This window comes from Metopolophium dirhodum, chromosome 2, assembly GCF_019925205.1.
Source record: "Metopolophium dirhodum isolate CAU chromosome 2, ASM1992520v1, whole genome shotgun sequence".
NCBI lineage: Eukaryota > Metazoa > Arthropoda > Insecta > Hemiptera > Aphididae > Metopolophium > Metopolophium dirhodum.
The window spans coordinates 36853143-37085942 of NC_083561.1; the positions used below are offsets into that span (position 1 = coordinate 36853143).

General features: G+C 29.3%; 8 protein-coding genes and 1 pseudogene across 27 annotated transcripts; 6 read left to right on the top strand and 3 right to left on the bottom strand.

The window, feature by feature from the left end:
* The first annotated feature begins 46585 nt into the window (after window positions 1-46585).
* On the top strand, window positions 46586-80865 carry LOC132938378 (uncharacterized). 2 transcript variants are annotated; one of them, XM_061005173.1, is made up of 5 exons: window positions 46586-46709; window positions 63129-63264; window positions 65030-65163; window positions 65572-78964; window positions 79085-80865. In XM_061005173.1, the coding sequence occupies exons 2-5, from the start codon at window positions 63153-63155 to the stop codon at window positions 80422-80424; spliced, it is 14979 nt and encodes a 4992-aa protein (XP_060861156.1). In that variant the 5' UTR covers window positions 46586-46709; window positions 63129-63152; the 3' UTR covers window positions 80425-80865. The 2 variants fall into 2 exon arrangements, with proteins under 2 accessions (XP_060861156.1, XP_060861155.1); XM_061005172.1 differs by having other exon boundaries at window positions 65572-80865.
* Window positions 80866-90878: 10013 nt separating this feature from the next.
* LOC132938076 (uncharacterized) lies at window positions 90879-99350 on the bottom strand (annotated as a pseudogene).
* A 2582-nt stretch (window positions 99351-101932) lies between these two features.
* LOC132938705 (tuberin) lies at window positions 101933-115949 on the bottom strand. Of its 2 annotated transcripts, none has more exons than XM_061005696.1 (29): window positions 115527-115949; window positions 115329-115465; window positions 114022-114212; window positions 113431-113631; window positions 113159-113333; window positions 112898-113095; window positions 112698-112839; window positions 112446-112594; window positions 112207-112382; window positions 110558-110723; window positions 109523-109747; window positions 109171-109405; window positions 108785-108909; window positions 108546-108708; window positions 108065-108226; window positions 107796-107992; window positions 107599-107709; window positions 107353-107522; window positions 106796-107259; window positions 106573-106733; window positions 106339-106516; window positions 105365-105596; window positions 104903-105293; window positions 104615-104781; window positions 104406-104550; window positions 104132-104347; window positions 103829-103969; window positions 103585-103755; window positions 101933-102783 (listed from the first exon to the last, which is right to left on the bottom strand). In XM_061005696.1, exons 1-29 carry the CDS (start codon window positions 115603-115605, stop codon window positions 102532-102534), a joined length of 5520 nt encoding a protein of 1839 aa, XP_060861679.1. In that variant the 5' UTR covers window positions 115606-115949; the 3' UTR covers window positions 101933-102531. The 2 variants fall into 2 exon arrangements, with proteins under 2 accessions (XP_060861679.1, XP_060861678.1); XM_061005695.1 differs by having other exon boundaries at window positions 113995-114212.
* A 5751-nt stretch (window positions 115950-121700) lies between these two features.
* LOC132938373 (RNA-binding protein 45) lies at window positions 121701-154518 on the top strand. Of its 2 annotated transcripts, none has more exons than XM_061005166.1 (11): window positions 121701-122011; window positions 122264-122378; window positions 122579-122764; window positions 122845-122972; window positions 123763-123926; window positions 124504-124637; window positions 124709-124824; window positions 124891-124984; window positions 125122-125278; window positions 125352-125468; window positions 154383-154518. In XM_061005166.1, exons 1-10 carry the CDS (start codon window positions 121843-121845, stop codon window positions 125448-125450), a joined length of 1362 nt encoding a protein of 453 aa, XP_060861149.1. In that variant the 5' UTR covers window positions 121701-121842; the 3' UTR covers window positions 125451-125468; window positions 154383-154518. The 2 variants fall into 2 exon arrangements, with proteins under 2 accessions (XP_060861149.1, XP_060861148.1); XM_061005165.1 differs by lacking the exon at window positions 154383-154518 and adding an exon at window positions 126906-129234 and having other exon boundaries at window positions 121702-122011.
* Window positions 154239-170821, top strand: LOC132938374 (transcription factor HES-1-A-like). Its single transcript, XM_061005167.1, has 6 exons — window positions 154239-154594; window positions 167115-167210; window positions 167278-167409; window positions 167517-167696; window positions 169226-169426; window positions 169503-170821. Exons 1-6 carry the CDS (start codon window positions 154373-154375, stop codon window positions 169668-169670), a joined length of 999 nt encoding a protein of 332 aa, XP_060861150.1. The 5' UTR covers window positions 154239-154372; the 3' UTR covers window positions 169671-170821.
* Window positions 170822-173664: 2843 nt separating this feature from the next.
* On the bottom strand, window positions 173665-208763 carry LOC132938657 (uncharacterized). Of its 8 annotated transcripts, none has more exons than XM_061005619.1 (10): window positions 208747-208763; window positions 182066-182189; window positions 176558-176790; window positions 176371-176485; window positions 175428-175554; window positions 174885-175071; window positions 174654-174798; window positions 174448-174561; window positions 174245-174340; window positions 173666-174156 (listed from the first exon to the last, which is right to left on the bottom strand). In XM_061005619.1, exons 2-10 carry the CDS (start codon window positions 182099-182101, stop codon window positions 174022-174024), a joined length of 1188 nt encoding a protein of 395 aa, XP_060861602.1. In that variant the 5' UTR covers window positions 182102-182189; window positions 208747-208763; the 3' UTR covers window positions 173666-174021. The 8 variants fall into 8 exon arrangements, with proteins under 8 accessions (XP_060861603.1, XP_060861604.1, XP_060861602.1 ...); XM_061005617.1 differs by lacking the exon at window positions 208747-208763 and adding an exon at window positions 184793-184879; XM_061005618.1 differs by lacking the exon at window positions 208747-208763 and adding an exon at window positions 183188-183258.
* Window positions 178221-184866, top strand: LOC132938658 (uncharacterized). 4 transcript variants are annotated; one of them, XM_061005624.1, is made up of 4 exons: window positions 178221-178383; window positions 183998-184155; window positions 184304-184485; window positions 184658-184866. In XM_061005624.1, the coding sequence occupies exons 2-4, from the start codon at window positions 184074-184076 to the stop codon at window positions 184832-184834; spliced, it is 441 nt and encodes a 146-aa protein (XP_060861607.1). In that variant the 5' UTR covers window positions 178221-178383; window positions 183998-184073; the 3' UTR covers window positions 184835-184866. The 4 variants fall into 4 exon arrangements, with proteins under 4 accessions (XP_060861607.1, XP_060861609.1, XP_060861606.1 ...); XM_061005623.1 differs by lacking the exon at window positions 178221-178383 and adding an exon at window positions 178444-178707; XM_061005625.1 differs by lacking the exon at window positions 178221-178383 and adding an exon at window positions 179867-179933 and having other exon boundaries at window positions 184034-184155.
* On the top strand, window positions 189214-197832 carry LOC132938711 (GTPase-activating protein skywalker-like). 6 transcript variants are annotated; one of them, XM_061005710.1, is made up of 9 exons: window positions 189214-189591; window positions 192275-192406; window positions 192507-192629; window positions 192866-193008; window positions 193084-193253; window positions 193326-193502; window positions 193561-193601; window positions 193692-193808; window positions 196785-197831. In XM_061005710.1, the coding sequence occupies exons 1-9, from the start codon at window positions 189519-189521 to the stop codon at window positions 197186-197188; spliced, it is 1380 nt and encodes a 459-aa protein (XP_060861693.1). In that variant the 5' UTR covers window positions 189214-189518; the 3' UTR covers window positions 197189-197831. The 6 variants fall into 6 exon arrangements, 5 of the variants coding, with proteins under 5 accessions (XP_060861693.1, XP_060861692.1, XP_060861694.1 ...); XM_061005711.1 differs by lacking the exon at window positions 189214-189591 and adding an exon at window positions 192056-192196 and having other exon boundaries at window positions 196785-197830; XM_061005712.1 differs by lacking the exon at window positions 189214-189591 and adding an exon at window positions 192199-192218 and having other exon boundaries at window positions 196785-197832.
* A 4479-nt stretch (window positions 208764-213242) lies between the features above and the next one.
* On the top strand, window positions 213243-225891 carry LOC132938309 (glutamine synthetase-like). Of its 2 annotated transcripts, XM_061005077.1 has the most exons (8): window positions 213243-213391; window positions 220659-220852; window positions 221875-222036; window positions 222536-222681; window positions 222805-222933; window positions 223959-224158; window positions 224236-224375; window positions 225346-225891. In XM_061005077.1, exons 2-8 carry the CDS (start codon window positions 220666-220668, stop codon window positions 225492-225494), a joined length of 1113 nt encoding a protein of 370 aa, XP_060861060.1. In that variant the 5' UTR covers window positions 213243-213391; window positions 220659-220665; the 3' UTR covers window positions 225495-225891. The 2 variants fall into 2 exon arrangements, with proteins under 2 accessions (XP_060861060.1, XP_060861059.1); XM_061005076.1 differs by lacking the exon at window positions 213243-213391 and having other exon boundaries at window positions 220627-220852.
* The last annotated feature ends 6909 nt before the right edge of the window (window positions 225892-232800 follow it).

Below are 232800 nucleotides of genomic sequence, written 5' to 3' on the forward strand. Positions count from 1 at the left end.
GTACTTTTATGTTTTTTGTACCTACATAATTTATGATTTAATTAAATTATTATAGAAAGCCTCAAGTGTGTATTGGACGTATTATATCAACTAAACGCGTTAAGTAGTAATTTACCATAGTAATTTAATATAATAATTAAGATGATTTTTCTTCGTTTTCAGAAATTAGCCAAATTATATTTGGAAAATAAATTGTGCTAAAGACTAACATAGCTAATAATTGTCAGGGGGCATTCATGAGTAATGTGGAGCAAAATATATGATTTAATTGATTGATGTTTGATTTTGTAATACCTCCGTTATCGGGACTCTATTAGCCCCATTGATTGCGATTAATCCCCATAAACATGGTATGTATTAATTACTTGTAGCCTAAATTGCACTCACCTTGGTATTCTCATCGAACTACGCTGAATGCAATTCCGAGATTTTTGAAAGGATACGAAATTCGAAACGCATTAACGTCTTTAAAAAGCTTATAACAAAATATTCTCACCATTTGTAAGACTAGGTACTAATACTCTCTTATACGATTCGGAACTTGAGACGGCAATACAGAAATAATGTTGAAGTATGGCATCTACTTAAACCCTATGTCGGGTATGTCGAGTGCAACTTACGGTGTAACTTAAATCAAAAACAACAGATCAAAAATAATATTCATAAATATTTATATTACAATACGATATTATGAATTCCTGTGAATAACTCATATATATATATATATATAATGAATACTTTTGTTTTTTTTGTAATAAAAGAATATTCATGAATTGTTCGTGTCAGTTACATAATTGGAATACAACAAATTACCTTGTAGGTATACAATATTTTAATTCTAAAATATTATACAATTTAAATTAATTAAACTTTGTTTTCATTTAATAAGTACCTATATTAAGCAGTGTTGGGAGCAGATAACTAAATTTTAGAGATCAAGACAAACTATAAATATTTTATTTCTAGATAGAGAAAAAGATGATTAAATTATATTATTGCCTATATTTTTGCATTTATTCTAGTATATTACTAAACAGTGTCACGGTAGATACAATAATTGCAAGCAATCAATCGATAATATTTTAGATTATCGGTGGCATAAAATTTATAATATATTAATTTTTTTATTCAGTGTCTCTTGATATTTAGATGTGACAATTTATTAATTTAAGACCCTTTGGCTGTCTATATCTTGGTTGGACATTTAGTTGATCAGGTCCGAAGGACTCTCGCCAGCCGTCCAAACTCCGCCACACACCAATAATTATTACTATACAGTAAAAATAAAATACACAATAATATTATGTTAATATGTAGTAGTATAAAAATTCGATATATTATATTATACAGTATACACATATTACGCCCCCCATGTGTGGCAATTCGATATTGCTTACAAGTCACAACCATGGTTATGGTAGCATAACAGTATATTGCATCATAAAGATTACCACCGCCATTGGACTGCATTAGCCAGGTATTTTCCGGCCTACAGTGCGTATAGATAATGTTATTATAACATCCGACGAACGAAATAGTTTCGGTTTGAATGTTAAAAATGTTCAGTTGCGTATATATTACGTATATTATAATATACTTGATAGAAATTCAAAAAGTTTTCATGACGCAATCCATTCCCGAGAGAGGGTTGTTCGTTTCGTTTTTTTTTTTTATTTATTTATTTTTTATTTTTAATTCGATCTAATGCGTTCCGAGAACAAAACACTAACATTTGTTTTTAATTTTCTTATTAATTAAAATTCCGCAGTCGCAATATAAAACGTGTACGTTTAGTACACTATGTATAATATATTCATATTAATAAACTTTCCCTTGCAACACTATTACCACGCCCATATTATACAATACGTATAATTAATTAAATTTATGACTTATAAAATATACCTAAACTTGGTGGTATACCGCCAACTTTTATACACTGAGTAATATTATTTTACATCAATTAAACGTAGGTATGGTATTTAGTATAAGTGCTATTAAAAAAAAATTGAAACGAAAAAATCATAATATTATGGACTATGCATCCTGTACAGGGTCTTGGAATTATTTGGATTATTTATTGTATGTGATAGTAGATTTGAGGTTATAACATTATAATCTAGATGAATTTAATATTTAATTGTATTTAATAAGTAAAACACTGATTATACTCAAAATAATAATATACTAATATATAAAATAATTATACACGCAAAATGTATTATAACAATACAAAATAGGAAAAAATATAATTTATTTTTTAAACATTTTGTTTCGCAATAAATTAAAATGAAACAAAACGTATTTTTAAAAACGTTTATACTTTTTAGGAAACGATTGCTTGCCTTTAAAATAATCGAATTGTATTGAGGTGTATGTGTTTGCCTGAACCTCCACCGGAGAACATCGTCAACATTCATGGGATAAAACGGTTCATACTATAAAATATAATACCTACATAATTTTATCAACTATTCATTTGTAAACTTTTTACTCATTATTCCAGACTAATGTGTTTTTGTATAATTACATTATTGAAATAATTTTTAAATCATACGTGGTCAATAATCGTTATTATATAAATAATAATATGATCTCTTGTAGACAACCGTGGCCATTCACCAAGACGCAGATTGTGTAAGTCGATAACGTCGTCAGTACTTACTAGTTAGTATGATATTTAATTTTAAAAATCATAAAACCATTTTAAATTCTGAGTGGAGCGAGGAAATTAGTGGTTTTACAATTGTATTTATTTTTTATTTACTTATTTTTTTTTTAATCCTTTTACAAAATTTTTACCAGAAGGAGTGCTTTGATTTCAACATATTATAGTATCTTATCTTTTGGAAAATTGGATCAAGATAGTACTTTAAAGAGGCCATTTTTCGATTTTCTCTATAGTCATTTAACGCCACGGAAAAAACCACCAACAAATTACGAAAAACCTCTAAAAGCCGGATTTTAATTTCTAACGCTTTGTTTATCACCATAGAAACGATTTTAGTTATTTTGTAGTAATTTATTTATAATATTAATTCAACTTACAGGCTATAATAAAATATAATAACAATATAAAATATCTAGATTGACAAACCGTGTCCGCTCAGAATCGTTTTTCGTATACAATGATATGATATCATTGAATTCAAATTTAATAATATCCATTATACAGTGACCCACTAGTAACCTACTGTACAGCAGAACGACATCCATTTACCAGATTTTTTATAAATATGAAATCGCGTATTCGCGTCGCAGTCATTCCGAAAACATAATATTATTAGCAAGGCTGGGCATTAACGAGTTAAAAAGTTAATTTTATTTAATTTTTTAACTTAACTAATTACTTTTGGCTTTTCATTAACTTAACTGTTAACTTACTAAATTTCTTTCTTAATTAACGTGAAATTAACGAGTTAATTTTTCATTTTAAGAAGTAAGTTAAGTTAATTTATTTTGTTTTTAATTTTATAATATTTCACTATTTCAGTCTATTTCGTTTTCATGTCATATGGAAATACTGTATGAAGTATTAACACTATATCCTAAAATTTAGTTTTGGGTTGGAAAAAAATTAAGTACGCTAGCGTTGTGTAAACAAATTAACTTTTTTTTTTAACTTAATAAAAAGTTAACAAAAAGTGTGGATTAACTTAACTTAACTGAGTTAAAAAGAATCATTAACTTGCCCAGCCTTGATTATTAGATTGGGCAGCGACGAGCGCGTCGGAGTGGGGAAATCATATTCGCTTTCGCAACGGCCGTAGGTCGCAGCGCATTACAGCCAACAATATTTAATATAATTTAAATGTTTACATAAAAACTGTTTCGCATGGAAAATAACTGAGAAGGCTACAGTTATAACTGAGAAACCAATTTTTACCATCAATGGAGGAGAGTTTTAACTGGGTCGTAGAGTTTTTATTTTTTCGATAAGTCCAGTCTATTAAAAGTCAATTAATTTGTAAAACGTAAAAATACCTGTTTTTTAAACTATTATAACGTTTTTCCTATTAATTATATATAACAAATAAAAACGCCACGCTAAGACACAGAAAATATTATCTTTTATATTGTATTCAAATTTGGTGTATTTACTAGGATTACAGACTGAGTGGTTCTTACCCGCGCCAAACGGTTTTTAATATCGAATGTACGGACGTGTGGCGTCCTCTTAAGATGATGCTACTTTAGAGGACCCACACATGTCTTACGAACGTGCAATACAGCAAATTTACGTTCAGCAGAACATATTTTGTGTTGTTTGCATTAATATTAGAGTGAATTGACATATTATAATTAAACTCAAAGGTAGGAACATTGTCCATTGTCTCATTGTTTTCATGACATTCTAACTTACGTGTATTTTATTATTTTATATACATAACTTATATGATAACTCGCTTAAAAATTTAAATATCGTTAAAAACCCGACGGGTGATAACAGATAATGTTCTTACCTTCAAATTTGATTACAGATCAATTCACTCGAATATAATATTAATGCAAATAACACAAAATTAGTTCTATTAAACGCATGTTTGGTATGCTATAATATATATTATGTTTGGAAGACGCAAACAGCACTCGTGGATATTATATCCTCTTAAAAATATAATGATATTATTTACTCTCTAGTCGAAAACGGATTTATCGGATTACGTTCAAAACAAAACACTATACGATTCGCTCTTACCCGGGTGTAGTAGGTACTCGTCCGTATTAATATATTTTATGTTATCTCACGACGGTCAGGACAAGCACGAGTACTGTAGCTGCGAGAAGTGACCACAAGAACGTGTAAGTGCCAGCTTTTAGGATAGATGGACTACATACCGTTGAAGTTCGAGGCACTGTCTGTTTTCTGATGTAGTAATGTCTGTAACGGCGAGATAGATTACCTACAAACGTGGACGAGTCAATAATAAACGAAATTACGAAGATGTCGGGATATGAGTTCCTATTAACTAAGTAGATGCATATAATATGCATATCAGTGCTAACTGTCAGGATAATTGAGTTCTCAACACGTCCTGTATCCCGGTAATGTATAATCCAACGTGAAGACGGCATATTGTACAGGCAATATAGGTACATCACTGGGTCGAATAATAGGTATGTAATTTTAAAATAAATATATTGTTTAACCTTGATTGCTGGTCCGATTTGTAGGTAAATACGGTAAATAGCATCTATGCAACGACATCGTTTATAAGTCGTTACTACCAATGAACTATTCTAATTGACTTGATGTCAATGGTCACGGAAAAATTGACTCACATTAATATGCTATTTAAATGGCTATTACGACGCGATACTATAGTAATGATGTAATTTTACAAAACAATTTGTAAAAATTCCAATATACCTAACATCGGTAATTATTCGTTTATAATCAATTAAACAAATATGTATTTACGTTTTTTCACACATTCTTTTGTACATTTTAAACATCTATGTCCATTTACATACACATGTACAATTTAGAAAATGTGTCATGTAACTAGACTTTTTTTTTAATTTTTGCTTTTTATTGCTTTTCGTTTATAATGACTACCTAGCAGCTATAATGACTCACTTTATACTTGTCTCTTGGTGGTCGTTATATTATGTAGATAGTATCTACTGTACAAACATAAGTATAAGTCCATTAACTATATGATCATAGTAATTATTTAAAATTGTATATATTTTTAATTATCATGTTGAAAATAAAACAATTTAGAAAATTATACTGTTATATCGATCAAAATTGAATTCGACGTCTTAACTAAAATGTTCCTTTTTAATAAAATGTTCTCCCTTGAGTGACGTGACATTTCAGAGCAAATGTTTGATATTAGTTATTATTTGCAACCACAAGTAGATATACGTAGCGCGCTCTTATTTAAAAAAAATACCTCACTCCCGTAAATAGGGTTATTCACCAAACATGTACGCCCTATGTTTATGCGCTGTGACATTCAAAAACACTGCTTAAAAGACACTCATATCTTTTAAAATATGTATATCCGGTATTAGTGCATACGTCTTATTAGTGTATACTTCAAAATCTTAATACTTAGAATTTGAATAAATGCATAATTACATGTGGGCTGAGCACGACTGATGAATCACCTGTACATTATATATCTAATAACAATAATAATAATAATGTATGAACTACCAAAGGGATGTTGAAAATATTTTATACCTTTATTCATATTCGGGATGTACATTACCAATAATGTTACGAGGTCGTTTGATCTCCACAAACCACCGGACGTGGACGGAAATGGAGGAGTAGTACAACACGATCGACCGACGTGGTATATTGGATTATTCTGACTACAAAACGCCTCTGAGGACTTATTATTTGCGTGGGCGTGCTTATCAAACACGGTGCATCAATATTGGTAATCTTGAATACGTATTTGACATGTAATAATCTAAATGGAAGCCTGTGCGGACAAATAGCAAAAATAATTTTGTCGTTGCTTGGAAGATTTACACCGACGACGGCAAACCTCTCCGTCTTGAGTCTTGAACCTATCAATACGGTTCGGTTGATAATCGAATGAAACGTTCGATTATAGGAACGAATTACTTCTCCCCCCCCCCCCCACATTCACCACGGTCACCGGCAGATGAAATTATGACCTTTAGCGAATCACGCGACGAAATCGAGTTTCGCCGGAAAAATGCCTACCCGTAGTAATATAACTTTATAATATATTATTATCCTGGTAGACGTGTTCCTTGCCGACAAAACGGCTCACAACGGTCTCTGGTAGAATCAATAACAATAACTGTGGAATACCACTGTTTATACGATGTACATCTTGACGATTTTAATGAACCTATTCCAACGATGTATGAGTCGTCGGCCAACCCTGTTCGGCAATTGAGCCAAATGTCTTATACTATATTATAATGTCTATTACCTTCCTGTATTACAGTTGTTCATGAGAATATTTGGTACCAGTGATCTTATGAAAAATTTTGAAGGTAATACATCAGTTAGATATGCGATATAAAAAAAATATAATATACTTAATATAAAGAATAAATGTAATCGTTTGTCAAATGTACATTTTATATATTATGTGTCAAACTTGATGACGTATTCGTAAGACGAGAAAATAAAATAAGCTAGGTAGGTGTTTTTTCAATTACATTGGGTTAGGTTAGACTTGGCTAGCACTACACGAATCCGAATTCTCCCCTTCTGATTATTATTCTTACAGTCGACCACACTCCTCAATGATGCATACCGCTGTTCGTCAAACCGGTGTACCTACGTGTAAGTATACGTGTGACCCAGTTGACCGAGAAACTATTTTTTTTCCTCCTTCCAAAATCCAAAAAAAAACTTCTAGCTCACAACAAATAAGTGGAACGTCCTATAAAAATCTATTTTTTGTATTGTATCGTGTGCAAGCATTATTATTATCTATGTATACTATGAAAAATATTCTTTTATTATATTCAATCGATCACAGTTTAATATTTATTTAATTTTATACAATCAATAATCCAATTAATATTACTTGATTGTATTGATTTGTTATTATTATATTTTATAATGTTAAGCTTGTATTCATCCAATCATAATTCTATGTTGTAATCATGTTATTATTTATATCATATATAAACTAGAATATTTTAAATTGTGTTTGTGTAGTTGAATTTCTACTTTTCGTTTTAAACTTAAATTTGGCCTACGTTTATACAAAATAGTATGTTATTAAATGTTAAATTTCCAAAGAAAAGTAACTGAGAATTAATGTATACCATTACAAAATTGAACGTTTGTCTTTTGTATCATCTTCTTTTTTTTGTTTTGATCAATATTTTCTTAAAATACCGCACATTAATACACCTCAATTACAATTTCAGGTAATAAAGGCCAACCATAATTTATTTATACTACAGCATAAACGATTTTTAAATTATTTTGTTTCAGACAAAAAACCAAAATAACTACGAATCTAAATAATAATACAATTTATTAAATTGTTGCAAATAACAGCACAGTTCTTATTTTTTTAATGTGTTTACCAATATATTGTAACTTTTTTAAACTTAAGTTTAAAAAATTTTAATATTCTAAAGTATTTTTTAAACAGTATTTTAAGACCACTACTAGATCTTGGGCCAGAAAATCAGATATGTTCAGAAACGACATTTACATTTTGCATGTGCTGCATTTAATTAGTGAAAGTAGTGTTTAAAGTGTATTAAAAAATAAAAACTGTTTAAACAGCACACTTAAAACTAAAAACGTACAGTCAGAAGTATAGTTTTAATTTTCAACTGTAAGAAACATATTTTACGGATGTAATTATAAATCATTTTTAGTACAACAATAATTAAATTAATTTTAAAACAATGTTTAACAGTATACTAGGTATATTTGTGTTTATCGGTAAAAAAAATAGGTATCCAGTTGATGTCGAAATGTGTTTTTTGACATTGATCCTTTATGTAAAATATTAATTTTACATATTGTAAAGTATTTACATTTGTTAGGAGCATTTTAGATTCTGAGCAGACCAATGAATGTATTGATTTTACAATGATGTATGTAGTTTTTTTTTGTATCTGTGTAGTCAAAATAATACATCGAATTGTCATCGATATTCAACTTTAGTATCTTGTTCGATGGAAAAGTGAATCTAGTTGGTGCATTCAAGAGGTCAAAATTTAAAATGTCCAGTAGTTCACATGCAAACACATTTAGATAAAGTGTTTTTAATGGGTGAACACATGCAAAGACATTAAGACAAATAGTTTCTAATAGGAGCAATTCCATAACTACCGCCTATATTCCAAGACTTCTGTCTAAATTACAGTAATACAGTTGGTTACAAGTGGGTCACTGTAATGGATGGTGTTATATTTTACATCAATGATACAAAACAATTATATACAAAAAACGATTCCAAGAGAAAACCTGTCTGTCAGCCAATGATATTGCTAAGTAGGTATATTCGATGATATAATTGTGATTAATTTATTTAATTCCAAGATTTCCATCTTAAGTCCAAGACCTCCGTTAAAGCCTTCTTATTAACTTGCAGTTGTATAATTTGTTTCAAGTTGTTCACTGTAATGGATGGTGTTAAATTTGAAATCAACGATACAAAATCATTGTATACCTAAAACGATTCTGATCTAAGACGGTCTGTCAATCAAAGATATTTCTAAGTAGGTATATTCGATGATATAATTGAAATTAATTCCATGACTTCCGTCTAACATCCAAGACATCCATCAAAATTCCAAGACTTCAACTTGATTTCTTAGACTTCCGCTTAACTTCCAAGACTTCTGTCTAAATTCTAAGACTTCCGTCTACATTACAAGATTTCCTTCTAACTTTCAAGAATTCCATCCTAATCAAAAGACTTCCTTCCAACTTACAGTAATACAGTTGTTTTCAAGGGAGTCACTGTTATGGATGGTGTTATATTTTAAATCAATCATAAAATCATTGTATACGAAAAACAATTCCAAGGGAAGACGGTCTTTCAGCCAATGATCTTACTCAGTAGGTATATTCGATGATGTAATTATGATTAATTCCATAGCCTCAACTTGACTTCCATGACTTCCTTCTAAATTCTAAGACTTCCGTCTAAAATCCAAGTATTCCGACTAACTTACAGTACCACAGTATAAAATTATTGTGTGCGTAAAATGATTCTGAGGGAATAAGGTCGTTTAGAATATTATAAAGTAGTTATATTTGATGATATTATCGTAATTGATTCCGAGAATTCCGTATAATTTCAAAGATTTCCAAAAAACTTTCAAGACTCCCATCTAAATTCAAGACTCCTCCCTAGGTCTAGATTCCAAGACCTCCGTCTAACTTTCAAGACTTACGTCTAAATAACAAGACTTCGCATAAAATCCCAAGATTTCTGTCTAAGTTCAAAGACTTACGACAAACTTCCAACACTTATGTATAAATTCCAAGACTTTCAAAGACTTCTGTCTAACTTACAGTACTACAGTAGGTCACAAATAAATGACTTTAATTGATGGTGTTAAATTTGAAATCAATGATATAAAATGATTGTATATGAAAAATGATTCTGAGCAAAGGTGGGTCTGTCAGAATATGATATAATTAAGTAGGTTTATTTGATGATACTATTGTGATGATTACAACACTTCCAAAGCATCGGCCATCGGGATAAGACATTGGTATTTTTCTCGATAGGCACATCGACATAAAACAATCGACGATAAAAAATCGATATATTTTGCCCACCTCTACCAACGACCGCAGCATCCCGAAATGTCGACCAGTGGCGTTGAAAGGAGAAACAGCTCTTATCAGAGCCACCAAAAATGTAACACACCCAGTGGCCTGTGTAGGTGTTCGCTTCCCTCGTATTCTATCAACGAAACTTTCTTGAGCGAGCCCAAAGAATAGTATGGCCCCGTCCCAACATTGTTAATCAAGACCAATTCTACATTCCCGACATTGTAACAGTTGGTTAGGCTCTCGAGTACGCTCACCACGTTAATCACCTGTGTAGGTTGCGTTTACATGTGAGTCCCCGCTGTCCATGTACATGTACATGTATACATATAATAATAATTTAAGACAAAATACAATAAAGAGAACGTGATACTAAAAAATTGCGTTATCAGTACGCGTTAACACAACTACTGTGTGACATTTTCATATTATGTTATATTAAAATCATATACATCATAATAATTTAATTATTATTTATACCTCTGTAGAAGGAAAATAATGGCTACCGACAGTAAGCATAATAATTATGTATGATAGTTATGAACAAAGAAAAATATCAAACTAAAAAGTTTTCATTCCTACGACGCACAATACTTTGTAAAATTATGAGATGTAATAATATGACCCACGGGCACGACTGCGCGAGTTTAATGGCTCGACGGTGTACCTACCAACTATGGCGTAGTTCGTTTCCATTAGATTGCCAATTAACAGTCCATTTATTTTTAACTGCCCATTAAACAGCGTAAATGATTGTCTGTTTTTTTTTATGTATAAACAAATGATCTACCGGTATAAGTTGATGAATTTCGAGGGGAAAAATTGTACTTTTTATATTGTTACACTAAATAGTATATATATATATATGTATATTACTTTCTGTATAAAAGTTGTTTTGTATTTGTTTAATACCCAACAAAAAAATCAACATTTTACCTTTTCACTGAAAATAATATTTATTACAGTTATGATATAATACAAACGATATTATCTGTTTCTTTTTATTTTAGGAAAACAACCTATAAATAATATATTTTGTCCTTAATAAGCATTTTATAATAGCTATACAAAAATATTTGATTTTGATGAATTTCAAAACACTATCATTGTGTCAAATCTTATCGTGACTATAAAATATAAAAATAATTTATAATATTAGAGGTTTATACTTTTAGGTATAAATGCTTTGGCAAGAAGTGAACATAAAAATAAATAAATAAGTAATAAATTATACCTAATATTAAAAGCAATAATTTTTTTGGACATCCTGATTTATATGAATCCTGAAAAACTTAACCTTGTGTTTCAGAAATCGTTAACTTTTCCATCGCCCAACAAACAAATACAAAAGCAAATTTTAGATTTTGAGTAGAGCGAGGAAACTAGTAGTTTTACAATAATGTTTATTTTTTATTTTATTTTTTATTATCCTGTATACAAAATTTCTACCAAAAAGTTTCAACATATATTATCTTATCTTTGAGCAAATTGGATCAAGACAACTTTAAAGAGGTCATTTTTAGGATTCCGTACGGTAAAACGGGACCCTATTACTAAGGATCCGCTGTCCGTCCGTCCGCTCGTCTGTCACCAGACTGTATCGCATGAACCATGAAATTTAGAAAGTTGAAATTTTCACAGATTATGTATTTCTGTTGCCACTATAACAACAAATACTAAAAATCCTAGAATATATAATATAAGCAGTGCTGCCAACATGTATATACTATATATATATATATATGATGTTACGGAACCCTTCGTGCGCGAGTCCGACTCGCACTTGGCTAATTTTTCGATTTTCTCTATAGTTATTTAATGCCACGGAAAATACCCCTGCAAATTACGAAAAACCTCTTAAAAAGGATTTCTAACGCTTTGTTTATCACCATAGAAACGAAAAAAAACTAATAATATTAATTATTCAAATTACAGGCTATAATAAACAATAACAATACAAAATATCCAGACTGAAAAACCGTCTCAGAATTGTTTTTCTTATATAATGATATTATTTTATCATTAAATTCAAATTTAATACAAACCAATAATTATACATTGACCCACTTGTAACCTACTATACGGCAAAGCGACATCCACTTACCCGTTTTTTTTTAATTTTATTTTCCAGCAGTTTTTAACATAACCCATTAAAACTAACTAAATATGTCCGATGGATGTTTCAAGAATTTTAAAAATTAACTTAAATCTCATGTCTGAGTCACAATAATGTTATATTTTAATACTAAATAGTGTGTGTGACGTGTGTGTATATGCAGGGTGCAAATAACGTATTTATATAATAAAATGTACCAAACGCCCTACGGGAAACGGAGCAAAATAAGCTTTTTAAGCCTGCACTCCTATAGGGTTACGTTGTATATATATACAACAGTGACCACTGACCAGAAAGGGTCGCTTACTTGGACCGTCAAGATTGAAAATATCTGTCGACTAGTTATGGGAAAAACTCACCACGAATAATCGCGTTACATGTGAACAGGATATAGGTACTATAGATTTTTAATTTGGGAGAATTTTTCGCAACTTGCACCTGTGAACCAGAGCCACACAGTAATGCTTTTTAGTTTCTTAACTGTCAAAAATGATGCGGTCGCTTGTTTTTTTTTTCAAAAATCCAAAGATTATTCGAGATTCTTATATTTCAAACAATATTTGCTTAGTTTTTCACTAATTTCGTGCGACGATAATATGACCTCTTACAGGACGGTTAAAATTGTCTTTATATACATAATATTAAAAATATATAGAATTACGGTTGACGTAAATTGCATACGATTTTGCAACTTAAGTCACCACCGAATAAATTATTACTAAATACAGAGCGATTTATTAATAAGTAATTTATTAATTTTATCAGGGACGCTAACCGAAAACAAATTTATGGTTTTGTTTTTGGTTTATAAAACCGGTTATGCGATACAGAGGTTATGGTTAACCGCCAAAAATATACAGAATATTTTTGTTACAATACCATGTTATTAGGATTCATACTCAACTATACATAGGTATAACTTTTTCCTGCATACAAAGAACTTCAAATATCAGGGATTATCGAGGACTTTTTGTATAAATCTCTCGAGGCTCGATGCATGCGTTCCAGTGAGAAAATTAGATCAGCCTTCTACCAAATACCTTAGCAAATTTAAAAAAAAAAAAACTTTCAACTGCTGTTTGATTACCCATTATAATGTTTACAAATTTACTAAGTTTAAACAAAATATACAAGTTTTCCGAATAACACTTTAAAAATTATATTAAACGGGAAAGGCCGAAAAGACACTGACGCTAAGTGCTAACGCAGTTCAAATTTATTCAAATCACAGAACCACAATGCCAAATATTATCAAGCGTGAAATTTTTATCAACTGTAAGCAATACACCAATGGTGATAATATCAACGTTTAACTTATAAAATTTAAAATAATAATAACTTTCACTATCAAATTTAATTATTTTTATGTATTCTTTTTCCCAATAAACTATTACAAGTTACGACGATCTACCTACACTAAAAATAATAAGTATTGTTATTATAAATGTCAATAATATTGCAGCAGACGGTGTTTGCAAGCCAAAGAAAGATATGTATAATATTGTATATATTACATTTTATGCTTCAAATTACCTGTAAGCCAATAAAACTAACCTTTAGTAAAATTCTGCTTTCGAATATAATATTAAAAATCGGCGAAGTGCATCGTGGTGGAGTATTTCAGAGGTGGTGGAAGTGTGTCCATCGTCCCTTCGGTTCCCGGACAGGATAGTGTATTATTACAGTATTCGATTTGAATACAATAATAAATTGCATTCGATATAAAAATGATTCTGAGTGGACGAAAGAAAATGTATGAATCATAAATAATATTATGTATTAATAAGTATTAAGTATCTATTAATTGTATATGATAAACCTAGTGGGAATCAGGTAATTTTTAAATTTTATTCGTTTCTATGGTGATAAACAAAGCATTAGAAAAATAGGTTAGAAAATTAAATTTCGGTGATTTTTCCCATGGCGTTAAAAGATTATTGGGAAAATTGAAAAATTATCTCTCTATAAAGTACCATCTTGCTCTAAATTTGGTAAACGATTAGATACTATATATGTTAAAATTAAAGCACTCCTTCTGGTGGAAATTTTGTAAACAGGATAAAAATAATAAACATCACTGTAAAACCACTAGCTTCCTAACTCCGCTCAAACCCCTAAAATGTAAGTGTCATTTAATCGTTTAAAATATTTAAAATCAAAAATGATGACAATAACAATTATTATAATATGTATATAATTTCTTTTTCAAAAATAGCGAGTTGTAATATTATGACGTCATATCGTGTATAAAAAAAAATAAGAAATATACATTATTATATTCATACGGATAATAATATATGACTGCGTCTACTGATAAATTAATAATCACCTTGTAGAACATGATATATATTAATGTACATGATATATTCTATGCTTGCATAATATACGACCGTCCCGTGATAATATCACGAAGAAGCTCCGGGTATAATTATTGTCGTAAACGTTATTTATTTTTTACCCCCAAAACGCAATCGCCCGGGGTGGTAGGGGCGTGTCTCTGTGCCTTTTTTGCACACCCGCGAGCCCGCCACTGCAGTTCACCCTCCCGACAGTGGCGGCATAATATTAAACGGGCCAAATCTGCGAGGGAAATGCCGCGTCCCTCTCCCGGACTTGCAAATTATGCCGCCGGCCAAGAGTCTGCAGGCTAACATACACGGCGGCCCGCCGTTAAAACCTGAGAGCGCATTACAATACTATATAATGTATAATTCACCGTATTATATACATGGTACGTAGACGTATATTTGCGCACGCGTATAATATGTATATTATATATTATGGTCCGTTAATGGAATTATGTACCGAACGGGACGCTATACCATTATACCGCGACCGTGTACAGCAGTGGCGCAGTTCTAATTATTATTTAGTTTCATCTGCCCGCGGCGGTTGTTGAGCTAAATATATATATATATATATATATATATATATTATACGTCATTATATACATACTGCTCACTTTGGCCACCGACATCGCTTCCCTCTCAGACCACGACCAATCCCTAGCTATCCGTAGGTATATCTACTCACGTGCACGTATACATATATCTGAAGGTAGACGGGGCACTCGGTGTAAAATGCTTAATATTAAGTCCGGTAAACTTAAAAAGGTTTTTTGTAAAATATATGTTAAGCCAGTATTTCTGAAAATTACAATATAATAATATCAACATGTTAAGGAATATTATACATCATAAGTCCATACCACATTTCGTTTTTCTTTTTTTAAATCAACTCACAACCATATTATTATATAGTTTTGCAGCTCAAAATAGAATGTCAATCCTCTAAGACGTATAATTTTTAAGGATTAAAAAAGCGTAGTGTATAATATGAAATTCGTAACGTAAGGATGAACCGTAGAAAGAATACATTTGCTTTAGAACCTAAACATCGATTTTGGATTAAGAAAAAAAATAGTTCACATCTGTCTAAGTATTTTTAAGTTTTTTGGTTCATCTAAACTTCTCGATAGTTGGAGATGAACTTGTAATAGTTTAACAGAAACTGTCAACCAAAATTCAATCTGCCAAATATTTTTCTCCAAGCCATTCCATGTGTCTGCCTTTTAAAAATATATGATTTTGAGTAATAGATAAATCGGTAACTTACGACACATCAAAGCTAATCTACTAATTACTATTGCGTGTTCCTAAAGTAAGCATTCCACTTCCTCGTACGATTCGAATTAAGAATAAGATCAATGACCCACATCTAAAATGTTTTCTCTCTTTTGCGGTTTTATTTCACAGTATAGGATAAAACCAAAACTGCCGGCGTGAAATGGAATAATTAATCAGACTCTGGGTTTGGTTTCCAACCGAGATTATACATAACCCTATCCAAAGTGGGCCAGACCGAGATTTAAAATCTGGACCTTCGGGAAAACACACTGAGGAATAATTCACGAATGACTAAACGCTAAATCAATATTAATTAATCTGCCGATACCATTGTGTAGTCGAATTGCAACGACTAAAAAGACGTAGGTATGATGTTATAGTAATATTTTTTTTTTTTTTACTTATTCATTTAAGTAATTTACAATCTATACAACATTATGTACAATGAACAAATAGGATATTTAATATAGTATAAGTAGCAGAATTTAACATGTTTGGGCAGGCACTCAGCAGCACCACCCGAATAGTAATATTTAGGTAGGTATGCAATTTTCCGTTTTGGGTGTGATGTATTTTACGTATACGGACGAAAGCTTGTCGATGATGGCATACGTCGATTGTACCTGACTAAATATTTTGTTGTGATTATTGCCGAGCATGAACACAAATAAATTTATATTTACATTTTTTACGAAGTGGTTTTATTTTGACGTAACCGCAATGCAACATCCTTCGATAATTTTGTGAATTTGAAGAAAAAAATTGTTTAATATTTACGGTTTATATTTTTGTCTTTTATACTTTGCAATTCATACTATAAAATGGTAGAACATTTTTATTGAAAATGTCAACGAACATATTTTCTACATATCGACTGCAAAGTATTCTGTTTAATGCTAACCTACACCGTTTAAAAACCCGAGAGTCAATGGGATAATGTATTAAAACTTAAAAGAATCGCCCTGTGTGTGACGTAAATATCGAACGCTATACGACCCCACGCCGTGATTTTACAACGTGGTAATATTATTTTCGAATTATTATAGTGTTTCACGGGGACACTCTCAAACACTCGTATTCCATTTTTATTATATTTGCTCGGAATACAGTGGGTTAGTACGCACACTTCTCGAACGCATATTATTATTGCTTTCGTCTGCATAACGACAATAACTATGAAAAATAGCGATTTTATCCAACGTTTTCGAACAATTATTATTTCATATTTATCGGTCGATTCGATGGAGGGTGCTACATAACGCACCGTACTCAAGCACATCGGATCACAATAGTGGTTAGGTATGTTCAAGATTTCGGACGTAATATATTATGTATATGCGTGATGGTTTTCACTGAATGAGTGTTATGCACATCAGTCATCTGAAATGTTCAAAATAATAAATAATACATAGGTAGTAGGTACGTATAAATTGTATTATTACTATTATTATTATTATTATTATTATTATTATTATTGCTATTATTATTATGACTCGAGTCTTATAATATATTATCTAGGTTTACATTATTTGATTTCACGTAGAAAGCAAAAGAAAAACATAAAATTTAAAATAAATATATCTAATTAGGGTAAAATTACGTATACAAATTGATTTATTATTTTTCATAGGTAGTAAAATAATGATTATAAGTTTACTCATATTCTATCATATATAATATAAATATCGCACATTAAGAAAAAAATAATAGCCAATAATAAGCATTATTATAATAATATTTGTTCAGTATCCGTGGTATTATTTCATTTCCAATGAAAAATAATCTGAATATTAGCTACATAACCTATACTATTATAGGCCGTAATGATTACTCAGCCTTGAAGTTTATTTCCTCTCATAGTCTTATGAGATTTTCCGTTAGAAAGATTTTCTATTTCCAAAACTAGTTTATATCGCAAATTATATTTCTAATATATTTAATTAGCTTATTCGGACATTGTTCTTTCTGAGGAAAGATCGTTAGATTTAATGGATATAAAACACGATTTATATTTCTACAGCAGTTGTCGAACAAAATATCTTATGTTATCTTACACAAAAGTGAGATAAATACAATTAAATAAATGTTGTCGGGTTATGTGACTACTAGGTACCTACGCTGTAAATTATATGATTAAATATAAAACATGACATTCTAAATAATATATTACGTATTTTAGGATTTACGTTATAAATTAAATTTATCTGTTAAGTATTATATTATGATCTAATATCTAACAGAAATTCTTCGCATTCATTTTCGAAAAATACGGAATTTAAAAGAACAGCTCTTTTGTAAGGCCTTAGTTCTGATCGACGTTAGATGACTGAACGCTTTTGACCATCATCAGATCAAACATAAATATAAACATAGTAAAATGAGAAAAACTATTCATTGAAAATAACTCATAGAATAACTTAAGAAAACGTTGGCTTTTTGAATAGTTTCTTTTGATTTTAGTATCAATACAGCAGCACAGCAAGATTTTATTTTGCTATTGAACAAATATTGATCGAAAATTAATTTAAAATTAATTATTGTTTGTATAGATACGTAAGTTATATGATGTACTATTTGGTACTAAACCGTGTGTTTGAAAATGTCTCAACTTTTAACTTAGAAAATTTATATTTCTGAAAATTTGAATGTATATATTATACCAATTAAAAATTAAAATAAATAGGAATATCAGATGCAAGGTATTCTGTATTATTTACTTTCGTTCTTAGAATTTGAATGGTTGATTTTAAATAGTATAAAAAAAGTTAAATAACTTTTGCACATATTTTTGGTAACAGATAACTGAAATGGGTGATTGAAAATCTAATATGTACTGCGGTCGTATGACAAAAGTGTGATTATTTTTGAAAAATCTTCATCACGTCCTGATATTAATAAGAAGACATTTTATCACACTAAAACACAATGAGAACACGAATGAACACGTGGGATAATTTAGTGTGCACCACCCTACAGTCTTTTTCCGTTCTCGTGATTGATCCTCAACAGTTATACGCTGCAATAGACTTTCCGAGCTCAACGCGCGTAAACGTCGAATCCCTTAAATAATTATTTATACAGAGCGCGTATGATGTCAATACGTTTCAGAACAATATAATATCATGATATTATGTAGGTATAGGTACCACCCCGTCCACGAATGGTAAAAATGTAACAAAGACGTCCATGGTGTAGATACATAATATCTCATCAGTCGTAAAAACAGAGCAATTTATCTAGACCACGATGACTATACGCTGCACGCATCTACAGCTATATCTAGACTTTAAGCACTTAATATATTATTATAAATGTTTTACAACATAGTGTTTCGTGTGAAGTTTATTAACTGTTTGATCAATATTTAATCGCAGTGTATCAATATCCCAAACAAGATCTCAAACGATCTCGTTGTCAGCAACACTACTTCGAAATAATGAAACATAGATAGGTATATAGGTTACAAGGAATGCGGTGTTTAAACATTTAAGATTTAATCACGTAATATATTTAATGAAAACAGACAAGTAGATAAACGGTCAAATGGGATACGGACCATCACGCTTTTGTATACCTAATCGTTTTTCGTTTGTTTTTATCCGGTACAATGATAAATAATCGGATATAAAATCTTCCGGAATTCGAAGTTCGTAGGGTTTTTATACTATTACGTACCTAGTTACATTTCAATTATTTCAGTAATATACTATCAATACAATATTATACGGTTGCAGATGATATTATTTAAATATAGCATTTGAGAAAATGTACATTGTATCAAAATATCAAGTACCTACCTAGGTACTTGAGTACAACTGGATGTACTTAAAGGAGATGCAAGTATAATCCTAATCAGAAATATTATTACAATGATAATTATCATGCCGAGGATTGTATTTAAGAACTTAAAAACATACAAATTTACACAATAGAACAACAATTATTATACTATAACGTAAATCGTCAAAAATAAAAACCCATATTTAATTTATAGTTTTAATCAATCGACGCTCAACAATATCAAATTAACCAATAATTATATACATTTAAAAAAATATGAAAGCTATTTTTTTATTAGAGTCTCTTTCTTACCATCATACTTCTGCCAAGTGTAACCGTCTGATTATATGTATGTAAATTAGTATTAATTAAATTAGTGTGATTATTAGACTCCTTACTTCCGTCCCGCACCACAATAAAACATTATGACAAGGAATAGTTATCAAATTATACTATACATAAAAGGTTCATTACTAAAATTAAGTACCTACCTATTATACAATTGTATTAAAATTAATTTTTCAAAATGCATAGAGTATCGTTATTTTTTGTTAAAAAAATAAGGTTTGCGAAATAATAAGTTAAAAAGAATTTTGAATAAAAGCATAAAATGCCATACCACCATTTAAATTTCCCAACAAAGTACCAACTCAATGTAATTATTTTATCCGGAAGAACTAGATCTGCTGTATTGTAGATTGTTAGAGTTCTTTGTCATTGACTAGATCAATGTAATGGGTGTGTTAAATTGTATTCAATGGTAATCATTGTATATGAAAAACTATACCGACCGTGAGGAGACGGATAGATAAGATGAGCGTTTATTCCTAAAGATAGTTTCTATTATATTTTATAACTAATACATAATAATTATCATTATTTTCTTAGTCTAGTTAGTTGAACTTGAACTTATATAATTATGTTTACCAAAAAACATTACATATAGTTTAAAAGAACCTCTATATACAGTATGATTGCTATTGTGATATACCAAGCATACTCACACCCAACGTTTTAATATTAATATAGTTTATTAAAAATTCTGAATGTTGGGACTTTTAATTATACTTAACAAGAGTTCCGTGACGATGCAAAATTATTTTTTTTAATGATAATCACACGTTTTCAAAAAAAAAAAAATGGTTTGTCAAATAACTTTTTTGAAAATGTCGATGATCTAAATTGAAATTTGAATTAGTAGTTTTTGAGTTATTTAACCTTTTGTACTCAGATCCAAGATAATAGGTTGGGAAGACATAGATGCTACGATGATTCGAAAACTTTGGTAATTACTAATTACCTACTAATTAATAATAATTAATAATCAATCAAAATTCTATAGTTTGTAATAACTGTTAGAATTGTAATAAATCTACATAGGTACTAGAAACAATATTACATCTGATTTATATTTTTGTAAAACCTTTTTTAAGGACTTACCAAATACATTTTGATAACTCAGAAACTATTCGATCATATTTTAATTCAGATGCATTAACATTACAAAAGAAACTATCGGCTTAATAATTTACAGTAAAACAGGTTGAATCGCTTTTGAAAATAATAAATTTGTATCGCCACAGGACGATGCTTATATGGAATATGAAATCTAAATAATTATTTAAAATATGGTATTTAAGTATAATTAAAACAATTTAAAATATAAGAATTTTTATTTATTTATTTAAAAAAAATAGGTGTTAGATTTGCGAATAGTCCTATACATAGTTATTATTAACAAGTCAATAGCAACGATCATTAAATAGTCCGTGTTATAATATATAGCTTCAAATGCGTCCAAATATTTTGAAAATATATTTGTAATCTATTAAAAAACTGTATTACCTTTATGTAATATCGAAAAGTTGCAAGTCCCAACGATTAATATTTTTAAATTACAACAAAACAACTAAAATCGTTTGATGAAGAAACTTTTCTTTCTTTTTTTGTTTAAATGTGTAATTGCAAATATTTCAAATACTTGAAAAAATGCGAGCAATTCTATATTAAATGATTGAGTTTTTTGACGAGGTAACAATATAATATTATGTCTAGAAAATGGTAATATAAATATTTAGTGGAAAAAACAAGTCTTTCTGATTAAAATACAAATTTGATTTCGATCAGCTGGTGTTGTGTATTTGCGTAAATATCCCCATCGAAAAATAGAAAAAAAATAATTTTGTATTATGTATCATTAGATCCATCCAACAGATATTATTTTTCGTTCAAATGTTTAATAATTCATTGACGTCGAAAACAGGTGATACTATGTGATTGATCATTTTACATCTATTTTTAAATTACATAATAACTTTGCTGGAATAACTATTAAACAAGATATTTATTACAATATTATTTATTTGTTATTAATAAAAAGTTTAAGCCCACATTATAAAATATTATAATTTAATATGTATTTACTTGCTGAAATACCTCACCGAATATTGCAAACATTTATTTAATATGACGAACATTACAAAATGTACAATAAATATAAATTACAGAATACAGGAAGTATACAATGTAAAAGTATTTACTTAAAATATATAGAATAACTAATATTAACTGACTAGTTATTCTGAATTTAATCAAGTTTTAATGTCTCGACAATATATTAAATGCACAGTACAAAAATAAATCTTAATTGTAGTTAAATAAATTGCCAACGGACATTAAAGAATGTTTGAAGGTGATAAAAGAGAATAATTAGTTTTTGTATTTTTGATGAAAAATAATTCTCCAATCTCGTGTCTTTAAAATACATTTAAAAATGTAATTGTCTCTATAATGACCGAGAGTTGACTAATTCATTATTTATTTATTTAAAAAGAAATGTCGCAAGCTAAAATGTTTGATCTTATTTTTTTGAGCATAAATATTTTAAAGGGAATCTAATATGGGGTTATCCGAAAATTAATATTGGATTCATTCGAACTACCTACCTACAAATAATACGGTTACCAATCATGAAAATATAGTTGTGGGAGGAATTTTTGAGCTGGAATGAACAATAGACAATTTGTACACATTATCATTAAATATATATTATTTTTTGAATCTTGGACTGGTATCATGACTACACAATATCGGTTAATGCGTAAAAATATTCGACGGGTGAGATTAAAAATTATGCCAAGTGATTATGTTGCATACGAAAATAGGTATACCATATATTATTATATTGTACAACACCTAGATCATCGTGTCAGTTTTAATTTTTTTTAAAACTAACAAAAACGTAAAATTGAAAAAAAAAATGGTCGTAGTAGCAAATGCAGTCCGGCGGTGTGAGAAGCATATTGTATAGGAGACTGAGAGAGTGGCCTGTGCGAGTACGAATGACACAATATTATAGTTTTGACTGTATACGTAGTAGGTACACGTAGTAAAAAAACACGTAGAACTTTTTTATTTTCTCCGAGTACTGTGTGATGAAAACTTTATAGTATATAATACGCCCCACGTCCGTCGTAAGTATTTCGGAATAATCGAATTTTTGTAGCCGTTTAGCCAATGGCACGTACTATAAGAATAATAATTATTACATATCCCCTACCTCCAGCAAGGCTCACACAACTCGCGAGTCAGTCCAAAACACGTGCCGATAGCTCCTTGTAAATTATAAAAGTTCCTGCAGCTGCGGCGACCGTGACGTCCAAGTCCAACATGAACCGTAACGATTTTTCAAAAAAGATGTGAAAATCCGACCACCGAAAGTAATAATCCGGAATGGTCGAATTCTCGTTACCGTTTACAAAATGGTACGTTTTATAAGAAACATTATATAATTACATATCACCTACTTCCAGCTCGGCTCACACAACACGCGAGTCTTTGCCAAACGTGCCGATAGCTTATTGTAAATTATAAAAGTTTCTGTAGCTGCGGCGATCTTGACGTCCAGTCCAGCATAAACCTTAAGAATTTTTCAAAAAATACGTGTGAATTTTTAATTTTATTACATTGTTGCGTACATTGGACAGCTTACGAGACAGAAGACGCGGGCATAGAGTGATATTTTTAATTTTTAAATTACTATATTTCAGTAGTGATTATAATATTTATAATAGTATATATATATTATAATAAACTAACCATAGTATGAAATCCTTTACCGACCGTCAAACAATATTATCGTTCAGCGAAAAATACAGATGGTGTTCATCCGTCAGTTTCCCTAATGGAATTTTAAAGCCTAGCAGCGATTAAAAATTGGATTATTTAAAAAGCGTGAAAAAGTCAGTAAATATCATTACGCTTATTAAAAATGGTAATCGGTTTTGATGATTTTGCAAACAGATTTGATCCAAACTGTATTTTACACTTATTATATTGAGATTGGACAAATAATATTGAAAATGTAGAGCACGTCGTCAATATAATAGTATTTAATTATTCCGTATGTTTTAATTTGCAATATGTTGTAGTAGTTATATGAAAATCTCAGCCGGTTTATTGACCACAAATTAAAACAATATAATTTTCAAAACACAAAACAAGTAGAATTAATACGTATTAATTGCATTTGAGATGGGCAACATACAACGACCGCACGGAATATTAAATGGCGAGTATCTATTAAACTACTGCAGCTATAATATAACAAAGATAAATAAATACAATTTACGAAATATTACAAAGGTCTTTATATGAAATTGTTTTACTTTGAAGATGAAATTCTTATTATATTAATATGTTGCCAAGAAACAAGTCCGGGTCAGCCAAAGGGACAAGTGTATATGTATATATATATTATATATACGTACAATTCACTCGTAAATGAGATATTGTGTTAATGGTTCACCGAAAATACTTTTGGCAACAACATCCTTTGTGACCACACTCTCAGTAAATCAAAAACAAAACTCAAACGTTTTTCTCGTTTTGATTCGTCTTTTATTTTATTCGTTATTACGTATTTGCATCGTAGGAATATAATATCATACCGTACATAAATGTTTTGTTCGCTATTCAAAAATATATAACATAATATATTTAAAAGGTCATTTCCGTTCATAATAACGAGGCCGGCGTAATAAAATGTATCGTTTTATTCATGACATAGTGCGCCTAAAGGTAGTGAGCCTAATATTATGCACTAATGATTTCAAATGTACAGGAATACCAGTGTTACACTATTATATTATAGTATTGCTTAACACGAACACATTACAATAATATTTTAACGTGTCGAGCAGTTTGCTTATTGTATTAAAATGATGAAAAATGAGTTTAGAAGTTCAAAAATTGTAAACAGCGCCGATATTAATGTGATTACTCTGTGCCATTAGTGCACTTTAATTTACAATATTATATTTTGTCACATTTCTGTTTATTTGTTTTTTTGCCATAAAAATGAACATCAAAGCAATTAAAACAAATAAAATGTATTCCGTCCATGACATTAAATTAAAATAATTTTTTATAGTGTATCTGCCTACTTTTTAATTCAATAGTTGTACAAAATATTAAAATGAAGTAAACCGTATCGACTATCAGAATTATAATAGTCAAATTCAATACGAAAAAAATTAGGTAACCTTTCTGCTGTAATCTAGTGTACATCGTCACTGAGTGAGTGTAAAAATCACTGTAAATGTGTAGGCGTTAAGATTGAATTCGATTGCATATAAAAAACGATTCTAAACGAAAACGGTCTATCAACCTAAATTAATAATAATATTGTCGGTGGAAAGGCCAACTGATGTAACCCTCATTTTTTTTAAAAGTGTGGTTATTATTGAATATTATTCTTGACACATTAATACACATTCTTGCCAAATATTGTAACCCACAAATGAGTATTTCTGGTATAAAATTGTATTTGTCTTCAACTCAAATGACGCAACCCCCATGAACAAAATAATATTAATAATGCCAATTAACGTAATTCACAATTTATTCCAGTCAAGTAATGTAAGCATCAATGTAAGCCTCGGTATTTAAGCCAAATATCACATTTTTACCAGCCAAATAACGCAACCCAACAAAATATGAAATGTGATAACGTGTTTGTCGTTGTAATCATGGTTGAAATATACAACCATGGTTGTAGTGAAATTAATATAATTGATTATAGCATTATTATTGTTATTAACGTTACCACACTAACTTATCACACATTGTGTGGAAGTGGACCATAGATAATAAAGATATGAATAGGCCACGGCTATGTTAAATATATTTGAGGCCGCGTTCCCGGAGGGGAAGGCAATTGAGGCTCCTTTATCCATAGCCGTGATTGATAGTCGATACTCGATATAGGTACACTTTATTTTGCCTCAACTGTTCCCCTCGAAGACCGCTGATAAGACCATTATGTCCTATCCATATTTTTATTATCTATGGGGTGCACACAATTTTACCGCCACCAGGGCGGCACCGCCAAGACAAAAGTATTTTACCACCACCACTGTAGTGTGTGGTGAACTTTATCATTTTGATAATCACAAATCACAATATCACTGTTAATAATAATACTGTTAATTGTCATTATAATAAATTGTCAAAAAAATGCAATATTTTTGTTATTTAAATGAATTTAGTATTTACGTAATTGATGGTTACGTTATTTGGATACTATTTATTTTTTGGCAAAGTAATGTAACCCACAGGCCACAGATATCCCATGATATCACATGATGTAACCGACAATGTTAGCCGGCCACTTAAATATAACTCACAAATACCTCTACTTTGGGAATTGATTAAATTATGAATAAAATATGCATTCTTTTAATTCGATTCACACATAGAATTACAAGATATAGAGTCTTACAATAAGAAAAATTAACACAAAAAGATTAATTTGGAACAAAGTTATTATTATTTTAGTGTGCCGTGTAAAATTTGGTTTTTGAGGGTTACCTCAGGGATACCTACTAGGAATCTACTCTTTCGAATGTCGCTTTAAGTACCTACATCGAGCCTGCATCAAAATGCTCAAAATAATTATCTGATAAACAAATCACAGCAAAAGGGTGGGTGGTCACATTTGAAAAACAGAAGTGTGTTTCGCCACAGGATACCCCTTAAATATTACACAAAATGTCAAGTATTCGAAAATAATAAATTGTCTTGGAGTTTATAATATACAATTTCCAAAAATCAGATTTTAAATAACTCGCCATGATTTAAAAAAAAGTGGGTGGACGTTCTTGGTGAATCACCTGTACCTATATATAATTGAGTAGGTATATTTTGCATCTGGAATTTTTCTCATAGGTTATATAACCTATTATAGATAGGCACAATATTTTTTATTAACATGTATTGACAGACGGTACTGCCATTATATATTTATAGCAGTAATCATGAACTTACATACTGCAAACTCTTTTGTAATTTATTTGTATATCTATTATTATTGGTTGATTTGATCGCAAAACAATTAAAAACTGTTTGTAACCAAAGGAGCTTGTCCTGCGTGGACGTCGTTGGTGCATGAAGGATGAACGATGGTGCCATCTGTGGCTGCGGCCGATAAGGACGAAGAACCACGGACCGGAAGTGCTAGATCGAAGGAACGAGGTAGTACGCATCGACATTCCAGTCGATCCTCATCCTGTGGGAATGGCGACCGCGACGAGTGATAGGAATTCTTGCTATGTTTCTCTATATTGCCGTGTGAACTGCAGAATAGTAATGTAAAATGTTCATAGGCGGCTGCAGTGTAGTTATAAATTATAATAATAGGTATGGACGAATAGTTGTAATGGAACACGGTACAGTGTGTAAAACACTAAAATGTTATAATAAATAAAACAGTTTTGTAAAAAAAAACGCATACGGTTATTTGTATTTCGATAGTTTCAGCGTTGTAATAACTCTAGAAAAGTATAAAAACTAAAAATTAACGAGTTCATTACATTGTTATATGAAATCATATAAGAACTTTACCAGCTGACACGCCTGAAAAACAATCATTTCGAATCTGTTACCATACTGTTTGGCAGGAGGTGAATACAGAATAAGCACTTATGTTCGGCTTTATCCTGCTTCAATATGCCACTAGTGAGTAATAGCATGTATTATCAAATCCAAATAATGAGCTATCTATAATACATCATTGCATTGGAGTGGTCTATACACACCGTTGTTTAATCTGTGATATTATATAATATTATTATTGTTATTAACTGTTGAGTGCATTGAATACCGACTTACCGTAGAATGGTATGAATAGTAACACTCGTAACAGGCAACAGCATACAATTAATCTAAATATTTTGAAAATGTCCTCGTGTATAGTATAAAATGCAACAGTATAATATAGGTGTATAAATAAAATTAAAAATTTTAATGTCTATAGGTATATAAAAAAAAATTTGTTTAAATATTTTTATTTCAGTACGATCACGGCACATGTGGAACCTTATGTTAAATATTTAAATATACAAATTGAACATTTTATGAATATTGAACGACGTAATGCATTAAAGATATAACTTCAAACATTGTAAATTATTATTGTGGATTTAAGCTCAATTGGTTTTTTAATTCCATAAATAAAAACTAATGAGGAACCTTATAATATTATATACCTTGTATATATATGTTAATATTATTAACATTTTCAAGTTTTTTGACTAAGGAACAATTTTTTTATTAAAATTTATAGAAAAAAATCAGAGAAGTCAAATTTCTATAAATGGCTCAAAAAGGTCAAAATATTCTGAAAATGTTTTCTATATTTATAAAATGCTAATATAAACATTTGTTGAATTTCAAGTTTCTACGGTTTTTGTTTTTCGAATTCTAATTTATAACCAAAGAAGAAAATCAAGTTTGTTGAAAATTGGTTTTGCATTAAAATTTCCGTTTTCCAGTAATAAATAATATATTTTTTTGTAAAAATCTAGATTCACTAGGAAAATTTTGAAGTTTAAAATTGAATCATTTTTGCAAAAGATGATAACAGACACACAATAAAAATAAAATAAAATACTAAAAGCAATTAATTTATCGTTTCTCTCAGAATCTAATTATCACTGACCTATTATGTTATTACTTATTGCTACAAATATTTATACGTAATATTTATGAAAATGTAATAATTCCTTTTAATTGAAAAATAATATATTTTTTAAATCTTCTAAAACTAATTCTAAAACAAAACGAGACTCTTAGCTCCGCTGGGAATCTATAGAGAAAATAATGCTCTCCAGAAAGCATGTGTCCAAAACACGTTCTACAGCAAACTAACTAGATCAGATCTTTGATACGACACGGTGTATTCTTGTAGAGAATTTATTGATTAATAAAAAAAAATATAGAAATAAAAAACGTTTCAATTTTTATGGCACTCTGCAAAAAGTGTTTTTTTTTCTTCTTTCAAACCAAAACATATCGCTCAAGATTCAAAATTAAACAAAAAACATATTTTGTCGTTGTCTCCAGTTATGTAACACTGTTTATTATTTCAATAAAAATTCATGATATAATAATATTACGTACTATAGTCGACCAAATTTATATAAAAGTGAGAAAATTTGTCCCATTTGTGTGCAGTGAATAATAATATATTATAAATATTCACCCATAACATGTGAGTGATTTAGAATTGTTAAGCTAGTGCATGTAAATGATTAATGCAAAACGAATCGGATTTGTCAGAAAATGAGTTGATTTCAACCAGTGACGTATTTAAGGGGTTAATGGGTGGATCAAGTCATGTGTACCCATTTAGTTATCCGGCGTAGGTAATACATTTGTTAAATTAGCATTAAATATAATGTATTTTTTTAATTCGTGACAAATCTGTAGTAATATATAAGTATATAATATTTTATATATGTACAGTGTACTATTCATACATAGCTTAATAGATGATCATGCACTTACAGTATCAATATCGATGCTAACAATAGTGCACTTTACGTTAATTTGAATATTTGCTTGTGCCAGAATATTTGTCATTAATACGACGACTTTAATATCAACATTTTTTTTACTCGTTCATCATTATTAAGGGTGAAAAAAAATTAGCAATTTAAAAGTCATTCGTTACATCACCTTAATATGAAAGATATAGGTTTTTCTTTTTCATTTAGGATTTAGGAGTAGCTATACGGCCGTCTAAACTCTAGACCGATAAATGAAGTACTGCAACAATTAAAATATAAGTACCTATACTTATAGGTGGTAGCCAAATTTTAATTTTTTAGGATGTATAAGAATCGCATTTATTATATTTATATTTATTAAAATTATTTTGATTATTTTGAGTGACTTTTTTGTGATCATCTACAGTAAGTACACTAAGATATTAAAAAAAAAAAAAACATATACGAATATGTAGTATTTAAATCACACGTAAATATACGCCTAAATTGAGCATTAGAGCTATAGATACAGGAATTCATACAAACCTCTTACCATATTTAAACGACTAATTACTGGTCACTAATTCAATAATATCAGTCTCGGAAAATGTTTTTAAATATTAATTATTTATTTTATTTGAACAATAAAATGTTCAACTGCAGTTTGATGCCAGCAAACATGGTAAGATAATAATATAATAATTTAATATATAATAATTGACCGTAATGTAAGATCTGAAATTTTAAAAGTACTAAATTGATATATTATTATGTTAATATGAATATCGATAAAATAAATTACAATAGAAAGTATACAGTAATATTAGTATAATAATTAATCAAAATATACAAATATAACTAGATCACGGGCGTCACTGAGAGGTATAGATCAGTAATTTTTCAGTTTTACTATCCCGGTAATGTAGGAATTTGCTGATGCAAGACTATCGAGTTTCTACTTCAAAAAACAATAAAAAAATAAATAAATAAAAAAGATTTTTAAAAGACGCACAGAACAAGAGTTTTACACAAGGTCGATGTTTTATTCCATGGTAAACAAAACCGTATACCATGTAAATTATTACCACTAATTAAGACAGTATGAATACCCAACAGCCAACGAGCTATGATTAATTTGTAATTTTTGTGACCACTGTCTTCACTCTCAGAAACAGCTGACAATATTATAATATTATGTAAAAATTAGAAGTACGCGACTATCACTCCGGGCGATGATTTACTTGGAAATCTTAATTTACCTAGCTTTTTATCATAATCAGCATTGCATTATAATAAATAAATTGCATGACACTATTAAGATATTAATCTACTAGAAGCGAAAGTAAAAGTTTTGCCGGAGCATTATGATAAGAGTAATGGCGATAAGAGCTAAGACAGTTTAGCGGTTAATTTTTTATAACTCGTTAAGCATCCATACTATCTTAATTCGTAATTATTGGTAACCAGGTACCATTTCTTCGCAAACAAAAAATTGAACTAAATCCATTATCGATTCTATCTGTGATTTGGTTATAACTTTCAGACTTTTAATTTAAAAAAAAAATCAATTTGTTGAACATTTAATAATATCAATTTGAACATTTTTCTGATAGCTGTATTAGGTTTATCTTTAGAAAAACAAAAAAATATCTAGTTATTTAGAAGTGAAATATTAGGTATAAACGACATTTATCTTAAGCTTTTGTTTTAGAAAATGTTGTTACTACAAAATAGTCACTCTAGGAGGTACAATATTGTATCAAATGTGATAATAATAATTTTTTATGATATTTTTATCAACATAATAAGATTAAGTATTAATATTATTGTTATACCTTGATCAACCCAACACTGATCTTAATTAATAATTGTTATTTGTATTATTACGTATGTATGGTGGGGACTGTCCACCATACCGATAAAGTACGACGCACGCGCTAGACACGACAGTCACAATTATTGTACTCTGTTCTAAATGTTCTAATAAACTCATGTTGAAACTTGAAAGTATACACATTAAAAGTCGCTCTCCGGTTTTGGAGATCCATCTCACTAAATGAAAATGAAAATTTTTTGTGGGGCTGTTCACACCGACATTTTTCTGGATTCAAATTGTTCTACCGCTTGGGTGTGATCATCGGTTAATAAATTTCTAAAAATTAAAAATCAAGAAAGTTTACATGCCGATCGCTGACTTGGCAAACGTTTTTCATTTGTTTTTACCGGCGCTTTTGAAAACTATAGGGTGTTTTAAATTTCGACCTCCTCAACGCACCAACTAGATTCAATTCCCCGTCAAACAAGACACTAATGTTTAAAATCGAAGCATTATTTCGACTACTTCTCATGTACACAGACACAAAAAAAAAACTACACACATCATAATAATATCAATACATTCATCGCATCGCATCGCTCAGAATCTAAAATGTAAATAAACGGTACGTGTTGGACAATATAATTATTTGAATACGCGACTATGACTGCGTCTAACAAAATATGGATTTTTCGTAACGATTTTGTGTACCTACGCACTCGTTTTGTATTTTTGGGAAATCTGATTTAATGACCTGGAATTTATTTTACATCGCCACGTGAAATAATATTTCGATAAATTCCAGGAATTTTTTAAATAATAATGATAAAAAAAATAAATGTTAAATATAAAATATTGCACGTTGTTTCAGATTTTAATGGCATTTTTTCACCGAACAATATTTACCAGTCGTTTAAATAATACCGTAAATAGACGTTTTTTTATGTACATAATATTTCGAATGTAAATACATACAAATAAATTTGAATAATTTTCAAAAAAAAATCCACATACAGGTGTGTCATCGCCGTCGTCTACCCCTACCTCCACCGCAACCCCCGGAGAGTGGCATAAAATTACGTGAATACAAAATTATTATTGTGTATTATAATATGCTAACTATATGTACATTGTAAACCTACGTACCACTCGCAGTCTTAATTTAATATGCAAACCGGCTAATATACGACTATACTCGTATATGGTCGGAAATTGGGAGAGGGGCTCACCGGAGATTAACCTGCTCAAATAATTCGTATAAGCCCTCCAAAAAAAAAATTCATACGTTCGACGATCATTATTAATACATAGTTCGTATAATATGGGACCGATTAGTAGTTATTAATTTTAAATTATTTATAAATTGCATTCTATTTTTTAAATTAACATGAATCGTATAATTCTTGGCCCGATTCATCTCGCACGTCTGCAAACATTTTGTTTTGTTAAAGATATTCTGCAATGAAAAGTACCTACACTTGATTTTTTCTATTCTATAAATATTAAGTTTGATTAAAAGGTATCAATAGATTTTATATAAGCTTTCCGAAAAAATTCCACTTTTAACAACCATTAATAATAATTTATACTTAGTTCGTAATATGAAGACGATTATTAGTTATTAGTTTAAAACTATTTATAAATTGCGTCCTATTTTTGGAATTTATGCACAGAATATCTTCGATCCGATTTATCTAGCACGACTTCGAAAGTACAATTTTGTTTTATTAAAGGTATTCAATGAAAAGAAGGTACCTATAGGTACATGTCTTGATTTTTCAGTTCTAGAAATATATTGTTATACTACTGACATTTAAAACACTGATAAAGGGGAAGGGTGGTTATGCGAATTTGGAAGTATATTTAAAAATAAAATGTAAGCTTTTGTTTTTAAAACAAGGCCTCTCCACTTTCTTAAAATTTTACTGACTCTCCACTATAATATTATACTCGCATAAGACCCCACGGCCCGCTTAACTATTGTCATCGTTTTTTATTATTATTAACAATACTTGTCTGTCCTTGTAACGAGTTACCCATGTACGGTTACGCGGACAACGTATGAGTGACTATTGGCCAAACCATCCTCTCCCCGCTCGCAGTCAGTTCTACCGACGACTGCAGACAATTTGTCGTTTATGGTTTTATATTTTACGATAATTTACCGTCGTACTGTATAATATATGACGTCACTGATTTCGTTTATATTTCAGAAAAAAAATGTTCGTCGTCGAGAGGTTTTACACAAGAATGTATGTTTGCAAGTCACAGGAGTGTTGATTTTGAACAACGAGTTTGGAAATATGTGAACGCACTGATGTGTAAAAAACAAAGTTGCGAATCGGGAACTTTAAGGCTTCAAAAGAAACGTAATACGTGCACTGTCAACAATGATTGGTAATATAATAATAACGATATTATAATCACCAGGGCTCGTGAGTCGTGACTTGTGGCATTTGCATAAAATATTATGCAGTGTCCTAGATACACCCAAGTCAGTTATAAATATGTTTCAGATGACGATGGAGTAAAATACTAGTTTTACATAATTTTAAGAAACATTTTTTTTTTATTATTTTCCTAAATTTTGTGTTTTTAGTGCTATTTTTAAACTTATTTTGTCGTTACAAAGAATTAAATGCCTAAAACATCTAGAAAACCATTATTAATTTCATTATATACTTATAATATAATATAAACGGAGTACAAAATATCTGTATAATATTATAAATACATTTTTGTATTCATAGTTTTAGCATTAATTTGTCGTTTCATATTTCTGTAATATTTTTTTCCGTGAAATACAATTTAATCACCAATCGCATAACTTAAAACCTATACTCAGTTAATAATGAATCTAATGATGTTTTTTAATATGTTGATTTGTTTCACACTTTTAATAACTTTTTTTAGGGATATTTCAAAGTTGTGATGCCTTTTATAAAGTGATTTTTTGAATTTAAGAGTTTATCATTGCGATTATATATTATATATACATATTTTAGAGTTACAATAGAGTAGGTATATTAAAATATTTCAAAACTTTATACAGCATAAGTAAGTTGATCCCATTAAAAACGTTCAAAATGTGGAGAAAATTACACAGCCGGATCCATAATATAGTAAATATTATACAACCACAACATAAATGGATTATTATTAGTTTACACTCATATACACATAGATACGTCATTTAATGTCGATTAAACGACGTTCTCATCATGATAATAATATAGTGTCTATAATAATATTATGCACCCCCCCCCCCCTAGAGGATCTAAATAGATTATATAATAATATAATATATTAAATCGCGTTATAGATTTAGCGCCCTTTCACCATCATATGAATACCAATAGCGGTTTCGGAGAATGCGATTTTCCGCCACAAAAGCTACGCAGCTACCAATTATTGTAAAATAATATGAAATAACGAAATAATTATAATTATATTATCACGTTGCATTATACCTACGGTATTTACGCGAAACCGTGAAAAACTGCATCAGCACACGCGTGTCATTGGTTGAATTTTTTTTTGTCTGGTCGCGTGTCGCCGGAACGCTTAAAAGTGCACATGCACAGTGTATTAGTACATCGTTATTATATTAATATAATTACTGTTGTACACAATACACATAATACGCAACAGTAATATTAAACCATTGTAATATATATTTGCACCTACTGACCGTCATTCGGCCAAGCTAAATGTATGGGACGACCTCGTGTGTAATATGCAACTCTGCAGCGCTGCAAATTGGATAAGACCGGAAGCCATTGTTCGGGATTATTTCGGCCGCGGCGTCGTTTTCCGTGTACGATGGTATTCAATAATATTATTATGTTATTGTAATCCCGTACGCGCACCTATATATACTATAGATACCATAATATTATGTGCATGTATAATTATAATAAGATATAATGTGAATGGATTTTCGCAGTAAAAAATTTTCGGATCCAAGTCTTTGTTGTTTATTATTCATCCATACATTTCATCAGATTTTTTTTTTTAATGTACTATATCGCTTGTTTGACTACGGTCTACCTACTATGGTAAGGACTGTAAATGTACAAGAATTAAATAATAGATAGGTACCTAGATGAAATATTACCTACTAAATGTAAAATGTATAGGTACACCGCAATTGACAGATAATATTTGTATTTAAAGTACCATACTTAAGTATTTATTAGCATGTATGTCAGTGGCGGCTCGCCAGGGGAGGCAAGTGAGGCTGAGCCTCACCTAACCATTGTACAAAAAAGGAGGTTTATATATTATAGTTATAGTTATTTCCATTCGATTTTAAAAATATTATTTTCAATAATATAATGTACATTTTAAAATACAAAAGTTTTTTGTTATTATGTATTATTTTAATGACAAAAATACAAAATAAATTTATTTTGTCTTAAATAATATGAATTATCATAGTACACATGATTACAAACTACATACGTCTTCGTCAGTACGAATGTTATCAAAAATCACGACGAAGACGTTCGTTGAGCGATATAACGATCTCGACGAAAGCCGAAGAGTGCCGAGAGGCTAGTAATATTTAGCCGCAGACGAGATGGATGGCCGTACAATAAAAAAAAAATAATGGTAGAGGGGGAAGTCGGAATTTTATTATGAAATGAGGCTGAACGATTCGGGCCTCAGAGTTTATCAACATTGTCCACATTTAGTCATTTGTCGAAGCGACGTAACTTCTACTAATTGAAACTGGGAGGTTGTACACAGTACTTTTATCACAAATTAAAGATATTGGTTCATATCAAAATATATCAATCAAATAACAATTAACATTATTATTATTCTATTTGCAATTTTATACTGCCTTACTCCCTTGTAGAAAGATTATCTTCCTTACCTACAATCTATATTGAGAAGGAGTTAATAAACAATTTATCAAAAAATTATGAAAAATTCTATGAAAAAATAATTGACAAATTTGCATTACTCAAAGACAGAATAATAGATTTAATTTACAAAACATAATATAAAAAAAGATTTATTTTTGTTTTTGTTTTAGTAAATAAGATTTATGTGATAAGTATTTTTTTTTATGTATATGACATTTGAAATAAATATTATATGGTTTATTATTTATATGTTTTTAAAGGTTATAGAATTGAATATTAATTGAGTTATATTAAAAGTTAACTAGAAAATCATTGTTATATTTTAACAGCATTTTTTCTCCAATACATTTTGAAAATATCTGCCTCACCCCTCATACGGTTCACGAGCCGCCACTGATGTATGTAGCATATTATGATATTCTACATAATATGCGTGTGGGAGAATGACATATTATACATTATATTATTCGTAAGAAAAATAAAATAAAAAATGTTTTTTTTTATTCATTTTCCTGAATTATAAAACATGACGTAATGATTCTCCTTTTAAACTATGAAAATATAATGATTAAAACTACGACTTGTGGTATTATTCTATGATTGGAGATAATTTAAAAAAACCGTTAATGTTTAAAATCCAAGTAGGTAGCTCCATTGGGAGCCCTCCTACATCGTGCCATTTTTCATGTTATGTAACCCTCTTCATCATTATTACTTGTTGTGCTTAATTGTATAGTTGTATATTTTCTTATTAAATAAAAAAAAAAAAATGTTTAAAATTAATATTTTGCATTTACTGCAGTGTACATTACAGCGAGCTGTAACTAGCTTACATTGTATTTACCTATACAAATAATAACATAATGCGTGTGTATTCATATATTATTTATATAGTCACAGCTCGCTACAACATAATATTATGTATGTAAAAGCTTTATAATTTGGAAAGTGTCGTCCTTTGGGTTAATGCTATTCCAAATTGGCCAATTACATGTGTGTATTATATTCATCAGATAAACGTCTTTCAGAGATTTCAATGAGTAGCTTTTAATTATTTCATCAATTTCTACGTAGATACCTACTAATTATTATACATATTCTGTACAGTAGGTACAATCACAATGCCGTAAGAGAACTGTGAAAGCATACCAATTTTCTTGAGCATATCAAAATATACCCCTAGAATTATAATAATTGTCAAAATAAGCAGTGAACACTTCATTTTGTATAAGTCTGCAATGACTAACTGTATACAACGTAAAAGGTCGCATATGAATGATAAATAATTTCACTTGAATGGCGATAACAATGTAAATGATAGGTACCTAAACCGAACTTGGATCCGAATTATTTTTCATGCAAAGATCCATTCGTTTGTATATAATATCTATATTATGGTGTACCGTATAATAAATATCGTATGGTTACAGGTGTAACCTAAACCAACCTAATAATATCATATTGCGATATAAGTACACGTGTTAAATGGTATTATACTGCAAGAGCGTATACCATCATAGGCGCAATTAGCCCAATACTTTTGGGCAGATGAAAGCTTCCTCTCCTATAATATTTTCTAAAAATGATAAATGCTCAGTACTAAGTACTGACTTTTGAATTGGGAGGACTTCGCATACATTTTGGGGAACTAAGTCCCCCCAAACCACACCCCCCCCCATATTTGCGCCAATGTGTACCGTGGAAAGTTGAACATGGTAGACGGATGGTTTATAGGGTGTTAACTGCGTGGCACGTGTTTACGTCAAAACTCTGGTATCACCGAGGAATCCATCTATCACGCGTATTAAGCTGAGCTTATGCGTATTTGTGTACATTTTTACATCTCAATGAAACAATTCGTTACAAATTGCATATTCAATACCTACCTATTTCTATTCGTGTAGTCGTCCCAAATATACACATGCAGTTACTATACATTATTTCAACATATGACCATAACAACTGTAGTATTATAATAATTATACTCTATTCAGGATATGAATGCCCAAATTCGTAGATGAATATACTGATAACTGAGCCGCCAGAAGTTATCTTAAGAAAGGATAGCAAACACAATATAATATTGTATACTAGTATTTGCTCATACTAGTCCATACCATTACCATAGATTATAGAATAAAGATAATTTCCGGCGGCTCAGTAATCAGTATTCATGCACGACTATGGGCGTTCTTATCCTGAATAGAGTATATCATTGGTATATTATTTATTATTACGATGGTTAAGAAGCAATTTTTCTCAAAATCGTTTTATAAGTACATTGGGATAATTTGGGTCGTCTTTTCATTCGGCAAAACCTTATAAGTTATAACTTATAAGTCAATATCATAATTTAAACATAATATTGTTTTTTTGGTACATTCATTTTTGTTTTTTTTTTAAACTTTTTAGTACAAGATAGGTTTTTTTAGTGCACATTTATCACAAGTTCTACATTTATGAAACATTCAATAAATATTTAATCTTAATTTAAATATTAAGTGGATAAATATAACAAGTCCGGACTAGTTACTTTTCTTTGAAACAAATCAGTCAATCAATTTTACTAAACTAACAATTTTCATAATTTCTGTACAAACCTTTTAAGTCCACGGTAAAACTATATTATAATAAACTGCCATTCATAACAATTCCCATTTCAATTTAAAAGATACATTGTAATTACATTAAAAAAATGTTTGGACCTAAAAGTAGTCATTTATGTAATTTACAGAATATTTTACAAATACATCTGTTGTAACTCAGAAAAACAAAAAACTACCTAAAACACAAATTATTTGGTTAAAAGTAATTTAAAATCTTAAGATTACTCCCTCGTAAAATGTAGTGTTTGTAATGTATGCATTTTAGCATCTTAGCCATCGTAATAATGGTGTACAATGGGTAACATATTATTGTTTACGCCCATCGGTACACACTAGTACTATCGATCAGTGGAACTTAACTTTATAATATTATAGTAATATTTCATTGCTAGCAATCGTATACATACGAGTAGAGAACCTAGTGTTTTTTTAGAAGATATTCGCACAGTTCTAAACCGACTGCTATACCCCCATGTGTTAGACTGAACGCTTGTTGTAGATTTTGTCACAGCCGAATCGCCGTGAGCCATTAGGCATATTCCAACTGTAATAAGTAAATCGAACAACTCAATTAAAATTTTTATTTCCGTACTAATTCAAGAATCTACCCCGAACAACCCAATAGTTTTAAGTGGACAGTGGCAATAAGTGGACGACGAGCGTATTGGATTTGCCTGTGTTTTAAATATTAACAACGAAGCCGCGTTCTTTTTCGTGTAATATAGATTTTTTTATTTATGAGCGAGGATAACACGACGTGGAATATTGGCCTTGGTATGCTGTCAACATTTAGCAGAAACACGTGGACGCCACCACGTTGGCCTGATCGCGTAATCAAAATAATATGTCCTGCGAAAACGAGAGTGAATTTTTTTCCCCTAACGCCACACATATTATATATCTAGGGGCGCAAAAAGGTCAGGCGATTTGCCGCGGCACGTGCTCCGTCGCATAATCGTTTCCATACATATATTGAATGGTGCACTGTCACCTGGGGCGATGAATTCGTGGGGTGTATGGGGGCGTGTGGGTGTGTGGGTGTGTGGGTGTGTGTGTGTACCTGTAGCAGTTATACGTACACGACCGTATACGTTCATATCTACGTGGGGACGTTGTCAAATTATTTCCACCCGCCATCCGGTTGTTGACAAATTGACTTTGTAACGCGCGACCGGGGCGGATCAATTTATACCGAACGTGGCGCGATATAATAATATATATATATATAATATGAAGTCGTACAATATGATCGGAGCGAGTTACAAAACTCGTTTTTTTTCTTTTTTTTTAATTCTACGCACGTACGTGACAGAAATAAATGTGTATAGCCGCCAACACGAGATAATTCCGCCAAAATTTGTCGTGCAAAGAAGGCAATATTTTTACGGATTTTTGAGAAAAAATAAAAATAAGTTAGCATATTATAATATATTATACTAACAGGTGGGCTGACGTTGGTCAACAGTTGAGAAATTAATAGAGAAATTAGAAAAATCCCAATTGCACCCAATAGCACCTTCGTTACCCGCCCTCCATCCCAAGCCATGTTACCTGTTTCCCAAGCCCCACCAGGGGAAATCTTGACTATCCTGGAAAATGGATAGAGCAAGAGTTATAAAAATCCGATCAAGTATTCGTAGGAATTTAACACCACTAAATATTGGTGCAAACAAAATTCCAAGATTCAGATGAGGGCGGGGTTAACGTATATCTTTTTAACCTCTTGTCTGCGTGTCTACTGTCTATTGATCCTTCTCGCCACAGCTTGTGTGGCATCAGTATAGGTACACTGGTGAAAGTTAAGTTGTTATTCATTTATACATTGGTAAATTCCGATGATGTTAATATTGTGTATATCTACTATAAACAGTTTATAAAGATGATGCTCTTTATTTTTAACATTCAATATTTTCAAATATACCCTATACATTTGAGCTGCCTAAAATTACTTTATATTTTTGTTAAGATTTCTGTAAATAAATCGAAAATGTCTAATTATGTGTGCACTTTGCAGTTTATTACAATGCAATGTGCATATATGGTTTTATATCCACACCATTAATCGTCATTAATTGTCATCTTAACACTTTTCTGTATTTTATAATTCGATACTCACGGGTGTATTTTATTTTTTGATGTAAGTACTACCTACCTTTCTAAGTTTATCCAACAAATCCATTTCAATACTATTTTTTTTTTGTTTTGATTAGGATTTCAGTAAAATCCTGCAATGGCAGGGCTGCGTACGAGTTGATTCCTACTTGTTTACCTGCACTGATACCGTTGAGTTGATTCCCGGCTCATTAAGAGGTATATACGAGTTGATTCCCTGTTCATTATATATTATTTTCAATATTTAGTCAAATATTCAGCCTATTCGCCTAATTCAAGAAACACCACGAGGAGGTTGGCTGACAAGTTTCACAAAAATTTTGTTCTTTTTAGATTTTTCATATTTTAAAAATCATTCAATTTTTTGTTAAAAAAATTTAGTAATTTGGTAAAAATGTATAACACATAGTTTTTAAAAATTGGTATCTCGTAATGAGATTACCGTGACTTATAATGACCCGGGAATCAACTAATACATAAAGTAGGTCTCGGGAATCAACTCACCTACTGCGCTCGTGGATGTTGGTATTTTCGTAATCTCGTGAATCAAATAATTAACCTAATGCTTTATAATGACTTCGAATTTATCCGTTGGTCACCTTATTACCGAGAACCACTCTCATGATATTATCTTATACATAATTAAGTTTATAAATCTGTTTATATTGTAATATGGACTTAGAAGCAATAACAATCAACTTGCTCAAGTTAACAATTTTTTTTTAACTCGTTAAGTTAAGATAAATAGACAGAAAAGTGGACAAGTGGGTACCGCTCTGCTGTACGGTAGTTGTCGAGCATGTTATTATAGTTGATATATTGTATTTGAATTCAATGGTAAATCATAACATAAAAAAAGGATTCTTCTGAGCGGAGACGTTGTGGCATTCTAGCATACTAAATTTAAAAAAAATTAATAAAAATATCTCATTATTAATACGTAGTGTAACTTTCCGGTGAACCTTTTTTTTCAAAAAATGTAGAAAAACTTATAAATATTCTATTACAATGACTAATTTTAGGTATGAAAAGAAAAACTTTTATGAAAAATAATTTTAAAAAAGGTGGGTAAGTGGATGTCGCTCTGCTGTACAGTAGATTACAAGTGGGTCACTGTAATGAATAGTGTTAAATTTGAATTCAATGATATAATATCATTGTATAAGAAAAACGATTCTGAGCGAAAACAGTTTTATACATTTTTAACTACAAAATAATTATTAAATTTTGTCAAAATTTAAACTTTAAATGCTTATAAGAAAAAAATGTGCCTATATTATATATTTGTAATATTTTTCAACTGCTATTGTAACAATATATCAGGAGCCTTGCATTCAATTTTCATGCTTTTTACCCAACAAATAAAGTATTATTGATATTTATAGAAAAAAAAACCAAAAAAATTGAAAACTGACAATGTCCGTAAACAGCTCAAAAAGGGTCAAATTATTTTCAAAATGTTATCGTGTATAGAACATGCTAATATAAAAATTCAGTGAAATTTACAAGTATCTAAAGTCATACGTTTTTTAATTACAACAAAATAAGAAAATCGTTACATGAGAAATCGAGTGAATATCAAATGTTTTAAAAATATGAATTTCAAACGCTCATAAAAATTTAATTTGACTTTCTTGTAAACATTTTTTTTTGATAAAGGTAGACAAACTTATGGACAATCTTGTATTACATTTTCAAATCTAATAACCTAAAGGGTGATGACAAACAAAAAAAAAATAAAAAAAACACATATCATTGTAAAATCAATACATTCATCGAAGTACTGATAACCAATAAATGTCATCTACGATGGCATCAGAAATGGTTATCCTTCTCCACCAAGCTAAACCAAATAAAACACAACACAGACAACTGGAAATTTCCCTTCGAAACACCAAGAAAATTTGAAGTCATCATAACAAGACTAAGAATTGGCCACTCGCAAATCTCTCATAGTTTTTTAATGGCCAAGGAAGAACCTCCAATATGCACAACACGTGGCGTCCAAATCACCATAAAACACATACTCACCGAATGCCGTACATACCACACCCTCCGATCAACCCTCAACCTGCCCGAATCACTCGCCGAAATACTCGACAATCAACCCAAAGCCATAGCCGACATCATCCAATTCATCACAGCAGCAAACCTTCAACCAAAAATTTAAAATTAAGTCCTCAATAGTTTATTCATATTTAACATTAAACATGTAATTTAATCTTATGTACCTAAACCCAATGGCCTATGTTGCCGAGGGCTCTTTTCCTCTAAATAAAAAAAAAAAAAAATACATTCATCGCTTTGCTCAGAATCTAAAATTAAAAAATGTCTTATGGTTATAATAATAACACAAAAAAAATCAAAATATTTTGAAAATCTTACAATGTATGGAAAATGCTACTATAAATAATTTGTTAACATTTCAAGTCTGAATTTTTAAGTAAGGTACACCAAAAAAAAAAAAAATATAAAAATCACACATTATATTGTAAATACAATTAATATACAATACATTCATTACAATACGCTCAAGTCTAAAAAAGTAATTTAACTTAGTCGATAACACTTTTTGTTTTAACTGAATATTCATAATCCATGTCAAAACAAAACAAAGAAATTTAATAAATGTACATTTTCACACAACAAACAAAAATGTATAGTTTATATAAGGTATATACACTTATAAATTATTATTTATGAGTATTCAATAATAAAACAATACTAAAAACGGACATTGCAAGTTATTTTAGTCCTTTGGGTTAATTTTTTAAGAGATCTCGTACTGGGTTATTTGGTTGACTGTTATATTATTGAAAGATTTGATATTGTCACAGTCTATATGAAAACATAATATATAAATGTGTATTTATGTTCGATAGGGATCAACCCTATTTGTCCTTTTGAAATTCATAAATAGTACATTCAGCAAACATTTAGGGTCAATTTAGTATTTACAATACATTTAACGTTATAAATGGTATTTCCTATTTTTATTTTTAACAATAGTTTGTACATATGAATATATAATTTAAATCTACGAGATTTTTATTAGAAAAAACATGAAACAAGCGTGATTATTAAATTAACTGACTTAAATTAACTAATTGCACAGAATATCACGGAAAGAAATGAAAGTTGGTCAGTTAGAAGTTGTTTCAAACAAAAAATTAACTCGTTTAGTACTTAGTTAAACACATAACTTGTCTTTAAGTTTTGAACTTGACGATACAGCCTAGCTTTAATAACAATTGACACGCTTTAACCTGCACATAAATACACTATATTTTCATTGTTGAAACGTGAAACGATTCATCTATTTATTTTACATTATTGTTATTTTTTATGCTTCAATGATTACAGATTTTATACGGTATCGGTCAGTTAAACAGTTTAACACTATGATTCATTGGCATATATTTTTCAGCATACATTTTTTTAATCCAGAAAATATAATAAATTTCATATACCCTCGTGCAACATCGGCGTCGTACTACTACTACCTAATGCTTCTACAACTGCAATAATTCTGGCGCCACCAGTGTTTCCGCTGTGATTTTATTCGACCGACCATTTTTAGAGACGTGCCATAATAATCGTAGGTATCCGACGACCATTTATTACACCGCAACATGATAAAATGGATGATTTAACTTTTGAATTCACAAAAACATCGCCGTTGTTCGACAATAAATATCATTGTTCGTGGACGTAAGATAATTTAAAATTATGCAATTTGAGTAATAAAACGTGAGTAGTATAATAGAGATAGGTACTAAAGAGTTCCAAAAATGTTGATTATCCATATAACACGGTATACGCCGTTAAAGTTCTGTGCGTATTGATTTTATTCTCCAAACGTACACAGCTCTTTCTTCTTTTAAACCAACACTAATAAATTCAGAAATTTCAAATACACACTATATTTTATAATATAATATATATTTTTTTTTATCAATTTTGGCATCCAATAAACAAATAAATACAAAATGTCAAATGTGCAAAGCCGAATATATATTTTAGTATATTTCCTATTATTCTTATGTGTTATCCCGTTTACACCGAACTGACGGAGACTAATGCAGTTACAAAAAAAAAAAATGATTTTGAAAAAGAGGAATGTATAGTTAGGAGTAAGACTATACGATGGGGGGAGGTATATAGAGAGATAGATTGAAAGAAAGAGAGAGAGAAAGAGGGAGAGGAATACCGTAGAAAGTACCAGATTTTAAAACAGTTGAAAATAACAAGGGACTCATGCTTCCTTTACGCATTCTATAATATAATAGTCTTAGTAGGTTATAAATTTATAGGGTATCAAAATGTCAGAAAACTTCCCCAATGCAAAAAATAAAAAAAACCGTTTCTGTTAAGGCCGCTATGGGTAATATTATTTGTGAGAAAAGAATCAAGATATGAAAATGATAATAATAATATTATAATGTTACAATGCATAAAATAAAAAAGCGTTTTTAAATATTCTCAAAAACGTATTTCTTGAATCACTTCAGATATGAGTTTTATAACTTATATTATATTAGATTAGCCATTTAGAATTATTTTGATATAATGACACCATCAGTTAATTTGCTTGATTTCTAATTTTTTTTTTTATATACGATTTGAACTTTGTAATATTAATGTAAGACGTAAGTATGTTATTGTGCTCATATTAGAATTTTTTTAATAAAAATGAATAATATAATTCCTTAATACTTTATTTTTGTAGTGTGTTTTTTACCTTTTTTAAATGCTCACACCATTATTTCCATATTTAAGATATTCTATTATAGAGAATACTGATTGTTAGGTTATGGTATACCAACTAGTAACTTCTTAATATAAGTTGTAAAAGGCAGAAACATTAGAGAATTATTAAGATGGGTGGAATAAGACAATTATTGTGACGATGCTCTACTTCTTATTCCATTTGTTCCACTGCCATAAATAATAAATAGCATAGGTCATAGATAGAAAAATAATTAGGTTAATGATATTCTGATGCATAAGACAAAATTAAATATCATATAATACATAATATTAAACGTACATCGTAAACAATATAATAAAATGTATGTTGGTTGCAACATATTTTTAAAAAAATGGGATGATCAATTAAATTGATTTTCAAAATATTAATTAAAAAAAAGCGTGTTATGTCAGTGTTAATTAACATCATCGTGCAAGCTCATTATTTTAGAAGTACTTATCTAATCAATAGCATAATACTTTAAGTTTATCGGTACCTATGCCTAACAATTAGACGGCTGATTAACACACGTTTGTGAAAAGCGTCTTATAATAGGGTTTGCCGACGATACCCAACACGTTTGGCAGTAGCTTCGTCCTTGGGCAGCGTTAACCGAACACCTGGGGGGGGGAGAGTCGGTGGTCACGAGCGGAGGTGACATGGGGGATGGTCGGTTGAGAGGGTGAACCTCGGTGGGGGCGCAAATGGCGTTCAGGCGGGGTTTCTTTTCTGGCCGAGCGGCGTTAATATAATAATAAATTAACAATAATATCGCGTCGTTGGCCCGATGCGACTGGACGGCGCGATTTAGTCGGTCGGTCGGCGATACAGTCGAAGACACATGACGTATAAATAATAATATAATATCATTAAATTGTATCGTCGTAGTACAATTATACGCCTATACGCCGCCTTTGCCGCCACTACCGACGTCGTTACTTCCGGTAAGTCTTAACTTGCTTCGTGTTCGATACGATATTATAATATTTTACGCGTATAATGTATATTTACCTACGTATCATACTATCATAATAATATTATGATAAGTATATCACCAAACGTATTCTTCACATTGTATCATTTAATCGTGCATGTATACTAGTTCTGATTTATCGAATTTTTAAATTTGGATTATAATAAATTTTAAACAGTTACGGCACCAAGTTGCATAAAAAAGTTATTTATTTAACGGTTCAATAAAATTGAATGGACCAATCATGATTAATGGACAACTAAAACATGTTTGAAGGACTATTATAGCTCACTATTAACTAATTTATTTTTAGTGATTGCATTAAATTGTTTTTATGCCATTTTAGGGGTGTCTTACTTTTTTTTTTTTAATTAGAGCCATCTTCTATACTTTGAATTATTCATCACCTGATTATTTTTTAAATGTTGATATATCTAAATAGAAATTCGTAAGAGCAGTTTCTATGTTATCAGTATCGTAATTATGAGAGAGGGATATAGGGATACAGGGACTTAAACGCAGAAAAAATTAAAACTATTAATATTGTTAATAATTATTATTTTTGTAAATTACGTCATAATAAGTCCTTGGATTTCAGGGTCTAAAAATAGTGCATTATGCACTAAAAGTTCTGAATAATGCACGAAAAATTGCCCTACATTTTGTTTTTTTTTTTTTTACTAATTTTGTATACTTAATTTATAATATACATTCTAAAGAATTGTAAAAGAGTTTTACAGAAAAACTGAAAGTTTTGAACTTCTTTAATTTGGTAAAACAATTATATCTATACGTTATTAGTATTATTTTTTTAAATAGGTCTAAATTATATATTTATTTACCTACACATAGTTATATTGTTACATTTATATAAACAACTTAAATTAAAATTTCAAATTGAAATTTTGGATTCAATAGTTTAAAAATCTTTAATTGCTCTAAAAAATTATCTTAATATTTAAAGTTGTCAAAAAATTCAAATTAAAAACTTCTGAATATTCCGATTAAAAAATGTATGAAACGTGTACGTTATAAAACAAGCATCACGTTGATAGATTAGGAAAACAATTCAATGTACATTGAAATCCCGGCTAAATTATTATTAATAATTATGAATTTTCACTAACATAATAGGAACAATTGAATGGACTAACAATGTTGTCAGTGAATCAGGGCATATAATTGAATCCTGAAGAAATATTATAAACATTTTAGCAAAAAAAAAAAAAACAAAATTAAGATGGACTTTATATTATTCATAATACATTTTATTTAATTTAATTGTTTACTATATTGTCTTTGAAAACCATTATTAATCAATTTAATTTATAATCTACTGAATTTAACGAACAAAGGGTAATTTGGGGACAGGGGGCATAGCCTCCAGCTATAATCATTATAAAAACTTTAATTACGTCACTGTATGTTATTAAACTTCATACTCATCAGGGAGCGTAGGTTAAAAAGATATGAGGGCTATAATATTATTATGATAATATAAAGTTATGGTTTTTTATAATTAAGAATATATTTTCCGAGTATAATAAGTACTAAACTAAAATAAAATACTTCTATTTAAATTTTATGTACAACCATAGCCCATATCTTCCAAACCTAATGGGCTATTCTTAGTTCATAATTTTATTCATAAGGTTAAATCAATCAAAAACTCTTCCTTTGTTATTCTAGTTATAAATAACGGTGATTTAGATATACCAAAATAATGTTGAAGTAAATGATATCTTTAACAATTTACAGTAACTTCGATTCTCATTTGAAATCCTTATTGGTATGGTATAAAACGTGTAATTATTTAAAAAATATTGTCTTTAGGTGTATTTGAAAAATCTAAAAATTTTAATAATTATAAGTCTAAAGAATAAAATGGAAATGATCATGGTGGTGAATCACTTTGTATGTGCATAGGTTTCGAGGATTAAATGAAAAAATATGTGCAAAAAAACTCGAAATAAAAAAAAAAATTATTTGTTTGATTAGGTATTTTTTCTGTTTTATTTTTGTTTATGCCTGCGTAGGTGTGTGTCCATAATCATTTCAATATTTTTATTATTACAATTATGTGTATAACTATTATTATTTATCCATATGATTGAATTTGTGTCTGCTCCGGACATATTATATTTGTTTTCTATTATAATAATGTGTTTTTATTGTCTTATGTAGTGTGTACAAAAGGCTTGTCCCGTAAATGTATAATAAACAAATAAATAAAAAACATAAGTTTTTAATTCTTATATATTAATTCAAACCTCACATCAGTATAATCGCGTTGCTAAAAACCCACCTTCAGTAGTTTGGTTGTTAGTAAATAGATATTTTCTTGTGCAGGAGCTTAATATTCAATATTTGAATACGAAAAACAAAGATTCATTCATAGAGTATTTTCTTAGTCTTAATACCATTAATAAGTACCTATTTTAAAAGTAAACATTTAACAATAGTCAGTAATACATTTTGGTGTGGATTATATTATACACAATGATTTAAACGAAATAAGTACCTATTTATTATGGTTGTATTATAGCCAATGTAGCATTGCAAGCAATTTATGGGTTTATTTAAGTAAAATGTATTTTAGTATTTGTAACCCAAATCGTAAGCATATTACCCATATAATATTATTTGGTTGGTATAACGACCAATTCATAAGTCATCAAATCGCTAATAAGTATTATAAAACCTTTGGGTTTTAATAAAAGGCTGTAATATTATAATATTATATACTATAATATTATAACGGCACACTTCACTTTCGTGTTCTTTTGCAGCCACATTGCAGCAGAACAAAATTATTCATAGTATAGATAATAATATAAAAATAATTAAATGTACTGATAAACTATAAACAGTATATATTATATAAAAACAATTAATTACGTAGGTATATTGTTTGCCTACAACAATTTTACAATCTAATATTTCCATTTTGGTGTATTATTTCAATATGTTATTAATTTATAAGTTACTTAAAAATTAAATCTAACTGTAACTCTTAAATGATTTAAACAAGTTTATATTTCTTTTTCCATTGATATAATAGCTGAGTATGAAATCAGAGAGACTGTATACCTAATGTAATAACAATGTTCCAACATTTTCATTAAAATAATAATAATTGTAAATATAAACGCCTAACCATATAGGATTTGACTACCTATCTGTTAGATCTATGGAATGCAAATTACTTTTTAGTATTTTTGTATTTCTAAAGTCAAAGAAATTGATAAATTGTATTCGCAAATAATAATTAAGTTTTAGATACACTAGTCACGAATGTAAATAAAAAAATGTCAAAAGAAAACATTATTACCTATAATAACTAATAATTATTTTTTGCTGAAAAATTATTATTAAAAATAATATACTTCAAGGGCTATCGTACATTGTTTTTGCAAGTCCGGGGTTAATTGTATGATAAATAAATAATTTATATAAATAAAATTTAAGCTATCATTTTGAAGTCATAATATATGAAAAAAAATAATATCGAGTTATTTTAGCTATTTTTGGTTTAATTAAATGTTGTAACGCTCCTACATTTTAATAATACCTTTCGAAAATTGCCGTAAGGAAAATGAGTATATAATTTATATGTTATGTGAAATGAGATTTATGTTTGATTCCCGTAACCTCACCGCCATACCCGGTACAAACGTGAGATACAAAAGTTCACTACATGTGACTTGCATACCAAAATTCGTCTGAGCCAATATAGAACTGTACCCACATAACGCTCACATCATTATCATTACTTTTTTTTCTTCTTCGAAAAAGGACCCTCGGGATTTCGCGATATCCTATATACCTGTATTATATTTAAGATAAACTACCCGCCATTTGATCAGCCAAAGAAATAATAACAATAACACGCGTGTGCGTATATTATATGTGCCTACATTGTAATATATTATATTATCCAACCAAGTATGCAAAATCGGGAATGTGTAGATGTGTATGGTTACTAACGGCGTTGTATCCCGTCTGACTGTATAGGTACGCACCGCCAGCAATGTCAAATAACCTAATAATATATAATATGAGCTGAGATGAGGTCCCCCGAGGTGGGTGATTTTACAGGACTCGTAAAACTTCTCGTGACGTATAATGAAACTGAAACTTACCGCGTTCAATGAAAACGTTTATTACAATGATACATTTGGCGCAAAGGATTTCGCAAAGCGAATACATAAGTAAGCGACTTGAATATTTCATTAAAAGCTCAAGTCAACTTTCCCAGACCTCTGTGACTCCCACGTACAGGTTTGTCACCGTACCGGAATATATGTATATATTAATGATTCTTACACCTTCGTTTGGGTAGTTTAAACGAATCGTTCGGGTGTTGAGCTCGCTATCTCCTCGGTCAAATTGTTTTTTTTCTTAGTCCTACGACGGACGAAAGTTCACGATGATAATTTTATATAATATTATAATCTGATAACAGAATATGAAACGAAATGGGTTTCGAGAAAAAATCAATTTAATAATTATAATGTGCTGTTACTTTTATATCTGTGCCGTAATAACTAAAATATGTTTTGCATCATTTTAGGAAAAAAACCTAAAACTGTTCAATAAATGTTCACTAGGGATGACTACAAAATGTATTTAATTGTGACGAAAGTATAATAACAAGTATAAAAACCCCTGTTTAACCCGAAATATATTATTATACGTTTAATTTATTTCAAAAAAATTTTGAAACATAAGAGCTTTCTGACAATCCGTACAAAATGTTCAATATTAATGTATTTGTAAGAGAGTATAAATTACTTTAAATGTGTACTCAGTTAAGTTCACATGACTATACACCAAATAGATATTTATATATTGTTGTCTAATATTAGTTCTTTTCTAGGCTAATATTTACCAATGTCGGTTGGGGTAATTTTATGATTGCTGAAAGTCAATTTCAAAGTATAATATATTAATATATTATTATATTTTGTATACTATTGCTTTTAGAAAACTATTATCGATATGGCTTGTAATAAGTGGTACCTATACCGCGGGTACATATACTGTAGGTACCCAACGGTCAATATTATTATGTTTAAATTTAAGTTTTTTTTTTACAGAATTCTTACAGAATATTTTTCAACTCTTGAGGACATTAAACATAAAACATCTTAAATACGGTATATCAAAAAATATATATTTTCTTTTATGTCATAACATTATCAGATTGTTTAGGATTTTAATGTTCCATAATTTCAACCACTAATAATTACTATAACAAGGTAATTTATTTTGATTTAACTATCAATTCAATATTTTTTCCATAACATGGTATGGTTAAAATATACACAATGTTATTGTGTTTTAGAATATATTAAATTGTTCATAAACAATTATTTATACTTAAGACTCATGTGAGTACGCTCCTTAACTTGCCTGTTGTGTATTCATTCACGAATAAGTAATAACTGAACGTTTTTCACCTGCACCTACAGTCGTGTTTAATAATGCAGACAAAGGTGTATATTTAAACACATTTCTGTCCATATTTCTAGTTTCTTGAAAAAAAAAAAAAAAAACATTTACATTTTTCTTTAAGACTATAAAAATATTTCATTGTTCAACGTTTTAATTTATATATATTATAAGTGTTTCCGAAATATATTCGCCGTTTAAGCAACGACATTCAAGTTTCGTATATCAAAAGACGATTTCAAAATCGTATACAAGAACGCGAGTAATAGGTACTTACACGATTTTTTCGAAGACATCTCAAATAATTTATATAGTCCTATCAAGTTTCATGCGATCGACCATTATATTAAACTAAACAACGGTTTACGATAACTTTAAGTTAGCTTTTCAACCGTTTAGAGTCGCGTTACAGATCGTTCTATTGTGCGCCCGCGGCTTTCGGTATTTAATCGTTTTGTAAGCGGGAAAAAAAACCAAGGACAAAGCATTTTGCGAGTATATACACATATACGTATGTATACACACAATACAGAACTTAAGTTCAAGGGGAACTACTACAAAGCTTACTGTAACTTTTGAAATTTTAACACAACGTCTACAGCGTGTACGACAATGCGTTTAGTGTTCGGACTTTAAGTGCGAATTTCCAGACATAAAAAATTAGTAAGTAGGTATATATGGCATATAGGTAGGTACTTCCGGTATTTTAGCACGCGATACACGATTTTACTGTAGATAATGACTTTATGATCGAAACGGTACGTTTGTAATGCGCAATAGTTCTCTCCTTCTTTTATTATTATATTATATATAGACGTTTTCTTTTTCGATTTGTAACGAAGACGTTGTATGGGGGGGGGGGGGATCGTTTTCTAGTGGGCAAATGATGACGATGATGATAATATCCTCGTAAGTCAAAAGCGCTCTTCTCACGTCATCCACCTATTGGAGCTTTACAAAGGAACGGTTTTTCTTGTCTTTTCTTTTCTATGTATTTTTTTTTCCACCACCGCCGACAGACACAAACACAAATAATTTCCATCTCCTGCGTGCCACGCTCTACGCCTCTCGTCCGAGCGGGTCAATCAACGCGAGTTAACATTCACAGAGTGGTTCATTCAGCGGCGGCTGCAGACAGCTGGAAAGAAAAATTGAAATGCAAAATGGCGTTGTTTTTTCCTTTTTATTTCGTACTCTACACAGGAAACTCGTACGCCGCAACACCCGCCACCGTCGAGCACACGTTAATTGGAACAAACACTCTGTTCGCAGATCACGTATACCGTAGTAGTGGTAGTGATAGTAGCGGCAGCGGCAGACGAGCGGAGTTGATTTCGCCCCCCCCCCCCCATGCTCAGTATATAGTATTTGATCTTCTTTTCACCATTATCACCCGGGTCAGTGAACAATTATCCGGAGGCTACATATATAGGACCGTTGCAGCTCATTGGAATGAAAAACGGAATCGGGCAATAACAGCATAGAACGGCAAGAACATTATTATACTGTACCTATCTATAATATAAGTCTGTGAAAGAAAAAATCCAAACGATAGTAGGTTGTTACACCCCAAAAATAGTATAGGTACCCGGGAAAATGACTATATAATAATAATTTATTGACATACCGTCGTTCATACGAAAAAACCTCCCAAGAGCTAAATCCCCATTTTTCAAGACACACAAAAATGTTTCAAAAAAGTTGTCAATGATCTGCAGTAATAGATTTTAAAATTTTAAAGCTATATCACATCATATGTTGAAAACAATCGGAATCAAAATTCAGTATTTGTGGAAATGTTGTATAATTATTTGATTTTTAATTTTTTGTCACATTCGAGGTTGTTGGTGGTTTCTCGAATTATAGTTGGTGTCATAATAAACAATTGTAATCACATTTAGAACGTATTTCATTGACAATTTATAATACACAAATGAGGTTTTTTCATTAACTTAGATTTAGGCGATATGACATAGAAGATATTATTATCATATCAGAGCTTATTTTTTCTAAATCCGGGGACACTTTAGAACCTCAAAATCGTAAATATTGCTTATAGAAAACTTTTCGTGTGAATGACAATATATTGCAGTAGTGATAAATGTACACAAACAAAATATATACAGTCTCCGAATGACTACGTGATTTATAGATCATCGATGTATCATAGTATTAATTGTACGATAAACGCCGCTCGAAAATTATGGTCATAAAATGTTATATAACAATAACATATAGACACATTGTCGTCGTTTGTGAAAATGTAAAAATATGACTGCGTATTACAGAATTTCCGTAACGCTGTAGCTATTTGTGTGTGTGTGTGTGTGTGGTCCAATTAATTAAGTATTATACAATTATTATTAAAATTATTATAGGACGTTCGCCGACCCATTAACATAAGCACTGCACGACCGATTTGGGAGGAAGATAAATCTAAGCATTAATATTAATGTGCATAAACGGTGGTGCTTTGCGGAAGGATTTGTTAGGGCTATCGAACATGATATATGGTATGAGTCATGCTGCCCTGTATGGAAAACTATCCTCGAATATCGTATCATAAACTTTAAATTAACTATTACTCTTATACGAACGGATTACTCAACTATTGCCACAAACGTATATAGGTATATATTATAATGACACACGGCAAGGGTAGTTTGATGTACTTAAACATTTTTAATGGAACAGAGTACTAACGTCGTCGCGGGTCACGTACGGGAAATGTATTGAGTACGTTCGGCGGTAATAATATGCATGTATATACCGGGTATAATAATCTGAAGATACATGGTATAATAATGGTATAAACATGCCTTTAGTCTGAAATTCTCTTGTATGCGGTATATGGTTTACTATAAGCCCCGGTGTCGATGAAAATATGAAACGGTAACTTTACATTGTTGTACAAACAATACGGCTTTAGTTGCATTACAATTTAAAATAATAAGTTCTTATAATTATTTGAGTGGCAGATGATGCCTGAATTATTGTTTTCTCGGTTCGTAAAGATTGCCACGTCGCACTCAACGAGCCTATGTAATAATTAGTGTCTTATTGTGTTATCTTGCTGATTAAAACGGTACGAAAACACAAATCTACAAAACAATTACATAATTATTTAAGGCTATACGTACAGAGTTTAAAATATTATTATTATAAAATGTAAAGATTAAAACTAAAAACGTTGTATAATACAAAGAAGGTTATTGATTTAAACTGAAGTTTCGTATTAAGACATTGAAGCATCAAGTATTATATATTATTAGGTATACACCACACATATCATAATATAATCCAGTCACGAGTCACTTGCGCATTTGTGGTACGTCCCACAGTTAGTAGTATTACCTTCTATTATTTATTACGATTTTCGATAAACAAAAAAAAAACAAATGTTTAAAAAAGTATATTTTGTTTTTGGTACCTAACAAATAGGTATATTGTGTTTATGTCAAAGTTGGCAAAAACCCGGGCTTTATAGAAAAAACCCAACCCGATTGCATTTTTTCGGGTTTTCTCAAATAAAACCCCAAAAAACCCGGTGGGTTTTATTCTAAATGTAATAATGGGTTGTTTTATTAAAAATTGTTTTCTATATATATTAGATGCATGGTTTTTTGATTTTTGCCTTATCTCTTACCAGCCTCGCCAAAGACCACCAAAATAATATATTATAGATATTGACATTCCGATTTCCGACCTTTTCCCAATTGTTATTGACATTATAATGGCATTATTAAGTTTTTTTGTTTTGTTGTTAGTTGTTAAACTTTATTTGGATTGTTCATTAAGTATTTACAGAGAAGTTACCTAATAATTGAGTGCCTGATAATAATCAATAATCAATAATCTCTATCAAGGCACTCCGCCTAATAGGTACCGTTGATTAAATATATATTTAATCAATGCTAATATCTTATATTAAGGTTTTATTGACCTATTGAATTTTTTTCTTTCATTTTATACTTTCACTTGTATCTACCTAAATAAAAAAATAATAATGACATTTTTTTCTAATCAAAGTTTAATTGGAAAAATAAATAATATTATCTGTTAGGTAAATTTTTCTGAAAAAAAAGTTTAAAAAAAAAATTTGAGTGCATTTTTATTTCGTTCAGGGTTTTGCCTGGGTTTTTTCAAAATAATGAGTAAGTTTAAGTCGTTTAACCCAGAAAATCAGTCCGGGTTTCTACTGGGTTTTTCAAAATATAAAGTGGGTTCAACCCAGAAAAACAGCCCGGGTTTTTTTTTGGGGTTGGCCTTTTTCTTGTCAACCCTGGTTTATCGTTTATGTAGCTGATTCAAATATTATTTATTAATTAATATTATTTATTACACATATTTTAAATATTTCAAAGTTGGATCTTCTAACACTTCTAAAAAATATAGCACCACTATATTTTTGGTATAATTAAAATAGTGTAAGAAAAACTTTTGAGAAACCTAATATTATATTTTCAAGATTTTTGACCTACAAACAAACATTTTATATTATGTTTCGACATAATTGAAAAAAATAAAAACGTGAACAAGTTCAAATGTGTATAAATAGCACGGCTAAGAGCCAATATATTATAAAAATGTTTTCATATCAACGATACCTACGCCAATATAAATATTTGGTGATCAATTCATATCTCAACGGTTATTCCTTATAAATGACATAACAAAAAAAATAGATTTTATCAAAAACTGTTGATACACAAAAATTTCGTTTTAATTTTATTTTGTTTTATCTTTCTTAATTAACTTTGGCGACAATGGCCATTATTAGTTACAATTTTTTGTTGTTGTTAAATTAGTTTACCTATTCAGTTTGGTTTTGATTAAGAACTTTAAAATATTTGTGCTGGTGTCCGCGTCAGTCCAAGTGCTGCATCCAGGGTATTTGGTATGTTTAGGCTGCTGAGTTCGGTTCCACAAGTACTTCACCTTGGTTTTTCTTCCTTTATCGTGAGGTATTCGAGTGTAAGGCTCATGTTGTGATGATAATTACATTTTCTCTTCTGTTCAGAGGGCGGTTAGGCCAGATCAAGATGGTGATGCATAAATATTTCTGTTTTGCCGATATTTTTTGTTAGTTTTACCCAACTGTTATTATAGAAAATTGAAGCAAATGTTCTGATCTAAAACGTGATTGATATAAAGTGACGATAAAAAAAAATAATAAAACCAGTACACTATTTATCTTAGAAAATAAAATAGAATATACATTACCGATAAAAAAAAATCATGCCTTATACTTCTGTATATTTCTATAACGTTTATTCCGAGTCATGAAGATTAGGTACGGTTTAACAGCTGCAAACGATCTAACACTTAAATTGACACTAAACTGGTGTTTGGAGATTTTAATATTAACACGTAACTTACCTCAGTCATAGATGTCATTAGCCGCTGCTGAAGTGCAAAATAAAAACTCACTATCGCGAATTCTGGTTCCAGTCCACGTCCTCGCAATCATACAATATTATGTATTAACATTAATATGATTAAATCAGGTCCAATAATCGAGTAAAACGATACCGACCTATATACAATAATGTATACAGTGTATAATGCGATATTTGCCTACCTACCTACCTACCTACCTACATAGGTATTTTCAAGCAAATGCAATCGATAAATTTACCAAACATATAAATTCACGCGCGCACACGCACATACGCACACACACATACACCTGCACCCACACATATACATATTATATTATATGGTTTTAGTGTGTGTGTGGGTGTGTGTGTGTGTTTGTGTGTGTGTGCGTGTGTGTGTTGTGAGTTAGTACTTCGTTTTCAACGTTGATACGCTTGTAAAATATTTGCTCGTATAGGTACCTATACAAACAACACCGCGATAGTTCCGAACAATGTGTATGCGCGTATAAAACTATAAATTATACGAAGAAAACAATAATATACGTACAACTGCAGTGACCGCGGTGCGCGGGGTCGTACATAAATGTAATAACTGTTAACCGCGTGTGCCGTGCCGTAAATTTCACATTTAATATAACAATATAATAAACTTTAAGGAGCAAAAGAAAAATACCGATTCTTTTGTGCGGACGTCTATGTTTTCGCGTCGTAACTTGTAATCGTAAAATACATTCAATACATGCTGTACTGTAAGACGTGCTTGACCGGAAACTTCGGACCCGCCGAATATTATGTAATAGGATTACCGCGATGACATTGAATAATAATTATTAATATTTACTATTTAGTGTTATATTGATACCTGTGTGTGTTTGGGTCACGGGGAATAATTTAAATGTTAGACTAATCTTATCATGACGTTTTTATACACATACCACACTACCACAGTATATACAAATAATACTTAGAATAATAAAATATGTACGTCGCTAAAGTTTAAGCAATAAGTTCTAATTCTAAACACAAAGCTTTTTGAACCAGTATTAAACCGCATAATATAAACAGTTTAGTTTTATAGTAATATTGTTTGTTAAAATTATTTTTTTTAAATAAAACGTGTTGGGCAATCGTCATATTTTGTATCTATTTGCTTTAGATTCTGAACGGGGTGACGAAGGTATTGATTTTACAATAATGTGTGTGTGTGTGTGTCTGTGTGTCTTATTTTTTTTTTCATCTTAAGAAACTTTTTCTTGTAGAAAAAATGCTTGGATTTGAGCGTAGTTTCTAGCACCAATTGGATCTAGTTGGTACTTTGGGTTATTTGGGGTTCTTTGGTACTAACTGGATACCAGTTTTTGTCAAAATCGATTTTGGTTTTTTATGTAACTCTAAAAGCCATAAAAAAAACTAATATATAATATAACCTTACCTGTAAACATAGGTAACCTTAATAATCATTATTATTATTATTTGTGTTGTATCATAATTATAAGAAACAAAATTATTGTGAGCCAATGTTCAAATTTCCGAGGCTTATTTTTAGTAATAAAAAATAACTACTTATTCATTTAAAAATGCCTATGTTTTTATATTCAGTAAGATTAGTAATAATAATAATATAACCATTTCCATTGAAATTCGTGCACTTTTACACTTGCATTTTCCGTGTTCCCATATACTTTTGTTGCCGAATATCTGTTGTTTACAAAATATATTTAGCGATTATATTATTGTGTCGAAAATTGACATGTTTTTATTAAATTTTAGACTTTAATGAAATATAGTATAAATATTTTATTTTTAGTAGTGTCATAGGTACCTATCAGAGTATTATAGAGGAAACGACGAGACCGAAATAACCAACTCGTGTTTATATAGTGGTATATAGGACGTCTTCCACAAAGACTTTTCGTTATGATTAAAGCTTTTTTTTTTTAAATCTTTTTACCTTTATTATTTTGATCGTGCAATGTTTTATATTAGTAAAATTAATTTTTGTATTCCACAGTGAACCTTATTTTTGAGAAAAAAGTTCAAAATGGATCTTATAGCTCTCCTATTGATTTTAAATAATAGTAGTTTGTACCTACTTTAAATACGTAGATGTTTTTATTTTCTGAGCATACCTTCCTGTAAGGAAAAACTGCCGGTAACCGTGAAATATTAAAGAAATAGTATTAACTTTTTAAAACTATTGATACTATATTAGTGTGTACAATAGTTAATAATATTCAAATATAAAATGCATATTGTCCATAATTTTAATTTATTCTCTCTTTACCTTATCAAGTTCTGTATCTTGAAGTTATTATTAATAATGTGGAACTGCTTTATATGGGCGATAACATAAATATTGCTTTTATTGAAAGTGATTTGTGTGTATGTGCGTTAGTAAGTTGCTGCTTCATTAATCGTTCACGTCATCAATTGTTCATTGACAATCGAGGAAAGTCGCTCGTTCTAGTTCGATCGTATTGTAAACGGTCGTTTTACGAGAAGAAAATAAAAACAAGATTTTTCCCGACGGAGGTTGGTATATAAGCATGGGCGACCAAATAAGCTTTATACTAAACATACAGAAAACACATTAACGTTGTGACGTTTTTCCAAATGGTGCCATAAAATTCCCATTATTATCCCATTTCCAAATCTCATCCCCGGTGTTACGGAATCGCCTTGATTTACGTTTTATTTGTAGATTCCGCACTATGAAAACAAAGCTCATTTTGATTAACCCCCTTGATGAATTTCTCAAATGTTTCCTGTTTATTTGGTGACCGATTCAAAACCTTCCCTCAGCTGTGTATCTACACGCTTTCTAGTATGTTGAATACATCTGAAAATAAATACCGATAACTTTACCATTTAAGTTTCCCCCTTTTTTTGAAACAGTGAAGTCTGATTATTAATTATGTAATTATATACTTTATAAAAATAGGTAATCAAGACTACAGCTAAATGTATGATACACAACTGCTATAGATTGATTGTTTCTGAAATAAAAAATAATCTACAGTTTAATAAACTGAAAATAGAATTACCAAACAATGAGTCCAAGTCAAACAATTTTCAATGGATTTTTTTTTTATTAAAATTAAAAAGATAATAAATTATTGGTTAACGTAATGAATTAATAAATTTAATAAGGTTTATCATTAATTATTATTATCCATAAAAAGTATTCCTACTATTTGGTGAAAGAAAAATTTAGGCATAGTGAGAATTGATTAAAATAAGATAAGTAAAAGCATAAACATGGATTAATTATTATTAAAATTGTTAAATAGTTGTTTTGTTTGTAGTAACTACAATTTCAGTTTGTTATTTTAAAGATGATACCGTGTTCGTCGTTAGTTTTTTTTTTATATAAACAGTCCGAAGGCTTTTTTATTATAACGATCAATGATCTTTAGCAATACATTTCAAAGGTGTACATACATATTAAATATTAATGAATAAATATTTTGGTACCTAGGTAAGTATATACAAAATCATGTTTGGATTATCACTCCTAGTGGAGAGGCCCCCGGTCTTAGTCTAATATTTTATACTAAGTGATAATATGGTCTTCGGCGTTTGAGACGCCTTATGTCTTGAGAGTTATCAAGTATTTGATGCTGGATTGGAGTGTTGATCTAGCCTTATCTCGGGTTTTTGAGCAGACTTAGTAATTTCGTCCTAGACGGAGGTCATCATCAAATTTGAGTTGATAATGTCGTTTCTGTCGTACCGGTATGCTGCGACAATAGTACGGAGAGTAATGTTTTGGCAGCGTTGAATAATATTCTCAATATTGGAATTACTAGCACAACCCCACAGTTGTATGCCATATAAGTCCAAATCGGTTTAATACATATATGAGCCGTTTGTTTACCAGGTCTAGTGTGGAATGTCTTCCAACTAGCCAGTACAGCTTGTGCATATTTTCTTTTATTTAATCGAACTTTAAAGAAGAAAAAAGAAAAAAGAAATAAAAAATGTAAACTGTCTATAAATAGGTAAAAATCGTCAAACATTTTTGAAAATTGTATTATATACACAAAATTCTAATACGAACATAGAAATTTAAATTATCAATGGTTATACGTTTTTGAATTACACCAAGACTGTGGTAAAAGCGTAAAAATTCACTTAACTTTTATTGTTTTTTCTAAATATTAAGAAAATTACTAGGAAGTGGGAATATTCATTTTTACCCCTTAAATAAATACAATATAGCTGAAGCTATTCGTATGAAATTTTGTCAGTAGTTTCGTTTTATGGCCAAAAATGATGGATATAAATTTAAAAAGCCAAGAAAATACCGCAGAGTGCGATAATCCTGTTGTTGTAGTGGCACTTCTATATATTTTAGTACATAATGTCTCAAGTTAGAATTATTGTTTAGGAGGCCAAATTTTTTTACGTAAGTTCAAGATTTAAATTTAAAATTTACATTTACAAATATCTTTCATCTAAAATTCCGGGATGATCAACTATGACTTCAATACCATTTTAGGTACACCGTATACCGTATAAACATTTTGTTCAACTACAAAGCTGTACTAATAAAGGTTATATTTTATCACCCACCTCGCTGGGTCCACAATCTACCGCAAGTAGATTGCCTAACTGATAATATACTGTTCGCAAGTGATTCTCACTGGCAACGCTACGCGGGATGGCTAATAATTAAAATATCATATGGTTTTGCTTCCACGGCGAATTACAACCAAAAGGAGTTAATTAATTAAATTTTTTCCCCGGGCAACGCCGTATATTGAGTTAGTTGTTTGTATATAGTAAAAGTGCCGTAGTTAAAACAAAATGTAATCCTATATTTATTTGATGTTTATTTATCTTCATGGTTGTTAATTGTAATTTTTAAAAATAGCTAACAAGATTTATTCATTTATGTAAATTATGGGACAATCCCAAAAACAATGAAGTAATAGAATATTATAACAAGTTGGTTTTTTACAAGATTACACAGAATAATAGATTACTACAACAGTTCTAGTGAAAAAATGAGGTCTTAAGTCGGATAATAAGGGAATAGTTCAAATAGTTTGCAGAAAAAATAGGGATATGCAACGAGATACTGAAACATTGGTCAGGAAATCATACTATGAAGAATAAAGAATATACTGTCCTAGACGCGATCTCAAGTAGAAAGCATCTTTGGACGTTCAAGCCATAGCACAGGCCACATGTGAGCCTTGTCACATGGTGGACAACCTGTGAGGAACAAAGTATATGAAGCACAATAGTTTGAGTTTTCACTTTTCAACAAGATTGTTTCTACTATTTTCCTATACTCTATTCAAAATAAGAGCGGTACCAGGCGGCAACCGGTTTTCGTTCGGCGGTGGTCAGATACTTCTCCCGCCAAGTGAACCACCAGGTCCGGCATTCGAAACGAAGCCACGTCCATGCGTACAAGTCAGCCACCCTGTACCGCTCTTATTCTGAATAATAGAGTATAGTGTCATTAGTATAGGGTACATTTAATAGAAAAATAATATTGGTATGTGTTAAATTTGTGTTTTTAATTGATTATACATTTTTTCCAGGCTCTAGCTGACATGTAATAGATTATGATAGAACAAACAACATTACACAACATCTTAACATGGGTAATTGCAGTGGTTTTATTTATATTCCAATCACTCAACTATTTTATTGCATGGATAAAAAAATACGTGAAACGTGAGTGATTTTTTTTTTTGAATAATTAATTTTAATTTATCAGCGATCTATAAGTGCATTCAGAATATGCTGTAGAGTGTAAACTATGCAGAGAATATTTTGATGGTACCTATATAATATGGGGAAAGGTTTTTAGGAGTTAGGTACGATTATACGTATCGAATACAGTAGCGTATTTACAGGGGGGGGAAGGTCAAGGGGAACTAGGCTGTATATAATATGCAAAAGTTTTCGGAGTCCTAACTAAAAGCCTCTAATGTTAAAGGCAGGGCTACTAGACGAAATCATATCCCCCCCCCCAAGACAAAAACCTATAAATACGCCACTGACCGAACATATTAAGTATTAAATACCTATGTTATAAACACTAAATTTATCATTAATGTTTGATTTTGATAAATGCCAAGAATTTGAATAGTGACAAGTAGTTACTACCTAGTAATATCGTAATATTTATATTAATTTTAAATCGTTAAATATTAAATTATTTTTTTAATGGATAAAATATTGCAGTAACTATAATGTGTATTTATATTATGTGGTAAATATGTGCGTTTGATGACATAAGTAGTTACAAAAATTTCACTCTCTCGGTCTCTCCAAAATAGTTTAGAGAACAAATTTTTAAATTCCAACTAGTATAATTAATAATACTTATATTATCCATAACTGCCCTGCCAATAATGTCCAAGTATGTTTTTGGAAATCACCGAAAAATAATAGGTTTTTATAATTCATTCATTGATAATATCAACTACCTATATTATAATATTTGAGTAGGTACTTTCCGTATATTATAAAATATTTTTTTTCTTTTTTAAATAAAAATATATTTACAATCTATACTACAGGAATAATGAGTAAGTGTGGTGACCTAATATAACATTTGACATAAGTAACATTAATTGTAAGTAGGAAGGCTCCCAGCAGTAATATATTATAAAATATATAAAATTTTAAACTGTCATCCCTAATACTCATTTCATCCATATTGCTGATTATAAGTTATAACTTCTAATAATAATAATAAAAAATTATTATGTGGAATAAGTTTTAAATTATAAATAATATTTATTCATTTTTTTCAGCTAAATCAATTAAAATTAAATAATTACAATAAATTACATTGATAATAGCTGATACGAATACCAACTAAGCTATAATATCGTATCTGCAGGTATAAGGAGTTCAATAGTTCATGGATATTATAATTCACTTTTTTAGTTAAACACTTATATAATTAAAAATGCGACTTATTTTATTAAATATAATAGAATAGAAAGATATTTTAGAAACAAAATTAACAACACGTTGAATATGAATAAGATAGAAATATATAGATTGATATTGAAATATTTTTTGATGTAATTTTATCAAACCGTTTTATTATAGCCCCCATAATATTACATCATTATTTTATATACCTAATATGAGTATTATTTTAAGTAACTTTATTTACATGTTGTACCCATTACCTATATTCTATTAAATCACTTATTCCCATATTTTGAAAAAACATTTAAAGCATACGAAGATAAACACAAACCTGTTATTATAACAAATAATCAAATAAAATGGTAGATCGTTGATGTGAGACTAAATTTTATTGTTGTATGTCCATTTTTAAAAAAATATATACTCAAACCAATAAAAGAGGAATTTGGTTATTGGAAAATGTTTAAAACTTACAAGATTCTGTTGTATAGGTAGTATTTAGATACACAATAAGCAAACATTTTTTAGTTATTTTTTTATTTTTATATAGATGGACAGAAAACTACTACTGTTGTGACAGCAGATACGACAATATCATCTGAATCAGTTCTGAATAACAAGAATGTGCCAGAAAATGTTATTACTGTGCAAGGATTGATACAAAAACACTTTGACATTCCTCTGGTAAGCCTAAAAAATTAGGTGATAAAAAAATTATACTCACATTCAGTTTTGTATTTTAATATCCACTCAAAGCTGATTATTTCATCTTATTGTTTTAATTATTCATATACCTATACAAATTTAACACACAAATACGTTTGTGAATACTGTTATATAAGTAAACTGCACTTGTTTAATTATATCTATATTGAAATAGAATTGAATACTTTATTTACATAATTATTAGGTATCTGTATGGATGTATGTAAATAATAAATATGTAATAAGTAAATAATGTTTAGATGCCTATCTAAATATCTTTCATATAAATAATAATATAATACATTTAATATATATTTAATAAAATGAATTATGTAATAGAATATAATTATATTATATTATATTAACTTATACAACAATTTTTTTTAGATAATTGCAGAGGATGAACCAAAAGTGTATAATTTCATTAAAAGTGCTCAATTATTGACTTCTAATGAAATTTGCAAAGAAAAAATGAAAATCGATCAATTTATGGAGAACTTGGTCGATGACTCTTATGTTGCACGTGGCCTAGGTTTGATAACTGCAACTGTTGGACGTCAATCAGAATTTTACTTGTACTCAAAATATGATAATAATTTTGAAAACGTCGTAATTAGGCTCAATGGACGGAACGGTGAAATTGGTCAAATCACAATATTAAGCAAAAACCTTGCCAATATTGTTGAACCAAAATCAATTCCCATGGATTATATTTATGATAAAGATCGAATCAAAGTTACTTACACACCATTCGCAGAAGGAGTGTATACATTAACTCTAGTAAGAAACAGTTTATCCATTTGCCGCTCTCCATACTACATATCGGTAGAAAAAAGCCCGACAAATTCTAGATCTCAAATTCGGTTAGGCACAAAGAAATATAAACCAGTAACTAAATTTACTAAATCTAAACATTCTCTTGAAACATGTGACAATAGTATACCTGTCATTGAACCCAGCAAACCATCTATTTGTAAAAATATTCTTCCAGAATCTGAAAAAAACTCTATGCGAACAGACGTTATGTCTATAGTAACAAAATTTGAATCAAATAGTATAAATGTTCAAAAAAGGGTTCATAAAAGTACATCGGGCATATCCGAAAAAGGTTCGGAAATTGATATGATCAATGAAATTACGAAGTATTCAAATATTCCACCAAAAACTAAAACCGACAACGTCCATGATACTTATGTCAGTGATTTAAATTCACCTAGCATTCATTCAAAAACAAAATCCACTGACAAAAATTTTTGGAATGACGTAGATATTACCTATAAAAATAGTAAAGCAAGTGATATAAATACTATAGATTTTGAAAGTGAGCGAATAATGAAGCCCATGATAGAGCTCAATGAACATGTTGGAATTACAAAAGATATACCTGAGGTAAAAAATGTATCATCAACTCGCTTACAACCTACAAACAGTGTACTGGTGGAAAGTTTAAAAATTGAGAATTTACATGACGTAGAAAAACACAATCAAACGTTTAAAACAACTGAGCTCATGGACGAAAACAAACTGATTGAAAAACGTTTAGACCCTACCACTAGAATATATGAATCCGAAATCAAATGCATAGACGACGAATCATGTATAACAAATGAAGTATCGTGTTTTGATGATGAAGACAGAAAAACTGTAGTTGTAATGGATAGTAACGAGATAGAATCAAATCCAAATGATACTGTGATTCAACAAATTACAGATTCCGCCCAATACAATATTAACACTCCTTTTGCAAGTGTTATTACAAAAATAACTAATAGTATTTGTGAAAAATGTTCTATACAAGTGTTAAAAATAATTTCTGAGTTTCCTAGGGATATAAACATAACACATAAAAACAATTCAAATGAAATGCGTCCAAGCTTTGAAACTCTTCTTGCACAGCCAATTAGCATTAATATTAATATAGATAATATGTTTGAACAGCCCATTAGTGCCACAAATGAACACGATAGTGAACATTTACTGACTATTAATCCAACAAAAATAAAACACATTGGTGCAATCAATAAAGACATACAATGTAATTATCTAAAGGAAATTGAACCAATAGATAATAATTCTGATGAACTATGTGGTAATATCAATAACATGTCTAAAGAATTAATGATAAAACAAAATAAACACAATAGTAAAATAGATGAAACGGTTAAAGATGAAATATTCGATCATTGTATCGTACCATTCACCAAACGTACTATAGATAAACATAACACAAAAAACGACGAATTGTCTACAAATGAAATAATGAAAATAAAATATTCAACAACTAATGAAGATAACGTATTACACTCCAATCAATTTAATAATAACACCATTCATAAATCGGATAATAAAATGGAAATACAAAGACAACATTTACAAAAATCTTCAGAACATAGTATAGGCTTAATTCAAACAAACCAGTTTCATGAAAATATCAACAAAGAATTGAATCATATAAGTAAAGAAAGTGATAAACCTTTAGGCACAAGTGATTTAGTAACAATTAATAATGATAAAAACACAAATTGTGAACTAGTAACAGACGAATTAAAAATCAATAACGTTATCATCCCGGATGAAAATACAAATATTCAAAGTTCTGTAATAAATAACATAGTATTAGCATCAAAGGAAGTTACATTAGTGACTACAGAATATAAATCAGAAGATAATGAAGATAATGAAGAACAGACAAATAATATATCCTATAAAAATGTTACATTAACTTCAATCCAAAATGAAAACCAAAAATTAATGATTGAAAAGTCAATTGAACCTGTTTTAACCAGTTTCAAAAATAAAATGGTTGAAAAAATTACACAATTATATTTAAATAGAGATTCATCAAATACAGATAATACTTCAACTTTTGAAACCCATGATAAGCATTTTATAAATAATTTACATGAAATTCAAATTAATAACAACGCTAATAGTACAGAAATAAATACTAAATGTATTGAAACACTCACGTCACAGTTAAAAAATCATATTGACAAAAATAAAATATCAGAAATAATATTAGACCAACAAAAAACAGATCGTAACCATCTACTTAAATATGTTGAAAATATAATAAAAACAAAAATAAATCCAAGTGGTTTGTATGCACATACATTAGGTGAAATAAAACTTCAAACACTTATAAATACAGCCATGAATCACCCAAATAACCAACAAATAAACAATGAGTTTAAAAATATGACAATAGACAACGATACCCAAGATGACAAGCTAAGGAAAATTAATAATGATGAAATAGTACAAGATATAGAAGGTATGTTGGTTGAAACACCAAGTATTACAATAATTAAAAATACAGATGAACTAATATTACCTAAGAACCAAGTAACAATTACAACTGAATGTGAAATTCCATTAATAAATGACTTTGATACCATACAGATAGAAAATACAAACACAGATAGCAAACAAGAAATGCAAACAATCAATGTAAATGAAAATGATACAATTGTAGAAACTAACGCCATGGAAATAAAAGCGTTGCAAAACTTTCAAAAATCACACGACACAAAAATTTTAACTCCTATCATAGAACTTCGACCAACATTAGAAACACGAATAATGAATACTTCAGAGCTTGTAACAGTAGAAAAAAATAGTTCAAAAGAAATTCAAACTACAATAGAGATCATTGACTTAATTAATATACCTGAAGAAACTGATGCAGTAGAAAATATAGACGATAAGAATGAATACGAATCAGTAAAATTACAGTTTAAGGAAAATGTAATAAAAATACCACATTTGGTCGAAAAAGAAACTTTAAATGAAGTTGTAGAAAATACAAGTACGAATACATCTACAAAATCAAATTCAACAGAAAGAGTATCAATGCAAGGTGAAATCGAATCGCCGGGGTTAACAAAAGTATGTAGTGCTAATGATTTAACTATAGAAAGAGATATTATATATAAATTACAACCACCGGCTGAGAATATTGATAAACCAAATTCACAAAGCATACCAACACTTGATGCACAAGTTTCAATAAATGCGGCAAAAGTAACAATAGGAATAAATACATCAGACCCACAGTTCTCAAATACAGCTATAACAGTATTAATCCCATCAAAAATACCATTAATTGAAGATAACTCATTTCTTCCAAAACTAAGGATAGTAAGTACCTTAAATATGTTAGATGCAATAAAAATATCAACGATACCTAAATATTCAGCAACATGTGATACAAAAATAACAAAAATGGAATTACAAAATACATCAGAACCAACCTTATCTCCAAACAAGTTATTTATGAAAAATAGAAAATTAGAGAAAATAGAAAATATAGATGAAACTCGTATACCAACTGATACTGAAATTGAAACATTAGAATATCTAAATAAATCTGGAAAAATAAAATCAATTCCACCAATTTCTAATGATACATTAACAGAAACTACAGTGGAATCGAAAACAGAAAAAAATACCTTACATAAAACATTAAATCCAAAATATAAGGTGACAACTCTAGAACCAACAGTAAATGACATAAATTGTAATAATAACAAAAATGAGACAACAATACCAATTAGTTCTTCGACTGGAGAAATAGTGGAAAAACCTATAAAAAAACATACAGCAATTGAATTTACACTACCAATTTATCCTCAGAGTGAACCTAATAAAAAGGTTTATGAGATGCAAATTTGTACTGAAGTAGAGACTCCTACCGTTATTGACAACTCTACGGCATCTTTAGTCCGCAAAATTGTGATAGAATTTGTAACCAATAAGAATAAAACACCTATTGAAGCAATAGAAATTATCGTACATGAACCAATAGAAGAAGACATTGAATTTGTAAGAGAAACCACCCCAACAATGAATTCTTTGGTAGCAGTTATGGACGAACAAGTAAATATAAAAAAAGACGGATCAGATACATACTACGTTAAGTCAGATGATAATGTAACAAATAAAGGAACAAAAACTCGAAAATCAATTGGTCAAAATAATGCAGAAAAAATTATTGAAAAAGAATCTCCGGTACCAATTAATACTTTAACGGGAGTAGTCATGGAAAACCCTAAAATAAACATTATAACTGTAACTGCAATAACATCATGTACTGATTCTTCCACTGAAACCATAGACGTTAAAACAGATGTGGAAAAAGTTATTGAAGAAGAATCTCCGTCACCAATGAATTTTTCAAGTGAACTAGTGCAGGAAAATATGAATATGAACATTAATACAGAAAACGAAACTTTATTACCTACCGAATCAACCATGGAATCTACAGTGGAACCAAAAATTGAAGAGCTAACTGAACCTGAAATCACATCATGTACTGAATCTGGAACTGTAATTACTGACATTCAATTTCATGCAGAAAAAATTATCGACGAAGTACTGATTGATTCTTTAGGTGAAGTAATGGGGGAAAATACGAATATGAACATTGTCTCAGAAAGCGAAAAACTCTTACCAATTGTATCAACCGAGGAATCAATATCGGAACCAACAGTAGAAGAAGATATATCTGTAACCGTAATAACATCATGTACTGATTCTTCCACTGAAACCATAGACGTTAAAACAGATGTGGAAAAAGTTATTGAAGAAGAATCTCCGTCACCAATGAATTCTTCAAGTGAACTAGTGCAGGAAAATATAAATATGAACATTAATACAGAAAACGAAACTTTATTACCTATCGAATCAACCATGGAATCTATAGTGGAACCAAAAATTGAAGAGCTAACTGAACCTGAAATCACATTATGTACTGATTCTTCCACTGAAACTATAGACGTTAAAACAGATGTAGAAAAAGTTATTGAAGAAGAACCTCCGTCACCAATGAATTCTTCAAGTGAACTAGTGCAGGAAAATATGAATATGAACATTAATACAGAAAACGAAACTTTATTACCTATCGAATCAACCATGGAATCTACAGTGGAACCAAAAATTGAAGAGCTAACTGAACCCGAAATTACATCATGTACTGAATCTGCAACTGATATTACTGTCATTCAATTTCATCCAGACAAAATTTTCGACGAAGTACTAATTGATTCTTTGGGTGAAGTAATGGGGGAAAATAAGAAAATGAATATTGTCTCAGAAAGCGAAAAACTCTTACCAATTGTATCAACCGAGGAATCAATATCGGAACCAACAGTAGAAGAAGATATATCTGTAACCGTAATAAAATCATGTACTGATTCTTCCACTGAAACTATAGACGTTAAAACAGATGTGGAAAAAGTTAATGAAGAAGAATCTCCGTCACCAATGAATTCTTCAAGTGAACTAGTGCAGGAAAATATGAATATGAACATTAATACAGAAAACGAAACTTTATTACCTATCGAATCAACCATGGAATCTACAGTGGAACCAAAAATTGAAGAGATAATTAAACCTGAAATCACATCATGTACTGAATCTGGAACTGTAATTACTGACATTCAATTTCATGCAGACAAAATTTTCGACGAAGTACTAATTGATTCTTTAGGTGAAGTAATGGGGGAAAATACGAATATGAACATTGTCTCAGAAAGCGAAAAACTCTTACCAATTGTATCAACCGAGGAATCAATATCGGAACCAACAGTAGAAGAAGATATATCTGTAACCGTAATAACATCATGTACTGATTCTTCCACTGAAACCATAGACGTTAAAACAGATGTGGAAAAAGTTATTGAAGAAGAATCTCCGTCACCAATGAATTCTTCAAGTGAACTAGTGCAGGAAAATATAAATATGAACATTAATACAGAAAACGAAACTTTATTACCTATCGAATCAACCATGGAATCTATAGTGGAACCAAAAATTGAAGAGCTAACTGAACCTGAAATCACATCATGTACTGATTCTTCCACTGAAACCATAGACGTTAAAACAGATGTAGAAAAAGTTATTGAAGAAGAATCTCCGGTACCAATGAATTTTTCAAGTGAACTAGTGCAGGAAAATATGAATATGAACATTAATACAGAAAACGAAACTTTATTACCTACCGAATCAACCATGGAATCTACAGTGGAACCAAAAATTGAAGAGCTAACTGAACCTGAAATCACATCATGTACTGAATCTGGAACTGTAATTACTGACATTCAATTTCATGCAGAAAAAATTATCGACGAAGTACTGATTGATTCTTTAGGTGAAGTAATGGGGGAAAATACGAATATGAACATTGTCTCAGAAAGCGAAAAACTCTTACCAATTGTATCAACCGAGGAATCAATATCGGAACCAACAGTAGAAGAAGATATATCTGTAACCGTAATAACATCATGTACTGATTCTTCCACTGAAACCATAGACGTTAAAACAGATGTAGAAAAAGTTATTGAAGAAGAATCTCCGTCACCAATGAATTCTTCAAGTGAACTAGTGCAGGAAAATATGAATATGAACATTAATACAGAAAACGAAACTTTATTACCTATCGAATCAACCATGGAATCTATAGTGGAACCAAAAATTAAAGAGCTAACTGAACCTGAAATCACATCATGTACTGATTCTTCCACTGAAACTATAGACGTTAAAACAGATGTAGAAAAAGTTATTGAAGAAGAATCTCCGTCACCAATGAATTCTTCAAGTGAACTAGTGCAGGAAAATATGAATATGAACATTAATACAGAAAACGAAACTTTATTACCTATCGAATCAACCATGGAATCTACAGTGGAACCAAAAATTGAAGAGATAACTAAACCTGAGATCACATCATGTACTGAATCTGGAACTGTAATTACTGACATTCAATTTCATGCAGACAAAATTTTCGACGAAGTACTAATTGATTCTTTGGGTGAAGTAATGGGGGAAAATACGAATATGAATATTGTCTCAGAAAGCGAAAAACTCTTACCAATTGTATCAACCGAGGAATCAATATCGGAACCAACAGTAGAAGAAGATATATCTGTAACCGTAATAACATCATGTACTGATTCTTCCACTGAAACTATAGACGTTAAAACAGATGTAGAAAAAGTTATTGAAGAAGAATCTCCGTCACCAATGAATTCTTCAAGTGAACTAGTGCAGGAAAATATGAATATGAACATTAATACAGAAAACGAAACTTTATTACCTATCGAATCAACCATGGAATCTACAGTGGAACCAAAAATTGAAGAGATAACTAAACCTGAAATCACATCATGTACTGAATCTGGAACTGTAATTACTGACATTCAATTTCATGCAGACAAAATTTTCGACGAAGTACTAATTGATTCTTTAGGTGAAGTAATGGGGGAAAATACGAATATGAACATTGTCTCAGAAAGCGAAAAACTCTTACCAATTGTATCAACCGAGGAATCAATATCGGAACCAACAGTAGAAGAAGATATATCTGTAACCGTAATAACATCATGTACTGATTCTTCCACTGAAACCATAGACGTTAAAACAGATGTGGAAAAAGTTATTGAAGAAGAATCTCCGTCACCAATGAATTCTTCAAGTGAACTAGTGCAGGAAAATATAAATATGAACATTAATACAGAAAACGAAACTTTATTACCTATCGAATCAACCATGGAATCTATAGTGGAACCAAAAATTGAAGAGCTAACTGAACCTGAAATCACATCATGTACTGATTCTTCCACTGAAACTATAGACGTTAAAACAGATGTAGAAAAAGTTATTGAAGAAGAATCTCCGTCACCAATGAATTCTTCAAGCGAACTAGTGCAGGAAAATATGAATATGAACATTAATACAGAAAACGAAACATTATTACCTATTGTATCAACCATGGAATCTACAGTGGAACCAAAAATTGAAGAGCTAACTGAACCTGAAATCACATCATGTACTGAATCTTCAATAAAAATAATACAATATCAAGATCATGCAGAAAAAATGTTCGACCAAGAAGCACCTCCGGATGGAAAATCAAAAGTGATCGTTGATACAGAAACTGAAACACATTTGTCAATTGTATTAATAGAATCAATAGAGAAACCAAATTTTGTTGAACCTATAATAGCAACTAAAATACCATATTGTACTGAATCATCAACTGAAATTACTGACACACATATGGATCAAGATAATGTTATTGTAGAACCACTTCCAACACCAATTAATTTTTTAAGTGAAATTGAAGGGGTAAAAACTAAAGTTCACATTAATACAGAAAGCGAAGCATTATTACCGATGACTAATTATGTGGAAGAAAAAGAAGTAATAGAAGAAACTTCTGAAATTGTCTTACCAATTGAATTAGCAATGGAATTTATACAAGAACCAAAATTAAAAAAAGATATAAAAATCAGATCATGTACTGATTATTCCACTGTTACCATTCAAAAGGATAAAAAAAACGTTATTTTTGAAGAATCTTCGACGCCGATCAATTCGTTAGGTGAAGTAGTGGAGAAAAATATGAATGATAAAGTTGATAAAGAAAACGAAATTGTATTACCAATTGATTCAATAACTGGGTCTATGGAAGAAAAGAAAGAAAAAGATGGACATATAGACCCTTTATTAACTATGAAATCAACTGTGGAATCTATAAAGGAACCAAAAGAAGTTGAAGACATAACTGCAAAAGAAATAACATCATGTACTAATTCTTCATCTGTAATTTTAGAAATTCAAATGGATGAAGAAAAAGTGATCGAAGCACCTCCCGTACTAATTAATTCTTCAAGTAAAATAATTGGAGAAACAACGAAAGTGAATATGGATACAGAATATGAAACTATTTTACTAATTGAATCAACAATTGAATCTATAGCAGAGCCAGAAATAAATGAACAAATAACTCAAACAAAAATATTATCATGTACTCCTCCTTCCAATGCAACTGTAAACGTTCAAACCGATGTAGATAAATTATTTATTGAAGAAGTATCTATGGCACCACTTAATTGCTCAGATGAGGAAGTTGGTAAAAAATCGAATGTAAATAATCATACAGAAAATGAAACTCTTTTACCTATTGAATTCACCATGGAAACTATTGCAATACCAAAAACAGTAGAGGATATAAAAGAAACCGAAATTTCCTCATGTACTGATTCCTGCATTTTAACTGTAGACGCTCAAACAGATAAAGAAAAAGGGCTTGATGAAGTTACCCCGGAACCAATAAATTCTTCAGGAGAGGTAGTGGCGGAAAAAACTAGTATTGATATTGACACCAGAAAAGAAACAATATTACCAATTAACACATCTACTTCTTCAGTTGAAGATAGGAATGCAATAGAAGGAACTACTGAAATTATATTACTGATTAAATCAACTATAGAATTTGAAGAGGAATCAATAGTAGTAGAAGATATAAATGTAACCGAAATAACAGATTTAGAAAAAGTGATCGAAGAAGTGCCCACAGTCCTAATGAATTCTTCATGTAAGATAATTGGAGAAAAAACGAAAGTTAATATAGATACAGAATATGAAACCATTTTACCAATAGGGACATCCATAGAATCTGTAGAGGAACCTAATGCAGTTAAAGATATAACTGAAACTGAAATCACATCATGCACAGAATCTTCAACTGAAAATATGATGGATTTTCAATCAAATAAAGAAAAATATATTGCAGAAAAATCTCCAGTACCAATTAATTCTTCAGGCAAGGTAGTGGTGGGGAAAACTAATATGAATATTGATAACGGAAATGAAACAATATTACCAATTAAAACATATACTTCTTCAGTGGAAGATAGGAAAGCAATAGAAGGAACTACTGGAATTGTATTACCAATTGAATTTACTATGGAATTCAAAAAGGAACCAAAAGTAGTAGAAGATATACCTGTTACCGAAAAAACACCATGTACTGATTCCTACATTTTAACTGTAGACGCTCAAACAGATGTAGAGAAAGAGTTTGATGAAGTAACTCCAGTATTATTTAATTCTTCAGCTAAGATAATTGGAGAAAAAACGAAAGTGACTATAGATACAGAATATGAAACTATTTTACCAGTTAAAGCATCCTATGAGTCTATAGAGGAACCTAAATTCAAGGAACCTGAAATCAAATCACGTACTGTACCTTCAACTGAAAATATGATGGATGTTCAAACAAATAACGAAAAGTATTTGGCAGAAAAATGTCCAGAACCAATTTATTCTTCAGTTGAAGAAGTGGGTGGAAAATCAAAAGCAAATATTGATACGGAAGATGAAACACTTTTACCAGTTGTATCAACAAAAGAATCTATAGAGAAAACAAAAATTGAACCAACTGCAGTTACTGAAACTGAAATCCTATCATGTACGGAATCTTCAACCATAATAATTAACTATCAAAATCATACAGAAAAAATTGTTGACGTCGTACCAATAAATTATTTAAGTGAAGTTATGGGAGAAAATATAAATGTGAACGTTATAACTGAAAATGAAACACACTTACCAATTGGATCAACGATGGAAGCTGTAGAGGTACCTAATGTAGTTGAAGATATAACTGAAATTGAAAAAAGATCATCTACTGAATCATCATCTATAATATTAGACACTAAAATATATGTAGAAAAAGTGATTGAAGAAATTCCCTCAGTACTAATTGATCCTTCAGATAAGGTAGTTGGAGAAAACCCAAAAGTGAATATGGATACAGAATATGAAACCATTTTACCAATTGAATTAACCATTGAATTTATACCAGAATCAGAAATATATGAAGATATAACTGAAACAGAAATATTAACGTGTACTGATACCTCTACTGGCAATGTAGTTGCTCAAACAGATGTAGAAAAAGTTATTGGAGAAGTATCTCTTACACTTATTAATTCCTCGGATAAATTAATAGGGAGAAACATAAATGTAAACATTGATAATGAAGGTGAAACATTACGACCAATTGATACATCTACTGGATATGTAAAAGATAAGAAAGACATATATAAACTTATCGAAACTTTATTACCTATCGAATCAACCGTAGAACCTATAGATAAACCAAAAGTTGAAGACATAACTGAACCTGAAATAAAATCATGTACTGAATCTTCAACTGAAATTTTTGATAATCAAAACCATGCAGATAAAATTGTTGACCAAAAACATCCGGTATTCGTTAATTCTTCAGATAAAGTAGTGGGTGAAAATACAAATGTAAACATTGATATGGAAACAGAAACACTTTTACCAATTGGATCTACTTTGAAATCTATAGAGGTATCAAAAGAAGTAGAAGATATAAAAGAAACAGAAACAATACTATCTACTAATTCTTTCATTGTAACCGTAGACATTCATACAGATGTAGAAAAAAATATTGACAAAGAATCTCCGTCACTAATTAATTCTTTTGGGGAACTAGTGCAGGAAAATATGAATATGAACATTAATACAGAAAATGAAACCCTTTTACCAATTGAATTGACCATTGAACCTATAGAAGAATCAAATGTAGTAGACGATAGAACTGAAATTGAAATCACATCATATACTGAACCATTAACCAAATTAATTAACCCTCAATTCCATGCAGAAAAAATTGTTGCCAAAGTAAAAAATAATTCTTTAGTGCAGGGAAATACAAATGTGAGCATTAATACAAAAAATGTAACACTTTTACAAATTGATACAACCACTAGTTCTGGGGAAGAAATGAAAGAAATCGATGAACTTATCGAAACTTTAATACCGATTAAATCAAATATGGAATCTATAAAGGTAGCAAAGAAAGTAGAAGATATAAACGAAAGAGAAAAAATATCATTCACTGATTCTTCCATTTTAACCAAAGATATTCAAACAGATATAGATATAGTAATTGAAAAAAAATCTCCGACACAGATTAATTTTCTAGTTAATAAACTGGGGGAAAATACAAAAGTGAATAATGATACAGAAAATAAAACAATTTTACCAAATGAATCAACTAAGGAATTAACGGTGGAACCAAAAGTAGAAATAGATATAACTGAAACCGTAATAACATCATGTACTGATTCTTCCACTGTAACACTAGACGTTCAAACAAATGTAGAAAAAGTTATTGAAGAACATCCGGCACCAATTCATTCTTCGGGTGAAGTAGTGGGGGAATCTACAAAGTTGTATATTGATACAGTAAATGAAACACTTTTACAAATTGATACATCTATAACTGCTGTAAAAGCAGTTTTAGAAAAAAAAATTATAGAAAACGAATATTCAACACCAACTTTTTCTCCATTTTTAGATGTGGAAAAACAAATTAATGTAATTATTGATTCCAAAACAGAAACTATATTCCCAATTGGAACCAACACAACATTTGTAGACGAACCAAATGTGGTAAGGCATGTATCTGAAAATGAACATGCAGCACTTATAGATTCTTCAATTACAATCATAAAACAGCAAATAAAAGTTGATACTGAAACAGAAATTGAAACATTATTACTAATTGACAATTTAACTGAATCTATTAAGGAACAAATAGTTGAAAAAATTACTGAAAATAAAACCCCAACACTAATTGATTCATTAGCAGAAATGGTAGGGGAAGGAAGCAAAGCGAACATTGATACAGATAATCAAACACTATTAACAATAAATACATCTTCTACAAATGTAGATGATCAGATAGTAAATAATGGTATTAAAAATGAAACTCAAATTTATTGTGTAGTGAATGTTGCAGAAGAACAAATGAAAGTGAACACCGAAACAAATAATAAAACTATTACACCAATTGATATTTTTACCACATCTATAGAAGAACAGTTAAATGTGGAATATTTATGTGAAAATGAAAACACAATACATATCGATTCTGTACCTACATTGATTAAGAATCAAGGTAAAGTAGATATTAAAACAAAAAATGAAACTTTATTATCAATTGAAAATACTTCTTTCGAGGAAAAGATGGATAATGTAGATAAAATAATACAAAATAATTTGTTGGTTGATTTTTCAGTTGCAACTGAATTAAAGGGATATGAAATATTAACTGATACAGAAACTTTAACATCAATTGACGCTTTAAATACAACAGTGGACAGACAAACAGTGAAAGAAAATTTTAAAGAAATCGAAAGTAGAATACCAATTGCTACATCAACAGCATTCGAAGAAGAACAAAAATCAGTAGAACATATAACTGTAAAGGAAAATGTACTTTCAATTGGCACATCCACTGCGTCTGTAGAGGAAGAGATACAAGTAGAAGAAGTTATTGAAAATGAATCTGCTTCATTAATTAGTCATTCAACTATACACGATGTAGCATCTTTAGGAGAACCAAAAGTAATCAAAAATGATACTACAGCAATGAGGTCTTCTGTTACAGTCGTGGAAGAACAAACGGAAGTAGCAGCAGCTGAGGTAGTAATTGACACTTGCAAAGAATCATTAGACAAAACCATGATCGACAAAGATACACGTCATAATGAAACTCCGACACCCATTGATATTTTAGTTACAGCCACTGAAAAACAAACAGACCTAGAAAAATTGGTGGAAAACAAAATTCCAATACTAGTAAATACTTCTACTAAATCTGTAGAAAAACAGATTAAAACAGAAAAAGGCACTGAAAACGAAACAATCACACTAATTGCTTGTGAAGCTCTGCCTAAAATAGAACCGAATGAGTTTGAAACAAAAAATGAAAATGAAGCTTCATCAGTTAATAATTCAGCCTCGATCAGAATAAAACAAACTGAGGCAGAAAATGTAACTGAAACAACATTACGAAATGATGACATTATTTATAGAAATACTAAAACAAATTTGATTAGTACAGAAAATAAAACAGAAAATTCAGATAATCCTAATAATTGTTATTTAAAATTTGGAGAATCGTCTAAAATGCATCGTTTGGAGAATGAAGATAATTTACAGAGAAAATCGTACGGCATTCAAAAGTTGGAAATGTCCGTTAAACGTATGAAAACTTCTGATGAGGATTATTATGAAAAAACTTTTGTACAGTTGGAACAAACTGAAAAAATTTCTAAAGTGGATAAAGTTAATGTTGATGATGAAAATAAAACTATTATTGACGACAAATTATATACAGTCAACGAATCTGACTTAAACGCAATATTGTGTGCATCTTCTCTTGAAGAAGCACTTACTTTGTTGGACTCAAAGATAAAGTTCAAATTTAAACATAAGAAGTCATCTAGTAAAATTAACTCTGTGGAATATATTCCGAAAATTCAAACATCTGATAGTAATAGTAGTGGTGTAAACACAAACTTTACAGACGCACGAAAATTCTTTAAGGAAATTGAAAAGAAATCTAAAAAATAAAAACATACTGAAGTAAAAGTTATATTTTATTATTTTATACTAATTCAATAATCAGTAAAATTATTATTTTATGATCTGGACTAAGAAGAAATTGCCAAAAATATCTAAAATTATAGTGATTTTATTTTTTTTAAAAACTACTCACTATTTTTTGGTTTTAATATTAAACACACTTATGGTGGATGAGAAATGTTTTAGTTCTATCAAAATTTTATTCAAACTTATGGTATTTGCCGTTAATATAACATTCTTCAATAATGGCCAACAAATTAAAGGCATCAACAAGAATTGTGAGCTATCAAATTGTTCAACAAATATGTAGTATTTAGACTTACAAATGGAATATGATGTACATGATATACAATCTCGGAACAATTTTGGTTTGTAATTAACACAATAAAATTGATTTTTAATAAGAAAGAAAAATGTATAAATAAATATTTTTTTACCTTTTGCATCATCATTTTTGTCGTTTACCATTCCTCTCTTTCCTGATAAGCTTCTGTTTGATTGCCACCATTTGTACAATCAGCATGGATTATAAAGCACAAAATTCATAGTGCAGATTGAGTTTAAAATCCAATCATACATTTTTACCATATACAATTAATATTATATGACTAGGGCCTGGATTTCAATACAATGTGCATTTTTTGGTGAGGAGGATTTTCCAGACTGTCATTTGTAGAAATCAGAGATCCCCAATAAAACCTTTTTCACTGACAAAAAGATACAAACTGTGTATAATATACGACCTCGAATTAAAAAATCAGCAAGTACTTTCCACAGTAGAGCGTAGGACGTGCAGCTTTCTTATATGCCGCCAGAGTAAAGGAATGGTCGAAAAAAGGTCTTTATCGCCGAAGAGATATCTAGTTTCGGGATGCACAAAAGTTGGTAAAACTGTCTGCCTCTCTCTGGTCAGCACATCAGTGTCGTCCTTTAAACCAGTGCATGAGAACCACCCATCTCAGTAACAACCTTTCAATATCGAATCCTACGAGCGACAACTGGGCTCCTTATGACGAGCAATAATCAGCGTGTGTTCATTATTTCGGTTTGTGTATTTTGAAGTATTAGGTACTTTGTGTCACCTAAAAGGCTAAAACTGCTACTGCATAAAACAGAGACAGCTGCAAGCCAAGCACTTAATATAATATAATTTTATATTGTTTGTGGATATCACATGATATAAGCTTTTTGTATAAAATTATATTGTACGGTGTATTTGATCAAACTCTCGAATACACGACCTCGAAAGACCTCCGAGCACTTGGAGGAAGATAATAGCGTGACTTTAATATATGCATCTGGTATTATTCTCCAGGACTTATAAATGTAGATAATCATACAGGTTCTTAACTTTAACATCCAATTTTCATATAACTATCGACAGGAGTCGTTTTTATAATTATCCTATTTTTACGCTATTACAGTATATTATGTATAAATGTTTACGTCCTTGCTTACTATTTGACGATAGTTGAAACTTTATAAATATTTTTTTTTTATATAATAATAATATTGGTAATAATGGGGTCTTCGGCCTGTTAGCCCCCACCCCATGTGTACATCACGGCAGCAACGTCCCCAGTTTTTAAGTATTATTATCCTTAATAGAACATTTTAATAACTAAAAACTGAAAAACTACTCTTTTGATTTTTAAATTAGATACATCAAATTTTTCAAAAAAATTATTGGCTTAATAATTGACAATAAAAAAGGGAGTATTTCATATGAAAAATTTAAGTTTTTACTACTGCATGATACTACTTTACTAGTAAAACAATCTAAAGAATTTTAAAATATCATCTTTAGGTATATTTCAAAATTCAAAAATCCAAAAATCAAGATGCAAATAAAAACGGAAGTGAGTATGGATTGAGCTTGATGGATCACCCTGTAAATAATTTATAATATATTATTATGTCTATATGACTTTCTATCTTTTAAACATTTAATGCCGTGTGACGATACAAATATACACACAGATATATTATATTAGGACTCCCGACAAAAGACCCACATATGGGTTCGGGGATGGACGAATCCCAGACAATTTGGAATCTCTATATTATATTAATATGACAATATGTACATTATGTGCTTTCAAAAAAGACCACTATCGACATTGTTTTGAGCTTCGAAAAATGTTTAAACGATCACCGCAAATTTTAAATCGTTTTTTTATTATTAAACAATCGTTCTATCATTTAAAATTCATTATTTACATTTGTAATATGCATCATAAATTATGGTATTATGATTATTGATTATCAACTAAAGAGGATAAAAATTATATGAACATTTTATTATTATTAATTTATAATAAATTATAGATACTGGTCTATGATTTCATATTTAGCAAAATACGGTTCTTTACAATTTAGTAAATATTTAAGTACTCTTACTCTCAACAATGGCTCTCTCTAGAAAACGACCAAAAGACTAATCAATCATCGTGATAATTCATCTTTGAAAAATTAGATATTGAAAGCGATATTTATTTAAGGCTGGCTAACAGCTGATATTAAGATAATTATCAGATCCGACAATTCTTTTACAATCTAAAATATTAAAATAATTTTAAAAAAATTATTTTTTTAAAAAGGATTAGATCCCATCTGTATTTTTTAACAATAAATGGTTTTGAAAACTGTAAAAAGGGTGGTATCTAGGTGAAAATGAGTTTCGTGCCTACACAATAAAAGTGAAAATCAGAGAGAATCGATATAATTTATTAAACTTCAGAAAATGCTCGTCTAGTTATACCTAGGTATCGTTAATTATAGTGAACGTATCGTTGAACGAACAATAAGAAGCCCGTGCAGTATATTCAAGGCGCAATAATAAGCTCCATTCGTTATTTAGTAGTGGCCAATAAGCTATTCGAGCAGGCGATAAATGGGAAACAGGAAACTTGATTTATTTGTTACAAGAGCATTCACTCGAACGCGCGTACTGCTTGGATGGGCGGAAATAAGTATACTAGGTATAACGACCGACTTAAGAAAATTGTGTACTAGCTTTATACTGGTGTCATCCATAATATTCTGCAGGTCGTCGTCACTAAAGTCGTACTAATTGTATTCAATCACCTGTTCACTAGCCTGAGTAGTAACGGCCGATTCAGCAGTTGTATGCTGATTCGTCCGATATAATATGCTTGTCTAATCGAATTCAAAATATCGAGAAAAAAAACATTTATTATAAAACAGTATAAAATGCGTACAGCTACCTATACATATATTATATAAAAATATATATATATTTAGTATGGCGTTTGAGCAGTACCAATAATTTTCCTAATTACAGTTATTTACATTTATAATTAATTTACAATAAAAGATGAAATGTGTGATAAAACTTAAAATAAATAACAACATACGATAATATAGACATAAATAAGAACGATAGTTCTTTAGTAATTCAATAATATTTTCGGGTATGTATTCGTATTTGCTGTCATTTTACAGTACCAAATCCTGCAGGTTCCTCATCCATACTAGAGCCTCTTCTTTTACTAGGTTGATATCTTCCACAGTACCTTTAAATGCACGAATCGGACATTCAGTAGTGATGTTTTTATTTGTCTGGGATTCATGGCCACAGTCGTATGTTTCAGATTCATATGATCTCCATTTGAACATCAAGTTAAAGATAAAGTACTCTTGATAAAGAAAATTTACGTAAAAAAAATATCGGTAAATTTACCAATAAAGTGGTAAAAATGGTAAAATAGAATCTAATGATGAGAGGAGTGAGGTCGATACCACAAATAGTATCTAAAAAGACACTATTCTAAAAAAAAAAAAAACGATTTTAAATCGACTAATTATTTATATCGGACTTATGGCGTTTGGTGACATAACTACATAGTCAAACACCAAATGTTATGTATATAATCAATGCAGCTTGATTTTTAATATCTTTGCAGCTTGGGCTTACACAGTTTATAGTATTGTGCATATTTTAAATATATACACACGTATTGCTATTAATAAAATATAAAAACAATAATACCCACCTGTGAACAATAAAATTGTTATTTAATCACCATCGCTGACCAGGTCGATGACGGTGCCAAATGTCAATACAGTTTTCTATTGAACTACTGTCCGTGAGTGAATTTTCCTCATCAACCAGTAAAATGCATCGGGTATCGTTGAAGCGAAATTCCATGCAATCACGTAGAACATAATATAATAACCGGCATACTATACAGGCAGTCAGCTGCAAATAGTACGGCACATAATATTTATAATCTTACATCTTACATTTTAAATAGAGTTAAAGAAAAACCAATAGTTTGAAAACCATTTTATTATTTTAGGTGTGATGAATGTATTGATTTCACAATTATGTGTGTTTTTTTATAATATTATTGAAGTGAAAAAAATAATTTAAAAATGTGAGAAAGTCGTTTTTAAGTAAATTTCGTGACGAATAAAAAAATATTTTCAGAAACGTTATCTAATATTTAATAAATTGGTTGGGCTTAGTTATTACGATGATTAAAAAATCAATACATTTGACTAAAAAAACAGAATTTTAAATTATTAATTCGATTTTGATATGTGTGTACACGTGCGAGAGCGCTCTGCTCCGATATTTTCATTTCCACACGCAGTCGCACACAATAATGATCACTTTCTATGCACACATTTACATTACCCAAATGCACACATAAAAAATTGTCTTTATTAAACTCTTTATAAACGGTTTGTATCGAATCATAAATTATCTATTTTTTTTATTCATTTTTTTTCATTATTTTGGACTTTTAACATTTTTTTACGTACTTGGGTTATTTTCTCAAATAATAACAATTTAGCTGCATATTTTGGTAATTTTAATTTCATATTTTAATAATTTTTAGATTCGTTTTTTTTATACAGTTTGTTCGTAAATGGTTGCTATTGGTTTTAATAATAATTATTATTATCAAAGCGATATGCCTGTTGACGCAGTGGCACTTCTATGTATTTTAGAACAGAATCTGTGCCGCTTACATTTAACAAAGTTTAAGAAGAGGTAAATCCATGGATATTTAATTTGTCAAGGGCAACGACGCACAGGATCAGTCAGTTATTTTATAAAATAAGTTTATAATATGTTTATAAAATATGGTTACCATTTCAGGTTGCAGATTATAATAGTAATACCTAATACCTAGTAGAAATTAGTATTTTTTGTTTTTATATATTATTCGCCATTGGTGTTGGAGTACATTATTGTAATGTGGGCTGCTAGGAATATTATCTAATAAAATGTTCAAAATACGCTACGATAATTTCTAGTTAAATTCGATATAATTGTTGATATTGTTCAAAATGATTTGAAAAATACCGGTGCATACTACTTGCGTCCAAAGTTATTATCAATAATGAGTTGCACCCCTCAAAAAAAGATTCAAAAAGATTCTTGCCTGTTTGCGTCCCGGTACACCTTTTTTTTATAACCTATTGCGTCTCAAAAATATCGATATAATCAATATCAAAACGTTAATAAAAAATACAATATGGTTTATTTTTAATTTAAATTTTTAATATAAAAGGTACCCTGTGACCAACTTGAGGTGGTGTTGCATAGCGGGACGCATGTTACCAATTAAATTTACTACATGAAAAATACACCTTTTTTTGGGACGCAAGTAATATGCAGCCAAAAATACAGCATGCACATCTAGGTTAAATTTCCAATTAGAGGATTGTATTTTCAAACTTCATTATTTAACTACAAATTTGCTATGCTTTCTCAAGAAATTTTTTCGTGAATCGTGTTGCTTCCTGCAATTATGTCCAGCAGTTTTTGTGCGTTGCATTTGTGTGTGCATTTTAAGGCGCTCTTATCTTTTTATACTTAGCGAGACTCTACCGGGTCATTGGATATTAAATTAATATCATGCCAAAGTGTCTAATATATTATAGGTAGGACAGGTAGGTACTTACTTAGTTACTTTGTCTACCACGTGTGTTAAGTCGTCAAGCGAGAGTGAAGGAAACTCTTGTTACTTCTTAACTCATAATAATTATGAGTTAAATTATTTGTCTAATGACATAATACGTATGTAGTGTATAAATCATAAATTAAAAATAAAATAGAAGTTTTATATGTAGGTACCACCTACCTATCCATATTAAGAAGAAAAACTACGCTGCAAATACAAGATGCTTTTACAGACACCGGTTTTAAAAACTGGAAAAGGGTACCTTTAAAAAGGTTTCTCGTACCTAAAAGAGAAAAGGGAAAATCATAGATCACTAATATAGTTTATTTAAGTTCAGAAAAATACTTGTCCCGTTATACCCATTATAGTGAACAGTCATTCAATGAACAAGAATAAGCTCCGTTAGTTATTATTAGAGCAGGCAATAAATGAGGAACCGGAATCTTGATTAATTTGCTAAAACATCGTTCACTTGAACGTGTATGGATTGCTTTAAGGAGAATTGATGCAAATAAGTATAATAAACGACTTAAGAAAATTAGCTTCTTTGAAGTTTGAACTAGTAGGTACCATTTTTATACTGGAGATCGTCAATAAATTATTTATAAATTATAATATTTTCAACAAATTTAAAAACTATTTTAAAATATTAAAATCTATTTAACTTAATAAACATAAATTTATTGATTTTATATTGGACGAATTAATGTTTTCCAATGACGCTAAATCCGGCACTGAAAATGAGTGTGCATTTAATTTTTTATTTTCTTAAAATACTGTTGACAACTATAATCAATACGAAATCATTTACAATTTCAGGGGGAGGGCTAACTTTTTTAACGTCGATGTGAGGGGGTACTCAATCCCACACAACTAAAAAGCTGTCTTTTTGGTGGGGGGATAAGCCCTCTAAGACCCTCTCCCCGATTTTCACTTATGATCGACAACCGAATCAAGTCGGAAGCAATATATTTAATCAATAAAATGTAGCAATGTACTAAAATTTACCCACTTGTATAGGTACCTTAAGAGTTAAGCCTTATATTGTATACAATTCGTCTACAATTATAAATAATATAGTTTGTATATGCGGGCGTTCGTCTAAAATTGTTTAAGAGCATTTTTCGTTAAATATGTGAATTAATATCATCGGTATTTATGAAAATTTTTAATCATAAAACCATTATATTTTATTATTGGATGTTTCTATTTTAATCATATATATATAATATATACTAGCTGACCCCGTGCACTTCGTTTCCATTAAAAAATTACAACCCTTTAAAAAATTGTGATTGTTCAAATCCTTTTAGATGTAACTCGCGGCAGTAAGTGCAATTCAGCCACCCTGGTAGGCAATCCGACTACGTCAGATCGCGGACAATGTGCGACACCATATCAAGTAAATATTATCTATACCTATCTAATTTATATAAAAATATCGTGTCACAGTGTTTGTTATTGAACTTCTCCAAAACGGCTTGACTGAAACTAAATAATGTTCCAATTATTATCTATTTTTATTATAAATTACAATAACATCTTATATATAAAAATCCCGTGTCACGTCTTGGTCCCGAATAAACTCCGAAACTACTGGAGCGATCTTGATGAAATTTTTACGATGTGTGTAATTTTGCCGAACTTAATAGATATGCTAATTTTAAAAGGGAGAGGATAAGCTCCGGGAGGTGCTAAAACGGGAATTTTGAGATTTCAGATGGAAATTTTTGTTTATAAATGGTTGCCATGAGTGACGTCGTATAAAAATTTTATAATAAAATGATTCATTCAAGAAATTTCAATACAGAATTATAGTGAATCGTTTTAATTCGTTGTCACGAGAACAAACAAACCAATATATTGATAAATATATACCTCTATACCAGAGTTTAGTCTGTATAGTTACCTATAGTCTGTGTATTTATATATTTATATATACATATAAAAATTAATGTTTGTGTGTAGATTAAACCTCTGGGAAGAAGATATGTTAATTTACAAAGGGTTAAATTTGTTTTTTTTATTCATCGGATTTTAGTACGGTTAGGTTAGGATAGGATTTTGTATAAATTGATTATATTAATCTACTGTAGGTAGAATTAAGTAAAAACGACAAACTTGGTGTAACTTTGATACTTAAATCATACACTTACGTACAAACAGCACGGGGTCCGGATATTTTATACTGTTATTATTTATTATATCACGTAAGTTGAATAAATCTATATATATAAAAATAAGTGTACATTTTGAATAAATTTTATAACTCAAGATCCACCAAACCGATTTCGATAAAAAAAAAATGTCAGGGCATATTAAGATTGATATGTAGATGGTTTCTGTGAAGTTTGTACACTGCGCGATAAATGGTTCCGGAGTTATGGCTTCTTAAGTGCACACCTGGCGACATGGCCAAAAACAACAACAACGTCTATACAATTATTTTTATCTATATACATAACCCATAGCAACCAATAAAAACAAAAATTCTATCGTAAATCTCAAAATTCCTGTTTGAGCACCTACCGGGGGTGATCAATTCCCATTTTAAATTAGCCTATGACACTCGCAAATAATGTGGCTTTCTATTGGTGAAAGAATTTTCAAAATCGGTTCAGTAGTTTCGGAGTTTATCCCGAACATACAAACAAACGCTATCATTTTATATATTAGTATAGATAAAAATGAATGTTTGTGTGTAGATTAGACCTCTAGGAAGAAGATAGGCTAGTTTAAAAAGTGTTAAATTTGTTTTTTTTTATTCATCGGATTTTAGTACGGTTGCGTTAGGCTTTTGTATTAATTGATTATATTAATCCTCCGTAGGTGGAATTAAGTAAAAATGACAAACTTGGTACAATTTTGATTCTTTAGAGTTAAATCATACACTTACGTACAAACAGCACGGGGTCCGCGATCTACCACAGGTAGATTGCCTACCTGCTAATATACTGCTGCGAATCAGAACTTTTACTCCGGGCAGCAGAAAAGTTAAGATAAATTTTGAACACCATACATCATACACCGAATATTAAATAACGAATTTAAGAAAGTTTGAGTCATATAGAATTGGTACATTTAACGGGCAACTAAGTGCCAGCGGGATCAGCTATATTATAATATTATTATTTTATATTCGTTTCTATGGTGATAAACAAGGCGTTAGAAATTAAAATCCCATTTTTAGAGGTTTTTCGTAATTTTTCGGTGGTTTTTTCCCGTGGCATTAAATAAACATTGATAAAATCGAAAAATGGCATCTTTAAAGTACCATCTTGATACAATTTTCCAAAAGATAAGATACTATATGTTGAAATCAAAGCACTCCTTCTGGTAAAAATTTTGTAAAAGGATTAAAATAAACACCATTGTAAACCCACTAATTTCCTCGCTCCACTCAGAATCTAAAATTGTTTTATGATTTTTAAAATCAAAAAATGACCTCTTTAAAGTACCATCTTGATCCATATTGCTAAAAGATAAGGTACTATATGTTGAAATCAAAGCACTCCCTCTGGTGGAAATTTTGTATACAGGATATAAAAAAAAAATAAAAATAAACACCATTGTAAAACCACTAGCTTCCTCGCTCCACTCAGAATTATATATGGGTTGCTATAATATAATAATATGGCTGAAGATTTGAGAATAATATTTATTTATTATTATTTTTATTTTTATTTGAATATTTTCTTTTTGTGTGTGTCCATAGCAACCTAACCATCATTAATAAACACAAATTTCTATTGTAAATCTAAAAACTCCTGTTTGAGCACCTCCCGGGGATGATCAATTCCCTTTTTAAATTAGCCTAAAACGTATTCTCAGACCTACCAAACATGCACAGAAAATTTGATCAAAATCGATCGAGCTGTTTCGGAGGAGTTCAATCACTAACACTGTGACACGAGAATTTTATATATTAGAAGATTCATGACAAATTGACAAATTTTGAGGATATGATTTCTTAAAACTCATAAGTAATTTATGAAAATATAAGCACACAATGTGATAATAAATAAATGTAGCAAAAAAATATACTGTTCACACATATTATATTACATTATATTATACAGAAAAATTATGATTTGTTACAAATTTAAAAATATATAATTATAAGAATATTTATTTATGGGTTTAGTATTAGGTACACTAGTTGAGTAATAGTCAATAGCTAATGAGAATATAATGTGGAAAAACGTATGTAATTTAAATGGATTTATATTATATTATTAATAAGCTTTTATAGGTATAACTTAATATATATAAAAATAAAAATAATTTAAGTTACAGCTTTCAAACACTTCTTAATGCATCAATTTAAATATATACTTTTGGAATATTCAAATTTGATGGATTTTTTCAAAATCAAGGAGGTATTTTTGTTTATCGGGACTGATTTGACTAGCCGAAAGACGAAAGTTACATTATTATAGTCTAAGAAATTGCCAAAAATGTCTATAATTAAAATGACTTTATTTTTTTTTTTAAAACTATTCACTATCGTTTGATTTTAATATTAAACACACTTAAAGTAGATGACAAATTTTTTAACTCTACCAAATTTTTCTTCAAACTAATGTTATTTGCCGTTAATATAACATTCTTCAATGATGGCCAACAAACTAACGGAAGCACCGAAGAATTGTGAGCTATCAAATTGTTCGACAAATTTATTGTGCTTAGACTGACAAATGGAATATGACGTACCTGATAAATGATCTCTGAAAAATTTTAATTCGTAATTAGCACAATTATAAAATACAATTTATAAAAAATGAAATTGAAGAAAGAAAAAATGTATAAATAAATATTTTTTACTTTTTGCTACATAAATTTTGTTATTTTCTATGTCCTCTTCGTCCTGATAATCTTCTGTTTTATTGTCACCATTTGAATTATCAGTTTCCTTTAAAAACGCAAAACACATACCTAATAGTTTAGTTTCAAATCCAATCCCAAATATTTCCCAAATAACATTTATATTATATTATGACTAGTTATGCGAGGGCGGGGGGGGGGGGCGGGGGTCTTGAACAATGTATTCCAAAAGTACATAGTTTAATTCATGTAACAGATACTTTTAAATATCATACTTATATTTTGCGTGCCTTAGCTTTTCTAGGTTATTTTCCTAACATATTTATACATTTTTCTAGTGCTGAGTTTAAATTTGGGTAATTCAAAATATGATATCTCGAAAAATGTTGTTGGGTTCAACGTGATAGCTATGTACTCATAGTTTAACGTGTATATTATAGTTTAACGTAGAATTTAACATAATTTAACGCAATTTTAGTTATGTATTTTTGTATGTTTTGCATGGTTAATACTGCCGACTGCCCCACATTTATGTTGTTGACCGATGAAAACTATAAATAGTAATAAAATGAAAATTATTTAAATATGCCTTTTGATTTTGATCATAAGAATTCCGATATTATTTTCTTGATTTTTAATCAAGTAAGTATGGTAATTGAAATGAAAAAAGTCTGAATTTTGAAAACTTCAAGAATTTGTGTTAAATAGGAAAATAATAAAAATGTAACTCAGTAATTATGAGTAGGTAGGTAATTTAGCTAGTTTTAATATAAAATATTAATGAGAGAGATTTGATATCACACCCAAGTGGTATAACCACTTGAATCCATAAAAACGTCGGCGTGAACAGTCCCAAAATTTCTATTTTTTAACTTTTTTCCTAAACTATAATAGCTAGAAAGTTGGTTTATAACTCATTAAAAATGGATTATTAAGTAAATACAATGTGGAATTAAATTTTTTTTAAAAAGATTATTAAATTTATCACAGATAAAAAAAGACTTATTTTTTAATAGATTTTCATTTAGCGAGGTAGATTTCCTAAACTGGAGACGGATTTTATTGTTTGGGGTCTTGTTAAATTTACATTGGCTAGGAGAAGTGCAGTGAAGATTTTTAGAACCTTATCTCCAATCGTTAATTCACTAAAGTTGTAAAGCTGAAAAACATCCAAAAATGCCCAATAAAATTTGTTTTAATTTTTTTTAATGTTCTTTAATGAATTAACTATTAAAGATAAAGTTCTGAAAACCTTTACTGCACTTTTCCTAACCAATGTGACTCCAACAAGACCCCAAACAACGAAATCTGCTCTCCGGTTTCGGAGATCTATCTCACAAAATGAAAATTATTTTTTTGTGGGGCTGTTCACACCGACATTTTTCTGGATTCAAATTGTTATACCACTTGGGTGTGATATCAGTTAATAAATTTCTAAAATATAAAAATCTAGAAAGTGTACATGCCAATTCTTGACTTGGGAAGCGTTTTTTATGGTAAACGTAATAATCTAAAATGCTTAATCATGACTTATAATTAAGTAACTTTTTATAATAATACCAGTATAATATTCATAGTAATAAATAATGATATAGATATTAATATGTAAATATCGCACCTGTTTCGCTATCAAATAGGGTATATACGATATTCGATTATTGCTCATGATCAATTCTTGCAAATTGTGCAGAGTCGACAACATATAGAACGTCCTGGGACATGACAGGTAATTGTCGCTCAAGTCTAGAAGTTTAAGTGACAAGAAGCAATGACAATTTGTAATGCTCTCGGGGATAACCGTCAGATTATTGGCCAACATATAAAGTTCTTCTAGTTTTGACATGGACAAGCGGTACATGTCGTCTGGATTTAGTTGGTTTTCTGAAACGTCTAGACGGATTAATGTTTCTGCCAAATCACCGTCAATACTGAAGAAAATTTATATTTTAGTAGGATGTAAAGAGTTATTTAAATATATCCGATTATAAAACGGTTGAATAAATTCAGGCGTTAGTCGACACAAAATGGCTCAATTAGATGCTATTCGTTCAAAGAAAATATACATTATAATAGCAATACCATTAATTATTCGTTATTAAGATTATAAATATTAGAATGCTACAATTTTAAACATCGATCTAAAAAATTATAATACGGCGATCAAATAAATTTTCCGTTACTATTACGTCGCTATTTTGAATATATTTTAACAGACATTTTTAACTAACTTTTAAATATATTGTTTATACGAATAATTTGCTCTACATACATAAAACGGTTGTTGTAGGTTTTCGAGAGTGAAATGCACTACCAATGGTATCATAATCGTAATACGAAAATCAAAAGGAATAACCATAATATTATTACGTACGGTCTGACGGATTTCAAACGGTTTGCGACGCAGGCTCAGTCGCCGGACGGACTTGAACGTGTGAAACGACTCCAGGCGCAGAAGATTGTCGTCCGCAATCACGGTGCTCACCCGGTCCAACGGTCCGCCGCCGTCGAAACGTTCGCCTTCCGCGTGCAAGTATCCACCGGCCGAAATGTCCAGAAATCCTTCCGCCGAGCCCGGTCTGACCGTCACGTTTCCGACCGTGAATCTCGTGCTGATGCTACTGTCGTCACTGCATCTGCGATCCTGGACCGATGGAAAGACACCGGTTTATGAACGCAATTTCGGTCCACAAGACAATATATTTCCCCCTCGAAATCCCGCGCAGACGCACACATCGCGCCGCACGTCCTTATAATAGCAGTGTCGAGCAAAAATAATTCTACGATTAATTAACCGATGGTTACAATTTATACGGATTTTACCTATACGACTAAATATTCATGAATTCCATTAAATATATACACTCGTTGGATTTGCTAATAGGGATTAAGACGATGTATGTATCTACTTTTAATTATGTTAAGAATAATTAAATTTTACTATGAAAAATTTTTTGTGATTACTAATGTAATCATTATCCACGATTGAGATAATTTGTTCATATTGAAATTTTATTATTATTTACATCAACAGTACATATCATCTCAATCCTTAAGTATATAGGCGAATTCGACAAGTGTATATTTAATGAAATGCATATGAATATTTTAAGTTATTTAGTTAAAGATAAAATCCATATAAACTGTAATCATTGGATAATCGTACAGTTTATTTGCCCAACACTGCTTCATAGATCGTCCAATATAGAAATTATAATAATATATCTTTCATCCTTGCTATTCGAGAGTACGCGACAAGAGGATTTATAAAAGTTATACGCGTCCTGTAACTGCTGCAGGTCCGAGTATAATGTTTGAAGTTGCCATCACTCTGCATTAGTAAATCCTCGTGGGACACCCTAGTTCCGTGGTTCCGTCTATTATAACACTATAATATTATGTTAATTATCTACAGAGTACCGTCGTAATTGAGACTGAAAAGTTATAGCTAACCGAAATAAAAACTAGTCTGATATTTACTTCATTGTTTTATAAAACCAGTTTTTTTAGAAATTAAAAACTAAAATTGTATTTTTAATTAGTTAGGTACTTTACTCGTGGGCTTTCTCACGGGGAGTAGATCCCCCATAGCTCCATTTTTTTAGTTCCAAACCCCTCCCCCGCGGCCAACTCTTAATTAATTTGTATATCCTACCCCATGAAGAATCCTGAGAACGCCACTGACTTTACTGCACACCACTATCGCATATGCACCAATACTAGTACGCAAAAACGATTTGATTGAGAATCGAACGGTACAACGACATCGTGCCAAATCTTATTACTTCCAGTCTGAAATTCATCACTATTCAGTATAGGTTCCAAAGGATTACGAGGTCGGCTCGCCAAGGTAAGACGCTTATATATATACTAATAGCTAAATATCTCGGCTTCGTCCGTGTGTAGTTTTTTTTTTTGTGACAAACCCTATACTATATAGTATATACGCTACATAGGTGTATCTCAGTTTTAGTGTACCTCAGTTCACGGACAAATCGGCGTCAGTGTACCTACTACCTAACTTTGTGAAATAATTTGCAACTCATGGATTGAATTTAACACTTGGTATATTTTTTAACGTGGTTTAAAATACTTACTTTCATACCTTTTATATAAAAAACAATCTCTGACATTTTCTTCAAATTCAATTGAGTAGTTTTTGGGTTTATAAGATCACACATACATTTGATTTTAAGATATTGTTTCTTTATTCGAGGCAATAAGCACGATAATTTAATACATGATTGTACCTGTTCTGCCCGAGTAACCAATGACCATTTATATACAAAAACAAAGGTTCAATCTAAAAAACTGTAAAAACTTAATTTAATTTATACTTAAACCCATTTGTTAAAGATATTATATAGGTAATGGTTAGATAATGGAATATGAATTCCAATAGAATATGAGTTATAAAAACTTTAATAATACATTACGATATGATAATATTAAATCTCGTAGGTACTTATATCAACATTTTATGTGCTTTCCAGGATTTTATATTTTAAACCCGTAGAGATAAAAGCAACGGACGGAACACGCCTTTTTATAAGTCCTCGACGGGGTTGCGGTCTTTTTTGGTAGATAAGAAAAACGGTACGGCCGCATAACCGCATGGTAAATATATGGACAGACAGCACGGCGCTGCAGTTTTTACAGCGTATAATTATATAAATGATATAACAATGGACACAATGAAATTTGTACCCGCAAAGTAATCGCAATTAATCCCCGCGTGATAGATAAGATCGGATGACCTATCCATTACTTTATTATCTGTGTCCAAGTCGAGGACATTATCGTGTAGCAAATGAGAAATGTAGGTAGGTACTGCACCGAAATTTTGTTTTGTGTAGTAAACGCTAGTCAGTCGCTAAATTATAAAAACGAGGTTCATACAAGGCATTTTTATTATACAGAGTAATTCAAAAGGCATGCACACTCTTATTTTCTCCTCTAGTAATAAATTTATTCAAACTTTGACTTTTGACATTTTTAAAATATATACATTAAAGTTTAATACCATATTTTCAAATTCTTGGGATATTTTTGTGCCACCTACTTAAGGAGTATCCATGTTTACTGTTCATGAATAATTTTTCTGAAAACGTTGACATATTAAAATCAAAATTTCCAACGAGAAGTTTTTGAGTTATTTAACTTTGTGTAGGTAGCTTCTAAGAATAATAGGTCCACCATAATGATGGGTTTGTAGATATGGGGGCAACGGTAATTAAAAAAATGTTAGTAATAAATTTTATATTAATCCATCAATATTTATTATTTATAAAAATGTTCCAAATATATAATAAATAATAGACCCAATATTACTACATATTAGGCACATCTATTTTATACATTTGTAAAACCATTTTTAAGGAACATTATCCTAAATAATAAGTATAAAAATTTTAATACAAATATGACAACCTTCATAAGAAAAAAGGTGAGTAAGTGGATGTAGCTCGGATGGTATTACATATTCAATAATTGAATTCAATGATTGTATACGAAAAACGATTCTGAGCGGTGACCAGTGCCATATTTATGCAAGGACAAATAGGACATAAAAGAGAGGCCCATCCATCGACTTCAGGCATACAAAATTAATTATATACCTTTTAATCATACTTTTGGGAAACAAAATAGATATGGATTTTAGTTGGATATTTTGGTGGGTTATAAAGTATGAGTTTTCCCTGAAAACGACGACCTTAATCAACTTTGCAATTACAAAATCTAATTGCCGTTTTTATCGTAGTAATATTACTATTATATTGACGTTATTGTCTTGCGTAGTAACGTGATACACGTCAGTCGTATTTATTGTATATCTATTAATTTATTGTCATTTGTTTATTATTCTTAATAATTTAAAATGTCAAAAAAATAATCAAGTGGTTCAATGAAGAAAAAATTAAAGAATAAACGTCATGAAGAACCAAAAAAAACTACACGGTAGTTTAGATAAATTTAGGTTTAGAACTAGTTTATCTACTAGCGCACAATCGAAATGTTTGTGAAAGCTGATTAGCAAAAATCAAATTTGACTTAAAAACACTTTGTTTGATATATTATAAGTGTAATAATCAAAAATTGCTTTTTAATTTGTATACCTACCTATTTACTGGAATAAATATTAAACATTAATAAGACGCATTGAAAGTGTAGTGTTCTCGTATATTATAAATAATCAATATTATTCTATTGAGTATTGATCCAACTAAGTACTCATATACAAGCAACTAATTACATACAACATTAATTTAAAAATACATTATGCATACATTTTATTTTAGCATTGAGAAAATAGAAAAGGACAATTTGGGGCCCAAAATTGTAAATTGTACTGGGGCCATAAATTGGTAAATCAGGCCGGTGACGGTTTGTCAGTGTGGATATTTTATATTATATTTATATTTTATATTGTTATTACTTATTATTAATTCGGTAGCTGGCCAATTGAATTAACATTATAAAATTACAACAAAATAACTAAAATCGTTATACCTGGTTATTTAATATGCATTTCTTCCAAATTTTAACATAAAATAACTATAAAATAAAACTGTGTTTTTATATTTTTGAGATTTTTCGGTTACAGAATAGCCTACTTACGTGGAACCCTTTTGTAAGTTTTCAATCCTTAGCTATAAAAGTTGAAAATTTTATAAATTTTTAACTACAAAACCATTTTTAAATTTTAAATTTGATAAATATTGTTCAAAATTGAACTTTAAATGCTTATAAAAAAAAATTGAAAATTTTATAAATTTTTAACTACAAAACCATTTTTAAATTTTAAATTTGATAAATATTGTTCAAAATTGAACTTTAAATGCTTATAAAAAAAAATTGTGCCTATGTATTTTTAATATGTTTCAACTGCTATTTAAGCAATATATCAGGAGCTTTGTATTAAATTTTCAAGCTTTTTGGCTCAACAAATAACATTTTATTGATATTTATAGAAAAAAAAATGTTTTAATTTGAAATTGTCCTTAAACAGCTCAAAACGAATTGATAAGATAAACAACCAGTGAACATTTCAAGTATCTACGGTCATTTGTTTTAGAGTTACACCAAAAACCAAAATCGATTTTGTCAATAACCTATATAGCTTAAAAATTCCAGGTTTTCATTAATTTTTTTTTTTGTTTTTCTCGGCACTTTTGAACACTAATGGGAATATGGGATTTCCCTCCCCAAGGCACCACCTAGATTCACTTTTCCATCGAACAAGATACTGAAGTTGAAAATTGAAGCATTATTTCAACTACTTATAGTGTACCTATACACTACACACACGCAAAAAAAAACACATCATTGTAAAATCAATACACTTATCGCTTCGCTCAGAATCTAAAACTACTTAGGTACTCGATATTTTTCCTCTACAAAGAAAATCTATGAATCATAAATATGTTTTTTGTTAATAATATTAACCATAACAACGAAAATCTTACGAAAAATCGTGCAGAAATAAAAACGTGTATCCAATCCAAAAACATATTTATGTTAGAACTGACGTCTGAATTATACAATAAAATTTTGCAAGCGTAGCTGTACAATAATATTAATGACTTCTCTACCTATCTGTTTACTATATTATATATTTAATTAACTTTACTATTACGGTTTTATAACTTAATTTAGGTATTATGTTCTTAGCCAACTTTTAAAAAACCCATATCATACGTTTTTTTCTCTTAAAACTTATTTTAATTCAATCTAACTAATGGAAATATAATATATAACACAAATTGAGTCATTGCAAATACGCACAGGCACAAATAGGATGGCTTGGGGTTCTTAGCCCCCCAAAAACTAATGATTTCACTACTATAATTTAAAAGCATCATAAGAGGATCAAGTATAGACCTGATCTACAACCCCCCCCCCCCAATTTCAAACACTATTTAGGTACGCCTATGCGAATACGAACCTGTTTCGAATACTTATCATTTTCTTTTTGTAAATCTTCGAACGATTCTGTAACCAATACCCAGTGTCCAACTAATGATTTGCGTTTATACTCTTCTAATTGGGAACCTAATAATATAACAACCATATAAGTTAAACAAACCTCGAAAAAAATGCCATAAACTAATTTTACTTACGTTTAAGTTCAACACGTTTAATCTTCGACCACATTATTTACATTGAGCATAGATTTTGATTGGAATAATAATGATTTTTTTTCGAATGTTACGTTGACCGTATAAAAAATTGATCAATGTTTACAATGCAAACATAAAAATCCTTAGTAACAAAACGTCGCCAGCTTCGTGTAAAACTATGATAATATTATCTTTATACGATTAATGTCACATTCCCAGCCATGGGTTTCTTATATTGTAATCTACACTACATCAGCAGTATTTTAAGGGAAGGTAGGGGCCCACATCGAAGTGGTTAAAGTAATTTTCCCTGGAAGCTATTTATCTCATGTCTACGTATTTATGTATACAAGGTATAGCTGGTAGATATAGTCCCCGTATAGGAGGTAGGAGGTAACCATAATAATAATAATAATAATATTACATATAATATGAGACCTTCTGGGTGAACATTAAATATACATTAAATATTCTACCCACGGTCACAGGTATCGCGATAAAAATAAGGTCTCGTTCGACGTTTCTATATTATGCAAACGAGTTTGCATTTACATTATTTTCGTCAAAACATTTATAATGGTTTATGAATTTATGATGCAAGAGCACAATTATATTAGGTATAGACTATATAGTATAATAATATTATCAAGAATTAGGTAGGTACCTACTTACTTCTAAGGTACTATTTTTATTATGATAGGTACCCATCTACAAATTACAAAATTATACCTATTATAGGCAGATACCATCATTTAATTAATTTCATATATTATTGTGTCAAAGCTCCCAACAACCTATTTTAATTTACCTATAGCAAACTGCAAAACAAAAAATAAAGGAATAAAGGAAACTACAGGTTGTATTTTCCTAGACTTGAAATCGAAATTACATTTTTCGATTTAAATTAAAATTTTACCTTATCAATATTGGTTTTTTCTAAGTTCAATTTTAAATTATAAAATTTTATCATTTTATGATTTATAATTCAATATTAGACTTTATTTTTCTTATTTATTCGATATTTAAATTTTTATTCGAGTTTTGAGCATTTTCACAATATATTGTAGGCTATCTACAATTTTTCCCAATGATTGTACAAAAAGAATAGAATTTATAATTTAAAAGTCAACAATTTATATACCTACGTCTTAACTCCTAGTAACACAAATTATATTTTTACAAACAGCAAAAAGCGTACCCATTACCTGGTTTACAAAAAGTTGAAATGATGCCCCGGGATATTCGTGAATAATACATTATATTCTATTAAATCAGTTTATTTCGGGGCCACTTGTAGACAAGTTGTAACGAATCCCCATTCCCAAAATTCAGCTTTAGTATATAGAGTAGGTATCTACCTACTTTTAACGATGAATTACGCGTGTATTCCGTTGTAGATATTTTTAATTCGTATTGCCTACATTATAGACGATAAAAAGGGTGATTTTTAAAAATTCACTATTTAATCTTTAAAAATATAATTTATAATTTATATTAGATAGGTCATAGGTCTATAATATTTTATAATATTGAAAAAAAGGTCATGGGTGACTATCCCCTTATCAACTGTTTGATCACCACTGATGGTACCTATCTCGTGTCTGGTCACTGTCTGCTGTGATTTAAAATAAGAATATAATACCTTTTATAGCTACCTACTTAATATATTATTATCAAAATATTACTACTTTCTATAAATTCAAAACTGACAAGTAATAGTGTAATTGTAATACCATCGGCTTCAATTGCCATATTATGGGTTTATGGTGACATTATGAATAGGACATTAAATTAGTTGTTTACCACGCGGTTTTCATAAAATGCATAGAAAAATTATTCAACATAAGACATAGTAAGCATGAATCTAGGTAGATTGCCGCCCATTGTTTTTTAGGGATAACAATAATCGACAACTACCACCTGTTCCCTGTACCTATGCAGACAATTTCCACCCATTATTTATTACGATGAGCCTATTATAGTGGCATTACGTCAAGCTTATTATTTAACTACAGTTAGACCAACTCATGAGGAATTTTGAATTCTATTTTTAATTCTTAGGTACCTATTAAAATTTAAAACTAAAAATGTATTGGATTTTAATATTGAAAACAAATTTTAACTATTGAACATCTTCGTAATAGTAGTTTTTAGGTAGGTACTTTAGATCCTATGAAAATCTTTCTAATTATTCATCTGAAATAAGATAATTAGTATTATTGAATATTATAAAAAAAGTTTATAACATTTTAACATTTTAAAAGACAAATTTTGATAAGTGAATGTCCAAATTTGCTTAAAAATTATTAGTAGGTAGGATTGAAAAAGACAAGACAATAGTCAATAAGAAATCCAACCTTGTTTTCAAAATCCATATTCCGTACCAATTTGATCAATTACTAAAATTCAGTACCAACATGGAATGAAAGTAAGGTCGTTTTTAAAAATAACAGTCTGTTTGGAATAGCTTTAAGTGTTATTTAAAATGTCCTTCCACAGAACCGTCAGGTGCTAAATGTCGTATTCTTCGAGTGCAAACACAGTTGCAGACCAAACACCAATAAACATATTTCAACTTCATATTAGTTCATTAGTAATGTAATGAATCATTACAGTACAATATTATTTTATTATTAATTTGAAAAAAAACATCATTGCAAAACCCATACATTTATCACTCAGAATCTAAAATATTATCAATACAATTTTCATTTATAAAAATTAGAATTGCGTATTTATAAGCATATATTTTATTGAATTAGTTATATAATTCGTAAAAATTTGTAGTACCTAATAATTATATTATAATTATAAATAAAACAAATTTTGAGTGGAGCTTGAAAATTTTTTGTAATTTAGGTTAGGGTTAATAAGTCTAAAAACTCACGTTTATATTTGTCCAATGAAACTGCATGGTATAGGGAAATATAAATTTTTATAGAAAAACTTTACAATAATCTTGTGTATTAACATTAAAAAAAAAGCAAAAAAAATTCACAATGAATTCACATTTAGGTATTACATAATAGTATTTTTTTTTTTTTTGTAACATGTTATAATTATATTGTGAGCACAATAATAAACGTGTTTTACAAAATTTTTTTTTCCAATGCGCAACCCAAAATGAGATCACTAATGTGTGTTTGTATATGTAGCCCTTAGAGATGCTGAAAATATAATTTGTCTGCAGTTGTAATTGCATGATCTACTTGTGTTTACGTGTATTCCGTAAAATCGCACATTTGCATCTTTAAACGGCCACTGCTTGCCATCGCGGCCCCTTGGCCCGCCTGTATCCCTTGTCCACGTACCACTGATGTTGGTTCGGCACTAATTGGCTGACCATTGCTGTCCACTTTCATCACCTTGTTCTGAATTCGTTTGATCGTTCTGAGCCGCTCCAGCCAATTACTGGCATACGGCCCACTGTTTTCCTTGCTGAGACTGCTCAATATTTGTGACGCCAACTAGATAAACACAACAACAAAAAAACCATCACAATTCAGTTATAAATTTATAGTCACTAGTTGACAGCGATGGATAGCCAATCGGTAAAATTAGAAGATTCCCAAGAGTATTTTCACTTTTTATTTTATGGAATTTTTTTTTTTTTATCACATTTTTCAACACAACTACTACAATAATATTATGTATAGTATGAATAATATGTACCTTAATTTCAAATCTATCAAATTAACCAAAGATAAAACAATCATTGATATATAAAAAAATGTACTGTAACAATATATAATACCTACTGTGTCATGGATTAATTTGTTGAAAGTTTATATAAAATAATAAAAATATATTTAGATTTAAAGAATGTATCATTGCTAATTTTGATAATTTTAAAAATGGATTTTGAAAATTCTTTATGCGCATTAGCTTAAAACTTAAAAAAAATAACAAAAATAATACTATGGATAGTTTACAATCAAGATTATGAGGCAGAAACATGATTTTCCAACATTTCAACCATCTTTAAAAATTGAACTTTTGGTGTTTGCATGACAAAAAAAGTGTTTGTGGATTGCTTAGATTTATATTACCAAGGTCAAAAATATCACCAATCTGCCAGGCTAATTAGTACTGTAGTTTTGACAGGTTAGAAGATTCATAAAAATAAAAATAATATAAACCAAGTATTACCTTTACAACACTTGAAATTTAAAACTTAGTATTGGCAATAATACAATTTTATTATTGAACATTTTAAGGGTTTTCTAATATTAACGATAAAAATATATTATTATAAAAATAAGACATACATCTGTGTGAATAGCCAACTGTCTAGCCAACATTGCAGCATTTTGATCGGAGACAATTTTCGGTTCTTGATGACCAACATGCTCGCGCAACTCATTCCTCACTTTCACAGTGATCTGATTTACACCATGCTCTAAAGGTTTTACTATCACACAACCATAATTAAACTGACCCTATAATCAACAAATATGTAATAGTATTATATTAAACATGAGTAAAATTCGATAAAACAAAATTTGTAATTACTTTTACAGTTTGAATATCGTACTCTTGACCACTTTCATTGTAAACAATTGTAACAAAATCATTTCCAATATTTTTCTTTTTATTATTACATTTAAGATCGGATTCAGTAGTTGGCATTAAAGTAGCCACGTGAAATATAACCTATACAAAAAAAAATTATAAAATTAAAGAGAAAAAACAAATTTAATTCAGTAAAAAATAAAAATATTTAGAATATAGATAGCTGGAAATAATGGAAAAGGTATGTAAAATCTATCAAATGAGCAATTAAATATTAACAAACAAATTGTGTGTTTTACTAACTTGCATAATGTCGTCTTGCCATATATAAGTAAATTTTCCATCATTACCATCTGTTTCTAATCCACCTAGAAATACGCTGTGTGAATCTGTATCGGATAGTTTAATAAGGGAACCCAAACATTTCAGAAATTCTGTGTACCTCAAAGACCCATGCCGGTTTCGCAGTATATCTACTTCAGAGTTTGCTTGTCCTAACCCAACGTAAATAACTCCAATCTAAACACCAGACAGAGTTAACTAGTATAATATTATGGTTAAAATATTTAATGCAAACCTTATGCACTTCATATGGAGGTATACGATCCAAATTTTTTACAGCCTTTTCAATCATGGTCTGAGACAACGGTAATAATATTGGTTTTGCATCATTATCAACAAAAGTAAAATGAGAAGAATGATACAGCTGAAGAAAAACAAAGCTAAAAGGAAAAATGCAATCAAAAATATTTATAATTAGCCTAGATAGTTCCAAAAAATAATTACCTCGGATTAATTCCTGAACGCACAGGTTCTTTTGATTGATTCGTCCTACTGTTCATATAAAGTGAATTGGGATTTGAAGACATGACTGATGGTTTCTTAATAGCATTCATTACAGCTAATGTGTGTACACGATTTCGGAACACGAGAGGTGGATCTGTATCGGTTTCCTAAACAGTTGAAATATAATTATTTCATTATAATACCGAATCATGAATGTAGTTAAAGGTATAAAACATATAATTACAAGTACATAAATTCACTAATATAATAAGAACTGGCGAGTCTTACATTTTTTTCCAATGTCTGAGATCCGTAATTAATTGGTGGTGATAGGGGTGGTTTTTTAGTAAGATAAGATGGTGTTGACGCTAAAGATCTACTTTTTTCCTCATGGTAATGACTAACTAATGGAAATTCTGTATTTTGTTTGATATCAACACTTTCAGCAGATGATTTTGCAGAAGAGTCACTGTCATTAAATGAACTTAATTTTGAAGTTTTTAATTGCAATTTCGGTCTTTCTTTTTCATCATTTTTTTTAACATGAGTTAAAAAGTCAGTCTTTTTTTCTGCTGAATCTGTGATCAAATTTAGTGTTAAATTTTTTAACTGACAAGTATTTGATGGTGGTGTGGAACCAGTACCACAAATTTCTTCAGGAATTGCTTCACAATTTGCTCTAAGATAAATAATTTTGAAATAAAATTACTATTAATAATACAAGAAATAATTTTTGAGAATAATACTTACTTAGAACTATAGCGTAAGTCCTTGGTGTAATTCTGTTTTATCTTTTTCGATTCAATTGAAACATTAAATAATTCTAAGTGTTTACTAATATCTTCATTATCCATACCATCATCTCCAAAGTCATGAATTTCTTTCATAAAAGGATTTTTCCATCCAGAACTCATTTCAGGACTGGAATTTGATCTACGAACTGGATTCCTTAAGCGATTTTCTCCATTTTCAGAGTCTTCAACTAATTATGAAATTAAAACCAACAGTTTAAGGATATAAACACGGATTATTTTAGGTGTTTATTAATTATTTAACTTAGTCTGTAAAACAAGATCCTATTTTAGCATATCCTTCTACTTTTTAAAAAATGTATTGTGTTTGCATTATTTAAAGGAGATGATCAATCTGGGGAGGTACTTTTAATAATCATTTCTCTAGTCTTATTACTACTATAAACTGCATTATTAAATATTTATTATTTCTATTTTCTACCAATATGAACTAGTACTATTTTAATTTATAAATAATTGAAGGTTAAGAACTTTAAATTGAATTACAATTAATCTGTTTTGATTTAATTGTATAACATAAACATATAATTTCAATAATAAAACACGAGCATAACACGAGATACAAGAAAAATATTAATATAAATTTACCACGTTATAAAATTATTTGGTAAAAATAGAGTTTTATACACAGGATTAAGCTTGTGCATTCATTAAATATTAACATTGATCACTTCAAAAGTTTTAAGTTCTTTAAATTGTATGAGTAACACCTAGATCTATCTGATATTTACATTTTAGTTAATTTGTAAACAAATTTTGACTATTGTAAATTATAGTTGGATTTTTCTCTCAACGCTGTTGAAAGGTTAGGTTAAATATGCTTATATATAATTGTCTTTTTTTGTATAATTCTTATTTCTTAATATATATTTATGTATTAATTAATAGACAATAATTATTATTATTTATTACCATCATAATATTCATCTTCAATTTCACAGCTCTCCTGAGAATTCTGTCGTGAAGGAGTAAGTTTAAGAGGGGAACCAGGGATGCAGACTGGTTCAGATGGTACTCTATTCTGTAATCTTTCATTTGCTTCCATCTTGATTATATCATCATTAACTATATATTGATCCAAAACACGTTTCTAAAAAATATTTTTAATTATACAAATCATTTAGACAATGATATTAAAAGATTTACTTCTCCATCTAAGTATTGACGTATTTTGTCTATTTCTCCGTTAGATACTTTTAAACCAAGACTAGGATGAAATAATGTCGAGACATCAAACATGGATGAATCAGAATTCATGTCCTGAAAATTTCTATCATTTTGCACTCTAATCATCCAAGACATTACTCCTGAAATAAATAAAGTTAGGGCCAACAAATACATAAGAAGGATCATAATCTATGATATTTACCTGTTGGACATCGTACTCGTATTTCAGCCCATGATTGACACCAACAAGAACAACTTTGTTTTTTATCAAGTTGGTCTGAACTAGAGAAACTATTTTTTCTGGACATGTCAAATGGTTCACTTGGCTCAATATGAGGAAATTTTTTTGTTTCTTCTCCAGGAGAGTTAGTAGCTGTAGATAAACATGATGGTGATGAAACTCCTTTAATAGATGTGTTAACATCAAGTTGATCACTAGTTTCACTACTTTGACTACGAGATACAGAAAGTTTTGACTTCTCATCTGGTTTAGGAGACATTTTAGCCTGATCACTGTTTAAGCGACAAGATTGATAACATTTACTACATAATCCATTTTTATCTGGTTTTTGAGTGCATCCACTTGTTGTGATAGTTACAAGTTTTATTCCTATCAACCAAGTAGCTGTCTGACCTCCATCCAATATAAAATCTGCTGTGGGATGTCTAAAAATGAAATAATATACATGTACCTATATATATTATAATTAACTTAAGGCCTATTTCAATGAAAATATTATAATTTTTTACGACATTTACCTTTTAGGTATGGCAGAACAAGTAGCAAAAGCATATCTAGCTAACAAATCCATACAAGTTTCAGTTAACTCTTTATGAAATGTTAAAAGCATATTATCTATTGGTGGTTTCAAATCGTTCATAGGACTTCGACTCATGCCCATTGTTGTTCGATCATGTCTTCGACTTCCCTAAACATGATAAATATTAGTTGTATTACAGTACTACACTAATATCGATAATATTAACACATTAATAATATATTACTTGGTCTGTTAAACTAGAACTTCGTTTTCTACTAGATGAATCTTCATTATCGATATTGTTCCTAGGAATAGTACGACCTTCGAATGGCACCAATACATTTTGTTTTAAGCCCTAAAATACATACAGAATATGAATAATAATAATCCTTATTAATAAAAATGTATTTTATTATAAGCCAAGTTAGTTGTTTGTAATACTTTATGGATGAATTCTACAAAATTCCTTCGAAATGATGTTCGGCATTTCAGAAACCAAATAGCAATCACTCGATGTGCCAATGAAACAGTGTAATGATTGTATTTAAATGGATTGGTATAAGGCAAAGTAATTGCAAATACAGCCATATATTGATCTGCTACAAAATTGGAGAACACTTTCGGAAGACGGCTTAACACTGGAGAAGTACAAAAAAGACATGATGTCATGCAAAATAAATGGCTTACATGTCAATTAATATTGTACTTACTAGATAGAAATTCTAAAATTGGCACTGCAATTTGTGTGGTTGCTGAAAGTTTTGACATATTCAACAAAACTTCAGGTAATAATTTTACCATTACATCTCTCATTTCTAGTATACAAGTAGTTAACGCCATTACTACAGGAGATATGCATCGATTAACTAATCCTAAATAATAAAAAAAAAATGTTTCTTGAAGTAAACTATAATTGTATTATAATTATTAATTAATCAATTATACATCACATTCTTTTTCATATTAAAATTAGTAAAATTATATTAGTTAGAATTATATAATTTAATATTTAATAATATTATAATCAGTTTTATGATTAGTTAAAAAAAAGCAACAGCTAGTTATACATTTATAATATGTGTTCCAAAAAAGAAAAAAAAATGTATATGATTATTCTCATGATTTATCATGGATGTAGATGTATAATTATTATATAATAATTTATGTTTATTTCTAAGTAATCAAACATACCTGATTGTAAGCATTTCACAAGTTTTTGTTGAAGAGGTGGCTCCAAACTGTTATGATATGAAACAAAAGCAGCTAATGCTGGATAAACAGCAATTTGAAAGTCAGTTTTTAACCATTTAGGAGGCGTATTCTTTAAAGTGCTGGCAACGGTTTTATCGTTCACCTGTTATTCAAACATCATATTATAATGTATGTTGGAATAGATTTCATTAAACTTAACAAAATTAAATAAAACGCACCAATTGACATAAGGTAGAAGCCAATTCATATGCTGGATCAAATTCCCAATTTCCAGATAATACCAAGGCTTTGTTCTTAAGAATCTGAGGAACATCTTTTAGTATCTTGTTCAATATTCGCCAATCTAAATGTAATCAATCATATTATAATATGTCTTTAGACAAATATTCAATAGGAGTTATAGTTTATTTCTTGAACTTCACACACAAACACAATGTTTTATAGTCCACACCGTACATTTTGTCAGTCAACACATACCCGCATACTCACAGACACATACTCACATCCTGAAAATACATGATGCAAATTATCTACAGTTAAATTGCTTTACACCAAACGCCATTAGATTCCTAAACTCCATTTCCAAATTGTTTTCATGTTTTACCGAGCTCTTCTTTCAACGCCGTAATCACTGCTTTGCATGCAGCAGCAAGACACATGTAGTTAAACTGCACCAAAATGTTATCCTTTGATTTTGTGTCTTCTGTTGAAGAATTAGGACTGGGCGGTACTCCAAGACCCCTGTGATCTACATACATATACGGAGAATATTCATTGACCCCTTGCATTCCCAACTTATACCTAGAATCTGCCCGGAGTTTGACTAGTAAATCAAAAATCTGTAAATATAAATAGTAAATAATCAGCTGAATATTATACTTTAAATTTTTTATTTAATAATACATAAAACCTACTTCATATAGATGCAGCAATTATTATTATTCTGTAAATCTTACCACTAGTCGTATTGAACATAAATGTTCCAATATCATTGGCCGTTCATAATGATGTCTCAAGTGAGTAATAAGCAAAGTGAGAATAGTGTCAGCAGAAGTTGTTGGATATTTGTACAAAAACTTTGAAAACAATTTTGAAAGACCCTCAACAGTTGTTTGTATATCAGCCACATCATTTTCATGTAAAACAACTCCAGTATTCAATTTATTAATTCTGAATAACACCTAAAAACGTGTATTAAAAACTAATATATATTTTTTTACCACCAAATACAATACATTTTAGATAGCTGTAAAAAGTTGAACAAGTTTGATGCAACATAAATTTTTTTAATAAGATTAGTTTTTGAGAGAATTCTGAGAGAGGTTGTGATTTGTAATTATTGGAACGTGCATTTGCATATTTGTTCTGGTTGATATGCTAAGCATTTTTTGTTTCATAACATAACAATTTAAAAAATAAAACATTTTTATTGCATATTTTTGCATATATCGATATTAACCCATTTTCTATTTTAAGGGCTATTTTACAATTTTAATTGAATATTTTATTTATTAGTGCATATTTCGATGTTTTTTTGCTTTTTTAGAAATTTTTTTAATATATACTATTGTAATATAAGAAAAAAATATTATATTTTTATTGTTTTGACTAAAATCAATATAAATTAATAGGTATACTTGTAGGTATAAACGGATTTCCTAAATATGACCTTCAAAAATGAAGAAAAGTATTTAAATTTAAATATATTGTTTTAATTAAAGGTTCAACAAATGCATTTTTTTTTTGCTAATATTTGTACGCATATTTTTATTTTTCATGCATACTTAAACATTTTAGTATGTATATTTATGCATATTTAAGATTTTTTAGCGCATATTTGGTTGGTTTTTAATGCATATAAATCTGCACTCTAGTAATTATATTACATATTGATATGTAGGTAACTATTATCCTTGTATACGCTATGAGTTATGACTCAACTAAAAATAAATTATTTAAATATATAGAAATAATTAATTTAAAATACATACTGTTCCTAGTATTTGTAATAGATCAGTGTGATAATCACTTTCACAGTCGCTACAAATACCAATTATGAATTGACACACTACATTTCGAACACATGAATCATTATCTTCAGCAATTCCACCAAAAACGTCGAGGATAACTTGCATTAGTTCGCCGTCATACAATGCACTATACAATTGTTAGTAAAAAAATAAGTGATAAATAATACTAATATAAATTGTAAATTCTATCACTAAAAAATATTATTTTACTCTAGGTATAAGATTGCATGTCTCTAGAATTAATCACATGTATCTGGAAGAATACTATTTTAAGTTTATAAAAATTATTTATAGTTAGTGATGGGTCGAAATGATTGAAACTCTTGATGTTCAGTTTGATTTAAAATACAAACTCGGTATGAAAATAATTTGAACCAAACTAACAAGCATCTTTAACTGTTCAAAAATCAAAAATATTTGTCGAACAAGACTTTAGGCCACGATAATTCAAAGACCAAATATTTGTACAATTCTTCAAGTTATTTTTAAAAATACATAATGACTATTTACTATTTAGAAATAATTAGACTATCAGAGGCTGCATTGATATTGCTATTTTTGTACAATTCTGGTTTGAAAAAATTATTTTAAAGTTTGGTTCGATTTCCAAAATCAGGGTTTGGCCCATCACTATTTAAAACATTTATGTCCGTATGCATAGTCAATTTATGTGACACACACATTGACTTTTCATACAAGCATTAATGTTTATATTTAATTAAAGTGAACGCTACACAGGCGAACAAAACCATGTAATGGTCAATAGAATGTGCTGCTCTAAATGTGGCAAATAAACATTTGTGCCAATCAAAACCAAAGTGCCTCGAAATCAGAGCCGGCGCGAGCATGAAATGCAGCCGCACAGGACTTTGCACTTGGTGTGATGACAAAAGGCAACAGTGCCAGAACTTGATCTCTGGAAGCCCTACCGCCAATTTAAAATGTTGGGAGCTTCTATGAAAAAATTGCAGCATAGTACTTATGCCAATTTATTATTTATATTTTATTTAACATAATAATTCATAAGCCATTTGGTTATTCTATTTTATGAAATTTTTTTCTCGCTTTTCCATTGAGAAAACTGTCAATTATCTTCTGTGTTAAGAGTTTTGGTTTGTTTCTATATTTAAAATTGTGATACTAGATTAACGTTCTTGTCCACAACAGTTTCTTAGGTAATTATTTATTAGTTTTAGTTTAAAAATATAGTTGTTCTGCTTCAGCAGCCCAGTCACAGTAATTTCAAGAATTGTAATAAAAATAACCCTAGTACTTAAAACGTCTGGAAAACTACTTAAAAAGTTGTTATTTGTCATTATAACTACCCTAAAAATGTTTTATCAGATATTTGAAATTTTATATATTTTATAACGGTTTTTATAGATGCCATTTGTTGTAGGAAGTTAAAATTTATATTTTATATCATCTTTATAAGTTGAACAAATAATGATTTAAAAAAGTGGAAATTAAGAAAAAGCTGTATAGTAGGTGTCAACTGTCAAGTGTAATATTAACGTCCTATTCAAATCTTAAAGTTGATCTCAATCTATTGAACAGTGAATAGACAAACATTTATTAAGTTAAATGACAATAAAAACAATCATACTAACCTATTTTGTTGATAAACTTCTTTCATTGTCCGATTCACAGCTTGGATCCTGATAAGAGTTCTGTTTTCTTTGGTATAGAAGTGATTTAAAAACATTTTTAAATTATCAATCCATTGGTATTCCGTTGGAACAAGGAATTCCTTTCTATAGGCCATTAAATTATTAACTGACGATTCCTGAATAAAAATATTGATTAATATTGTATAATATTTTGAAAGAATATCTTTAAAGCATCTTACAGGTCTATAAATTGAAAATGTCTCAATGACATCATAAATGTCATCTAGACTACCACTATACAGATCACTGTCTATAAGTGACTCAACTTTTGATAATGTTTCATTAAGATGGTCTGCAATCATTAGCACAGAATTGGCACCATTTCTGTCTAGTAAAATAATTATTTTATAACTCAAACAATTCAATTTTTAATAAAACAATAATGTAATGTATTTTATACATGTGAATCATTTTTATTTTTAATTACTTACTGACATACTCCGCTATTCTTTTTAAAATTTTTAAAACTTTTTCCCAAATTGTACTTTGTATAGTAGATCCATATTTCGTTATCAATGATTCCATTCCCAATACAACTTCTAGCACAACTGTTGGATGGTCACATGATAATGCCTACAAAAATGATTTATGTGTAATAAACTAGTTTATAAATAATAAGTAGTTCTCGTACATTATAGATTGAAGGCAAAACTGAAAGAAGAGAAATTTTAAATGTGACTTGGTTGTTGCTCCATAATGCCATGTTAATATAGAACAATCCGCCTCGTACAAGTCCAGCATTGTGTTCAGACACTTCTTGATGAAGCATTTGACAAATTAAAATGATTGCAGAATATCCCATGTGTGTTCCTAAAAGCTTCCGCATAGTCTAGAAATAAAATATATATTTATAAACACACACATCTACACCCATCAAGATATTTTTATTTACTTTCCAGCATTGTGAACAGTATGTTTTTGAATTTGCAGTATGACATAATGTGGCAATAAATATAGGTAGAGATTGAGGAGGTAAATGATTATAACATATAATAGTATCCAAAAGTCGTAAGCTTTCTAAAACAACTTTTTCATCTTTACTATAACAGCATACATAAAATGAACTCCTATTTGAGGATAAAATATACATATACATATAAGTTTATAATAATAAAAATAAAATGCTACTACAATAAATTATAAGTAATTATTTGATATACATACTGAACTACAGTATTGATGACCTCATCGTCTAAATAGGTGGCATTAAATTTTATGACATTAATAGATATTTCAAGCCATTGTAGTGTAAAACCAGCGGGAGCTAATTCAGATGCTCCCCAATTCGTTAACCAAGGGCAAATTTCTTCTTCTAGATAGACAATATCACGGCCGTGATCAGTAAGACATTCTAATAACTCTAACCTATAATCAAATTCAAAGTAAAATTATTTATAATGAATTATAATTAGAAGTCGGATTTCAATTTTTTGTAAATTAAAACGTACATGTGCTGTAAAAAAAACAAAAACATATTTATTTTAGAATGTTTAAACAATTTGTTATTTTAGTTCAATAAAATCTTTTATGGGTTGGTTATTTTCTAATAAACTCTTCAAACTAGTACTTATATACATTATACATTTTTAGTAAGTAAATTATGCATACCACTATTTATTTATCATAATATGCCACTTTTATTTTACTGCAAATAACATTATTAGCTAGAAATCCAACTTCTAATTATAATAAAAAAATTATTAAAAATTGTGTAATATGAATTCTTACATACAAATTAGTACAACTATATTTAACCTGTATGATATATCTTCAGCAATAGTATGGCTTTTAATAAAATTAAAAAAATGTTTTCGTAACATTCCAAGATTTCCAAATTGGCCAAGAATAATGGATCTAATAAGTGTAAACACCAAATGGCGATCTTCTTTAGGAACATGGTGACTAAATAAATCATGTACTCGGAGCCATAAACTTGCAACAGCATTCTGTAAAACAATACAATTTTGTAACCAGAAGATAAAACCAATAATAATACATTTCATTGTTGCTAAAATAAAATTTCAATATAAATATAAACCGCAACATAAATTATACCCTATCATAGGTTAGTGGTATTTCCTAGAAATAGCAATTAAGAGGATGTCACATGTGTGGTCTTCGTCTTACACCTGTACGACATAGACAAACTGTGCTTACGCAGTCTGAGTAGAACTCGCTCAACTTTGGTTCCAGAGTAAAAATACCTAATATAAAATTGAATTGTGACAATATTTCTGAGGGCAGGTCGTTGCATTTTTTTTAAAAGAGGTTGAAATTTTTTCTATTTCTAAACGATATAATGTACGTTATATTGGATATAATGAAAAAAACGAAATGACTTGCACTCAAAAATATTCTCACAATTCAATACTATAACAGGTATTTTTACTCTAAAACCAAAATTGAGTGAGTTCTACTCAGACTGCGTAAACGTGTATTGTATATGTCGTACAAAAGTATAAGACGAAGACAACACATGCGAGTGTGACATCCTCTTAAGAGATAAACCTGGCCACATTCTACATAGTGTACATAGATAATAAATATTAAAATAAAAATAAAGATATAGATTCAATATAATAGTATGATCTAGTAAAAAATGTTATTTTTGTTATTTATCTGCAAGCTTAAATTATAATATGCTTAACCTAAATGTATTACTATAATAACATCATTATGGAATCTAAGGTAGACATGAGTAATTCGAAACATTTATTATTATCATTTAATTTGAAATAGTATTTAAGTTCATAGTTAAATAAATTAATGAATAACTCATTCTCATCTAAAAGATCACGGACATACATTACGTATGCCAAAATAGAACAAACATAAATTTTAAGTTTTTTGGGTGGTACGATATTTGTTTCTTACATAAATACCTATCAGAACAAATAATATAGTTCAATGCAAAATGAACAAGTAGGTGCTATGGAAGCCCTTGGACTCTTAGTAAATTAAGTTAATAATCAATGCTGATATGGTCAGTTTTATCATAAGTAATTTGAATCAGTCAACCTTTAAAAGCAATCCAATGATATAAGAATATGTAAAAGCATTACCTCTTCAAGACGATGAGATTTAGCTACCTCAGCTAGTTCTTTGATAGCTTTGATCCTGGTGTGAATCGACGACTCTGAAGAAATCCTTTGACCCTGATCCTCGGTCAATGTGTAGTCGTCCTTTACTCGCAGAGCTCCTGGAAAGTTCAAACGCATTAATACAAAAGTTGTCGACACACACATTAAGGGAAAATTCACCTAAGTTTGGACCTCCTCGATTAATGCGAAAAAACTGTTTCAGCTTCTCGAACGTCTTGTTGTCTTTGTTGCTACTCATCTTAACTGTGTGAATATGTTGATTGGTAAGTCGAACTAATATTTTTAGCTAACCGGACGCATTTCGGTAGTATTATACGTACTAATATGTTACGATTATAATAAAGCAGTGCGCGGACGGGCACAAAACAGTGGCGGAGCAAGTCGGCACGGCCAGATGGGCATAATTAATACATAATAATATTTAATTGTAAGAGATAGGTTGATAGATACCAACAACCAACAACTTATTGAACAACAGCAACAACAATAAATAATAATAGCAGGCAGCAGCAGGCTACCTACGGGGTATAAAATAATATTATTTTGTTTTATCAAAATAGGTATGTGGTACGGTTTTTTTATAATAGATTTTTTTCGCGACCATTACGCACTATCATTCGAACATCATAGAATGTGATACCGCAGAATAGATAAAATCTGGTGATAGTGTGATGATACCGGAATCGGAATGATAAGGAAGAAAAATTTACGAGAGAAATAGGAGTCCAATTTGTCACAGTCGATAAAATGTATGACTTATGTCGCATTAGTCGTGTAATTTCAAGAATCGGGTTCCCAGGTGGGTCGAAACATTAAACAGTAATACCGACTGGGTACTGGGTATAACAGATTAGTATCGAAACCGCGTTTAGTAGCGCTGAGTAATAGAGGCTGGTCTATACCAGATCGCCACAGATTCCCAGCAATTAATCAATTTGATTGTACAGAGGAACTACAGAAACAGAGTTCACCTAGTAATATAGTTATGAATATTTAAAATCAATTAGAGAAAAAGGAGCGTTAAATAATAAATTCACCCATAAGTCCAAACACTGAATTAATAACCAAAATAACAGGACTTAGGACCGATAAAGAAGTTGAACACACTACACACAGAGTTGACTATATTTCGAACTAGTCACTAGACGAAAGAGTAAAGTTGATTCCAAAATTAATTTGGGGAAAAAAAGAGCTTCCACTAAAATTTAACTTTTTTAAATAAATTTTATTAAATAATACAGAGCAATCAATTAATGAGTCGACAATCACTACAAGTTCTAATTATTAAACGATACCACTAGGTACTAGCTTTAAAAATGAAAACGTGACGATAGAACCAACTACGACAAAATTATAACTACAATGACATATCTATCCGATAAAGACATAATTAATAGAATTAACTCAAAAAATTAACTTAATAAGACACAGGAATTGACAGGGCTTGATAGTACAACATTATAAATTAGTAATTACTGATTTGGATTTGGGAATAACTGAAAGACAAAACAACCTAGACCAAATTAAGGAAATAATCAAACCACATAGGAAACATGAAAAAATCACTGAAACAATGAACAACCCAGAACACATAACAAATGATATTAGACCGGCACATGATAGTATGTTCGACGAAACAAATGCAAAAACTAAAGAAATAATCATGAAGACATCATTAGAGCAGTGGCGTATTTACGATAGATTCCCCTTGACCTTTTTTTTGTAAAGTTAAATTTTCTCATTTTCTGTATTACTCAATATGATATCACTTTTAAGTATGTCTGTTTTCTAAATGTTCTAGCCGTGGTAATTTTTCCGCTCTGATATACTATACGCCACTATAGTCGTTCGCGCCATATAATATGTGGGCTGTGGCATATCGCATGTATATATCGGACAACAAAAACATATAATATATACCTCTGTGGTAGTATGGTCAGTGGTTAAAGTGGGGGGATGGAGTCCCCCTTCTTATTTATGGTAAGATTATGCGTCCCCTTTAATTTAAGTCTCCTAAGTCCGGGGGGACGCTACTAAATTTTAGTAATTTATTGATAAAGGTAAAAGGTTACCTATACCTATGTGATATAATATTTATTATAATAAATTTAAATACATTATTAAACTGAAAGAATATAAATAGTTATATTTACTATAAATTATTTTTTATTTGTTTTTTTAAATGAAATGTTTAAAATTAAAATGTAAACACATATTATTTTTTTACACATTTAGGCAATGAATTGCAATTTATTTTTTACTTATCAGGCATTATATGTTTTTAATCATTTTCCTTAGGAGAAAATTTGATTTTACATACTATTAACATAAACTTTTTATGAACAAATTACAAAGGTGTGTGAAAGAAACAAATTATACCTAGTTGGTATTGGGTTTCTTTAAAAAGTTTGGTTAGATATGTAGACTTTGAAAGAACTCGGGAACGCTCCTCAATTTTTAGTAGGTTAGTCCCCCTTAAAATGTTTCCCACTTTAACCACTAGGTATGGTGTACTGTATTTTTTACTTTTCTGCGAATTATTTTTCATGCATGAGTGTTTATAATAAACCCGATAAACAGTCAGTAAATAAAACAAAATTACCATTATGAAGACCGTAGATTTACCATAGGGCGTGGGTTTATACTTTATTTTTAATGACTGTCGACTGAAGTGAAGTGAGGGACTGGAAAAAGTGTATTCAACTCTGGGTTACACGCTTTATATATTTGTGATAAAGAGCTTTATCCAAATATTCATGGACTCTTGAAAATATTTTGTACTTTGCCTGTATTAACTGCTATACCTGAACGATGTTTTTCAAGTTTTTATTAATCATTAAGTTTTACCTAACCTAACAGAATATGACAGTAGTAAATATTTTATCAATTTTCCTATCTAATATTGAATAATAACTATAAATTAAGTAGTAATTATTATATACTTTGTTTAAGGCCTGTTTTACAATCATAGTTTAATGAAGTTATCGATGAACTGATTATCCGAAAAATTAGAAAACTGGATTTTTTATTATAACAATTTTTTTTGTTTATCGTATTAAACACGGCATTGGCGCTAGTATGAATTTATAATAAATGCTATTAAGTATTAGGTACTATACAGTTTGTGTTAATTCTTATTTCGCCTTGATCCACACTTACTTCAATTGGTAACAAGTTAGGGATTTCAAAAATGTATATTATGTACGTATTTATATATATTTCATCCCCCCCTATCAAAATTCCTAAATACGCCACTGCATTAGGGGGGAAAAATTAAATCGGGATATAAATACGTAATATACATAATTTTAGGATCGTTATTAATCACTATAATGATGATAATAGTAAGCGTAATTTACAAACATATAAGTTCGTTGACAGAGATAGATATAGGCAATGCATAGTAGATAATATGATAGCAGCATCTCAGGGAGCAAGGGAAACGGAGTGCTGTCAGCTGATGTCATCAGTATAAAAAAAAATAATAATATATAATATATTGTGTCTAAATATAATTTACAAAATAATATATACACGTAAACAAATATTAGATATAGGTATATAATTAGTTAGATATAAACGTTAAGCAAGAAGTTAAAATTTTTTTTTAGAATATTTAAGTGATTAAATATAAAAAGGAAAAGGGAAAAAAACAATTTAGAATAGTAGTTACTAAAACGAATGTCGAGTATAGGTATAAATAGCTCCTATTACTGTATTGATAGAACGCATAACATGCATTAAAATTAAATTAAAAGATATTAAGGTAATTAGGATAGACGATAGTAACCGAGCTAAGCATAACTAAGGATTGCATGAAGCATGATAATAAGGAGAATAGAATAAGAACATTAAAATAATAATATACCTAATAGAAAGGCGTTGGAAAATATTTCCATGGCAGGGTGCCAACAGAATACAGGAAATTATGACGACGACTCGGAGCAAGAAAAAATATATATAATATAATAATACATAAAGAAATAAAATATTAAATTAAATTAAATCCGAATAAATTAACAAACAGATGTAACCAAATATAAAAACAAGGTAAATAATATTAATGACGACATTTCATTTAGTCGACGGGTGTTGCGACCTTTTGTTGAGTAACCACCGACACATAACATGCAGCATTGTAATAAACACAAACCTAAAGAAGAATTCAAAACTTTTACAGATGGTGATAAGGATGTCGGAGTCTTACGATTATATTATGATACAAGTTTCTAAATTCACGAGTTATTATATTATGTAGGTTAGGTACTGGTTATTAACCAGTGGGTAATGATAAAGAAGGATAATTGTACTTAAGCGTAGATATTAGATAAGGATCAATACATTCTACAGAAGTCAGGTCTCAGCCCTCAGGATAATATACTTTCTATATATTGTTTACTTGTTCAAATTTGGACAAGCTGTAATTCAAAAATATTTTTCATGGGGATTTGAAACTTTTACGTATATAATTTATTATAATTTATATTTTCAATGACATTTTCAAAATATTTAGATAAATGTTATGCTATTGCTCATGTAGTGGCATGTACCTCCAGTTTATACCGTAATACTATAAATATGAATAGTAAAATGACTTAAGAAGATGTCAGCGCAATATTTGTAATTTATTGTTTTCTCTCAGCCCCACGCACAACATAGATAAAACATTTAAACCTAAAATCGTTTTTTATGAATTTTTAGTTATTTTAGAGTAAAATCACCTACTATAAAAATTATAGAGGATAACGTTTTTGAGGGTATGATATATCGGTTTATAATGTTTATATTTTATTAATATTTGACTTAGTATTACTTTCAAAATAAAAAAAATTGTAAATTGTTTCAATTATTTTCAGACATTATTTAGACAAATCGATGTCATAAACTCATAACTAGGGCCCGTATTTAAATGCACATAAAAACATACAAATATGATGTAAAAATAGCCAAAAATTCCATATATTTTTTTATACAAATTATAATTTATAAATGAGATGTAATTATTATTTATTAATTTATTATTTTATTAAAAAAAAACTGAACATTTGAAATATTGACAGCTATGATGCAGCATCATAGCTGTCAATATTTCAAGCAGCAGCTGCTATGATGTAACACGAACTGACCGATTATTTGTTATTTGACCGAATACGGGTGACGCTCCACAGTAATCATAATATTATAAATTAAGATAAGATAAAAACTGAATTGAAAATAATAATTGACAATGTGTATGGGAAAACCCGATAAACCTTCTTAAATATCAAGAAAATAATTTATCTTTAGATAATATTTTTAATAGGCTAGATTTCATATCTATATTGAACAAATATGCATTAAAAACCAACAAAATGACCCAATAATGCTTAAAATGCAAAATAAAATGTGTAGCATTCAAACCCTCGTTACATGAAAGGAATTATGTACTTAGAAAGCATTGTGTATGATCAACAAAAAAATATGCACTTTGCATTGAAATCCGGGCCTTAATCATAAGTCATAACCATAAAAATGTTATTCTCTACCGTTTTAATAATGGGTGATCTCACAATTTCACTTTGAGATTAGGTACTCTAAAGCATAAAAAAAACGATTCTGCGTAAATGCGTTTTGTCTATGTTGCGTGTGGGCCAGATAGGGAAAATAAACAGTGAGCTGACATCATCAGCAGATCAGCTTAAGAGGATGCCACACGGGCATTTGTTGTCTCCGTTTTACAAACGTACAACATGGAAAATTGTACGTTCACAATAACACATTTTATTCCGTAATTTATAAAATAAAAATGAATTTACCTTATAAAATTTAAAGGTAAGATTATTATCTAGGGTATCGCGGAGAATTGTATTGATACTTTTATTAAGAAGCAAGTTATGCCCATTTTTAAGCTTTACATTGTGCATTTTAAAATGATCATAACTTACTTTAAAATAATATCAATAAAATCCTCTGAAATGCCCTAGATAATATTCTTACCTACCTTTTCATTTTATAGGAGGTAAATTCACTCTAATTTTATAAATTACAGAATAAAATTGTTATTGTAAACTTACAATTTGCCGTGTTGTACGTTTGTAAGACGGAGACAACAATTAAATATTAATGCCCGCGTGGCGTCCTCAACAGTGGAATCCTCTTGTACTTACGACAAAATAGATGGGACATGGGAATACTGGAAACTGGAATAGTGGATTGTTTCTCTAACAATTTATTAACGTTTCACTCAATAAAAATATCAAATTATCAATATATTTTCACCATGTTTTTTCTTTATTTTATTTGGTCATACTGATTAACCTGATTAAATTGATTACTGATAAAAGACGCCACATAAAATGTTTAGCTTTTGTAGTTATTATTATTACTTATTACTCTTACTTTGAACTTTTATCTAATATTTTTATTTTTGATCTCAAATCTTTGAACATTAGTTGTATTTATAAATTACATATTTTGTTCTACGTCATTTTTCAAAATGAAAGATGAACAGAATGATAATAACGACCCAGAAAACTCTCGAATATTCGTATTATATGACAAAAATCACCCAATATCTGAAAATGAGTTTAAAGATATGTTTGGAAATTTTGGTGATGTAAAAAATATTTATATTGTAAAAGACCGCAACAGCGACAGTGTGAAAGGTAATATTTAATCTTACTTAGATATTATAAATAGCTATTGTTTGATACGTAGATTGCTTTAAAAACTGGTAAAAACTATTTTTATAACAATACAATTTATTATGTTATTAAAATACAACAGATATGTTAGTTTAGTTTTTACTGGCCTTATTAACATTTATTTAATAAAATTATAAAATTGTTGTTAAATTGGATAGACCTATCATCCATTAATAATTATCCATTTAGTTAAAACAATGATTCATTTTTCAGGGGTTGCATACATAAAATATTCAAAAGCATCAGAAGCTTTTAAAGCTATCGAAGCAATGAATGGACATAGAATAGAGTCATCAAATCGCCGTATGAAAGTCTTAATGGCCACAAGGTACTTTATACTTACATAATATTCTTATATTAATACAATATTCAGGTTGTTATATAAAAGTTAAGATGATATTTAACTAGAATATCTATTATAAATTATGTTTATTTGTATTTTTGTATTAGTACCTACCTAATAGATTTAGATAATATTAATATTAAATTTGATTAAATTTTTAAATTGTACATGTTATTAATCAATAGTCCTGGTCATATAAGAAGCAATTCAGAAATGGAATATAATAGACTATTTGTATTTGTACCAAAAACTGATAAGGAATCAGATTTAGAAAATATTTTTAGTCAATATGGAGAAATCTCTAAAGTTCATATTGTTACAAATAAAGATACCGGAGAATCAAAAGGAATAGCTTTTATAACTTATTCAAAGTAGGAATCATTATTAACTAAAATAAAATATTTTCTATTAAAATTAAGAAAGTAGTATGTAATCAGTTTGATTTTTCTAGGGCTTCATCTGCTGCTTTAGCTATTGAAGAATGTGGACCAAATTACAAAGCTGTTTTTGCTAAACCCAAACATGATGATGGACCATCTGTATACCCTCCTTCTTATCCTAGACATGTTGATTCTAAAAGTAACTCAATATAAATGTCTAATTTATTAATTATTCTAATATTTAATAGGCTTCTTCAAAGATATACTTTTTAATATTGATATAATTTTGTTTTGTGTGATATTGAAATAAAAATGCAGCTATCAAAATATCAATATCTTTATGGCTAGTAAACAAATTGTTTTTAAAATACATTACACAAAATATCTGGCATTCAAATCAGTTTATTCGGTAACCCGAATACCCGAAAACCGGGGGTCATTAATTATAAATTAAAAACTAATTTTGATTATTGATATCTAAATTTCCGAAAAAAAGTTTGAGATTCAATATCGTTGAAGAAGTCTAGTATTAAAAGAATATAACTAAAATTGTGATCAGCTTAATTAATATTTATATTGAACACAATAGGGTCATTTCTATTATATTTTTGAGTCCATTAACTTCAAATAAGTACTTAGTGTTAGGTAAAAAAACTGGTCCACTGATAATTAAAGTTTATAAAGATAATATTTGTAAGTTCAAATTGATAAATTGTAATTTTATTGATTAACATGAAATAAATACAATTTGTGAGCTATAACATTTGTAAGTGGCCTCATAATGTTTTATATTATTGTAATAAATGTTAAATAAATAATTGTTTGAACTGTTGAAAACCATTAAGACATACATAATTTTATATTTCTTGAAATACTTGTAAGATAATTTGACAATCTGTTCTATTTATTTTAGTAAAAATTTAAAAAACAATGAAAATTATTTCATAATTAAACAACAAATAACTGAACAATTTTACTTTTTATTATAGATCCAACTAGTAGTTATTCACTACTTGCACCTCCATCACATCAACACCGAGATGAACCTAGTGTATTAACTGCTTATGCTTCATCAATTGTTTCATATAATGAAATTTTTAAAATTATGAATATTGCTCCTGAATTGGAATTAGTTAAGGAAATACCAAGACAGGTAATATTTGAACATACAGTCACATATACATAAATATAAAATATGTATGTAAGGAAATTTGTTTAGTATGCTACTTACAAATATATAATGATGACATTTTAATACAGATCTTACATGATTGTTAATTAAATTAGCACCATATCATCAAATGATTTGTCTCAATTACCAAAAACTAATGCTGTAATTATTTTATTTACAATTTTTATTATAACTGTAAACCTTTTATATTTGAATTTTATAATATAATAGACTTGATAACACAATTTTTTTTGTTCTTGAACTTGTGCTTGATTAAAAATAAACCTTCTAATATATCATCTATTGGCATTACATGCCAATAACTGAAGTCTTTGGAAGTTAGGGCAGTATAATATTATGGAAAAACTTTGTTAGTGAATTATTATTGTAATAATGTTATCATTTATTAATATTCGTCATTTACTTCATTAATCCTGATCATCATTAAACAAGTTCAACTTATAGTTATTAAAAATAATGTAGGTAGCGTATTTAACAAGTGCTATTATATTACATTATTTGTATACTACATTTTATTTTTTATATATATTTAAAATAGCAAATGTACGATAAGAAGGTATATCAAGTTATTTATAATAGTATTGCAGCAGCTGAACATGCTGTAAGTCGAATTAATGGATTTGAATACCCACCGGGTCATCCAATATTACTGGAATTCAGTAGTTCTTCTATGTAAGACTATATTTTTATAATTCATTATAGTATAATAATGTAATATTAACCAATTAATAATATAATTATAGATCTATCTCATCAGCGGTAGATCCCATAGCTAATAAAATTTCAAAAGATATAGAAGTGCTTTCTAGTACTGTCACCAAAGCATTAGCTGTCATTAAGAATGCTAGTATAACAACTGGTAAAAAAAATAGAAATAGTTTATTTATTAATATTAATATTTAATAATTTTTAACATTTTATTTAGCTTCTCTATGTTTGGCGGATGATTATAGTTCACCATTAGCATCAAAAAGAGGAAATGAAAAAGTTCTTTTGCCATCATCAGATAATTCATTCAGGTATCAAATTATTTTTTATCTAATTTATTTTTATTAATATTATACAATAATAAGTCTATATTTTAAAACTATATTCAATCAATGTAAATATACCAATTTTTGTTATTCCATCTGTATTTGTGTATGTTATGTTATAGATTATTTTTTGTATGCAAACCAATTATTCCTCCGATGCGCTTATTAGAAGATACTTTTAAAATGTTTAAAGGCTTAAGAAATATTAATGTCATTGATGGCAAGAATTATGGTTATGTGACTTATGATAATTTGGAAAGTGCAACACGAGCTATTAATGTAATGTTGCTAAGACATATTAGCATTGATGTTTTAACATTTTTATTTTCATATTGTAATTTAATATTTTCAGTGTTTAAATGATCACAAAGTATACAACAGTCGTCTAAAAGTAATGGAAGCTGAACCCAGAGAACCAAATCGTAAACGTATGAAACCTGATACAATGTGAATACCAGAAGTAAAATAAGTAAGTACATGCAATAAAGTTGATTAATTTAACAAATGTGGAATCTATCTTTGCATTCATAACTAAAAATGATGGGCATATATATATTATTAAACGTAATTTACTATATTATACATACAAGTAAGTTGTAAGTACACTAGAATAACAGATATAATGTTTAAGAATATCCCCTTACACTACTTACAATCAAAACATTATTGTATTAAATATACTGATTTTGAATATTTAATCAGTGCTTGAGTGATACTCATAAGGGGGAGGTTGAAACGCGCGTTTTTATGTGGGATTAGGATTCGTCCCCAAGAACCTGGGTGATAAACTATCAGGGAGCCAGACGATCCTTATTCACCAAGCCCCTATTTCGAGATTTATTAAAAGATAACCTACATTAAAGAAACTAATTTAGTATATTATTATTTGGTTAAAAAATATTATTTTATATTTATATAAATTTATTGTATGTATAATAAATATTAATATTTAAGAAACATGGCAGTCCTATCACATTTGACGTACAAAATCGTCCAGTAACTTAGGATTTACATTTTTGTAAACATGAGCATCGATCATGTCCCTGACCAGTAAACACCCAATTGTTGATAATTTTCTCGCTGCTTTCCTCAATGTAATATTTAACTATGGCATGTCTTCAACTTTAATGAGGGACTCCTTACATAATGTAGTACCCTGATTAGGTTGCATATTGGATATTTTAGTAAACACAAAATATTATATCATATTCTAATAATATAATACATGAATATTTTTTTTTTAAGTTCACATTTCTCGTGATAAATTGCTCATTATATACAATCCCCAAACAATCTATAAAATGTCCACAATTCTCTATATTTTTCGTAACATATTGTATAATAATCAAAATTATATTAGTACTAAAAAAATATATATTTCATATATATCTTATATTTATTTAAAATTATCTGTATAAGATTGTCTAAATCTATTTTTTTTAAACATTTTAAATACATATACTTATTCGTAATATATGTCATAGGCATGTATAATATAATATACTCTATTAATATGTTAAGAATAAAGTATAAACCATATAAATTATGTAACAGATGGGTCCAGGTGATTTTAGTTAGATTACATACAAATTTACACTTATAGCATATATTTATTACTTAGTTGGTTATTTTTAAAACGTATAAAAAAATATCTTTAGTCTTAAGTCTGATCTGCTGAATTTTCTTAGCATCTGTCTTAATTTGTATAGTATAATATAAGCCTATTTAAGTATAATTTAAATTTTTTAATTTAATTCAATTACTGTTGGAGTTATAAAAGTGTTAACTAACTGTGTACTAATAATATACTTAACTGATAATGATATACATCACTGCTGTAACCGTATAACTATATTTTCAAAACCCTTTTTAGTCGGATTACAATTTGTTTCATTTATGATTTCAGGACAGTAAATACCACAACAAAAACAAACGATTTATTAAACCCACTAAAACGACAACAGAAACTTGAGTTTGTCTATAATTACGAGACAAATATCACAAAATCAACCGATTTCATGAAACTCTACAAGATATTCAACGACTGTAACATATTGTCAACACAAAAGACACTTTTTAAACTAACTAACATATTAACGGTGTTATTTGTTCAAAAAGTTTTTAAAGCTGAGAACATATATTTACATAGTTATAAGCTTTTTTATGTTTTTTTCATGGACAAACTACTTTATAGCATAATTAAATATGCCATTCAAATTGCTGGGTATATTTTAAGAAATTAAATATAATGGAAAAGAATTAAAATTTCTAAGATATATCTGGGTAAAGTCAGAATATAATTAATTCATATGTATGATGGTATATTTAATAGATTATTATTTATTATTTTTAATAATTAACATAAACTATTTTGTACTATAACATAAATATCTAGTACAAACAACAAGACTAACATCTTTAAAACATTGACATTTACCAGTTATATATGGTTTTTTTTTATAAACATTGAGTTATATATATTTAATTAGCTCTTTCATTACATTTTTTTAGTACAAACCAAAAAAGTATTTAAATTTTTTCCAGATGTATAATTTATTTTAAATTTAACTAAAAATAAAGTAAAATAATTAACAAATTTGTATCAATTAAATACTTAAATTTTTAATATTTTTTTAAGTTATTAGTCTTTTTTTTATGTATTTAGATTGAGACATTTTTTACTTGCATTCCATTAATGAATATGTACTGTTAAATATATAATAATACTTAAAAATATTATGGAATAGGATTAATACATTTTTTTAAAAATATTGTGATATTGGCTATATTATTTAAATAATTTTTTTATTTTTTAATTCTAATATTGGTAAAGATTAGAATTATTTAAAGCATTTGAGTAGGATACACTACATTTTATTAGAGGATTTAGTGGTATAAATTATTTATTTCATTACATTTTTCTATTTTAATTGTAAACTTTGTAGTTTATAGTTTATACATTATGTACAAAATATATAGGTACAATGTTTTATTTGAAATTAGTAAATATTAATTTTTATTTTTATGTTATTTATGCATCATTTTAGTTAGTATCTAAGCAAAATTTCATGTGAAAAGTTGAATTTGATTTAATTATGATGTGCCCCACACATTATAATATTTATAAATTCTTTTATTTAAAACTAACAATTTTCTATTTGGTATGTTTTTAAACAACTTTTGTATCGTGTTTTACTTATATAATATTATTATGCTTTAATATTATCACGTTATCTTCATTCATCGTATTACACGTAGAATATATATTTTTTAAACTGATGAAAGTATTGTTGGTATTTGTATCCAGATTTATTATTCTAACTTATATATATAATAACTGAGCAAGCTTTAATCTTTGTGTTTATTTATGGAGTCTGGTCAAAAACTATTTAACTGCTCAATATTACCTGCAGGGCATTGCATTTCATAGGTGTAACTAGAGATTTATTTTGTGAGTAGGTACTGTAGTTCATTGGATTTTGTGTGTCCTACCAAACTTCACTTTATTACACCACCTTCCTCCTCTAACCACTAACATGAATAGGTAATAAAAACTAAATATGTAGGAACTAAAAATTATAATTAATTAAACAAACAATTTATATAATGCATCATACATTTTTTTTTGGAAAATTATTTAAAATATTAGATTTTTTCATTTTAAAAAAATCAATTACGTATTTCCGTTGGTATTTCTATAACTAAATCTTATTTAAATTTTGAACTTGGCTTAAAAAAACGCATCTGTTTTGACTAAAATTTCAGACTCCAAAGTCACAAATTAATAATATGTACTGAAATATTATACTTTAATATTAATAATTTAAACCGTAATAACTAGAGCTTGGAACCTAAAGACCAATGATTCATGTCTGCATTTAAATTTGACAAAATTATAGCAATGCATGGTATTTTGTTTAATATCTTCATGGTTGCTTTCTAAGTATAAATAAAATTAAATCATGTATAAAAATATATATGATAATACAGTTAATATTATCATCCCATTTATTCAAACAAAACTAAGTACAAAACATTTTTTATTAATTTTCATCAATTTATTTACAAATATGCCATTGAAACCAAAAATAATCAATATATTTTGTAAATATAGTATACAAATTAAATTACGGTGTCCGGAGAGAGGTGCCGCCATCCCTCCACCCCGGCAGATACCTACGTGTTTACACAAAAACGTGCCTCAGAAGTTAAAGCCTTACCCCCCCCCCCCCCCCCCCCCCCCCCAAAAAAAAAAAAATTAAGTTAGTAGATTTAAAAGCTTGATCTTATGAATCAAATTGGTGACTTGTGTCATACCTACTTCGAAATCATTATGACTTGTCAATTCATAAATAATAGGTAAGTACCTTCATAAATATGGAAGCATACATTTTTAAATCATTAAATATAAATTATGATTATAAAAAATAACTTTGGGTAATTTCTTAATCGAATCTTATAGGTATACTATTGAATCATAAGTTCTTTTAAATGCTTGAATGCTTAAATAAATTATGCCTATTAGGTCTCGAGATATTTTTTAAAACGTGAATATTCCACATTGATGTAACACTGACGACTGATGTAATTTCCAATTGGTGCATAGGTATTTGAAGTGCGTGACATCCGATGCCGATAATTGTACATTTTTAGATAGATGCTATCCTATCCTATCATAATTTTATTGTTTGTATGAAACCTAATAGAACAAGAATTTTTTTCCTGTAACAGTGAATTTTCTCTTTTACAATATTGTTTACCTACGCCCATTTACGAGTTTTAATTCTTCTATTGCATGTTTAATAATGATCATATAGGTACCAGCTACCAATTATTATAAACATATTTTCATTTTTTAAAGTTGTAATTGTATGACGTGCTATTTTTAAAATGTATTGAAATTAAAATGAAATACTTAATTTCGCATAATATTTTGAGCTTTGCCAACACAGACGTTTTTTGATCTAATTTCGAAATAATTTATTGTAGGTATTTTTTAATGGTGCTCACAAATCATGATATTACAATACCTAACAGCTAACATACCATGTAGTTAGGTACAAACAATGAAACACCTAAATATGCTTTAATTAAATATTTACAAATTTGTTAAAAATTTAGGTAGGTACCTATACAAATATGTAAAATAATAAATTGGGGTCATTTTAATAAGAATGGTTTAAATCGAGAACATTTCTTATCATACCTAGCTCCGCGGTATTTTAAATATCTTATATTCAATATAATACAAATATGCAATATAACCGTTCGCCAAACACATAAACACACCCTGGCTGTAGTGATAGCCGATAGGTAACTGACAATGACTGCAAAGCTGAACAAAAACAAGTTCAGATATTTTAATCATATAAAACCATGATAATGATTGATGCCTGATGGATAGCTCACGGTTAATACTTAGGTATCGTCTATTACCACCAATTACCTGTACATATAGTAGGTATACATAATGTATGCGCTTTAGCTCTTATAAATAATAATCTCGACAGAGGCGTCATTGGTGGTGTGTGCGTGTGTGTAGGGGAGTGGCAGAGTGAGCTTGGGCACCATTTTTTTCTGTGCCATATTCGCCCGCCTTTGCGGTTTACTATATACTGCGCTGATATGACAGATGTAGGTTATACGGAGCCGAGCCTTACAAAATATTATACTCCCTTTGACGCGGCAAAAACTCAAATCCGACGATCATTAAATTGTCATCAGTTATATAATATAACTTATATTATAGCACGTATTTATTCGTCATCAGACCTAAACACTGAGTTATGCCGTACCGCGTTTGAGTGCCCGAGTTGTTAAATCATATAATAATTATTATTATTATAGTGAGCACGTGTGATTTTCTGTTGTTTAGGTGTAACCAAAAGTAACGATGTGGCGTAGCCAGGGTGGAGTTTTTTTTGGATGTTGTTAGTACCTACGACCTACCTATTAGGTACCTAACATCCCCGCCGTCCCATGTCAGCCGTTTTTATGCAAAAAATATGTTTAGTATAATCAATTATAGGCTTCAGATATTGAGATATCTAAAAAGTATGTTGTCATAATATCATAATATGATTCTATTTTATAGATAAAAACTGATTTAAAAATTAAATTAAAACATCACCAAAAAAAATTCCTGGCTATACGCGTCTGCATAAAACGGCGGTTGCGGTGTAAAGTTTTGAAAGACAGGACTCTGGGAGTATATTACCGAACACTCGAATATTTGTATACAAAATGTATTATCTATTGCAGTTATATTGTCGACACGCGTGAGCGTAGGTATATTAGTATTTATTTAGTATTAATACGCCGTGTTGTCAAATATTAAATAGATAGTCAAGTTGATATAAATTAGTTGAATTTATGTATGAAAACCAGGCACGTACACTAAAAAATTCGGGTGGGTACATAAAGTATTTTTTTTTGCGGGGGGGGGGGGGGGTTATAGTCTATATAGTCTATCCTAAACACAAGTTAACGAACGTTAATAAACTACGAATTTGAAACACTAGGTACGTAAAAATGGTGGATAACATACACTTAGGCTAGTTTTCCTATTACGAGACTATAGGTACCTACTAGGTAGTGATCGAGTATAGACCACCTAAAGCGAGAGTATTATACTACTGGACAGTGTACACTCTACTATTATATAAAAAAAATATTCACGTATACAAATATAAATACAAAAAAAACTTATTCAGAATACGTATTTGAATTTTGAATATTTTTTCCCCTAATCATCTAAAATAGTATTTAAATTTAAAATCATAAAAAAGTATTAAATATTATATATGGTTACTTAAGAAGACTGCAAGTAAATAAATAAAGAAAAAAGTGGCCTGGTATAAATGGAGGGAAAAATAATTAAGACGCCTGTCTACATTTTGGTACCACTATGGAACTATTTAAATAGTTACTCAAATGTCACCATTAAATTCTGAGGCCGTCTTTTTTATGCCCTTTTAATGACCATGGTTGTCGATGTAATATTGATAATTATCATGAAGGTAGTTATACTCATAGATCACTGATTAAGATTATGTTTATAACCACTCATAAAACAAAAGTCTAAACAATCAAAAAAAAAACAACACATTTGAATTAGGTTATAAATATATTTGTTTCTATATTATTGTTTCCATATTATGCATTTTTCAACAATTTTAATAAACATTTTTGTGAATAGAAAATAGAATAAAATTTAAAGGGAACAATTTTCTCCTATTTGTAGAAAAAAAAACTGCAGTATTGTAATGGAGGACCGTAAGGTTAAGAGATAAGTGAGTAGGTAAATGACATATTATTATATATTGTCAATTCCTAATTTTAATTAAGGTAAATATTAAATAACACAATATTATTATTTTTATTATTAGTTTAAAAGGATAACATTTAGGTACTTGTTCGTGAATACAACGTATTAATTTCAAGTATCTAAAGTAACTAATTATTTTTATAAAGGTCAGAAATCTAGTCTAGGTGGTACTTTGAAGAAGTTAATTTTTTTTCTTTGCAGTCTTAGCATATTATATTCTAATATATAAGAAATAAAAACTCTAACAGCCGTTGAAAAACTTTGAATAGTTATATTATTTCTGAATTTTGCATAATATGTGACTTCTAAAATTTTTCAATTTTCATTTGATTTGCCTGATCTTATGTGGTTAAATATTAATTATAGGCAGGTAGGTAGGCATAATATACCGTTTACATTCGATTTCTGACTTTGGCATTCGTGTAGCACATGATCAGATGATCTACCTTGTAATTTTATATTGTTGTTGATGATCTATCAAATTTTATAAATATTTCATAACGGTACCAACCTGAAGAAATGTGTATTTCTTTTGCATTGTAGAAATAGAGTCAATATAATGTGTAATTTTATTCTTATATTATATATGAGCTACCAATTGCGCTTATCTTATAGTTATGACATATTAATATAGTGGCTATACGGAATTTACGTCGAATACCGAAATACTATAATTGATTATGATAGTGTAGGCCACTGGTCACCAAATGGCGGATCGCGGGCTGGATACGGTCTTCGAACAAATTTTATCTGGCCGCAGACAATGAAAAAAAGTAAAACCGATAATAATGTACTTACATAGGTATACCTATAGGCTCAGGGACCTTGCCAGTTTGTTCGATTTGACACCAGACAGTAGCTGATTTTAAAGTTTTCAATATTGAACGTCATTAGGTATGAGACTTAAATAATTTGCCAAAAAATATCCAGTAAGTAGGTAGTGAGCTTCATAAATCAAAAATTAAGAACCTGCATATAAAATATCAACTGCACGAATATAACGTGCATGAATCATAACACAAAATTCCATGCAGTTAGTTGAGAGCAAGACTTGCCATTTTTCCCAATAAATTTAACCCAATTTTCTATTTCTATTAACCCAATTTTCTATTTCTATTATAACTATTTTAAACTTGTATTTTATTTTTATTTATTTTATTGCCGCTAGGCCACTATATTACTTTTGAATTATAATATAATATGTTAAAAATATTTGCTTTGAATTTTGATGGTCGCGAAAATTTTTAAAATTCTCAATGTGGCCCTCTGAAAATATTAATTGGCGACCTGGTGTAGACAGTGTCGCAATTGCAATGAAATCTGTAGGGGAACAGTGTGCTGAACAGTGGCGTATTTAGGAATTTTTTTATGGAGGGGGTCCAGCTAATTATCCGAACACATTTAAGTGAGGGGGGCCCTGCTCACCGCAGCCTCCAACCTTAAACTGTTATAAAAACTCCATTTATTACAATGAATTAATATATTAATAAATGATTTATTATTATAATTTAATATTACAATTAATAATTATTGAATATTATTTATTTTTTTATCAACATTTATAACACAAAATCAAATTTCCTAGGGCTTAATGCCAATTCATTTATTATTTCATCGACATCGTCATTGTATAATCTTTTTACATTCTCACTCTCAACAGTTTCACATAGTTTCATAGTATATCTGCAGGCGTACACGTAAGTAACGGTAGACGTCATCTTCGTGAAAAAAATTGTTATTTTAGGCGTTTTAGAATTTATTTTACAACAATTCAAACAAGTTCACAATGTACGTACCAAACGTAGACGATAGCAGAGAGCGTAGGTCTGTACAAAACTAATAACAAAAGTAACTACGATATTTTAAATATAAATAGGTACTATCTGGTACTGATAAACTGATAAACAAAAATTATTAAATTTTATATTTTATAACCATGTTATGTTATGTAATATGTTTATATGTCTATGTTTATAACGGACATCGGGCAGGTTGTTCTATAGAAACAGAATAAGTACAACTTTAACTATTCTGTAGTTGTTCCCCCAAGTAAACAGCCCAAGATAATAAACTCAAAATACTACTGAAGCCCCTTATTATTATTTGTTCAGTTGTTCCATAAATGGCATCTATTATTAGGGAGCTAATCACTATCTAGCCGCACTGGTCAATGACGTGAAACAGTGTATTATTTTGATGAATCTTTAATTGATGATTTGATTTATATGTATAAATGTATATAGGTAATTATAATAATTTTTTTAATTTTTGAATCGTGGTCAAATAATAATAGGTGCATGAATAACATTAAGTCCGCATGCAATACAGATTGTATTTATTTTTTTTTTTTCAAAAGAAAGTTTATTTACAATCTGTTTTTTACGTAATAAACATGTAATGTTATTCTATTATCATATGAAAAAAAAATTGGAAATTATTTCCGTAATAAAGAAAATATATTATTATTATTATTATTATTATTAATACAATAAGCAAATTAGATAAAATAAATACAAGAATAAGTAGAAGAACAGGAGAGGGAAAGACGCCAATTGGCATCACCCAGGAAGATTTTCTTATATTGATTTTTATTAAATTTCTAATAAATTCTATGTTTGCCACAATTTAACTTATAAACATTAAAAAAATCTAAAATAATGCTAAATAAAGTGAATAATATTAAGTAAAAATGTCTAAGCTAATTGTCTAAGATTATGCAGAGGAGTGATGAATGTATACGTTTTACTATGATGTGTGTGTGTGTGTCCAAAAATCCTAACTAATTATTGGTACTTTTTTTTATTATTGAAGGTGGTTTCTGGTAAAAAATTTGATCTAGTTAGTATTTCAGCTTTTATAGGAAAGGGTAGGGTGGCAAAAGTAAAAAATAATTTTCTTATAATAAGAAAAAACTAACAAAAAACTAGTTTTTTTAAAAATAAATTTTTGAAGCATAAATTAAAAATAAATAGAGAAATAGTCGAAATCACAAAAATGTGCAAATAATTTTGTAGTATATAAAAATCATTAAATTTTAAATTTTAATTAAGGCTTGGCAAGTTTCCTCAAAAGTTTTTCTTATTTATTAATTAAAATATACCGAAAATGCAATCACAATTTTAGTTTATGACAATGATTACTCCACTATTACTTATATTTTTTTCCTTTTTTTTTGTTTCTTATTGACAATTTTTTTTCTTATTCAAATAGCTTAAAATCTTAAAAATCTTAAAACATTGTATAGGAATTTTAAAATACCATATTAAATACAGAGCCATATTTTTTTTATAAGAGTTTAAGTTCAAATTTGGATTACTGATGTAATTGGATATTTAAACGAAAATAATAATATATTATGATGTAGTATTGTAATAATTAATAATACAATATACGCAATGTTTTTGGCAATAATTAATTTAACTTGCCGTATTACTCGTAGAAAATTTAATTTTTAAAAGGTAATATACGTGTATAAATATATTATAAAATATTCTTAGAAATAGAGGCTGACCACGACGTCTCCCCTTAGAATCGTCCAACCTAAATATGCGAGATGAACTGTATAAATAAATAAATCTTATATAAATATTATAAATTAATTTATATATAATACATAATACTTAACAATAAGGCTGACTACTCAATGACAAGGTACACTCGATATCTATATATTATACATCCAGAGCGAGTTCTCCGGTTTTTTTAATCATGGGTATTCCTACTTATTACAAAATAGGTAATCATCAATATCGATTTTGTTAAAACCTCCAAGTATTTACGCCATGTATAAATTTCACAATTTCTTGGTAGTGTAGGTACCCTTGCGCGAAGGAAAACTATATTACTAAGAAAAAATGATCTAAGTGAACTAATAGAATGGCTAGATCAGTTACAAATTTAATTTACACCTATACAATAGTACAAAATTTTATTTGATATATTTTTGTATATTTTGATGTTTTAGATTCTGAGTGGAGCGATGAATGTGTTTTTTATTTATAAGCATATTTATTAAATTTTTCGTTGTTTACTGCATATTATAATATTTATATATGATGACTGATGAGATTGTTAAAATAAATCACTATTCAAAGGCATTTATATGACAAAAATATAAAATTTAAAATATATTTATTATTAGAAAATAATCAAGTAAAATTGTATAAAGGTATTATGTGTTGTAGCGGCCTAAACAGACATTATATTATTGATTTTTAATAGATTTTAAATACTCACCAATTTTATTAGTTGACGTGGGTAGAGCTTTTTGGTGTACAAAATCATGTTGGGCGATAACCGTTGCATCGTTTAAATTTGAACATTTATCAAAATCAAAGGATTCTTACTTAAGTACATAGATATTAGATATGTATAAAAAAAATGTAAGGTCATATTTTAGTGCATATTTCAGTGTTTTTTAAATGTATAAATACATTCACATTTGGGTAATTTTCAGTACATATATTTCCGGGCTCTACGAGTGGTACCAATTATTATAATTTACCATATAATAGGTATATTGAAATTTCCATATAACGCGAACTTCCATTTAACGGCATTTTCTGTTTAATGAAATATTTTTTAGAACCAATTCTTGCAGCATTCTAAAATATCCATAATACATGCAGGCAAATTTTTATATTATAGACGTTTACAACTCTAATTTTGACAAAATTGTTTGCATAAATAAAAATAAACCATTTTTGTTATTTAGTTTTAGTTCAAAATATATTAATGATTGGAACTTCAAACTTTTCACCATTATTTTATATAATAAACCTATTCATAATGTAATTTTTTAAATATTTATACTAATGTTAAACTATTAATACCGTTCGACTATACCGTATTCGTATCGGTATTACGACTTATAAGCTGTATTAACAATAATATCTGATATAATATTATAAAATATTTGTGATCTTTTTGACAAAAATTAGATCAACCTTCCGCAAGTAATGCGCTGTGATATATAGTAGTATAAATAAACTCTAAAATATCCTTAGAAATATACTTTTTAAATATTTATCAAGTTTCAACTGTCATCAACTATAAACATGAAGTAAATTCATATACGTCTTACCAGAATGAATTCATATTTGCATACCTACCAATTTTCCTAAAATAATCCGTCATTTTTTGGTAAAACTTTTATGTATGGTAAAAATTTTATGAACTACTTGTATGAAAGACTTTGTATTAAATTTCCAAGCCTTAGCTATACAATTAATTAGATATTTTATACACTTTGAACTATAAATTAATTGTAGTTTTGTCAAAATTTGAACTTTAAATAATTATAAAAAATTATCTTGCAGCCTATATGTACCGTTAATATTTTTAAAAAGCTATAATAAAAATTTATCATGAACCTTATATTACATTTTTAAGCTTTTTAACCAAACAAATAATTATTTATTGACATTTTTAGAAAAAAATTAAAATTAATCAAATGCAATCCAAATGAAGTCGGTTTAGTCAGGGTTACCAAACAATTTAAACAAATTTTCATTCATTTTTATTTTTCCTGATTATTTTAAAAATTACTGAGAATTTTCAATTTTGACCTCTCGAAAATACGAACTAGATCCAATTTGCTTCCAATAACCTCCATTGAATTTTATGATCAGAGCATATTTTTTTCGACTAGAAAAGTTGAGAAGTTGAAGTTGTACCTACAAACATTTTCAAATACTTCACCTAAACGTCTGCTATTATTAAACTGGACAAAATAAAAATGTAATTTTAATTCATTTTCAAGTTTTCCTTCATTGAAAAATCCTGCGTACACCACTGGAAATAGATACATAGAGCCTAACACATGGTCTTCGCTCAGAATCTTTATTCGTGTGATTGATCATTTAATTCAAATTTAACGCATCCTTTACAGTGACCTATACGGCGTATTACAGTTATACTCAATGACGATAGGACAGGTCACTCGATCTCCACAACCGTACAACAGACCTACTTCCCCTGTTTTTATAAACGTTCTCACACGACTATGCAGTAATTTCGGAGCAGGGAAGGCTGCAGCACCATCAGCCACCCTCCACCAAAAAAATACGTTCCCAATATATTGTACGTACCTATATTATAATATGCAACTGTGAATAATTCCATAATAGGTATAATACCTATACTACTCAACTCTACGATTTTATTTCGAATTCGTCACATGAAGGCTCCGGGTCAGTGGCGTACGCAGGGGTAGGGTTCTAGGGTTCTGACCCTCCCACCAAAAATTTATTTTTTTTTCAAAAAATCTTATTTACCACTATTTTAGTACACACAGATCAATTGTTGGTAATTTTTAATAGATATAAAATAAATTGTTGAATATGACAACGACGTCGATAATCATAGTTTCGGGTTTTTTTTTTTGGCTGATTTAGAACATTGCTAAACGTCTGCCACAATCGTTGGTGTATCATCGTTCATCGATTATTATACTTCACGTTTATTACGGCCCGAAGAGGCGCTATAGTTGATCAGGTTAAATACTGTAAATGTAGACTAATTATGAGACTAACTATAATTTGTTATATAAAAACTGTTTAGAAAAAAATAATGTAAATTATTTACTCAGGTAAAACCCTAACCGAACTAAAATCCTGCGTACGCTACTGCTCCGGGTCACTACCTATAATATATTATAAGTACATATTGTATAATTGTTGCATAGGTATATACTGTATAGGTATATAAAACTCGTGGCGATTACCTATTCGTAGTAATTTACAACCACCTCCTCCCACGACCCACGGCGTGTCATTCCAATATATTGTATACAATTTGTATTATCATTATAATATAATATTGTATTATACCTAATATTTATGATACGCTAAACACGAGAGACGGCGTATAATATATTATATTTATATATATTTACATTATATATTTCGGAGTCTCGCCCCCTAAAAATTTCTTACATATTTTGTTGTTATATTGTTGTTATTATTATTTTATTTTTTTTCGAAAGTTTGACTTTTAATAACGACGCGGGGACACAGAAGTGTGCAGCGTGTACGGCGGCCGTTGAATAATACTCGTGGGAGAGCAATAAACATTGTGCCCCGAGGTCGGTTATGCGTGCGTATTTCTGCGTTGGTTGCAACGTAAAGGAGTGCTGGCGTGGAGGTGGTGTCGGCTGCGCGGTGGTGGAGGCGGCGGCGTCGGCGGGGGTGGTGGTGTCGACGGATGTGGATGTGGAGGTGACGGTTCCGTCGGTTGGTGGGTGGAGGGGTGGTGGTGGTGTCGACGGAGACGACGGTAGTGGTGGTGACTGTGCGGTCTAGCGCGGTGGCGGCGTTTGATAATTACACGGCACGACGACCAGCAGACGGGCCGAAAGCACGCTACCGTCGATGGCGCCCCGATCGATCGGACCACACACCGCACACACTTATATATATATATATATATAATATGTATATATATATATATACATATATATACATATATGTACACGAGAAATAAGGTTTTTATAATATATATATATAATATAATATGTATAATGTATATATTATTATATGTGTATATGTTTTTTTTCCTCGTCGTTTTGCCGTATATTATTGGTACCTAAAGCCAAAATATTACGGGGGGGAAAATATAATAATAATAAAAACGTCGCGCACGAAATATAATACACGTACCTACACATAATATCATTATATTATTATTATTTTGTCTGGAAATATTTTCCGCTCACGCACGCAAATATAATAATATTATATTATTATAATAGGTATACTTCCGACTGTATAATATAATAATACGGGGCCCATATACTATTGACGTACAACATTATAGGCATTAGGGCTGGGAATTTAATGCCCCAAAAAAACCCAAAAATTCCCTAAAAATAATGCTTCTGTACTGAAAATTCAAAACAATGCACCTATAAAATGCTTTTTTTTTTATTAAACAAGTTTTGAACTCAAATATTTTTGTAGAAATTTCGAGTCTTCTACGTCGACTTAATAACTGAAAAAAAAGAATGATTCTTATTTAATTTGCCGTCGTCACTTGTGATCTCGATTTTTACGTCGTAAAATCCATTTGAAAAATTACGATTAATAAATAATAATATTCGATTATGTGAAAACTTTGTTAGCACGTTACAAAGTTAATTTTTAAGTTAAAATCTTAGAATACAATTATAAAAATAAAAGAGGATTTTAGCTTGTTGCCTATGCCCTAAATGCTCTAAAAAAAAATGAAAAAAAAAATGAAAACTGTCAAAAAGTAAAAACTTCTTATTCTGATTAAAACACAATAATGAAACACGTATACGTTATACAACGAGCATCGCGTAGCACACCCCAATAATCATAATAATAATAATAATAACACATGGCGTATCGTAATAATATAATATTACGACGTCATATATTATTATTATTATGACGCGCGGACGACGGCGATGCGTATAATATCATATCGAAATGTATATGTGCGCGGGGCGCGAGTGGGTGTCCGTCGCGCGTCGTCGTCCCGTCGGCGACCGATTAGGCGAGAGGCGGCTAATAGCGTCCCGCGAGTTTGGTGTTGCGCGCCGTGCTATATGTGCCGCCGCCACCGACGTCGCGCGCGCGGTATAAATGGTATATAGTGCGGTGGCGGTGACGACGTCGGCCGCGGCAGTGGCGGTGGTGCCGGCGGCGGTGTGTATACTGTATATATAGTGCATGCCGTGACGGGTCGCGTGCGGGGGTCTGCGGCGGCGAAAAGGAGAGGGTCTGTGTATAAGCGCGCGCTTGTGTGTGGTGTCGGCGACTGTGGTGTGGCGGTGGGTAGTTGGCGGGCGGTAGGGTGGCGGACACAAATGCGCCGCCCGGAGCTGTCTGCTCTCCCCATACATTCCGCTTCGCTTATACCCTCGTCGGCCTGCCCATACCGTATACATATATATATATATATATATATAATATTTTATGTATATATATATATATAGGTATATATACACATTATACGCATATATACGCCTAGCCGCCGCCGTCGCCGCCTCCGCGCGCGCCGCACGATCGCCCGACCCAAGAAACGCTGTGGTGTCAGTTGGCGGCCACCGGCGTGTGAGCGCCGTGCCGACAATACGTAGGCCCGGAGCCGTTACTGCGAACCTTACATCGCGTCCGAGGACGGTCATCTGCTGATGGTGGATATTATTGTTGTACGCATATTACAAGATTTTATCATTATATGATATTATATACCTCATACATATAATAATATATTAAAAATTATATACCCCTTACACGTCATTATATTATAATATTATATATTTAACAATGTTGTCATACGACGAAGTGTGTGAAAAATTGTCTCAATATTCCCCATCATCATTTGGCGCAGCATTTTAAGTCAGTTCTATAGTGTTGTCTATAGTTTTCTAGTTGTACAATATGTGCAGGGTTAATTTTCGGATGATATATAGTTAAATTTAAAAAAAAAATGAAGGTATGAGTAGTTTCTAAGTTATTTAACTTAAATAAGTATAATAGCTATAGTGATCATATATGTTATATTATTCTATGATAATAAATAACTAATAGTAATAATATAATTATAATATTATAAACTCATTTATACTAATTATTAGGTATATTCATTTATTACAATTGTAATATTTGTAATAAATAATAATTATCCAAGTATACTAGACTAAATGTTACAAAATATCTATTTTATATTCGTCGTAAAATCATTATTATGGATTATTGTTCTTTGTATACATTAAGTTAAAGAAATCAGAAACTAATCTTTCGAATTTTGATTTAGATTGTAATACCGAGAAAAAAATATCGAATTAACAATTTACAATTAAAAGTGGTGATTCTCATAAAAAAAACAAATTTGTATCCTCTTGTTATATTCTTTAAATGGTATGAAAAAATCTAAGTTATTGAACATAATAAGACTAAAAAATACTTAAAATTTCCAAAAATTTCCGAAGATCATAATTTGAATAAATGTATTAGGCATTAAGAAAAATAATAAGGTAGAACATGCTTAGTGCCTTGGTGAAATACTGTATACTTTGTGTAAGGGATAACATTAAAATTATTATTCTATATAATATTATATTTAAGTATATTGTATACTAATTATCAATTTTTATTTTTATTTAAATAGGTAATCTATAATGTACCTAAATATAATATCTGTGAATAAATATAATGTTCCATACATCCAAGACAGGCCCTAGTAATATATAAATGGTACTAGATCTCTTGTTGAGATTTTTGGTATTCCCTTCTCCGCCGGTAATTCCAAGTTCCAATGCATGATGTACCTTAATTATATTTTTAAAGGCTAAAACTATACTAACTATCCTATTTGACAAAAACTCAATCCTTGCTTACCTACCGTAACAACACCTTACCGTACCAACCTTACCAACCATATTCATAATCCCCTAAAACAGCTAATGCCCTTAGTCGCCGGGCTTAAGTTCAATAAAAAAAAAAACTCATTCCGCTATATTGTATATTTTTTGTTAGCTTCGACTGTTCAGCGGTAGTGTAAAATAAATTTTTTTATATAAACCTTATAGAATATAGATCATAGGTGTTAAGTTATAGGGAGTGCTAAAGAAATTGTATCATTGTTCCGATCTTAGCTCCCCACACCCACCTACTACATAGAAATTTATTTCAAAAATACAATTTATTGAGTGAATAAAACAGATAAATATAGTTATGTTATAAGACAAATTAAAATATTAACTTTATTTTAATACATATAAAAAGATTGTACAACGCAAAATTGTTCTACAAGTATTTATATTTTTAAACATAAATATAAGAATACATTTTTATATAAAAATTCAAAATCCAAAACAAGAGCTTTTGTTTGAAACCTGGAGATACTACGAGCCTATCACAAGCATTCTACCATATATGAGCTCCTATGCTATCGATTTAAATGTTTGACAACGACATTTTTGGCAACCATCGATATTATAGAATGGATATGCCATTTGTGATTATCATACAGGAACGAACATGAAAATATAAAGGTCTCATCACAAATATATTGATGTATAATTATATATATATATTATGATAAGACATTAAGACCTCTGCAAGAATGAGAGGCAATGATAAAAATAGTCTTTCTCTCTTCCCCATTCCGGCACACTTCCCTTTATATTGTTAAATGTTAATATAGCCATTGCCTATCCATTCTTTAATATCTATGTTGACAACGCATTACTGCATAAGTACTTGATCTTATAATTCTGCTTGCAATATATCACATATAGAACTTTTTTAAACACGAACTATAAAACTTTACGTCATTACCTATATACGGATATACCTGTATATACTTTTATAACATCATTATAGGGTTGATATTTTCGGTGTATTGTATTGTTTTTATAATTGTAAATACATCTCTTGGAATTAAAAAAAACACCTAATATGTTTCATCTGTTTAATCACCAAATTTCCAAATGTACGCATTCATTATTAAACTAACAAAAGTATAGAGAATGTCACTAATATTTTACTTTGGTACCAACACTTATTGGTATAAATGTTTGTAGTTGCCAGTTGGTACATAATATATAGATATGAATGAAACAAATAACAAAGATAATACTATAATTATGAATATATTAATATTTAATAGGTACTCATAAATGTATCCATAACACTATCAGAATCATCATAATATAGACATTTTAACGACTAATTACCCTGGATAATTAATAATTATTTCTAAAAAAAAGTATAAATGCTCAGGAAAAAATGTCATTATGTAATATGTACCAAGCGGTAACAGTAAAATAGTAAAACCTTCCTAAATGGCGAAATATATTATCATATATACCAGTATACCACATTACCACACACAATACTACACGGTCCACACCCAACTTTACCGTGTTTATCAACTATCCATAATAATCATAAATTATAAGTCATATACAGTCATATTATATACCCTAAAATCTCATACTATAGAAGAGCATTAAATAAATAAGAAGACATTTAATCTGCATGTGTTGTCGTAAATAAACAATATTTGCGTTCATCAGAACCAATCTTGGGTTGTCGGCTTCAATGTTAGAGTATAGGTACTACAAAAGTATTAACCAGCTTTTATTTATTTTTTATTCATTAAACTCAACAATTATAAGTTTAGAACCTTTAAAAGTCTGTGTTTAGAATCTTTATATACTTAGGGTTTTTTGATATTTTATTTTTTAAGCAATTTATGAGCATTATTAATTTGCGGTATCTTACATACCATAGTTCAAAATTGAAATTTCGTAAAAACCCAAAATGCTAACACTTATTACCTATGTTCTTATCATAAAATATAATAATCCGTGTAATAAATAATATAGGCCAACCTATTGCCTCGCTCAATATTAATGCTAATAACTCAACATTATTTCTTCTTATTGGTGCTTAACTTATATAAGTCAATACTGCAGATGTATCGTGCAACGATGTGAATAGGTTCGTAATGTAAATGAATCTAAATATTTTAAAATTTAACAGTTTAGGTACAAAATATTCTACGTAGTAGCGAAAAAAATTCAAGTCGCTATACAATACATTTTTTTTGAATAACAACAAAATAACTAAAATTTTAATAGTTTGTAAGTTAACCGTAAATCCGCAATCATTTTTTATGGGGTCTAAAATTAGAATTTAGAATTTCGTAAAAATCTTGTAAATTTACAAATTATTTTGAATTAGGAATTCATAAAACTTTTCTAATTTTCAATTTTTTTTAGTTTTTTTTCTATAAATGTCAATAAAATTTTTTATTTGTTGGATCAAAATGCGTGAAAATTTAATACAAGGTTCCTGATATATTATTAGAATAGCAGTTGAAAAATATTAAAAATACATAGTCACATAATTTTTTTATAAACAAGTAAAGTTCGAATTTTGACAAAATTTATCAAATTTAAAATTTAAAAATGATTTTGAAGTTAAAAATGTATAAAATCTTCAACTTTTATAGCTAAGGATTGAAAAAAGATTCCTCGTTAATAGGTAAATAAAGTAGATATAGTAAATAAATTACTTTACTCACAATAATATCATCAAATATATTTAATAATATATCATAGGCTGACTGACCGTCTTCGCCGTCTTCTTCATATACATGCAATGATATTATTATATCATTGAGTTCAAATTTAACACCATCTATTTGAGTGACCCTGCACTTGCAGCCTAGTACAGCAGAGTGACAAACACTTTTTTTTTTGTTATCCATGTAGATTATTTTGAAATGAATTGGGAAATAATTTTAACTTTTAGAGTTACACTAATGTACTAAGTATGTTAACTTTTCTACCTGTCGAAACTACCCTCAGAGGTTGAACATTGATGCATTTTAACTTCTGCTAAGGACGACGTCAGACGCACAAAAAAAACTATATAAAACCAATACATTTATCTCTCCGCTCATTAACTAAAATGTATAATTTGTGTAACATTATTGGTAAAATATCGTAAACACTTAACAGTCAAATTATTTTTTATAAATATATATTTTTCATTATTTTAAGTGGGACCATTTATTTATCTGTTTATTTAAATACAATAAATAATTTATAATTACAATTAAATATTCATAAATAATATTATTTTTTATTATTTTTAAAAAAAGGAACTTTTAATTATAGGTATCTAAATAAAAACTCGTAAATTATCTAACTTATTTGAAATTTCAAGATTCTACTAATATAATATGCACTTTCATACATTTGACAAAATAATAATAATTTGTGTAAATTACCTACATTAAAAAAGTAGAAATATAATTCATAATGCTCCATTTCAATATTTACAAAAATTGAGGTTAACATTCACACGAATTCTTATAAAAATCGATTTTTATTTTCTAAATATTTTTATACTTACGGCAAAACAAGTTTTAAATTTCTACCATTTGTATATAGGTATGTAATACTGTTACATAGGTACTAAATAATTAAATAAATTTTAAAAAAATTGAGCTATACGAGTAGGATATGTTAAGTATATAGTCTCATAACATCATTTAATATACGAGTATATTACGATATATTCATTGATTTTTTAAAAATAATATTGACAATTTACATTATAATATTATATGCTTCAAGGCATAATAATCACATATGATGCCTAATTATATATACGCATACAAAAAATAAGAACAATGATATCATATGCAAAGGGCGACCAATATATGGCCCGATGGCCGCATCCAGTGTTATTTAACTCGACGAGTATAATTGTCCACCATAAAATAGTTATTTATAAGTAGGTTATCAAAGTAGGTACATCTATTTTATATAAAAAATTTGATATTCGTAGTAATTTTTATTATAATATTTTCAAATTGTTTAACTTGTATTTTTGTACACTAATTATATATCTACATATACCTACTTTATATTATTCAATCAACATTGTAGGTAAATATTTCTTTAAAGTCTAATATTACAGTGAAAACTCTAATTACATTTTACTGCAACCACATTCTCGATAGTGAACACTTCTAAATTCCCCGTCTAGTATTTAGTAAGTATTTATGGGAATCCATTTAGATATTTTTTCTACCAACAAATTAAAATTGATATGGAACACAAAGTTCACTTTATTAAGAGGACGCTACACGGGCATTTATATTGTATCTGTCTTCCAAACTTACAACATGGAAAATTGTACGTTCACAATAACACATTATACTCTATAATTTCTAAAATTATAATGCGTTTACCTCTTATAAAATTTAAAGGTAAGAATATTATCTATAAGGCATATTGGAGGATTTTATAGATATTATTATTTTTAAGTAAGTTATTATCATTTTATAATGTACGCTGCACAGACAATGTACATTTTAAAAATGGTCATGACTTACTTAAAAATACAAAAATCAACAACAGCCTCCGAGATGCCCTAAATAATACTTTTAAATTGTATAAGAGGTAAATTCACTCTAATTTTAGAAATTACAAAGCAAAATATGTTATTTAAACGTAAAATTTGCCATGTTGTACATTTGTAAGATGGAAACAACAAATTCCCGCGTGGCGTTCTCGCATAAAATTAGATTAAAATTTTTATTCAAAATTCTATTACACCTGTATTATACTGGTTTACTTACCTAATAAATATGATACAATCACAAATCATACATTATCAGATTTTAGGGGTTTCGACATCAGTATAGGTTACATAAATACCTACATTGTGCGCATATATTATTAATCAACAAAATATTCTGGAAAATTCCAAAGAACGTTAATTCTGGACTTAGCTAGCTAATTCGATTGATAGTATAATTTTTTTTTATAAATTAGTAAAAAAAAGGTTGAACCATGCTGCAGGCCAATGGCTTATTCGTAATTTAAGCAATGTTTATACATTATAGTGCGCAATTGGAGGTATAGGTATGTGTAAATTAAATCAAGATAGCCGATAGGAATGTGATGTTTTAAAAACATAAAAAAATATAGAAAAAAGTGATTGAGTGGATGAGAAAAATTTAATTTGATTTGCTTGTAAACTTTTTTTTTGATAAAGGTAGATAACTTTATAACTTTATAAGGAATCTTGTATAACATTTTAAAATCTTAAATTTAAAAAGAAACATTTTTAGGAATTTCAAACTCAAAGTAATTTGCACAATTTCGTGATTTCTACACTTTTTGTCAAACTTTGAACTTTAAATGCTTATAAAAAGTCATTGTAACAATATATTAAGAGCCTTGTATTAAATTTTCAAGCTTTTTTACCCAACAAATAAAATTTTATTGACATTCATAGAACAAAAACTAAAAAAATTGAGAACTGAAAATGTCTGTAAATAGTTCAAAACAAATTAATATTTTTAGAAAATTTTATCGTGTATAGAAAATGCTAATATAAACAACCAGTGAACATTTCATCTATCTACGGTAATTTGTTTTAGAGTTATACCAAAAACCAAAATCGATTTTGTCAAAAACCAATTTTGCGTAGAAATTTCCGTTTTTCCTTAATTTTTCTTTGCATTTTACCTGCGCTTTCGAAAACTATAAGAATTTTTTACTTTTGACCCACCCCCCCCCCTCCCTTAGTACCAACTAGTTTCACTTTCCTATCAGAAAAGATACTTTTGAAGGAAATCTTGGCCATTTTTACTGTTCTTAAAGATGATGACAGACACAAACAAAAAATTTAAAACTTAAAAAAAAACACACACATCATTAAAATCAATACATTTATCACTCCGCTCAGAATCTAAAATCATATTAAAACATTATGTTCAAATGATTATTCAAATGATCAAATAACATATTAATAAAGTTATTTTTACTTTTTGTAATGTACTCTCGGTGAAAAGGAGAACGAATATTCCAATTTTAAAAATGCAATACATGAAATTTATACCTCATTTTAACCTCGTTCGGTAGCTGCAGTGTAACAAATAATAATAATAATACCATACGCCTAACGCATATTATATTCGAACGGCATGTGCGGGCGTGTAATGTATGTGTTAACTCTACCCGGTAGCAGTTGCCGTAGATGATTGCTGGCGGGAGGTTTATGGCACGCGACTACCGCTGCGGTTCGATACCCCGCACCGGCCCCCGCCTCATCGCCACGTCGGACTCTACACGCTATCGCCGTCACTGCCGCGTTCGCTTCGAACCGAGGTGCCTCTTCAACCATTTATTAAACCCGTCACGCCCGTTCCGGATAAGCCCTAGAGACCCGTAACCCTCTCTCCACTCTGCACCCGCATCTCCAGTCACCGGAAGTTGGACCGCAGTAGGCTTAATGCCCGTAGGATCAAAAAAAAAAAAAGTATAAAAATAAAGAGAGAGAGAAAAAGAAAAGTGTGCGCCCGTATATATATATATATTATACACGATATTTTATACGTGTGAGAAAAAGAGAATAATAAAAATATAAAAAAAAACATAAAAATGACTAGATAGATATAATAAAGCTTCTCTGTTCACGTAGATAATTTTTTTCTTCTATTTTTAGGGGATTATTGTCTATATCATATAATATACCAGAATTTATAAAATATTTGCAACCAAAAAAAAAAAGTCTTCACCTCACAATACTATATTACCGTATTGTCGTATATTATTATCACACTGATAAGAAAAATGAATGGAATTCGATTTTATCTCTGCATAACATTGTAATATTATAATAATACATTTATAATATTATATTATAAAACTTAAATTTAAATATTATTAAACGACGATACACATATATAGGAGGTAGTTGTGACACTGTGACAGTAGCGTAAGATGGAAATCGCACATGTGACCCCCATAAATGTAGTTTTGCAACTCAAAAACTATCTATACATTGTCGCAGAATCATTTTTGAATTTTGATAAATATTCTGTTTTACATTGAAATTCATAAAAGAGAAAAACAAAATATTCAGGTTATAAAATAGGTATAGTACCTACGTTATATTTTTATTTATTTTAAAAATAATAACTACCCATACTTGTGTGAAAAAATAATAATGTACCTATTTATATTTTATAAAATACATTTATTGGTATTCATGTATAATTAATATCCACCTTAATGTATTGTCAAACAAAATGCACATGTTATCGAAGGGGGCAAAGTCCCGTTCGGCCCAAGGATGTCACCACACTGAGTAATTTCTGAAATTTAACTTTTGCAAAATCAGTGGGCGCCAATACTTTTTTTTGGGTGTGGTTTCAACATGGCCACTTTTAAATTTCACCGGGTCATACAAAAATAGATATACCTATAGCTATATTATGTACACTATCCTGCTTTTAATTTTTCCTACAAATCATAGACCGAGCATAAATATAGTAAAAAGTAATTAAAAACAAAAATATAATAAATAATTTATTACTTATTGTTACTGTGAAACCCAATAAGTAATGCACTGAAAGCTAGAAGAAGACTAATGCAAAAAAAAGCACATAATACAGAATTTACTTTTATTAATTGCCATGTGTAGATATTTTATATTTATAATTTTTCTACAAGCAGAATGCTCTAAGAAAAAATAATAATTACATTTTTAAAAACAAAAACGGATACCGTCGATTTTTAGTTTGGGCCGTCCCAACTGATATAACACCGCGGGAGGTTAACCTGTACATAATATAATAAATATTATAATTATTATTATTATTATTATTATTACTATTATCTAGTGCGTGGTATCCATTACGTTTGGGTTTTTTTTTTACACCGACATAGCAACGATACCTACAGAATATAATATATGTCATTATCGTTTACGACCGGTTATGGGATCCGTTACGCGTTGTGCCCGATGGGTGCGTGTCGGGCTGGTTGCAGTGCTGTGACCGGAGGAGGAGGAGGAGGGGTGAGAAGGAGATATTATTATGGTACGCCATGGTAGGAAGAGTTGTACAGAGGAATAGGAAGATAAAGAAGAAGAAGTAGTAGAACCAGAAGAAGAAGAAGTTATAGTCGTTGTCCGACACCTGTGACCGGCCTCTGCCGCCATCGGTTCTATATACCCATAGTGTAATTACAGTGCACGCCATAAAATCCCCGGAACGCGCCGCACAGCGCTTTGCGGTGTGGTGTGGTGATGGCAGTGGCGGCCGACCGGCATCGGCATCGGCATCGGCGGCGGCGGCGGCGGTGGTCGTTCGTAAGCTTTGTGCCGAGGCGCGTGTACTCATTACACACGCCGCCGGGGCCCCCGCGCATCCGCTGTCGGTGGAAAACGCTGACACGGTCTGTCGCGCACAGCGTATCTGATTTATAACGAAACGTAGTTCTATATAATACAAATATATATATTATGTATAATGTATAATGTATATATTATATATATATATAGGTATATGAGTATGTATGTTTAAGGTTTTAATTGTTTTCTGTTATTTTTGGAGGAAAAAAACAAATCTTTGTGTACATAATAATATAATAGTATATAGGTAGGGGTACGCACTACCTCTAATTCAGCCGTCAAAATAATATCAGCAATCCGTGCATTTACCAAATAATTACTCTGTACGCTAGCGACAGAGGTAAGTGGGTACCACGATTTCGTTTCGATAGGCATGCCTACAAAAATCTTCTGATATGGAGAGTGATATAATGATATAATATTTTTTTATTTATTTTTATTAGCTTTTAGTCGGCGACTATGACAGATCAACAATATTATGTTAACTAATACAAACGTATGACAAAACAAAAGCAAAAACAACTCTTAAGTAATATATAATTGCAATGATAAAAAGTAGAAAAAATTATATTATATTATAACTTATAAGAGAAATAATTCAAAATTTGATGACATAATATGTCTACCTAACTGTATATTATATGTAAATAGACATGTGCGTCTATAGAAACAGCTAGTATTCAAATTACCTATATAATATATATATTTTGCTTATCTGACCTAACTAATTCTTAAAGATTAGTCTAAAAGACTAGTGCTTCATAAATACTACGGTTATAGGTAGGTAGTAGGTACTGAACACAGAATATTATGATTAGTTTAACAGTAAAGTTGTAACTATTAAAATATATTTAATACGACGTAAGAATTTGAGCTCGATATTTCAAAGAAAGAAACTGATGGTAACAATTTTCTAATTAATAATTACTAATTAGCAGACAGCAGTACCCTACTTTCTTGAAGGTTTTTTGTATAGACATTAAATGCATTTATTTGATAATATCTCAACGAATTTAGCATTTAAGTTTTAAAATGTTTTTTTAATTTCAGATTTTAGGTAGGTTCCAAACTTAAAGTATTCTAAACATATTCGTAATCAACTGTAGAGTTTGATTCATTTGATTTGATACACAATTTTTTGATAGTCATAAGTGTATAAAACTAAATTGTATATAATTCATCGCCTATTATTAATTATTCTGTCCTATATATGATAAAACTTCACCCTTTTTAAAAAGCTTAAAATATACTCCATTATAATATTATGTACATGTTCATTTTTCTACAATCATAGGTAGGTAACAACTAACAATAGTGTATAATACATTAAATTTGGGCTTACCCGTCTCTCACAGTTACACGCATAACATTCATGTTCACTCGTATATAATATATATATATCAATAAAAAAAATATCAATAACATTATTTAAGCATTTTTAAGATTTTAAAAGTCTTGAAAATGAATCAATTATATAAATTATAACATAGCAAGCTATAATATATAGTAACTTATTTGTTGGAAGCTAATAAAAACAATTATAGTTATAAGTATAACTTTAGTTGATCTTCCGAATTTTTTACAAAACGTTTAAATATTTGTAAATTTATATAGGTATACCTAACTCAGAAATAATATTGTTATGAACTATATATTTCTATATTATATAAAAATCGGAAAGAGACATTTTAAATATGTATTTGTATAATAGAATATTTTTATCAACTCTAATTTTAATAATTTATTGAAAAGTATTAACATTTTGGAATTAGTTTCTTACATTGCAATTCACACCAATAATTAATTTTTTTTTTCGAATAAGACTCACACATTTTTGATTTCATACTTCTAAGTAGAAGATTTTTCTGAGAATATCGTTGTTTAAAAATAGGATTTTGTATGTAAAGAAGTATTTTACAATTTAAATTTTAAAGTTCAGATGAACGAAGTTAACTGGCTGCACAGAACTGATATGGCGGTTACCCGCAAAATGTTAGCCCACTTTAATAATATTATAGGTATTATAGGTATACCATATTATGGGTACTCCGCTCATCAAACTTTAATACTTATAAGTAATAATCAATATCTCATTAACCAGTAAATACTAGATAAAAATTTGATTTATATATAAATTCATATTGAAATTCTGTGTTCATTAGAAGACAGGGCTTTGCAAGTTATTAAAATAATTTTGCCGGGAGCATTGCGTGTAACACACGATTTATTTCCGATTTTTTGTAGTATGCAGCTTTGCAGCTATATATCCAAAATCATTTTAGATAGTACCTACTACCTACTATATATGTATATACGATATACCTATATGGCTATATACACCGTATATATAGGTACACTGTTATTTTTAGAATATATACTAAATTTAAACAATTAAAAATTTTTTTGTTCTTTTCTGAATTATTATTCTCAAACTTTGAACTAAAATATTATAATGTTTATCGCTTTCTTGCGTTAATGAGGATATTGCTCGTCTTCAACACAAACTACTGAAGATATTTTGTTTCTACTATATTATATTTAGTTATTACGTGTGTATATATGCGAGGTACGTATACGGTATTAGACCTACGAAAAACTTGGAAATTTTAAATTTTTAGTAGAATATTTATCTCATTAACTATAATAAAATATATTGACGTATATAGTATTGTATTACTGTTTGTTATATAATATTATAGTCGACTTGCATTCGGATAATATGTGATTTTATATAATAATATACGTATCATTTTCAAAAATCTTAGTTCCCAGTTTCACAATAGTGTATAACGTATATATATATATATTATATAATATAAATCCCTCCGAGATATATATATGTGTACATTTTTTTTTTGTCATATTTCGCGCAGGCATATCGTATCGAATGGTTAGGGGGTGTAGTGTTAGGGGGTAGGCAGAACGAGGGGATTTCTCGTATAATTTAATATCACCGCGAGGGTGGTGGGCGTGCCGTTGGCGCCCAAAGCGCGCGCGGGGTCGTCGGTGGCGTCACGGCTATTACACCGTTCACGCGGCGGAAGAGTAGTTCGGCGGGGGTGGGTGCGTGCTGTGGTGGGACAGTCGTCGGTCGCGGTGGCGGGGTGAATCGTGCGCGGACGGATGGGACGGTGGCGTGGGGGTTGAACCACGACCGGGGGGAGAGAGGTGTCGACACTGCGGTCGGGTCACCCGTGCCGCCGCCGGCGGCGTCGAGTTCTCGCTTCTCTCATTACCGTCGGGAACCGCCGCGGCACCGCCAGGCCACAGCAGTAGTCACACGTCAGATGCGCTTGCGACATCATGTGACGTCGTCCCACTTCGTTATTATAAATCGCGCGCGTGTTTATGATGACAGGAAAATGTGAACCGGACTCTTTGCCCGTCGTCATACCAGTCGCGTCCGAGACGTCTTCCACAGGAATCCACGACAACAACAATAACGCGTCTTCTGCGGCCACGCCGTCGCCCGTCACGGCCACTGTGCATCCCTTTAGCAAGAGGGAACCCATCGTCACCAGCTCATCGTTGATATTCTCACAGTCGTCTAATCAAAAGGATGGTAAAAGGGTAATACATCATTTTTTTTATCATTATAATTTACAGTCTATAATACCATTCATTTAAATCGTTTGATCGACGTTTATTATTTACGTAGTTTTAAGACTATATTAGTATAAGCAGGTACAGTTTATATGGAGAACGTTTTGAAGTAATCCAATAATATCCACTTCGTATACTCTTAGATACCTTAATTCATAATAATATACCAGGTATTATCTAAATAATGTAACAAAAAAAAAACGATCCAACATTACAGTATATATATATATATATAATATATAGGCTATAAGTATATCATACATGGAAATGAAAATTATTCATTTCCGTTTATGCAGAGAAAATATATCTTTTAATAAGATGTTCAATTGATAAAAGGTATCTTTCTTATTATTAAACTTGTGTTTTGGTTGAGAAAAATACGTAATATAGGGACTAATAATTATATAGTAAATTCCTATATACCTATACAAGCTCTAGTTATTATTTATAATTATTACCAATTATTTTGGTAATATGCATTGATAGGTTTACATTGATTATAATATACAAACATAATAATATAAGAAACTTGTTACTTAGCTTTATGGATAGCTGCTTTATCTGCATTGAAAAATAATACAATACGATTTGCCTTAATATTTATCGAGTTAAATATTAGTTTTGGAAAATAAAACTAATTTTTAACTATCTGAGGTATACATATCATTTAGATGTCGTTATACAATTTATATGCATACGATACACTGCAGATACACGCATTACACGTGCAAGACTTATAGGTACTATATAACTACACTATTTTATATTGTTGTTCATATCGAAAACCTGTACTTGGGGTTTTCGGTATACGTTATTAAAGTTGTATAAAACGAAATTTGAACGAGTATAGTGTTTTAGTTATTATAAACTGTTTGAATAATCAGGGTAATCGTTTTAAAATTTTAAATGATATAGGAACTAAACTGATGGTTTAAAAATTAAGTAATTAGTAATTACTAATTATTAATATTATTAAAATGGTTATAATTTATAAAATAAGTTTGAGTATATGATAAGTACAGTAGTTCTAAACAAAATATTACATATTTTTTACTTCATATAATACCACATTATAATATTATATTGACATAAAGTAAATAATACATCCTTAATACATAAAGTTAAGTTTCTCAAAAATTACTGGTTCGAATTTTAACGGGTCGGACAAAACTATATTGATTAAAAAATATAACCATTTAAGTAGAAACAACTCAAAAAATAATAACAAATTATATCCTTATACTACTATATAGGCATTAGGCACCAATACAAAATGTAAACTGTCTAGTTAATTATGACATTTTTTTGGAGGAGGGGCGAATTATTTGATAGGACTTAGCCCCCGTTAACCCACATCAACACATATGATTAACGTTAGGTGCATATTATAATGACATTATTAAATATTAATATACATCTTACTACCTAAGTCCTAAGTGGATGATCTTTTAAAAAATGGAATTATCGTCTATCAATAAGTGACAACATTTAATCTTAATACAAAGTTTTATACCAATATATAATAATCAACTTGGAATGTAAATTTTAATTGAATACAATTTTATCTAAATTAATATTTAAAAAATGTAAAAATAAAACTATAATTCTGAAAAATATTCTTTGTACATAAAACTTAAAAAACTTTAAAAATGAAAACACTATAGGTACTTAAAAGCCAGGGATGGCCAACCCGCGGCCCATCTTAGAAATTTTTGCGGCCTGCGAGATTTATCATACATTTGCAAAAAAAAATTTATTTTTTCTATTTGAAAACAGATTGAAATATTATAAAATGTTATAATACTGAAAGTAATCTGAATGCATATTGCATAGGTGAATAAAATATAATTATGTTTTTATTATAGCCTGGTATCTTCTGGTATTCTTCCGTTCAGGACTAAGAAAAAAGTTTAAAAAAAATATAACACTTTTAAAATATAATTTTAGTTAATAATACTGAACAAATATCATATTCAAATAATTTAATTTAAATACAAGTTGTGATAATATACTATTTTGAATCTACGCGCAAATCAACGTTTGGATGTGTTGCCAAAAGGTAACTTCTTCAAGCATGATATTAATTTTTAATTTCAATATTATATTGTTATTCATGTTATATTATAATCATTGTTCCCTACAAAAATTTATTAAAAATTGACTATAGAATATATCAAATCATTTGGAACTTTGTAAACTAAATTATACTAAATTACTATAATAATTACAGGTTTGGTAACATTATAAACTGATTGAAAAAACAAATTATGTACTTATTAAAGTTTAAAGTTTTTGTGGATTTGATATAATCTATAGTTTTTTCTTAGTTTAACATAAAAAATAATAATTGTATTTCATGCATGTTAGTCGTGTAAGTTAGGTTAATAACGTTTGATCATTGTTCTAAAAGTTTGCAATAGAAAGCTTTAACATATACGTAAACTTATATAGTTATATTATGTATTGTTTGACCAGTGGGCGAACTATGTCTTATTAGTTATTTCTTTCTAGCGTAGTTTAATAGTTGAGATTGAAAATCGGGTAAAAACAGTGGCCCACTCTGAACAGCGAATATAATATTACATAAGCACTATTATTTTGAAAAAAAAGGTATCGTTTTTAATACGTTATAGGTATATATTGAACATATTATATCGAAGCAGAACCAATATTGATTTTATCTACCAAATTTTGAAGTCGTAACTATTATGGTATACAAAATTGACAAGTCAAAAGACTTTAATCGAAAAAAAATGTTTGTCTGTAACGGCAAACTCAATCTCCCCCCAAACAACAGCGAACTTTACTAGTCGAAAAAAAATACGTTTCCTCGACAATTAGCAGTTACGGAAATAAAAACCGATTATTAAAAATGTCCACGGTCATCTTACTTACGGGGTACCTACTAGTTTAAGAAGTAAGAAGATAGGAGTAAGAATGAGTCGACTTTAGTGCGTGATCGGGCCCGACGCAAAACCGGGCAGACGAGTCTGTGCAACCCCTCCCGCCGACACCATTGGTGGTCCGGGTGTCGTCGTCGTCGGCGGCGGCGGCGGCGAGAAGAACACACTCGGACTGCGTTCCGAGCGGACGGGGCGGGTGGCCCGGCGCGGTGGCCGTTATAATAATAAAACCGATCCCGGCGGCTAGCCGGTCGAGTTAACGTGCGCGCGCGCGCCATCGCCGCCTTTTATGTGTGCCTACGCGTGTGAACATTTTCGTTCTCCTCCCCGTCCCGTCCGCCCATCCGTCGGCGCGCGCTCGCTCGCGCCGCCGCCGGGCGCGTGTGTATGTGATATCTGGTCGTCCGTGCTGCCGGTAATAATAATTGCAGCGGCGATATCGGTAGGCGAAGGGTTTATATAACGAACGTGCGTGTGCGCGCGCCCGTGTGTGTGCGTGTAAACGAGCCGGTAGGACGTGGACGCGGCGGACGCGACAGCCGCCGCCACCGCGGCGGCGGGAAGCGTTGGCGGGCGTGAGCGCGCGCGTGTGTGTGTGTGTGTGCGCGCGTGTACGCCGATCGGTGGCGGCGTTGTTTGTTGTTGTCTGCGTGTCTACCGGACCTTCTATACTAAATCGGGACTCGGAGCGCGCGGGCCGGCGGCGCGGCGCGACGCGGGTCGGCGGGCACTACTACAACACACAGCACTCGTCCGCCCGTCCATCCGCGCGCCGCCAGCCAGTGTCGGGTGCCGCTACCGCCGCCGCCGCCGCCGCCGCCGTGCCGTCCTCTCCGCCCGCCACAAGGACGCGCTCGTCCGTGACCATCTAGACAAACATTGGTTGCTAAACGTGCCGCTCGGTTTCATATTATACACGTAATATATTATATTATATAGGTATATGTTATGTACTGCGCGTGATATTATAATAATAATATAATACCCACTACAACTACTGTGCCACCGTTCTTTTTTCCACTCGCGTATATTCTATATAATATTATATGCTGTTTAATAATATTGTGATTTACTGACAGGTGGAGCGTGCTGGGTACGCAGCTTCGATAAAAGGGCCGCTTGGAATTATATGTACGGCTTATGTAGTGTAGGGCCACTATAAAGCCTAACTGAATTTATTAAACATCAATGAAAAAACATTTTTTCTTTTCGGAAAAAAAGACAGAATATTTTATATTTTAACTTTTTGAGCAGTTTTAAAAAACAACTAAATACATAATATTATTTAGGTGCATTTATTGGATTTATCTGGGTGTATTTTAAATTGCATTTTTTTAGATTTTATTTCGATCTTTTTATAGTGCACTAAATTCAAAACCATAGTTTAATAGTTATAAATTTATAACTCTATAAGATGTAAAAAAAAACATCATATTCCCTACTTTGAAAATGAATTTCAAATAATTCAAATTTGAAGTTTCTAGAGCCATTCATATTTTAGCTCTTACTATCTTACTAACAATATAAGAGTTATTTTTTCTTGCAATATAATATTAAGTTGTGAGTAGATACAAATGTGTATGAAAGAGGGTGTAGGAGAAAGCCCCTCAGCATACTCTGAACAAAAATGCTGGCTCCGCCTATAAATTTACTTCGCACGTGGTATACCTACTATAAGTCTGTACGCGTAAACGTCACATATATTATACAATATTAATAACTGATAATTATATTTATCGTGTAACTCGTTCAAATTGTACAACATGTGGTTACTGTTTTTGCCTTACTCTTTTTGTGCGCGTGGTTTCATTGTAGGTCCGGAGAATGTATTATACATTGTATCATGTTGTATTTTGTACCTACCTCAAGAAATAGTAGATACCGCGCATCACGTACATAAATATATCGATATTCGATACAGCCGATAGGATATATCCTGTATTGTTATGTTTTTAACAAACGCAAATAGTCTTTATTTCTTTAATATTCTAAACACGCGTAATCTGTAATTGTATTGCAATTTGAAACTTGCGAGTTGTTAGCTAGCGCCTAGCTGTTATACTAGTTATAAGCACTCTGCATGAAGCGTGTGTATTTTGATATTTTAACTATTATGATCATTTTAATCGTTTCTTAACAGCAAACTAACTGTTAGTTTTTCATACCCATTTTTTAACAGTACGAGTTGGCAAATAGTGAATCTATATTTCCTCCCATATTTCTTTGTTCTGCAGCTGGATGACCCTGGGCTAAACAGTAAACCACAATAACAACAGTGATACATTTAAACATTTTCAATCAGCATGTAATGTGTTTTTTGTAGTTTTGTTTATATCTTTTTCTGTGTGACCCTCCTCCCCCCAAGGGGTGGCTCGGCAAGACATGGCCAGGTCCTCAGCACGGGTCTGCAAAAAAACATAGTTGATTCAGAATAGCCAACAAATGTTCTACCAACACAATGTCTTATTAAAAAAATGCAAATGGAATTTTGATTATTAGTGAATTATAATATTTTCTTATGAAACGTAACAACTTTTTTTAGACAAAGATATAGCTGTTGGTAATTATTTATTTTGAATAGTAAAATATTGTGTTGATTGAAATATAATAATTGTACATATAATTTGATATTTGAATGGCATTTTATTACCCGCATTATTATATAGGATATAATAATATATTATATTATCCTATAACGAGAGTACAATATAATAATAATATATACAACAGTTGTATAGTTACTGTACAAGGCACAAGCATTAGATTGTTGCGATTTTATTCGTATAGTATACGATGTGGGTCCTATATTGTCCTAACTCCTAATATATAATAATCTTCACGTATGGTGACTGGCGGCTATAATATACTTTAGATTAAACGTCGCATGTGGGCGAATTATTATTTTAATGTTCGTTTTTATTAACGATTTATTAATGTTGCGTGCACGAAGCAATACATAAATACACTGTCTATTACATCGGAGTTCGGATTGGGCATCGGTCGGGGGTTTTCAGACTTCGGCAATCAGCGACACATACATTTTCCAAGACTGGCTGGACCCTGCAGCCTGCAGAGTGCAGGTCACACTGGTCGAAAAAACTCGCAACGAGTATAACAAAAAAAAAAAAAAATCGCTGATGAAATGAACTTTAAAACATCACGTAAGCTTCACGCGTCAGTGAATGCGTCGGCTATCATCATTATATTATATGCAGCCGTGTGTAGGTTTAGGAGGTGGGCGCGCGTAATCATCTCGATTCTGTTGCACGTATATGCACTATAGCCGTTTCCTCTTTATATGTGTATATACGCTATATATGAGTATAAATGACGATATAATATAATACACGATAATGACCAGTGGCGTAACTTGGAGTGGTTTTTCCTGTTGGAAGAGGGGGGGGGGGGTGAAAAATATAATTAATATGTTTAACTTGTATTGTGCAGTCTAAAATTATAGTGAGAAGGAGGTGATACACTTCTTTCCCTCAAATAATAAATCCATACAGCATGTAATCAATAAACAGCAGTCCCTGAAGTTCTGTAAAATTAGTGAAAATATATTATAAAGTTAGTCCATAATATATAATATCCATATTCTAATGAGCAAAACTTTGAGCGTACCTATTAAATATTAATATAAATTATAATACACAATTATACCTATATTTTAATGATAAATTAGTAATTAGGCGCACTTAAAACATGAGAGAGGGCAAAACGATATCTTTACACAGCTAAAAAGCATATCTGAGGCCGACTATGGCATTCGAGAGACGAGAACACGCCATTCCCGATCCCCCCTAAAAAAAACCATCGTTTTATTATCGTTGCTGTACCTACATCCGCAGTCGACCGCCACATATAAACTGTGCGCGGACGTGCATATATTGTGCATTAGGGTTTTATAAGCTTCATGGCAGCAACCTCGACACGAGTGGTTTGCTGACCACTGGATGGCCGTACACCAGCGGAGTTCTGCTCGTTAGCAAAGGAGGCGAATGCGTCAGCTTGTTAAGGACCCGCCGCGATGGCGTTACTATAAAAGAGGCCGCCGCTTATCTTTCCTGCGCCCGCCCGCGCGATCCAGCATATCGTTTTCACGCGACCAAAGAGGTGGACGAACAGGATTACACCGAAGAGATGGTGGGAGGGGGGTGAAAAAACCACCCCGTAATGCGCCCGCCTAAACCCCTAAACGGTAAAACGCACCGATTTTGCAACATATTTTTTGTGGGAGAGGAGGGTTATCGTTTACCTAAACTATTTTTCCGTAGGTATATACAACAGTTTACTCATATTATGTGTATACGTATAGTTATAATATACCAAATAATCTGCTTTCACAAAAACATTACTCATTCGATTTTTAAGATAAATTGTTGATTACGAATATTATTAGTTTAATTACTATAGTGGGCTGTGGCCCCGGGTCGTTTCGCACGCCCACCCCTCTGGGATCTCAAGGGTTGCCCTTTGTATCTTGCAATTTATTATATTAAAAACAAAATGTATAAATACATAGTACCTCTTTTTTATAATATTATTGTTTATTATCTTTATCAAGAATTTCATTTTATCTTTTCCAATATCGCTGTCTTACGTTATACCGAGTACCTACTTTTTGACGTAGATTTTTTTCATCGTCAGATAACTAGAATCCTCTCTTTCTACATATAATATAATGTTAGTTTCGTTATGGTCTATAGTAGGTACTAGGTATATAAAGATATGTGAAAGAAAAATGTATGGGAGATTATTATTATTTTTTGTTATTCTCAATTGTTTATAATTATAGTATGCGGAAGATAAAAATATACAAAACTTTTTTACATGATGGAAAGAATAATGTATAGGTAATAATGTAATAAATAGGCATTAATAACGCTTCGCGAGTTCGTCTAAACTGGGTTAATTATTATTGACAACGGTGGATATTGGATAATACACCTCTACATAGTTTATATCATATAATTTATTATTATTTATTATTCATATTATATTTTATTATTATTTATTGACCTGTATTTTAACCCTGAATTGTTTTATATGTATTGCATATAATACATATAGTAATATGGTAATTATATTAACAATAATGTTTAAAAGTTCTAACATTTAGAGTTAAATATTGTAAACTTTTTGTTAGGTTTTATTTTCGTCATCAGTATTTGAAACAGTTATGAGTTTCTTTGAATCCTGGATTCCACGCCCTAAATGTAGGCTTACTCCAGCTTTTTGGTATAGGTAATATTATAATATCACATTATACGGTTTCGATTGCGGTCCGCACGCGGTGTGATGTAAGTACAGCAATAATAATAATAATAATAATAATAATAATAATAATAATAATAATGATAGTAATAATAATAATGGTGATAATAATAATAATAATAATAATAATAATAATAATAATGATGATGATAATAATAATAAGAATACGTGAGTCGTGCGCGCGCCCGCTTTCGGTGTGTGTACGGTTACAGTCGCGGCGTGTGTGTGGGTAGTGTTTGAACGTGTCGGCGCGCGGCGGCGGCGGACCTAAAGCGGCACGACGACGTCAAGTCACGGACACGGGATAAACCCCCCGGCGGCGCACGGATCTGTTCCTCACTACCACGCGCCGCCGTCAACGCTACCGCCGCCGACGCCAACGCACGTCGCCGCCGCACACACGGCTACGATATTATACACACCACGCACACGCACACGCGCGTCGCAGTCGTAGTCTGTCAGAGTCGGCCGCACTCGACGTGTGCTTGTGTGTGCGCGTGCATAAATCATGGCTCGCAGTCTCTCCGACCGCTCACTCGCGCAGTCCCTCCCTCACTCACTCACTGTCCCTCTCACACTCGCCTCTCCCGCCACGACTCTCTGCAGTATCTGTTTTTTCTCTCTCCGTGTCTCTTTCGTTGTCCCCTTAGGCACGCGGCGGCGTGCACGCTCACCGATCCTCTATATATATATATTACTATATAATATACACACATCGCTCTATATACCGGGTGATCCATTTAACACAGGATACTCATTATTCCGAAAGCAATTATTGTTTTTTGAAAATATTTTTTTTACACAATTTAATGTCGTTAATTTTACACACACAAAAAAAAACGTTTTTACCATATCCCATCGTCGTCGATTTTTAAAGTTTTTAAATTTTTTAATGACAACACGCGTTTCCTTATTACAAATCAGAATATTTTTTGGATTCCGTTACCTCATTTGCTATAACAATTGAATTTTGGACGAGTAGTTTATACATGTGTTCAAAGTGTTCAAAGTTTCGATGAGCGGAGTGAAGTCGTACAGGGATATCCTACTAAATTTTGGTTCACTATAACTCCGCTCATCTAAACTTTAAATACTTATAAGTTATAACTAATAAACTACACACTTGACGCTTGTCCAAAATTTGATTTTTGTATATTTAAATATTCCGAATGATATTCTGCTACGGAATACGAAATTAAAAATGTATATTGTCATTCTAAAGAGTAGAAAACTGAAAAAAATTATAACGATAAAAATAGAAAAAAATTTTCTTTTGTAAGTGACTTAAGATTGCGTAATAGAAATATTTTCCAAATCGTTAGCGCTTTCTGAAATAATGAGTTTTTGCGTTTAATGGATCACACCGTATAATACTATATTATATATTATACACATAACTCTATACACGATTCTTCTACCCATCAGAGGTTCCACAATGTGCGTATACGGTTTTATACTGTACAGAGTGATTCAACGAGCCCGCTCATTCCCATTTTTTATTTTCTTTAATAATGAACTTTGGAATTTTTAACTATACTCAAGTACCACATTTTCAATGATTATTTCTTCGTTTTTTTTTTATTTTATTCGAAGAGTGTCCCATGACAATACAAACTTCCTTTTTTTCAAATTAGCATCTTTTTTACTAGGCAGATATGCAAATTATTAAGCTGACTTTTTTTTTTTTGCAAATATGAATGTTTCTAAATCAAAATTCGAACAAGTAGATTCTGAGTTAGTAATACATATATATATTATATATATAAAGTCAGCTTAATAATTTATATATATATATATATATATTATATTAAGGACAGTTAGATCCATTATTTATTACACTCGGACATTTTTACGGAAAATGTTGATGGATTAATGTTCCGATAAATTCCAAGTTTTTTTGGAGATATTGACAATAAAAACTCATAAATCATAATTAGTTAAAATAGCATATTATTACATAATTTCATCGAAACCGAGACGACACGCGACGCAACGTGCAGGACGTCTGCTGAAACAACCAATGCCGGTCATTATTAATATTACATAAATTATGATCGATCCAAGTAATGATAATCAGTTTGTAATATCGTACGAATTCAATTTAATTTTTAAGGAAATAATATATGATTTTTAACGTAACTACAGTTATTAAAAATACATTTTACAATTATTATAAGTATAACAATTGCTGTATATTTAGGCACTTTATAATTTTAAGGGCCAGTAGGGCTAAGACCTGTGCATTAAACTTCGGTAAGGCTTATTTGCCCCAAGCCCCCGCCCCACCCCGATTTCCGCCTATGCCTTAAATGTTATATTAAAATCTAAGTTCGCCCCCCCCCTTAAGTATATATTTAAAAGTTTCAACGGTTGTAACAATTCGAAAATTGTTATTATTAAAAGAGAAACGGGAGTGAGCATGCTTGGTGAATCACCCTATATGTAACACACATGTTTGGATCAACTTACATGCTGTGTGACGACGACAACTGAAGTTCCGTATGTATATTATAACAATATGTATACACGCGCTCACATCATCACGACCGGTCCGCGATATATTGTTTTCGAGTATTTCCCGACTATCAAAATATTATAAAATATTAATTCAACAACGTTATCCGTACGAGTACTTACGTCTTATATTATCTAAGTGATTCGTCCGTCTTAATGAAACCCCTGCAAACATGTGTTGAACGAATTTCTTCATAATTATTAAAATGCGATGAATAATAATTATCAAAATTGCTATATTAACAAGTGTGTGCATATGATAGGTAGGTAATGCATATGGCTTATATTAAATGCATTATACAATAATATAATAATAATAATAACTTAATTGCAACAATAACTTATCTTTACACATTTTTAATAAACAATATTGCAGCACCCCCAAAAACCTAAGCTTGTGCTGGGAGAACAAATTATAATTGAAAATAAAATGTATAAAACAGTATAAGGAGATTGAATTAGAATATAGACACAAATAATATGAGAGAGCATCTAATGAGGTACAGAATCCAATAACATGAGGCCAATAAAGAATAAATGAAATAGATGTACAATAAGTATTATATTCTGTAGGTACGCGTATCTTTAGCTCGTAAATTTTCTTATAATTTTATTTAAATTGCCTATTTTTAACCTCTCAAAAATTGTTCCTGTTTCGTCCCTCAATGATATTAGCAGAATGCCGATAAAAATAACAAATTTCGAAATTTAGTGAATTGGAAAAAAATTGTTAGAAACAAAACGGAAGCGATTTATTTTATAGTGGCGCTGATATACATATATCAATATAGTATAGCCTGTAGGATATTTTTGGCTTATAAACAAACACACAATGCGGTTGCTATAAGACATAAAGTAAAATAATAACATAATATTTTAACGTTTTGGTTAAGGGGTGGAGCCTTGGCCGTGCCTAGATTAATGGTACTATATTATAATATAAATTAGTTTATATTTATGAATTGTAATTCATTTTAATTGATGTAAGGCGGGTGTCTAATTTCTAATATCTAATGAAGATAATATAATAAATTTAATATATATATAGTTTGCTCTTATACCTACTTATTTATATACTCACCTAATTATTAGTCTTGAAATTCAACGTGAGCTAAATGAATCGTTTAGGTATTACATATTTACATTGAATGTGACTAATACCGTGCGCGTGTAAATTAAACTAGGTACTGATGTTAAAAATAATTTATAATTTACTTATTTACACACCAACATTGGACATAACGCATGGGGGCTTTGGTGGCTACGCCCCCCCCCCCCCCCCAGAAACTCAGTAAAACTCACCCCTCATGGTGTTTACTTTCATTTTTTTACATTTTATCCGAAACTATAGTTTTAAATGTTTTTATAATTTTCTAGTCCTATATAGCCCCCACAGATAATTATACCAAACTACGCCCATATGTGCTTCAAAAATATTATTAAATACATGAATATTGAACAAGATCATTTTCTATAGGACTTTGATATTTTATTTGTATAAATATTTAAATTTAAATTTAATGTAATTAGTAGTATTTAAAACACAAGACTCTAGTAGTTGTATAGTGTCCATCATTTATTTTTACTCAAATATGTTATTGTTCTTAAACAATAGACATTGATGTTCATTATAAGAAAACTAAAATCATACTTCTGGAACTAATTATGTCTACTAGCTATTGGATATCATTTTAAATTTATACATTTTATACATTTTATCATTTAAAAATCATTAATTATTAAAATAATAATATTTTAATAGTTGACTTATGATTTATTGTTATTGTTTTTAGGCCAACAAACCACTAATGGAGAAAAGAAGACGAGCAAGAATAAATCAATCGCTAGCGCTTTTGAAAACTCTTATTTTAGATTCTACTCGAACAGAGGTAAACCTATCTAAGTTTTTTAATTTTAGTTTTCACTCATTTGACATCATTTGTATGTTTTTTTCAGAATACCAAGCATTCAAAATTGGAAAAAGCTGACATATTAGAGCTTACCGTACGCCATTTACAACGGCAAAAAGTTCTGAGCTCAGACGTCAGGGATAAATATCGGGCTGGCTTCCAAGAATGCGCTAGAGAGGTGAGATTATTATTTATTATAAACTCACTAAAAATAAAAACGTTTGACTTACGCCGTGTATAGGGCACACACGAATGAATATTGTATGTTAACTTGATGATTATTAGGTTACCAGATTTTTGGAGTGCCCCGAACTGCATATGTGCAGTACTGGAACTGGAACACTTCTTTCTGCAGGTTCTACAGTTATAGAGCCGGCTGTAAAACAACGCCTATTAAGACACTTAGATACATGTTCGTCAGAAATTGATTTAGATTTTAGCAACTCTACAGTTGTTATCCCTGATGTAAGTGTATAGATATAAATATACTATGTATGTAATTAATCATTTTGTTATAATTATTAGTTAAACAACAAATTATATTATATAATATGTAAATATTTTATTCATTAATCTTAATACAGTGGCGTCGAATAATTATTTTTAAACATGTGGTTTGGTTTAAATTAAATATAAATATCAAGTATAATAATAATTATGTAAGTACCTGCTTATTATTTCGTGAACAATGATGGAGAATTAAACGTAGCTAGGAGGTACTTTTTAATTTGTATAATTTAAATTATAATATTTATTTCTAATAACGGAGAAAAACGTTATTCTAAAACGTCTATTTCAGATTAAATTGTGACGACTTTTCAATTCACTTACGAAAAATGTATGAAATTTAATGTTTCGTATACAATTTATATATTTTATATACCGCGTTGTTGTTTCTGTTTCTCCAGTAAAACAAAACACGAGGAATAACTTAACTGCTAAATCAAAGTATATTTAAAATAAACCTTTAGGACAAAAAGCAAAAAAAAACGAACAATTTACGTTTGGATGACTATTTGCGGACTTACGTGTAATCCGTTTCAGATGATATGTTTCATAGACGATTGTAGGGACTAATATGTTACTTATGTACCGGATGTTTTGATGTGTTCTCGTGTTTCCAGTGTCGTACTTGGAATTTTCCGATTGCAGTTGAGGGGTGGGGGGGGGGGGGGGTGTTAAAAATAATATATCTATATAGTACTTATATATCATATATATTTTATAAAAACGATTTTACATTTTAATATAGTGAAAAAAAAGCCAAAGTGGGTTTACCTTCCTCCCTAGCTGTGTACCCTCTGCGTCGGACGTTACAGTAATGGAATGCCTAAAGTCCTTCCTATTTGTGTGAAATATAACTTTGAGAAGCGCATCTGCACCTGTGCGGTAGTTGGGGCCAAACAATCTCGATAAAGTGATGAACGGAATTTTCGTCGTGTGAAAAAACGCTCGCCTCGAACCATGTATGCACCATATACATCTGTCCAGGGACACGCAAATAGACAAGCTCGTAAATAAATAAATATTTTTACATGGGGACAGTACAACAGTTTAAATCCATAAGTTGTTTAGGTATATTTAACAATACCTATTATAAGCTGTATTCATCGATAATAGAATATTAGGTGTCTATCTATATATTACGTCTTAATGTATATTGGTTTTGTGTCATCTGAATAATACCAATGACAAAATATGTCATTAGGGATAAAAAAAAACCTTTGCCACCTCTCCTCAAACATTGGTGATATATTTTATGGTTAAAAATATTGTATTATATTCCATCAAAAATTTACAATTGTACTTGCAGGTACTTACTACCACTCACGACCCACCTATCCACTGAATTATCTATGACATTGATCGTAGGGTGAACCATCTAGGATCGACGCCACTGTATAGTCGGTGCTAATATATTATACAATATACATACTCGAATTATTACATTTCGTATACTATTCAGTTTTAAGAAATTAATTATTTTTTTAAAGGATATTATCGGCGGGGACGAAGAATCAAATTGTAGCACGATCGACAGTAAAAATGATCGTATAAAATGTGAACCTCCAAAGAAACGAGCTCGCAGTAAATCTGTGGGTGTAGAAGATAAGGTAATAGATCGTGGTGGTCTGACAGCAAGTGTTGTTGTAGCGCCAACTAATGATCCTACACAACCATTATCTGTTGTACAGGTTGGTAGTATTTGAGAATTATCAATTTTAAAACATGTTTTTATTGTTTACTTATACTTATACTGAATAATTCTAGGTAATCCCTTCACAACTTCCTGATGGCCAAGTTGTATTCCTTTTACCAAGCCACTACGTCCATTGCCAACAAAACCAAGGGGCTGAACAAAGGCCTCCAGGCGATGAACCTATTGATTTCAGTGTAAAAAGAGAACATGAACATGACAGTATGTGGAGGCCTTGGTGAATTAATATTATAGAATTATAGCCAATTAGGTGTCTTCGAAATGTGTTTTTTGTTTCAATCTTCTTAAATGAAATTTTCTTATTTATTTCCCCTGTCTGTGATACAACTTAAGTATTGGTTTTCTGTGGTGCACATTTTTTGAGCCTTTTATTAGAAACTTCATAATGTAATAATATTGTAAGAGTGTTAAGATAATTTTTCCATTTTAGAAGGCTTAGTAAAATATGCTTTGATCAAACCTCATAATTATTATTTAGAGGTTTTCACACAATTTGATCAGTAATATTATTATTAGTATTATAATATATTAATGTTACTAATATAAAAGCATAAATCATTTTACAATATATTATGTAATTAAAAAAATGTATTATAACGTTTGTACCTAAACCTGTTATTATTTAAAAGTCTCCTTTACTATTTTGTCCCAATTACTATTTAATTATAATTATGTGCAATATTTTATTTATATGTTATGACTTAAGTCAGTAGTTTTTAATTATTAATAAACAAATATTTTAAGAGGCTTGATGGAAGAAAGCATTCAATTTAGTTTTCATTATTTAAAAAACTACTCTAAGTACAATATTTAGAAATTAAATTTGTAAAATAAAATAAAATTGTATCTTAACAGTTGAAATATTATATCTAAAATGTATTTTGTATATTGTGGAATGTAATTTTTGTAGTAAGTTCCTTTAGGTTACATAAAATTTGATTTAAGTTGTAAAAATAATATTTTATGATTCGCAAATGTATTATTCTCTGGCTTATCTCTTTACGATAATATTAATTCACAAATCACGATTCACCAAATGCATATGGCTTTCTATATTAGAATAATATTTTTAGTTATTCTTGTATATTGTAACAAGTTTAGAAAATTATTTCAATAAATGAATGGCAACATGTCAACACTCGTGTAATTGTAAATCATATAAAAATCAGCATTTCACTCGAATGAACAATATAAAAGAGTAAACCTTATATGTATTGATATTAGTATTTTTTTTTTAAGATGTAAAAGTAAAGTCATTTAGGCTCTTTATTATTTATTTATTTATTTATTTATTAAAACTGTTATGGAGTGTTTATTAAAAATTGTAATAAAAGTAGATTTGCCTTGTTAATAAAACTATGTTATTTTTTATTTTATGAGTTAAAGCTTTTACCTATACTATTTGTCTATTTACTTAATCTTTATATAATAGAAAAAATTATATTACTTTTATAAAACTAACCTATAAATAGTACCAACTACCAAATAATAATAAATGAAAATTAGTTCCGGAATTAATTAATTTTAAAAAAAGTGGGCAAATTAATTAGTTTCTCATTCGTACAGTATTTTACGGGATTGTCCCATATTTGAATGAAGCATCCGGGTGTCCTTACAAAAGGTCAAAATTAACATTTTTGCACTGTATATTAGATAGTTTGTTATTTATGTACCTACCTTATTTTAAAATTGTTTCAAAAATTAAATTTTTCACATAATTTAGCATTTTAAAGTTTAAATGATGATTGATAAATTATAATATTGTCAAATCTTTGTTATTTGTTTTAATTATATTTATTTCAAGTATTGAATAATGTGCTTATTTTAAATTGTGGAAAAAGAAATGTTACATCGAGGCCAAAATATGTAATCTTAGTTACCAAATATTTACTAAGAATTTGTATAAGAGATACCTATTATATATTTATAATTTTGTCTTAATACGTTAAATGTCAACATAGGTCCGTATACCCAATATCTCAATATTTTTTCGGGTACAAAAAAACCTAGTAACTATATGTATTTAAAAAGTAAAAATAAACTTTTTTATGGTGGAATTATAACTTTTTAACTCTAATAAGGGACTGCACCATCACCCCTTCCCTTAACTAACATGTATATATAAATTACAAATATATAGGTATGATTTAAAATGTCCCGTTATTTAAAAAAATAATTCTGGGATCCTTAAAGTGAGTAATTTTCTGAACAGTAGGTTTATCGTGCGGGTCTCACTGTAACGGGAGTGTTAAATTATGTAACGGACCGAAGGATGGACCGCGTCGGCGTTCGTCCGCGATCCGAACAGTATGTCGCCTGTGTGATTCCGTAGTCGACTAAGACGATGGGCTTTCAGTGTGCTAGTCGTGAAAAGGCCGACTACGAGTCGATGACGATTGATGGCCAATGATCGGCGATGATTGGACGGGTTGCAGCGGGCCGTGGAAGTCGTGGTATTCGGGTGGTTTTGAGGAATACCCGCGGTCCACAGTGCAGGATACGACCGTTCACAACGTCGGCGACGTACGCGGTCGTGTGCGATTTGTCTGTCTGCTAAACGAATCGCTGTGCCGTATAGAGCACAAAAAAATCACATTTGAAAATTGAATTGTGTGTATGAAATATAATTATGTACTCTAAAAGTTTCATTTATCCACGAACAATATTGCAAATTACAACAAAACAACTGGTTGTAATACCTACCTATGTAATTTCAGCCAAATTTGAATTTAAAAAGTCTGTAAAAAATAACCGAGTGTTTATATATTTTTCTAGATTTTTCGATTACAGTAATTGATCATTTTCGAGATTTTAAAAAATTTTGTCAACATTTTAACTTTAAATACTTATAGAAAAATTGTGCCTACGGATTTTTAATATTTATCAACTGCTATTATAACAACTTATAAGGAACCTTGACTTCAATTTTCAAGCTTTTCGACCCAACGAATACAATTTTATTTACATTTATAGAATAAAAAAGAGAGACACATTAGAGTCACACTAAAAATAAAATCGAGTTTTTCTAAAACCGGTTTTGCGTAAAAATCTCAGTTTTTCTTTAATTTTTTGTTTGTTTTTCCTGACGCTTTTGAAAACTTTTGGGAAATTTTTCCCCCCAATGTTTCAACTGGATTCCCTTTCTGGCCAGAAAAGATGATGTTTTAGAAAATTGAAACATTTTTACTGTAGCAAATGGTGATGACAGACAGAAAAAAAAAAAAACACATTGTAACATCAATGCATTCATCGCTCCGCTTAGCATCTGAAATTCTGTTGTTCTCGTAAGCAAAACAGTGTTCCTTTTTTTTCGTAATAACCATTAAGAGTGTAGGTTTATTTTTATTTATTTCAACGGAATAACGGGTCCCGCTGATGTTAGTTCAGGGCCTACATTGTATAGGTGTATTATGGGTATAATAATGGTACAACTTACTGTAAAAGTACGAATACCGATGAAACCCCTAGGATTTAACAGTAAATGACTGCTGTACTTCACAGGTTCCTATTGTGGGAATGGACATTGTGATAGTTATTCAAACGCAATTTAGGTAATGGCCATTATTGTGATTATAGGCGTGATTTAGAATACATATAGATAATAGATATATTAATTGTAAAATCCAATTTCAACACTGACAATTTCAATAGTCGGCGTCCGTAAATGGATTTCAATAAATGTATAATATTGACAAGCATATTGCACAAAATAGAATCACACGTGCAGGCTTTGCAGAGAGTTCAATTTAGCGTGCTTAAAAATTAACCTGCACGTCTGCATATATGTGTTCAGTGTACAGAAAAAAGTATTATAATTGGACATCATATTATAAGCCTCTTCCCCTGATGTTCGCGTGTATACCTATTCCTAATTTTGTATGAAGTCTTCATATCTTTAATCTTTAACACGTTTCTGATTTGTATAATAATATGTTAAGAGTGTTAAGACGATTATGATATGCATGGGATAAGACGTTGTATACATATAATATCTTCAATCAGAGTCGTTTGCTTTTAATTTAATGATAGGTAAATGCAATGATATTTTAAATGTCTACTTTTTATATTTAATATGAAATACATTATTGATATTAAAACAATATTATGTGTTTTTTTAAAACAAACTAGGAACTTTCGTTATTTAATAGTTATTCTAGTTTATGCTTATACAGTTATACATATTATTACTATTTATTAGTTATTATGGACAGATAATAATAATAAACCAGAAAACGTTTCTATTTATTTTATTTAAACACATTTATTTTTCATTTTTACAGTAGATACTTACTATGTATTGTTTAAAATATTATTCGGTTTCTATAGTAACTGACACTGATCTTCCAGGTTTGGCAGGCGAGCACGTTAATTGTAATCACTATAATGGTACCTATATAATGACAATTATACATTTTTATTTTTGTTTTGTATAAGTTTAAACTAATTTTAAAATACACAGGAACAGGGTGAATTTCGCTTAAATAACACAAAAATACAAGGAAAAACATAGTATTTATAATTTTGAAACATTTTTCACTATATATATATATATATATATATATGTATAGTAAGTTATAAACGAAATCTTGAATGCAGCTCAATATATTCTTTTTTAGGTCCTATGGTATTGCCCAGCCATTTGGTAACAATGTGTTGGTGAGATCCTAGTATGTTGTACCGTTCTGAATTGGTCTCCCGAAACTCTGTCTAACAAAAATAATTAATGAAAAAAGAAAAATAACACGTACCTAATAATAATGTGTAAACTAAATGTATACGAAAATTCTTATCTCACCCTGTTCATTGTTCTTTCTTGACTCAGTGTGTTTGCCAAATCATTGATACGTTCGTCCACTTCTTCTACATCTTTATGTATAGTTTCATCTGTAGTCTACTCGTATCATTTAAAAACAATCAGAGAGTATTGGGTTATATTTTGGACACAATTTAAACTTGATGAAAACAGAAACAAATATATTAGATTTAGAATGCCCTTACCTGTTTTAGCCACTGAGTCAATGCCGTCGCTCTTTTGTTGAAGCTTTTATAAACTTCAAGAGCATGACCAAACCTTTCAGAAACTTGTAAATCAGTAAACAAGTATTCGATCACCTGGATATTAAAGTAGTTAAAACAGAATTAGTATTTTTAACATTATTAGACGTGTATGCGCATTCGCATTTAAACTGTTTAGGTATAGTTACTTGTAAAATAGCAAATACTTCTCTTGAAGTACAATACGGAAATTGAACACCGGGCAACATGGTCTGTGCCATCCGAACGCATAGAGCAGCTTGGTGCATCGAGTCCCTAGTTTTCAATGCTTGACGAAATCTTATAGATTCGTCCCTGTGGCATAATTATGCAAATTCGATTAGAACAAACAGTGATGTATCAAACAATAAAAGATAAACGAATTAATGAAAAGTATTTACTCTTCGGTCCGCAGTGAATGCCAACTTTTATATGCCGTACGACTATAATCCGCCGAGTCTTGGGCGAATAACGTGGCGTCTTTCCACGACAATTCACCACTAACTAACGTGTCTCGATAACTGCGAACCCTGTCCAATTCTCGTTCCAATTGCCCGGTATTTGATGATTTACTCCCCACTAAATTTCCTGTATAAAAAAATGTATATAACTCATTACTATACTTAAAATTTATAAACAATCCAGATACAATTAGTTATGATTTAACGTCGTAGCATATAGTGGAAATTTGTATGATGTCGTTAGGTATATATTATTTTCTAAATGTCACGTTTTAATTTGGCATGTAACTCGCCAAAAATTCAATTTTCATTTATATATTTAGTAAAGAATCAAATAATAGAATCTGTGTTCTGATCGAGGAAGAAAGTGTATTTTAATCATTTTTATAATGTATCCTAAATGTTATTTATAATTTATATACAACTGACTTATACTTTATATCTACTGAACATTCAAATATAAAAACTAATTCGTATGCTTACTTATAATTAGTTCTTGGCTTTCATAAAGTTTCTGTAAATGTTGTACTCTTACACTAAGTTTTGATATTTCTTCTTCACTTCTAGCTCTCATTTGACTTAACCAATTTAAATGGTGAAGTTTTAAAGACTGAAATGTATTATCATAGTTACGTTTTAATTATTATATGAGTGGTAATACTAGTTCATTGCAAAAAATTGTTTTTAATTATTCAATTATTCAATCATTTTATTCAGTTTTAGTGTTCAAATTCTTAGTTATATACTTATATATTTTCAGTTTTTAGACTGCATATTAGTCGGTAGTAAAATGTTATATATACATAATAATTAATGCAATTTTTGCAATGTTATAATTAAAATACTATTTATTTTGTTAACTCTATAATTATAGTTTATGTTATTTAGTTATTTCAAAACAATTAACTATAATAAATTAGTTCTATATCATGAAAAAAAATCAAATTTTAACGAATTAATATTAAAAAATTTATAGGATTATTACCGCGATAGTGATTAAGACTTTTTATAAATAACTGTTGGAATTATTCTAAATTATCGGTTAATTATCTATAAGTAAGAAATACGTCATAATATATAACTAACCAATAGAATAATGTTCTTTATTGATGTAATTGTTTTTTATTTTTTAGTCAATTTATAGATAAAAGATTTAAAGGTATTCTAAATTCTGATTGAGCATCTATATCAACGATTTATCGTTCATACTGGACTACTGGAGAGAAAAATGAATTTTGTAACAGAAACTATAGATATTGTCCAATTACTAAAATAATAATAGTTACTATTAAGTATTATTGTAAGAAGTTTAGAATTCATTATATCAAGGAAAATCATGTACCTATAAAACATAATTTTTAGTAAGATTTAATAAATAATTATTATGTACCTACCTATTAAAAAAAATAAAAAAAACACAATTTACTTTTCGATTAAGATTTGCAATGAATTCTTCGTGTTCTATCGCAAGTATTTGATTCAAATTTACTCGTAATTCTGCCATGACTGTCCTAATTGCATTGTCGCTTTCATCTACAATTCTAAGCATCAACCAGGTACACGTTAATATACTTATGGTTAATAATATGTGCATGTTTATTTTGTCAGCGTACCTTGAATTGAAATATCTTTGGGAAAATCGGTCGTTAGATGTTAATTCAACATCCGCTATACGTTCTTGACTGAGCTGACTCATAAGATTTTCTATATCTGTGATAAAACGATCCAGTTTTGCCATCTCGTGACCTAAAGATGGAGCCGGCGCAGCTTGTTCTTCTCTAGAGATGTCACGCTCTACTTTTTGGTATGCTTCAATTCCAGTTTCTCTAGAACCCATTCCGTTATCCTATATTATGCATAAAAAACCACTCCATATTACCAACAAATTCGTTCATCTTATATTTTGATCGTCCAATAAATCAAATGGGTATACTAGTAGGTCAATATTTTTAAGCATTAAAGATAAATATAAACAGATATATTTATATACAGAGAGTTAAGGAGTGATTTTTATTAGTAATTAAAATTGTTTATAAAATTATTGGTTTTTTAAAACTATATTTATTTAAACTTTAAAGTAAGTAAATTGTAAACATATAAATATATATATATATAAGTATATAACATAGGTACATTTAATTTTGATGAATAACAATTAAATTTTCATAAGAAAACATTTAATGATTTAGTACAATATATTTTAATACCTACTTAAATGTTCAGAATTCTAACTGATAAGTTGAACGGCGTTAAGTATAGGCAATATAGGTACGTAATGGTGTTAATATAATAATATTATAACAAAATTAAGAAAAAATAACGTTTAATTGATCTAAGGCGTTCTTCGTTTGCATTATTTTTACTTTATACACAGCATTGATTTTAAATGACCATAAGAAAAATGTCAAGTTGTGTAAACATGAAAACATGGCGATGGCAGATATACAATAATTAATAGATATACACAGCTAAAAATCCGCAAAATTCATAAAATAAATAAGTTTTTACTTTTATCAGTGACATCATACATTTTAATTTAATATTCCATAGCAGCATTTTATCCTGAGAATTCCAATGCATAACAATCATATTTCGAAAAACTAGTTAATTAGTTATAAGTTATAATATTATTTAAAGTTAAGATGGGAGGAGTAGTAGGACCAACATTTGTGGAGTACCCCTTCGGAACTCTACTCCACACATCGCTAGTCTTACTTTAAACACGTCTTATAAGTTATAACTAATTAACTAGTCGCTTGAAACTCGATTTTTTAATCGTAAAATTCTCAGGAAAATATTCTGCCCTATAAAAATTAGTGTTTACATTTAAAAAAATGTCATGGTTTAATAAAAGTAGGTAGTAGATAGGTATTAAATACAATGAACCGTCGACCTCGGCGAACCACTGATCCAAGGTGGATGGGCATCATACAACAGTTTAAGGCACTCTCCAAAATGTAAACTATTCATCGCACCTTTAAACTAAAATACTAAATAGCAAATTAAAAACTATGGTTGCTATTTTAAAATAAAATATTTGTTTTTCTATTAGTTATTCAGAAATTAGAAGTACTCAAGTACCTATTTATTTTACTATCTTTCTTTTATAAGAATAATAAGCATATTATATTATATATTATGAAAAAAACAAATAATTATTACAACAACTAATATTGTTAATATTGGTTAGTACCTATACTTAATATAGTTAGATACTTACTACTTATGAGAAAATTATTCCAAAGCTGAATTTGGATATTTAAATAAGACCTTCATTTGGTTAACAAATAAATTGCCCTCAAAGTCAAATATTGTCCCATGCATAAATGTATAGCATTTTATACATTGTATTCGTATCATAAATTACTTTATTTTAGTTTATTAATTATTATTCGTTTATGATATGTACAAATGGAATAGTGTTATATGTCCCACAATGGTGAGTTATACCTACCTATTTGTTTACTACATGACGATAATTTCTAAGATAAGGAATTTTTTATATCAGCGATAAATATGTTTTTCATGCATCGGTTATGTAAAAACTTAAAAGTAATTAACCGTGCCTATACACCTGTAATACTTTTAAGCTGTAATAATCTTTAACCTTGTTTGAAAATTACGATGATATGACATATTATCGCAATTACTAACTACAGTCAGACATTATCATATAGTTTCGACTTTCTATTGATCATTTAGACAAGTACAAGTGTACAACAAAGGTTAAAAGATTTGTATTGAAAAACATAATATTATATAGGTAGGTACCTACTATAATATTATTATTGGTGTTGACTCTGCTGTTAATCTGATAAATTATTTTCTATACACATATAATATTATAGGGTATAAAACGTAATGTAAATTGTATTTATTTCCAAAATATTATCTATATGAATCATATTGTGTCCTTCGTTCAACCAATCATTTAATTATAAAATACCCTTTTTATTTATTAATTTTCGTGCTTTTGATTGATTTTCCCTTGACAGTTTGTATATAAAAAACCTTTTCTGGATGAGTACGTCGACCTGTTTCGTTATAAATGCATGTGTTTAAGTAAACTTCTGCGTGGTTGCTAGGGAACATCTATACATCATAAAATATATATTTATTTTTGCATCAAAAACTTCTAAATATATATTTTTACTACTAATTCCACAAACATTTGTTTTAAATTAATTATTGACGTTTATAGGTTTTTATTTATTTAGTAATAAAATAAAGAATTTGGGCATGTAAAACATTGACGTATAAAAGTTGAGTGGCACGCTGGGGTGGGCACGTTTAATTTTGAAAGCAATAATAAATTATCTTTAGCAGAGCTAAGTAGCTAACTTAATCTTATAATCTATTTATCTATAACTAACAGCTGATTATAACTATATGGAATAACCTTAAAATTAAATTTCTGGATAATCATTGAAGTCCGAGTTTCTCATAGTAATACAAATCAAAAATTCTTTTCTAGTTTATAGCTGTCAAGTTGTTTTGGTGACAGTCTATTATTTTTGTAAAGTTCAGACTGTTGTTTGGTTGTGTACTAGAGAATGTACATGCCATGCCTTCATTACTGAGTGGAGATGGTGTATCAGCTCTCTCCATTCATTTAAATACATGTCATAAAATATAATATATTATGTTTCTGTTAATATTCTTGAGAATTCTCAAATTTGTACATTTTGAATAAAAAAATATTGCTAAAAAATATTTTTAAATGATCAGACAGTATTTAGAAAATAATAAGATATTCACATTTTCAAAACATTTTTTTTACGTATACATATTATAATGACGGATGATAATGACATATGTTAATGACGGATTAATAAATTTAAACAGCCAAACTAGAGTTCGCGTCGTCACTTCATGCGAGTAGTAACTACTCAGTAGTCACGTAGACTGTCTTATCAGTTATCCACAATTGTTTACCTGTTACGACGGGGTTTTGTATTGCGACTGGTTTTATATTATATTATAGTTGCAGTAAGTCAGTCGACCACCGATACTATAAAAATTAAAAACAACTAACAAGAGTAGGCACCTAGGTTATATCATTAATTCTATCGTATTGTCAGTTCATTGACCATTATTTATTAATATAATAGGTATATATCAATATATATAGAATGTATAGAATGTATATAGAATATTATATTCTAATCAATTATTATTATATTGAAAATGAAAAACCAACAAAAAATTTGGCAACGGACGCATCGTATAATTAAAACTATTATTACCATTTATTCAAAAACAATGAATTATAATGAGGCTAAAGATATTGGGACGAGGTGCATGGTCTATACAATTAATGTAATCATGATGATGACATATTATTATTTATTAGTGATTTACATTTTTATAAACGCAAAATATTTATTGAAGTAATTCCTATATTATAGGTAGTTTTAAAAACATGCGATGTATATTTACAAACAGTTCAAACTTATTTTTCCATTAACAGTATAATTATTTTAATACTGTCTCTGCTGACATTTTATGTGTACTTGAAAAAATTGATTTTAATTTAAAATAAATCCATCGTAAATATAACGTATACACATGTAGTAAAATTTGTTGACAAAAACACATGGATACATTTACCTAGAAAATTAATGTTTGATGATAAAAGAATCATCTTGTATATAAAACTATATTATGATAAATCACACAAACGACATAATTCTGTGAATACTAAGTTAAAAATTAATAATTAACCATTTACAATTTTAATAAAAATCCTGTCTGTATGTAAGTTATTTTAATGTTTGTACATCCATTATCTTAGTCAATTGTTATTTTAGAATTTTTTTTTTCATAACTCACCACCACACATTTGCAAATTAACATTCGTTATAATATAATGGTTCGTATTTTTAATTATATATTCTCTACAAGTGCGGAGTATAATGCAATAAAATTTCGCAAAGTATCCCCTGCCACTTCACACTTAGATATCTATAAACTTATCTGAATTTCAAACAATATTTGCAAACAATAAACGATTAATATAATATATGTGTTTTTCAGTCTTGTTAGGTGGTGGCCAGTCTTTTAAAGAATACTTTTATTTTGTATTTGGAATAAATACTCGAATAAAATAAATAAGTATTAAAGTATTTGAATTCTATTAGAGTATATTTTTTACCCCGCTAATATTTGTTAGTTTTGGAATGGTCGGAAATTAACGTGGGTCAATTATATTTCATTCAAAGAGAATAACAAATAACAATAAATTGTTTATAACTTTTAATGTGCCCAATTTTTAATAGAAATATTTGGTTTGCACAAATATAAACTATTTTTCGAGTTCAAAAAAATATTATTTAAATGAATAAAAAAATACAAAATAATTTATTCAGAATTCGTTTTTAAATAATTTTTTCAAAGTTTATTTAAAATAGTATACGAATAAAATAAAAGTATTTGTATACATTGTACAATAATGCATTTTACTAATAAAATTTTAACCGCGTTCAAACAGTTTTTCGTTTGCATGAAAAAGTTGACATTTTTTTATCCAAATGCATCGACTGTAATAAATAAAATGTGGTTATACAACAAAAAAAACATTTACCTAGTTATATATCAAATAAATAATATTAGTTAGAAACATAAAGTTATTCTCAAGACAGAAACACTGGGATAGCACATACGTACAATGTATTAGGTATAATATATTAATTATTAATTACATTTTTCATACTCTTATTATAATTTATAACTACAGTACACACTACACGTTGCAGATATACCTAATGATAAAAATCTGTACTCGTTTAAAATTATCGGGCTCAATAATAACAATAAACTAATACCACATGATAGTGATAATTGATAACCATGTTTAGCTTATGGTACCTATAATAATTTAATGTATTTTATAGATAGTTGGTAAAATTCTGAAACGTGTTATTTTAATAAATTATACCAAGTAGTAATTGTATATAAAAAATAAAATATATTATAATAAAACTAAGAATTTAACTGAGTATAGATAATTTTAAACTATTTTCAATAGAGATAACATAATATAATTTCAGATAAATTATAATTATTGTAGCCTGTAGGTACTTTACACTTTTTTTAATTACAAGGGGTATTAAAATACTCACAATTATGCTTCTTTGAGTGCTCGGGGCACATCCCATATTTTTTTATGCAGTTCGTTTATCATATCGCTTGTGATGTCCCCTCTTTTCCAACCGCCATCCTCCATTTCGATACTACCTCGATAAACTAAAATTTGAAATTTAAGAAAATACTTTTATATTAACACTAAAATTATTATCATTACTATTTTTATTATTATTTATTACTGTTATTTGAAAAAAAAAATAAGGATTAATAAAAGAAACCTTATCTCTTGACGTTAAACACACATTTGTTACGAACAATCGAATTTAGTTAACGCGCAAGTAGCAGGTAACCAATATTGTACATTTGTAAAGTAGATACTGAAATTATTTTGATTTGTAGTGTACTTGCGCTTGTAGCTATAGCAACTCACGACCTTGCCAAACACTCACTAATTTTTAACATTCGTAAAAAAACTATACGTGTACTCTCAATAAATATTATATTTTTATACGTGTTGTCCGATAATTTTCATAGGAACCATACTATATAATAGGGTTTCATGGAAATAGGTCAATATTTTTCTATTACAGGGAGGATGTCTCAAGGGCTTATGACTACCTAACATTATATAGGTACATTAACCCTGTACTATATTATATGACCTAGAAAAGCATTCCTGTAATCACGATGATTGTAATATTTATTCTATTTTAAATATAATATAATGTGTAGGCAATAGGCACACATGCAGGTACATACACATGTATATAAACTACATATCATACTATATAATAATGACCATTATCTTTTTGAAGAATGAATAAAATTTTAGTTTAATTTAAAAAAAAATATAGGTGTTATGTTGCAATCAAACTTTAAACTTGATTTTAGTAGTTTCTAAGGTAATAAATAAATGGTGAAAATTTTTACTTATACCATATTAAGCAATATTGATTCATAATTGAATATGACTTAAAATATAGGATATTATTTTCACAATATATAATATAAGTACCATTTTAATCTTAAATCCATACTATAAAAAAGTAAATAAATTCTATTACTTGATAAAGCATTGTAATTTAGAAACTAAGAAACTGAATTATAAGACTTAATATTATAGTAAGTAGTTATATAATATATTATTGTACACATACCTTTAAGTATTGCAGATTACATATACAGGGTGATCCATATAAGTGTCAACACTCATTATTTCAAAACGTTTCAAGTTTTTTGTAAATATTTTTTTTACATAATTTTAGGTAATTTCCAAACAAAATTTTAAATTATTTAAATTATTGTTTTGATCCACAAAGATCGAATTTGGGACAAGTAGTTCATTAGTTATAACTTATAACTTATAATCATTAAAGTTTAGATGAGCGGAGTAGAGTGGTACAGCTGCTAGTGGAACCCCGTAAAATTGTGTCTACCCTTCACTCAACAAAACTTTAAAGACTTATATAAGTTATAAGTTATAACTAATAAACTATACTTGACATTTGACACTTGTCCAAAATTTGATTTTTGTAGTTCGAAATACTCCGAATGATATTCTACTACGGAATATGAAATTAAAAAGTAGTGTTATTCAAAAAAATATAAACTTAAAAAATTATTACGATTAAAAATAGTAAAAATATTATTTTTTCAGAAAAGGTTGTTTTGAAATTACATCAAATTATATGAAAAATATGTTATCCAAATAATGAGTGTGAACACTTGATTTTATTACCTGGTATAAAATAAACTATTTTACAAACACAAAAATCGACTAAGATAGTGGGAAAATAAATGTTTTTTACACTTTTATGTAATAAATTTAGTATTTATCTATTTATTAATATATTAGTCTGGCTATCAACGACCTTTTCTTATTGAAATTAAAATAACAAAATAATATATTGGCTAAACTAATACAAATTTTCCATTATAAATAACAACATACTATTATTTACTTTCAGAAACATATTAATCAAAGTACCTATATTTTTAAATAGCTAGCAAAGATTCATTTTATTATCAAATACTAATTGCATAATGTCGCTTAAGTATAACGAAGAGTTTAAATACGCATTACGTGACATAGCAAACAACTCTTTCAAGCTGGAAAATCAATTTGGTAATTTCTCAATTATGTATTTTAAAATTACAGTTATTCGTGTGCCCTTCAAGGACTATTACTTCTATTCTATTCATAAATTATATAGTAATTTAGTATTTTTATTAATAATCATTATAATTTATATTACGATTATTTTAAATTTTAGACAGAGTCCGTTGCACGGAATGGGTTCATAAGATGGTGATGTTGTCAGATGACTCTTTAGAAAATATTAAAATTCGCAATGATTATGCTCAATATTTACGTATAATGCTTAGAGCTGGCGTTTTGCACGGAATATTTTCTAACAGTCCACCGGCAACTTTAATGCCTTTCCCTGAAGCTATGGTAAGATGAAATATAATTTAAAATCACGCATATACCTATTTAATAATAATATTTTGCTATTAAGTTGTAGGAGAATGAAATATATAATCGTTTTTAAAAAAATAGATTTTTTAAATTATTAAAATTATACGATTTTGATAACATAGTACAATTTCGAATATTTCTTGTTTAGGGAAAATTGGTAGCATCAAAAGTAACATCTCTTCCGCCTATGGGACCAATTAATGTGTATATGAAGCACTGGTCTCCGGATGGACGAGCTTATGTAGCTATAAAACCAATACCTGGAAAAGGAGTGCTAACTTACCTTTCAGTCACTCCAATAAGTGATGGACAGCATCATAATTAGTCTGAATATTAATAAATTGTATTTTTAATTGACATTTACAATTTTTATTTTCTTAAAAAAAAAAATAATAATTTAGGAAATTATTGTATTCTTGCAGCTTAAGTGACTGTGATTAATATCAATGATTATAAATGGTTATCAAATAGTATTACTATATTTTATAATCACTGTTAATATTTATTACAATTATGGAATAGCGGTATATAAAGGTATAAAAATGTCTATAAATAAAAAAATTAGGAAATTACCAATAAGAAATTGAACTTTCAATTTAATTCAAGTCATATTATGACCGTTTTACTAATAAATAATAAAAAATACCAATTAGGCAACTATAAGTAGGTAAATTATACATAATATACCTAGTTAATAACACTCTTAATTTTTTATTGCCTAAGGTCTTTATCTCTTATATTCATATCTTATATTTCTAAGTTTGTCCAAATAAGTAGGTACTTTAAATGTCTATAAAAAAATTTATACTTGGGTATATTTTTTTTCTTTAGATTTTTTGGTCTTAGAATGAACTACTTATGAGGAAGAGGAACCATGTTTAAATGTTCAATACTTAACTATAAAACTTTTTATTACATTTTTTAAATATTCAACTGTAAAATAATGGGCAATTTTTTTGATTTTGGACAAATTTGAACTTGTTTAACCTATGTATTTTAAATATTTTAAATTATTTTAGCAATTTTTATACGAGCGAAATTGTTTTATCGAAGAAATGTATAGAAAAAGTCGTTCATAAATAAGTAAATATTCGTCAAAATATTTTGAAAATTATACTCTGTCTAAAAAGTAATAATTAATATGAATGTTCGATATAATATTCTACAGTTATTCATTTTTGAGTTATTACAATAAAACAAAATCCGTTTTTTCTAAATTTATTTTAATTTTCCGAAATTTCTTTAAAATTTACTGGACATTTTCACCTCTCAGAACTACCAACTAGATCCAAGTTTCTATTAAAAACCACGTTGAAAAGTTTTGAACCATTTTTTCAACTATAAAACGTGTTTACAGATGTCCACTTATGAAAAAAAAAGTAAAGACATATCATTGTGAAAACAAAACATTCATCCCTCCACTCAGAATTTAATATATATAAATAATAATAACAAATAAATGTATACAATATTTCATAGTTGAAAGTATCGTCAGTAGGTGGCTTTGAAAAGTATTTTTGCTTTTTTTCGGTATTTTCATTCACCGTTATCATAATGGGTATTCTTGCGCCTCGAGGTATATACAGTAAGCATAATTTCTAAATAAATAAAAAAAAATGCATGAACAAATTACATCTGTTATGTGTTATTTATACATATTATAGGCCATGTACTTATTCAAAATCGTTTGAACTGCATTAAATTATATAACGAAAACGTGTTTTATCATAAATAACAACCTAAATATTTTTATACTGTCATACAGATACATATTATTAACATGAATTCACTGAATTCGCGTAAATAAAATTCTAGTTCGAACTTGTTATTTAAGTTAGGTATAGAGCACCGCCAGCTATCATGCACCCCTTTTATATTTATAAAAATTATATTTGATACAATACCTATGATAACCAATGATATAACCTATTACCTAATACTTAATAGTAAATGTTAACAATTTTATTCACTCGCATATTTTCTAATTTACTTATAAAACAATATAAACAAAAAAAAATTTCAGTTATTTTTTGTAATTTTAAAAAACAGATTTGAATTCGTCGTCAAGTCTAAGTAGTATAAAATACTTAAAATCAACTTTTCCATAATTTTGATTTTGTGATTTTAGCTTTTCCAAAAATTGAAATACAAAAATGTTTAAATACTCTTTTTTAATATGACGTTTTCTGGGAATTGGGGGATAATATAAAAAATGTGGGAAAGTCGATTTCAAGTAGACTTGACGACGAATTCAAATCTGTTATCAGAATTCTTATCGCTTCAATAGATCAATTGGAATGTTTGGCAAAAAACACGTCTAAAATACTATGTCGCGCGTGTGTTAGACAAAAACAGAAAATCGCGGTATCGAATCCCTTAAAGCATTAAATCATTAGGAAAAATGGGAAGCTTATTTATTATGTGACTTATGAAATATTTTTGTATAATATAATCATATATCCTATAGAATCTTAACCTAATAATATCATGACGAAAAGTAAAATAGCCCGCACGAAGTAAAATACGAAGTAGGCTATATACTTAAACTAAATAATCAATATTTCTATAGAATATATAAGAGATTATTAACTTTTCAACCTGACACTACCATATTCCTAGAATTTTTACTGTATTTATACGACTATGCCATTGACAATGACTATGTCATTACTATTCTTTCTAATTTCTAATAGAGGTATCCGGTATATATTTATATTATATTATAGTTTATTGATAGATACTTATTTAGTCTTTTCTCATTATTTAAATTTTCATTAGTATTATTACAATATTAGGTACTCGTCATATACTACGAGGAATAGTACTTAATAAGTATTAAGTAGGTACATAATATCTAATTAGTAATTACAATAAAATAATATAAAAATGTAGGTAGGTACGTACCTCCTATTTATAATTATTTTATATTATTGATTAGATTGTAGGTACCTTTATAATACTTATATAAGTAGGTGTGTACATATACAATATATTTCTAAGTACTTCCTAAAAAAAAATTATATTTATTTTACACACGGTTTTGTACCGTGTACTTTGTAGGTACATACCTTACCTACCTATTTTAATTATAATATTATAGAACAGTAGGACACTAAGTATCTTTACACTTACTAGTTACTACTTAGGCACACATAATAGTAGCTTGGTAGGTACTATATTAATATTCAGATATTCCCCCATAGGTGGAGTCTGGTATCTCTCATTCAGGATAGGTGCTCGCTGATACTTTGATGGCTTAAATTTTTAGCATTTATTTGAATAACCATATTTATATATTATTATGATATTGTTTTCAATAAACATAATTTGTCACAAGTATTCAACTTGAAAAAAATTAAAAAATAACTTAAAAACTAGTGTTTATTTATCACTTTTTTTATATACTCACTACACTTGTATAATAGGTACGCATTTACAAATTACAATACATGCGATCGTGGTCTATGGTGCCGAGTGTTTTGTATGCGCATTATTCGATTATTATAGCCATAGTCTAGTAATAAGCGATATAAAATAATAAAATATTTGTTATGTGTTCAGAGGGTTTACAGTAGACCTTGCGCCATCCTTGGCCCCGCATATATGTATATTTCCCTGGAACAGTATAATGACCTCGGTCAGGCCTTCTGGGGTCATCGGTTAATCCCCAAAAAAGTACTATATTATTTATCAAACCCATGTGTCCAATCCAATCCTCCAATAACATTAGATACATCGTACATATATGGGATGCAACATATTAGGTATTTATGTAGGTATGGACCTACCTTTTAAATGTTAATAGTACATATTGTCCTATTATACCGAATAATGGCTAAACAGTAGTGGAGGCGACGAGGTGTAAGTATGTAACATAATATAACCACATATAACATAGGTATCTATTTTAATAGTTATAGTATTATATAGGTAGTAGGTAGTAGGTACAAAAAAGTTGTTCTGAAAACTAGTAATAAGTCACAGCTCAGATGTTTATTTCCTCGAAAACTAAATAATTAAATTGATTTTGAATTTTCATATAGTACATTTTGGATGTTGGATCTATTTTCTCTCAACAAACAGACTTATTTAATTAGGTAGGTAATAAAAATTTAAAATATAGATATCACTGTTCTAAAATCGTTTAGAATGTAACGTTGCCAAGTTACATATACTTAACGTCCTAAACATAAAATATATTATATTATGTGTAGTGCAATATGCCAATAGCCAATGGGTAACGACAATAAGACGTGTGTGTTTTTATAGTGTTGGTAAATTTTTTAAGTGTGTTCCCCAATAAATCTCAATGTGTATGCATTCCACAAGTGTCCAGTATTTTCTATATTAATCTGTCCAAGGTCGTTTCATGTCGTTTATGTAGTAGGTAGTCGGGTACTATAATACTACTGTACATGACGTACTTTTAAGTTGCAGATAATATGACGTAATGCAATATTTAGGTAGGTAGGTACATGCCATGAAACATGGACGTAGAACCATATCTATGTACGTATATTGTTATAGGCGGGTACAAAAATATAGAATACCTAATGTATTATGTGCATAACGACGATTCGTGTACGATTTACGTGCACGTATGCAAGAATTCTTGTGAATGATCCTTAAATGGAATTTTCTCTCAAGGTAGGTAGGGTAGAGACAAGTCACAGTCACTGGACAGGTATTCGAGAATCGAGTAGCACGTAATTATAAACGGTAAATCTCGCAATATCTGCCGAGCGAACAAAACGACAAAACGTCGGCACTGGATCTTTTGCTTATCAATATATCGTATCGGCCTTATCACGATACACTTTTAAAAAAAAAATTGTAGTAGTGAACGTTTTGATTTTTGTATCGGTTTATTCGGTTTGATACGTTTGGCAAATTAAAATATCGCATACTATTTTCGCCGCGGTCGCCCGGGCCCGGCTGCGGAAAGAGTCCGATGTTGGACGTCGACGAATTTTTCAGCACTCGTGTACGCCGTTCGGCAGCGTGAAATAATGGCGCTCTACGACAGCAAACATTGGCTTCTCTCTCACATCAGAAACTCGTTCATATCGTCCGACGACACAGGTAATCGTTAATAATGCAAATAATAATGTTACCGAAATCGTGGCGCGCGGCCGCCGACGAGTCGATCTCTGTCGCAAGATTACTGTTATTGTTGTATCATAATATATTTTTTATTATCATGGGTGGCCAGTACAGGACGCGGTAGGTGGGTAGAACTAATGGACAGAGTAGTAACTTACTACTACTACTAGTAAGTTAATGTGCCAACGACCGCAATGAAAACAAACAGACAGACTAGGTATGGGACGTATTAAACGCGTTTATGTTTACGGAGCAAGACCATTCGAGCAGGTAACACTGTGTACTATCAAGGTGTCCAAGGGTGGGGCATGGTTATCTGGAGAAAATTTTTTTCAACGAAAGTTTTTTTCTAGCGTTTAAAATAAAAAAAAAAAAAAAACACTAGGTAATTGCCTAGAAATTCCTCGCCGCGTTCCGTATTCCATTTTTTACGCCATATTTTTTTTTTACGTTTTCCGATTACCATTCGACTGAACTGGCTGTTTATACTTGATTATATTCCATTACTGTTGGCTGTTAATGTTATTATTATTCCGTACGATTCAACGATCATCGTCGTCGTCGTCTGCCCAAACAGAAATCCTACATCGTTTTATACTTAAAATCTGGACCGCCCAGGTACAGAATCCAATCGGTGCAAGTAAACAACAATCGTGATCTGTGTATAGTCCGATGTAACGTTTTAATGTCATATTTTTTTTTTATCTTATCGTGAATTGTTTTCCAACTCTCGTCATTACAAGTGCTATAAAGCAATGGTTTTAACTTAATCGTTTTTTTTTTATTAATAATACTTATTTTTAATTTAATTCAGTTAACCTACCTACTGTTACATTTTTGAGCATACCCAATATATAATTTTGGACTTCAAAACTGTATCCGAGAAGAAATCATGGTCATTATCAATGATCTCGATTACCAGCCATTCCAATCGCTAGTCAATGTTGACAGTATTCCATTCGTTATCCCGGAATGCACAATTACTAAGAAGCAGCCAAACAAGACATTTAGTGAAATCCAACATCTCATTACTAATGGACGCCACAAGGAAGTTAAAAAACTATTACGTAGCCACCATTGGCCTGCCGATAACATGATTCGCTCTCAACTATGGTCGGCACTGTGTAAACAGCACAACAACAATAATATGACTGAAGGTTTTTACTGGGATCTAGTCATCCAATTATTTGGTACTAAAGAGTTACCAGATAAAACTAGTATATTGCCACCTTTTGTTGATTCCAAACATAGACATATTTATCATTTAACTGCTGTCGGTAAAGAAGTTGCAGACCGAGTAGTATGTGTACTTGGGTTTGCATGTCCTGATATTACTTATAGTCCAGCAATTTATTCTTTAGTCTCATTATTTTTACACTTCATGCCTGAAGAAGAATGTTATAATAGTTTAACTAGTCTTGTATCTTCAAAAAGATTAGTTTTTATGACTCAAACAAAATCATTATACGAAGTCACTTGGAGAACCGTAATGCGAGTTACAAGGAAACATGCAAGTGGTGCTTCAATTAATTTAACGAAATTCTGTTCGGCAACTAAAATGGAACATGTATATACCGATTGGATGTGGTGGATTTTTCAAGGCCTTCCATTTCATCACATTGTAAGAGTTATGGACTGTTACTTACATGAAGGTATAAAAGTATTATATAGAATTGCTATGGCTATACTAAAGCTTTTTCATAAAAATTCTTGTAAAAGAAATTCTCCTTGGGCTTTAGAAGCTCTTAATAATGGATTAGAAGCCACTTTAATGAAATTTTGCAGACAAATGCCTGTTAGTCCTAATAAGTTATTAAAAACAGCATTTAATATTCGAGCATTAAGTGCTGCATATTTGCATAGAATTTTTGTTAAAACTGAAATGTCAATGAAGTCAAAAGCCATTATGTCAAATTCACATCAGTTAATAAGGTCTCGATCGAGTGAAAACTTGCCTACCAGTCAGTCCCAAGTAAATATTCAGCTTCTGTCACATACACTTAGTACACGAGAACTTTTCACGCTTTGGTCATGGTTACCAATGAGAATTACAATGTATCAACCAATTTTATTATACACTACAGAAGAGCATGGATGCAGCTTGACTACATTTTATTTTAGAGTCGAACAACACGAACCAACATTGTTAATAATTAAAACTTGTTCTGATGATGTGTTTGGTGCTTATTGCTCAACTAAATGGCTTGAGAGGAATAGAAAAGATGATAGAGGAAACAGGACAGCATATTTTGGAACAGGAGAAACATTTCTATTTAGCTTGTTTCCTGAAAGATCAAAATATCCATGGGTTGGTATGGAAAATGATAATGTTTGTCATTCAAATGAACTTTTTATGGCTGCTGATTCTAAAATGATAACTATCGGTGGTGGTGATGGTCAAGCTATTTGGATGGATGAAAATATAAGATTTGGAAAATCAGATAGCTGCTCAACGTTTAATAATCCACCACTTTGTCCTGGGAAAGATTTTGAAATCAAAGTGTTGGAAGTTTATGGCTTTGGAGGTGCAATGCTGTGAAGAGTTGGTGACCATGATTGTATACTTAACATTATTCTATTCAAGGTTTCTTTATGTTTATATTTTAGTAATTACACTTCATGTGTATATTTGGATATTTTTTTTATACAACATTATTTATAGGGATTAGCGAGGTGGTTATGGGTGGAGAAAATGTACTTCAAACAATATCCACATCAAAATATGACACATATCCAGGAATTGAAGATAATGAAGAAGAAGAAGAATTGGCAGAATCACTTGATATTCACACTGGTAAAATAAAAATACATTCATCGCTTCGCTCAGAATCTAAAATAGTACATATTATCTTCTATTTGTTTAAATAATTATTAATTAGTTTATATTTTTAAAGAATTTGGAGTTCGACGTCAGCGATCTCATACGTCAGTTCAGTTAGAACGTCTGCAAAGAAATATGATAAAATCTGCTAATGTGCGCCATGTAAAATGGGAAATAACACCTGTTTCCCTTACAGGTATTTCAAACAGAAATAGAAAATATTTATGATTTAAAATTAGTTGTTAATAAAATGAAAAATTAATGTTTAAATACAAATAAATTGGTACTCAAATGTGGAAATTTCTACAACTTTATTAGTATCAATATCAGATAAATAATTAACCTTTTCAATATATTTTTTCTTGCTTATGTATTTTATATATTAATAATTAGTAATTATAATATTATTAATAATGATTTTTAAACATATAGATGAAGAAAAGGCTGAACTATTTCCTAAAAAAGATATCAGTCACCAAAAAAAGAATTATGTTTCTGAATTGTCTAAGTTATTGAAAGCTTGCCCATACCTACCAATGAATCCATTTCGAGAATATTCTAAATATGATGGAAATGTAAATTCAATTTAACATTTTTTTTTTTTTTTTTATAAAATAATATATTATATTTAATATTAAAAATGTCTTTAGGCCCAGCTAGGTGAAGCCACTCGGAAGTATGGCATATTTATAACTATGCTGAATTTAGAACGCCGTAACTATCCTATGCAAGTATCAATTATAGCCACTGCAAAAGTACATGATCTAATTGGATTGGTATGCTGGAAATGTACTATTGAATATCAAGATTGCACCTTGAAGTAATATACATTTATAAAAGATAGCATTTATAATTTAAAAAAATTAACTAAATATTTTTGTTTAATAACTAGGGATAGTGTTGATTGTTATGCTCTATATATAGCAGAAGATGACGGTGAGGTTGATTTTGACTTTCCATGTTTAGACTCTCGAGAAACTGTTGCTAAATTTGGATTTGGGTTCTTAGCTATTGTTGAACGTGACAGTAAATTAGCACCAGCTACTTCAAATCATTCCCCTACATCACAGTAAGATGATTTCCTTAAAAATTATAACTATTATAACTGAAACAAATTCTTTTTTTAGGGATGGAAATTCTGTCTTAAGTGAAAATGTAAACACTAAAGGTAAAAATATTTGCTTCAATTCTTTTATTTAAAAGACAATTAGTCTCATTCTTTTCCTTATGTAAGTTTATTGTTTGTTATTTCATCTAGCTCAACAACAACTAGAAGGAGAGTTAAATAAACTTCTTGCTATTGAAGCGCCTTTATACCAATTATACCATGTGAATATTTTGAATAAAGTTAGAGCAAAAATAGAAATACATTTAGGTAAGTAATAAATACTCAAACCTGTTGTAATGTTTTTAAATTAACAAAATTATCAAGCTCTTAGGCCATGATCAAATTTGCTTGGACCCAGTGGCGTAGCAAAATTTAAATCATATGGAAGCGAACAAATTATTCATGACCTACCCCACCTTACTCCAACTGATGTATACGATACTCATATGCTCAAATAGGGTGGTGGGGTAGCACCCAAAATAAAATTTAAAGACTGACCGTGTATGTGGGCTTTATGAGGTTATGACCCACCACCATCCAACCCCCCCCCCCCCAGAAAAACATGATTCGCTACGCCACTGCAGTTGGACCTATATCGTAAATACATTTTAAAAAGTATACAATTGTCTTAAAAAACATAGCTTAAAAGAGAACACAACACAAAAGTGTTTTTTAATTTGAAAAAATGTTCAATTCAAAGAATAATGGTATAGGTTTTATGTTTCTACCCACATTATTCAATAAGTTATGAGCAATATTGGTAAAGGCACGTGACGTCATTGGACCCGGCTCATCATAATTGCCATCTTATACATATAAAAATTCCTCTCACAATTTACCAACCTAATAGTTTTATTTTTGAAATTTAATTTACATATAAATGTGTGGTTGTATGTGTTTGAGACGACACAAGTATCAGATTTCAAATATAACGTTTGGTTTTTTAAATATTAAAAATCTTAAAAGAGATATACTTGAATTTTTATTTTATATTTTAATGGCCATGACGCGCCGTTTATCCAAAATATCACTTTTAGGGCCAGTTGTACCATCTCCAATTAAAGTTAACCAGAATTTAGCTGGCCGAATTTGCCCGGTTAAATATCTGTTAAGCGTAATCGCAGTTTAACTGTAGACGTTACAACTGGCCCTAAAAATTTATTAATATTTAAAAACTAATCGTTATATTGAATTTCTGATACTTTTATCGTCTTAGACACATATAATCACACATTTATATGTAAACTTGATTTAAAAAATAAAATTTTTAGATTGGTAAATTTATGTGAAGTGAGGAACTTTCACACGTATATAATAGGCAATTACAATGAGTTGGGCCTAATGACATCATGCGGATATTCTACGTTTTTTAATGTCTCTTAAAGTAATTTTTTTTTTACATCGGATTTTCACCAAATCATTTAATATATCCGTAGCATAGGCGGTCCTACGGGTACAGCCTCTGCACCTGACATTTAAACCACTACTTAATTTTACTAGTTGAAATCATATAATTATTCATTACTCATAAGGTAGATATTTTATAATTTATATATCTTTGTTATTTCACAATCTATTGTTCTGATCATGAACTTAGTTGTTAGTTACAGTGTTGGGTAGTAACGTAACAAAAATTACAAATTACTGTAACGAAATTACTATTGCAGTCGCCAGTAACGCTGTAGTAATTTCATTATAATTTATTTAAATTAACGCAACTGTAATGAAATTTCTATTAAAAGTAATTTCTATGGATAATAAGTTATGAATGTAGAGTGCAGTACATAAACTAAGGTTTAGGTTATTCGAGAAAAATTTAAAATCTGTAAAATATATTTACTATTCTGAAAGCTTTAAATAATAATGATGAATATTATAAAAGATACAGAAATTTTATTCATGCGTATTACATTCATCCATTATCAATATAGTGTACCTACTTAATCAATGTCTTACATATACTACTATACAATTTATATATAATAATTAATAGTATACCTATTACTTATTATATTCGTTATGGACTGATTTTTGACGTTAAATTTTGAAAAAGTAACTATTCGTTACGCATAACTTTTTGAATGAAAAAGTAACATAACGTGATAAAAATAATGTTGGGTAACGCGGATAATAAAAATATTTAATGTAATGAGTAACGTAATTGATTTTTTTATCGAAAGTAATTTACCCGACACTGGATAGTTGTTAGCTCGTAGTTCTGATGATCAAGCCAGGATTAAGGGGAAGAAGGCAAACAGTGGTATTTATATAGTCACGATCACATCTATAATTATCATATAAACAAAAACTATGTTCAGAGGAAAGGAAATTACTATCTTACTAGTTTCAACAATTATATATAATAGTCTAAAGTAGATTATGGTTCATTGATACTCAGTAAATCTAACTTCGTACACATTCCCTATACCCCTAACATTTAGAAATTAGCCATCTATGCTGCACCTGAAGTAAAATCCTGGGACTATGATCCTATATCTTATATGTAGCTATAATAATTTAACATTAGAAAAAAAAATTTGAAGAACTTTTTTTTTGTGTTGTGTTTCTTTAAAAAGAGCCAAAATACTTTTAAAAAAAAATAATACATCATGAATAGTATTGAATATGATAATATAGATAGTTAGTAAATATTACAAGACATTAAACCTACTGTTCTTCCATTCAAAATTCAGTAAAAATACCAATCAATTAAAAACTGGGGTTTTTCTGCTGTTATTTGTAAGTTTTTTTAAATTATTGAAAAAATTAACCGAATAGATAAAATTAACAACCAAAAACCACCTTCAATGTTGAAGATTTTATCAAATTTTTGCACCGAATAATGACAACCACAAAAAACACATTTTTAATGATACATTATTCTAAAACCTTTACTTTCTTTGCTTCGCTCAAAACTAAAAGAAGGATTTAAAAATGAACTTATTTATTAAATTTAAATTTTGGTGGTTTTTCCCATAATGTTAAAAAACTATTGAGAAAATCGAAAAACGACCTCACTAAAGTAGGTACCATCTTGGTCCATATTGCTAAAAGATAAGATGCTATAATTAATCTAAGCACTCCTTTGGTAGAAATCTTGTTGACAGGATAAAAAAAATAAACATTGTAAAACCACTAGCTTCCTCGCTCCGCTCAGAATCTAATAGACACATGACGTATAAAAGCTTGGTAAAAATTAATATTAGTTTATAATAAATACCATAATATTTTTACTTTCATTAGGTATATCTGGCCAAAAAATAGAATTAGACCCAGTTGTAAAGCAAAGATCTAGCTCTAAATTTCCATGGACAAAACAAAAGCCGGCTACATATGACATGGATTGTGTGGTAGCATGTGATCTTACAGAAACAAAATCCAACAATCGTGCTGTCTTAAGACTTGTATATGATAGTACAGCATTAAGCTCTAGTATTGGAGATAGTGCCCCTAGTCAACAAGGAACTGCTGTATGGAGTAACTTTAAACACCATGATTTTGAAGCCGAACAAAAAGTAGCTGAAGATATCGTACAAAAAATTAATAATATCTTAGAACTCAGATGTAGTGTAAGAAGACAGGAATATATCTCATTACGTGAACGTAAGTCACATCGCAGAAGAAGCTTTCATCTTGGTCCAAGATAAAGTTGGTAACTTATTTTTTTAAAGATACTTTTATTGGGTATCATGTGTTATATTTTAAGAATTGTTTTTTTTTGCGCTGAAAAGTCATTAATGGATACATGATATAATTTTTAAAAAAATGTGTTATTGTAATTAATTTTCTTATTCTATACAATTATATTTTTATATATAAAATACTCACTTGCAATTCCTATGACATTTTTATAATTGTAATTACATTTTTAAGAGTTATTTATAAATTGACAGTTTAATTCCAAAATTATTGTACATATTATTTAGAACTATCACTGTCAATATTCATTTGATTGAAATTATAATTCATGTTTATTATAAAAACATTAATATCAATAATATAAATAAAAACTAGATAAATGTTTACAAATTAAATGTTTATTTTTTATAATTAAACAAAAATTACATTGACACCTGATTTAACAGACAGCTTTATACAACAAACAAAATTATTAAATGTATTATACATTATATTAGCTGATGGTGTTCGGTTTCATTAATAAAATGTATTGGTTTGTTTATTAATATATGTTTAAAAACTAAGCATAGATAAATTAAAATGATAAGTGGTTTATACCTAACAGCATTGATTAGAAAACCAATCTTTTATTCTAAAATTATTGCTTATAATTAGGGTCTGGTTTTATATGCAATATATATGTACAATGATTTTATTAATATTTTCCAAACTATTTTTATGTGAATAATTTTAAAACAGATTAAATTAAGTGACTTTTGATGTAAACTAAATTACTTTTATTAGTCTTACTTTAAATACATTTTTTTTATCAATTATGAACACTTTCTAAAGTGATAGATCTTATATTATTCTATCATAGAAGCATTTTTCAGTTTTTACTTGTTATTTGTTAACTGATAGATATGATTTAAAGAAAATTAAATGAATATAAAGTGTAATTAAAACTTAAAATTAATTTCCAATTATTATAACTTATAACTAAATAACTTCCTTACAGAACCATAGGATTGCATCATACTAAAATATTTTTTAATATTTGTTATTTCAGTTGTTTTTTTTTTTGTCATAGTTAATTTATGTGTTATAATGGATATAATTTCTGTTATTACCAATAATTTATTGAAAATTGGACACCATAAGATTAAGTTGAGATTATATCCGTTATAACAAATAAATTATTTGTTATTACGGATATCATATTCGTCATAACACATAATATTTTTTGTATAATATTTGATTATATTATTGGTAATAACAACAAGAAAAAATCTGTGATAACAAATATTGAAAATATTGATTTGGCTGTCACTCCTATGCTTACGTAATTATTAAAACAAGTTAAGTTTATTAAGAGGATGTTGCACCCGTATAATATGTTGTCTTCGTCTTACAAGTGTGTAACATAGCAAATTGTACAAAAATCAGTAGAACACAATATTTTTAAGTATATAAATGTACCAAAATACTCAATTGGTAAATTTAACTTACCTACATAAAGATGATCTATGTTAATTTGTTGTACCTACTAAGTATACAACACTAGGATTTTTGTTAATTTGTTTGATCTTAACAATCAATTGTCAATAACAGATAGGTAGGTATTGTATGATATAAAAATGGGATCTATTATCTACATGCACATACTTGTTCAAAATTAACGAAAAAAGACACTTGTAAATATTAGTGATCTGACTATCTCATGTCTCCTGCCCGTTGATGACATTCTAAATACTGCTGTAAACTTCCAAACAAATGATCTGTTCCTATAATCTACGACGCAAATAACATTATGCAGTGTCATTTAGAATAAAGTATCAATAGTAAATTTATCATGATCGGGATTTCGTCATTACCCGGCCAATTTCGTTATTCACCTGGTGCTATCTAGTCTTATTCGTATAACATGACGGCTACATGGTACTTGCGTCCCGAAAAAAGATGTATTTTTCAGGTAGTAATTCCCGTTTACGGTACGCGAGTCGGCTATATATTTATTATCGATATTATCTACCAAAATCACTAAAATCGATAATTCATAAACTGTACTGTATTTATTTTTTTTTTTTAAGCTATGGAAAAAATGTGTAGTTCTAAATTGGTCGCGATTAATGGTTTTTTATATACCTAATTGATAGTTATAAGTTTGGATATCATAAAACTTTAATCAATAACAATTTTCGATGGAAGTGTACGAATAAAAGCTGTATGAAACTAGATGTCCATGACAATTTAATAAGTGACCCTACTTCACATACTCCATATCAATAATTGACAATTTATTATTACTACATATTATTATTATCATGACAAAATGTAAAACAAGAATTTTTGTATTATTAATATTATTATTACCATAAATATCATGACAAAAGTTATTATCATAACATACCTATGAGTTTTTTTTTTATTTATACTTCTATATTATATAAATTAAAATAAACATCAATGTATTTTTTTTAATTTAAATTTTGATATCGATTATATCGATATTTTCGGGACGCAATTATGTTACAAAAAAAGGTATACCGGGACGCAAATAGACTATGACTTTTTTGAACCTTTTTTTGAGGGACGCAACTCACCTACTGATAACAATTTCGGGCGCAAGTAGTATACTCCCAACATGACATATCACATGTGGCTATGTAGACAATACGAATTGCGGAGAAAATCCCTTAACGATGGTCTTTTTGGTCCCTTAACTTTCGGCTTTTTTAACAGTATCTATAGGTACTCAAAATTAACGCGATCAAGATGTAACTCCAATGTCTCCAACTGACCAATTAGGTAGTTGTCAAAATCAATCACTCATAACATTAGAAAGGACTATAAATTGAAATGACCTATAGATATAGTAATATAATCATCATATATATTATTTTCTTAATTTTTACTTAAAAAATACTTAAAAGTATATAATAACAGAATAGATTAAAATGTAATCTATTCTGTGGTGTAAATGTGTAATCGTGCTTAATTACAAATAATTTTGTTTTAATATTTTTATGTGATATTAATATATTATTATTATAAATTATTTATATATAATTGAACTCATTGAAGTAGACCCATTGGACGCCCCCCTTCTATCATGCCGTCCCGTCTTGTATACTTGTACCCCCCATATTACCCATTGTTTAAATTATTACAAATTGTATATATTTTTGTTTTATAATAAAAAAAAAATAAATATAATTAAACTTAACGTGCCCGTCGCATTATTGCCTTAATTTATGAGTCGGAGATTTTTTTCCCAACTACCGGACAATATTTACGTCAATACTGCGAAAGTCTGGTAACTTTATTATAAGCACCTTACGTCCTACTATCGGTACCTATAATTATAGTCAGTCATCATACGACACATACGTGCTGATTAGTGATTTGTCGAATAGTCTTAAAAATCGCATTACCTACGTTAGATTTTCATAGGCGGGTATAATGATCAAACTCAGAAGTAGTAAACATTGACTATTACAATATTACTTCCTTATCAGCGCGTCACGATGTAGGTCATTTTAATCGTATTCGAATTTAAAACGATAACGACACTTGCCCGAGTGGATTACCCACTTGATAGGTATTATACACAGGTGCTTCACGTGAAAATTGTGCCCGAATTGTTTTCTTGAACAGTTAACGTTAAAATAATAGTAAGCAGGTATTCTACAGTACTCTACAGAACTCTACTATTATATTACTAAAATACAGGCTAATTGAAATGGCAATGATCATTATAATTTAATATTGTTGTACGAGCATCTGCGTAACCAGGTGTGGTCTGGAGGGCGGGGGGGGGGATAGAGTCCCATATACGTTTTTAGCACCCTTAAATGTTTTACTTTTTAGCCACTCTCGGTCAAAACTTAAATAACGCATAGAAAAAAGAAATCTCATGGGTTCAATGCGTAAAATTTTTAATAATTATACAATACCTAAATTCATATTGTGGATGGTAGGTACCTAGAAGAATTTAAGTATTAGGAGGATCAAAACATACATTAGAATCGACTATCGCAGCGACCCGGCTATAAATAATATACAAAGAGAATTATCGCTCATGATATTTTATGAACATTTGCATCTAAATATAGGCGGATATCTACCTATATTATACTTACTTTATTATTTATATTTTATTTTCAACCAAGAGGGGGGAGGAGCTTTTACTCTATGGTTCATTTTTGACTTATATTTACAACACTTCCTAGTCCCTGTGACTACTAAACTCTAGTGACTATCATAATGTGGGGGAGGCATTGCACCCCATGGGTTATTTTTAACTTTGATTTTCTAGTACTCTAGCCCCTGTATTAGGTATACTACCTAACTATTAAATCCTATTTACGCCCATGTACATATATAAGAATAATAGTGTAAATAAATCATTTTTAGTTTGATGATACTATGTAAGTAATGTGTAGGTATTCAAAATTACCCGTATTTGAATAATGGATTTAAAATAATTCTTATTTTCATAACTCATCGAAACGATCTTCTTGTATAGTTATATGCATATTATAGTTTTAACTCGAAATGGTTTAGTACGATTAGAAAGATCAGAGTTTAATAAATAAAAGAAATAACAAACATTATTACATTAATATGTTGATAGGTCACATCATGCACGCAAATAATGTATGCAAGATAAAAATAACTTAATAACGTACTGATTATAGATTACTAAATAATTTAGGTAATAAGTCCTGACATATTATTCTTGTAATATTTGATAATTATTGTAAACTCAAATAATTACCATTACTCTGTAGTCTGTAATATAATATTAAAGATAACCGACGACAATATTATGTACTTTAATTATATGATCAGTCGATCAACATGATTTTCAAACACAAATTGATACCTACAATTATATGAATATAAAAATGAAAATGAAAAGACCGTAAAACCTTTCAACAGGTGTGTTTTGTATAAGAAGGTCCTTGCAAAACTCATGTTGGCCAGAGATGTCGTCAGCTGTTATAATATCCGTGACAAAAACCATTAACAAAGCCATTTCCCTATAGTAATTATTAATACAATAATAATATGTACCTGCGCCGCCTATGTAGACGTGTAGTCAGTAGGTATATAGTATTGTAATTATTTTACCATAATCGATTTTTTAAGAAATATAGGGAGGTATGAATTGGTGTTACAATATTGTTTGTAGTGATTTCGAGAGAGTCCCATCGCTCGTATCTGTATAGTATTTGATATTTTTAAGGGCTTAGTGAATTTCTGGAAAATTTTTAAAAGATTCAGAAAAACCAGAAAATATCAAAATAGTTTTCATATTACCTATACTGCTATAGCGGTACATCAGCTGTATAACCTACCGATCTATAATAGGTAGGTGGTATACTGGTATCCACATATATTATAATAACTCCGTACTTCAATGTTAAACAGACTCTTAAAAAAAATGATTCGTTAAGCACTTTTTCAATAGATAAAATTATGCAAACTTTTATGATAGTCACCTGCTAAACTATACTTTGTGCCAAATAATACACAGGGTGATTCACCAAACATGCACTCTCCCATTTTTAACTTGAATAATGAATTTATTCAAATTCTGATTTTTGGAATTTTTTAACATACTCAATGCCATATTTTAGAATTGTTGAAATTTGTTATAGGTTAGGTACTATTTAAAGAGTATCCTGTGGTGATAAAAACTTATTTTTCAAATGAGAACCGGGTTCCCTTTTTTACTATAAATTATTTGGTGAATAGGTATAGGTACATTGATTATTAGGTTTATATATATTATAATAAATGGGGACTTACCTAATTTGAAATTCAAACAGGTAGTTTTTCAATTATTGAAATGTTATACTAAAGATAATATTCCATAAAAATAGTTTTACAAAAATATAAAATATATATAATTGCAGAAAGTTTGGTTCTACTATTTATTATACTTGGACCATTTTTACAAATCATAAAATTTGTTAATAGATTTATATTAATCAGGTACAAAAATGCTCAACTTACCATAGAATCTATTTTTTTTTAACCCGAGATTATGGACCTATAGTACATAAAGCTAAATAACTCAAAAACAATTTGCTTATGTGTTTTGATTTTGATACGTCAAAATTTTTCAGTAATATTATCTGCCAAATAATTTACATTTTACAGTAGAAAAAGTAAGGGGGTTCTCATTTGAAAAAACATACGTTTACATCTTCACTGGACACTCATTAAGTTGTACAAAAAGCCTCAAGAATTTGAAGATATGGTATTAAGGTGTATCTAAAAATTCAAAATTAAGAAAAAATTTATTTTTTTATAACCTACTTTTAATAATGCAAAAAACACGTTATTAGTTTTTGGAATAGGTAATGAGTAATTAATCATCCATAAATAATCCTGTATATTAATATTTAATATTTGTCGGCAAGTTTTTTTTTTTTTTGTATACCTATTTAAAATAATTTAAGACTCAGTGGAATCAATATAAACTTTTTTTTCCAAAGCCAGTAATTTTGGCGGAATCATTAAATCCACAGCATGCCTGGTGAACCATCCTGTATACCTCTAATATAGAACCGAGTGATGAACTGACGGCGAACGTGCTGCATCAGCTGGTAAGTATGGGTCAATGGCTGTATGTATACGTTTTAACCAGAAATCGCTCCAATATGTATATTACAGAATATTATGTCATGGTTATATTATTTTGTATTATTCACTGACAGTGTGCCAACTGTAAAGAGGTAATGTTCAAATTGCACTCGCCAGTCGGGTCTCGGGTTCAAAAAACGTAATGTTCGTTGTATTGCACTTAGTTTGAATACAAGTAATGTTCGAATTGCACTCGTTCCGATAATTACCTACAGAAAATATATTTATAAACGAATATCAATAATATTATGAATTTGTATTTTTAATGTATAAAGTTAATCGTTTTTATAATAATAATCACATATTATATGACTACAATTTAAAAATGATAATATAAAACAAATTATGTTTTTCAAAATGAATAAAAAAATAATATAATATAGATATAAATTAGTGATTTTTTTCAGATTTATTAATAAATCTATTTTATATTTATATATAAAAATGAATGTTTCTTGTTTCTTTGTATGTCCTTTATAAGCTCTAAAACTACTACTGGACCATTTTGAATAGAAGTTATATCAACAGATTCCTCGAGACTCTAAAGGTGTTAATAGTTTATTTTTAAAACCTCATACTCTATAGTCTAAAGGTAAGCTCCATTATTATGTGTTAACATGAAACATATGTCCAGAATTAAGAAGTGGAAAATAATAAAATTACTCATTGCAATTATTGTGTTTGTAATTTTGTATTATATATTTCAACTGAAATAAAACGGAAAACGATAGAAAGATAGATTAATTGTACCCCGGGTGAAGTCGGGTAATACAGCTTACATAATATATATCTTACATATATTATATAATAGGTAGGCACATCTATATAAAAATGGATGTTTGTCTGTCTGTTAGCCCGAGACTCAAAAACTACTGGACCGTTTTCAATAAAAGTTATATTTCTTGAGACTCTGAGGGTGTTTACTGTTTATAGATTATTTTTTCAACCTCTATACGACTATACCTAAGTGGTAGCTCACACATAAATTTATCAAAAAAACAATATATTATAATTTATACCTATATTATTTTATTTATAGGGTTTCCATTGGCTACTTATTATATTACTGTATTATAAGTAGGTAGTTTAAATATTGCATATTATTGTATATTTATAAAATAAAGAAATCTTTGACTAGTTAAAGTGGTAATACATAGGGAAATATGTTGTTTTTCCATTTTCCATTTTATAATCGTTTATACAATGATGTGTCTTAGAGTTATACTTAATATGAAAACTATAAAGCTTTATTTTGATTTAAAGTAAACCGAAAAAAATGTTTCATAAGTACCTATGATTCTATAGCTCTTTAATTCGATATTAGTTTTTATAAAACAGCTTTGTATAATTATATTGTTGTAAATTATGCACGTCATACTTTAAATAGATTTCTAGTATTATTATTTTTTTTTTTTTTTTGATAGAGTTGATAAATTTAATGTTCATTAAAGTATTTCCAAACAAATCAGTTTTAATTAGTTTGTTGTAATTTAGATAATAATTCTGCAAACAATATTCTAGCCGACTTTGATATTAACATATTAACATAACAATATAATATAATATTATGTATGCACGTGTAGGTACCTACCTATAATGTGATAAAATGTGCAGGTTTTTTTATTATAAAATAAATAAATTCAATTTCGAAAATCTTTAAAAATACAAACTTATTATGTTATTACTATATTATGTTTTTGTGATATTTTTTAAACATTTGAAAATAAGTAAGCATTTAGTTTTCTTAAAATAATAATATTGCCAACAATAAATTACCATTAAAAATGAAAAATGATTGTTATTAAGGGAGATAGGTACAGATTTTTATTTTTAATTAGTACACACAGCTTGAAATGTAACACCTGAAAAGTACAACTGAATATAAATTTTTTTTAGAGGTGTTCTAATAATCAAATGTTGAGGACCGTTAGAGAGTGTTATTCTCCACAGCTTTTTTCCAGATAAAAATTATTTCCCAGATTCTCAGCTCCCGCCGGTCAACGACTGGTCAAGGTTCCCAGAATACATTTTTTATTTCATATCGCAGTCATTATATTGCACCTAATTATGATAAGGTACACGAAAAAATCATTTTTTTTTTCTTTTTTATTTATGATTGAGCGTTAAGATGGAAATAAATTGGCTAAATTATTTAAATAATATAACTTAGTCTATGCCAAAAATCACCGAACTACTGATAACTGAATAGTATTACAATGGTCAACATGCAGCTTTACATTATAGATATAATTTTAACATATTTTTTTGTCATATAGGTACCTACTCAAATTATTATATAGCTGGTAGGAAGCGGCATTATTTGGGGGGGGGGGGGGGTCCAAGGAGTCAGGAAATAATAGAATAGCTAAAACTTCAAAACTAAGTCCGACTTCCAAATTCTTATTACACATAGTTTTCAGCATACTTAACTTCATAATATGTAGGTACGTAAAAAAAATCAAAATTAGTTTTAGGCACTGTGCGTGGCAGTAAAATACAGTGTTGTGCGTATGTGTATAAACGTAAATTTGCAAACTTTGGAAGGATATAACTTCCAAAATAATGAATTTATGTCTGAATTTCTGTTACAGTATAAAGCTTGAGGGTGTGGGGAGCAGAGCCCCCAGTTAAATGTGCTTGGAAAATACCCTCCATGAAAAATACCAAATACGCCACTGCTGGTATGTATATAGTGATGTACTGATGTTACTTTTATAATGCTTACACCTATTTTTATTTCTTATATTCTAATATAACGCTGTTATACATTTTCGATGATCAATTATATTACCCTGCCCAATATATATTGGTGATTTAAATTTATGAATTCGGTACATATTTTTGATATAGTATTTTTAAATTATATACCTATAATAGCGTAGGTACGTAGGTACCTATTTTAATATTATATAAAATGAACAAAAACTCGTGATATCATACTATAAATCTCCATTCTCCAGTATACATTTTCTAATTTATATACTTGATATTATATTAAATTAATATCAACACATAATAATATATGTATATATGTATTATTATATTGAGTATTGGATGTTTGCTGTTTAAAAATATTCACGACTATATTTCGACATTTCAGCCATATTATAGTTTATAATTCTTAATAAATAACTGCAGGTACCTACCTAAGTACTTATACGCACCATGTAGTATGCTATACGGGTATCAGTGTTTCACTTAGTACACTGGTATAAATTATTCATACCAAATACCAAAAGTATAAGAAAAACAAAAATAATTTAAGGGTAGTATGAAATGTAATATAGTGCAATATAGCCCATGATCATACCCATATATCAATATTATGCACCTATTATACATCATTATAATTATTTATTTTAATTGTAATGAATTTATAATAATTTATTATAAAAAAACAACAGTAAAATTAGTCGAGTTTATACGTAAATTATTAAAAACAAATGGTAATTCAAGTCATCATAAATTGTAAATGTCATCGTCATTATTTACATAATATAATACATGAACCATAAATAGTGTATACTTTAATCATAATTTTGGTGATAAACGTTATGAATTATAAAAACAAAATATAGGTAATTAAAATTAAATATTCTCAGTAAAAAATTCTTAATACCTTAGTTACTCATGACCCTTAAGTATATTATAATGGGTATACTATATAATTAATAAAATAATAAATCAAACCAAGGTTACTATACAAATTAAAAGTTCCTATCAATTTAAGACGTTACATATTTTTAAAATACCTTAGACAAATTATACTGATTGAAAAGTAATTAGCATTAGACATAGTATGTATATGATGTGACTATGTGAGAGTTAAAACGCTCCCAAAAAACCCAATACGAGTTAATTATATTGGTTCGACGAGGGATAAAATGCGGAAAATGATAATGTTTAGATGAAAAATATAACATGGAGCTGTAAAAAGCTAATACAAATTGTATGTATAAACTTAGTCCTTTGATTTTTTTACATTATAGCATATACAGTACTCCCTCGTTAACACAAATTATTGTATAACGCGAACCGGTTTTTCAGTCCAGAGAAAGGCTCTATACTATAAGATAGGGGTTTTTTATTTCCTCGGTTTATACGAATTATTTCGGTTAACACGAAACTCGAACAAATTTTAGGTACCATATTGTCGTTTTGTTGATTAACACGAACAGAAAAATGTAATAGGTATATGCATACACGTGATGCGTGAATTGCATGCAAATTGTTTCTATTTTTAAGAATCTATTAACAATATCCTGAGAACACCGCGATGCGGCCACAAGGGAACGATCTCAATATCTTCAAAAATATGTATTTTTTTTTTAAAATTCGAGAGACATGTGTTATGTTTGAAAATTGAGTCATGTCTATTCTATGTATAGAGGAGGACATGTGAGGTGTTCATTAATCTGTATGCTTAGTATACAAGTTTTTTTTCTTATCTTCAATTAGCAATGTAAAGCAAATTTTTGAATTATTAAATTATAATTATTAATTCAATATTTATATTTGTTTAATAATTATTAATTATTTTAATATGTAATAACTAATAACTAACAACTAACAACTAATGAGTAATAAATTGGTTAGTAAATATTTAAAATATTTTAAAATATTTTCGATACAATATCGATATCGTACAACTTACCACTTACGATACCTAAATATACCTTACGATATCTCGATACAATATTGGCAAAATCGGAACGATATCGATACACAAAATTATATCATTGTCCATCACTAATACTTAGCTATTTTCGTATTTATTTTTTTAAGTTTTTCTGCATTTTTTACAGTTTAAATCAGGTCGTGTAGACTAAAAATGTTAGTGCACAACAATTTCGCTTTTCAATAATTTTGTTTCACTTTTTTTAGGATTTAGGAAAAATTATTAGAACCAAATAGTAATTGATATAATTACCTGACCGAGCTGATAATTATGTATTAACCATTCCATTTTCAACAATAAATAAAATATTCCAAAATATTTTTGATAGTCAAAACCATATAAGAAATCAAAATAAGTTTTTTTTTCTAATTTAATTTATATTGTATAGGTTCACGATTTCAAATGTAGCACGTATTTAGTTCCCATCGGCTATCATACAAAATATATTACTAACATACGTCATTTATTAATAACAATTAACAATAATAGCAACAGAATCAGTAGTGAGTAGATTATATATAGTTTGTTACAACTTCAAATGCCAGTATTACATTTCTGTATTGATAATAATTCAAATGAAATTAAATAACATTAATAGCTATGAAGATTTAAAAAATAAAAAATGAAGAAGGTTCTTTAATAACCACCACCTATAATAATATTGATTATTGAATACATTATGACGTATGAGTAGGTTAACTAATAATAAAAAATTCATTGATGAGATACCAAATGTAGCTTAAGGATGGTAAAGAGGTAGGCAGGCAGGTGCAGTTTTCACAAGAATCGTGTTGATAGTAGGGTTTAGGTAGTTGATACCGTTAATAAACAATAGTTTATGACGTAGGTAGTGGATATAATGATTAAACTGCTTACTAAGAAATCCGTCTGAAAATATGGACAGTCGTTAAATAAACTATATCAGATATTTAATGGAAAAAAGGTAAGAAAAAAAATGGGTTTAGGAATTAGAAAATAGTACGAAAATGGGCATATTTAAATTTTAGATTCTGAACGTAGCAATGAATAATATACACCTATTAGTCCTACAATAATGTGTCATGCGTGTTTTTGTTATTTATATTTTTTTTGTGTCTAAAGACATTTTTTATAGAAAAAAGCTCTGATATTCAGATTTGAGGGAGGTTTCTGGTAAAATATTAGATAAAGTTTTTACTTTGAGGAGTCAAAAGTGGAAATTTTCGAGTACTCACACTTTTCAAAACAATCAAGGGGGAGGGGGAAATTCAAAAACACAGAAATACGCAAAACTAGTTTTCGACAAATTCAATTTTGTTTTATTGTTGTAATTCAAAAATGAATAACCGCATGGACTTGAAATTTCCAATAAATTCCAATTTTCAAGACATAATAACATTTTGGCTATTTTTGTGTTGTCCATAGTTAGGTATTTAAAGTTGTCAACATTTTTTAGATTTTATTCGACTCATGTATAATACAATTTTTGTTTGGGTGTAAAAGTTCTTGAACATCTAATAGAATAGAAAGTTTTACATAGGTATAGTCTCAATTAATTTTTTAATACGAGCGTTTGAATTTTAAATTTTGATGAACATCTTCACAGACCGTCTCCAATCAGAATCGTTAATCATCATATACATTGATATATCATTCAATTAAAATTTAACAAATCCATTAGGTACAACATTGAACCACTCAATGGAAATATAGCTAGACACTGTAGAGGCGCTGAACGACATTTTACATCTCTGTTGTCATTCATAAAATTATATAAAAAGTCATCTACATATTATTATACGCAGTGATAACATACATTAAAAAGGTACATGTACAACTCATATAGGCAGTCTTTTGTTTAAAATTAAAGCTCTCAAGAATATCCTCAACAAAATGTAATCTGATATAAATAGGTACTGCATAAACTTTAAAGCTATTTGACTTCAGACAAACTTCAGCTTTACCCTGTATATTGAATTTATCTCGAACGCGTATATAAGTGTATTATTATATAACATATTAACCGTAGTCTTATACAGTTATAAAATAATTTAACCTAGGTATTATGCATGTTATCTGTCTACTTTCATTTATATTATGTAGATTACTACATGTACATACTGTCATAGTAAGCACCTAAGCATAGTTTTAGAAAACTTTCAAAACTACTATGCTAAAGTGTTTTCACGCAAAAAACAAAAACATCTCTGTGGTAAATGTACTAAACCTATTATTCTTGTAAGTGTTTATGGGACTATAATATAATGTACATTAGTTAAATGAATAGAATTGTATTATTATCTACACAGAATAATAATGTCGTTCATTGTAACTATAACAAATGCTAAAACGACTAAAAGTAGGTACGTACCTATATAATAATAAAGTAATGACGTACAAATTAAAATTTTAATTTTCATCAATTAAACATGGACAGTTCAATTTAAAATTTAAGTGAAGAAATCCATTAGTTGTTACATACAATTTTTAACAAAATGCTATAATATTAATAATATTATGCTATATATGTGAAGTTTAGAAATTAGGGAACCTGCTCTGATTTAAAGTTTGTATCGTAACTGCACTTCGTCCTTGAGTAGTTTTCTGCAACGAACCTATTAAATTTGAATTCAATGAAAAAAAATTTAATACATATAAACTTGTTACTACAAAAGTCCGATTTCATTCAAAGTTGAAGTTCAAAAGTCTATACAAGTAATTGTACTTGTGTGTTTTTAATATTTTTTACAATACAACAAGACTCAACCAAACTTATGCGAGGAAATTTAATATATAGAAACTATCAGTCTTTGACCATTAGAGTTATAAACTTTACAATATGATTTGTTTATTTTTATGATTCAAACTAATTTTAAATATATTGAAGCTGTAGGTATTGACGAGCTTTTTAAACAACAAAAAGCATTTTTTGCAATAATTTTAGAAAAAATTGCATGTTCCTCCGAATAGCTCAAAAAGTGCAAAAATATTTTGAAAATAATATCAAGCTTGGAAAACGCTAGTATAAATATTTGGTAAAAATGTGATGACCTGTGGTTAAAAAGATACTTTGTATGTATATTACAACAACAAAACAAAATCGATTTTGACGAAAACTATAGTTTCCCGCTTTTCAGTTATATTTTTTTAGTTTTTTCCCAATTATTTTGTTAAGTACTGAACATTTTATTTTGACTCCCCAAAAAGTTCTTGTTAGTTACCGACTGAATTTGTTACAAGAAATCACTTTCATAGCTGGAAATTAGAGCATTTTCTGCTCTTAAACGTGATGAGTGATATGACACTAAAAAGTAAATAAAAAATACATAATTGTAAAACCAATTTAGACGCTCTGAGTCTAAAATGGTTTCTTGACAAATTCTTAAACATCAACATGAATAACAAAATCCAACGATTTATCATTAAGTATAATTGTGATTTGTTGAAAAATAATAAATAGGTATGTTTTATTCTTACCTATATTTTTATAATATTATAATTATATAATTTAAACTTAGAATTTATAATTTATATTTGATATTGTTCAAAATAAAAGTGTCACTAATGGGTGACTGCTCTCCTAGAATTCTTCACAGTTATAAATAATCTTCTTGTATAATAATTACTTATTGTGGACATTGTACAGATAGTTCATTTTCTTATAAAAATAAAAAAATATTTGATATTGCAAATACAATAATATGGTTAACCAAGCACAAACATATTTTCTAAAGTTTCTAAAATTTCATAAATTGAGTGTTTTCTTATATTCCTAGATATGTTTAAAACTGTATAATTGATATATGATGATCTATTAATAACTTCGTAGTGCCAAATCATTTTATAAAAATACTATAAACCTACACAAAAGATAACATAATATATTATATGCTATATATATTATATATTATATGCAATTGTAAACAAATATTATTAATTGAAAATGAACGAACTAAAGAATATATAAAATTTCCATTTTACAACAACATGGTTTTTACTTATTGGTAATATTACTTGTTTACTTGTTTGTCATATAAGTTTATTATTTATTAAAATATAGTGTACTTTAATAAGTGATATTTTAGAAGTAACATAAGATTTGGTACAACATTATGGGTGGATCTAAAAAAAATAGAAAAAGGAGCCCCACTAATTTTATGAAGGACCCTACCTACTAGCAAAAAAAAAATGATTATAATATTGATATAATATGGTAAATGTAAAATTGAAAAGCTGATCTATAATCTTATTGAAAATATTTAATACAGGAATCGGATTTGCTTATATTTTGAATCAAAATTAAATATTAATATTAATATAACATTGTCGTATAGTTAAAAGTTAAAAGTTAAAATATTACCACAATTGTAAATAACACTTTTAAAAAATAGCTTAAATCAAAGGTAAAATAATAGGGAAATTAGGAATTGAGTACATGTTTATGTATTAAAAATTAGTAATATTAAAAAAAAAAACGGAAAATTTCTAAAAATAATGCTTAAAATAAATAATTAATAATAGATGAACAAGTGATAAAAATAGCTTGTTATATTTTTATTTAATCTAGGTTAAATATGCTTTAGTAATTAAAATAACCGCTATATTTGATTTTTAAAAATATTAAAATAAATAATGATTAATATTATTACCTATATAGGTAATAATTATAATAATTATTGTAATTGTTGTAAATTAAATTAATTGCGGCAAATTAATAAATATTGTACTTTTGTCCATTACCAATATTATATCCCCCATATTATATTGTGTGTAATTAATGCGCTTCTACGCTTGCACTTTTATTTTATAAATGAAATGTTTAATCTACAAGTGGTTCTTCTCTTGGTAGGACGCAAACTCGCAACTACCTGACAGTCGACGTTTTCGCGTTCACAGTTAAACATCACCACAACACATCGTGAGTACCTATTGAAAAACTGTATATAGACATTATGTAAAATAATTATTACACTTTTACTTAATCGATCTGTATTTATAAGCTTTGAAAAATTATTAAAATGTTTTAATACTCACATAATATAAATAATAAACAGTATGATATTATTTATTATTATAGTTTAATACAATTATATTTGAGAAATTGCAAACGTTTGTAACTTTAAAGCTAGGTAACAATCGACATTGTTCAATAATATGATACAATATTTATAAAAAATCAACCATAACTATTCGTCTCTATTTTTTCATAGTACGATTATATAAATTATAAATAGATTTATATTGTTTTGGCATTGAGCCAGGGATTATATTGTACATAGTCACTCACAACTCACTTATTTTGTATTCATCATTTGAAGCCAAATCAGTTCAAGAACATTTTTTTTGTTTCTTTGTCTTGTGGAATAAAACAATGTACACATGCTCGTGTTCTTATACTAAATTCAAATGATAACACTTAAATCATGTTATGGTTTATATTAAAATAATATACCATGTAGATACCATGTAGATGATGGTATGGTAAAACCTAATATTATAATATATTAATATGTATTAATGGTTTTGTTGAAATGGGAAATTTAATATTTTATTGATCTGATAAAATATTTGATTTCTTTTTAAATCATTATGGTTTTTGTTGAATTGATGTTTGTCTTCACGGAAAGAATATATCTAAATAAATAACTGATAGGTTTTTGAAACATCTATTTAAAGGGTGTAGTACTTTAGTTAGAAAAATATTACAACACAAACCTGTTGTACACGTATTATTAATTATTGAGCTTGTGTACAAAATTTAAATTATAGGCACGTATGTATTATATAGCAGCTGGTTTCCATGTATGTTTTCATATATTATAATGCAACCAAGATATTAGGTTCCCAAATATTCACGAATCACGACTATATACCTACACAATAAATAAAAACTGTAATCAATAGGATTCTTAAATAATATGCTGAAATAAAATTATGAAATTATATTCGGCAAGAAAAAAAATTGTAAACATCTAATCTAAAAATCTGAAATCATTGTCTAGTATGGACTTTACAATAAAAATCGTATATTATTATAACTTGTTTATTCGAAATACAAATTGAAAATACGTCAGCTAATAATGTCACGGATATTTTTTTAATTTGGTCAATTAAAATTAAACCAAAACAACAGATGTAATTATACTCAGTCATTGGACTATTATAATAATATAATTATTGAATAGTTGCTGATCGATAATAGTAATGATTTATGGTAAAAATATGTAGGTTCATTATATTTGTAGACGATAAAGAATCAAATAATATCTCTATCAGTCTTAATGACTTATATATATTTTCGCTTCTTATATTAATATAAATTATAAATTGTACAATGTGCACCTACCTATATTGATTTTTAATTTGTAAGATTCATAAACCCCAATAAATTGTCTTTCTTTCGATTGTACTGTTACTTGTTAGCATATGATATTATGATGTATGATGTTATAAACGAAGGTTTTTGCTTTTGTCATTCACATAACGTTAACAGGTAATTTGGGGGCAAGCCGAAAAATCTATATTCTGGTTGCCATGGGAAACCGATTTCCACTATAAAGTATACATAACTGAGTCCCTTAAAATCGTAAAGAAACATATTTTATAATAGACACATATTTTACCATCAGTTTCTTATCAATAATATTATTATTGTAATATCGATTGGCCATTTGTTTATCATTATTTTTAATTGATATTTCTAGTACACCATTATCGTTTTTGTGAATAATTAATACTCGTTTATTGGAATCCGTAGTTTAAATTGCCAAAATAGGATTATTTTGAAAGCAGCTTTTTTTGTCACAGATTTGATATCTAAGTATTATTAATTAGTAATTACGAATTGAAAAAAAAAACTATTATGATATAAATAAATACTTCCACAATAGACTATTTTTATTTCATTTTGTAAAATGTAAGATTTTGACATTTACTGGTTTTCTACTATGTATAATTTACAGTAGGTACTTAGGTACTCTTATATAGCTGAGGTAATTGACCATAAATAAAAAAAAACATATTTATAATGATTCTCCTTAATATGTTTGTCTTTTTTTTCTTACACTTTTGCGGGTACTAAAACTGTTTTTAATATATTATAGTCATACAGCTCGTCAATAGATGTGACATATTTAAAAAGAGAAACAGTCAAATTCTAACAGGCAATAGCATACTCATTTGTTAACAACATTGAAAACTTTAAAACTATATTATACTTCTAATTATATTATTATGTTTATCACCTTCAGTTTTATTTCTGTAACGCTATTACCTATACATATAAATATTACAAAAAACACAAATTGTAGTGCCCATTAATTATTATATAATACTTTTAATTCGCTGAACTTTGATACCAGATAACTAATTATTTATTATTTGTATTTATAGTTTATAATTTTATATGCACAATCATAACGTATAAAATATGTATAAGTTGTAATTAAGGAAAAAAGTTTTTTTTGCATATTTGAGAATATTTCATGGATAGAGAATATTTAACCCATTTAGCATATTTTGGAATATTTCGTAGATTGTGAGAAAAAATTTGTATTTATTTTAAATTTTAATATTATTATGGAACCCAGAAAATTTTTTTTTGAACATTTACAATTTTTTTTATCATTTCTAACTCTTACTAAAGTGCAATAGTATTCCATTAGAATACGCAATATTTAATACCTAATTAATTCCTCACTACCTATTAAAATAATGCTGGAAAAAAAAATTAAAAAATGCATATTTAAGCAAATAATGATGTTTATTGATTATTTTTGCATATTTTAGCATATTTTTTACATTTTTAATAGAATATAATGAGAATATTTGAAGGTTTTTTAGAGAATATTAGCATCATATTTAGGTATTTTAAGAGAATATAAATCCGGTCTTTAGTTATAATAATATTATAGTACATTTTTTTATTTATATTTTATTAATATTATAATAAAAACCGAATAAATTTCATATTTTGAATGACCATTTTTTTTTGTTTAGCCTATCTATCTTCTTACTGTTTTGTAACATAACATGTAGGCGGTGTTAAAACTTGAGATGTTGAGCAATTTAAAAACTTATAGGTCCATCTATAGGTAAGCATATTATCTACTATATAGGTGCCTAGACGCCTAGTCAATATTCATTAAATTGTATTATATCCATCGGTTTTCACCGTTACAACATCATGTTCATTATTATAGTAATGACTAATAATATGAAGTAAGTTATAATTTTACGTTTGTAGACAAATATATTCGGTGATAACTTATTTAGGTACGTCCTAACTGACCACATAAAGATTACACATTTCGTCATTTTATTCTGTCATTAATGCGGTGTACCTACCTACCTATTAAAATTTGCATTGCATTATATAGTCATAAACAGATAACATTATATATATAAATCAACTTATAAAATGACGACAATTCTGTAGTCACAGTATAGCTGGGATATCAAATGTTCAATGTGTAATTCGAATCTATATTGGACAGTGATATTATGTTGTTTATAATTAAATATTTTTATAATCTAAGGCATGTTCTGTGTAATGTGATGTATTACTGTTCTACATGTACTTTTATAAGTGACGTCCTTATGATAAATATTGTAATGATATAATATGTAAACATATTTGTGAACAAATTGACAAATAGTCTTAACTCTGCAATTATTACAATAATAGTACACAATGTTATAAGTTCTATTATATCATTTGATACAACTTGCATACGGATATATAACATGATAATGACTTAATAATCTATAATATGTAGGTAGTAGGTGGGTCGTAAATACATCGTATAACCGTCTTTCTATAGAAAGTGAAATTGGAAATTATTCGATACAAGAATAACTTTTGTAAAAAAATTAATTTTGTGCTTGAATTCTTACCTTGGGTAGAAGAATCAATTTTCTCTTTTTAAAAAAAACATATTTTGTTGAAATCTACCTCCTCTAAAATATTTTTCTAAATGATACGCAATAAGTAATTTAATCTCCGGGACCGTAAATAATATATAATACATTTTGGCGTTCTTTTATTGCTTTTTTCTTGATCAAGTTCTACCTTATATATTAGGTGTATAGAGTAAACCTACTCAAATTTCTAACGTTTGATGAAAATTTATTTTTATAAAAAAAATAATTCGCAGATAATTACTTTACCATCAATATAATATATCGCAAGAAAGTAATATGAAAAGTTAAACCTGGAAATTGACGTTATAATTTTACATCGATGCTATTGAATGTTATATAATCTATCATAATATACGATGTGTATGTTTGTTGTGTATTATGAAATATCATAAATAGACTAGATTAGATAAATATTATTCAGTTCGCTATCCTCTGCTCGTTTGATATAATATTATAGTCAATGTACCTAGGCTTAAATGTTCACAAACAGAACGTTTGTTACGTTTGAATTACTTTTATATGATATATCATCATATAGTTATTATTTATTTATCTAAGTCAAGTAAGAATTGTATTTTTCATTCAAATGTAGGGACCTACATACATTGAGAATATTACGTAATCGTTATTTAATTTTAAACTCTAAGATATGTATTGTTACATTTTATGTATGCATTTAGAGTTTAGACATAATAATGTTATAGTATATATATTTAGTTAACCTTCTAACCTGCGTATTAAAATATTCCTTATACAATTGGGTTCGTTTATAATTAAAATCATATTTTGTTATTTTATCAGACTTTTTATGTTTAATTAAACAATAAACAGATAATATGGTATTAAAAGATCTTTAAAATTAATCAAATACATAAATCATCATTATCGTTTAAATCCAATAGGAACCGTAGACATCGTTAATTTCTTTTGATGTGTTTAAAATTGAAATTAATACAAAAGTTGTATGCAATTTGATGCTAACCGACGCGAGATATGATTTTTTTTATGTTAGAAAAATGGTGTGTTGATATCTGGTGGTAATAATATAATCCATCGTATATTTTGTTTACGTTCTCCGAATTTTGTACCTACAGTGTTGTCTAATTGCAATTTTTACTTTATACCTGTAGGGCTTTCTTTTGCTAGTGACTAGTTTAACTGGTATTGCTAAACAATCCTCTTTTAGTTTTTACCATCACTAAAAAGAAACCGGTTTTAAAACGCTTAAACACGATGATATAACGATCATGATAATTAGTTATTTTTCAATATTATATAGTAGTATATTATATCTATATATAGATATACATAGATATATATACATTATACCATCTATCAGTCCCTAAAATATCCAAATTTTCGTACTACACACATAGTCCCGAATCGGTAAAATCTAAATTATTTCTAGATAAGCACTAAATACTATATACCACCGTTCACTACTAAGCTGATAATAATAAAAATAGCTATTCTCAATAACAATGAATAATAATAACTATAATAAGAATATAAGACGTAACAATTCAAAATATTGTTTACTGTGTGCCTGTGTTGCAGATAATAATTAAAATGTGGTTTGGCAAAAAAAACCATTAAAATATTTAAAAATATGTGAAGATATAAAATTATACATAAAATTATTATAAAGGTTTAATTAGAACAACACACTTTTAAATTTCGTACTACACAAAGTGTTGTCGCACTACACTCAATTTTAGGGACTGCCATCTATACTTAAAGTATTTATTAGACTTGCAAAAAAATACAAAAATAAAAAAAACATCGGGAAAAAATATATTTTTATGGCATATAATATATTATGTGGTGGGGCCTTATATAAATATTCGTTATCTAATTGAAAATTATAAAATTTTACATACAAATAAACATAAACATAGACGCAATAATCGGGGGAAAGTGTTTTCTATTCAAAAACAACTGCTGCTGCAAACTCGCTTAAGTCCAATAAATCGCACGTAATTCACTAATTATTTAAACGAGTAAACGACAATATTATACCTAATTATGTTATACCGTTATTCGATTATAAATAATTAGGTTAAATATACACATTTGTCGGATATTTTTGATGTATTATTATTACAATTTTAACGGTTTGCAAACACGTCATTGTTACACGCGTTTATCGTTGAGAGCAATTATTATTATTGTTGTATAGATGAAAAACAATCACGCGCATATAAGCATATTATTATATCGTGTGCATATATAGTAAAACATAGTACGATATTATAAGCAATTCCGCCCCAGTCACTTTTGGTCGGCTTTGGACTTCGTATATACTGAAATTCGCCCCAATCAATAACTGGCGCCACTATAGTATCTCTCCTCGTGCTCCAGTTCTGCGCGGTCCCGACGAAACGTTTGTTTCTTAAATGTAAAATAGTAGTAGTCATTCCGTGCGTTTTGATTTGTGAAAAACTTCAAATTATCGTCGTAGACAGACAGTGTGAGAGGGAGTGAGTACAAATACATTGCATATTAAAACAACCAATTTTAAACGTTAAACACACAATAATTATACTGCCTGTTTACTATACCCACCTATCTAAATTTAATCTTTATACCTACTTGCGGCGTACACAAAAATAATACATTTTAAATAACCACTTATTTGCGTAATTAAGGTGAGTAAACAACACAGGTATATCTAGGTGTAATCACTGACGTACCTATATATCATTGTAATATTTTCTTCAATATAAAGTCATCGTAGGTAATCGTTTTGTTTATCATCGGATTACTGATTTTACACGTTACAAACTATTTTTTTGTTGATCATAAAAACACATCTCTAGGTCATCCGTAGTTAAATACGCATGTATATAATATGGTTAAGCAGGTAGTTGTGTAAGTGTAATATTGACAATGAATTAAACATATGCCGTGCAATCGTCTTGTTCCTACCTAATGTAACTTGTAAGAATAGTATAAAAAAAAAATACTTATATATATTATATTATAATATTAAGCTTATATGCAATAGCATTGCCATGTAGGTCACATAATCTAATGAATAATAAAACATGTATGGATACATACACAAAAGTAAAATTATTTGTATTATTATTATTGAAATTTAGAAAAATAGTTTTCTGGAAATGTATCTTTTATATTTTATGTTTTCGTAACAATTTTCTAAATAAACATCATAGTTTTGTAGGAATAACCCTGGATATAATTTTTTATTCAATCCAAGTATCGGTAGACATTGTAATATTAACAATGAATGCATTTTCCAGTTCAGCCATGCCGGGAAACGGATTATTGGAAACTTCTCCCAACTATGTTATCAACAAAGCTGTTGCGGCTAGATTTCAACAGCTGCCCCAACCAAAGGATAAGGTACAAGTCATGTACGTATGGATTGACGGGACTGGACAAGATCTTAGAGCCAAGTCTAGAACACTAGACTTTATTCCTACAAAACCCGAAGGTATGTCGTGTATCTAATTTGATATATATTATAATAACTATCTGCTATGTATAATGTATAATATACTATATACATTATAAATTACAACGTTGTACAAAATAAACATAAATATACGTATAAATTACATTTGTATCAATCTCGTCGTAGTGTACTAACCATATATCTGACTAGTTAATCTAATTCGTTAAACATTTTTTTTATCTTAAATTTATATGTTTTTAGGTCACTATTTATATTGGGTGGGTCGGCGGAATTAGGATATCCTGTTAAAACATAATATTATACAATTTGTTTTGTTCCCTATGTTCACTGCGTGTGAATACTAATATAATTATTTCAGTAAATTGACGTCGTCGTTTGTAACCTATTATATAAGTAATTCATAGTCAAGGACTAAATGGTTTGTTCTAACCTTGATTGTAATTCGCAAACAAAAACAGACAAATGACAATTAATAGCCGTCAGTATGAAATATCAAAATATAACAATGAAACGTATATTTGATCGATTAATCATAATTATTACTCTGGAATAGAAAAAAATGAATATTAATCGTGTTTTGAACACGCAATCGGATAATAATATAATGATACTAATAGTAAAATAAAATAAAAATATTCCATCAATCAATCTATCTACTATACATTTATATATAAGTACTCCTTTCTTCCTTTGTAATGAATAGACAAAAATAATACCTATATAGTAGGTATATTTACATTTTACTGTGATTGAAATATTAAGTTTATTTAGCAATATTGAGAATAGAAAATAGCTATAAAAATAAAACTGAATTTACTGTTAAAAAAATATTGATAAATATTTTCATTCAATTAGTATAGGTTAATACTGTTTAGTAATTTACAATTAAATTGTTGTATATTTCGGTAAGGTAAAACCTAACCAAAATAAATTGACGAAAGAAAATAATGGGCCGCCTACTTAAAATAATATTATCGTTTAAGTGTACTCGATTACCTAGTTTTAAACTTTAATATTTGGCATTTGCTATTTTAATACAGAACTCCCTGTGTGGAATTACGATGGAAGCTCTACGTACCAATCGCAAGGAGAAAACTCGGATACATTTTTGTATCCAGTGGCCATTTTTAACGACCCGTTCAGGTTGGCACCAAACAAACTTGTCATGTGCGAAACATACAAACACGATCACACTCCAACTGGTAATAAAAAATATGATACGATGTAATATTGACAAAAATTTTTAAAAACTATTGACACTCGTAAGAACAATACGGCCGATTCCTACTTTCACCATTTTTTTTTTTTTTTTTCTATAAAGACCGATAAAACCACTGTCAAAAATCGTGGACAAATAGATCACACGCATATTTTTTTTTTTATTACAAATATCGGCAATACTCAATATTCGATACTGATTTTGTGCTCTTAGAACAGCGAACGGGTGGGTATGTTACGTGTATTTTTCAACGATTAGGAATAATCGGCCCGATGATCTTACGAGTGTGTCTCAATACGAAATATACAAATCGATGTTACCGCATAATGTAACTTATACAATATATTATACGCGTATTGGTACCGCCAGGCGAACGGGATATACATAGTATATGATTAATATAATAATAATATCATGTCGACACTCCAGCTGCAGCGCAACTGCAGTATGAAATGTCATTAAAATTGTTTTTATATTTACAGGTACAAATCACCGTAAAGCCGCTTTGGAAGCCATGACTAAAGCTGCCGACCAAAAACCGTGGTTTGGCATCGAACAAGAATACACGTTACTCGACACTGACGGCAAACCGTTCGGATGGCCAAAGACTGGATTCCCGGGTCCCCAGGTACGTTTCGCGTACACGTCTTGACGGATGTGACGTGTACCCAGGTACACGTCATGTCATGGAACATTATAATACAGCCACTTTGCGGCCGTTGGTAAAAACTGAAATTATGTGCGTATACAGGGCCCGTACTATTGTGGTGTTGGCGCTGATAAAGTGTACGGACGTGACATTGTCGAGGCTCATTATCGTGCATGTCTGTATGCCGGAATCAACATATCTGGAGAGAATGCCGAAGTTATGCCAGCTCAGGTACCTATATAATATACACTGCACAAGCTCATTAATATTATGCATTTACGGCTTTACGGGCGTTCGCCAACGCGGAAATTTATAATTTACATATTTTATTAATACCTACCTAAATATACCTTTTGCGGGAGTCGTATATTATGATACTATATCGTAGGTACATAACGCCGTCTGCGACGGTAAACGCAGACGGTTCGAATTTTTTTACTGGTAATTATTTGAAAAAAAACAAAACACGTTGATTTTATCGTAAAAAAACCCGTTCAACCTTCACCGGATTGAACGGTGTAAGTAATATTGTTGTCAAATTTGAATCGAATTTCTTGCAAAGTTGAATTTTTGAAGACACTCTTGTTTCAAAAACATTAAACTTCTTTTTAATTCAATATTTCTGATACTTGATTGTACTAACTTAAATGTGTGTACTGCTCACTGCTCGAGACACCTGAGAAATGTGCAATCAAATTATTGAAACATTTTACACTTTTCATTTTTAGTGACTTTGCGGGACAGTTCTTTTAACAATAAATACCAACTCATTATCTCAAAAAGTATTAAAGTTTCAGTTTTACATACAATTTGAATACATTATAAAACAACATAGGAACCTATTTGAAAAAAAATATGATATTTTTCTCATCTTAACTTTAAATATGTAATATGTAAATTAACTATACTCGTTTGAAATTCGATTTTTATAAATCAACAGATCTGATTTGTAATAAGAAATTGTATTTTTCAAAAAAAAAATTGTTTTGTGATGTGATTTTAAACTGTGTAATATAAAATATTTTAAGTAATGAGTGTTTAGTGTTAACTGTTAACTGTTAAATAATCACCCAGAATAAACATCAAAGATTAATATTACATAACATTATTTATGTTTATCATTTATGAATCAGTAATAATAGTATACTACAGCTATTTTATTACCAATGTATTAAAAACTGAATTGTAAATATTATTGTCTTAGTATCGACTTATATTATAGTGTGTAAGATAATTAAATTAATTGTATATTTCAGTGGGAATTCCAAGTTGGACCATGTGAAGGTATTAGCATTGGTGATCATTTATGGATGGCTCGTTTCTTACTGCACCGTATTGCTGAAGAGTTTGGCATTGTGGTAACACTTGACCCAAAACCAGTACCAGGAGATTGGAATGGTGCAGGTGCACATTGTAATTTCTCAACTCAAACTATGAGAGAAAACAATGGAATAATGTAAGTTATACTTTGAATCGATGATTTATTTTTAAGCGTTTTAAAATTGTAATCTTAATGATTAATTATTGTTTTAGTGAAATCGAAAAGGCTATTGACAAATTGTCCAAACAACATATGAGACATATTAAGGCGTACGATCCCAACGAAGGCAAAGACAACGAGCGTCGTTTGACCGGAAGACACGAAACTTCTTCCATTCACGATTTCTCGGCTGGTTAGTACTTAGCTGTACCTAATATAGTACTACACTAATGCGTACTAACTGCAGTGATCAAAAAAGTTTTAGATATTTCAAAAAGTTCCATTGAAACACCTATAATATTACACCTAGTACACTAATGCGCACCAACTGCAGAAGTCGAAAAAGTTTTTGAAAATTTTTAAAAGTCCCATTAAACAGCTATACAAAAACTTTTGAAAAAAATTATTTTATACAATATACATTAAAAACGACAGAAAAAACTGCCTTTAAGCCTACGTTTTAAATATGTTCTAAAAGAATATATTATTAATAAAATACCCAATAATTTAATATCTGATTTCAATTTAATTTAATTTAAAATAAAATGCTACCGATAAGTGAGGCTCCAAGCACCAAGCATGCTCACACACATTTTTTCATTTAATAATCAATTAATTCAAATTCTGTTTTTTATAATTTTAAATATACCTATTTTAAGACCAATTTTTTTAAATTATTGAAATATTTTGTCCTACTAAAATGTTTTTTAAATGAGACCCCCTCAATTTTACTGTAAATTATTTAGTGGATAATTTTTTTGGAAATGTTGATGTATAATAATACACTGACTTAAAGTAGGTATATTTACAAATTCAAAAAATTAGATTTTGAATAACTACATTTTTTTACAAAAAAAATGGAATCCTTGGTGAATCATGCTATATATATTTGACGGGAGTTTTTGTTTTAAATCTTTTAATTTGTTTTTTGAATATAATAAAAATAACTTATATTTTTTCAAAGTTATAATTCGCATACACACTAAACATGAATTTTTAACTGTAACATTTCCTAAAGTAAAATTTAATAAGATCACATCATTTTTACTCGAAAAGAAATAAAAGTCATTGGTTAAATTCAGCCTTTGATACTGAGTTGTAATACTAAGTTCACATTATCATCTGTAAAAATATATCTAAAAAAGTGTTTGTTATTGTTCTAGGCGTGGCTAACCGTGGTGCCAGTATTCGTATTCCTCGTGGTTGTGCTGAAGAGAAGAAGGGTTACTTAGAAGATCGTAGACCAGCGTCCAACTGCGACCCATACAGAGTGACCGAAGTCATTGTACGCACCGTGTGCCTAAATGAATAAAGAAAATATTAAGATAATAACCTATACCCAGCAAGATAAACATAAATATCGCCCCACCTTGAAAATAAAAAACATTATCTCATATTTATAATAATATAGAACTATTGTTAGGCACTGCATGATATTATGTTACAATTTTTAATTTTAATTTCAAGACCAAAAACAATATTGCATTTTAATGAGTCTAAAAAGACATGTTGATTTTTACATATTTTATTATTTATACATTTATACTAACAAACGGTTTATTATATGGTTTTGTTATCATGTATATACCCACTGTTATTTTTGTGCAAATTTATTTTACAATTTATTTTTGGGGAAAAGCATTTGTGAAAAATTATATTTTTGTTAATTTAAAATTATGAAATGTTTAAACAATATACCAATGACTTGATTTATTTGTTTCACTAATCAGTAAACACTGTTATATATTATAATCCTATAAAAATAGCGAAACCATTAAACAGTACCTATAACCTATAATTATATATGTCAATATTGAATTATAACTTATTTCGAATAATAATTGATACAATAATTGTTCCTAGTATAGGAGAATAGGTTGATGATAATATGTTATGAAGATATCGATTTGGGAGTTATGATTAGGTATTTAAAAATAATTATAATGATTATCTATATAAATACAAATAATTTTTTTTTTTAATTTGTAACGATTAATAAGTTGATACTATACTAAATATTACTTATATGTTATACTTCATGTAACCAGAAAACCCCAAGAAGCTGAAGCAACTCCATACACTTTTCTAAAAAATAAACACATTGGAGATTTGTGCGCCCCCCCCCACCCCTTATTCATTGTATATTTATACTATGAAAAATTTTAAATAATAAAATAATAATTGTTATGCTCTAGTTTCATTTTTCTTTTATTAGCAAAGAAAGTGTTCAATACAACAAGACTTGTTTCAAGTTTTTCATACAAATTTAAAGTCAGTCATCATATGTACTATCGTTTGCAAAATTTTTTTTAAAAATGAGTGCATAATATACTTTTAATTTTGACTGAATAGGGTATGTTATTAGTGTTATTGGTGTTCACGATGGAATAGATCAATATAAAACTTGACAACAAAATAAAAATACACTTTACAGAACATTAAACAAATACAAATTACAAAATGTCTTATGAAGTTATGTCTATTGCGGTGATATTTTTAGGTATAATAGCATTGACCTTGAATAAGTGCAGCCACCTGCAGAATTTTACTGTGCACTGTTAATTAGTATTTTTATTAATTTTGAATTGATATCATACAAGTTCGAAGATTAATTTATTTTGAGAGCGGCTATGAGTCATTTTTTTCTTGGATGGGGAATAGAGCCCCCTCTGATCACCCCTAGTGACACTTGTGCAGTAACATTATTATTGAAGACTAACAAAGTACTTTTCTTAGTAGGGACCAACATACAATTATTGTAATAACTCAAAACCTACTTCTTTAAATTTTGATTTAAAACGTCAACATTTTCAAACAAATCATCGAATTAATACTGATTTACTGTAATGGCAGAAGTCTCGAAAAAGCTCTCCTTAAATGATATTAAAATCTAAATATTTGAAAATATGGTCATTATATTTATGGCTAAAAAATCCAAAAATCCAAATTTTAATTAATGCAATTTTAAGGGGGGAGGGGGGGTTATTGTGTTTGTTGAATGGCTTTGTGTACATTTATAATACCGTCGCCGATCCGCTCCGATCCGCATCTAGTTATAAGTATTAAAAAATTCAAAATATAATAATATTATGTAGATTTTAGGCGTAAAATAGACGAAAACAATAATTAAAAGAAGATAGTCTTTTGAAGATGAAAATATAAATCAATTAATATCTAAGGTGGTTATAATAATGTAATACGAAAAGATATGAATAGCTTAAACGATTTATTTTTAATAGGTAGCAGGTACCTACCTATAATGTCGTAAATAGTGAAACACTTCATAGGCGGCGCTGCAACTGCCACTTTTTCTGGGACCACATGGGTACCTACATAATATACAATATTATACAAATTAATATAAACAATTTACTTTTGATAAAATGTAAATTATTATTTGTAAGGCGATATTATATTTAATATTAACACATTTGATGAGTATCCAGTGAACCTGTAAATAGGTACTTAAATTAATTGTATAATACTATCTACATCGGGCTAGGTATATGTGTATAGGTATTTGAAAACGCGCGATAAATATGATGTTCAAATATTCCTGATGTCATAAAATAGAAAAATATCCATAAAACTATAAAATTAAACTTGACCTAAACAAACCAAATCATTTTTCAGTCCAAGTGTATACTAATAGTGTATTAAAAAACCTTAGATAAGAAATGGGTTAAATTCAACCCAAGGTTCGATCGAAAAATTCTTGTTGTGATAAATGCTGTTGGAATTATGTTAAATTTGTAACTGCACTAAACCAAACCCCTCCTATATATATGTATTCAATATCTATCATGTGGAACTTTTTTTATTGTTATTCTTTATTTTTCTTGTGTTCAACTGCTACAGTGCTACAGTCAAAATTATTATCCTTATTGATTGTGAATGAAGTTTTTCCGTACAAATAAATAAATAAAAAAAACAATATTGTAAGTTTTTTTATAATACCTATTGGTATAGTAGGTACCTAACCTATATATTTAATAATAGGTATATAAAAACATGAATTTGTATTTTTCACTTTTATTGAAATTTTAGTGTAGGAGGTATGTGTTTTTGAGTAAATTTAATATTTATTATATTATGATGTATTTAATTTATAGGTACTTGATATGCCAAAATGTACGTTCTTTTAAATAAATTATGTTTAGGCGGATAATATTTTGTGTTGCAGCATATTATGAACTCTGCGCAATTAAACACTTCACTTACCTATAGTAAAATAAGTCATAGTAATAAGGTACTTACTCAATTTTTATCAAATTAATCCACACTTGGATATAATAGTGTTGATGATTTTACAATAAAAAAAATTTAAGTACCTACCTAGATACAATAACAATAGTTATTATTTACTTAAACGAATAAACTTTTATTGGGTACCTAATACAATCGGGGACATGTGATCTTGACGCCTGTCCTCTACTGTCTATAGTTACTATTATAATATATACTTAAAGTATTAAGCAAGGCTTAGTGGTCTTCAATTGTTCAATTGAATCATTAGAATAATAGGTAATAACTGTATATTAATTGTTGATCCCCCCACAAATAATACAATAGGAGTAGGTAAGTTAAAGATTACGGAAGAGGTTTATAATGTATAATATAAAAGGTAACCCTGCAGGTAATAGGCATACCAGATGTCCAGATATGATAATATATCTATTAATAAAATCTATGCACACGTACCTATAGGACCTATTATACAAGGTAATTCAACAAATATGCTCATCGTCCCTTTTAGATTCTGAGCGGAGCGAGGAATGTAATGGCTTTACAATGATATTTATTTCTTTTTCTTTTTTATTCTGTAAACACTTTTTCTCCCTCTAAACTTGCTCAAAAGTATCAAGTATAGCATCTTTTCTGAAAGGTAATGTTCTTGAGCTGGTACTTTAGAGAAGTCATTTTTCGATTTTCGAAACGCTACTCGAAATAAAAGCGGTTAAAGGAGAAGAAACGTGCGATTTCACGATTTTATAATATTAAATAGTTACGGACGACGTTTTCTACCAGAAATATTGCTTCAAATGAAAAGAGATATTTTTTGTTGTATTTTGGATTTTTGGTTTAAAGTTCGGAAAATGTTAGCCATTTTTGAGCTATTTATAGACATTTTGTTTTTTTGTTGTAATTCGGTTAAAAACATTCGTAAAAATTTGAAATTTGGGTTGTTTACTTATATTATCTATACCTAGACATGGTAACATTTTCAAAACATTTGAGTGACCTATTATTTTTTTCTTTTCTTTTATATTTTTTTCTTTTTTATAATATTTCCTAATTATAATTATATAAATTACCTATTTATATAAATCGCTCTTGAGCTGTTCTTAAAACGCTTTGTTTATCACCATAGAAACGAATAAAATTAAATAAAAAAGATTCTCTCGTCCGCTCAGAATCGTTTTTTATCGAATGCAATCATTGCATTCAAATCGAATACAGTAAAATTACACTATCCTATCCTAGGCCCGAAGGGACGATGGATAAACATCCACCACCGAAATGCGCTGACCTACTTTTTTTCTTTAATAATTCAGTTATTCAAAATATGATTTTTAAATTTTTAAATATACATTAAGACCGGATTCTCAAATTCTTTAGAACTTTTGTAATTTGTACTATTCAAGAAGTGTTCTGTGGAGATACAAACTTCTATTTAACTTCAAATGATAATCCCCATTTTTCTATTGTAAATTATTTGGCGGATGATTTTACTTTAAATGTTGGCGTATCCAAATCAAAATTCAAACGAGTATTTTTTGAGTTAAGTATTTAACTTTGTGCACTAACTACTAAGGACAATAGATTCATAATAATGGGTTTGATGATGTAAATTATAAGAACTATGGTAATTTGAAAATGTTAGCGAATTGTATTTTTCTATCAATACCTATTTATATTTTATAAAAATCGTCCGAGTATGATAGATTGGTAGGTACTAGACCCGATATTACATCTATTTCATATTTTTGTAAAACCATTTTTAAGGACTATTTTACTTAGTATAAACATTTTGCTAATTGAAAAACTGCGTTACAGATGCATTATTAAATTAAAACACGGTGGTGAGCATGTAAAAAAGTCACAGGTGGAGGTGAATCACTCTGTATATTTGAATAGATAAATACATTAAGTAATAAATAATATTAACGATTCGAAACGTCTAAGGTATGGATATTATACATAGGTACAGTTACGACGAGTACAAACTATCAACAAATAAGAAGAATTACATAATACGCGCACGAGCACATTTCGTGTCAAATAAAGTAGATAATAATAATATGCCTATATAGTGAAATATTGTAATAATCACAAACACAACCAACAGTGTTTAATCGCCCGACTGCTATAGATAATGGCCTACGGATAACAATTATCATCATACTTATTATATACACTTACACTGTACTATGGTATATACAAATGACTGCACAGGCAAAATAATTGCTGTGAATTTTACGACGCTGTGCAGAACAATTACTGCGATAGAGTTGCCGCCCAATAATAATAATCGGCCATTATGCAACTGCATACGGTGTGTATAATCAGTGTGATTACACAGACGTGAACGTGAACCGCGTCGGCGACGGACTGCCCCAAATCCGTATTCGTCGTTCGGATTATCTTTATCCGGCTATTCGGATTTAGACAAACGTTGTAATCCGTTTAATCCGGATTATGATTATCGATCCGGATGATGATATTATTACGATTATTAATTGTTTTCGTTTTCGTTTTCAATGATATAGGTACTAACAATATATTATCAAAAAAAAGTATTTTCCTGTTTTTTTTTTTTAATATTAAAGTTTAAAATGCACGCATTCGCATTAGTTCACTACATACTTACATAACAATAATATAAAATATTATATATATATATATATATTTAGGTATTATTTTTATTAGAATAATGGCTTCGACTGCTAAGCCTACAAGTATTACAATGGATTATATTTTACGAATTGTTTTACGTTATTGATGAGATTTAAGATATATATATTATAATATTTACATTGATTTTTTTTTTTTTTACAATAGGTTTATAAGATTGGTGGAGTTGAAAAAATTAAAAATAGCTGCCGTTTTGTTCGCTCCATGTTGGTGGGGTGGCTTAGGATGTGCCGTTTATCATCGTAATGCGGCGGTGGAGTGTTACTGTGTTATTGGTGTCCTATTGTCAGTGGTTCTTCACATTCAGTGGCGTGGTAAACGGGGTTTTAGGATGCCTAGGCGTAATGGTGGAATTGTATTGGTGGTTGGATACATTATGGCAACCAATAACATAAAACAAAAATTAAAATATTTACAGTCACATAATAATTATATGTAGGACGTAGGTACTATATATTATATTAAGAGGATAAAAAGTTGCTTAGTACTGAAATATATACTGGGCATCATGGTTTATAAATGTTCAGCACGCCACTGTTCATAGTCGTGGCAATTTGGCTGTTTTTCTTGTTTAAACTTTAAATAGAAGGGAATGGGTGAGACATTTATGGTCAATTATTGGTGTGGTGGTAACAATATCAACTTTACGGGCTGTGTTAGTGGGGGGTCATCATTTTTAAAGTTTTTTTTATATTTTTAATTTATTGTACGTTTTACGGTTACATTGGGATTGCTATTTTGAGATTTGGTCGATTATTTTATCTTTGTACGCTAGGGATTTAATTAGATATAGTTGTATAAATGTTAAATCTATAATGGTCTAGCTGGCAGCTATATCAACTGCTAAAATTCTTTAACTAAACTTTATTTTTAAACTTTACATGTTCAGTATCTAGTTTCTAGTTTTCTAGATGTAGAAAATTTTTAGTTTCTACTTTTTACCTCTAGTCCACTTTAGGCAATTTAATGGATTGCATCCAAAAACTGGATTAATAATGATGATTACTGATTAGATTCAACTATCCTGATACAACTGATTCAATTCTACATAATACTAGACAAATATCTAATATCAAAGTATCAACTATGCACAACAAATTAACACAATCCACATACTTATACATTGGTCCAAAAATTTACAATTTACTAGGTACCATTAGAAATTAAACACAGCAACTCTTTTAAGATTCTTAAAAAAAAATTACACTTTGGCTATTACAAGAACAAAATATAGACAGACTTATAACAAACATATAGGACTACTGCATTATTTATCATATAAGTTGTACGACTTAAGTAATTATTGTTAATTTTAGTTTTATATTACCATATTGTATTGTATTATTTAACTACACAATTTTTTACATAATACTATATTATAATATTTTATTATATGAACAAAGAGAAGAAAATATATATTTACTTATATTAATATTATAGTTATGTGAGAAATGTATATTACAAATTGTAATTGTTTAATTTATTTGAAGTATTTAATGAATTTATATTTCAAATTGTGAACTCATGGGCCCCCACACGAACATGTTCAGAGGGGCCCATAATCTTCTCAAAGAATAAATAAAAAAAATTAAAAAATTCTAAATTCGGATTATATGTACCTTCCTAATTATAATACGGATAACGGTTTGGTAAATATTCCTCAGCACTAAAGGCAATAATAATATGATATAACAGTTGAGTTG

Coding starts and splice junctions, on each gene's coding strand:
- LOC132938378 (XM_061005172.1), top strand. CDS start 63,153: ATGATAGAACAAACAACATTACACAACATCTTAACATGGGTAATTGCA. Junction 63,265..65,029: donor GATAAAAAAATACGTGAAAC/GTGAGTGATTTT, acceptor ATTTTTATATAG/ATGGACAGAAAACTACTACT. Junction 65,164..65,571: donor AACACTTTGACATTCCTCTG/GTAAGCCTAAAA, acceptor AATTTTTTTTAG/ATAATTGCAGAGGATGAACC.
- LOC132938705 (XM_061005695.1), bottom strand. CDS start 115,605: ATGAGTAGCAACAAAGACAACAAGACGTTCGAGAAGCTGAAACAGTTT. Junction 106,734..106,795: donor ACGAGTACGATGTCCAACAG/GTAAATATCATA, acceptor TATTTATTTCAG/GAGTAATGTCTTGGATGATT. Junction 104,348..104,405: donor CTCCATATGAAGTGCATAAG/GTTTGCATTAAA, acceptor TCTGGTGTTTAG/ATTGGAGTTATTTACGTTGG.
- LOC132938373 (XM_061005166.1), top strand. CDS start 121,843: ATGAAAGATGAACAGAATGATAATAACGACCCAGAAAACTCTCGAATA. Junction 122,379..122,578: donor AAAGTCTTAATGGCCACAAG/GTACTTTATACT, acceptor ATTAATCAATAG/TCCTGGTCATATAAGAAGCA. Junction 124,985..125,121: donor TCATCAGATAATTCATTCAG/GTATCAAATTAT, acceptor GTTATGTTATAG/ATTATTTTTTGTATGCAAAC.
- LOC132938374 (XM_061005167.1), top strand. CDS start 154,373: ATGATGACAGGAAAATGTGAACCGGACTCTTTGCCCGTCGTCATACCA. Junction 167,410..167,516: donor TCCAAGAATGCGCTAGAGAG/GTGAGATTATTA, acceptor GATGATTATTAG/GTTACCAGATTTTTGGAGTG. Junction 167,697..169,225: donor CTACAGTTGTTATCCCTGAT/GTAAGTGTATAG, acceptor ATTTTTTTAAAG/GATATTATCGGCGGGGACGA.
- LOC132938657 (XM_061005619.1), bottom strand. CDS start 182,101: ATGGGATGTGCCCCGAGCACTCAAAGAAGCATAATT. Junction 175,555..176,370: donor TTGCAAATCTTAATCGAAAA/GTAAATTGTGTT, acceptor AATACATTTCAG/TCTTTAAAACTTCACCATTT. Junction 175,072..175,427: donor AAGCCAAGAACTAATTATAA/GTAAGCATACGA, acceptor TTTTTTATACAG/GAAATTTAGTGGGGAGTAAA.
- LOC132938658 (XM_061005624.1), top strand. CDS start 184,074: ATGTCGCTTAAGTATAACGAAGAGTTTAAATACGCATTACGTGACATA. Junction 184,156..184,303: donor CAAGCTGGAAAATCAATTTG/GTAATTTCTCAA, acceptor TTTAAATTTTAG/ACAGAGTCCGTTGCACGGAA. Junction 184,486..184,657: donor TGCCTTTCCCTGAAGCTATG/GTAAGATGAAAT, acceptor TTTCTTGTTTAG/GGAAAATTGGTAGCATCAAA.
- LOC132938711 (XM_061005709.1), top strand. CDS start 190,505: ATGGTCATTATCAATGATCTCGATTACCAGCCATTCCAATCGCTAGTC.
- LOC132938309 (XM_061005076.1), top strand. CDS start 220,642: ATGAATGCATTTTCCAGTTCAGCCATGCCGGGAAACGGATTATTGGAA. Junction 220,853..221,874: donor TATTCCTACAAAACCCGAAG/GTATGTCGTGTA, acceptor ATTTTAATACAG/AACTCCCTGTGTGGAATTAC. Junction 222,682..222,804: donor CTGGATTCCCGGGTCCCCAG/GTACGTTTCGCG, acceptor GTGCGTATACAG/GGCCCGTACTATTGTGGTGT.